The 288,358-nt window shown below is 37.6% G+C and overlaps 4 protein-coding genes and 1 non-coding gene across 14 annotated transcripts in view; 2 read left to right on the top strand and 3 right to left on the bottom strand.

Moving 5' to 3' along the window:
* The window catches only part of DZIP3 (DAZ interacting zinc finger protein 3), a 96,230-nt gene extending 47,180 nt beyond the window's left edge, over nucleotides 1-49,050 (bottom strand). For 5 of the 9 annotated variants that reach the window (XM_007985896.3, XM_007985902.3, XM_038003288.2 and 2 more), the window contains exons 1-12: nucleotides 48,752-49,050; nucleotides 32,662-32,765; nucleotides 29,922-29,991; nucleotides 26,764-26,919; nucleotides 21,473-21,589; nucleotides 13,640-13,720; nucleotides 12,211-12,335; nucleotides 9,304-9,418; nucleotides 5,616-5,735; nucleotides 4,171-4,272; nucleotides 2,509-2,601; nucleotides 1,622-1,674 (exon numbers count right to left, since the gene is read on the bottom strand). In XM_007985896.3, the coding sequence (XP_007984087.3) occupies nucleotides 1,622-1,674; nucleotides 2,509-2,601; nucleotides 4,171-4,272; nucleotides 5,616-5,735; nucleotides 9,304-9,418; nucleotides 12,211-12,335; nucleotides 13,640-13,720; nucleotides 21,473-21,589; nucleotides 26,764-26,919; nucleotides 29,922-29,991; nucleotides 32,662-32,693 (1,064 nt within the window). In that variant the 5' untranslated portion in view covers nucleotides 32,694-32,765; nucleotides 48,752-49,050. Of the gene's footprint in view, nucleotides 1-1,621; nucleotides 1,675-2,508; nucleotides 2,602-4,170; nucleotides 4,273-5,615; nucleotides 5,736-9,303; nucleotides 9,419-12,210; nucleotides 12,336-13,639; nucleotides 13,721-21,472; nucleotides 21,590-26,763; nucleotides 26,920-29,921; nucleotides 29,992-32,661; nucleotides 32,766-35,172; nucleotides 35,282-44,665; nucleotides 44,687-48,488; nucleotides 48,598-48,751 lie in introns of those variants that run through there. The other 4 variants (XM_038003285.2, XM_038003286.2, XM_038003287.2 and 1 more) reach the window with 4 other exon arrangements.
* CIP2A (cellular inhibitor of PP2A) lies at nucleotides 49,049-89,201 on the top strand. 2 transcript variants are annotated; one of them, XM_007985890.3, is made up of 21 exons: nucleotides 49,049-49,319; nucleotides 53,432-53,579; nucleotides 56,002-56,108; nucleotides 56,884-56,978; nucleotides 57,588-57,684; nucleotides 59,361-59,483; nucleotides 59,622-59,767; nucleotides 62,698-62,773; nucleotides 69,060-69,278; nucleotides 70,344-70,503; nucleotides 72,036-72,177; nucleotides 73,220-73,319; nucleotides 75,444-75,562; nucleotides 77,936-78,131; nucleotides 78,770-78,844; nucleotides 78,931-79,041; nucleotides 81,398-81,594; nucleotides 84,320-84,433; nucleotides 85,068-85,150; nucleotides 86,411-86,550; nucleotides 87,471-89,201. In XM_007985890.3, exons 1-21 carry the CDS (start codon nucleotides 49,218-49,220, stop codon nucleotides 87,639-87,641), a joined length of 2,721 nt encoding a protein of 906 aa, XP_007984081.1. In that variant the 5' UTR covers nucleotides 49,049-49,217; the 3' UTR covers nucleotides 87,642-89,201. The 2 variants fall into 2 exon arrangements, with proteins under 2 accessions (XP_007984081.1, XP_037859219.1); XM_038003291.2 differs by lacking the exons at nucleotides 49,049-49,319; nucleotides 53,432-53,579 and having other exon boundaries at nucleotides 56,044-56,108; nucleotides 56,948-56,978.
* LOC119626053 (small nucleolar RNA SNORA70) lies at nucleotides 63,627-63,761 on the bottom strand. The gene has a single exon (XR_005242247.1). It is a non-coding gene; the product is annotated as a small nucleolar RNA SNORA70 (small nucleolar RNA).
* A 10,901-nt stretch (nucleotides 89,202-100,102) lies between the features above and the next one.
* Nucleotides 100,103-260,301, top strand: MYH15 (myosin heavy chain 15). Its single transcript, XM_073009642.1, is given in 43 exon segments — nucleotides 100,103-100,210; nucleotides 129,871-129,900; nucleotides 129,902-130,019; nucleotides 134,566-134,672; nucleotides 138,536-138,679; nucleotides 140,117-140,273; nucleotides 140,911-140,938; nucleotides 142,245-142,338; nucleotides 144,206-144,298; nucleotides 146,902-146,965; nucleotides 147,482-147,577; nucleotides 153,569-153,672; nucleotides 154,869-155,007; nucleotides 163,553-163,671; nucleotides 169,673-169,822; nucleotides 170,302-170,472; nucleotides 176,103-176,279; nucleotides 177,704-177,836; nucleotides 180,467-180,534; nucleotides 181,381-181,468; nucleotides 183,959-184,076; nucleotides 184,980-185,103; nucleotides 186,692-186,828; nucleotides 196,314-196,569; nucleotides 199,762-200,004; nucleotides 201,111-201,287; nucleotides 203,386-203,531; nucleotides 209,112-209,202; nucleotides 211,165-211,554; nucleotides 218,843-218,969; nucleotides 223,188-223,306; nucleotides 225,670-225,866; nucleotides 229,224-229,573; nucleotides 231,748-231,872; nucleotides 234,688-234,803; nucleotides 240,757-240,949; nucleotides 241,195-241,398; nucleotides 245,923-246,048; nucleotides 248,180-248,350; nucleotides 251,060-251,164; nucleotides 255,873-255,968; nucleotides 256,920-257,054; nucleotides 259,078-260,301. Coding segments are annotated over 43 exon segments (5,949 nt in total). The 3' UTR covers nucleotides 259,093-260,301.
* Nucleotides 260,302-262,622: 2,321 nt separating this feature from the next.
* Nucleotides 262,623-281,964, bottom strand: HHLA2 (HHLA2 member of B7 family). The gene is made up of 7 exons (XM_073009612.1): nucleotides 281,907-281,964; nucleotides 279,991-280,353; nucleotides 278,402-278,668; nucleotides 275,595-275,930; nucleotides 271,283-271,393; nucleotides 263,590-263,657; nucleotides 262,623-262,891 (listed from the first exon to the last, which is right to left on the bottom strand). Exons 1-7 carry the CDS (start codon nucleotides 281,962-281,964, stop codon nucleotides 262,841-262,843), a joined length of 1,254 nt encoding a protein of 417 aa, XP_072865713.1. The 3' UTR covers nucleotides 262,623-262,840.
* Between the last annotated feature and the right edge of the window lie 6,394 nt (nucleotides 281,965-288,358).

Genomic DNA, 288,358 nt, shown 5'->3' with positions numbered 1-288,358 from the left:
AATAGAGGAAATACATGATAGAACATCTACTGTAATCTAAGTAAGGCTTTTCGAAAGTTTTAACTAGGCAAAGCAGAGTATTCCAAGCAAAGCTTGGAGGTCAAACAGTAAACTAGACACACTTCAATGCAATAACTTGGGAAGTTTCTTGAGATGGCACACTGAAGAAACCAAAAGAAGCTCCGTACAGTTGGTACATATATGGTTAAGAGTAAAGTGACAAGAGATGGCATGAATGAGTTCAGCTGTGTACAAGGTTAAGTGAAGAGCTAAGTTAAAGAATCTGAACTTAATTTTAAGAGCAATGAGAAGCTTCTGAAAGATCTTCATGCACAGAAGTGATATATTCCAATTTTTATGTTAGAAAAGTCCTATTGATGGTTATGAAAACCACAGACTGGAAAAAGGAAAGGCTGAAGACAGTTTTAAGAAGCTGTTAGAGAATTTCAAATGAGAAATAATGATAACCTCCTTTAATTTAGTGAAGTGGTAGAGATAGGGCAGAAATAGGAAGAAATTTATATTTTAAAAACTAAATTGGCCGGGCGCAGTGGCTCACGCCTGTAATCCCAGCACTTTGGGAGGTCGAGGCAGGCGTATCATGAGGTCAGAAGATCGAGACCATCCTGGCTAACACAGCGAAACCCCGTCTCTACTAAAAATACAAAAAAAATTAGCCGGGCGTGATGATGGGCACCTGTAGTCCCAGCTACAAGGGAGGCTGAGGCAGCAGAATGGCATGAACCCGGGAGGCGGAGCTTGCAGTGAGCCGAGATTGAGCCACCACACTCCAGCCTGGGCGACAGAGTGAGACTCTGTCTCAAAAAAAAAAAAAAAAAAAAAAAACTAAATTGATAGGACTTTTAAAAAAGTTACAAAGTAGTGTTAGAAAGAAAGATCATGAGTCCAGTTTTGGCCATGCTGAATTATAAACATTTTTGAAAAATAAAAATGGAGATATTTAGTATGCAGGTAACTATACAGGTCAAGCTTTTAGGAGAGAGATCTGTGCTAGATATAAAGATTTGGGCTTCATTAACTAATAAGGGAAAACTGATGCTTTAGATGTCAATGCAATGTCCCTACTAGATTAAAAAATGGCATTTACACATTAAACAGAAGAAAAAGAGAATCAATGGATTAGGAGAACGTTTATATTGAAACTTCTAACTTCAGTAGCAACACTCTGTAATATCTCTATTAATTCTAGGCTTATCAAATATATTACTCTGCAATACAGTTTTCTCATCTAAGAAACAGGAAGATTCTAATTGTAAGACAAGCTTAGTGGTTTGGATAAGTTTTGAAATATAGAAAAGTCTATATTTCATAACAAACTAACTTTAAGAAAAATATCTTAAAGAAAAGGATTATTTTCACACTTAATGGGAAAGTATTCACATAATTTCTCCATCTCCACTTTAGAATGTAAAATGTCTACAATAAATGGTGATAGACAGGGAAACAAATGGCAATTAAATACGATTTTTTTCACAAACCTTAATACTACCTTAACATTTAATGCAGTTCCATTACGTGACAGAAACACAGAAGAATTAAGCAACCAAAAAATATATGCATATTCCAAAAAAGGTAACAGAATATTTTATTTTAAGCTTACCTTGCTCCTAAATTTTCAATGGTTATATATTCATCCTTTCTCACAACTTCAAACTGCAAGTAATGGGGGAAAAAAATAGCCCTAAAGTAGTTCAATTTTCAAAATTTGTAACGTTATTTCTTAGCTTAACATTTGAAACATACAATGAGAGTTAAGTCACAGTGAATATAAAACAAACAAAACATAAATAACAAGGTAAGTAATAAATAATCCTGATCAAAAAAACAAACTAGAGTTGACCTTAAAAAAGCAGTTCTACTTTACATCACTATAGGATTTAAATGCCAAAAGTGAAATACAAAAATAGCATATTTTAAAATAAAGAAATAAGATACATTCTAGTATCTTATTCTAGTCATAATTTGGTCTAATTATTCTAACCATAATTTGGTCTATTTAGTTATAAACTAAAAATTCAACAAAATAGTTCATTAATTAAACCATAAAATGGATATCATCTGAGTGCATTTTATGTAACAGGTACTATATGTGATGTTCTATAGATACTTTCATAGGGGGTTATTTACAGACTAAAAGAGGTTCAGAAAGTCTAAAATTATTTTTAACCTTAGGTTAGAAAGTCAAAAGATTAGATACATTATCCTTAGTTCACAATACTTTCCTTATTGGTATACTTATGGCATATTTTCTCTTTGTTTCTCTTTTTGTGTCTTTCTCTTTATTCTTAAATTTTTACTGTTCTTAAAGACCACTTAAATACTACTTTGCATAAATCACAGCAATAAAAAGGTCCAAGAGCTCAGTCACCATCAAAGGCAACATGGCTGGAATCCAATTATGATGATCCCAGGTCTGTTTCAAGTCAAAAATATTTTTCCAAGGAAGGAAAGCAAGGAAAAAAATAAAGGACAAAACAAGATACTCACCAAAATTTTAACAATTCCAGGTACATCACACTGCAGCATCCTTACCATGTCACCTGTACATCCTTCCTTCAAGCATTTTTTCCCACTAAAACTCTAGTTATTAATAGAAAAAAATAAAAATAGAAAAAAATCACTGATGTGCAAATCTGATTATATTTAAATAAATGTAGTTAGAAGCAAATGTTGCTAGACAGTAAACTGGAAGATGGGAATATTTGACAGGTAGCTGTTAAAAGATGGTTCATTTCATAAATCAATGGATATCCTACTTAAAATGTATGATTTCACTCTACTTCAAAATCTTCAAGTAGCTGTATTACAGACTAAGATGCATTTGCTACTCCAGAGAAAGCAACTTCAAGTAAAATGTACTCATTAAGCATGTGTAAAGATTACTGAATTTCTATCAGATACATGAGGATTCTAGGGAAAAGGAAAGAATAAAAATGTTACATCCGTTCTCTAGTTCTGGCCTGATATTTCTTTTGGCTAAGTTATTCATTTTTCTTTTACTTCTCTTTCTAAAATTCAGTAATATTAATTGCCCCAACAATCAATGAAATTGTAAAGTATATACCACTTAAAAATAAATAAGTAAATCTTCATACAATTGTTTTTACAGTTTACAATGTGAGTTCATCTGTTCTATCTGTTAATTCTTACAAAAACCCTATGAAATAGGTTTATCTTATTATTAATTTACAGCTTAAAAAAATTAGTCTTTGAGCAATTAAGTTACCAGTCTAATACAATAAAACTAGTAAGTGGCTCAGTCTGGACTTGAACCGAGATCTCCCAACTCCATATTTAATGCACTTTCTACTACACCACAATTACTTTAAATGGGTTTTCTGTTGTTTGTAGAATGTAAACACTATAGAACCAAACATTATAGACCCAACTTACGGTCATCAGCTCACTAAGGAGTAATTAATTCAGAGCTGGGCTTTGTATTTCCACTTTAATATTAGTTGCAAACAACTCTATTGTATGTTATATAATAGTTAATAATTATAACAATTATATATTATATATTATATAATAGTTATAATTATAACTTATAAAATTATAGTTATATAATTATATAGTTATATATAATTATAGTCATAATTATAACTATTACATATAACCATGTTATATAATTATATATTATCTATAACTATATATGATATGTAACCATTATAACTAAATATAAATATTAAAGATTCCAAATATATTTTTGAAGACTATGAAATCTGTCCTTGTTCATCACCTCTAAAATGGAAATCCTTAAAATTGTATAATTATCCTTTCTGTGTGTTTACTAAGAAATTCTATTCTATGATCCTATGTGCATATATGCAACAATATTTCTATTCTTAAGAGTATACATGTCTAAAAGGAAGGGAACAAATTGATAGAAACCACTAAGCAAATCAACTGGTAGCGTGTCATCTACAAAGAGCCGTTCAATAAATGATGATAATGAATGAAAAGTGGTAGGGAGATAAGCATCAGAGAGAATTGGGAAAGAACAAAGAAGGAAGTAAAAGAAAACGAAAAAAAGGAGGAAGTAAAAAGAAGGAGGGAAGTTATGAACAGGAAGAAACGATGGTGAAGAGAACAAAAGAGGAAAGGGTAGAGAAAGAAATGCTGCTATAGTTTTAAGAACGAATATAATACCTGATCATTTTCACCTGGATACTTTAAATTCTTGAACTTTTTCCAGCAAATTTTATGGAAATAAACACAGCAACTTTTACTGCACATTAACTGAAAAAATCCCTGGAAAAAAATAAAAGTAAGTTATCAGTAAGGACATGGCGATTCTTATATAGACAAAAAAATTATATTAAGTCACTTTAAAAATTATTCTATAATTAAATTTTACATGGCATTCAAAATTTATCAACAGAAATCAGAGATCACCAAATAACTTTACAAGTCACTAAAGACAGGAAAATTAGGACGGTAAAAAATGGTCAATAACTTGAAAAGTTAATATATTTTCCATATTCTATGTACAACACAATATTAGAAACCCAGTGAGTGATGTCTATAGAGGAACATGTTCATCTCCATTTTTACATGTCTGTTTTCCTCCATCCCAGTTCCATACCATTACTGCCTGAATCCCCTGTTACCAATCATGAGAACTCAGATTTGCTGCCTTGCTGACAGCTCCTGAGCTACTGGTTTTTCTGAGCATATAGATTGCCTGTCCTTCCCACTGTACCCTGCCTGGAAACTACAGCCTTGCTTTTTAAAATTTTTGCTTTGATGACAAAAATTAAATTGTGTGCCCAGGTATTTCTGCTGCTACATGCTGTTGTTCATTTGATTAGAACCCTAAAGCATTCTTGAGAAACCTTAGGACCATATCGCCATGTCACCTAAACCAATACTGAACAAGCTTGACCCTGAGAACTGCATCTCACCAGGCTCACTTTTCAACTTCTATTGAGTAGATCTTGGTCTTCTCCTTTTCCCCAGCTATCGGATTGGCTGTACACATCATGCCTCACAATTAAGATTTCAGTTATTTTTTTTAGAAGTATTGTCTGATTTGCACATCATCTCATCCTATCTTGTGATTTCACAAAGTCTTATTCTGATAGATCCAGAGAGATAGATCTATCAGAAGTATTCTGACAGCTAAATTTCTTCAAGTCAAGGCTGGTTACTTTTTCCCCCTGCCAAGGCCCATAGAAGAGAAAATGATCACTTATTTAGTAGCATCATTCCTGAGGAGTGACAAACTTTCTCCTTAGTAAAATGCTACCATTCTTAACCTCTAACAATTCTAACTATAAGGCAAAGCATTTTTTAGATCATTTTCACTGTATGATTGACTGCAGGAATAATACTTATAACTTCAGACGCACGTGAATGTTACAAAACCTTAGCAAAACCAATGTATTCTTTTATTGACTCACAGAATATAAATAATTCCTGATCACTCTGAATCTAAGTTCTCAGAGACAGTCAAATAACTTTTCAGCTGCTTTACCACTGTAATTAAACTAAATGCTCTTTTAAAATATTTTATACATAATATAATTTTTATAATTTTATATATAATTTTTCAATTGCTTTTTAAAAATACTGTTAATTGACAATTACAGTACCTTGTAACTGGTGTTCTTCAAAATGTCAGCTTCACAAGATCGTTCACAATCTAGGTAACTACAAATCGTCTGCTTCATTATATTACTTTCAGTTGTCTTGATAAAATTATTAAGATGATCCTAGATTTTAAAAACAAAGAATTATGAATTATTAATAATAAAGTAAGACTACCCATGTTTTACCTTGGTAATATGTCCATATCATACCCCTTTTTGAAGTGTTTGTATATAGGTATTTTTTAAATAGTAATAAAACATTTCCCTAATTCAAAGTAAACAACATATAGGAAGGTCCTAAATTAGAAGGACTGGATTTCTTAATGAATGATAAAATCACGGAGAATGGAGAGAAGTGTATGTTTGAAGCCATACTTCTCTTCATCACCTAACTCATAGCATAACACCTGGCATGTTCCTATCAAGAATTATTTGCTCTAATATGTACACACAGAGAGATAATAAATCACTGGTGTCCAAGAGAATCTTGGCTGGAACCAATCCCTAGGTCACTACATTGGCAGTGGAACCACTGTGGTACTGCAATATGCCGTTCCTGCTATAATGGGCAAAAGTAAAGTAGAGAAATATGTTTTCAATGTCTTTGGTTACAAATCAGAATATAATTTCTCATTTTAAAATGCTGATTAAATGACCAGAAGTGGTGGCTCATGCCTGTAATCGTGGTGCTTTGGGAGGTCAATGCAAGAAGACTGCTTGAGACCAGGAGCTCAAAGCTGCAGTGAACTATGGTAGCTACATTTCACTGCAGTCCAGGTGACAGAATGAGACCCTCTCTCTAAGAAAAAAAATAGAATAAAACACATAACAAATAAATGAAATGCTGATTAAATACAGGTGAATCATGTTATCAGGTCTAAGTTAAATGATTAGATAAGGTCCTTCATACTTATCCTTTAGAGGGATAGAGTTACAAAATTTCAAAGAGTATTACTGGTAATATGTTGAAGGTATATACGATAAATAAGCCTCTAGAAATTATTTCACAAATATTAGCTCAATGCAGGAGGATAAAGTTGAGAAAATTTCCCAGAGAGTAGAAAAAAATATTTTGAGAAATAAGAAAATTAGAGACTCAGTCTAGTCTGCAAGGCATCTGAATAATAAGTATTTCACAAAGAAAAAGAGAAAGTTAAGAAAATACTATCAAACATATAAAACAAGAAAATGTCCCAGAAGCAAAAAACACAAGTTCAGAACACTGGGGATACAGAAAATATCCTTAACAATTCCCAGAAAGAAGAAAATAAAACAGGTCAAATACAAAAGTTTAAAAATCAGAATGAAATCAAGTTTCTTAAAAGTAATATTAGAAGTTAAAAGATAACAGAAAAATGCTTTTAAAAAATTAGAGGCCAAGGTGGGAGGATCACCTGAGCCCAGTTTGAGACCAGCCTGGGCAACATACTGAGATTGTCTTTACTAAAAAAAAAAAAAAAAAAAAAAAAAATTAGCCAAGTGCGTGCCTGTAGTCCCAGCTACTTGGGAGGCTGAAGAATTGCTTGAGCATAGAAGGTTGAGGCTGCAGTGAACTATGATCATGCCACTGCACTCCACCCTTGGTGACAGAGCAAGAACCTGTTTCCGAAAAGAAAAATTATTCTACCCTCAAGCAAGATATGAATAGAGCATACAAAGGATAAATTATTTTGACACTTGAAAGGTCTCAAAAAATTTACCTCCCATGCAAGGCCTCCTTTACGGGAAGCTGCTAGAGGCTAGAGGAGTTGCACCACCAAAACAAGGAAGCAACCCTAGGAAGGAAAACTTGAGTTCTGAGAAACAGAGGATTCCACACAGAAGAAAGGTGAGGAAAATTCCCAGGATGAGAGTGAAGGGAAACCCTGAGGCCAGCTTAATAAAAACGTGTAACTACCGGTAGGATAGGAGAAAGAGAGAGAGAGGCAGAGAGAGAAAGAGAGAAAGAGAAAGAGAGAGAGAAAGAGAGAGAGAGAGAGAGAGAGAGTGTGTGTGTGTGTGTGTGTGTGTGTATAGGGGATGTATAAGCAAGCTAAACTCTCATTTTTCACAGTGAAAAGTCAATAGAGAAAACCTGGTGATATGTTTTAAATAGCAGTATTTTTTTGAAAAACAGGTAAACATCAAAGAAAAATGCTTAGAAAGTTGGAAGAAGCAGAATTTCAGATAGAGATGACAAAACAGAAACTCTTATTTTAAGTCTTTAAAGATTATTTGACAAACTGAATATATATATTACTGTGCATTAAATATTCACTTAAAAAGTTAGATAATAAAGAAAGCAAAATATTTTAAAAAGAGGAAACAAAAGAGTAAAACAACCAGGATCAAGTAAGGGATTGCTTTGTAAAGTAGGGGTGAAAATTTAGTATTTTAAAAATGCATAAAATTATTACTTTAGCAAGTCAAAATTAAAAGTCATATGATTACCTAGACAATGCCAAAAGCTGTCTGCATGTTCTATTGATTACTGAGAGAAGTATATTAAAATATTCTATGGTGATTGGGGATTTAAAAATATTTCTCCTTTCAATTCTGTCAATTTTTGGCCCATATATTTTGAAGCTATATTACTAGGTATATACAAATTTGAGTTATTATATCTTCCTGGATAACTGAATTTTATGTTTTAATAAAATGTCTCTCTTTATTTTGAGTAATGTTTTTGGCCTTAAAGTCAGTAAAACATAAAGATCAAGAAAGATCTAAAGTTTTGAAAAAGATATGTCATTCAAACATTAACCAAGAGAAACCTGCTGTAGCTATGTTCATATTAAACAAATTTAAAAGACCCAAATGGCTATCAGATGGGTTAAAAATTACCCAAAAGGTAAAGTACACCCAGAAGGTGTGGGAAAATGAAAAGTCTCACACTATTTAAAGAATACAAAGTGGTACAATGTCCTGAGATAAAATATAGAGACGTGTAACAACTTTACATTGTGTGAACACTTGCTCCACAATTCCACCTTTAGAAATTTATTCTAATGAAATGACATGAGGAATATGCAAAGATCACTTTATATAAGAAGGAAAAACTGGAAATATTTAGAATAAACTTAGTGGGGAACTAGTTGAGTAAATTAAAGCAAAGCTATATAATACATTACACTAAAATTGCACTGTATAATAGTCTAATGACTGAGAAATAAAAAATACTATATATTTCCAGAGTACAAATAAGTGTGCACAACATCACACGTAAAATCACAAAATAAAGGCTATTGTTTATGTGTGTGTGTGTGTCTGGAAAGATATAAATAAAAATGCTAACAATGGTTTATCCATTTGAAGAAGAAATATAGATGAATTTCACCTTTGGGCATTTTTATACTTTCCATGTTTTCTGAACTAAGCATTTAGTACTTTGTAATATAAATCAACAGCAAAATAATGGTAAAGATAATTAGGAAAAAAAGTTAACTGCTACATTTGACTCTAACCATGCAGAGTACTGGCCTAGTATTGCTATTAATCTTGTTATTTGAAAATGTTAACACTGCCACCTCATTTCTCCCTCCTTGTTGAATCATACATTTCGCACTAGGTAATACAATAAAGGTTGTTTCTTATATAAAAAGTTATGTGCCAATAAAAGAACATGCATGCTGTAAGAATATGACATAGTTGGTTCACACATTATGATTCTCATTAGTTACAAATAAAATGTTACTCTTAAATAATTTCTTACTTTAAAAGTTGTAGGTAAATCTTCATCTTCTGTAGGATCTATGTCAAACCAATGATCATTTTTATCTCCAATTTCTTGTAAGCTTTTATGAAATTCTAGCAGTCCTCCATTATATCTGAAAGGAATTTTAAAATAAGGTTAGTTTGAATGGGACTGTGCAGATGCATGATTTACCAAAGATACAACAAGTAACCCATTTTTTTTGTGATAAATAGCGTGGTGATAACCTCTGGCATGCCATAGAAATACAAATACTAGGACTCTCACCTGCGGCAGATTGGGATGAAATACAGGTGGAAGGGGAGGCACTAGATTAGGTAGTAGCTCAAGCTTGAACAGTATGGGGGCCATGGTAATTAAAGGGACTGTAGAGTTGGTTGGCTTTTGTTAACTGTCTTGGAGGCCTTGAAGAAAGAGAATGACAGGCACAGGTCAGCCAACTATTAACTCAGGATACACTGTGAAATCCAGAAGGCCTCTATGGGGGCAATTTAATGAGACTCTCATCCCCTATGGCCACAATCCGTGCTGAAAATAAGGCCCAAATTTAATCATAAAGTGAAACAAACTGATATTGAATGCACAGCCTCAACAAGACTAATACCATCAACTCAGGACACTGAAAACTAGAAGGCCTCTATGGCAACATCTAAAGAACCTCCTCTAGACATAACGCAGACTATGATGAAAATGAAGCTCAAGATTTAGCCATAAGGGTAGAACAGCTGCAAAGGAGACCCAAAACACAGCCTCAACAGAACTACACAAAAATTAGGGATTTGATATGCTATGAGTAGACCCTGAGATCTAAAGTTGGGATATTTAGGTGAACTGAATCCTTAAATTCCCCCCATGAACGCTCTTGACTGGCAAAGACCTATTCCTTGCCACAGGAGAGCAGCCTATCTTTATTTAGAGACCATGCAAAAATATCAGCTGAGATGCATGTCTCAAAAGATGATGTCCTTCCTTCTTAAGATCTTCCCCTACCTCATTGCCTTCAGATAATAAATCTAAGGTCAGGTGGAGAGCCCAAGTGAGAAAACAGAGCCCCTGCCCAGGAAGAAAAAGCTTGTTAATCATAAGAATTGCAGAGCCCGACTAGAACGTACTGGCAGGAACATGAGTGGAAGTAGATCTTTAAAGTGCTGAACCAAGGGTAAACACAAGGCTGGATGGGGAAGTGTACACTGATACGGAAAAATTCTTCCATAATTCAAGATTTACCTTCCTAGAAAGGACACCTGAATCCAGTCCTAATATGGTGCTGAGAAGGCTCTTTGAAACTTGGACACAACAATGGTCTATAGTAAATTAAGTAGAAATGCTGAAAATTTCTTGGAGGCATATTAAAGGAGTCAGGAGGCTCAAGGAAGTGAGAATGTTAGAATGGACTTACTACACAAAAACACAGAACCCATTAAGTGATCCTAGAAAGGCTCAGAGGACATCCCATTCATTAATACAATAAGAAATACAGAGTAAGAAGGGCACCAGCGTCTTTGAGGAGCTCAGTGGTGGTTTTCCTCCACAGGTCAGGGATGAAAGTAATGATGCTGCCATACAACTGGACTTCCAGTGTCAATGATCTGGAGAATGAATTTTCTCCAATGCTCATCAGTAAAGAGAATAAAAAACAGTTTTCACATCTGAGAAGGACAGCAGGACATATTCTTTGTTCTTGTCTCAGGCTATGTTAATTCTCTTTGTCACAGTATAAACTGAAGGGATTTGGATCATCTTGACATTCTGCAAAGCATCATACTAGCCCCACTATATTGATGGCACATGCTGCTCAGACCCAGTGAACAAGAATTGAGATGTGTTGCAGATACCCTAGTAAAAATATAGGCAACCCAGAGAACAGGAGATCAACCTTACAAAGAATCAGGGAACTACCACATAGGTGACACTTTTAGGGATCCAATGGTTTGGCCCAGCAGTAATCCTTCATAAAAGTATGCCCAAGTAAACTTTTCCAAATTCATCCATCAGATCTTAGCCAAACATTGTTTCCACAGGGAGACTTCTGATTCCCAGAACCAGTCTCCAGGAAAGACTTTAGTTATTCACTCTAGTTTCCTTCATAGTTCTTTATTCTATTTCATAAATATTTTATGACTGATTATTTAAGATCTGTATCTTTCACTGTACTTTCAGTTACATGAAGACAGGAACTGTATTTTGTAAACCATTGCAACCTCAACACCTAACAGTTTCTGGAATATAATGGATACTTAGTAAATAAAATGAATGAACGATGCTACAAATGGTTATGGATCTCCATAGAGGAAGTAAACAGATAATCTATATAGTTTCCTCCATACAATTTCACTTTCTTAAAATAAGCAGTAGCCAATACTCCAAAAACTCAGCATTTGGACCCTTTTCAACTCTTTATAAGCTCATTTTATACTTTTAAAAACTATTTCAAGTTAGTGGTGATAACACTAATAACTCCAACCATAATTTATTTAAGTATAGCATTTTTGTGTCCTAGGCACTATGTTAATCACCTGCAACATCCTCATGAAGTGAACCCCACACTATTATTAGTTCTATTTTAGAGATAAGAAAAAAATATAAGGTTTAACAACATTAAGTTTCTTAGTGTAAGTGATAAAAAATGTAGCTGAACCCAGGTCTATCAGACTCTAAAGCCTATGCTCCTAATGTTAATGCTAGACTGCCTTTTATTGCTATGGTCAAACTTAACACGCCAGTTAAGTTTGCTATTTAATATTCTCAACTACATTAAAGAAATTATCTATACAAATAGCCAAAGAAGAAAAGGATAAACCAGTAGAGCACAAATGTCACGATGCCTGGTATACTGAGCACACTTACTTCCATTTCACAATGCTGAGACTTCACAGGCAACATCTACCCGTTAATTAAAATCCTTACCTCTTTTGAGCACATCGTAGTAAACCACGTCCAAAATAAACTAAACACATAAAGTTTTCACAAATTTCATTTTCTTGGATCAACATCTTCATCACCAGAAATTTATTCTCAGCTTCTGTATAATCCTGTAGTAACATAAAACTAGGTTTGGCTGATGTAAAAGTCATTTTTTTTCTTTTACAATAAACAATTATTTCTCAAACTGGAGAAATTAGAGCAGCTTTAAAAATAATCCAATCATCTGGTCATTTATTCACATTCTGAATCCTGGCATCTCTGTATGTGACTACAAAAATCATGTAGTCAGTGTTTAAAATATTTATTTATAAATAAACTTAAGACCTTCTTTAACCAATATTTCAAAGTGAATATTAAGATGGTAACAACAATTTGTGTATCTCAAATTGGCAATTAGGCATTGTGGTGCACACCGATAGTGCCAACTCCTTATGAGGCTGAAGCAGGAGGATTGCTTGAGCCCAGGAGTTAAGACCAGCTTGGGCAACATAGTGAGACGCCATCTTTTAAAAACATACATACACATACATAACTGGTAAGTACTACTGGCCAAAATAAGGGCTTTTCTGATAACTGTTAGAGCACAATTCTTTATTCTTTATCATTCTTCCTAATGGGAGCACAATTATTCATAGTATTTCAAATAGAAAGTAAGTGACTTCTTGCCCATAGATATAGAATCTTTTGGGGAATCACCACCTTAATCATAAACAATATAGGTCTGGAAGTAAATATTGGGATCTATTATAATAGATGCTTCAGTAAAACTGAGGCATAATGGCCTCAGTCTCTCTAGAAAAAAAAAGCTGGAAAAATGCTGCATGGCCTTACTTTTAAAATATTCTCTAGTACATCACGCTAAATAATTAGTACTACATGAAATGATTTAAAATAGAAATGTTTTCAGTTTGACTGCTTATCAATTCTACTTTACCTAATTAACAAGTCGTATTTATATAGTTAATTTCTGAAGTCAAAAATACAGATTTGGGAAGAAAAAATAAGAGAAATATCAAAGCTATGAAGAAAATATGAGAAATCATTAAAAATCAGAAAAAGAAATGTTAAATTCAACAGAACCCTTAGAAATTATCTAGTTAATTCCCAGATTTGTACTTATTTGCACTTAAGTTTGACAAAGAACTTGAGGTAAAATTCATATTTTACAAAAGGGATTAGATTAAAACCAGAGGGATTAAGCTATACTAGAAAATGGATTAAAGTGTATTATGCAAGTGAAAGAAGCTAAATAATTTTTTATTTTACATGAATGGTAAGCATTTAAAAGATAAATAAAAGAGATGAAGTTATAAGCTAATTCCTTTTTCAGTATTTTTAGTTTCATATTATAATCTTTGGCCTGATTATTCTAAGATGTAAAAAGATTTATAAAGGGCAAATAACATGTTACCTCTTTCTTTCCTCTTTCAGTGAGTGCTACTCCATACAAAAACAGTAATGTCAAATAATAACCAATATTAATCTGCTGTGCCTAAAAAGAAAAAAAAAGTATGTTAATTCGTTCGTTATTTAGACTAAGCTGCTTTTCAGTACAACAAGCTTAATTAAATATCCTAAGCTTAATTAACAATTATTAAAACAAGTAAAAATTATCATAACATTATCAGTCATCTAATAATAACTATAATATATTTTAGATATATTTGATAATTTGACCCAGGAAGAAGAAACAGGATAGTCAATAATCTCAAAATAAAACATTAAAATTTAATCAAAGGAAAGGATATGGAACAAAGATGGCCAAATAGAAGCTCCAACAATCGTCCCCAACACAGGAACACCACACTGAACAACTATCCCACAGAAAAGCCCCTTCGTAGAAAAAAAAAAAATCAGGTGAGTGATCACATTACCCGGTTTGAACATCATATTAAGGGAAGAGGCACTGAAGAGGGTAGGAAAGACAGTCTTAAGTTGCCTACACCATCCCTTCCTCCATCCCCTGACTACAGCTATGTGGCACGGAAAGAGAATCTGCGCTTGGGGGAAGGAAAGCACAGTGACTGTGGGACTTTGCATTGGAACTCAGTGCTGCCCTGCCACATCAGAAAGCCACACTGAGCAGAACTCAGTCAGCGATCATGGAGGTAGCATTTAGACAAGTGTTAGCCATAGGCAAATCGCCCATCCCAGCAGTCAGAGCCTGAGTTCCGGCAAGCCTTGCCAGTGTGGGCCAAAGTGCTCTGGGGTCCTAAATAAAAGGCAGTCTAGGCCACAAGGACTGCAGTTCCTGGCCATGTCCTGGTGCTGTGCTGGGCTTGGAGCCAGTGGATTTGTGGTGTACGCAATCTAGTAAGATACTAGATGGGGTAGGCAAGGGAGTGCTTATGTCACCCCTCCAACTCAAGGGAAAACAACCCACATGTCTGGGAGAGACACCTTCCCTCTGCTTGAGCAGAGGAGAGAGAACAGTAAAGATGATTCTGCTTTGCCACTTGAATATCGGTTCAGCCACAGTAGAATCATGAGGCTCTAGCTCCAAGACAGTATTTCTAGACACACCCTGGGGCAGAAAAGAATCCACTGCCTTGAAGGTAAGAACCTAATCCTGGCAGGGTTCATTACCCGCTGACTAAAGAGCCCTTGGGCCCTGAATAATCAGCAGTAGTAGCAGTACACGCCATGGGCCTTGGGTGAGACTCAGAGCTATGCTGGCTTCAAGTGTGACCCAACACATTCCCAGCTGTGGTGGCTATGGTGAGAGACGCCTTTCCGCTGGAGAAAAGCAGAGGGAAAAGTAAAGGGGACTTTGTCTTGCAGCTTGGGTATCAGCTCAGCCACAGTGGGGAAGAGCACCAAGTGGGCTTCTGGGGTTCCCACTTCCAGACTTTGAGTCCTGTCTTGACACTTGTGCACTTGCCTTGGGCCAGAGAGAAACGCACTGCTCAGAAAGGAGAGACTCAATATAGGTGGTAGCAAGGCAGTGGTCACCACAGGGTTTGAGCAAGAACCAGTACTGTGCTGGTTTTGGAGTCTCAATGGTTGTGGCCACAAGAATGCTTGTGTCACCCCTCCCCCAGCTCCAGGCAGCTCAGCAGAGAGTGAGTGCTGTTTGTTTGGGGTAAAGGAAGAGAAGAGAAGGAGAGTCTCTGCCTAGCAATCCAAGGAGTTCTTCCAGATCTTACCCAAGACTACCAAGATGGTACCTCTACGAATCTGCAAGAGCCACAGGGTTACTGGGCTTAGAGTGTCCCCTAATGTAGATATGGCAGCAGTGACCAAAGACTTAGATCACAATACACAAGTCCCTTTGCATACCTGGAAAGACTTCCCAAGAAGGACAGGTACAAAACAAGGCTGTACAGCAAAGACTGTAATGAATACCTAACTCTCCAATGCCCAGACATGGATGGATATCCATTAGCATAAAGACCATCCAGGAAAACATGACTTTACCAAACTAAAAAAGGCAACAGTTGCCAATACCAGAGAGACAAGCATGTGACCTTTCAGACACAGAATTCAAAACAGCTGTTTTGAGGAAGTTCAATGAAATTCAAGATAACAGAGAGAAGGAATTCAGAATCCTATCAGATAAATTTAACAAAGAGATTGACAATAATTTTTAAAAATCAAGTAGAAATTCTGGAGCTTATAAAAGCAATTGACATGCTAAATAATTCACCACAGTCTCTCCAACCCCCACCTACCCTTCCCAGTGTCTGGTAACCATCATTCTACTGTCTATTTTTCTTCTCCTATTTTTATGAGTTCACTTGTTTTCATTTTTAGCTCCCACAAATGAGTGAGAACATGCAAAGTTTGTCTTTCTCTATCTGGTTTATTTCACTTCACACAATGACCTCCAGTTCCATCCATGTTGTTTCAAGTGACAGGATCTCATTCTTTTAATTTTTTTTTTTTTGGTAGAGATGGGGTCTCACACAACACATTGCCCAGGCTGGTCTTAAACTCCCAGGTTCAAGTGCTCCTCCCATCTCAGTCTCTCAAAGTGCTGGGGGGAATCTTGTTCTTTTTTATGGCTGAATAGTACTTCCCTGTGTATACGCATCATATTTTTGTTATTTATTCATCTGGATGGACACTTATGTTGCTTTCAAATCTTGGCTACTGTGAACAGTGCTGCAATAAACATGAGAATGCAAATACTTCTTTGATACACTGATTTTCTTTCCTTTGGGTATATCCCAGCAGTGGGATTGCTGGATCCTATGGTAGGTCTATTTTTAATTTTTTGAAGAACCTCCAAACTGCTTGCCATAATGGTTTTACTAATTTACATTCCCACCAACAGTGTAAGAGGGTTCTCTCTTCTCTACATCCTCACCAGCATTTATTGCCTATATTTTGTACATAAGCCATTTTAACCTAAGTGGGCAATAGTGTGAGATACTATCTCTACAAAAATACCAACCCTACTTTTTCAGCATCAATTGAAATTATTATACAGTCAACAATAATTCGTTGTACATTTTAAAATAAGAAAAAGAGTATAAATGGATTGTTGTAACACAAAGGATAAACGCTTGAGGTGATGGATAGCCCATTTACCCTGATGTGATTATTACATATTGTATGCCTGCATCAAAGTATGTCACGTACCCCATAAAATGTACACCTATGTACCCACAAAAATTAAAAATAAAAATTTTAAAAAGCTGGTAAAAAAAAAAAAAAAGTATAAAAATTTGTTACATTAAACCTTTCAAAAACTCTCATTCACTCTCTCTTTTAATATGTAATATTTTAGGTATCAAGAACACATTAAATAATAATATAATGAACACTGAAGTATTTACCATCCACCTTTAAAAATACAATGATCTGGCCAGGCGCGGTGGATCAAGCCTGTAATCCCAGCACTTTGGGAGGCTGAGGCGGGCAGATTACAAGGTCAGGACATCGAGACCATACTGGCCAACACAGTGAAACCCTGTCTCTACTAAAAATACAAAAAATTAGCCAGGTGTGGTGGTAAGTGCTGTAGTCCCAGCTACTCGGGAGGCTGAGGCAGGAGAATCACTTGAACCCAGGAGGCGAAGGCTGCAGTGAGCTGAGATCGCGCCACTGCATTCCAGCCTGGGTGACAGAGTGAGACTCCATCTCAAAGCAAAAACAAAACAAAACAAAAAAACAATGATCTTTTAAATCAAAATTCTTTACTCTCCCACATGAATTCTGCAAAATAGTATGGACATAAAGTTTATCACTTCTTCATTGAAAAATCAAACCATGTGGATATTTCCTTCACAAAAAATGGTCTATGCAAAATTACTGAGATGAGATAGATTAGGGATCAGTGAATTGTAGAGGGAGAGAGGTGGGTGTGACCATAAAAGTTATGAGAGAGATTTTTGTGGTGGTGGAATAGTTCTTTTATCTTGATTGCAGTAGTAGTTACACAAATGTACACATTTGATAAGATGGCACAGAACTATACAAGTCTGGGCATTAAAAAGCTAACAGAGCTGGCCTGAGGCTGTTATCCTTATTAAGGCCTGCTTGCAAAGTTGATCTTTGCTGATGTCTGGGAACTTTGTTCCCTAACTGATAAAGGTGACTTGCTACGTCTAGACTATTTGTGCAAACAATGTGATTTATGCTAAGCACCTGGGAGTTTCTTCTGGAAGTCTGGAATTTTGATACATGCCAGGCAGCAGGTACGTAGATGACCAATGCACAATAAAAATATTGATCACTGAGTCTCCTATGGGCTTCCCTGGGCAGAAACATTGTGGATGTTGCCATATTTGCATTGCTGGAGGTGGCCGTATATGCTGTGTGGCTTCTCATGGAAGGGAGAAAATATGGAGGAACCTGTAGATGGCTTTCCTCAGACTTCACCTGTGTCTTTTCCCCATATGATCTACTATATATCCTTATCACATCACCGTAATAAATCTTAGATATTAGTATAACCATATGCTGAGTCCAGTCCTTCTAGTAAATCTCTGAATATGAGGGTGGTCTTGGAGACTCTAGACACAAAGCCCCATGAACCAACATCAATTTCCTGTTTTTTTTTAAATATGTTCTGGAATAATGTAATTATGTAACTATTGAGGGAAACTGTGTGAGGGGTACAGCAAGACCTCTCTGTCCGTTGTATTTGTGATGGTTAAGTTCATGTGTCAACTTGACTGGCCACAGGATGCCCAGATTAAATATTGTTTCTGGGTGTGTCTCTGAGGGTGTTTCCAGATGAAAACTGCCTTTGAAATGGTAGACTGGGTGTTAACAGGTTGCCCTCTCCAATGTAGGTGGACATCATCCAATCCATTAAGGCCTGCATAGAACAAAAAGTAGAGGAAGAAAGAATTCATCCCTTTTTGCTCCCTGCCTACTTGCTGGAGCTGGGACATCTCATCTCAACTTCTGCCTTCATCCTTGGATTTATACCTAGTTCTCTGCCTTCAGAACTGGAATGAGTTATACCACAAGTGTTCCTGGGTCTCTAGATTACAGAAGCAGATCATGGGACTTGCTGAGCCTCTATAATCACATGAGCCAATTCCTCATAATAAATCACATATATATTTCTTATAATCATGTATATGTATGTGTATATAAGTATTTGTGTGTGTTTTATATACATATAACAGAACACACACACACACACACACACACACAGCAAAAATCAGTCTGGTTTCTCTGGAGAACCCTGGACTCCTCTGCTCTTAAGCTCTATATTGACTGAAGATTATAACACTCTCTTTTGTCACATTACCCTTTTTCATCAAGATTTCCCCATACCATAAACAAGATTTTTCTAGGTACATAGAATCATAAATATCCACAGGATATAAGCTTTCTGTTTTTTTGTTTGTTTGTTTGTTTGTTTTTTGAGATGGAGTCTCACTCTGTCACCTAGGCTGGAGAGTAGTGGTGCAATCTTGGCTCTCTGTAACTTCTGCCTTCTGGGTTCAAGCGATTCTCCTGCCTCAGCCTCCTGAGCAGATGGGATTACAGGCACATGCTACCATGCCTGGCTAATTTTTGTATTTTTAGTAGAGACGGGGTTTCACCACGTTGGTCAGGCCGGTCTCCTTCCTGACCTCATGATCCGCCCGCCTCGGCCTCCCAAAGTGCTGAGATTACAGGCATGAGCCACCGCGCCTGGCCCATAAGCTTTCTGTTTATACTGATCTAACTGTACACTCTCACCTTGCATGCTTCTAATGATCAACAGTATTCGAGGAGGAGATAACTGACTGGGATTAGAAATATGGCTTCAAACTGATCTCAGTGGAGATAGACATGTGTGTTTGTTCTTGATGGACTAAGTGAATCTATTAATATAAACTCCCCATAACATCTAAGTGGTTCCCACCTTAAAATCCCCATCCTTGAAGAGGCAGTAAAATGTTGTAGTTCAGACCACAGAATCTAGAGCCAAGGACTGCATCCTGACTCCACTACTTACTACCTGGTCAAGTTAGCAAGTTATTTAACCTCTGTACCCTAAGATGGGGTACTCACGAACAGTAAAAAGGCTAATTTTTACAAAGCGCTTAGAACAGTGGCTGTCGTACAGCAAACACTAAATAAATGTGAGCGATTATTTTGTAATTAAAAGAAAACAGCTTCATGAATAACACAACAGAGACTGGCTAATATAATTCTGAATAAAACATTTCTAAGAACAAGATAAGATACAGAATTGTGGTAATGCTATAATTAGAGGAGGAAAATATCTGGAATTTATAGATGCAAATTGTACATTTTTAACCTAAAGCCCCTGTCCTTTTCTCCTACCTTCTCCCCATTAGCAAAGATTATTCCAAGAACTAGAACAAAATTAATATAGAGATGCAATTGGCAACTGCACCCGTATAAAACATAATCCACTCTTGCCTCCTACAAGGTTGTCTTATCCCTTTTTGGTGGCCTTTAAGGACAGATAATTTAGATACAGCAATAGACTGCTTTGATCATGACAATGCCACTTCTGCTCACAAGTACTACCAAGAGCTATGAAGGAGAAACTCTTCCATTTCCTAGTCTAAGACTCATCTTTGAAGTAATGTCTAAGTAAAGAAGGCTACGCAATGGGTACCTGTTAAGGTTGATTTCACATTGATTTGTTTCACTGACTGGCAATCTGGTCAGTGGGAGAAACAGCAGGTCTGCCATATCCCCAAAGTTCTCAGGATTACAAAATGCAAACCCCTCATTTTCTTTGTTTCCTCATTGGACTCCAACTAGAATCTCCTTCTGAATGGCGTAACTCACCCTGTAAGAACCCTAATCTCCAGAGTCCTAAATAAGAATTATTTTTCCGTCTCTTTGTACATCATTATGATATGGGAGTTAATGTCTTAGGCTCCTTTTTTTGGTGTCTGGGTAGTCCTGTTTTGAAGATAACCCTATTTATTTCTAAAGTATCATTTGATCTCAAACACATAAATGCATTTTGTTAATTTTGCCTCTAATAGAAATTTCAACTTTTACAAATATAGAAATCTCAGAAGAAAGAGAAACTGATTAATTATGGTTTAAAAAGACAGAATTTTTTTCTTTTTAAATTGATAAATAAAAATTGTATATATTTATCATACACATGACATTATAAAATATGTACACATTGTGAAATGACTAACTCAAGTTAATTAACATATGTATAACCTCACATATTTACCATTTTTGTGGTGAAAATACTTAAAATCTACTCTAAGCAATTTTCAGGATTATAATACATTATAGTTATTAACTATAGTCACTATGTTGTACAACAGATCTCTTGAACTTATTCTTCACATCTAACTGAAATTTTGTATCTTTTGACCAACATCTCTTCAATCTGTACTTCTTCTGACCCCTTACTCCTAGCCACCATTGTACTATCTGCTTCTGTGAGTTCAACGCCTAGATTCCACATTCAAATGACATCATGCAGTATTTGTCCTTCTATACTTGGCTTATTTTTTTAACTTTATGATTCTCCATTTCTAATTGGGAAAGCCCATTTATATTAGTTCAAGTTTCTCTTAAGATGAACAATTTTGTGGTAGGGAAGGAGACTAGAATAGGCTTATTACAGAGCCAGTCACATAAGAAAGTACAAGACATATAAGTTATCCAAAAGTCATATAAGAAAGTACAAGACACAGGAAGGAATCAATTTATACATACCCTTTTCTAGAGGTAAGAGAGAAAATTAAAAATTGGCCCACACCTTAAAATAAGCATGCATTGGCTGTTTTCTCACTGAGAAACGTTGATCAAGTCCATTATATCAAATTTTCAAAAAGAAAACACTTACAGTATAATTGGCAGCTTGAATGTTCCTAAGTGCTGCTTCTAGTTGCATAATCAAGAAACGTAAAGTCAAAGCAGGAACAATTTCCTCACCATTCTGGCTGTTAGCTGCAACTTCTCTCTGTGGAAAATTATTCAGTTAAAAATGTCTATAAGTCTGAACAAACATCTACATATGTTTACATGATACAAATAATTCATGCTCATTGGAGAAAATTTTAAAAATAGAGATGAAGATGGTTTTTTAAAAAAAAATGAAATCCAAACCAACCAGATACAATGTTCTCATGTTTGTTTTTAAGTAGTCTGATGAATGTCATTTGTAACTATTTCCTTAAAACAATTTTAAATTTTATTTATGTATTTACGTATTTATTTATTTATTTATTTTTGAGACGGCGTCTCGCTCTGTCGCCCAGGCTGGAGTGCACTGGCACAATCTCAGCTCACTGCAAGCTCTGCCTCCCGTGTTCACACCATTCTCCTGCCTCAGCCTCCTGAGTAGCTGGGACTACAGGCGTCCACCACCACCACCGGCTAATTTTTTGTATTTTTAGTAGAGACGAGGTTTCACCATGTTAACCAGGATGGTCTTGGTCTCCTGACCTCGTGATCTGCCTGCCTCGGCCTCCCAAAGTGCTGAGATTACAGGCGTGAGCCACTGTGCCCAGCCTCTTTAAAACATTTTTTAAAAAAGGTATTCCTATACCTGCCAAGGGGTTGGCAACATTCACACCTACTTCAGAGGAAAGGGGTAATCCCACTTCACTCTCATACCTTCTATTGTGTGATATAGCTAAAATCTTCCCGCCCTGAACCTGTGGTAAACAGGAATGCTGGCATTAATACCAATACAAGGGTAAACCATTTTATGCTATAATCTGATTGCAACTGAGCTAATGCAAGCTTTATTATGTACTATAGTTTATTTACATGGTTGAAATGGAAGGCAGGACTATGTCTTCGTGTCTATTCCCCAATGTTTTCTACCCACAAGTGCTTGGTTTAAATTATGTAATCTGTTTAATAATGTATAATCTGCAAGGAAAATTTAATCTACACTTCCATAACTTGGTTTCCATATATAATATTTTCCTGGTTTTTTTCCTAGCTGATTAGATACTTTATTTCAGTCTCCCTAGCAATCAATTTAATGCGCCTCTTCTCTATCAATACATGTTTTCTAGGTAAAGTAACCCTCTATCACAATTTTAAATAGTGTCTACACACTGACAGTTTCCATATTTACATTTCTAGCCAAGAATTTCACCTACATTCCAAGCTCAAACAATATCTCTTGAATTTGAATAGAAATATAAAACATAATACTGAAGTTCCACCTCTGTCAAACAGCCTAGGTGGTTTCAGATCAGTCTCCCCAATGAAAATAACTAAAACACCCGGACAGCATATAAAAACTAATTATCTGAAAGCAATGGAAAACTACTAAGACAATGAAAATAAAAACCTCTGAAAGGCAATCTCTGGAGACCTGACTTTTAAGCTACTTTTCTCATTAAAGTAACTGCCATATTCAGTTGTGGCACAGCCTTTAGCAGATTTGCAAGGCTTGGTGGAATATTGGAGCACATGGTCTATACGGAGGAGCAGCCCCGGTAAACAGCCCATTCTTTTGATTGAGGCCCTGTTTTGGTTCCAACGGAAGCAGACCATAATCCAAGGATTTCAATGGAAATAGTTTATTTGGGAGGTACAGAGACAATGGTAGGAAAGTAGAGAAGCAATAAAGTGAAGAAAAGTAGGTTTTCATTAAAAGATGTGTTATTATGCTAGTTACCCATGGTGGGCCACTGCAGTTATTACAACTAGGAAATTTTAGAAAACTCAAAAATAAAAACCTCAGTATTAACCAACTCAAGGGAAGAGGCAACTGGGATATTTATATGATAACTCCCAAGACCTACTGATTGAGTGCTTTCTGTGGTGATGGGGGAATATTAATTCCTTAGGTCTTCTAAACAGGAGAAGTAGCTTTCTCCTGTTCTAGAAAAAAAGGCCCTGAGGCATACAGATATAGACATGGAAAACTAGAACTGTCCAGAGCATACTAAAAATACAGGTAGGGTCCAATTGGTATGGGAAGGGCACTGACAGAATCTGCTACAAAAGATAGAGAAACTGACCCTTCCTCAAAGAACTAAGTAAAGGTTGGAATCATCTCTATCCCAGGTTGAATTAAATAATTTACTAGAAAAGCAAAAATAAGAATTACTAGAAAAAAATTTGTCCAGTTTTCCCAGTTCTTCACAGAGGAAGGTTGCTATGAGACAAACCAGGCAGCTACTCCAAGTAGTAGAATTATCTCTATTATCTTCAATGACTACAGTATTTGTATTTATATTTTCATGTTCATTCATGATTTTGGATATTTTTGCTTTCTTTTTTGGACATACTTATTATGCATTTGTCAATTTTATTGGTCTTTCCATAAAAGCAAGTTTGGGATTTATTGATCCTTTCTATTTTATGCTTTAAATAGATTTCATTCGTTTTAACTATCCTTATTACTTCAAGTGCTTTTAATTTGCTGTTCTTCCATTAACTTCTTGAATGTCATGCTTAGATAACTGATATTCAATCTTGCTTTTTCTAATATTTACATCTCAAGCTACAAATTCTCCTTAAAGCTCAGCTTTATCTAATAACACAGGATTTGATATATATTTTTATTCAGTTCAAAAATGTATTTAACTTCTATTGTGATTTCTTCTTTGACCAATTGGTTACCTAGATTAGAGGTATATATCTTACCTTATGAACATACAGTTTTCTAGATTATCTCTTTTATTGATTTCTAGAATAACTGAACAGTAGTTAGAGAACATACTCTGTATGTTTTGATACTTTGAAATCTGATGGGGCTTGCTTTGTGACCTAGTATATGGTCAATTTTTGTAAATGTTCTGTGTGCACTTAAAAAGAATGCATACTCTACCACTATCTGGTGCAATGTTTATACATGTATGTCTCAATTAGAGCAAGTCTGCTATAGGTCTACTAATTTTGTGTCCATGTTATATCAGTTATTAAGAGAAGTACGTTAAAATATCCCACTGAGACTGACTTGTCTTTTTCCTTTAGTATTGTCTATTTTTATCATCTTATCATTCATAAAGGTTCTGTACATATTTGATCCTACTTCTGGAACTTATCTTCTATTTTCTAGGTATGTCTGAGGTATAAAGAACAAGTAACACAATCTTTTAGTTATTAGAGCTTCACAATAACTTTTAATGTTTTAAATGGGCAAATTCCCAGCCCTATTCCTTTACACTTTTCTTAAATAATTTTCTTGGCTATTTTTCCTCTTATTTCCCATGTGAACTTTAGACTTAGCATTTAGTGACACTAACCAAAAAAATCCTATTATTTTAGTAGAATCCTGCAATATTTATGGATTTTAATTTATAGAAAATTGACAGCTTTAACATACTGTGTCTTCCTACATGTACTATTCCATTCAGGTCCTCATTTCTTACCCTTAATAGAGTTTTAGAGAGTTTTACTTATTGTTTTAATATGGAGTATTGATTTCCAAATTTAATGTGAGTACAATCAGTGCTTGGGTACTTACTAAAATGCAAATTCGAAGATCACCAGAGATTTTGATTCTTTAGGACTGGTACAGGGGTCAGATATTCTCATGTAAGTGGTTTAGAACAGCTTAAAGAAATACTAGTTTATCTTGTACATTTCTTAAGTATTTTACTTTTGTTATCATTATAAATAAGTACAGTTTGCCCTCCATATCCACAGGTTTTGCTTCCATGCATTCAACCCACCATGGACTGAAAATATTTGATAAATAAATAGCAAGAATACAATGATTTAAAAAAATTGAAAAGACAATACAGTATAACAACTATTTACATAGCATTTACACTGTATTAGGTATGCAATACCTAGATGTAATCTAGAGATGATGTAACGTATATGGGAGAATGTGTACAGGTTGTATGCAAATACTATGTCATTTTATTAAGAGACTTGGGCATCCTTGGATTTTTGTACTGGGGGTGTCCTGGAACTAACCTCCCACAGATACCAAAAGATGACTGTACTATTCTTCTATTTTTTACCTTCTAGTTGCTATTTTTTGCATATCTGAAGGCTACTGATTTCCATCTTACTGTTTCTAAGTGATTTCCAAAAGATAAGAGGGAAATGGTGGCATTATTCTATCAATTTCTAGCCAGAATTCACTTATACTATGGTAAATTATCTCAGTTAAGATAATAATTGTGCATAAAGTCTTATGAATAGCTTCAGTTTGTTTGAATTTTTAATCATAATAGTATTAATGTGTTTCATAGAAATAACCATATATTCCTTCATTGAAAGACAAATGTAGCCTTCTCAAGACAACTACGGTGCTTTATCCTTCTCTTCCCTAGTTAATTGCCACAAAGAAAAGCGTATATAATTTTCTTTAACTTCAGAAAACTCCATTAATTTAAGAAATGGTATCCTTCTTATATTGAAAGTTACCACAAATTATACAGAAAAAAGACTTTCAAGATGGAAACCTACAATATACCTTCCAGAATATTTATTATACAAATAATTCCAAAACTTTCCATATGATTTTTAAAAAATGCATTGTTTACAAATGTGTTAACTTTTTTTTTTTTTTTCTCTTTTTGAGACAGAGTCTTGCTCTGTCTCCCAGGCAGGAGTGCAATGGCATGATCTCGGCTCACTGTACCTCCACTTCCTGAGTTCAAGCGATTCTCCTGCTTCAGCCTCCCAAGTAGCTGGGACCACACGCATGTGCCACCGTGCCTGGCTGATTTTTGCATTTTTAGTAGAGAACAAGTTTCACCATGTTGGCCAGGCTGGTCTCAAACTCCTGACCTCAGTGATCCACCCACCTCGGTCTCCCAAAGTGCTGGGATTAGAGACATGAGCCACTGTGTCTGGCCAAATGTGTTAACATTTTATGAGTTAGGAGACCAAAAGCAGTCCTCGGTCCCAGAGTGGCATGTTACAGGTTAATAGTAGGACTGGAATAAACACCAGACCTTGTAGTCAACACTTTCCAAGCTACCAACCCACATTCCTACCATTATTTTTAAAAGGCTAGCACCAAATGACTCTATTTGTTCAATTTTTTAAAAGTCTATAGTCAAGGTTGACAACAAAGTCCTTTACAAGAAGTAAGATAGAGATTTTTTTCAAGACCTTGGCTACGCTGTGGTTTAAAAATAATTTCAATTAAAAAAGTCATATACAGACAGCTGCACTTCTGTCCCAAATAACAACTTACGATGTTACCTGCATAGTTTGGAAGGAAAAATCTTCTTGTAAGAACTTCTTAATGTGAGGAACCACACCTTTTGGTAGAGTATTAACTGCATTTAATAACTTCTTCACTTCTAATAGTAGGTTAATAGGAACAAGATCAGTAGCTATGTCCTTTTCCTTTTTGTCCTACAAGACATTATTGATTAAAATTTACACAATTATGTATATTCTCATTCACTCTAATTCTAAAATCAGCCAAAGCATTAAAAAAGGAACAAAGCTCATTTTCCCTTGTTCTCCTAGCTTCTGTGACAGAACTACAAAAAAATCTAAGGAAGAATAATATATGTTCTTTGTTTTCTAGGAACTTAAAATATTACATATATTATTCTCTGTAACATGAAAATGTATATAAATGTGCTTTTTACATTATATGACTGATACTTCACACACAGCAATTTGAAAATGAATAGCTGTAACAGTTTAAACTGTAAACAAAGTAGTAAAGTAGAATGACTCAACATCTCAATTTAGTCAGAGCTGTGTAAATAGTAATAATCTTCAGGAATTTATTCTTACAGAATAAGGCATTAGCAATTGTTAATTGATAACTACACAATCAAGTCCTGCTGGAATATCTATTAACATCAGTTGCGAAGAACTAGTGGACAATAGAGATGGATAAATGGCCTAGAACAGATAGATGATGGCCTTCCTTCAAACCTTAACAAGAAACCAGAGTTCTTACACTCTGTGGAAATTCTAGGAATATAAATCATATTGCTGTTGATCTCCGAAAATAAGAACTTCTTATTGCAGACGCCCCATAGAGCTTGAGATGCTGAAAATGCCCTTGTATGGGCTAATTCACTTTCAGTTCTCTAACAGACCTGGAGCCACACAGGAAAGTAACTAGAAACCAATAAAGTCCACTCCAGGACTATCTGCCTAATCTCAATGATGGTGTTTTGCCCTTCTTTTCCCTAGTTAATTGCCACAAGGAAAAGAGTTTGCAGAGATTATCCAGTAACTTATAGGGGAAAATATATAAACATAAAATAACCATGGTATTCGGTATTCACCTGTATGAGGTTATTGTTGTAAAAAATGGGTTTGAGTGCTAAATTAAGATTCCTCCATCCCTATCTATATTAAATATATATACTTTAGATTTCATAGCATTTCTTAAGATTATGTATGTAGAAAAATGTTGACAGTTTACTAACTCTCTATGAAGGATGTCCACTGTACTACTTTTCATTTTATTATTCTTGCAACATTTCTACAGGTTTGAAATTTTTCAAAGTTAAAAAAAAATTCTACCAAGTAACTAGAAAAACCCATTATAAAGAATGACCAATATCAGTCGTGCATATAATTCCAACTAAAGGTCAATTCTAGTCAAAAGTACCTGTAGAATCATCTTATACTAATTAACAAATTTATACACAGGTAAGACTATAGTATGAATAAAAATTTTTCAACAGGAAATACTATAAGTGTCATGCCTACAGGGTCTTGCTTTGTCACCTAGGCTGGAGTACAGTGGTATGAACACAGCTCACTGCAGCCCGACCTCCCAAGCACAAGTGATCCTCCCACCTTAGCCCCTCAAGTAGCTGGAAATACAGGCACGCACCATCATACCTGGCTAACTTTGGTATCTTTAGCAGAGACAATGTTTTGCCATATTGTTAAGGCTGGTCTCAAATTCTTGAGCTTATGCAATAAATCCGCCCACATTAGCCTCCCAAAGTGCTGGGATTACAGGCATGAGCCACCATGCGTGGTCCACATTTTTAATTTAAGTTAGTTGTCAAAATATTTGATGCTTAATCCATCTTGGCAAAATTGATTAAATATCTAAACAAAATTCAGGTCAAAGTGTCCACCTTCCTTGCTTTTTGTATTCCTGATTCTGTATCTAGAAATGTCTTTTCTGGATCTAGTCCCCTGATTCTTGCCTTTGCTCAACTGTACAACCCTACATACACGTGCATATAGCGTACTTCCTCTGCAGCATTTTTTACAGTGATAACCTCATGCAGGTGAATACCATGGTTATTTTATGTTTATATATTTTCCCCTCCTAAGTTACAGGATAACCTCTGCAAACTTTCCTACCCACGTTCCTGCAAACATGTTCCTACCCAAGTCTCATGTTGAATTGTAATTCTTAGTAGTAGAGGAGGGACCTGGTAGGAGATGACTGGATCATGGGGGTGGTTTCTAATAGTTTAGCATCATCTCCCTGGTGCTGTCACATGATAGAGTTCCCACAAGATCTGGTAGTTTAAAAGTGTGTGGCACCTTCCCCTTTGGTCTCTTTCTCTCCTGCCGCCATGTGAAGGCATGCTTGCTTCCCCTTTGCCTTCTCCCATGACTGTAAGTTTCTTGAGGACTACCCAGCCATGCCACCTCCTGTCCAGCCTAAGAAACTGTGATTCAATTAAACCCCTTTTCTTCATAAATTACCCAGTCTCAGGCAGTTCTTTATAGCAGTATGAGAACAGACTAATACACTTATTAACAAGTGGACATCAATCATTATATAAAACTATGTAGAAGGTAAAATTATACAACGAGAACCTAACAAACAAATATCTCTTCACCAGTCTTTCACAAAATATATGAACATATGATGTTCATACAACTAGTTTTAACTACCATAAAAGCATATCACTGGTAATAAAAGCCTTTTATGTATAATTCAGAATTATTCTCTTTCATTTAGACCTAGAAGTTCTAACCATAAACATAATAAAAATAAAGAATAAACTTAACTTCAGAAATGACTCAAACTTCTTACCAAATGAAATTCTGTATGTGTGTATGTGTGTTTTCTTTATATTTGTATAGGTTTTGTTTTGCTTTAATTTTCCCTTCAAAAAACAAACGAGGGATTTCTTAAAATTGATTGTTGGGCTATTTCTGGATGATTCCATTCAATTTTTTAATTAACTTTTAGTTATGGTGAGGAATGGTATTTAGAATGACAACCTTGAGATAAGTATCAATCATCAAAGCAAGATTTAACTGTGACCATTTTACTTATGAAGGTAGGAAAGTAGACTCACTCAAAAAATTTTAACATGTAATTAAAGTGACTAGATGTATCACTGCATTTGTATATATAATTAGTTATTATCAATTAACTAAAAGTTAATGAAAATTAAACTTTCTCTTACCAGTTGACCAGATGATTTTTCTTGCTTATTCTCAGTTTCTTCCTTCCTCTGATCCTCCACAGCAGGATGCCTATTTTAAATGAAAATAAGGTATATTAAGAGTATCTTCTCACAAAGAACACAAATTGTAGTAGTAAAGAATCTTAACAATTGAATTATTGTCTGAAAGTGTAACCAAAGTGCATCAAAGACTGGTAATGGTGGTAGGTGCCATATCTCTTTAGAGACTCAAGTTAAAGAAGACAAATTGGCCATGCCCTTACTGGATGGTGGTAGAGAAAACAACAAGCCTATTATGAAAAACACTGCATCCTTAATAGATATGCAGTAGACCAAAATAATGGGGAAAAAACCTTATAGCACTGTTCCAAGGTAAAGGAAAAAAAGGTCTTAAAAAGGTTGATGTTTTGTGTGTTTATGAAGATATTACAGGTTAGGGAGAGATATCTTAAACAGATCATTTTATTGTTTGTTTAGGGTTCCTAAACTTGCAATTGTCCAGTTTTCCAAAATATTTTTAACTGAGGAAAAGTATCATATTTAGAAACTATTAACTATTTGGGTAATAAGGGATGACTTGACAGGTTTTGCTTTTAACCTTAGCTCAAAATGTGAACATACTGCAGTATTATATACCGAACTGAAAATTTTATTTGTAGTATTGCTTTTGCCTGCATACAGAACCATTGTATAGGAACCATAATAAAGGAACCATAATATAGGGTCATATATGATTTATTCTATGTTAATTCTGAACACCAGCAGAGAGAACACTGAGAAATTTACATTGACTGATTTATTCAGAACTGTACTTTATATTCTCTTATTTGACTTTACATTTATGTATTCATTTGACAGACAACCATTTATCATCTACTATATGCTAATTGATTTTGCTGGGGTAAACTGGGATGGATAAATAAAATGGTATTATCCGTTTTCAAACTTCTAGTGAAAGTTTCTACAAAAGGAGATACACACATGCAAACATTTCACAATATGATTCTCAGTGCTCTTTAAGGTGCCATGGTAAAAAGAAACCTATTAACTGTCTTTTCCTCCACTTCCAAGTCCCACTTGTCCTACAAAAAATAAAGCAAAACACAAGTTATATCTTTGTGTTATCAAGGAATGAAAAATACTGCAGCAGTATTCTGAAGTCTTTCAAGGTTTGAGAAAGAGTATAAAATGTTCTAAAGTGTATACTCTACCAGCAAACTCCATTTCATGATAATTCCCTCCTTAACCCAATACTTCTCAATCCCAGACGCATATTAAAATCAACTGTGAAGCTTTTGAAACATCCAGATGCCCAAAACCTACTTCATGTCTTCTAAATCAAAAGTGTCATGTGGGCTGCTATATTCTCTATGTGCTCCATTACAAATTTTGATGTGTAACTCCAACTTACCCTCACCTCCTCCTCTGTATAAATAAAGCTAAAACTTCTTAGTAACATAGTCAAAATACATCCCAAGAATTTTTCTTAAGTACTTTTTCTTGCTATTTCCTCACCTCAGCCAAATGACCTTTTGTCCTCCCTTGCTTGTAAACCCATCACAATGCTTCTCATTTTTTAAAGATCAGTTCAAATGTTACTTTGTGGAAACTCAATCACCAGTCAATAATTATTTTTTCTTCCTATAGACAGCCACAGAATCTCTAATAGTTATATAATTTGCCTAAAGATTTAATTACTTTTTATATATCTTGCCACTATATTATAAGCTATCTCTAGGTACACAAATATTGTCTCAGTCTTTATTCCCTAAGCACCAAGGAATCAGTAAATGCTTTTGTAAAATAAATTAATAGGTCACACTGCTTATTATATGAGATAGTTCAAGCCTGGAGGGAGATCTCCAATAAGACCTTGTTTAGTATTATATGAAGTAGAGGTGGGCTGAACTTGTCCTGCTTGGAGAAAAGAGAAAGTCATTACGGCCTTGGCCCACTGAATCATTCAGTAGGGTCTTCTGCATCACGCTTAAATTACTCTTTAGAAAATGGGGATAATAAAAGCACTCACTTCATAGAGTCGTTATGAGGTTTATGAGTAAAACATAATGTAAAAGCATTAAAAACAATGCTGACATAGTAAGTCTATGTAAGCACTTGTTAAATGATACAACATTTTTGTGAGAATGACTGAACAGTAAGGTATGGCATATTTTTCAATTCTTAGCTCTTCAGTGAGAATGTAATCCCTAGCGAACTTTTGTAAAATTAGATTTCACCCAGTCTACATCACCCACTAACCAAACTTGCTGAAATATCTTGAAGCATAAGGGTTTCCCATTCATACTAGCTCCCCAAGGTTACGTGGAAAAAACAAACATTATGTCTTTTGGAATACAACATATGCAGCTGGTTTCTGTCAGCTTATTCTTTACCTCTGGGGTCCCCAGCCCCTAGGCCACAGACAAGTACAGGTACATGGTCTGTTAAGAACGGCTGCACAGCAAGGAGGAAGTGAGCAGTGGGTAAGCATTACCACCTGAGCTCCACCTTCTGTCAGATCAGCAGCAGCATTAGATTCTCAAAGGAATGCAAACTCTATTGCGAACTGCCCATGTGAAGGATCTAAGTTGCCCACTCCTTACGAGAATCTAATGCCTGATGATCTGAAGTGGAACAGTTTCATCCCAAAACCATTCCCCACACCCCTATCATCCGTGGAAAAACTGTTTTCCACGAAACCAGTCCCTGGTGCCAAAAACGATGGGGACTGTTGCCTTACCTCACAAAAAATTCGTCTGGTAGAGAATCCATGCTGCACAAGGTTTCTTCACAAAAATCTTATTCCACTGCTTGCAAACTGACTTTAAATACTGCCCTTTAATGCTGTAAGGAAAATAATATTTTTATGAAGGTAGGAAAATGACACTCTTTCTGCACACTATGAAAACAGAACACGATCATTTGAAAAAAATCTGAAACTGCTATAAAAGAAAATGAACCATAGTTTCGCCACCCAAACACAATCACTACCCATCCTTTAATATGCTTATTTTTTACCAAGCATAGGTATATTTTACCAATTTGTAATCATATTAAATAAAAGATGTTCTACCCCACCTTTTTCACCACTGAATGTTATATCAAAAGAATCTTTCATGTTGTTTTATCCTCCTAGTAAACATTCTTAATGGCTATACAATAGCTGGTTGATTGGGATTTCCTTGGCCATTTCCTTATAGTTGGTCATTTAATTTCCCATTTTTTCTATTATAAATAGTTCCATGATAAACTCCATTATCCATAAAGCTTTTCCCATATTTATTATTTCTTTACAATACATTCTCAAAAGTAAAATTAATAGATCAAAAGACACAAACATTTCATTGTTCAATGGCTTCCCAAAAGATTTATACTAATTTATTTCCCATAGAGGTAAATATGAGTTACTGCTTAACACAATCTTGACAGCCCTGTTTTGTTTTCTTTTAGTCTACAAATAACATGTAGCTACTTTTTCCCCAAGTCATGATTCTACATCTCCATAAAACAGGAGACACAGGATGTAAAGAACACTTGCACAATCTCGGGTTCCAACATCAATGAACGTTGTGGATATTTCCTGAAAGAAAAATAACACTGAGGCAACACAAATGAAAACAAAGAGACTAGAGTATCATAAGCATATATATTTATTTACATAGCTATTTATTCTAAGAACAACTCTTCTAAAACTAGTCCCATTTAATCTTCTTACTGAAAGTTTAAGCCTCTAGACTACAGTGCTTTGTGCTAGGCTGGCTTCCTTTTCTGATCCTACCCTAAGCCCAGAAAGTGTTAAATAATATGTAAAACTATTGTTATATGCTCTGGGGCAAAAAGAGAAATAGAAGAAATAGAAAAGAAAGTGGCAGCAATTGCATAAATAAAACGGATGTAGGCTGCCTTGCTCCAAGCACAAGACTGTATGAAGTTTCTCATTTGTTGTTTCTGACCTGCTTATTTATCTCAGTAATTGGATAGCCATTTCTGTAACAGCATATTTAATACAATTCCATAATTTAGATTGGTACAGCCTTTCTAGCTAGGCCCAATACTAAAAGGTAATTCAGCACAGGGTAATTCCCATATCAATAAAATATATTCCACAAGGTCAACTATAAATCACCTATTAAGAATTCAGATTGTGTTTACTCAAATAAACACTATTTTAATGATATCCTGCCCCTCCCCCCACCAAAAAAAAAAAAAGCAATTTACCACAGACATAAAGAAGTAACTGCAGAACCTGAACCCATCTAATAAACCCTGAGGTCTGTGTATCTTTTCAGTAAGCTTAGATAAGGGAAGGGGCAACTCAGCCTGGTATAAGGGCTAAAATAAATCCTGTGGAGATCATCTGTAAAACAAGTATTCCTAATTATGATACCACATACCAATATTCTACATTTGACTCACACCAACTCTAAGTAACACAGAAAGTCTTAAGAGACAAGAATAATTCTGCAACAATTTGCTGCTGATATCTTAAAACACAAAATTACACATATATACACAGAGATTTCTTTCTAAATTTCATTTAAAAGAGCTTTTTTCTAGTATCTCAATTCCTTGCTCATCCCCAACAAATACACTTCATTGCTATATTACAACTCGCCTACACAGAATGAATACAGTTCTCCTAGAAAATTGATATTTTATAGTTTTACTCTTATTTCAAAAATTCAGTAAGCAAAGTCGTATTTTAATTTGTATTCTCTGTTCAAATACTGAAGAAAGATACAAACTACAGCTAATAATGAAGCAGAGAGGTTGGATAAACCTTGTCATTCACACTAGATCAGATCTGCTTCATCTCTTTAATAAAGCTGTATAGAAAAAGACATAACTGTGAGGATTTTAGGACTGGGATCAAACTACTTTTATGGTTTCTATAAATCTCCCTGTTATTTTAATACAAAGTAACAACAGTTAAGGCATTATTTCATAGTTAGAGAATACAAATGTATGCCTTTTCCAGACAAAACAATCCCCTCATTTCCAGAATTTATCAAAGCTCATACTTGGAGACCTCCCCCTCTGCTAAGCTCTTCTGTGGCCAGTAGCTGTTTGCACAGATCACAGCAAGGATGAAAAGAAGGGAGGAAAATCCTCTGGTGACAAGATAGAGGCAAACCTGTTCAGTGTTCAGCTTGAGAAAGAAATGGGTGGAAAATTAATCAACAAATCAAAAGGATATTTGGATCCCAAATTAACAGTTAAGCAGGCTTTTTCAGCTTGCTCAAAATACAACCTGAGATGAATCTCTGTGATGAAAGGTTTTCCAGGAGAAAGAATCATCAATGTCATCATTTCACCAGGAGCTAAACAGGTACGTGTGGCAAACACTACCGGCAACAGCAACAGCAGTGGCACTTTACAGCCTCTGTTGCGAGAAAGGCGAACTGCCTAGCAACCAAAAGGAAGTAGCCAGCCTGAAATGTCACCACTGAGCTGCTAAAATAATCCAAAGGTTTTTACCATTCTAGAAGAGGCTGGAGAAAACCTTTTAAGTCAGGGTTAACATGAGGGAGGAAAAAAAAGGTAAATCTAGAATCTAGTTTCCCCTAGTGTATTCATCTCAATAGACTTTCCCTGTCGGCAGTAAACAAAATTTACTGACTTCCTGGGATTAAGAGACTGCTCTTCTTCAGGAATCTATTTAGGTCCTTGTTGGTTGATCTGAGGGCAAGCTAAAGTTCAATGTCAATTTACAGCACACTTTTATCCGCTAACCAAGATGATCTTATCTGTAGGCTGTGTTTTACTGGTTGAAAAATAAGGTAACACCATCCATATCTTAATAAACAGTAACATGGCTTTCTTACTGTTCCTTCTACCTGAACTCTCGGCTCCTACTTTCCCTCTTACTGAAATTCTAACAATTTTTTTTAGTTGTAAAGGTACTTTGTTTCCATTTTTAAAGCTGTTTATTCACGTCAAAGCAGGCACAGCTCTTATGTATAATTTTTTAAATAATCCACTTAAACATTTAACTTGTGTTACTGTAACTTTCCTAAACTGTATATAGGCACATTTTTATAAAAATCCACTCAAATGTTCATCTTGACTAAAATGTTACCAAAATACCAAGGGTTCAGTCTAGGCCCTACTGCTGGCCCCCCGGAAAGCTAATCACTGAAACAACAAGTTTTGCCTAGGAAGAAGGCTTTAATTGGGTACTACAGCTGGGGAGATGAAGCTCAATCTCAAATCTATCTCCCTGACTGACTAAAACTAGGGTTTTATATAGCAGGGAAGAAATGTAATAATTTGCAGAAAAGCAATAACTAGGGAGGGGCAAGGAGGCATCTGGTGAAGTGATCTGGTAATTTTCAGTTCTTGTATACCTTTTTTGAGAGGCCTGAAGGTCCTTTCCTGAGGAAGAAACTCAAATAAACACAAGTTTCAAGCTTTAACACCAGAAGGGTCAATTTCTATGTTTATCCAAAAACAACTGTCTATGGCTCTACTGGGTTGATTTCAAAAATACCTGACCAAGATAGAGACTCTAATACAACAACAAGTTTACATTTCAAAGTGTGGGTGGATGTCCCATGAATTTCCCTCCCTTGTCAACTCTAGCACTTACAGATTATACAACGTCAGTAGAAAAAAGTGAGTATCAGTGTGGAAAACAATAAAAATAAAGCTCACACTTTTCTCCATGCTACTAGCTTAAAACAAAGTAATATATTTTGTCTTTTTCAGGAAAGGAATTCAGTTATTATGAACTTTTCCTATGCCCGGTAAATCAGGGTCTCAATTTTGGAACTACTGACATTCCAGGCTGGATAATCCTGTTATGGGAAGTTGTCCTATGCATTTTTAAGATGTTTCACAGCATCCCTAGCCTCTGTCCACCAGATGCCAGAGGCAGCTCCTCACCAACACACACCCACACCCACACATCCACACACCTCAGCCCCATTGTGGCAATCAATGATATCTTGAGATATTGCCAAATATCCCTTGGGGCATAAAATTACTCTCCAAACGAATGAGTTAAGATTAAGAAGCTTGGCCAGGCGCGGTAGCTCAATCCTGTAATCCCAGCACTTTGGGAGGCCGAGACGGGTGGATCATGAGGTCAAGAGATCGAGAGCATCCTGGCTAACACGGTGAAACCCCATCTCTACTAAAAAATACAAAAAACTAGCCGGGCGAGGTGGCGGGCGCCTGTAGTACCAGCTACTTGGGAGGCTGAGGCAGGAGAATGGCGTAAACCCAGGAGGCAGAGCTTGCAGTGAGCCGAGATCCGGCCACTGCACTCCAGCCTGGGCAACACAGCGAGACTCCGTTTCAAAAAAAAAAAAAAAAAAAAAAAGATTCAGAAGCTTAATTAGGTGGACATAGAGACTGATCTGAGGAAGAAAAATAAGACCATCCTGATATTACACAACATGTACAGACACAAACAAACTTATGTCTACAAGAAAGCAAAATGACATAAAGTATCTAGATTTCCATTAATGTCAAAATTGAGAGGCTGTATAGCAGTTTAAGAGCACTGTAATCACTCTGGAAGGGTATGCTTTGATACACACTAGCTAGCGGTGTGATTTTATGTGAGATTAATAAACACTCTCTGTGCTTCAGCTTCCTTATCTAAAACATAGGGATGACAGTACCTCTTTTACAGAGTTACGAAGATTAAATGCTTAAAACACATAACAGAATAGCACCTGGCGTGTAGTAAGCACTATATAAGTGTTCCTATCATCACCATTTTCATAATCAAAATAATCATCATTTAACTGTTTAAGTTTGCAGCAAAATTAATTAACTTTTCTTCTAATTCCCTACTGTGAAGGAGAAATGCTATTGTATGGAAAGGAATGTTAATGAGATTTAAGAAATGGGATAAAATATTATTTTTTAAATATATCACACATGACACAAAAGACAACATGTGTGCACACTGTTCAGCACCTTGCATTTTTCACACCAGCACATACGCATCTACTTTAGTCTTTAAACTGTATGATATGCCAATGTATGCATGTATCATTTTACCAGACCATTGATTAAAAACTTCAGATGTCTCTAGGTTTGACTTTTAAAAAAAATTGTTATTACAAACAATGCTGCAATACCACCACCTTGAACATGCAACTTGGTTAAAATTTTGATAGCTATTTTGAAAAGCTGGATTTCCTAACTCAACACTGAATTAAATGTACTCCAGAAGACCATGGGCCTGTTAACAAGCAGACTCTGACACTGCTAGTTCTCATTTCTGCTAAATTTTACCAAAAGAATTCCAAAAAACTCCTCAAAGTTGAGACGTAAGATGCTATGGTCACTTCAACCCTTAAAAACACTGAAGAAAACACTTTCAAAGAACGTGGCATGACATTTTGTGATAGGAGTTCCTTGGAATCAGAATTTTAACTATTGTTGATCTGAGTATGTCTGCTAGATTAGCAGCCATAACCAGCCATTCTTGGTGGCTTTTGAAATGACTGTCTTAGTCATTGAGGCTGCTATAGTAAAGTACTATAGAAACAACAGAAATTGATTTCTCACAGTTCTGGAGGCCAGAAGTCTGAGATTGATGTGTCAGCAAAGTTGGTTCTGATAAGGGTGCTTTTCTGGGCCATAGACTTCTAACTTCTGGTCGTATCCTCACATGGTAGAAAGAGGGTGAGAGAGGTCTCTGGGGTCCCTTTTACAATCCCACTCATGAAGGCTCTACCTTCACGACCTATTTTATCTCCCAAAGGCCGTACCTCCTAATACTATCACATTGAGGGTTAGGATTTCAACACTGAATGAGGGGGAACACAAACATTCAGTCTACTGTGCAGTTGTTATGTGGCTACAGCATTATGATAGTCTTTATTTCTCATATGTTAGTGAGCTGAGCTCTGTGTAGACAAAAATGGCTGAGGCCATTAGGTTAGACTCAAAGAATAACAAGTTAACAAGTTGCACCATTATTTTGTATTAGCAATAATCAGTATGAACAAAATATACTGATTACTTGGTTTTATAATTTACTGTTAATTTCTCCATTTTTGAATTTGTTTAACTTCCTGGAAAAGCTACAAAATAAATACACCTAGACACCAGTAGCTAAAATATTATTTTTCCCCAAAGAATAAATATACAGTCTGCTTAGTCAAACTCCAAAACCGATGGATGCTGGTGGAAAAATATTTGCAAAAGTTATCAGAAACTGTAAGATATTTTCTATCCCAAAAGATCACTGTTTATATTAGCTCTTGCCACTCTGCAAAGATCACTGTTAGTAATATGTCTGCTTAAAGCAGGAAATAAGAGCCTTATAATGTATACTCACCACCACTTGTTATAAATCTGCCAACATAGGAAACACCCTTTCCTAAAGCAAAATTAACATCTTGTCTTAAGCAGGTTTTAAATTCTATTCAGATCTATTCAATTAGTTACTTTTGGACTTACACAGGTAAACCTTTAGTATATACTTATTTGTTTTGAATAGTTGGAATGTGCCTACAATGAATATACACAGGTTAGGATTTACCTGAAAAACTATCCAGATACTAAACAAACCATCAGTTTCAAATCTTTACAGTAGCACTGCTAAAAGCACGCTCTTCAGAAACGTAGCTAGAAACTACAGGAAGAAGCATATGCTACCCCTAAGCATATACTCCAAAGGTGGAATATTTTCAGCAATTTAAAAATATTATGTTGTCATTACAGTTGTTAGATAATAGAGACATAACACACGTAGACATGGTAATGAACCAGGGAATGAGGAATACTTCTTTCATGTACTTGCCTCTACCACCACCAATGAAAGCTTGCCCTATTCACTTCCAGCTTGCTCCACCCATGTAAGAAAATTGGCAGCTCATTGTTATCTCAGAAAGGCATACATTTGTAACAAGGGTATAGGTAAGAAGGCAGAGAAAGCTTTTGGTTATGAAGAGTTTCTTTTCATATGATATTAACTGAGTGTATTTCCTTGGGTTGCATTGAAAATAAGCTTAATTTTCATCAGCTCCTATGTGCCACGCTCTAAGCTATGCACCCTGAATAAATGTCTGATCTTTACACAACTATGGAAGATAAACATTACTGTAATAAGTTTTAAAAATTAAGAAACTGAGGCTTATAGAGTTCTCATAGTTAATAAATCAGTAAGAGCAGAAATTCATGCCCCACATTTTACCAACTGCAATTCCATTTTCTTCCATGTCCCATTACTTCTAGTGCCATATTTAATTTTATATAAGCTTAATGTATAATTATGAGCTGGACTAGATAATATGCACATATGCATACTCAGAAACAAAACTATTTACACATTCTTACTGCTCAGTAATACTGTAAAAGTTATTAATCATGCCAGCCTAATATTTCATATCATTAGTCATATTAGTTTTGCTAAGAGTTTTTCTATTCAACAAAACAATTCAGATACTATACATGGTACTGAAATAAACAATGAAATGGACAATACTTCATGCCTGGTTAAATGATCTCTCAAAGCTAAAGATTTTTTAAAATAAAATCTCCAAACTTTTTTGATCACATATCCCTAAAACAGTAAAAGATCTGAGAATATGCTGAAAATATAAAAATATCAATTCACTTATAAATTAAACGCAGGCATAACTATTATAACACAAAAAAGAATAAGATAAAAGCAAGTAAAAAAAGCTTTAATATTTGTTCCCACACCTCAATAGACAGTTTCACATATCCCCTGAAGTGTGCAAACTGTACTTTGGACACTACTGTCTTAGAAAACAGCTTCATATTTTAATTCAGGAAATAGATAGCCAGCCATTTCATAAGCCTGACAGTATTTATTTTCTGAAAGACCAGAAATTTAAAAGTGAGATAAGCAAAGACCCATGCTCTGCACCTATCTTGAAGATGGGTCTTCAAGCAATAGTAGTTACCAGGATTACCATTCCTTAACTTAAAAGTATATTACTTTCATCTTTACTTATACTCATCTTACACTCAACACTGGATTCAGAAACAATGGATAGTACTTGCGTTTAAAAAAAAAAGGCAAGGCAACATTCTTATTCTGGGATAGATGTGATTAGATTTGAGATGTGGGATAAGATATGAAAATGGGGGAATATATATCCAAAATATTCAAAACCTTGTACTCTTAACCTAAAGTTGAATGCTGTGAAATGTATAAAAAGAAAAAGCAGAAACTGTTTCAAAAGTGAAAGTTAACTTTATGGTTGGGCAAATCATTTAGAGTTTAGTTGAACTGTAATACTTGACACTTGTGAAAGAAAATAGGAAAAATAATTGTAAAAGGAGAATAGTTTTTAGATTTTCTGGCTTTGTGAAAAAGGTAACATTTCTGAAAAATCGGAGTTGACACTAATCATATACTTAGTTTCCTGACTCTGCATAAGGGGTAGAATCAGATTAATATTAATATTTGAATTGTTTTAGCAACATGGGGCACAAGATTATCTAAAAGACCCCATGCCTAGACCTCTGCCAATTTTCTACTGCAGGATTTCTGACTTCATGCTGTGGAAACTGGGCCAATGAATCTTTTGTTCTACCAGCTGTTTATGTCTACTGACTAATCCCTCAGTTTTAGATTTGGCTTCATGTCCCCACTAGAATGTAAGCCCCATCAAGTTAGAAAAACTTTGTTTTCATTCCTTAGTGCCTAGAATAGAACCTGGCACACGTTAAGCATTCAATATTGCTTTAAAAAATGAACTCACCCACCCTTCTGCACACCTCAAGGCCTCTGAAGGCAGATGTAAACAGGGGGCCTGTGTGTAGATTTTAACAGCCTTCTTGGACAACCTACAATTCTCCCTTAGAAGTCAAGAGGCAGCTCATATGCCACAAGTAAAAATGGTACCTGTAGACAACCATGGGGTCAAGACAGAACCTGCATCTTCTTGCAGTTAACCTCTGTCTCCTTTGCCGGTTCCTCCACATTTCCCCAACCTCTAAATACTTAACTATCTTGGAGTTCAGTCCTAAAATGTCTTTTCTATCTAGACTTGGTCCTGTATCTTTTAATCTCAAGGCTTTCAATTTCTATCTCCAACCCTGACCACTCCTTTAACTACCAATAATGTGATAGCCTACTCAACCTCTCCTGGATGTCTAACATCGCAACATAACCTAAAAAGAAATCCAGATATCTGCCCCTCCCCACAAGAAGGTTGAAGCAGAGCCACCCAGTCAAATCAGGCCTGGATCTGACAAATTGCAATCAACCACAAATCTGTGGGCAAGAAATAAATGCTCATGGTCTCAACCACTGTATTTTGAGGTGATTTGTTATTTGGCATACATCAATTAGCACTCCATCCTATCTAAAATTGTAACACCTTGTCCTGACTTTGATACTTCCTATTCCTCCTCCCTTTTTTCACTCCCTAACACTTACTACTATCATTCATGTAATTTTACTTATATACCTTATTGTCTATATCCCCCATTATAAGAAAACAACTTGGGCAGAAATTTTTGTCTATTTGATTCACTGCTGTATCCCCAGAACATAGAAATGGACCTAGCATCAAGGGTTCATTAAATATTCAGGAGATGAATGAATAAACAATTAGCCCCGTGTTCACACCCCGGTATAATTCCCATATTACAAGACTTAGTATGCTGCAGACTCTGCAGTTCTGTCAAAACTATAATTCAAGTCTTCAGTCTAATTCATCTACTATTATTTAAACCCTGGTTACTAGAGATTATACATTCAGGATAGAAGACAGTATGTTCTTTCTAGATTTTTCCAGAAGAAATAAAGGAGTTAGACAGCCCTACATTTGAGTTACAACATGCCGAGCAAGTGTTACTTACTTCCATCAGGTGTGTTTCCGAAACTATAAATCACGCAAAATATCTATGCAAAATCTAAAGTACAGACAGTAATAAAAATGTACAGGTGGGTGTGGTGGCTCATGTCTGTAATCCCAGCACTTTGGAAGGCTGAGGCAGGATTGCTTGAGGCCCAGCAGATTGAGTCCAGCCTGGGCAACATAGCGAGACCCTGTCTCTACAAAAAATTTAAAAATTAGGCAGGTGTGGCGGTGCTTGCCTGTAGTCCCAGATACTCAGAGGCTAAAGTGTGAGGACTGCTTGAGCCCAGGAGCTGGAGGCTGCAGTAAGCTATTTTCTTTTTTTTTTTTTTTGAGACGGAGTCTCGTTCTGTCACCCAGGCTGGAGTGCAGTGGCCGGATCTCAGCTCACTGCAAGCTCTGCCTCCCGGGTTTACGCCATTCTCCTGCCTCAGCCTCCCAAGTAGCTGGGACTACAGGTGCCCGCCACCTCGCCTGGCTAGTTTTTTTGTATTTTTTTAGTAGAGACGGGGTTTCACCGTGTTAGCCAGGATGGTCTCGATCTCCTGACCTCGTGATCCGCCCGTCTTGGCCTCCCAAAGTGCTGGGATTACAGGCTTGAGCCACCGTGCCCGGCCGCTGCAGTAAGCTATTAATCATGCCACTACACTCCAGTCTGGGCAACCAAGTGAGATGCTATCTCCCCTAAAACAAAAAAACAAAAAAACAAAAAACAAACAACAACAAAAAAAATTCACGAAGAGAAATTTTATGCCAATCTTTGAAGAATGGAGGAATTGGATACTAAATATTTTACCCTAAAAAAATACTGTGTGTTCCCACAGTATTCTATTTATCTTAATAGTACTTATTCTGGTTTGTCTATTTCACCAACAAAATCTAATCTCTGAAAAAGAACTGGCATTCAATAGACATTTGATGAATAAATGACTATCAGCATTTAAAAATGTATTTACCTGACTGGTTAAAATTATTATACATTTTTAAGTGAAATGGAGATGTTTACTTTAGCTACTTTTTTAAAAAGTTTTTGGTCTATTAGCCTTCACCGTCTGCTGTGAAGAAAAAAACACAAAACCAAAATATAAAATACATGGCATAAAATAAATGACTTTAATGCAAAAATATAGTAAGGAATGCAGCCATAAAAAAGAACAAGATCATGTCCTTGTCAGGAACATGCATGCATGGAACTGAAGGCCATTATCCTTAGTGAATTAATGCAAGAAAACCAAATACCGCATGTTCTCACTCATAAATGGGAGCTAAATGATAAGAACACATGGACACAAACAGGGGAACAGCACTATCGGAGGGCAGAGGGTGGGAGAAGGAAGAGGATTAGGAAAAATAACTAATGGGTCTTACGCTTAAAACCTGGGTGATGAAGTATCTGTACAACAAACTCCCATGAGACAAGTTTACCTATGTAATGAACCTGCACAAGTGCCCCAAACTTAAAAGTTAAGTGTGTGTGTATATATATAGAGAGAGAGAGAGAAAGAGAGAGAGGAAATGTACTAAGACTTCAAGTTTTAAAAACCTAGAAAAATAAGAAAGTAAATAAAAGATGAATGTATGAATGTATATGGATGAAATGAATAAAGACAACAGTAATTAGTGATTCTAAAATCAAAGAAAAATGAGAATTAATAAAATGAAAGTGGTTCTTGAAAAGCTAAATAAAATGGCTAAACCCTTGGAAAGCCCAACTAAGAAAAAAATATAGATAACATTAGAATGAAAATGGAAATTTAAAACTACTATGAGATTAAGAGAATTACTGGAATAGTGAATACAACTTTTTATCAGTAAATGTTTAATATAGAGAAACAATTATTATGCTAAAAAAAACCTCTATATCTAAAATTACGGAAAGGCAGAATAAACGATCAGATCTATAACTATATTAGAAATTCAAGGTCAGGCATGGTAGCTCACGTCTATAATTCCAGGATTTTAGGAGGCTGAGGTGGGCGGATCACTTGAGACCAGGAGTTTGAGACCAGCCTGGGCAACATGATGAAACTCCATCTCTACAAAAAACAGAAAAATTAGCCAGGCATAGTGGGGCATGCCTGTGGTCCCAGGGAGGATGAGGTAAGAGGATAAACTGAGCCCGGGGAGGTCAAGGCTGCAATGTGCTGTGATCACGCCACTGCACTCCAGCCTGGGGAAGACAGTGAAACCATATCTAAAAAAAACAAAACAAGAAATTCAAATATTTGCTAATTTTCTACCATCTACCACTAAATAGGCTATCAAGCTTAGTTATTTTACAGACCAGCTGTGTACAGCCTATAAGGATCAGATAATTTCTATGATTCTTATTATCCCACAGCATAAAAAAGATGAAGCACTTCTAATATCTTTTTCAAAGGCAACATATAACCCAAATTTGATGTGAGAATAAAGAAAAATATTACTGAAAATGCTCACTTATAAACAGGTATATAATAAAATCCTGAATAAAATACCAGCAAATCAAAACCTGAAGCATAGAAAACAGGATTGTGACTACTGTCTGTGTGACCTTAGGCAAATTACTTCCCCTTCCTCTGTCTTAGTTTTTTCATCTGTAGCATGGTGATCATTACAGTACCTACAGCATGGGGTTGTTATAAAGATTAGATAGGTAAGTAAAAACTCCTTAAAATAGTGCTTGGCACATGGCAAATGCTCAGTAAGTGTAAACTATTATTACCCCAAGAACAAAAAGGCAACATAATCCACTGTGTTATAATTTTAAAGTGAAAAATAAAATTTATAAATGTGAAAACTAGGTAATTTTTGGCAGACATTTTTTAGAATGAAACAGATATAAAAACCAATCTCTTAAACATGAGAAAAGCCACAAATTATACTAAGTGTTAAAACACTGTTCATTCTCATTAAATTAAGTAATATAACAAAAATGTTCAAAGTTAGCATGATTTTCCATATTTTGGAGCTTACACTAATGCAATAATGTAAGACAGCAAATACTGGAAGAGGTGAGGTAATTATTTGCAGATGATATATAGGTAGAAAGTCTAAGTAAACCAATCTCTATTAGGATAAACGTGGTGAGAAATAAGCATAGTAAGAATCAAACAAGACAGTATGACACACTATATAACATTTCATTGCATATAAAATATACCCTGAATACTTTTGTTATTGTTGCCCACACTGCCCAGGCTGGAGTGCAGTGGGGCAAACATGGTTCACCGTAGCCTTGACTTCCCAGGTTCAGGCGTTCCTCAAACAATTGCCTCCTGAGTAGCTGGGACTACAGGCATGCACCACCCATACCCAGTTAATTTTTTGTTATTTTTAGTAGAGATGGGGTTTCACCATATTGCCCAAGCTCGTCTTGAACTCCTGGGCTCAAGATATCCTCCTGCCTCAGCCTCCCAAAGTGCTGGGATAAAAGGCATGAGCCACCACGCGTGGCATACCCTTAATATTATCTATTAACTAACTCAGCGGTATCTGTACCTTCTCATTCATCCAACCTAAAAATTTAGTATCTGCTAGACTCATCTCTCTCTCTTCAATCCTCACATCCAGTATCAGTCACCAAATCCTACCTATTTTACCTCATATATATTTCTCAAATTTGTCACCTCTTTTCTATCTCCACCTCAATTATCCTGGTTATCCTTTAGAAAGCTCCAGAAACTTAGTGTCCCTCTTTCCAGTCTTATCCCCAAAATCATATTTCATTTAGCTGCCAGAGTAATCAACCTAAAAACAAACCTGACTAGACAAGGTGCCAGTTTAAAATCAGAGATTGCCATGGACTACAGGATGGAGTCCAAGTTTAAGGATTGTAAGGCCTTTGGTCATCGGGACCTAGACTTATCTGTTTGTTTTGTTTTGTTTTGTTTTGTTTTGTTTGACAGGATCTCACTCTGCCACCCAGGCTACAGTGCAGTGGCACAATCACAGCTCACTACAGCCTCAAGCGATCCCCCAACCTCAGCCTCCAGAGTAGCCAGGACTACAATTGAGCACAACCATGCCCAGCTAATTTTTCATTTTTTGTAGAGATGGGGTTTCACTATGTTGCCTAGGCTAGTCTCCAACTCCTGGGCTCAAGGTCTTTCTACCTCAACCTCCCAAAAAGCTGGAAATTAAAGGCATGAGGCACTGCTCCTGGCCTCCTCTTCCTTTTCTTCCCTTTTTGAGGCCTAAAAGTATGGATCAGTGTTTTTCAAATTAGGATATGCAAGTATCTCTGATTAAAAATGTCAAGACTTAACACAGCTAGAAACGGTACATATTACTAAACTTACAACATCAATTTTGGTGAAGATTTTTTGAGAAAGACATTTGATATTAAATACAGAAGAGAATGCAAAATTTGTATGACTGCTTAAGTCAAAATCCAACAAAGATGGCACTGACAGCAGGCAACTCTGAGCATTACCCTGGGGTTCTGAATGGGGATGGTGCTGACACTCTTGTCAGTACAGATGAAAAGTCTAACACTATCAAACTCGGATCATTTGCCAATGAGCCACTGACTGTAACACTGAGAACTTAATTATGCCAGATGACAGCTGACACTTTATATTAATTCATTTTTAAACCATCTCCAAGACTGTATAGGACCTCATCTCTACTCCTCTCCTCCTCGTTCTTTCTACACTAGCCACATGGCATCCTTGTTGTTCCTGGCACACAGTGACCCACTCTAGGGTCTTCCTCTGCCATTTCCTGTCTAAAAACGTTTTCCCATAGAATACGGCTCCCTTTCTCAACTCCTTGAAGCACTTCCCCAGATGCTGCTTTCTTAATGAGGTCTATCCTGACCTCCCCATTTCCCTTATCAATTACCAACATTATTCTAGAGTAATAACATCTATTTTCCTCTTTATATCATTTTCCTTATTTATTGTGCTTATTATTTGGTCCCCTACCAGAATGTAAGTTGCATGCCAGTAGTATTTTTGTCTTATTCACTGAATCTATTGTGTCTAGAAAAGTGCTTAGCACATTGTAGATTCTCAATGAATGAACAGTCCTACGAAACAGGTATTTCTCTTGGCCAGATTTTACCTAAAGAAGATTCTGAAGCAGTGAGAGCTTGCTACAGTCACAGCGTCAAAGGTGGAGCTAGAATCTGTAAGCAACCTGGCTCTCTACTCTTCACCACTGCTGCATGTTACTGCATGGTGCCTCTCATTTATGTGGTGAATTTCAAAAATACTTTTTTCTATATTTCCCTTACTAGACAGCTCCCTCGCAGCAGGGGGATACTATCTTCATCTCTGTGCCCTGACTGGCAGTTTCTAACCCACGTTACACGCTCTATAATTGTCTACGGAATGAATGAAAGCATGAATGAACACATAAGCTACCCAAAGATTTTTACATGAAAGTCCCAACTAGTTAAATCATTTTTACCTTTCAGATTTCGTTTTAAACTTTTATAAAAAACAAAACCAAAACACCAAACCTGTCTTCAAAAATCTAGTAATTCAAAAAATGCTTTTTGAAGTGAAAAAACATGATTTCTAAAAAACGATTTAATTAAATGGAAATGTACCCTATTCTTAACCATTTCTACATTCCGGTTTTTAAAGCTTTATTCGACGTCAGGAAATATTAAGCAAAAACCTCCAAAACCAGTAACTGACTCGCTTCATTATATACACATGCAATAATATTAAGTTATCTCCGATCAAAAAAACGCAAATAATAGTGCCATTTTCGTAGACATTGAGAATTATAAAACAATCAATCATGCCACAGAGAAACAGACGCCTTCACTTACAAAAACTGACGCTAACGAAAACACCCTCCGGAGCAATACCTGGCCCAGGGTCAGCAGGAGGTAGCCTTCTCGAATAAATGTGACAAATACTATGGTCAGGGCATGACTAATTTGCCACATAATGCCAACGTCCATAGGTTGACTCTGAGAAACTACCATCCCCGGGCAGAAGGGGCGGGTGTAGGAGAGATTTAAAAACGAGGCCCCTCCCAGGCAGCCTCAAAATCTAGGGCCCAAAGATTCTTCTCCTCGGAGCTCCTCACCGTGTCTAGACTAGGGGCAAGCGACCATTTCTCAGGTAGAGGATGACGCACAAAGGAAAAACTGGCCATCCAGCATGAAGGACGAGGAAGCGCACGAAAACAGAGCGCACAGCTGAACCAGGAATCCCCTTCGCCTAACCGATTCCTCTCCCGAGAAATCGCGAGATTTCTCGCCTTCACGGGATCTCAAGGCGAAACCTCGCGGCCTCTCAGACGAGGGTGGGTTAGCAGGGGCAGCTCCCAACCCCCGTCCCGGACCCACATAACACCTCGACCCGTGGCCCACCCCGGCCGTCACCGAGAACGGTCCCCCAGAGTGCCTAGGTTCTTCCGGAGCCCGACCGGATCCGGAAGCTTCTGGGAACGAGGGGGTGGGACCGAAAAAAATCAAAAAAAGCGCGGCGAAAGCTAAAGGCCGGCGCAGGCTGAGAGGTGGCGGTCCGCAAGCCGCGCCGCGGCCGGTGCGATGGACTCTGCTGCCTGCTTGAAGTCCTTGCTCCTGACTATCAGTCAGTACAAAGCCGTGAAGTCAGAGGCGAACGCCACTCAGCTTTTGCGGCACTTGGAGGTGAGAGGCTCTAGGGTGGAGGACAGATGGGGCTTCCCTAGTAATTCTTAGTTCACAGTGAGGCCGAGGAGTGGCGGCCTCAGCCTGGGAAAGAAAGGACGGTCCTTCGATCCGTCTGTTGTCTTTTCGTACTGATAAAGACGAGTGAGTGTCGGGGTTCCGCTGGCCGCAGCGAGAGGCAAGAGCACCCACTGAAGGCTCTAGGAAAAGTGGGAGCGGAGCAAAAGGTTGGGAAGTTTAGGCTGTGTTTCGAGTAGGTAACGGAAAAAGCTCGGAGCTTTATCTTTTCCTTTGTTTCTAGTTTTGGTTTTTCTACGAAACCAAGCCTTCAATACACAGCTATTCTCAGTGACGGAAAGTCATGATTAAAACTTGGTTTTCCTCTTCGGTAATCTATAATTGAATTTGTTGCTTCCTGCTCTTATTTGAACTCGGGTTGAACTCAAACTTGAAAAACATTACTTCAACCTTAAGAAGCAGTTCCCCTTCCTAGTAAGCGTAATCCTTTTTCTTTACCGAAATACGTTGCTCACAGTTTTTTAATCCTAGAATGCTGAATTGTCTTTTTTTCTGTTAGTTCTAGTGATATGTGTTCTGACGATACCATTTGTTTTAGGATCTTAATCTTCTGCTGTCATTTGTTTTGCATTTACGGAATTCAGACTAACATTGACCTCAGTTTAATTTTTTTAAAGCTGAGTTAAGGCTTATTTTAACTCTCTGTGTCACAGCTTTCTTCTGTTAAGACAAAATTGAACATAATTTTAAAATATATTGTATTTGTTATATTAACCCTATGACAAAAGACTAATGTGCCAAAGATTTGTAAAATATTACAGAAAAAAAAATGATTTCAAGTAGTAGAGCAACAGCAGGTGTTAGTGAATCTGCTGTGGTATTAAATGTGTCTGTCTTTTCTTGAGCTTCACTGGTGCTCCTCTTCTCCCTACTTCACATGCCCATCTCCTAAGTACATTTGTTTTCTATTTTTCATTCATTACTTAAGAAGTATCTGCAAACCTAATAATTAAGATGTTAGCTATTAAATGCTTAAGGCTTTGCTTCTGAATTAGCATAGACTCCAGAAGCCGCAGAATAAACAGGGCCGTCAGTTTATTTTAAAAATTGGGAGTTAAGCATTTTGTATGCCGTTCTGAAACATTACCTTTCTTTGAATAAACAGGTAGGTTGTGCATTGAAAGAGATTTAAGGCCAGGCACAGTGGCTCACACCTGTAATCCCAACACTTTGGGAGGCCGAGGCGGGCGGATCACCTGAGGTCGGGAGTTCGAGACCAGCCTGGCCAACATGGCGAAACCCCATCTCTACTAAAAATACAAAAATTATATGGGCGTGGCGTCTCTCTGTTGTCCCTGCTACTCGGGAGGCTAAGGCAGGAGAATCGCTTGAACTCAGGAGGCTGAGGTTGCAGTGAGTCGACATCGCACCACTGCACTCCCAACACTCCAACATGGGTGACAGAGCGTGACTCCGTCTCAAAAAAACAAAAAAAAGAGAGAGACTTAAACAAAATATGGGATGGGGCCTTTACTGTATTCCTAAACATTCAAGGGGTTTACAGAAAACTCTTCTACCGTTGTTGCAAAGGTATGAAGAGCACTGGCTTCGCTTCAGGTTACTACTACAGAGGACTGTTTGTAATTAAGAGATAACACATACAGAGCATAAAGTGCATTAATCTTAAGTGAAGAGTTTGATAGTTTTTAATATATAGGTACCGTAGCTACTATATTGGTAGCTAACATATAGGTAGAGTAGTAGTTACCACCTGTACCATGATATAGAATATTTCTAGCCCCATAGGGTTTCTTCATTGCCCCTTCACATAAGGTTCAGGTAAGTAGACTCATACAGTATGTACTCTTGTGTCTGGCCTTTTCCACTCAATATAATCTGTGAAATTCATGTTGCACAGGTACCACTACTTCATTTCTTTTTTATTATTATTGCTATGTAGAGTTCTATTGTATAAGTGTACCACAGTTTACATATACTTGCCTGTTGATAGGCCCTTGGGTTGTTTACATTTCTGGGTGGAATTATGAATAAAGCTGTTGTAGACATTTCATACATTTCTGTGGATATACGCACACATTTATATACTTACGAGTAGAATTGTTAGAGCATTGAGAAGGCCTGTGTTCTGTTTTAGTTGAAACTGTCAAACAATTTTCTGAAATAGGCCATTTTACCTTCCCACTAGCAATATGTGAAATTTGCCATCACTCATCCACACCAATCCTTGATGTTTTCATGTTTCTTAACTTTAACCATTTTGGTTGACAGTATTTGTAGTTTTAATGGTGAATGTCTTTGTGCAGACTTCATGAGTGCGAGATCTGAGTATGCAGAGAGAGATAGGTATCATGTGAAAGGAGATTATTCATTCTTCTGTACTTCTCCCACCCTTTTTTATAGCCCCATGCAGAGTGTAGGCTTGAATGTTTGATGACTGGCAAAGCTGAGCTAATCTGATTTTTAATGATGGTATTTCATAGCACTAATTTTGTGTAGTGATTAAAAGCATGAATTCAGGGACCAAGCTGCCTGGGTATGAATTCCAGTTGTGCTTCTTTACTATCAGTGTGTGCCTCAGTTTACTCATCTGCAAAACAAAATAGTGGTACCTACCTTACAGGGTTATTATGAAGATGAAAAGAGTTCACATATGTAAAGTGCCTAGATCGATGCCTAGGCCAGAATAAGCGCTATATAAGTATTAGTTATTATTAAAATAAATTATCTTTGTATTAAGACATTCAGTGTATATGAGTAAAGGGAAAAACTTGTAAAGCAATTTTTATTTTACCTAGTACATACAATTATTATGTGTTAGACAATTTATGTCATTGAGATACAGGACCAATCCTGTAGAGAATCATTTTTAAAACACAAAATGTCTTCCTCTGGAGAGCTAGATTTATAAATAAGCAACAGGGTCGTGCCCAGAGTATTTCCTACCCCTGAATATCTGTTACTGATGTCTGTACTTTCATATTTGAACTTATTTTTTCTCTTATAGACTTTTACTTTAGTAATGTTAAAACACTCCCTGGGAACAGATAATATGAAACTTTTATCAGCAAAGCTTTAGAAGAAAAACTGATGTGGGTGAGAGAACAAAGGGAGGATACAGAAAGGAAAGTTTAGAGGGATGCTAAAGCAGCCTACTTAGGCTTGATCTTATTAAAATAAGTATTCAGGACAGATTTAGTCTTATTCTAAGGTAACTAATGGTTTTTCTATCTTTGTAGAAAAGATATGCTTTATAATAAATACATCTCTAAAGTGTGTTGAAAATTCATTCTTTGTGACAACTGCTTTTGGCCTTCAGTTCCAACTTTACCTCCTCTCTTCTCTCTCACTCTGTGTGTGTGTGTGTGTGTGTGTGTGTGTGTGTGTGTGTTTGTGTGTCTGTGCATGCATGTATGTGACTTACAGATTACAAGAAAGTAAAACAAAATGGAATAATCAGAAATAAAATTTTTCAATGCTTTGCCTACTACTTCAAAAAAGATTCACTTTTCACCTCCTTCTTTGTACTCCCTTAACTTCTGAGCTCACCTATTGTCTTTGGGAAGGAGCAGAAGGAATAATTCCATAGCTACCCTCTGGGCTTCATTTTTCATTTTTCTCCCTCAAAGTGAGTAGAATGTACTAGAATTTATTTGCAAAGTAAATATATTGGTAGTAGAGTGCAGATTTGTAGGCTATGCCTTCATTGCATGTTCAATGTAGTGTGAAGGAGAAATATTGCCAGGAACTCAAAAGTTTGCTAACTTAGGAAATAGAAATATAATGTACTGTAGGGTAGTATAATAGGCAGACCTAACCGAGATAGTGTAAGAAGCTAAGAAAAGCTTCCTGGTGGAAATTATTTTAAACTGAGATCCAAATGATTACTTTAGCTAGTGAGGGAGGGATTAGGGAATTGATAGGTAATCTAGGCAGGGGTGAATTTTTCACAACGTGTGAAATTTTTAAATTGGGAAGGTAGCAGTGGCACTTTGAAGGAACTGAGTTTATTTGAAATGGAGAAGAGATAAAAATTGCCATCTCTTAACCAACACATTTTGATTACTATTTTATAGGTAATTTCTGGACAGAAACTCACACGACTATTTACATCAAATCAGATATTAACAAGTGAATGCTTGAGTTGCCTTGTAGAGCTACTTGAAGACCCCAACATAAGTGCTTCACTGATCTTAAGTATTATTGGTTTGCTGTCTCAACTAGGTAATGCATTTAATTTCTCTTTTTTAGTTTTTGGAAGATGTATGAACAATATTTTTAAGTGCAGGCTTAGTTATAGAATCTCTTAAAGAATGATTCACCTTCAAAGACTTCTCAATCTAATGCTCATTGTGAATCTTTTGAAAGAGGGAAATATTTTATGCAGCATTTCTAAAAATATTGGACCAAGGAATCTGAAGCGTGTGAAAGGTTCAGTGTTCTACAGAGACGAATGCACTTTGGGAAATACTGGACTACTTTCGAATTAAAAAACAAAACTCCACACGTAATGTCAGTATTAAATACACCACTAGAAAGTCATAGCTACTGATCAAAGAATCATCTTCTGTAATAGATTACACTGAATTTAGAACTAAAGGTAAAAGTACTGATGTTGGTTTTTCTATCTTTTCACCATATCTTTAGTTGTTTTCTTTTTTTTAAGACAGAGTCTCGCTCTGTTGCCCAGGCTGGAGTGCAGTGGCGCAATCTCTGTTCACTGCAAGCTCTGCCTCCCAGGTTCACGTCATTCTCCTGCCTTAGCTTCCCGAGTAGCTGGGACTACAGGTGCCCGCCACCACACCTGGCTAATTTTTTGTGTTTTTAGTAGAGACGGGGTTTCACTGTGTTTGCCAGGATGGTCTCAATCTCCTGACCTTGTGTTCCACCTTGGCCTCCCAAAGTGCTGAGATTACAGTGTGAGCCACTGCGCCTGGCCTGGTTTTTGAATGTTCATTTAGTCGTCACTTTACCCCAATTTGGGGCAGGGCAGTAGGGATATTTCTTTGTGTGATTATAATAATAATATATGCATAGTTTAAAAAATTCTAGTGATCCAGAAGTATTAACACAGAGCAGCATTGAACAATAGAATTTTCTTCAGTGACAGAATGGTTTTAAAACTGTGTTATCCAATATAGCAGCCACTAGCCACATGGAGCTATTAAGCATTTGAAGTGTGGATAATGGACTAAGGAACTGAATCTTTAATTTTAATTAATCTCAATTTAAATAGCCACATGAAGGCTAGTGGCTGCCAAATTAGACAGCCCAGACATAGAGTAAAATGGGATTAGCCTGTACCCATTACCACCAGCCCTCATCTTTTCAGCTTTGGGGATATAATCTCATTTCATGGCTTGATATGTTTCTTTGCAGATATTTTCCTATGCTGTAACAAAACAATAATTTTGGATCTTTAATTGGTTGTTTTTAGCACAAATGGTGTTGCGGAACACCAGATGTTTCTTTCCATATCGGTATCTGTAATAGCTGCCTAGTGCCATAATTACAGGGTACTGTAATTTATTCAACTATTCCCCAATAGTGGACACTCAAAGTTCTTTAAGTTTTGGTATTGGAATCAATAGTGCAGTGAACATTCTATGTAATTTTGCTCAAATATTAGTGTGTTTCTATTAAATTCCTTTAGAATTTCTAGATCATTCTAAAATTTGATAACCATTACTAAATTGCTTTCCAAAAAGATTCTTCCACTTCTAACATCCACCAGCAGTTTGAATGAATATGCCAGTCACTTCCAACATTTATACTTTAGAAGCATTTGGAGTTTACAGAAAAATTGAAATGATAATCTTTTAAAATTTTTTCACAGATACATAATATGTATACAAACTTATGGGGTACATACGATATTTTGTTACCTGCATAGAGTATGTGATGATCCATTCAGGGTATTTAGGATATCCATCACAAACAAGGATTTATCATTTCTATGTATTTAGAACATTTCAAGTCTTCACTTGTAACTATTTTGAAATATACAATACATTGTTAGCTATAGTCACCTTACTCTCCTATCAAATATTAGAACTTATTCCATCTGATTGTGGTTTATATCCATTAACCAATCTGTCTTCATCTCCCCAACTAACGGCTCCCCCTCCTCACCCTTCCCATCACCACATACTCACCCATATTCTTCCCAGCCTCTGGTAACTTTCCATGAGATCAACTTTTTTAGCTCCTACACATGAATGAATACATGCAATATTTTTCTTTCTGTGTCTGGCTTATTTCACTTAACATAATGGCCTTCAGTTCCACCCATGTTGCTGCAAATGACATGCATTCTTTTATATAGCCAAATAGTATTGCGTTGTGTAAATATACCATAAAGTGACAATCTTTTAATATTCAAAGTAAGAGATTTTAATTTGATACTAAAATAAATTAGTATCAAAGAAAAAGCTTGCTACAAATGTGTAAAGTTTTTTCTTTGATACTAGTTTATTTTACATACAGAAATCATTTGAATTTCTGAATTAGAGGGTTATGGAAAAGAAAATAGCCATATCATACCTTTTTAAATGATAAAGTCATATGAAATAAATTCTGTATGAATTATCTGTGGAAACCTTATAAGAAAATGATATATTTTGTGCTATTTTATTTTAACTTACAGCTGTAGACAATGAAACCAGAGATTGTCTTCAGAATACATATAATCTGAATAGTGTGCTGGCGGGAGTGGTTTGTCGGAGCAGCCACACCGATTCGGTGTTTTTGCAGGTATACACACCCACACAGTATATTCCCCTTTCCTTATTGTCAGATCAAAATTGATAGTTTCTGTCATAAACTGCTGACTTACAGTGTATATGTGCTATGTAATAAATACTACGTAATTAGGCACAGTTCATCTGATTAAAAGTTGGTTGCACACATACTGCAATTTAAATATTTCTGGAGAAGAGGAGCTTATCCATTTCCAGCACCATTATTGAAGAAAAACAAATCTACATTGTAACTGCTTTGACTTATAAACACAGATGTCTGTGTTTTGAGACGTAAGCTATTTATATTAAAATTGTAATGTGAGTTGGCATCTAGTCTCAGTCTGTGGAGGAAACGTTCTACAAAAATTAAAGCTATAGATATAGTTTATTTAATATAGATTCAAAGCTCTTCATATTTCATTGACTCTAAAATGTCATCGGTTGTAAGAAAGAAAAACATCACAAATTAAATTGACATGCAGTTTTGGAGATGATAAAATGTGAAGAAGGGTATCTTCTAATTGATGGACTACATGTGTTTCAACCTGCATTCAAGTTTAAGATGACTAAGTGAACAAGGTTGATAACCATGTTCTGAGACAGAATATGTAGAAATGTGTGAATTGAGAGAAGAGCCCTAAAGTTCTTGCATTACTTTATATGTGTTTTTTAAAAAAATTGTTTTAGGAAATGGAAAAGGACATGCTCAGAATGTGTCTGATAGTCCATTATTTTAAGCAGGCGATGTTTTTATATGTTTATATTTATAACTATTTTCTTATTCTCAGTGCATTCAACTTCTACAGAAGTTAACATATAATGTCAAAATTTTCTATTCTGGTGCCAATATAGATGAATTAATTACGTTCCTGATAGATCACATGTGAGTATGCAATCAAACATAAAACCAAATAGTCTATTTGTTTATTTTTAAACTATAACCATGTGGTAGATCAATTTCCTTAGATAACATTTTCTAACTATGTAAACTGAGTGAGACTCCGATTCTTATTTGTTCTGCCCAGATGATTTTAAGGATCAAAAGTTGTAAAAGTATGTGACCTCATTCATTGGTGAAAAAATGTAAAAAGGAAAAAATTGTAAAGCAGCTTTAATTTTCATAAGAAAAATGTATGGACTGAATTGATTTGGCCAGAAAAAAATTGCTGAAACTGAAAACTGTGTAGTTATTCTTGTAGGAAAATATACTGATGAAACAGCACGTGGTCCACGCTGACAGTTATTTCCGGGTTTTCATGATGGAATTGAATAGGGTAATTTGGTTTTAAAACAAGAGATAAATGATCAATACTGTTTAGAGTTTCCCTGGCTTCTCATGTTAATTAGATTTTTTTTTTTTTTTTTTTTTTTGGCCTGTAGAAAGGAATTGAAAAGTATAAACTTAACTATATCATTTTGACTTAGAATGACGTTAATGCTTTTTTTCTTTTACTATTTTTTCTTTAAACAAAACACCAATGTAAAACAACAGTCAATCTTCTGAAGATGAGTTAAAAATGCCTTGTCTAGGATTATTGGCAAATCTTTGTCGGCACAATCTTTCTGTTCAAACACACATAAAGACATTGGTAAGAAGTTTATTTCTTTTTAATTTTCTTGTTTTATGGTAGATTCTCTGCTTAAAGAAAATTGTATTTATCTTTTTCTTTAAAACAAAGTTGAACAAGGATTCTGTGTCTTACTGGCTGACCCATCAAAATTAAGAGTCAGATTGACATATAAATAACTTGAAGCACTTCAGCCTTCCTGTATGTTGTATTGAAGACTGTGTGTTAAGGGTTAATGCAAATACTTAAGTTTTCCTTAGCATGGCATCCCAAAATACACTGAGTAGTACAAGAATTACTAAATTATTTTGTGCTCTTAGAAGGGAGGCACATCACTGGCAGTCCCATGTACCTCAGTCTTGTGTTTCTACAAAATCAATGGCAACTCCAACAGAAAGATTCATGAGTTTAGTGCTCAGTGTGAACCAACAGTACTTGTGATAAGTGAAGACACACAAATGAATTTAACTGAGTCACTTTTAGAAGTATATTAAATCGGCCGGGCACAGTGGCTCACACCTATAATCCCAGCACTTTGGGAGGCCGAGGTGGGCGGATCACAAGGTCAGGAGATCGAGACCATCTTGGCCAACATCGTGAACCCCGTCTCTACCAAAATAAAAAAAATTAGCCAGGCGTGGTGGCACACACCTGTAGTCCCAGCTACTCGGGAAGCTGAGGCAGCAGAATCGCTTGAACCCGGGAGGTGGAGGTTGCAGTGAGCCGAGATCGCGCCACTGCACTCCAGCCTGACGACAGAGTAAGACTACATCCTAAAAAAAAAAAAGTATATTAAATCAAGCAAGTTAGTGATTCTTTAAGGTGCTTTGTGAACAGTTTCCCTGCTGTGCTATTCAGCATTACCTGTTTGATTTTAAATTTAATATCTCACTTGTTCAAGTGCTACATTTTTCTACCCTGGTCCTACTTTGTAGGTGGAGTTACTGTGTGTGTGTGCGCACACACGTATGTATAGTGTGTGTTTTTCAATTTCTGAATTGAAAAAAAGTTCATATTTAGGAAACACTTAAATATAAAGAAGAATAAACATTTAAATGCTCATAGTTCCACGTGTAGAAACTGTTCTTCACCAAGATTGTGTCTATCTATACGACTGTCAGCAATATAGAAAGTACCCATCTCGCTCACACCTGAAATCTCTTAAATCTAAATGATAATCAGCAGCAAATATGGCAAAGTTAATTGCTGCTCCACGATGTGTAATGTAAAACAAATTCTTAAATTTGAATATTTTTTTGCTTCCACCACAATTATGAGTTCCTCATTATAGTTCTTTTGTTAACACAAGTGCTGAACAACTTTTCCTGCAGTATTTAAGGTAGCTCTTTTGTTTCCGCTCTGCATGTATCCCTTTATTAGAATTGACACCCTGATTTACCATCATTGAATTATTTATTCTAAGGTGACAAAACTATGGAAATATTTATCTCCCACTCATTTGCACACATTTACCAAATTTTTTTTTTCTGGGTACCCTGTTTATAACAATTTTTTAATTTAAATTTATCTCTGATCTAAATGTCTCCTGTAAAACATTTATCTTTTAAATGCAAGAATCATTTAATAGAGTTGATAATGATGTTTAAAAAGTTTGCCCACTCTGTGCAGGATATACTTTTTAAACCAAAATATAAGATTTATAATTCTAATTTATTTTGTAACTTTTTTTTTCTCAGAGTAATGTGAAATCTTTTTATCGAACTCTTATCACCTTGTTGGCCCATAGCAGTTTAACTGTGGTTGTGTTTGCGCTTTCAGTATTATCCAGTTTGACATTAAATGAAGAGGTGGGGGAAAAGGTAAATACGATTTTTCAAATTTATTCTGAAGTTTCTAGTCTTATATTTTAAAAGTCATTGAGACTTTTTTATTTTTACCTTTTAGGATGGTGTCAACTTAATTTTTTATGTAATATGCTTTTCTAATTTGTCCTTAAGCTATTCCATGCTCGAAATATTCATCAGACTTTTCAACTAATATTTAATATTCTCATAAACGGTGATGGCACTCTAACTAGAAAGTATTCAGTTGACCTACTGATGGATCTCCTTAAGAATCCTAAAATTGCTGATTATCTCACCAGGTATGACTCACTTCAGTCAATTTTAGAACTTTTTTTTTTTTTTAATCAAGATGTGTTGGTTATAAACGAAATTGTCTTCTTATAGTAAACTTGGAGTCTACTGACTTGGAGTCTACTGACTTCGAGTCTACTGACTTGGAGTCTACTGGACAAAAATGTTTTGATGTGCTTTACTCGCACTCTTTTTTCTTTCCTATACTGAAATGGAAAGTATAACAAAGTCATTGTCTATGTGTGTATTTCAGTCTTTGCTTTAGATCAATAGGGTTGTGCCATTCTTCAAAATATAGACATCTTGGCTAATTTATTTTAAAACCAGTTTTAAAACTTAAGCAGCATTATGATTATTTGAAAGAATATTTTTATTATAGGGACAAGAAAAATATTTCTACATAAATTATAAGTAAATGAAACATAGTGTTGAAACATTGATGTCATTATGTTTGTGTCTTTATTTTTTGTATAAAAATGGATAATGTTTCCTTTGGTGTGTGCCTCTTTTCATAGGTAAAATAGGAACACATGTTCATATGTCCTTTCTACCTCAGTATATTTCATATGATCATTTATGTTTTAAGATCAGGTAGTAATTGTGTTCCAACGAGCCTGTGACCTTTTTGCATGCTAAGTTAAATTTTGCTGGGGCCTATGCTGCTTTGTCATCCTAAATTAGGAAATAATTGAAATTGTTTCAAAGAGTTTCACATACAAGAAAACATTTACTGAGCCCTACCTATGATCAGGCACTTAGCAGCAACAGGCTGTGAAGACACAGTCCCTGATGTTTAAGAAACATAGAATCTGACAGTTTTATTTTAATAAAAGCTAAGCACTAGGGCAAACTCGACCACTGTTCATATGGCTCAGCTGATTTTTACAAAACCAAGAAGCATTCACTTTAGCATTTCACTTTTTCTTTTCTTAGGAACCTCTAGATAGGTGAGCTTTTTCTTGCAGAGTGCCTTCCCATGACCTGCCTTCTCTTCATCTGTTGTGAGACTTTCCCAATATCCATGTATATTTATTCTAGCCACCAGAGAGTGCTTATTCAGCATCTTCATAGTAAACAGAAAAATTCTTTTGAATAAACCTCTTCTGGAAGACTAGAAGATAATCCAGTTTAGCATAAATAAGAGGTTGCGTAATCATTTCTTCTGTAAATCTTTCAGTTCTATTATCTATTTTATACTCTATCCATCATAGAACCCCAGAATTACCTCTGGCAACTCCTCTTGTTTATCTGGTATGCCATTGAACAATAACTCAGTCCTGAATCTCTTCCAAAGTCAAACTTACTGCATGGTTACTAATTAGAGCTTGAGAAAATCACACAACTTTACCTGGGCCAGACCTCTCATATTTACTTGTCAGCTTTCTCATTTCTTTCAATGGATCCTCAAATTTATTTATTTAGAGACAGAGGCTCACTCTATTGCCCAGGCTGGAATGCAGTAGTGCGATCCTGGCTCACTGCAACCTGCGCCTCCTGGGTTCAAGTGATTCTCTTGCCTCGGCCTCCCATGTAGCTGGGATTACAGGCACACATCACCATGCCCAGCTAATTTTTGTATTTTTAGTAGAGAAGGGGTTTCACCATGTTGGCCAGGCTGGTCTTGAACTCCTGACCTCAAGCGATCCACCCGCTTCAGCCTCCCAAAGTGCTGGGATTACAGGCGTGAGCTGCTGGCCCGACTGGTCTTTGAAATTTTTTATTTTTCTCTTGCTGCCTTTTATGCAGAAGATGACCTTATCTTTGTTTCACAGAAAGAAAAAAAACCCTAAATCGTGCCCCATTTGATTGGAGCTCCCCCAAATCCTTGCCACTTAACAAACTTACCTATGTTTATACCAAATTCTTAGTTTCATCCTGGTTTTACTCATAAATATGTACTGTTACTCTATGGATTGTCTGAAATTGTCTTTTCTGAAGCTGTTGCTCCTCTCTCTTCAGGGCCTCCTATTCAGTTGATCCTTCCCCTTTATAAATATGCTCAAAACTTTTTCTTCAACCAGATGTCCCTTTTAAAATCTTTGGCCTACCATTGCATTCAAGGTGAATATCCAAATTTTCAGTATAGTCCTTCAAAATCTGTTCCGTAACAACCTCTCAACCTTATTTCTTCATACATTTTGTTTTTTTGTCTAATCATATCAGACAATAAATAGAACTTCTAGCTTACTAGAAATGCCCTTTCATGTATCCATGTGCTATTTCCTCTAGAGTATTCCCTCCGGAAGACTAGAATGCTTTCTCCTTTATATTTTGTTTTTAAGACTCGAGTCTGGGTTTAATACTGAGACAATATTCTTTGTTCCATAGTGTCCCATACATTCCTCCATGATATCATTGTGTTTTATATTACCTTGTATTATCTCTTTCTGTCCTTCTCCTTCATCTTCAGACTGTGATCTCCCTGTCAGGGCACCATCTCCCAAATCTAGGATACATCAGTCACATAGAGTATAATGCTAGGGGTACCTCAGTACTTCTTGGAGTTGTGTAACATGAGTTGCTGCTCCTTACTTCTTTATTTGCAGAGACTAATTTAATGCCTGGCAATTTTAGGTGCTTTATAAAAAGTAGCTGTATAATTTGTTAGGATATTCTTCTGTCCTTTGAATTTTTACGTAAAGTGAACACAGTCTTAAAAAAATACAGCAATTGAGGCACTGAAATTTTTACTGATTTATTTATTGCCACATGAATCACTGTTTTAATAAATGACAGAGCCAATTCATTTATATCATAATTGTAAGATATATGACAAGTTTTAAGTATAAACTTTACAAGAGTGTGTTCTTTATTAGAAGCCCAAATAAATAGATGAAAGAAAATACACATATATTTTATGTTTATCTTGTAGATAAATCCCTTTTGATATATCAATTTTATAATTATCATTTGATGTATATTTTTATTTTAAACCTAGATATGAGCACTTTTCTTCATGTCTTAATCAAGTGTTAGGTCTTCTTAATGGAAAGGATCCTGATTCCTCTTCAAAGGTATGTAAAAACAAGACTTTTCATTTAAACTTTTAAAAAACTAAAATGCAGAAAAATCCAAATGCACAGGCTCTCTATATTTTTACAATATGGACATAATTATGTCGCCAGTGTCTAGATCAGGATGTAGAATGTTACCAGTATTTGTGATCCCTTTTAGTCAGTACCTACCCCTTCCTATTCCTTACTTTACCAAGGGTAACTGCTCTAACCACTACACTGACTTCTAACAGCATACATATATGTGTATATGTATGTACATATACATATATGTGTGTATATGTATGTATATATACATATATTTTGGAACTTTATGTAAATAGAAGCATATAATACATATATTTTCTGTCTAGACTTTCTTTGGTTCAATATAATATGATGAGATTCACTCGTTTCATATAGTTGTAGATTGTTAGATTGGTTCTTTTTTTGGACAGGGAGTATGATTTATTGGTGAGCATGAGTAAGGGGACATTACAGTGAACGCCCTCTTGGATGTAGTGCTCACCACTTGTCCAGGGGCCACATTTTGGGATGTATTTGACCTTACAGCCATCTGGGATGAGTCACTTCTCAGCCTCCATGTCTTCAAATTTATCCACATTAAATTTGCTAAAGCCCCACTTTGAAATGTGGATCTTTGGGCAGCCAGGGACCTTGAACTTGGCCCTGCGTGGGGCCTTAGTTGCATGCTCCTTATTTTGCAGATTTGTGTGGATGGACATGATGACTTGGCCACTGTGAACCCTGGCCACTGTGCCCTGGGGGCTTTCCAAAGACACCTTGCGTAATACCTCTCCGAGGCCTAGATGGGGGACAGCAGGGATCAGAGACATGAATGTACATTGGAAAGGGCTGTCTCTAAGGTTTCTTAGGCCAACCCATACAAGCAACAGGCTGTGTACACTACCAATGAGGCAACTGTTTGCAGCCATTGCACACTGGGCCCCCAGGAGGAAAGGAGCACAATTGGTGTTCTTTTGTTTATGAACGTCAGCTGTTACGAAGAAACCTGCATTTACCGTTTTCTGCATGTCTTTTGGTGAGCTTATGGACATGCTTGTCTTAGCTTTATATCTAGGAGTGGAATCACTATGTCATAGGATATACATATGTTCAGTAGGCACTATGAAACAGTTTTCAAAAAAAGTCAGTTGGACCAGTGTATGAATATTTGGTCAGTCTGCATTCTTGCCAGCAGTTGATATTTTTCACTTTTTCATTTTAGCAATTCTAATGGCTATACAGTAGTATTGCATTATAATTTTAATTAATATTTTATTAGTAAAAATATCATTTTTCATATTCATTTGTCATTTGTATATTCTTTGACGTGCCTGTTTATGTCTCTTGCTCATTTGTTTAATGTGTTGTCTTTTACTTATAAGTAGGAAGAGTTATTTTGGAGTCTTTTGAAGGGTATATAACATGCAAATATTTTCTTCCATTCTGTGAGTTGCCTTTTTACTCACCTAATGGTGCTTTGATTTTAACATAGATCAATTTAGTGTTTATTGTGTTCCATTTAGGAACTCTTGGCCTATTCCAAAGTCACAAAGATGGACTCCATTGTTTTCCTCTAAAAGCTTCCTAGTTTTTTTTTTAACTTTCACATGTAGATCTGTAATCCTCCTACAAGTGACTTGTGTCTGTTGTGAAGCAGGACTTTTCCAGGTCAGCCTTTACCTTACAGGTTTTTACAGAAGAAAAAAATTAGAATGACTTTGAACTGATCATTTGCAACAATGATCCAAAAGATGGTAGAAAGGTTGAAACAGTACAAAATTTGTTACTTAACAATATTTTCTTTTTATTTTGAACCCTAGAATTTCTAAATTCCTTTCTCATATGCAATATGAGAACTATTTCTAATTAGTATCTAACTGGATCTTAATGAAGTGACTCTCATGCAATATGAGAACTATTTCTAGTTAGTGTCTAAATGGATCTTAATAAAGTGACTAGGAATTTGTAATATAAATGCTAAATAAGGATTATTGGAATAGAAACACACAGCAAGGGAAAAATCTAATAAATCTAAAGGTATTAAACAATCTCAGGGAATTTAGGAGGTCAGGTAGCACAGGGGAGTAGAAGCATTCTATGGGTATCAAAACCTGAAAGAGAATGGAAAAGTAAAAAATAAAAATAAATAAAAACTTAAAACTTAATTTTTTAAAGTAAAAAATAATTCACGTTATAGAAGTGGGGAGCAGTGAAAGCAAAATACATCTTGGTGGGGAAGATACAGTTGAGTGTCTTTTTAAATGTATAATAGTGTATAGTGTCTTTGATTATAAGGCCAGTATAACCTTGATAGCAAAACCTGACAAGGATACTACAACAAATGAAAATTATAGCTCAATATCTTTCATGAACATATTGCAAAAATTCTAAACAAAACATTAGCAAATCAAAATCAGTGACACATAAAAAGGATCATGTCTTATTACCAAATGAGGTTTATTCCAGGAATGCACAGATGGTTTAACATTTAGAAATTAATATAATTTCCCACATTAACAAAAAAACAGAAAAATTATATTATCTCATTAAAGGTGGAATAGCATTTGATAAAATTTAGTACCTATTCATGATAAAGATTAGCACACTAGGAATAAACCGTAACTTCCTTTCCCTGATAGAGTAATTACCTAAAATCTACTGCATCATCTTTATAAGTGGCAAATTATTGAAGGCTTTCCTCAAGATAAGGAATAAGAAAAGAATGTTCATTATCACCAGTGATGTTCAGCTTAGTATTGGTGGTCCCAACCAGCCCAATAAGGCAAGATAAAGTAAAAAGGTACAGAGATTGGAAAGGAAGAAATAAAACTCACTATTCAGATGACATGAGAGTATAGAAAATCTAAAATCTGTGGAAATCATTATAAAAATTAAGTGAATCTATTTAACAAATTGGCTGGATACGAGATCAGTAAATATATGTTTTATTTATATTCTCGTGACAAATAGGACATGAAGTTTTTAAATGATGCTATTTACTGATTTTTTTAAATGTCAGGTGCTTAGGGGATTAGTCTAAAGACAGTGCAATATTTTGTCGTAATGATAGCCCAGTGGGACAGAATGGAGCAGAACCAAACTCACAGCATATGTTCTCCTGATTGACAACAGTAGAGTCTTGAAAGTATGATCATTTCAATAAATGACACTGGGTCAATTGAATATGCATATGGGGAAAAACTGAATCTTGACCCCCTACCTCATACCAAATGCAAAAATCAGTATAAGACAGGTTGTAGATTTAAATGTGAAAAGTAAAAATAATGAAGGTTTTAGAAGAAACACCTAACAGAGTATCTTCATGGCCTTGGGGTAGACAATGATTTTCTTAAACGGGAAACAAAAGCACTAACTATGCAGTAGAAAAGTCTATAAGTTGGGCTACATTAAAATTAAGTTTCTATTCATGAAGAGACCACTAATAAAAGAATGAAAAGTCAAAGAACGGGAATAGATAACTACAATACAAATATCTAACAAAGGACTCTTATCCAAAATGTATTATTTTTCTACGTTGTATGTATGTGTCAGAAAAAACACAGAGCCCAACAGATACTTGAGCAAAAAAGTTGAATTGGTCAATAAACATGAAGTGATTGTACCACTTTATCAATCTTCAAGGAAATGCAGATTTAAACGGTAGTATGATACCATCTGACACCCACCAGTTGATTAAAATGAAAAATAAGGAAAATAGCAAACGTACCATAACTCTCATTTAGTACTCATGGTACAACCAGTTATGAAAACTGGTATCTATTAACACTGGGCATATGTATAAACTATGACCCAGAAATCTGACTTACAGGTATTTATCACAAAGAATTGTATACATGTGTACAAAATGTAGTACTGTTCCTAATAGCTAACAATGATAACCCAAATGCCATCAACAGGGGAATATGTTCATTTTGGGAAAGTCATCTAACTCTGCACTAGTAATTAGTTTTTTTACTTTTATATTTGTACATTAAAAGAAAACTAGTGTATATGGAAAGCTATCTGCTTGTATGTTTATAACAGACATCTGGTAAGATACACAAACAATTACTTGCCTACAGGGTTTGTCTTTTGAACCAGGTGAATGTATTGCCTATTCAAAAATAAATATACATTCTGTAATGACGTTTTAGTCAATGACAAAGACTTCTTATTGTCTATGACATTATGGCCATTCTAACATGGTAGTGCAATGCATTACATGTGTTTGTGGTGATGCTGGTGTAAACAAACCTACTGAACTGCCAGCTGTATAAAAGTATAGCACATATTAAGATTGTGTACAGTACATAGTATTTTCATAAGGGTGTTACCACTTATTCTTTGTTATTTTAGAGTGTGCTTCTACTTATAAAAAGTTAACTGTAAAACAGCCAGTCAGGTCTTTCAGGAGGTATTCCCGAAGAAGGTATTGTTGTTATTAGAGATGACAACTCCCTGTGTGTTATTGCCCCTGAAGACCTTCCAGTGGGACAGTATGTGGAGGTGGAAGTGGTATTGATTACCCTGGCCCTGTGTAGACCTGGGCTGATGTATGTGTTTGTGTCTTTGTTTTTAACAAAAAAAGTTTTAAAAGAAAAAACCAACATTTAAAAAATAGAAAAACAACTGGTAGAATACAGATATAAATAAAGTATTTTTATATAGCCGTACAGTGTGTTTCTCTTACTACAAAGGAGTCAAAAACTTTATAAATGGACATGTTTATAAAATTAAAAAGTTATGGTAAGCTAAGGTTAATTTATTAGAGAAATTTTTTAAAATAGTGTGACTTAAGCATACAGTCTTTATGAAGTCTACAGCAATATACAGTAATGTGCTAGGCCTTTACGTTCACTCACTACTCGGTCATTAACTCACCCAGAGCAACTTCCAGTCCTGCAAGTGTCCTATATGGGTGTACCATTTTTAATCTTTATACTGTATTTTTCTGTGTTTAGATACACAAGTACTTACAATTGTGTTATAGTTGCCTGCAGTATTTAGTACAGTAATATTCTGTACAGGTTTGCAGCCCCTGGGCAATAAAGGGATGTAGTAGACTCTACCATCTAGGTTTGTGTAAGTACACTCATGATGTGCACACAACAAAATTAATGATGCATTAAGCCGCATAAGCATCACTAAGTGACACATGACTGCACTACAGTTTATATTTATTAAAGATTATCATTTTTACAGTAAATGCTAATGGACTGGATTCTCCTAAATTCAGATACTATCAAGTTGATTAAAACACAAATCCCAATTATATATCATTTGTAAGAAACAGACTTTTAAAAAGTTGGAAATAAGTAGAGAGGCAAGGAGATCTTAAGAAAAAAATTTTTATTTTAGTGATAGGTTGGTAGTATGTGAAATGAAGTGGAATTTATCTTAACATCTAATAAACAGGTTGATGGTGGATGTTATGGTATAAGGCCCAGTTTATAAAGTAGAGGAAAAATGTGGTATAGTAGGAGAGCTAAGGAGCATAATGCCAACAGTATGCAAACAGTGTGGAAATAACCATCCTGAAGGTTTTATATTCTATGCTACAGTATCCTTTATAGCAGTTATTGAATTTTAGGATTATAACAAGTATTGTTAATTCCAATTTTATTTTTTAGGGTTTTTTGGGTCATTTATAAACAAAACAGGTTTGTGTTTAAAAATAATTTAAGTACTATGGAAGGAGTGGGAGGAGTTTAACATTAGTTGAAGTTGACCTTTCCTCTGACGTTCTCACAGTCCTGCTTATCGGGAGTAAGCACCATTAATAAGTTTATTTTGTAACCTTCTGGAATCTATTCACACATTTGAAAAATAATATTGAAAGAAAAAACTTTTAAGTTTTGTTTTAGAATATTTTCTTGGCAGGGCGCGGTGGCTCACGCCTGTAATCCCAGCACTTTGGGAGGCCGAGGCGGGCGGATCACGAGGTCAGGAGATCGAGACCATCCTGGCTAACACAGTGAAACCCCGTCTCTACTAAAGAATACAAAAAATTAGCCCGGCGTAGTGGCGAGCGCCTATAGTCCCAGCTACTCGGGAGGCTGAGGCAGGAGAATGGCATGAACCCGGGAGGTGGAGGTTGCAGTGAGCTGAGATTGTGCCACTGCACCCCAGCCTGGGCGACAGACCAAGACTCCGTCTCAAAAAAAAAAAAAAAAAGAATATTTTCTTTAAAATATGTAGCATTTTCAGCTTCATCATACACTTGCTTTGTATATTAAAGTCCAATGAGATTGATGTTTAATGAAGACTTTATATTGCACAGGTTTTAGAATTACTTCTTGCCTTCTGTTCAGTGACTCAGCTGCGCCATGTGCTCACTCAAATGATGTTTGAACAGTCTCCACCTGGCAGCGCCACTCTGGGAAGCCATACTAAATGTTTAGAACCTACTGTGGCTTTACTGCGCTGGTTAAGCCAGCCTTTGGACGGATCAGAAAACTGTTCTGTTTTAGCATTGGAGTTGTTCAAGGAAATATTTGAGGTAATAGTATGACTGACAGATTGACTTTTCTACTTTTGTGACTCTCAATTAACAATTTGTCTTCAAAAACATTCTCAGTAAACGTCCAGTTCATACACTTGAGGAAAATATCTCAATTACTAACAGTCATACTAGACATGCTAAGTTTTTTTCTACCAGTCATATATATTCGTGTTTTCTTTTTTTTCACTGAATAGTTTATATATATAGTGCTCATTTCAGTGTAATAAGTAAAGATATTAAAAAGATTTATATAATTTGTTGCATGACTACTTTGAATAGTTGCATTGTCTCTCCATTGCAATAGATGCCGTTGCATGGATTATTATCATTATTATTATTTATTAGGCCATTGAATGGATAATAGAGGCATATTGGATTCAGTCAGTGAAATGGAGTAGAGCATGCCAGATAATGTGCTAGGCACTTAAGATACAGACAAAACTCCACATTCTGGTAGATCTTACTATCTGGGCAATTTAGTATTCTCTACTATTCTCCGTGTTTATAAGTCCATTCTGTCTAACCCAGTATCTCCTGAAAGTATTTCCCTTCGCATAACTGGATCTTATATACAAATATGTGTATGAAGTGATTAAATATGTTCATTAAGAGTTATGCACAAAATTTTCTATTTTATCTTGGTCTTGATTATTTAACAATCAGTTTTAACATTTAAAAAGCCCTTTGAGGATCTTGATGGAAATTATTTGTGGTTATAAACTATTAAGACCAGTGTCTATTATGTAATTATTATAATTTTAGCAGATTCAGGATATTTGTTTTCAGTAAATACTTTTAGTTTAGAATAATTTTTAAATCACAAAGTCTGTTTAAGAAAGTCTTATTTGTAAAACCTTACTAATTTGAGAAAAAAGCCATAGCCCTCAAAACTGAATAAAAGTATAAATTTTAAATAAAAATTTATTCACAAGAGACTTAAGTCAATGGCATATTGAAGGAAATATTAAAAATTTAAAGAGAGTGTTAGAGTTCAATGATGACTATTTCTGTATTGTATATTCCATTTTTGTTTTTAATCATTTGTGATGGATAATTCTCCAGGATGTCATAGATGCTGCTAACTGTTCCTCGGCTGATCGTTTTGTCACCCTTCTGCTGCCTACAATCCTTGATCAACTTCAGTTCACAGAACAAAATCTGGATGAGGCTTTAATAAGAAAAAAATGTGAAAGAATTGCCAAGGCCATTGAAGTTTTGTTAAATATCCTTTACTGTCATCAACATGAAAACTATATAACTAACCATTCTTTTTTTTCTAGTATTGCATTCACTGCATTTTGTCTTTATTTGTAATTTGTCACTTTATGCTATTTATCTAGAATTATTGAACTGAAATTTGAAGTGTAGAAAAAATTCTCAATGATTCTGAAAAAGATCCATGATTTTTTTTCCTTATTTTTCTGTGTGAAACTTTTAAGCTAAGGTACGTTTTTAAAAATGCTATTGAAGCTTTATTTTAACATTTATATCACAATTTGACATTTGGTGGTAAATTTTAAAATAACTATTCTGTTACTCCTTGTTACTGTTTTCTGCCTAATGCTAATTATTTCCCCTGGACGATTAGTAGTGCCATTTTTTTGGTGATGTGTATTCGTGGATAAGGAAATACTGATAGAGTTGTCATGATTTTAGCTCAGTTGTTTTACCTTATGTTTTCAAAATAAAGCCTTCATAATTGCTTTAATAATGGTTATACAAAAAGACAAGTATATCAACACAAATTCATTCATTTAAAAAGAAACCTTGAACTATTAGTTTCACTACTTAACTTCTAGATACTGATTTTCTAGGTCTTCCTTGTGTTTACTTTTTCATAGACCAACTAATTCTGAGTTGCTAAGAAGTCCAAGTCCCAATTTTAAAATATTTCATTAATACTTTTTTACTATGAGTATAAAGCCACTGTATCTCAACCAGATCTCTTAAATGTATCTAGTCAGGTTTCCTTGTATCTCAATGCAACAAGAATATGTTCTACTCTGTCCTAGAGCAAACTCAACCTTGTTTAATATCCTCTTCTAAGGTACTGCTCCTTAATTTTCCTCATTTAAAGCCGTGATTCTCAACCCTGATTTCCTACGTAAAATCACCTGGAGAGCATGTTAAAAAAAAAAAAAGAAAATCGATGCAGAACCTTACTTAAAGAGATTCTGATTTAAGTGGAGTGATGTGAAACCCTGAAATCATTAGGTGGTGTGTGTTTGCGTGTTGGCTTTTTTGTTTGTGATTGTTTAAACTACCCAGGTGATTCTAACATGCAGCCAAAGTTGAAAACCACTGCAGTAGGGATACATGATTGCTTGACCTTAGAGATATTTATAATTATTAAAGTGGGTCCTTCTCATTGAATTAGACCACAGCTTGGCCCTTTTTAAATAGCTGCTATTTACATTAATTTATAATATACAAATATGACAAAACAACTTCCCCTTTTTCAATAAATATTTATTGAACCACTGAGATTCTTGCTAACAAAAAACACACATCCAATGGAGAGAGATCCTCGCTGTTTTAACCATTGAGTCAGAAACTTTTGGTGCCAGTCCATCTCTTAACATTTACTACTCATTTAAATTGTGTGAGTTTCAATTTCCTTGTCTGTCATTGAGCTAATTTAACAATAATTATACTGGACAACAGTGATGATATAATTTGTGTGAAATCATCCTGAATGTTACCTTTTACACATAAAGTGAGAATTTTTTTGTTGTATGTCTTAACAAAACTTACCTCTCTGTGGAGATGATACACTAAAAATGCACATTGCAAAAATCCTGACAACTGTCAAGTGTACCACTCTGATAGAACAACAGTTTACATATGGCAAGATTGACCTGGGGTTTGGAACAAAGGTTGCAGATTCGGAATTATGGTGAGTATATAAACTCTAATGACAAAATGGCAAGGCAGTAAAAAATCAAAAGATGTGGTGATTCTCATCCTTTTGGAGGACCATCTTTTGGTTATAACTTAAGGTATAACAGATTAACAAACATATTTTCATAATGAATTTTTTGTAAATTCATTCAATTTGTAGATTATGTGCTTTTTGAAGAAATGTTAAATTTGTTGTTTTTTATTGTTTAGGTTTGTTTTGTCTTGTTTTAACTTACTGTAATTATCTAAGGGTTCTGAACATTTCTGGAGCTCCTTTTTGACATTGCCTCAGTAATTAACTATAATTTTACTTTTTTAAATGAAAAGCATGAAAAAACAGAAGGGTCTTTTTATTACAAGGAAATCAGTCACTGCTGAAGGTTTTTTAGTAACAGTCAATTCTCCTTAGCAGGTCAGGAATTATGGTTAAAGGTGGATTTTCACTGATGGTAATAAGATATTATTTTATACCCCCCCATGAATTAAGTCCATCTAATAAATCTTTATTGAGGACCTACTAAGTGCTAGACACTATGATTTGTTTCTGTTTCCACAAATGTCACAATTGTCACTAATTGTGCACCTTTAGAGTTAGAATTATCTGTTTTTATATGTGTATACTCCTTTCAGGTACAAAACTCAGAACATGACCTAGTATAATTCATTTATTACATATTAGATATTCTATATTGCCTAAGGTTACCATCTATTGTTGATATTCTAGTGACAAAGTTAAGAATTAAATGGACTATCTTTCAAAACTACTACTTACTTGAAACAGAAAGTTGAAGCATGTTGGTAGTAAAAGAAACACTGTCTAAACTAAGGCTGTTAATGCCAGTTTGCTCTCTTTGGGTCTTGAGTTATAAGAATGTTGATTGCTTTGAGATTTTTACTTCTCAATAGATACAGGACTTTATCATCTTGAATTTTAAAAACAAAAGTGTTGGATTTTTCATTTTCTTTAGAATTTTGGACAGAAACAAGCTTTAAGAAATTTTTCAATTATCTAATTTAAATGTGACTTATCTTTAAAGCAAACTTGCTGCTGATGTAATTTTGAAAACTCTTGATTTGATTAACAAACTTAAACCTTTGGTTCCTGGTATGGAAGTAAGCTTCTACAAAATCCTTCAGGTGAGTTTAAACTCTTCAAACATTGAAGTTTATTCATACAAAAATGGTCCTAATACAAGTTTCTTTTTTAATGTTCTTAATCTTTAGAAGATAACTCTCTGAATTGGCATTGAGAAGAAAGTTTAAAGTTGTCTTAAGCAGTTATAATAGTCTCATTGCACAGTTATTTTATATACTTTCACAGGAATTGAACATACGTGCTCATGACACTAATGTAGAGAATGTTCACAATAGTGCTGCTTCCTCAGCCTTTTCCTTTCTTGTGTTGTACATTTCTTCATTTGTTTCTGTTGGCGTTGGAGGAAGAGTGGTATTTGTTTTAGGGTTTTTGTTTTTGGTTAGGGTTGATGTAGGGTATTAAGGGGATAGGGAGACAGCTGGAAGAAAAGGACTTGATTGTGGTAATTAGAAGGGCTGTGCAGAAAATAGCTAAGTCACGAATTTCAATGATGATAGTAGCTGAATAAGATCTCTAGATGTTATCAAAAGACAAAGTACAACAAATTTAGTTCAAAGTTCTAACTGACTTTTATTTGTGATTCTAGAATTTGGCAGCCTCATTCCATAAAATAGAATGAATCATTCCCCTGGGCTAAGCAGAGAAAGTTGACTTTATAGACCCGAAAAAGGCTGAAGAAAGCACAAATAGGGAACTGAAAGCAGATTGGTCATTTCAAAGTTACTTTTCTTATAGAGTTATAATAAAGGGGTGTTCCTTATTACACTGACTCAGGTTGACTGAAATCTCCTGGTTTTTGGGAAAACTGGCCCATTTCAAAGTGCAGTTTGATTACATGGCACTCATCCAAGTGACTCCTTTCTGGTTTGGTCTGGTCTGCTAAAGCATCGTGTAGGAGACTAGTCCAAAACATTGGCCTCTTAAAAACTTTGTGTAATAATATCTACCTTGATATCTACAGCACCTACCTTTACAACAGATGTTTAATAAAAATGTGTGAATTAAGTTATTACAGTAGCTTGACAGAGATGGCTCTAGTGACTGTGTAGACAGTGTAGAAGCCAAAACTGAAACCTTAGGCAGGGACCACTCGTATGTTTTGAGAACATGTTTAAGGGACTGAGTTCAAATGTTGACTCTACTAGTTCTTAGTACAGACTTGAGTAAGTTATTTCACCTCTCTCAACTTCAATTTCCTTGACTACAAACTGGAAATAATGAGGCTTACCATTGAGGGTTTTGGAGATAAAGCTCTGTTCTTATCACAGTTCTATGATATTGGATTATGCTCAAGTACCTACAAGGTACTCAACATTTTAATTATAAGGGATTTATATTTTAATATTTTCTTCACTAATATCTCAATGTATTTTTTAAAGGAGTCAAACTGATGTTTTGTCCATTATTTAAGATGTGTTTTTCATAATACAGATTGAGCATCCCTAATTTGAAAATCTGAAATGCTCCAAAAAACAAAATGTTTTAAGTACCAAAATGAGGCTCAAAGGTAATACTCAAAAGAAATGCTTACTGAAGCATTTTGGAGTTTTGAATTAGGGATGCCCAACCAGTAAGTATATATAAATATTCTAAAATCTGAAAAAAATCAAAAATTTGAAACACTTCTGGTCGCAGACATTTTAGATATATGTTGATGATTTGGGACTTACAATACTAATGTAAAATATTTACTGACATGAATGATTGAAGTAAGTATTTTTTTGTTCTTTAAATGTTCTAATTTAATTTGAATTTTACCTTTTATTTTATGGCCTTAATTTGGAAGTGATTGGCCATTTTTTTCTTTTAAATGATAGCTTGGAAAAAACATTAATTCTACACATCAGTCAGTTGTGGGTTTTTTAATCCGTGAAAATATATAAGTTATAATTTTTATAGGCACATTTGAAAGCATTCAAAACCTTTGCCAAGTTTTTTTTTTTAAACTAGTGTTCATATCGATTACATGGCAGTGTAAACAGCTTTAACAAGGTATAATATATTCAAACTATATTATAATATAGACTGTAATATATTCAAACATTAGAAACATTTTAGAATTTGCCTAGAATTAAGATTTAGATATATTTGCTCACCTCATATCTAAAAGAGCTGACATTGTCTATTCTTTCTGCCGCTTCTTTTTTGGTGTCTGATTTATTTAGGACCCACGTTTGATTACTCCTTTGGCTTTTGCTTTAACGTCAGATAATAGAGAACAAGTACAGTCTGGACTGAGAATATTATTGGAAGCTGCTCCACTACCAGATTTTCCTGCTTTAGTGTGAGTTGTAATCATTTGCATTGTTATCTCTTGTGGTGTTGGAATACCCTGCTATGTTTCTTTAGTCCTCAGTATAGATAGACAAGCAAATTAGTGAATTGAAGACTTCATTGTAATAGTAATTTTTCAAATGATTTCTAAAAATGTTTGATTCTTATAAATGAGAAGTTCAGATGTATACTCACTCAGGGAAAAGCTAGATCCAGGCAGTTAAATGTTTTTCAGGTACCATCCCTCTATGTCTCTAGCCACTTCTTCTTAATGATAACTTCTGGACACTCTAAGCTTACATCCTCCCAGTTTAGTTCCTCCATAGAAAGAGCTGTTCCTTCCCGACTGTTTAAGGAAAAGGTCTAAGCATTAGTCATTGACCAGTCCTGGGTAATCAATGAGAACGATGTGGACTAAAAGTTACTTGGGATAGGAGAATAGGAGAGTTCCTCAAGAAAAAAATCTGAGTGTTTATCAGAAAGTGGAAAAATGACTACCAGGCAAAATTTTCTACTATACTTGTTAATTTCAAGCAATAAGAGTATTTGCAATTACGCTGGAAAAAAATTCAGGTTTCAGGTCTCTCTGAACTAAATGTCTATTAGGAGTCTGGTTTAAAAACTTTTTTAAAGTCATTTATACATACAAATTTGTAAAAATGGTTTGAATAATTTGAAGCAGTTGATCAACAGATAAGATATTCCCTATATACCAGGGTCAGCAAACTGGCCAGTGGGCAGGCACCTGTTTTTGTAAATAGTTTTATTAGAATATGGCCATACCCACACATTTTTATACTCTGTCTATATTGCTTTCACTCTATAAAAGCAGAATTGAGTAATTGTAACAGAGACCAAGTAGGCTCTTGAGTCTAAAATACTTACTATTGACCTATAAGAAAAAGTGTGCTGGTCCATGCTATATGCTATTCACTGATTTAGCGATTCCACTTTTCAGAATTAGCAATTTAGGTCATCATACCTTAAGAGTTAAAGTATGGGATGTAAGACCTAGAGAACATGTAACCAAAATTCCCTTAATTTTATAATAAATTTTTTTAACAGCAACAACAAAAATACATAGGAAGCTTTTCAAGTTACAAGTTAAAAGTGGTCTGTAAAGCTGCTCTATTTTGTGATGGCCTACTTGCATAAACTGGTAATCTGACATGAAACAAAACCTCAAAAGCTTCAAAGGGGAAATTTGCAGCCTCACTGAACATGGGAGTCTTATCCTCTGCCTCTGTATGTGAGGCCTTCCCACCATTTTGTGTCTTGGCATTCCCTATCCTATTTGTGTTGTATATAACTTTTTCTTTGAGCATTATCTCAGGTGTCCATTTTATGCTTACTATTTAGTGCCCTTATTTGACATTATCTTGGGCAGTTTAATAAGCTGAATGTATATTATGGATGCATTGGTAGGTAGGATTTTTTTGTGTGTGTATTTACTTGTTTGTTTTCGAGACAGGGTCTCATTCTATCACCCAGCCTGGGGTGCAGTGGTGTGATCATGACTTACTGCAGCTTCGACCTCTGGGACTCAAGTGATACTCCCTACTTAACCCCCTGAGTAACTGGGACCACAGGCGTGTGCCACCACACCTGCCTAATGTATTTATTTTTTGTAGAGGTAGGGTCTCACCATGTTGCCCAGGCTTGTCTCGAACTCTTGGACTCAAATGATCCTCCCAAAGTGCAGGGGTTATAGGTGTGAGCCACCATGCCCAGCCTATGGTAAATTAGACTGAGTGCCTGCCATCATGCAGTTTGTACTTTAGTTAAGAGACACTTCACTATGGAGAGGATGGATGGTTAATAATAGTATTATATAGGGCATTCCCTCTGAAGAGGTGAATTTGAACTAAGATCTGATGATAAGAAGGAGCCAGCCCTGTGGAGATGTGGTAGAAAGCATGTTCCAGGTAAAGGAACAGCTCATATGAAGGCCTGGGGTAGGAGAAAGAGAGGATTTTAAAGGGCTGGAATGGAAGTCAGGTTGGTGAAAAGTATGTACTGAGTGAGAAAGGTAAAAGACTAAGGATGTAAAGGCCAGGTGATATCCCCCATGATAAGAACATTATTCTGACCAGTACCAATAACTTTGAACTTATTACAGATAATCCACACTCATAAACTAGTCTTACAATGCCTCCAAACCAGAAGTGAAACTGTCATTATAAAGGGTTAGAAACAGAAAAGTAGATGCTCTGGAAAATTTGGAATATTTCCAAAGACTTCATTTCATCATGGTCTCCAAGATTATTTGAAGATATCTATTCAAAAAAAGGACCCATTCCTAAAGATTCCCTAAGTCTACACTAAGTCTGCCTTTTTTTCTATTTTCATATATATTTTTTTCCTTTCTTTGACTCCCATTCAGACTTGGAGAAAGTATAGCAGCAAATAATGCCTATAGACAACAGGAAACAGAACATATACCCAGAAAAATGCCCTGGCAATCATCAAATCACAGTTTTCCTACATCAGTAAAGTGTTTAACTCCTCCTCATTTGAAAGATGGTGTTCCTGGATTGAATATTGAAGAATTAATAGAGAAACTTCAGTCTGGAATGGTGGTGAGTGAAAAATAGCAATTATAACCTAGTACATATTAGCTACATGTCAGCCCCTATTATAACGTGTATCTAAACACTGTTAGGTATAGATTTCACTATTGAAAACTTATTTTTTAATATAAAAAATAACAATATTTTGGAAAATTTGGAAATGAAGAAAAATCAGTCAAAATTTCAACATTTTGCTGGGTGTGGTGGCTTACACCTGTAATCCCAGCATTTTGGGAGGCCGAGGCGGGCAGATCGCCTGAGCTGAGGAGTTCAAGACCAGCCTGGGCAGTATGGCAAAACCCCGTCTCTATTAAAAATACAAAAAATTAGCTGGGCGTGGTGGCACATGCCTGTTGTCTCAGCTACTCGGCAGGCTAAGGCAGGAGAATCACTTGAACCTGGGAGGCAGAGGTTGCAGTAAGCCACGATCACACCACTTCACTCCAACCTGGGTGACAGAGTGAGACCCATCTCAAAAAAGAAAAGAGAAATATTTGTGACCTATCTGATGTAGCATTTGTTTTTATTTTGTTACTCATCATTAAGTTTTAATGATTTAGTTTTGAAATAGGCACTTATTTTGTCATTGTGTCAAAATATTTTATTAAAATTTTCTGATTTTTTTTTTTTTTACTCTTAAAATGTAGGTGAAGGATCAGATTTGTGATGTGAGAATATCTGACATAATGGATGTATATGAAATGAAACTATCCACATTAGCTGTGAGTATAAGCTTATTTTAATGATGTATAATATGCTTTAATAGATGTATTCCTTAAATGAAAATTAATGATATGTTTTCTTGTAGTCCAAAGAAAGCAGGCTACAAGATCTTTTGGAAACAAAAGCTCTAGCCCTTGCACAGGCTGATAGACTGATTGCTCAGCATCGCTGTCAAAGAACTCAAGCTGAAACAGAGGTGTGTAGAATATGAAGACACATCTGATTTCTAGAAAAATTTAAAAAATGAAGTAAAACATGCAAAATATTAGTTATGTATTTGTTACTCTAATTGAATTACATTCTCCTTAGCATTTGACATGCCTACTTCCTTCTTCCTGAAATTCTGTCCTCTAATTTTGGTTACATCATTATCTGATTTTTTTTCCTATCTAGTATTATTTTCCTGTATTATTTATGTTGTACCTTTAAGTGTTGGGGACTCTGAAGATTTTGTTCTAAACCTTTATCCTTCAGTTTTGTGTTCTGTGGTTTCAGTGGTTACCAAAATAGTAATGTTCCTAATTTTATATGTCAAGCACAGATCATTTTCCTGAGCACCGGGTGCCTATGTTGCTCCATTTAAATATACAGCAAATACCACAAACTCAACATAACCAATAATGAACTAATCGCCCTTTCCTTTTTAGAATTATTCTTATGTATTCCCTCTGCTGTTTTTAGTGTTCTACAAATAAGAACCCTGGAAATCACACAGTTTTTACCTCCTATAATTATTCACCAAGTCCAGTTGATTTTACCTTCTAAATATTACTCTTTTCTGCCGTATCTCTGTTTCTACCACTATTTGTTACAGGCTGAATCCTTTTCATTTTTTGTATGAATCATAGCAGAGCAATTAGTCTTCCTCCCTCTAGTCTTCTACCCTCTTCTCAGCTACTCTACAGCCAGTCATCTTTCCTTGGTTATACCCCTTTACCTAGCCCCTCCTCCAGGGATCTCTAAGGCAGTAAAATGATCCTGTCCCTTTTGTGCTGAGTATCTTTCACAGTAGTTGCTATTGCTTTCAGAATATCATTAAAATTCTTTAGTTTGGCATATAAGGAATCTAACTACATAGTCCTCAATCCACATCTTTCATTTCTGCGCGTTCTTTGCAGTCAACCGTGTTAGGCTACTTTGTTTTTTCTGGAACTTGACATATTCTGGTATTTCCTCGACTTTCCTTGACTTAGCATGTCTGGAACACCTTTTCCTCTCTTCTGCCTAACTCAGAATCCTTCAGATTTCAGTTAAAATACCCCCATTACCCAGAAGCCTACTCTGGTCTCCTTCCCACACATATGTTTGACAATCCTTCCTCTGTGTATCAAACCTATGCTTATCTCTCAATAACATTTTTCAAACCATGTGGAAATTCTTTTATCCCACCACTCATGGTATCAAAGACTGCTTCTATAGCTCCAGGCCCTAGCATAGCACTTGGCACGTTATAGATGCTCAGTAAATTTGGCATTCTACTATGTACATATATAATGTATACCTTAAGAGTGAACTTACTGCAGCAATATGAAATTACCAGCAGATACAAATGGAATCTATACAACTTGATATTATTTATAATGAATGAATTATAATAAAGTGTTCCTGGCTTTTGATAGATGCATCAAAATGAGTGACTAGTAAAATGACTCTTAAGTATTTTTAGAATAATGGTATTCTTTTTTTTTTCCCCGTATTTATTTCTTTTTTTCTTATTTTAACATGGTTTCATTTGTCTTAACTGGTATGTTGAATTTGTCACAAATTACAAGAAAGAACATTAGTGATATTAAAATAATTTTTCCTTCTCTTCTCATAGCACATTCTTATATTTTCTGTCTGTTGGACATGTCTTGTATTTTATTAGAGAGTTTAGTATTTTATCCATGTTACTGGAAAAGTTTCTTATAAAAATAGTACTAAATCACTGGATATAGCTTCTTTACAAAGTCAAAAACGGAGAAGGGCTTAGGGTTTTGTTTAGCATTCTAAAATAAAGTCCAAAGGGCTGGAGGGAACCGAGTTTTTTTATTCTAGTGATTTTTCTGCTTTTTTAGTGTTTCATATCACATAATAAATACAGGCAGGTTATGATATAGGTTATATTCCTTGATTATACTAGCTTAATTTTAAGTGTTTGATTAAGCATCTGTGATGTCGTTAAGATTTTGTTCTTAATTCTCACCTGAAATGAGAATGCTGATGGTGTGCACACTTAGCAGTTTAGTGTTAATGGCTACCTCTGAGGACCATATCTTTTTAATTGAATACTGTATGTAGCGCTACCTTCATGTTGCTGCAGTTGTATCCATTTCCATTAATTTGATCATAGTGAGATTGTTTTTATCAGATAATGTATTAAATAAAAAATCCTAACAGTATCCAACTTATTAGAAGTAAAGTCTTAAGTATATATGACTAATACAGCTTTGCATGACCCAATAGATACCAGCTTATTAGTTAATTAGTAAACTTTTAAATTCTAGGTATGTGTTGAGCATATGATATAGATGATGGAAAAGTCTATTTTTTGTTTTGTTTTGTTTTTGAAGGCACGGACACTTGCTAGTATGTTGAGAGAAGTTGAGAAAAAAAATGAAGAGCTTAGTGTGTTGCTGAAGGCACAACAAGTGGAATCAGAAAGAGCCCAGAGTGATATTGAGCATCTCTTTCAACATAATAGGAAGTTAGAGTCTGTGGCTGAAGAGCATGAAATACTGACAAAATCCTACATGGAACTTCTTCAGAGGTAAATAAAGTAAAATCTTCTGTGTAAGGTTAGAATCTAGAATGAACAAACAGCATTTTTTTTTTCTGAGACCCGAAAATCCTTTTGTAAGCATTTCATGTATTCTGATAACACCTAAGGTAAGTAATTAGCAAGAAACTTAAGTCATTATGAAATGAAGTGTTGCTTCCTCAAACTCAGTATCAATGTTGGAAACAAAATACAGGTCTTTCCATTTGACTTTTATGTATTCATACAGTCAGCAGTCATTTGGGAGATAAGCTCCACAAGGACAAGTTTGTCTGTTTTGATCACTGACAAATCCCTAGGGCCTGCAGGAGTGCTTGCTGCATAGTTAGGCACTTCATTAATAATTTTTAAATAAACTTAGTTGTCAAATTAGTATTAGGTTGAATGGTCATTTCTGCAGATCAAAAGTAGCTGAATATTGGCAATTTCATATCATTCAGCCTAATAGAATGGAAATCTAGGTGTGTTTAACTCATCTCTTAATGTCATTAATTATAGTTTACTTAATATGTGTGATTATATCTGTAGAATAAGTTTGCATAGGTGAATTGCTAAGTTAAAGGGTATGTATATTTAATGTTTTGATAGATATTTTTAAATTTTCCTCCAAAATGTGATACAGATTGAGTATCCTTTTTGAACACAGTGGTAGCACTCAAAAAGTTTAATATTTTGGAGTACTGTTGATTTTAGACTGATTTTGGATTTTCAAATTAGTGTTGCTCAGCCTGTACCAATTTGTGTGCCTGCTAACAAAGTGTGATTGGTTTTCCCTCCCTTATAAACTCTTATCTTTTTACGCCAATTGTAAAACTTCTGAATTACAGGGAAGACCAGGAAAAATTATGTATTTTCTACCAACCAATAAAAGTAAAAGCACTCTGGGGGAACTTGTTTATTACTTTATATTTTAAGATTGTTCTATGCTGTTAATACAGAGATACAGAAATTTTTAGCTTGGCATGGTACATATGCTTATTTGCCCATCAATAATAATGAAGGGTGAGAAATGAATAGTATCTAGAAAATGATGACAAAGTAATTTTTTAGCAGGATATTTTCCCTAGCAACTTTTTACAAAGTATGATTGTTTGAGGCACCACTGATAAAGTGTGGTATTAGCAATAAGCCAGGTTGAGAACTTCAGCAGTGAAGAAATTACGTTATAGAACTGAAATGGGGTCCGTTTGCTCAATACAGTAAAACCAGGTGTCTGCACCAAGGTTTGCAGTGATGGAACAAAAGGCTTTTATTGCAGGGTGCCAAGCAAGGAGGATCAGGCAGCCAAATGCTCAAATCTTGACTGCCCCCCAGTAGCTTGCAGGCAAGGATTTTTAAAGACAGGAGTAAATTTCAGGAAAGTGGAAGTTACAGGCAAAAATCATAAATCAATAAAGGTTACACATTGGTTTAAGTTTAAAGGAGAGGACATTGTGGAGCAGGGGCTTACACGTAATGGGTAGACCCAAAGATTTTTCGATTTGCAGTTGGTTAAGGAAGAGCAGCTTTGTTTAAAAATTTAGGGTCAGTAGAAAAATGTGAACTAGCTAGGGAGAGTGACTTTGTTCAAGACCCTGAGAAAGAAACTTAGAACAAAGAACAGTGGTTAAAATTCAGCCTTAATTTCCCCCTTATCTGAGGTCTACTTGTCAATGGATCTGGTCACTGGGGTTCCTCAGTGAGGGCCCGGGTCTCTGAAATACAACTCAGGGACATGTGTTAAGTTGTTTTCTTCAAGTTCTATAAAGAATCAAGTCTCTCTGGTACTCTTTAAGTTTGTTAACTATTGATTTAGGCTACTATTACCTTCCTGTTTAACAAGTTACTTATTTACTTCTAGGACTAGCTAGGTCCCTGGAATTTCCCTTGAATGAACTCAGGATTTTCCTTTATTTTCCAGCTTGAGGTCCTCAGACCTCCTAAAAAGGGGGTCCCTGCTATGTCTCACATAGAGAACGTAAGACATAGGCAGGGTCCAAGAAAAATATGTGGTTTCTAAGACCTGCTTTTGTTCCAGCTAGTGATTTAGGGGCCAGAAGGTGAAATTCCTTGAATGGACAAATGGATAACATGTAAATGAAGCTGGCTGGGGAAAAGGTCATTTGTAATGGTCAGGACTGTCTAAAGGTACTCAAACTCAGATTGTTGAAATTTCTGTATGGATTAGATACAAAAACTGCTAGCCAAATTTGGCTACTGGTTTTTTTTGTTTGTTTTGGTTTGGTTTTTGGGTTGCTTTTTTAAAATCTTTGTACTTAGTGAAATAAAAAGGACATTTTATGCTTATGGTAGTTGAGTATCAAAGTATCACTTTAGAAAGGATTTTTTTCTGTGTTTACTTTGCAGATAAAATAAATAGGACTATTAGATGCAGAGTTTTAAAGAGACAAATGTAGAACCCTAAACTTATTTATAGCAAATTATGTAATGCAATATCATCTGTAAAATAAGGCTTTATATCCATAAATATGAGATTAATGCCCCACACATATCTGTCTCATAGTAATTTTTACTACATCTGTCAACCAAAACATGTATTTACTGCCTTTTAGAGTTGATCAAATTCTGTTTATGTCCTGCTTGTTCATAACATTCCTTCTCTTCTAGCATATGAAATTTGGTTAGAAGAGATAGTAAAGAAAACACTATTGAGTTTCTTTTCTCCTTCATATGTTTTCCTCCATAATGATGCCAACTCATTTTCTTGTCTTTTCAGAAATGAAAGTACTGAAAAGAAGAATAAAGATTTACAGATCACATGTGATTCTTTGAATAAACACATTGAGACAGTGAAAAAGTTGAATGAGTCACTCAAGGAACAAAATGAAAAGTAAAATCTCTAGTTCTGGATTCTGAATATGTGGGATTTTTCAAAACCAAAATGATTCTCTTTATATAGAATATTGTTTTTTATTGATAAAATTAATAGAATTGTCACTTATTTTAGATATAAGATATATATTTGGTGGAATTCACAGGCAATTGCTGTTCTTAGAAATTGTTTTAAATGCCGAGCGTGATGGCTCACGCCTGTAATCCCAACACTTTGGGAGGCTGAGGTAGGTGAAGCACATGAGGTCAGGAGTTTGAGACCAGCCTGGCCAACATGGTGAAACTCTGTCTCTACTGAAAATACAAAAATTAGCTGGGTGTTGTGGTGGGTGTCTGTAATCTCAGCTACCCAGGAGGCTGAGGCAGGAGAATCACTTGAACCCGGGAGGCAGAGGTTGCAGTGAGCACAAGATCATGCCACTGCACTCCAGCCTGGGTGACAGAGTGAGACCTTCCTTTTTTTTTTTTGTATTTTTAGTAGAGATGGGTTTTCACCATGTCAGCCAGGATGGTCTCGATCTCCTGACCTTGTGATCTGCCCACCTTGGCCTCCCAAAGTGCTTGTTAGGGGAAAAAAGTTACAAATGGCATATGGTTCATTAATGTTTTCTTCCATTTTTTTATAACTTCAGAAGTATTGCCCAATTAATAGAGAAAGAAGAACAGAGAAAAGAAGTACAGAATCAGCTAGTAGACAGAGAACATAAGCTAGCAAGTAAGTGGCTTCTTATTTAATACATTGTCTATTCTTAATGTATTTGTTTTGGAAGCATGAGTGGTTTTGTTTGCTTTTTTATTTTCTACTTCCCTTATTGTTTTAAACCTTAAATCACATTTGAAATGGCTTCCCTTTTCTTGACATAATGTTTCACAAAAGCAGTTCAGTTTGATCAAGCTGAAAAAGCAGTACATTTTTTAAATTTAGGAACTGTAAGAAATTGGCCAGGCACAGTGTCTCACTTCTGTAATCCCAGCACTTTGGAAGACAGAGATGGGTAGATTTCTTGAGCTCAGGATTTGAGACCAGCCTGAGCAACATGGTGAAACCCCATCTCTACAAAAAATACAAAAATCTAGCCAGGTGTGGTAGTGTGTACCTGTAGTTCCAGCTACTCATGAGGCTAAAGTGAGTTGGAGAATCACTTGAACCTGGGATATCAAGGCTGCAGTGAGCTATGTTCATGCCACTGCACTCCAACCTGGGTGACAAAGCAGGACTGTCTCAAAGAAAAAAAGGAAAGAGATGATTGCCCATTTCATTTAATTTAGTTTTTTTATAATTTCAACTTTTAGAATCAAGGGGCACGTGTGCAGGTCTGTTACATTGGGTATATTGCATGACACGGAGGTTTGGGGTATGGATCTCATCACCCAGGTAGTGAGTATAGTACCAAATAGGTAACAATAGGTAATTTTCGACCCCCTGCCAACTCTAGTCTGCAGTATATATTAGTTCCATCTTTATGTCTATGTGTACTCAATGTTTAGTTCCCACTTAGAAGTGAAAACTTGGAGTATTTGGTTTTCTGTTCCTTCGTTAAATGATTTAGGATTATGGATTGCCCTTTTCAAAATAAAAAAAAGTTTAAGGCACATAACAGCAGGTGGCAGTATTAGGTAACTTTTAGTTACTAGCTTCTTAATGGTATATTTGAAATAATCCAGAAAAACATTTTTGTTCTCACTTGCCTTAGAGCGCAGGCATCTACCTATATAATTTTTCATAGTTGTAGCTCTCCCTTTTCTAACCCTTACACTCTGAGGATTGTCCTTCACCTATATAGCATGTTATATTTAGAATAGAGGATGGAAGAAAGACATGGAGATTTGGTATTTTCTATAGAATACTGTCATAAAAAAGAAGTTTCTCTTCATTGTTCTAGTTATTTTTCTTTTGCTCTTATAGTAGCTACTAAACCATTTCAGAGTAGTCAGTGTAAGACCTCTGTGTATATACTTGACTTTTTTTTTTAAGATTTGCATCAGAAAACAAAAGTACAAGAAGAAAAGATTAAAACCTTACAAAAGGAAAGGGAAGATAAGGAAGAAACCATTGATATCCTTAGAAAAGAATTAAGCAGAACAGAACAGATAAGAAAAGAGCTGAGCATTAAGGTAAGAATCTATTCCATTTCTCATTTGCAGTAAAATGAAAAAGTCTGTTGTGAAAAGGGTAAATATGGATAAATGAATGTACTGTTTCTTCAGCAAATTTTTTAGAAGATATTAGGATATCAAAGCAGCTTGAGTATCATTTGTTACGAGGTTTTCATAATGTATTTTCTAAAATAGTTAAGCAGTTATTAAACAGATACTTTGTGTCAGCACTTACTATTTTCAAGTGTGCAAAGAATACAGAAAGGGGTTACCAGTACTTGATGTCATACATAGGTAGCTGTATAATTTTCACTCTAACAAATATTATATAATATGTTAATAAATATTTTCAACTTACAACTGAAGAAACTGAGTCTGAGGTTACTTACTAAAGTCACACAGCTAATATGTGAATCAACAGATAAATATTCTGAATCTGAGTCCAGGGTTCTTTCTATATTACCATGGTTGCATAGCTTGAGTGGTAGCTATGAATGTACTTTCTGACCTGTTTACTACCAGAAAGATGAGAACAGACTAGGATTGAAAGACTGATCTACTACTACTACTGAGTAATGGAAGAGGCATAAAATTTAGTATCACATTTACAGTTTTTCTGGTTCTGCTTTAATGTAATTATCTTATTAGTAATTTTAATATGTAGTGTGTAGTATTTTCTGCAAAATTTCAGCTGCTGGCATTAACTTAAGACAAGTTGAAAGTGTTCTCAATTTGTATTATAAATTTTAATGTTTAATGATTTTTCGTTTTAAACCACCATATAATTGAATAAACTGAAGTATAATATTTATAGTATTTCTTGAAATGGCTGTTGTACAAATAAAAAAATAGAAGCATCTTAAAGTATATGTATAGAGAAAACATTAAAGTTATTTTTCTTCTCAATTATTCCTCCTCCCCCAACCCCAATTCCTTAGGCTTCCTCCCTAGAGGTTCAAAAGGCACAATTAGAAGGTCGTTTGGAAGAGAAAGAGTCTTTGGTGAAACTTCAGCAAGAGGAATTGAACAAACACTCCCACATGATAGCAATGATCCACAGTTTAAGTGGTGGAAAAATAAATCCAGAAACTGTGAATCTCAGTATATAGACATTATGGCATTTTGGAATTTGTAATCTAATGATATTTTTGATGTATTTATCTATTGGAGGGGGTGGGTAGGGGAGTTAATTTGTGACTTCACAACAATAAGTTATCTAATTTAGTAAAGTCCCTGATCTGATGCATGTTTTTTATTTGATAGTTTGAATAGAAATTTAAATTTTTAAGTTTTGCTTTTTGTTTCTGGCTTTTATTGCTTAAGGCTTTCTTTGGTTCTTACATTAGAAAATCATTTTTAACCTTCATTATCATTTTTCTAAGGTTCTTTCCTTTTTCTTAGTTGCTTTCTATTCTGTGTTGCCTGTCTTATTTGTTGTCATTTGTGATTATTTAGATCTTAAGACCAAACTTTCTTGATCTAACAATCCTAAAGATTACAAAATAAAAATATAAAGGGAGTAAAAGTAAAAAGTACAGTTGAAAGAGAGAAGGTATGATAATGCTAGAGAAGTTTTTCTTTGAAGAAGCAGAGAAGAGAATATTAGTGAATTTAAAATAATTTTTATTATTGCATTTAAAATGCAGTAACGTGGCATAATTTCTAAATTTGAAAAAAATGCAATGGTAATAAAATGTATAAAAATTAGAAAACTGTTATTGTGTTAAACTATTACATTTAAATGATTACATTTAACACAATAGCTGTCTCATAAAAAAATCTAATAACTTGTAGAAGTTTTTTGTAAGGTATATTTAGTGGTTTTTTTCCTCTTTTTTCAAATGTTGCATAGTGGTCCAGATCATCTATTATTAATTATAAGTTTCTTATGATTTACGTAAAGATAATTTGGATTCTACTCTTGCTGCATATTCAGAAAAATATTATTTACTATTAATTCTGGTATGAATTGTATTTAATGTGTTGTCTTAAATAGTTTTTAATTGGTTCATTTAATTTAAAAGCATAGGTTAAATACCTTTATGGTTTTTGTTAAATACAAGGGTCCTTCTGTACTTTTTCTTTGAATTATATGCTCTAACTGCTGTGTCAGAAAAGTTTTTACATCAATATTTTGATTGATTTTATTGCTATACCATTACAGTCATTAATTTTAGTTGGTGTTTTCTTCACCATATCTCTCTTTGATTTAAGTGAATTTAGATTTGTGCAGTTCTGGAAATTTTTTAAAAGGTATTATGCAGAGTAAAACTTTTTAAATTACTATTTGTTCTATAGAGGAGGTACATTCTGTTTCTCTTTTGAAATCGCATGCATTTTCAATCAAATACGAAAAAGTTTAAGTGGATAGATAAGACTGAAGAATAAAAGGTTCTATAAAATAAAAGGGACAAAACGTTAAAGAAATAAATGAATGAATGAACCAAAAACTCTGGGGAAAATCAATCTATCTTTACAATTCAGACATCTTGAGACAGCCTAGCCTAGTGCTGCCCTATACAATTTTCTGTGATGGCAATGTTCTGTGATGTCCGATACCATAGCCAGTGGCTACAAGTGGCCATTGAGCGCTTGAAATGTGGCCTATGCAACTGAAAAAGCTAAATTTTTAATTTTATTAAATTTAATTTTGATAACCATCCTATTAGATAATACAGATCTATCCCATTCTCACAAGTATGTGTTTAAAGAACTCAGTTTGCCTTTTCTTAACGATCTATATAATTACCCCATATATATATTATAGCCATTTTTTAATGTAATTTTAACCTGTTTATTTCTAATCTTCTCTCCCTAAAGAGGAAAGTCCATACTGCAGCTTTGAAAGTGAGTACTAATCATCACCCTTCATCTCTTTCTGTCTCTTGTAACACCTTTCATATTGTTTCTATTATTTTTCTGAGTGCCTTTACTATATCACTTACTTTTGTTTTCTTGTTGGACTGTGTACCTCATTTAAAAAGCAAAAGTGTGTGTAAATATTTTTTTCTAAAAAAAAAATTTAATCAAATTTGAACCACCACCATAGTCAGGGTTTTGTGTGTGTGTATGCATGTCCATTTCCTGATGGAAAAAACAAAACTTACAAAGTGCATCATTATATTAGGATTACTCACATCCTCTTAAAATTTTGCTGGGGAGAGTTTGTCTCCAAAGTATACATTAACACAGTTTCTTTTACTATTTACACTTGCCACTTGAACAAATAGACACGTCTCATAAACTTTGGTTGGTTGAAGTTTATATTAAATTGTTCATTAATTTAATGTCAGGACAAAAGGAAAATAATGAAACTGTGTGCTCTGTCTTAGGAAATTATCAGGTCAGTGTCCCTTTGGGTCTATTTACTTAAAAGGACTAGTTATTTAAGAATAAAGAGAGATTCTGTCATGAGTTAGGACTGTTATTTAAATGAAAATATGTTTAAATTTCTACTTCTTACGTGTCGTCATTCATTCATACATTATAGGTACTTATCAAGTTATATTCCCTAAAACTCAGTCTTAGTATAATTTGATTCTTTTCCTCCTTTCAAATAGTTATGAACTAGATTTAGAACTTTGCTTTTGGCATATATACCATTGTACTTAGCCATGTGTCCTGTTTGTGACTTAATCCTTTGCAAGAGTTAGCAAACATTTTCTGTAAAGGGGCAGACAGTAAATATTTTAGGCTTTATGGGACATAGTTCTTTCACAACAACTCAACTCTGCTATTGCAGCACAAAAGCAGCCACAGACAATACATAAATTAATAGTCATGGCTGTGTTCCAGTCAAACTTTAGTAACGAAACTAGTCAAAACTTTGCTATTAGATGTTATATTTACTTATTAAGAAATGTCTTTTTATGTTTGGTAATCTTTACCTTGAGGTCTATTTTATTTGATAATAACATAGCCACTTAGTTCTTATTGTGTTTTCTGTTGGCCTGATATATCTTTTTCTATCAGTTTACTTTTAACCTGTATGTTTATGTGTAAAATTCATGACTTGTAAACAAATAGAGTTAGGTTTTGCTTTTTTATCAATTTTGACAAAATAAGTCCTTTAACAATCCACTTAGAGTTAATATTGTACTGCTTAACATAAAATGTAGAAACCTTGCAACTATATAGGTCCTTCTGTCCTCTTCTCATCCTTCATGCTGTAGTTGACATGTGCATTACCTCTACTTATGTAGCTAACCCTCAAAACCATGTGATAATTTTTGCTTTAAGCAATTATATGGAAAGACTCTGGCTGTCAACATCAATATGTTCACTTCTTTGCATGCACCAATGTAAAGTAGTTTCTTCAGGGTCTTTGCCTTTGGAAATAGTAAGTAGTTTGTGGGCAGATACTGCATATATGCTGTTTCTCTTCCAACTTGCATCTGCTAGTTTTAGTATTCTTGGTAATTCTTACTTGAATCAGTAATTTATATGATGGTTGGTTGCCAAGTGAATATTTTCCTACTTTGTAAAGGTAGAAAATTGAACATTTTGGTAATGTTATAATGTATTGAAAATAGCAATCTACATGACATCACTCATATCATTCACAAAATTAAAATATAGTACTTAGAGTTTTTCATTTAATACAGCATGTACTTTTTGTGCATATTCTTACAAGCAAAGCATGTCAGATTTGCTTTCTATAGTTTAAGAAAATGAATAGGCATGTTAAGCATATTGATTTTTTTTAACTATAAGACCTTTTGATATTTTTCTACCCAAACCCCCTAATTTGAGAATTACTTATTTAAATCATGACATTAGATTCAGTTGGGTCATCCCTTTACCCCTTTACCTTGGCTCTCAGTGATTACCAATAAATATTAAATGAGTATTACCCATAATAAAGTATTTTGGATTAAGAAAATAATTGTACATTTCCAGCTTTCACTGAGTTTACGTTCTAGATAATTAACTTTTAAAAATTAAAACTTGGTCACTGCTCATGCCTGTAGTCATAATTTTGAAAGCGTAGGCAGACAGATATTTGAGGCAGGGGTTCCAGACCAGCCTGGGCAACAAAGTGACACCCATGTCTCCACAAAAGATAAAAAAAAATTAGCTAGGTGTGGTAACATGTCCCAGTGTAGTGAGCTGTGATTGCACCACTGTACCCCAGACTTTTTATATATATATGTGTGGGTGTGTGTGTGTGTGTGTGTGTGTATAGCCTATTTAATGCAGATGTTTCATTGATTTTTTTATAATGTGAATAATGAGCCTGATAAGTCCTTGAAATTATATGCCTCTGTACTCCATAAATTGAGAGGGAACATTGTGAACTCAAAAAATCATGGTTTATTTTCAACATGCAAATCACTTTGAAACCTTATACAGTCTCACTCAGTTAAGCATTTTGCAGTGAATTGACTTTCTTCCCTGTCATCAGAGACCTCTGTGAGTTTTGTTTCGTTTATGCTTGTGTTCATTTAAACATTTCAGAACTACCGCAGAAAAAACTTAATTATCACATAACTAGGAATAAGAGTTATAACTCTTAAAACCCAGTTTTTTTGGCACATTGAGCTACAAGTATCCCTTCATAAATGCAAGAAGGAGTAAGTCTTTTCCTTCCAACTAAATATAACATTTTAGTTGTCTACTTCCTAAGGACCCAGTATCTATATTCTCTCGATATCTCAAAATATGATGGATAATCCCAGGATACATGCAAAGGACTTTTTACATGCTGTCCACTACTACATTAGAGAGTGACATTTTCAAAGTCAACAGAGTGGATTGGCTTTCACTTTCATTATGTTATTAAAAACTAATTTTCCAGTAAGTAGCTGAGCATTTGGCAGGGATTTAGTAATGAACATGATTTTGCCTCTCCATTACATTATCTTCACTGTTATTCTAAGTATTATATTTCATCTCACTTATCTCAAAGAGCCAAAAGATATAATGTATTAGAGTAGCCGTATGCTTTTCTCAAACCTCAAATAAAAAGGCTTATGATTAACCCTAGCAAAAGACAACGCAACTGTTCATCTTCGATTAGGCGGGGTTTTCATTGTAACTGAAAGTAAAGGCTATCAACTACTACATACTAATTTATGTAATACCCACAGTTAATAATCAGCATTTTAGAGCTGAGAGAATTCTGAAAGAACAGTGAGCCCAAGCCCTTGTGTGTAAAAAAGATGTGAAAAAGATGCATTCTCAGAAAAGAGGTCCCATGATTCAAACACAAACTGATACGGCTTTTAAATTAGTATGTGTTGTTATGGAACACACAGAAGCTTCACTTCTAGCAATTTAGCTGAAAAAAAAATAAGGTTATGCACTAAGATTTATGAACAGTAATATGGCACAAAATTGGAAACAATTTATACCATAATAGATTGGTTAATCAGTATAAGGTACAGTCATGTAGTAAAATAATAAGCATCCTTTTTGAAAAGTTACTGAAATATATAGTAAGTATTGGGAAGAGATTTTCGGTGTGTTAATTGAAAAAAAGTAAGCCAAACTATTTGTAAACAGTGATTCAGATACCTGAGTATTTTTAAGATTTATGTGTGTGTGTGTATATATATGTATATGTATATTAGAAACAGTGAACAGTGGTAACCTCTGCATAATGAAATTATAATTGACTTTTTTGGTTTCTAAAAGTACAATGTTACTTTAACTTTTTAAAACCATATTTTAAAACATTGGTTTGGTAACCACATCTAGATTTGACTTCTGGCTCTACCTAAGGAAAGTTTTTATTTAATGTTTTATTCTTCTGTAAAATGAGAATAATACATACTTACTAGAAAAAATATGTTAAAAAAATACAAATAAAGCTCATGGCTTTTAGTAGATTTTCAATAATGGTTTATCTCCCTTTTGGAGAAGGAATGAAGTAAAAACTGTTATGTTCTTTATCCTTGGTTTCCTCTTTCTCTTCATCAGACATTTGGCCAATTGAGAAAGTAAAATGAACGGTAAAGATTCTCTGCTCTTTTCAAGAGTGGTAGAGGATGGAGAGATTAGGAGTTAAATCTTTAAATTATTGTCTACACCAAGAGTAACAGTTTTATTGAGTAGACTAGTCTGGGTTGCTCAGACTAATTTATTTATATTATAAGTATCAATTATAAGCACTGTTAAATTAACATCTCTTTTTGAAAGAAGCATTTTTCATACTTCAAATTAGCCTTCTCTGGGATATCGTAGTATTTTCTAATTAATGACTGTACCTACAAAATTCATTGTGAGGTTGTATATTGTTACTTCTTTAATTTCCTGGAGGGAGATTATGAGGAAAAGATGTAGTTGAGAAAAGTTTGCCAAATTTTAGTAGTAAAACAATATGTCTAGGACTTGGATCCCATTATGTTCCCAGCTCTTTTGACAGATTTAAAAGTTTTCCTAATCTATGTTAGTATTTCTATTTAGAAATATCATTTTTGTAGTAGCCTCTTTTTTAAAGTCCAAAGACATTTAGTGTTATCTACCTCAAAGTGAAGATGTATAGGTTGTGTTTACAGAGATAATGAAAATACAAACCTTTAATTGTAATATCAAGAAAGGGTTAAAAGGATGTTGGGAATTTATACAGAATCCAGAGGAGAGAGAACTCGATAATAAATGTTTGAAGCTGACTGTGTAAAAACACTTTGAGAGAAAAATAAGCAAGGTCACCCTGAACCATTTAGTCTGAATGACATTTCATGCAAATACCCTTCAGATTAGACTGACTGAAGCCATGACTTGAATTGCTGCTGTCCTTGAGCTACTGAATAAGAGACTTGGATTATTGATGTTGTAGGTTGATCCAAGGAGCATGTTTTGTTTGCCGTGTTTCCTGGGTGGATATGATCCACCCAACTTATGATCATACTGCTAATATTTTCAGAGGCTATGTTTCTTTGTCAGGTTAATTCTGTGGTCATTACATACTCATCAAATTTATTTCTTTATGCCTCTTTTAAATCTTTCCCATTCTACAAACAATAGTATCACCTTAATTTTACCAACTATAAGTGTGATTCTCTATTTAGGAAAGTGGGGGGCCAGAGGAGAGTAAGAGATAGAATATGAGCACATGGTACAAAATTCAAAAATTAAAAGATCCATGGACCTTGTTTAACATGCAGAGAACTTGTCTCCCACTCTCTCAAGAAAAAAACTACACAAACTGAAAAATCAGTGGCTTCTTTTAGATCCACCAGAGAATTGAGGTCACAGGACAAATCATCATTCTGGAAACAGTAGAGAATACAGTTGAGTATGGATCAACTTATCTGAAGGCCTGGTAGGAACACTTAAACTGTAATTTTGTTGAATTACTAGAGGCCATGTGAACTAGCTTGGGAATTTAAAACTCTAGAGAGCCTTTCCAGCCAACCGTTCTCCTTTGGAAGAGGACTATATGCAGCTATGGCACCCTGCCAGAATGGCATGATCCTGATGCCTCACTTCCACAAGGAGTAGCAGTAGCTGTTCAGTTCAACCAGCTGATCCAAAAGATCCACAGATGCAAGGCCCAAGAAGCAAAAGCACACCACCATTGCCTATCACCCTGCATCTGGACCCATCTAACCCATAGTAAGATGTCCCACAGGGAGGTATCACACCAAAGTATGAGCTAGCAGAAGCTTCAGCTTAGAAGAGTTAGGGTGGCCAGCATCCACATGGTGACCCAGACCTTTGGTATCTGTGGATCCAAGGAGACATTAGAACAAGTCCAGTGAGTCCCCAAAAGCCAGCAGCTCCAGTTGAAGGAGTGCTACTACAAGCTCATCCTCTTCCCAAGGAAGCCCTTGGACCCCATGAAGGAAGACAGCTCTGCTGAACTCAAATTGGCCACCCAGCTAACAGGACCAGTAATGTGCATGCCATTGTCTTCAAGGAGAAAAAGTTATCACCAAGGAGATGAACCTCAAGGCGTTTGTTAGTCTTGCACGGCCTGTGCCAGTGCCCAGCTTCTGGGCATCCAAGCAAAAAGGGCCAAGGAAGCTTCAGAACAGGGTGTTGAAAAAAAATAATAAAACACTTTTGGGGACTTGTAATAAATCAGCAGTACAAATAAGATTCGTGGCCCCTCCTACCACACACACATTTTCATGCTTTCTCAGGCTTTACTGCTGGGAGCCCCACTAGATTCTCACAGTTGAAGATCAGAGAACTCTCCCCTCATGTTTGACCAAGGGGAGGAAGAAATTTTGAAAATAACCCACAGCATTCTCCTACCCAAAAAGAGGAAAAACTTTACTGTTACCAGTGTTGTGGGGGATGGAAATGTTCTGAACCAATCCGTTCTAGTCTTTAAGGCTCGTCTAAGGGACAAAAAAAAAAATGCTGAGAAGCACTTGTAAAGGTTAGAACTCAGGGGTGGAGCATAGGCCTGCTAAATGAGATTGACCATCACTACTTATCCTGGGGATATTAAAAGGACAAAAAAGGAATATTCTCAACAACTCTGTGCCCACATATTTGATAATGTAAGCGTAATGGACCAATTTCTTGAAAGACCACAAAAGTTCATACAAGGAGAAATAGATAAGCTGAATAGACCCGTATCTGTTAGTGAAATTGATTCAGCAATAACCTTATTCTTATTTTTATTTTTATTTATTTATTTATTTATTTATTTATTTTTTGAGATGGAGCCTCACTCTTGCCCAGGCTGGAGTGCAGTGGCGCCATCTTGGCTCCCTGCAAGCTCCGCCTCCCAGGTTCACGCCATTCTCCTGCCCCAGCCTCCCGAGTAGCTGGGACTACAGGCGCCCGCCACCACGCCTGGCTAATTTTTTGTAGTTTTAGTAGAGACGGGGTTTCGCCATGTTAGCCAGGATGGTCTCGATCTCCTGACCTCGTGATTCACCTGCCTCAACCTCCCAAAGTGCTGGGATTACAGGTGTGAGCCACGGCTCCCAGCCTGATTCAGTAATCACCTTTCAAAACAGCACCAGGCTCAGATAATTTCACCAGTGGGTTCTGTGACACACTTTTTAAAGAGAGAAATGATGCAAATTCTACAATCTTGTCTAGATAGTAAAAACTGGTTTTGTATAGATGCAGAACACCTAAACAAAATATTAGCAGATTAATTGCAAAAGGGTATAAGAAATTATACACCACAACCAATTGTGATTTAATGGATAAACTTATATCCACACAATAGAATATTATTCAGTGCTGGGATTGCTGAGGTATTTCTGCCTCTAGGTCTTTGAGGAATCACCACACTGTCTTCCACAATGGTGAACTAATTCACACTCCCAGCAACAGTGTAAAAGCATTCCCTTTTTTTTGTGCAACCTTGCCAGCATCTGTTGTTTCTGGACTTTTAAATTATCACCATTTTGACTGGTGTGAGACAGTATCTCGTCGTGGTTTTGATTTGCTTTTCTCTGATTAATGATGTTAAGCTTGTTTTCATATGTCTGTTGACCTCATGAATGTTTTCTTTTGAGAGCTGTTTGTTCATGTCCTTTGCCTACTTTTTATTGGGGTTGTTTTTTCTTGTAAATTTAAGTGCCTTGTAGACTCTGGATATTAGACCTTTGTCAGATGGACAGATTGCAAAAATGTCCTCCCACTCTGTAGGTTGTCTGTTCACTCTGATGATAGTTTATTTTGCTGTGCAGAAGCTCTGTAGTATATACCAAAGGAATATAAATCATTCTATTATAAAAAATACATGCACCTGTATGTTCATTGCAGTACTATTCACGGTAGCAAAGACATGGAATCAACTCAAATGTTCATCAATAACAGACTGGATAAACAAAATGTGGTACATAGACACCATGGAATACTATTCAGCCATAAAAAGGAATGAGATCGACCCAGTGCGGTGGCTCACTCCTGTAATCCCAGCACTTTGGGAGGCCAAGGCGGGCAGATCACAAGATCAGGATATCAAGACCATCCTGGCCAACATGGTGAAACCTCGTCTCTACTAAAAATACAAAAATTAGCTGGGCATGATGGCATTTGCCTGTAGTCCCAGCTACTCAGGAGGCTGAGGCAGAAGAATCGCTTGAATCCGGAAGGCAGAGGTTACAGTGAGCTGAGATCATGCCACTGCACTCCAGCCTGGGTGACAGAGCAAGACTTCATCTCAAAAAAAAAAAAAAAAAAAGGACCAAGATCATGTCATTTGCAGGGACATGGATAGAGTTAGAAGCCATTATTAGCAAACTAACAGGACTAGAAAACCAAACACCACATGTTCTCAGTTATAAGTGGGAGCTGAATGATAACACATGGACATGTGAGGAGCAACACACACTGGAGCCTGTTGTGGGGAGGAGTGGGGGACAAGAAAGCCTCAGGAAGAATAGCTAATAGATGCTGAGCCTAATACCAATGTGATGGGTTGATCTGTGCAGCACACCACCATGGGACGCATTTACCTTTGTAAGAAACCTGCACATTCTACACATGTATCCCGAACTTAAAAGTTGGAGGAAAAAATATTCAGTGCTAAAAACAAATGAGCTATGAAGACGTGGAGGAAACTTAAATGCATATTGCTAAATGAAAAGCCAGTCTGAAAAGGCTGCACACATTATTACAACTATATGACATTCTGGAAAAGTCAAAACTATAGCAACACTTGAAAGAATAAACAAATAGCTTGGAGCAATAAGTAAACAGCATAGGGGATTTTTAGGGCAGTGAAACTATTCTGTATAATACTATAATGGTGGGTACTTGACATTCCTTTTGTCAAAATTCATATAGAACTGTGTAATACAAAATGAACTTTACACTGTAGACTATGGTTAATATATTAATACTGGTTCATTGATTATAATAAATGTATCAGTAATCCAAGATGTAAATAATCGGAGTGCCAGGGGACTCAATGGACATACGGAACTATCTGCCCAATTCTCAAAATCTAAAACTACTAAAATGTGTAAATCTTAATTTTTAATACAGAAAAAGGATGATACATGACAGTTATTTCCCTTTAATCCCTCTCTCAGCAATCTAGTTACCCTTCACAGAATCACTGATTTTTTTGACCAGATTTTTTATATATTTAAGAGATAACACAATACATAAACATGTGTATACCTATATATATATAGGTGGGTTACAGAAATGCAAGTATATTATACATATTGTTTTGTACCTTTTTCACTACGTGATATTTAGGAAATCGTTTCATGATATCAGTACATGTAGGGCTTCTTGATCATTTTTGACAGTTTCATAGTATTTCATTAAAATCAATATAGTTTAAGTCATATTAATGGACACAAATTGTTTTTCATCTTTGGCTATAATGAAGACATTGCAATTATCCTTATACAGATGTCATTCAAAATATTACTTGGTTGAAGTATATGTACATTTACAAATAACCCACTAGCAATGTTTGTTTCCTCACATCCTCATTCCATTGTAATCCAAGTTTTTCAACCATTATGGTGTTAACAGACTTTTTCGTGGCTACCATATATGTAAAAACTATTTGTTTCCTTTTCTGTAAAGTGTTTAATCCCTTTCCAATTTCTTCTATGGGTTATTCAACTTTTATTATTCATCTTTTTTTTTTAACTGGGTTCCTGATGATCTTCAGTAAGTACATTTTTCATTTGTCCATGATAAAAATTGCAACTTTTTTTTTCAGTTAGCTGACTTTCATTTGACTTTGTTTATGGTTTAGCTTTTGTGTGAAGAATTTTTTATTTGTAATTTTTTTCTTCATTTTTATTATTGCAACTTGATAATCTTTTAATATTTTATAGGATCGATCACTCATTTTTGTTTGAGAATTTTCCTGTACACTTGTGCATTTATTTTTCCATATTATTTATTTTAGACTCATCTTGTTAAAAGTGTTGACACTTTTATTTGAATAATGTTAGGTTTATAGGTTTTTAGATTAGGAGGAATTGACATCTCTTTGATGTTAAATTATCTCTTCTAAAGCATAGTATATCTTTTCATGTGTTCATGATCTTCAATAATACTTCCTTTATGACCTTCAATAATACATTATTTGAATATAGTTTTTGTACCTTGTTAAGTTTTAGCTCTTTGTCATTGTTCATTATATGTTCATTGTATTCATAAAATATATGAATATACATATATTGTACCCAAACCAATAGTGAATTTACCTGAAGAATCCAAGAGAAATACTACAGTACTATAAATAATAAACCCGTTCTGTCATCTGTAAAAAAATTTACATTTTCATATCCAAGTTTTAAATAACCTATTTCTCTTATCCAGATCATTTTTTAAAATATGAAAAAGGAATTTGCTCTTGGTGTTAATGGAAACAATTTTGGTGTTTTCCCATTAAGAAGCATGATGCTCACTTTTGGGTTAAGATATACATGTTTTTAACATGTTAAGTATTCATCTATTTCTATTTTACTAAAAATTTTTATTAAGACTGGGAAGGGATTGTACCAAAATGGAAATGGAATTTTATCAGATCTTTTTGATATCTATAAAAATAATGTGACTTTTTTCTATTTTTATTAGTATCATATCAGTTGTTATAGGCTAGTTTGTGCTTCAGTAACTAATAACCTCAAAATCTCAGTGGCTTTAAACAACATGGTTTATTTCTGGCTCATACTCCATGTCAGTGGGATTCCATACTTTCCTTCCTCCCAGAGCCAGGCTCATAGAGCAGCCATCATCTGGCATTTTGAGAGTTGCTGTCTGTGGTGAAGAGAAAGAGAACCCGGTAGGTCAGCCACTGACTTTTAAACTTTCCACTTGGAAATAATACATATGACTTTAGCTAACATTTTATTCACCTGTGCATAGCACATGGCCACATGGAACTGAAGAAGAGGTCAAATAATTCTACCATGTAACCTGAAAAAAAAGTGGAAATGTTTGGTGAATATGTGATTAAATATATTAATATATTTCTTCATTTGAATGAATCTTACATTTCTGAAATGAATGTATCATGGATTTTTTTAGTGTGCTTATAGGTTCTGTTTGGTAATATTTAGGAATTTCACATGGATATAAGTGAGATACATTTTATTTTGTGTGTGCTCATGTGGGCAGTCTTTGTCAGGGCTTGGTATTATTCGAGCTATAAAAAGAATTAAGAGTATTTAACTTACTTTTTATGCTCCTGTATAAAATATAGGCAGAGTTGGAGGCTTATGTTCTTTAAAGGTTTAGTAGAACTGACCTGTGAAACAACCTAGGTATGGGCTTTCTAGGGGTAGAAGAGGGTACAGCCAGGAAACTGTCTATATTTCTTCTGTGCTAATTGGTTTGTTCAGATAATATCTCTACTCTAAATTGTGTTCATTTATATTTTTAGAATTGTATTTAATTCCAGGTATTTGTTTTGCATATATTTGAACAAATAAGTATACTAATAAGCTTTTACTGTCCTTGGTTCTGTAGTTACCCATAAATTATATTTTCCTATTTTATATAATTGACTTTTTCAATTTTCATTCTGCTTTAAATCAGCCAGAAGTTTATCTATTTATTTATTTTAAATAACCAGGTATTAGATCTATTACTTTATCATTTTTCTGTCTGCTAATACATAATTGCTTGCTTTATTTGTTTTAAATATTGTGAAGAATATAGACATGTAGAAAAGTGCACAACACATGTTTTCCCGTATATATAACATTGAACAGCTACCCAAGTCAAAAGTCCACCTCATGTCCCTACTCAATCTCTATCATTCCCTCCTCCTCAAACTTAAGTATGGTAGTGTTAACACTACAGTATTGTTTCACCTGCTTTTGAGCTTTATATATATGGACTCATTAGTATGTATTTGTGTCTTCTTTCACTCAATTGTATGAGAGCTGTTTTAAATTTTTATTTTCTAAATTTATTAAATTGAAACACAGTTGACTTTTGTATATTAACTTTGTGTTATAGTTTGAATGTTTCCCCAAAGTTCATGTGTAGAAAACTTACTACACAATGCAACAGTGTTGGGAGATGGGGCCTGATAAGAGGTGACTAGGACATAAGGGCTCTGCCTTCATGAATGGATTAGTGTTACCAAGAAAATGGGCTTGCAAGTATTGCAAGAGTGGGCTTGTTACAAAAGTGAGAACAGTTCCCTCTTGCCTTCTTTCTCTCACCTTCCATTGCCCTTCCACTCTCTTCCATGGGGTGATATGCACCAAGAAGACCCAGATGTGGTTTCCTTGACCTTGGATTTCCTAGTCTCTAGAATTGTAAGAAATGTCTTTTTATAAATTACCCACCCAGTCCCTGGTATTCTGTTATAGCAACACAAAATGGACTAAGACACCTCAACCAGCCGACTTGATAAACTCAATCTCATAAATTATGAAATTAAAGGGAACTTTTATACACACATCTCATTGTCCACAAAACAGTGATAGTTTTATTTCTTTATTTCAAATTTCTATGATTTTCATTTCTCTTTGTCACTTCATTACAGCAACTAGGACCTGCAATAAAATTTTGCTTTGAATAGACATTTTTTATCTTCTTCCCAATCTTGAAGTGTATGATGTTAACATTTCACGATTAGGTATAATTGATGTAGGTTTTTCTTATAAATGCTTTATGAAATTGAAGAAGTTTACTTCTTAGTTTGAAAGAATTTAAAATATTTGTCAACTGCTTTATCTGGAAGGAGGATGAGCTCCTCTAGTCTCATTGATCAAGCAGAATTTCAGCTTCCTGTTCTTGACATTAGGCTCTGCTGGATTAGTTTCCGCTTACCGAAGTAAGAAATTCTTTCGCCAAGAGATACAATAAAGATATCCTTAAACTGGAAACTGAGTCTGGCATCTAACAACTTGGAGCTTCTGATATTGAACCATCAGGAAAGGAGGAGTTTATCAACTAGCTAGGATGAATTATCCCACACGATACACAATGGAAGCAGTAAGAAGAATGCCTGAAACACAGGAGAACCTCTGGAGCACCTCTTAGTATTCCTAGGTCTGGGATAAAAATCAATGAAAAACTACATTAACTGCTAATGGACCCAGGCCTTTCAGAAATGACAGTTTGGATCATCCCACCCAGGAACAAAGTGATCAACTGAAGTGTTTGCCAAGGGGAAAGGGACAGAGTGAATAGGCAAGAAGACAGAAATATCAGCAGTGATCACATGCGCACTTTCATAAACAAGACTGTAGTAATTATGTGTATTTTATCCCAACTTTGAGGTGGGCTGTGTATTATTTTCTTCCCCTTTTAATTATTTTTCTTTGTTTTTTTCCCATCTCCCATTTATCTGCTATCTAAGGTAAGATATATTAACAGTGGTTAACTTTGTAGCCCAGTATTTAGGTTACAGGATCTCTTAGTCCATGTGTGCTGCTATAGCAAAACAGACTAGGTAATTTGTAAACTATATTCTGGAGTCTAGGAAGTCCATGATCAAAGTGCCAACAGGTTCAGTGTCTGATGAGCGCCGTTCTCTTCTAAGATGCTGCCTTGTTGCTGTGTCCTCACATGGCAGAAAGTGGAAGGGCAAAAGACCTAGCCAGTTCCCTATAGCCTCTTTTATACAGATAAAATATTTCATGTATCCCATTTGTGAGGACTTTGCTCTCGTGTCCTAATCATCACCCTAAAGGCCCTGCCTTTAATGCTATTATTAATACATTGGCAATTAAATTTCAGCATATGAATTTTGGGGGACATATTTAGACCATAGCACAAGATTTTCGAGGGGTAGAATGATTTGACCTAAAGAGAAATAGACATCACCTGTGAATGAGATGACATATGGGACTATGTGTCCTCTCAGGAGAGTGTGTGGCTATTTTGGTTGTACAGGTCCCCCTACGACTTTACTGTTTCTTTAGAGATTTAGAGGAGTTATCACACATGCTCCCATCTCTGTAAGTTGTAATCAATTAAAAACAAAAACACAAAAGAGTAGTCAAAATATAGATTTAGCTTTATAATAGGGTGGATTTCTCAAATTGGCAAGCCTGCCTCTCTCCTAACTCAGTTTGAATTTCCCCATCCAATTGCAGGGAGAGAGCACTAAATACATTCCTGCTCTGAAGAGAACTATCCAGTGTATTTACCACATGGGAGAAGTAGCTGAGGAAGGAGAATGTTTCACTTAGAAATACCTTCAAAAGAAAGAAAGAGAGATCTGCACTATCTGTTTTCAAACAGTAACCCTGTCACCAGGATGCTGTGTTCCTTGATAGGAGGGTCTCCCAAGTTTTGCCAGGCCAATAAGTTATTACTTCCAGGAGGGGCAAGTGATAAATGCTGAGGAATCCCATAAGTGTACATTCTAATACGTTCTTTGAAGGTGTATGGGAAGGCCCCTTATTGGAAACTTGGCTTAGATTCTACTTGACACACCCCACTTTTGTCACTGAAGCTCAAAGATGCTGCTTGTATACTTACTTTCATTATGGCCACCTGGGCCATTCCCTCTTAGTAGAACCCTGAGTGGCATCCCCTGTTTGTAATTCTATAGATTGACCCATTGTCAATGTTAGCACATTTCTCCCCTCCATACCTGTATGAGTTCTTTCTTATAGAACTATAAACTTTACGGTGTGAGAAATAATATTCTGCATTTGCTTTTCCAACATCCCTTGATGCTAGGTATTGTCCCAAGACATGGTTTGGGCCAATGAGCTGTAGAAATCTGCTGAGTGATATTCTTGAACAACTGTTTTTCAAATAAAATAAAATAGATACAAATGTCATCAACCCCCCTTTCCTCATCTCTATCTTAAACATGCAATTGTTTTGATTTATTTTTATTTATTTATTTATTTTTGAGACAGAATCTCACTCTGTCGCCTAGGCTGGAGTTCAGTAGCACAATCTTGGCTCTCTGCAACCTCCGCCTCCCAGGTTCAAGTGATTCTCCTGCCTGTCTCACAAATAGCTGGGATTACAGGTATGTGCTACCACACCCTGCTAGTTTTTGCATTTTTAGTAGAAATGGGGTTTTGCCACATTGGCCAGGCTCGTCTCGAGCTCCTGACCTCAGAAAATCTGCCCACTTCAGCCTCCCAAAGTGCTGAGATTACAGACATGAGCCACCTCGCCTTGCCTAAACATGCAATTGTTTTTCTAATGCAATTTGTTCAGCAAGGAAAACAACAAAGGGAATGTCAATATGCATATAAATAAAACCCTTACCAACTGTTCTGAATTGCAAGTTAGGGGATATCTTGGTTAGTGAATACTCACGTCAGAGTTGGATGTGTGTGTGGTTTTTGTTTGTTTTGTTTTTTGGGGGTGGACTGTTTTATTAACTATAAGATCAAATAATAAGTTGAAACAGTTAATACTATTTCTCAATACACTTCGTGTACAAACCCCTAAAAAACACTCTATAGCTTTTACTAGGCTCTCACATTGTTAGAATCTCCTTAGCAGTTCTCAAATTTGGATGTATATTAAAATCTTGGAGGTCTTGTTAAACTACAGATTACTGGGGCCCACCAGACACACTGCTATAGACGGAATGTTTGCATTCCCACAAGATTCATATGCTGAATCCTGACTCCCAATATGATGATATTTGGATGTGGGGCCTTTGGGAAGTAACTAGGTCATGAGATTGGAGCCCTCATAAATGGGATTAGTGCCCTTTTAAAAGAGGCTCAAGAGAGACCTATGCCCCCACTACCACATGAGGACACAGTGAGAAGATGCCATCTATGGAGCAGAAAGCAGGCCCTCATCAGACAACAAATCTGCTGGTGTCTTGATCTTGGACTTCTCAGCATCCAAAACTGTGAGAAATAAGTTTCTACTGTTTATGAGCCACCCAGTCCATAGTATTTTGCTATAGCAGCCCAGATGGAACTAAGACACCCATCCTCAGAGTTTCTAATTTAGTAGGTCTGGGACAGTTCAAGAATTTGCATTTCTAACAAGTTCCCAGGCAATGTTAATGGCACTGATCTTGGAACCATGTTTTGAAATTTGCTGTCCTACAATACCAATGCTGTACTGTCTTCTTCTACACCTACTTTGAGATAATAGACTCCAGGTGGTGTCGGATGTTATAAGGAGCTGTGTGTTATGTTAAATTTCCTCCAAGTGGGAATACAGAAGAACTGAAACACCAAGCACATCATCAAAAGTTGCCTTCTCAAAAAGAAACAGTGAAGTTTTATTTTCGTCTTGGTTTAATGATTTTTTTAAGAGACAATATTTCACTCTCACCCTAGTTAGGGTGCAATGGTGTGATCATGGCTCACTGCAGCCTCAATCTCCTGGGTTCAACTGATCCTCCTGCCTCAACCTTGCAAGTAGCTAGGACTACAGGTGCATCCCACCATGCCCAGCTAATTAAATTAATTTTTTTTGTGTGTGTGTGTGTAGAGATGTGATCCCACTATGTTGCCCAGACTGGTCTTTAACTCCTGGCTTCAAGTGCTCCTCCTGCTTTGATCTCCCAAAGTGCTGAGATTACAGGCATGAACCACTGAATCTGACCTAATGATTTCTTGCAGCATTTTTCTTAAGCTTCAGAAACAACTTGTAAAGAAGACAAGTATGAGACTATTTTTACCATATGACTTTATGATAAAAATTAAGACAAATTTAAACCAGTTTCTGGTTTAATAATAATTCAATACTTCACTTTTTTCAACTTATGAAAGACCAAATAGTTTTAATTTAGCTTTAAATGTCATTGATTTGATAGAGTATTCGTGAGACAACCTTCTAGGGATAAAAACATTAGAAGAAAATATACTATCAAATAGACTTGTCTAATTTTCTGTTTTCAAGATAAATGAATTATGGCTGACACTGTGTTTTATTATACAATTGGAGTTTTCTGATGTGAGCCTTAGTGATTACTATCATTCAGCTTTCTTTAAAAACCTAGGCATCTCATTAGAATTCTGTTCATTAGAATTCTGCAGCTGGAGAAGAATCATGTATTTCACAGGACTCCTTAGATTAATGACAAAAAATGTCTGGTAGTGACTTGTGAATGGAAAGCAGGAATCTTTCAAAAAAGTTCTTCAAATGTATAAGCCAATCTTTTTTAGAGTATTTTTTAGAGTATTTTTAGAGTATTTTTAAAAATCCTTATGGTAAAGATCTACTTGGTTATACATTGTTTCCCTTCATCTATAGATTCAGCCTCATTCAATATTCTGAGTTCAGTCCTGGCTTTTATCTGGAGTATTTAAACCCCCTGAAGGAGAAGGCAGGGTGGCAGTTTCACCTTGCTGAATTTGCTGACTAACCAGTTGTAGTTGTATGTCCAAATTCCATTACCTAGGCTTTCGTCTTTTAATCAAATCCTAAATTAAAACCAAGTCCTAATAAATGGATTCCTGACCTACCACATGCATTCTGGTTGCCTTTACAGAACCCCAGTTCCTCCATGTTTAGGGCTTTATGTGGTCCCCAAGTCTTTCAAGAAATATAGTCCCAACTCCTTCCTCACAGTGTGGCATCTTACCCGTACTTTGAAACCTTTTGCTTGCCCATTGGAGATTCCAGTGTATCTCTCCCTGGTTGATCATCATAATCAATATTTGTATAGGACTTTACCTTTAACAAACCACCTTAATCTTTTTATACATTCTCTTATTTGATCATCAAAAATTATCAGGTGAGCATGGTGGTCACATTTTAATTTAATTCAATAATTGCAGAAAATCTAAGACTCAGAAGGATTAAGTAAACTTCCCAGGATCCTAGAACTAGTAAATAATTGATAATTAGGGGAGATCAGGTCTTCTGAGCATTAATTTGGTGTTTTTCTTGCCCCGCCTTTGTGCCAGACTTCCCTGTAATTCCGGCATGCTCTTCTACCTGAACTTCTTTCTACTGCATTCCATTGGGACTTTCTTGAGGACAGTCTGCTCTTCTTCAAAGCAAACTTGGTCTCACCCATTTTGCCTATCCTCCTGCTCAATACTCTTGGGGAAAAAAAAAACTTTTATTGTGTTTAAAAATATATCTGAATCAAATGAAAGTACAGTCACAAAAGATACATAATTTGAGACTAGGAACAATAAGTTTATCTCATAAATAAGGACCCTGGCCCATGGAAAACCTTATTTAATTTAATTCTATCATCATAATCACTGTCATCATGTTTCAACCCTGAATACATTAGTTACCAGTTGTTGAAACATTGGTAAAGTGGAACTACAGGCTCAGTAGCCAATACGTTGGTTTGGCAGTATACTTATTCTTGATGAGTTCATCATCCAGATAGGCATGGCCTTGGTGTTATTCCCTGGTACACCTCTGACGTTTAATTTTAGTGCCTTCTCTTCAACAACAAGGGGTATGCAACCCCTTGTTGTAAGATCTTTTCTTAAAGAACTACAGTACTTCCTAAATCAATAGTAGGAAAGTCCTTCTAAGATGACATATTAGTCAAGGTTCTGCAGAGAAACAGAACCAATCGGGTGTGTTGTATGTGTGTACAGAGAGAGCAAGAGGGAGAGATTTCTCATAAGAAATTGGTTCACATGATTATGAAGGCTGAGAAGTCCCAATATCTTCAGTTGGTAAGATGGAAATACAAGAGGGCCAATGTGTAGTTTCAGTGTGAGAACCAGTAGATCTGACAGTGTAAGTTCCAGTTTGAAAGCTGGAAGAACAGAGACTCAAGAAGAGCCAATGTTTTAGTCAGAGTCCAAAGACCAGAAAAGACTGATGTCCCAGCTCTAAGGAGTCAGGCAGGAGGAGTTCCTTCTTATTCTCAGGAGGTCAGCCTTTTTGTCCTATTCAGATTTTTTTGTTGGATAAGGTCTACCCATATTAGCAAAACCAATCTGCTTTACTCAGTTTACCAATTTGAATGTTAATCTCGTACAGAAACACCCTCACACACACACCGAGAATAATGTTTGACCTAATATTTGAGCATCCTGTGGCCCACTCATGTCAAGACAAAAATTTAACTATCACAGATGATAACATTTAGGATCTTTATATAGGGAAAATGTTCTATTTTACTTTCGATCTCCTTTCTCTTTTACCTTTCTTGAGAAAAGCTCAACTGCGTTCTCCCCATGCTCTCCTCCCTTCCAGTGCTTCCCTAAAAATTTGTTATTCTAAGATGAGAGTGGACCTCTCCTACAAATCTGACAGTTGTTTTTCAGTTTTTACCTCTTTCGGTTTCTACTGTAATATTGTACCCTTGGGATAATTATTTAACCCCTCTAAGTGTCAAGTTTTAATTTTTCAAATGGCAAGACCTGTTGCTAATAGGTGTTCTTAGTAACAAAGTATTTTATTTTATTTATTTATTTATTTATTTATTTATTTGTTTATTTGGAGACAGAGTCTTGCTCTGTCACCCAGGCTGCAGTGCAGTGGTGCGATCTCGGTTCACTGCAAGCTCTGCCTCCCAGGTTCACGCCATTCCCCTGCCTCAATCTCCTAAGTATCTGGGACTACAGGTGCCTGCCACCTCGCTTGGCTAATTTTTTTGTATTTTTTTAGTAGAGACGGGGTTTCACCGTGTTAGCTAGGATGGTCTCAATCTCCTGACCTTGTGATTCACCTTTATTTTAATAATATTTTAGAAATAGTCTCCCTTACCTACATTATTCCAACATATCAGAGGTTATTTACCTTGGAGACCTGCTGCAAATATGGTTATGGCCCAGCATGAAATTTACACCCTTTCCCCCAGAGTTTCAAGTGCCAGTGAGAACTCACCAGATGCCACAGGAACCATGACACTTTCCAATGCACAGGCCACTCTCTTGGGATGAAGCCATTCAAGCATACCCTATCCTTCACAAAGGAAAGAGAACTCTTTCTGGGGTCCCACCGGCTTCTCTAGGATCCGTCATGTTAGGTCAAAACTTCTCATTTCTCTGTTGTATTGTGGTTACCACCTGCCTGAAATTTTTGGTCTCATTCTCCCTCATTCATGAGTTCTGTCCTGCATCCTACTACCCATTCAATCTTTGTAAAATACCACTAGTTTTAAGCCAAATTTTGCTGAAAAACCTTCAGTAGTTCCCAATAACTTACAGCAATAATTCTCAAATTGTGCTTCACTGAACCCCATGATAGTGCTCATCTTGAGGTCAACACTTCTTGAACCAGAACAGCTGTTCCATGCTCTACTTACCGTATTCAATTTTTCCTATGGTTTCTTGAATACATTAAATACAGTTATAATAACTATTGTAATGTTTTTATCTACTCATTCCATCATCTGTATCATTTCTAGGTCCATTTTGGTTGGATTTTTCTTCTCATTTAAGCTGTATTTTTCTGCTTCTTTGAATGGGTGGTAATTTTTATTTTTTAGAGCAATTTTAGGTTCATAACAAAATTGAGAGGAAAGTACAGAGATTTTCCATATACCTCCTGCCCCCACACATGCATAGCCTCACCCATTATCAACATCCCCACCAGATTATGCTTGTTATAATTGATGAACCTACGTTGACATATTATTATTACTCAAAGTCCATAATTCACATTAGGGTTCACTCTTGGTATTGAATATCCTATGGGTCTAGGCAGATCTATTCACCACTATAGTGTCACTCAGAAAATTTCACTGCCCTAAAAAATCCCCTGTGCTCCACCTATTTATCTCTCCCTCTTCACAACTGCCTGAAAATCACTGATATTTTCACTGTCTCCATGTTTTGCCTTTTCAAGAATGTCATACAGTTGTCAAACAGTATATAGCCTTTTCTGCCTGATAACTTTTAATTAGATGCCAGACATTGTGAATTCTAGCTTGTTAGGTCGTAGATATATTTGTATTCCTATAAATATCTTTGAGCTTTGTTCTGAGTTGCAGTTAAGTTACTTGGAAACTGATTCTTTCCATTTGGATTTTTAAGCTTTGCTAGAAAGGACAAGAGCAGTGTTGATTCTAGGGCTAATCTCCACTATTGACATGAAACCCTTGTGAATACACTTCCTGATTCCCCATGAAGTATGAAGTTTTCCACTCTGGCTTGTAGGAACAAAAACTATTTCTAAAGGGCTCTGAGGACTTTTCTTCTAATTTATTTGGGTGGTCCTTTCCTCATACACATGCACAGACCACTACTGATGACTTGATAAAGATCCTCTGCAGTTCCCCAGAGCTCTCTCTGAGCAGCTCTCTCCTTTCCAGTACTCTGCTCTATAAACTCTAGCCATCTTGGCCACTACAGACTGCTAGCTTCATCTCCTTAACTCAAAGAGGTTGCTGGTCATGGTCTGAAAACTCCCTGTGTTATGTCCTGGAAACTCTCCAAGCTGAGGCCGTCATCGTCGTCTGGCTCACCTTGTTTGCTCCCCTCTTTCAGGCATCATTGTCCTTTTTGTTTGTTAATCAATTACTGAAACCCATTGTATCATATGTTCTGTGCTTTTTTTTTTTTTAAGTTGTTTTAGGTAGGAGGATAAATCTACTCCGTTTCCCCACCTTGTTGGAAACAAATGTCTCAGTCAAGAGACCTATATTGGAGTTTGTTTGAAAAATGTGTTTTGCCTTAAAAGAATGTTTTGAAATATAGAATAAAATCTAAACTCCTTAGCGAGACAGCCAAAGCCTTCCACTGCTTTCAGTCTGAATTTTGAAATTATTTCCCTGTTCCAAGCACAGTGACTAAATGTATCTTGCATGTTTCCACCTCTCTGTTCACAGATTTCCCATGCTGTCAACATAATGTTGCCTTCCTGGCTATTGTTCTCTCATCTGATCCTCAGTTTAGGTCATTCCTACTTCATATGATCATTTTAATTGTATTTACCTCATCTTACCAAAAAGATCATATGCTCTTTTAGGATAAGAACTATGTCTAATACCTTTATTTTTTTCCTGAAAGGCTTAGCACAAATACTGGGCAGTGAGTGGACTCCCAACATATGTTTGTAATTTGTCTAACAGAATGCTGAATAGCCTGACAGTAGGAGCCTAGAATTTTATTCTTGCTGGTCTTAATCAGCAGCACACCAATTACTATATGATAGTATAAAAATAGGCTATGATGTAATTTCTGAGTGATCATTATAATGACATAAATGTAGCCAGCCTGCTTTTTAAAAATCCAGATGGTAAAACACTTCATGTGATTTCATTCTGTTTGCTCTTGTGTCCAGTTCACAACATACAACTTCTCACTTCCCTTTTTTCAGACACCAAGGGTCATGGTGCTGAAATTTTCCACCAAATTTCCTCTCTGTACTTAGTGGGATGGAGTATGATGTGTCACCTTCTCAATTTTTGCTGATACCAAAGTTGTCTGAATTCTAATTATTTACTGAGAGTAGTTTTCTCTGGGACCAACTCCGAGGCAAAAACTCAGAATAGTTAAGAGCACAGTCTATAGTGTCAGACTGTATAAGTCTGAGTACTGGTTCTGCTGAGTATTAATTAGCACTGTGACCTTGTGCAGTCATCTCTTTTCCAAGCCTTGATTCCTCATCTACAAACAGAAGACAATAATAGTACCCAGCACATAGAGTCCTGTGTAAACACAAGAACTTAGATCATCTTTCTGCACACTCAGTGGGAGTTTACTGCTTTTGGATTGAATTGAGATACATGCTCATACACCTAGATGAGGTCATTGCTTTTAAAGACAAAATTCCTTATCAAACTATTTAAAACGCATGGCAGAATGCAAAAAAACCCAACCATCATCCAGATTTTAGTGTGTCTGTAATCTCAACTGTTTTACCAAGAAGAATATTCCAAGAAGTTTAAGATCCAAAGAAACCCATCATACCTTATGCCTGCCTATTAGTTTCCCATGATATGGCCATTCTTTATTATTAAGAAACTGAATCAAATTCTACTTATGTATACCTCCAAAATAATTGCAATTATTTTGCAATAATTTTTTTTATCTGTTCTGGGTACTCTAGCCATCTTGGCCACTACACACTGCTAGCTTCATCCCCTTAACTGAAAGAGGTTGCTTATCTGTTCTGGGTACTCTTCTTACAGATATTATTGTATTTAAAATGAAAACCTTATGAGGTAGACTGCTATGGTTTGAATATGTGTCCCCTTCAAAACTCATGTTGAAATTTAATTGCCATTGTTACAGTATTAAGAGGTAATTAGGTCATGAGGGCTTCACCCTCGTTAATGGATTAATACTGTTATAAGGAAGTGGGTTCTTATAAAAAGTTGAGTTCCCCCTCCACCTTTTTCTCAGTCACCCAGCAATGGATAATTATGCAAGAAGGCCCTCACCAGATACAGACTCCTCAACCTTGAACTTCCCAGTTTCCAAAACTGTAAGGAATACATTTCTGTTTTTTGTAAATTATTCAGTCTGTGGTGTTTTGATATAGCAGCACAAAACAGACTAAGATGAAGGCATATTATGGATGAGAAAACTATAGCCCAGAGAGAGTAAAGAATTGCTCAGCATCACTTAGTTAGACAAGAACAGAGTTATGATTCACACTCAGGCAGCCTTACTTCAGAGCCCACTCTTAACCTCTAAGCTCCTTGATAAACCATAAGATTTTTTCTATGGTGACATATTTTTCAAACCTAAAATTGATCTGACTAGTGCAGATACTGAGAAATTCAGAGACATGGTCAACACAAAATAGGAGTCATGAAAATGCATTGCAAATAACCTAGGGGTGAGATAGGAGATGATTTTTTAAAAAAATAATTAAACTCTGTTAGAATAACATAAATTATCTCATAAAACATATAACTGTCTACAGCTGAGAGTCCTTTCCAATGAGAGGTGGTGAAGGATGTTTTAAGGCAGACCTGAAAAGTGCATGGGAGGAGCAAGATTTGCCTCTCCTGGACTATGGAGAAGGGCTGGGGAATGCCAGTGTCTGGGTCACCAGAGAAAGGTTAATTGAGGCTGCTCTGTAGGGCTGGCTGGGTAGGCAGATCTCATGAGAATTCAGTAATCCCTGGTGGCTAAACAGAATCCTCCTGCTTGCTTACTGTGGTGGAAAATTCCTCCAGTCTAGCACAGTAGTTCTCAAAGTGAGATCCCCCAGACAAGTAGCATCAACAGGGAGCTTGTTCAAACACAACTTCTCAGGCTCCATCCCAGATCTACTGAATCAGAAACTCTGAGAGTGGCCCATGGCAATCTGCTTTTTAACAAACCCTCTAAATAATTCTGATGCATACTACATTTTAAGAACAACTGCAAGCAGAAAACTTTTTGAGCTCTACAAGTAGAAATAAGAATATTAAAATGTAAGAACATAGTTGAGAGCTCTTCAAAGTGGATTAGATACAGATAAATGTAAATTAATTTTAACTCACTGTGTTCGATCTGTTTTCCAATCTTTTTGATGGAAATAAGTCAACCCAAACCTCAGTCCTCGCCCTTTTCCTCAGCCACGTACAGGACTCATGTTCATTAAAGTCAAGGCTTAACAAGGCTTGCAACATCGATCAGATGGCCTGCAGTTTATGACCAAGTGTCAGCCAGACCCTTCCACTGGAGAAAACATGTGAATGATGGCACGTAGTAAGTGTTAATGGATGGATATTTTAAAATATATTCTAATTTATACTTTTTAAAATGAAAATCACTGGAAAACATCAGAATGCAATTATTATTGGCCTGTTTCAAGTAACTGTCAGGTGTCTTAACACAGGTCTGACTTCTGCTCTAGAGCACAAGCTCCCTGAGGGCAGGGACCTTCCTTATTCACGAGTGCTCACTCTGTGACAGGCTTAATAAACAGATCATGAGCTGAACAGACTGGAAACCTATGAATAGATCAGAGAGCATTACCCTCACAAGTGAGAGAACAGAAATAGAAAAAGGAAGCAAACAGGAAAACTGGGAACAGGGAAAATAAATTTCAGAGTTGACAACTTTATCTTCTTCAGTTTAGTGAAGACTAATAGAAACTCTATGTGGAAGTATATGCCTCACAGCTGGAAAATTAGGTAGCTCTAATTTGCATAAGTTGTCATTTTAATGTACTTGTTGGTGGCATGAATTGATTAATAAAGTGCTGCATGGTGAGTTTGTTTATTGAAACATCGCTGTATAAGAGTCTAGCTTTATTGGCCCATTTGGCACATTTGAGTTCAGTTTCAATCATGAGGGAAGAAGTCATCCTTCTGAATGACAGACCCAGGAGTTTTCACAGATATTGGGATTGTAAATAAGAAGCTCAGAACAGGATATTTCTTCCTTTTTCTTTTTTTTCCATATCACTACTAGATATGACCAAAGTACAAAATCAAAGATGTTTGTTTGCCTACTGTATGCCCTTAATTCTAATTCCAGACCATTTATTTAATAATACAGATAATGTATTTCAAAATTAGAGATCTGATTTGCTCAAAAAGTCTGCATTATTTTTAAAATATAGCACACATCAGTGAAATATGTTTTGAAATTTATTGCTCGGGTCCAAACAGGAGATAGATAACAACCCATGTTATAAGTCATGGTATCTGCTATGTCTCCATCATTACCTGTTAAAGAGAAAATGTATTACATTTTTTTCAATGTGTAATCTTATTAAAAATAGGCTAGGCATGAGAGCATCTAAACAGAAGTTACTCCTTTGAATACAGCCACTCATTAAAAAACACCCAGTAGCATTAATCCTTCTAGCTGGAAAGTGTTTTTGGCCCAGTTGATTCTTTCATTTATCATTTTACCAGGTTCACGAGGGAAGTTCCTAGATTGCTAAGACCATCACACATGTCAGATAAGCAATTAATGAAACTGAGCAATGCAGTGTGCTGGGTCATTCTGGCTGACAGAAATTTTCCAAATAAGTAGGCATTATCTGCTAAAACATCTGTACCCATGTAGCTACAGAAGATTATTACTGGAGAGTGATTGTGTTGGAAAAGAGAAGTTAAGGTAAATAAATGAGCTCTAGAAAAATATTGAAAGTGAGTTCATTCATTTATTCATCACTATTTGTCTTATCTGTTTTATTTAGAGTAGTATAATATCTTCACAAAATCATTTTACCCTAAATCGTTAGTTTTAAAATGTGTCAGCTAATTACTATTTTGAAGTAATTGCAGTGACCAATATCCATTTTCCCCATCTTCTAAAGATTGGAACCCCCAATCTTTAGCTGAAATTAGCACAGTTTAATAGACTTTCTATAGTAGTGGCCAGGGAAACATAAGCATCCTTTGCAACTATGTGTAACTATGTAATTCAGTTCTTGATAGTGTGATGTGAATGGAAGGGCAGACAATTTCTGGGAAGAATCCTTAAAGGACATGGCTCTTCTTTTCTTCTTCTTTCTTCCCAAGTATAAATGAACAATATGGCTGAGTCTCTAGCAGAATATTGAATCATGCCTTAACCTGGGGAATGAAAGCCATGAACAGTAGATCTTCAAGACAGAAGAAACCTGATCCCTTACACTGGGATATACGTAGGAGCCCTGGATTAACTCCTTCCAGACTTCATGAGAGAAATAAACTTCTGCTGTATTTAAGTCATTGTTATTTTGAGGTTTTTCTGTTTCTAACTACTCTACTTGCAAAGGGCAATTTTGTTATTGTTTTTGTTACCCTTGGCAACTAATACCAGGACTACCAAGAAATACTGACTAAATATAACTGTTTATAATCCTCCAAAGCTGGACCAAAAAAATGTTGTTATAAAAAGAAAGGATAGGCATATTTAACTGTATAAAAATATAAGACAAAAGTTACCATAAGTGAATTCAAAAGAAAAATGATAAATTTGGTAAATTAAATTAATAATAAAAGACATAGGATTAGCACACAAAATGTACAAAGAACAATTGCAAATTGAAAAGAAAAAGCAAATACTCCCATAGAAAAGCAGACAAAATAAACAAAATAAAAAGTAGACAGAACAAACAACTCAGACAAGAACTAATCCAAATGAGTATTTGAAAAGATGTTCAAATTCTTGAACAGAGAAATGAAATTTAACAATGAAATATTAGATTATACCTATTGGATTGTCAAAAAGTTATAAAGAATGAAAAGGCCTATTACTGTCAGTAATGCAGGAAAAAGTGCTTTCATATATGACTGGTGAAACTGTTGTTACTGCCTTTTTGGAAAACAATCTGGCAATATCTATTAGAATTTTAAATGTGTATTTCTTTGACTTAACATTCCCACTCCTAGGACATTTTCTCAAATAAATAAAATCATGAGTAATGACACACGTACAAGGATGCTGATTACATTTTTTATAATGGCAAAAAAACCCTCTGGAAATGTCAATAGGGGAATTGCTGAATAAATCATGATACATTTGGCATGATATGAAATATCATAGAATCATTAAAACAATGCATTTGAGTTGTAGCAGTTGATTTGGCAGATTTTCAATGAGGTATTATTGAGTGAGAAGAATTAGGACATGGAGGCCTGTATATAATTGATCTTATTTTGTTAAATGGCCCACAGCACTATGCCATGTGTCTGTATGTTTGTTTACCTAAGCACATAAGCGTGGAGAAAAATATTAAAGAGCACATCCTAAATTGTTAATCTGGATTATGTGTGGGGTGAGTAAAAGCAAGAAGGATAATGTGAGTGGAAGGGTAAGAGAATCCAAGATCTAATATGGGCTGTAGCAAGAGGACAAAAGGCAAGCAAAAAAACCCCAAGCTTTATGACATGTTTAACTTCTTGATATCTAAAATTAATTATATGTTATTTATATATGTGCAGGAGTGTATTATATATGTTTGTATACAGAAACATATACATAATTATTTAATGTTTTTGGAAGTTTGATTTTTTTATTTGACAAATAATAATTGTATACATTTACAGGGCATACTGTAATGTTTCAGTATGATATATACCTGATTCTGACCTTAATTTATACACAGAAATACTGACCATCACTTTATTTTATTTTAAGATAATATTTATTGCACAAAATGATATTTCCATTATAGAAAGAGAGGAGTAGAAAATACAGAGTTGCAAAATAATTTTTAAAAGAATCCATAATCCCACCATCCATAGAGAGCCAATTTGGAACTTTTATTATGCATAAATCTTAAATATACTGTAAATACTGTTTTATAATTCATTCTCATTTAAATATCACAAACATCTTTAATAATGAATTCTCCTTCTCAGAAGCATATGATCTTACATTCTAACAAATATGAAACTATCACTTTATATCCACACATCAAGTCCTTTCGCAAATGTTCTCATTCTCAAATCACACCAACAAAATGGAGAAAGGAAGAAGATGGGTGCGTTGGAAGTGAGGGGATTTTTTCCTTCCTTTGTAAATCTGTAGCAAATATGCGTGGAAGATGCCCTGTTTTCCTCCGTCCATCACCTAATACATTCTAACATCTTTTATGATATCAACCCTTCTATTTAGATTAGGAACAGGAAGGAATAACGGATGTTTTAAATTGTGTCTCAAAACACCATCATATGAATTATTTGGCTCTCAAATAGTTCTGTAACATCTGTGTAGTAAATGCTACAAAACATTTCCTCTTTAGCAATTATTAATCAATTAGTAAGATTTCAGATTTGACTTTTAGTTCTTTGAATTATAGTACTAGATCAACTACATGTGAAGCAGAACAACTTGTGGTCGTCAATATGCAAGAAATCTTCAAAGGGGCTTCTGTGCTGGGAATAGTTACTTTAATTTTGTAGTCAAGTCAATTATCCATAGATTCTATGGGATTCAATCATTTGAGTATAGCAACTATTGACAGAGCTTATTCTCAACTTGATTGTTTCAAAATACACCACTTACTTTACATTAAGACCCTTGTTTTGATCCCTATTCTCTGTTCAACCCAGAGGAGAAGTAACACTGTTTCACATTCCTGGGGTTATATTTATGATGCCCTAGGCAAAATTTGAATCTCCAGGGTCACCACACCTATCTACCCTTTAGATTTGTCAACTATTAAATAGCCACTAAGCCACATCAGAATCTCCCTGATCATGCCTCATGCCCTTTCTTGGCTTTTTTTTTTTTTTTTTTTGTAGACAATTCCCCTCCGTCTTTCTACCATCTTCACTACATACATCTCCTCTTGCTCCCCACCACCTGCCCTCAGAGTCTACAGGTGCATGTCTCTCCCAGCCTTTCAAAAATGGAAACAGGCTTATTACTTTTAACAGTTGTCTCTCATTTATTTCAAACTAAACCCCTCTTAAAACCAGTCTTGTTAGTTTCTTCCACAACTGAACATCTTGAATCCTCAGAGCTCCTTGAAATGCAAGTTAAACTGTTTTGTCTGCTTTATCTGAACTGAATCTTTTACAAATGTCTGAACGCACCACCACACCCTTTTACTCAGGCCCCAAGCACACCTGAAAATGGCTTGCAGTCTCCCAAAGTCCAAGTAGGGTGCTTTAATGTTCGTTTCCTGCAAACAAAAAGCCAGCCAGGGTGCTATATCTATTGCTTCATCTCATATTGCCTGGGATTTCTGTGAGGTTACTGGTGACTTCAGTTTACCCGTTTACAATCACTGGAGATTCTAATTAAATCGCATTCCTGTAAGAAGCAACAAAGATCATCTCAATTAGGCTGCCATATTGATTCATTTTGATAAAATTGATTGGGTATAATTATACAGTACTTGCTTCATCATTTATTATTAGTTTACCTCTGCCCTCAGTGCTGTTGTAATAGGCTTCAGCAGAGGTGTCTCTCTATTATCTTTTATTCTCAGTGGGAAATGGTTAATAAATTGGTTCTGGGAAAGAGTTATGCAGAACTGACCCATGAGTGGTGAGAACTGATTGCATGAACTGTTTCCTATAACTCAAAGAGTTTTCTTTTTTTTTTTTTTTAACATAATTTCCCAAAAGTCATTTTAAAAATAGTTCAGAAACTCTTTGCTCCAGAGAGACATTTTCAGGTTTTGTAAAAAGCTTATAAGTCCTAAGAAAGTAATGCAAAGTCAAGGGCCGACTGGCTAATCTCCCGTTTTGTAGCAATCAGTTAGCTGTTTGCTTCACCTAGACACTCAGTAAAAGAAAATTTTCTCAATGTTGAAAGAGGCAAATAGAAACCCATTTCCTTGGATAGACAAGACACTTTTAAAAATTACACTTTTGTGGCGGTGGGGAGGGGAAGAAATTAAAGAACCATATGAGATGCATGAGATAAAAATTGTATATTATAATTATTACAAGAATAGATTTTGAAGCTCAACATCTAGGCTCAAATCTTGTCTCCCAAAATGACTAGCTATGACCTCTCCCTTTGTTTCCACATCTGTAAAATGGGAATAATAAAACCTATCTTATAAGGTTGTTAGGAGGCTTATATGAATTCATATATGCAAATCGATTGGAACAATCCCTTGGAACATAATACACTCTTAATAAATACTCTTTCCTAGTGTTCTTAGAATAGCCTAAATAAATAGTAGATATCTATGGTTAACATTTTCTTGGCAATATGGAGCATGTTGAGACCCTTCACTTAATTGCTCCAAATCCCTGGAGAGAGAGCACTGAGCCCAAGGCTCCAAAACTGATGCCACCAGAGAGGGTGTTGCTGCTTCTCTTATTAATATTGTCTAATCCTATTATGTAGCAAGCATTTGGGGAATGAGTTAAATTAGTCTGCAGATTTTGGTTATAGAAATGGAATCGTTTTCTGGCATCTCCTACCCTTGCCTCAGAGACATTTGGGGTGCCAAATCCAGATCCAAGGGTTCAGCTTCTTAAAAACCAGTAGATAAATTTAGAAACAATGCAAAATTGACTGAAGTTGTCACCCTTGACCTTGACAAGAGCGTATAAAGTCTTGACTCAGCACTGGTCTGCCCATTTCTTTTGATCTTTCCAAGGTAGGTTTCTATCTCTCACTTTTCCACCAATATATTGAATGGTGGGTATTAAAAACAATTTGCTATTTTTACTGATAGTTTTCGCATGGGGGTTGTTATATGAAACAAAATATTTTAAGAAAAAGATGATGTATTCATAGAATAGAATAGTTGCTCTGAGGTGAGAATTTTAACAGCAATTTGTTTTACTTTTGGTAAAATCTTTTGAAGAATGTATGTCTATTATTTTACTTATCATACTGAAAAGTGTATTGACAAATCTTGGTCCCTGCTAGACTTGAATCTTGAAACAGAAGCTGCATCTTAATTATTCTAGTATCCCAAGCATTTTGACAATTCCTGGCATTTACTGAATGTTCAAAAAATTGTTATTTTTAATTGAATTGGAATACATAATATTCTAGTTTTATTTTAGACAAGTGTATCTGACTATTATGCAAAGATGTTGACTACAATTGTACTAGGTTAAAACTCATAATTATTCTGAGTTAAGAACTTTCAGAAAATATGAAACCAATAAATCAATGAAAATAATGCAATTAATACCTTGAATGTATATGTCATCTTTTAGAATCACTAAATATATTGAATGCATGTCTTTTGTGCTGAATAACAGCACCTGCAATTCTAAAGTAAATGTTACTCTATTATGCAGTTCATGGGTCACTGACCCTAAGGAATATTATCAGGACAATGTTCCATTTGAGCTAATCTTTATTCCGTGACTGTGGTATTAACTAGTATTTTATGGGAGGGTATATTTGCCTTCAATTCTGAAGCACAAAATATAGCCCTCGATATTAGTTTCCTTCAGTTCGTCTTCATAGATCTATTGTCAGTATTTTTCTCTCAACTATGCTCAAAACTATCCATACTTTCAGTCTGCTCCGTTGTTATTGGTTGGTGAATGTGAGCCAATCATGTATTTTGCTGGTCCCTGCATACTCACCTGTAAAATATGAAGCAGTGAGCCAGCTGATATTAAAGAACTTTTAGTTCTAAGACCCCATGGTTTCAAAAATCTTGGGGCAATACAATTCAGATGTATTGACTTAAATACTTTATTTAAAAAATAAACTACTTATTTAAATCTTTCCTTACCAGTCCGGTTTTCTTGATATGGTATACCAGTTGATTTTTATCCTTAGCATACTTCTTTTGAACCATAAATCTAAATTTTTCTTATCCAACTTAGAAATGAAGTGGTGATGCTTTTTAAACCAAGGACATGTTGCCTGTATAGACGTGTTGTATTTTGGTTAGATGCTTTTCTAACCAAGAACATCAGCCTCCTGGCTGGCTGGAGCTCAGCCAGGAGGAAGTATAGCATCATGCTTAAGAGCAAGGACTCAGGAGTCAGACTGATGGGTCTGCTCTATTTGTTGGTTCACTCCCTAAGTGTTTATTAAGGCTCTATCCAAAGAACTAGAGTCTTCTCTGAGTGCTGCAGACCTAGTCCTGCCCTCAGATTACTTATGTTTCATTAAGAAGATGGGCAATTAAACAAATAATAATAAAATAGTATGAACATTATCATAATGCAAGTAGCAAAGAAATCTAAGAACACATCTAGCTGACAGAACGAACCTAAAGAATACCTTCTTGTAGAAATGTTGCTTACTGAAGACTCAAAGGATGATTAAGAATTAGCCAGAGGAGGAGGAACAGGGCTGAATATTCCCAGCCGGGGTCACATAACGTGTGAACATCCAGAGGTCAGAGAGTGCTGTTGGCATCTACTAGTAGTGCCCCAGCCAGGTCAGGCCTGAGGATGAGACAGCAAGAGAGATGAGGTGGGGGTGTCAGCCAAGCAAGAGGATGGAGAGCTCTATAGGATCTGATAACATGTTGGATTTTTATCATAGGATGCGGTATGATTTTAAATAAGATAGTATAGTAACTGCGTTTCTTTACTTGGGGGCCTCGTTCTGGATTGGCTGCTGTCAAGAGACTAAGTAAGAGAATACAGCAATAAACCCCCAGAAAAATGATGATGGCCTTGATCCAGATGTTGGCAGGGGTGGTGGAAAGATGTAGATGGGTTTGAGTGATGTTTAGAAAAAGTTAGCAGAGTTTGGCAATTGATTGGATGTAAAGGTGAACAAACTGGGAAACAAGAATGACTTTCATGTATCTGGATTTAAAACTAGAAATAACACTTGCTGGTTCTCTAAGACTCAGTGTTTTCATATAATAAAGGTTATTACATATATCCTTCATAGAGCTACTGTAAAGTTAAAAGAGTTATGTATAAAACACTTAACTTAGTTCCTGGTGTGTGATACACACTCAGAACTCAGATTTGCTTTTATTAAATAGTATATTGGTACTGTCTCCAAAGGTATCACTTCAGGGATGTTTGAGATTCCTTCCTTTAGGTTGTAAAATGTTATTCTTAAAAATACACATATAGCATTATGCCTCCTTGACCTGTATGACCCTGTACATTGCTCTAGCCTAGCACCTAGCATTTATCATATTGAATTATAGTCACTGATTTATATCTCTGTTGTCCATGTCCATTAGAGTGGAAACTTCTTGAGGTCTTATTACTCTTTTAATCCATAGATCCTAAGAGGACATACTTTAAAATGAATGCATGACAGAATTTAATCAGAAGGTGGCTGGGCGTAGTGGCTCACACCTGTAATCCCAGCACTTTGGGAGGTCGAGGTGGGTGGATCACTTGAGGTCAGTTTGAGACCAGCCTGACCAACATTGTGAAACCTCATCTCTACTAAAAATACAAAAATTAGCCATGCATGGTGGTGGGCACCTGTAATCCCAGCTACTCGAGAGGCTGAGGCAGGAGAATCACTTGAACCCGGGAGGCAGAGGTTGCAGTGAGCTGAGATTGCACCATTGTACTCCAGCTGGGGCAACAAGAGCAAAATACCATCTCAAAAAAAAAAAAAAAAAAAAAAGAATTTAATCAGAGGTTCTTCTCTGGATCAATAGCGAATAGATCAGTGCAAAGACCCAGCATTTTGATCAGAGATTGGGAGGTAGGAAAATGTAGGAGAAGGCAGTTCTGGAAAGGATTAAAGAGCCAGCAAAAGCTGGGAGAGAGGAACTAGTGAAAGGAGGGAGCAAAAGAGAAATGTCATTGATATTCACAATTTTTATTGTGGATGGACCTTTGATTAGTAAATGAACAACTGGGAAACAGAATAAAAAGAAGAAGGGACCCCAGAAACCAGGGAATGTCAAATGCTGCAGAGAGGGTGAGTAGGATTAGAGACTGAAAAGCACCCAATTAAGATTTGTCTTTAGGAGATCATTAGAAGGAACAGTTTCTGTGGAGGTATGGGAAGAAAAGCCACTTCCCAGTGGGAGGGGAGCGGGGAACACAATCTAGGAGTGTAAACTGCATTGCCTGGAGACCTGTAGCTGTAATAATAATTACCCTTTGAAGTAAATGCTTTAAATAATCGATAATTTGTGCAATACTCTTGATTTGTAATTCAACCTTTTAACATTCCTCTTTGAAGAAGATAAACCTGCCTAAAGCCCCTGCTTTTGTAGAGAAATAAGCTGCATATAAACAAATAAATTGCAGGTAGTATAGCTGGTTAAGCGGTGGTAGATTTGTGCCTAACGACTAACCACGTAAGATTTTCTATGGAGGAAACCTTGCTGAGTTAAGGCACATAACATGATTATCCCAGCAGCATGAATACTAGGAAGCATCGGCATCATTTTTCTACCCAGTAGTGTCCCTAATTAGGAGCATCTTGCAGCATTTCCCCAGATTTGTGGCATTCACTGGGCCTTGTAACTCAAATGTGTTTCATTTACTGCCTTAAGACATATGTTTCAGCTTGTTTGGGATCATTTAAGTGCTTGATAATTCTTCCCTTCAGCTGTTGACATCTGGATAAATCCATTCTCATTTTCAGGCATTGTCTCCAATTTTAATAATGGAAGAGGCTATGTCAAAAGATGCTTAGTATTTGTTTACCCAAAGGAATATTAATATTTGTTCTTATTACTTGCATCGTGGCTTCCCAGCAGTAGAAGACTTTGAAAGTAAACATGCATAATAACGTACCTTGATGAAGAACTCAAGCGAATCTAATCAATTATGATGAAACCAACTTAAAAATGTGTCAGGACTGCTAACATGAAAAGAGTTTAACTTTTTTAACAATTTACTTCATAGACATCATTTGAGTTTCTGCTTATAGTTAAGGCACTGAAATGCCAAGGTGATATGGATTTCTGCACCCCCTCATCCCCACATTTATTGTCTAGCTCTGTTTGAAAGAGATGAGTGCTGAGTGATAGATTTACTGTGGTCAGCAGTAAGAGGACTAGAAAGTGTGACCTTTCAGGAACGATCACCATCGAAATAAACAATTCCCTTGTCTTACCTCCATCTACTCAGCTAGTAGCTGCCACTATGTGAATTACCTCTTTACTTCCCTATGGTACCATCCTTCATTACGGTTTTGCACATCTCAGATTCACTAAGCAATTTGGAAAGCAAAGCTACTCTCTTACATATTTAGCACAGTGTTCAAAGACTGCATAAATGCTTGTTGAATAGTAAAAAGAACAGTTAACGTTGATTAAGGTTTTACTATGCACCGATAATGTGCTGAGTTTTATACACAATCTTCACATCATCTTAGGAGAGAAACGAAGAAACTGTGTTAGGGCAAAGACTGAGACATAATGCGTTTTAGTTAAGGATATTTTGATGGCATATAACAAACTCACTTGAGATTATTTAAAGTTGGGAAAGAAATTAGAATGTACTGGAAGGTCATTTAGAGAGCTTATGGAAATCAAAGCCAGAAATTAAATGTAGGTCTCAGGAGGTACTGTTACCAGGAAAGGTCTTTGGGATATAAGAAAGTGATCTCTCTCTTCCTTTGGTCCCTTATTGCTGCTTCTCCTCATCCTTGTGACTCCCTCTCTACTGATGCTTTTGCTGACTAGCGTGCATGTGGCACCACATGACCACACCACAACGCCAACCTCAACCCTCAAGTTTGTATCACGCCATTCAAGCAAAGAGCCCAGATGGAGAGTAGCATCTAAATCCCAAATCTGTATTCCAGCGGGATACCCTGATTGTCTCTGATTGTCCCAGGATCAGATACTGAAGCCTGGTTTATAAGCTGGGCCAGGATACCAGTGTCACCTTGCAGACATGGCTACTTTTGGCTTATTCCTGTGGATGAGAGCAGGCACTTCTAATAGGAGTGTGGGCTCAACAGGCACTCCAAACTGTGTCAACTAGAAGTGGGTAAGAACTGGTAATTATAAAATCAATAAAAGTTGATGGTGAATTGAATGTGGCAATGAGATAGAAGGAGCAATTAGAGATGACTCCAAGGGTTCTATTGTAGGGGATTGGGAGGATCCAGGATGAGACACTTCCATTGGAATGGTGGGCAGAGAATGAGACAGTGGAAGAGCCTGTGAAACAATAATGTGAGGAATTTATTTTCTCATCTTAAGAAAACATAACTCTGCTTACAGTTTCCACTCAGACTAGTGAGTTGGGAGTTGTAGCTGTACAAGCTCACCTCTTCCCTTCGTTTCTACAGTCCCCCTCTGGGCTTCTTTTCTGACCTTTGCCATACAACCAGCTCCACCCCCACCCCAAAGTGTGAAAATTTCTCTCTACAGATTTGTCTAATGCATAATAATTCAAGACAGAAGAAACTTCTACCCCTACTCAAATCTATTACTCTAAGAGGGCACAGTATTTATTCTGTGCATTATTGTACCCCTGGGCCTAACATGGGCAATTATAGATGGGCAGTACATTTATATTGCATGAATATATTCAAATTTATATTTGAAAAGGACATTTTCAAAAAGAGGTTTGCAAAATACCTGAGGAGGGAGAGGGGGACAGCTGCAGAAATACAACCAGTATAAAAATAGCTGACTTCCAAAATAGTGATTGAATTTCTAAAAGAACTACAGGCACTACACTTAAAAGTAGGTTGACCAACTTGTTCTAGTTTTCCTGGGACTTTTCTGGTTTTCACACTGAAAGTCTCAAGCCCTGGGAAATACCTCAGTTCCGGGAAGACAGGAATGGTTGGTCATCCAGGCTCATGTCTTGTCTCAGCTACAGCTCTTCAAACATATTTTCTGTGAAAGGCAGCTAGGTGAGACCAACATGATTCTTTCTTGGCCAAGAGGAAAAGCTTACATCTCAGCTCTCCCTTCCCTGTAAGGGCTTCCCATTCTTTGTGTTTACTTTGTTAACTGGTAACTAATATACACCTGGAAATTGTGCTCTATCATTGTAAACAGGATACTGATGGCTTATATGGTGCTCAGTTCCTGTAAAGGTGAACTCTAGAACAGAACAAGATGCATTATTTTGCTGTGTTACAAACTGAATTATGTCATGGACATGATGATCTAATGTCTTTCTCTGAATCCAACCTTCTGATAGTGATGATATTGTCTATGTGCCCTGTGGATCATGCAGACAAGTAACCTGGACTTTGCAGTTATGCAAAAGGTGTACACTCATTGTCAGTTTAGAAATTACCATTTCAAGTCATCAATTCTCTTATTAGTGGAGTGTCAACATGTCCCCATTTGCTTGGGTCAGTCTTAGATTAAGTTTGTTGTCCTGATTTAAATATTAATGGCATCCCCTCTTAAAAATCCCAGTAAAAAAAATAGGTCCAGGTTTGGGTGATGAATTATATGCACACTTCTGAGCATAGTTATGTGATTCCCAGAATCGCTCCAGTATGTATTGATAAATCAAACTCCTGAATGTTCAAAGGCAGAGCTAGGTCCTAGGAGTGAGGTACTCCCAGCAATGTGCATGCAGCCCGTCTGCTCTATCCTTTCCTATTCTCCTCCCAGGATTCCAGTGCTACCCCTTGCTCTCTTCTATCTTGTAAATATATGCAGTATCAGATAAAAGTGTTTATGACGGGCGTCAGAATCCTCCGATAAACATGCATGAGCATACCAGTCTCAAATATAATTTCCTTTCAACATGTAGATGAATTTTTCCTTCTAAGAGAATTACCTTGAGTTCTATACTCATCTATGTTTCTCTGTCATTCACAAAATAGAGCTTCCTGATTCTTTTGCTGGCAAGGTTAATTTGTTTACTTCTTTTGGGCATTTGAGCTCTTTCATTTTCTATTTTAAGATGTTGCTAGGACTGGGCTGTGACAAGTGTGTTATTGTATAAAATTGTAAAGCCATATGTGCAACTGGAACCTAAAGGGACCCAGAGGTCAGTAGGACATTAAGGGGTTAATGGATGCTGGAGGGGGCCAAGGAGAAAGAAGGATTTCGATCCTTTTTTTGCTCAGGTGAATCATTCTCTTGGCTTCAGTTACCTATCTCCAAATGATGGCCAGGCCTGCCCCACTCCTGGCACCTACTATTTCCTACTTTCTAGTGCCTGCTCCTGCATATTCTGTTCCTTGTATACTTTTAAATATGTTAAATGCTCCAGACTTGTAGGGAGAGTTACACAGCTGTGTGCTCTATGTCTTGCTGTAATCTTTTCATCTCTGATATTATAATAAGAACTACTTGTAAAAAATCTGTTAATTATGAAATATAAGCACATGGCACACATTGACTGACCAGAATGGAATGAAATGAAAGGTAGTTCTCTCCTTCTCCCACCCATCTCCTGCTCTCACTACTCAGATATCCATTTCTTAGGTATCTTTTCAGGAAGTTTGTACACACGTGTATTAATGGATATCTTTTATATTCCCAATATACTTCGTGAACTCTACTGTCTACTGAGTGCAAGCCACTAGGAAGTCACACATACAGAGAGGAGGAGGATATAGTGCATTCTTTCACAAATCCAGACTCACAACTTGTCTCCCTGACTACGGCTTTTCCTCATCCCCATCTACCCAGAATATGCTGCCAGAGCCATTTTCCCAAAATACGGCTTTCCTCATGCTCCTGCCCACAGAGTTGATGATGTTTCCTATCATCTATTTCTAAATTTCTCTGCTTTACTTTCAGAGCTTTCCTTTATCTTGAGTTCTTCTATATTCAAATGTCTAACAATGTTATTACTGTTATAATGATTACAAAACCTGAATCTGAATGCTCATCTGCAGAAAAATCAGTTTTGTCTTTTTCCCTGAGAAACGCCACCTTCAGTCCCAACTCTGGAGGGCCAGGATGTATGTTGTTTCTCTTGAGCATCTTTTCTTCTCTCCACTTCAGGAAATGTTCCTGTACATTAAGACTAGTCCTTGCATTACACAGGCGAGGAAACTGCACCTACTGTGGCTAAGTGATTTCCCACAAGTCACATGCCTCTTTTCTGGCAGAAATAAAACTAAGTCTTAGCCTAGACCACTAGTCTTTGCTTTAAACCATACTCCTTTAAACTAGATCCTAAAAGTGGCCTCACTACACCTATCCAAGCCACCACAAAGAAGAAAAGCAGATTAAGGGCAGTAAAATACGTTAGTTTATTGGATTTGTTCATTGCAAGAGAGTAAGTGATTGCAGTTCATTCTGAAGTGGGTGATCTGTCCTCAAAGGCAGCACCTGAGCTAAGCAAACTTGGCAAGTCCTTCTCTACCTTCTCACCTATAAATGGGACGAGTAACACTTGCCTTGCACGCTTGAGTGAAGAGGAAGACTTTTTTTGTCCAAATAGAGAGAATAATAGCTTATCATTTAAGATCATGAAGGCCCAGTTTCCATTTCTTCTCCTCCCTGTTATCAAATGTAAAGTGAGAAAATTAAAGATAAACTATGTCCAGTGTTTGGTATACAGTGGGTGCTCAATGACTTCAGCTTTGATAATTTGCCCAGCAACTCAGTCCCTCTAAGACTGATACTTGCCTGACTTGAGCCAATGAACTTCTTTATTTACTCCAACCTCACTCACATCACCCTGTAACCTGCTTGTCACCTTCAGCCTGGGCTTCTTCATTACTGCTCTTGGCCAGGTCTCCCAAATGCCCATCTGTGCTTGTATTTTTGTAAATCATCTGCTCCCAGACACGTATCTCTGCCAAGATACTTATCTTTTTATCCCTTTACTGTCTACTACTGAACATTTATCTGAACCACTTCTCTTTGTAACCATACTCTGTCTATGACGGTCTGTCTACTTGGGGGTAATTAGATACCTCGAAACACCTCTCCACTCCTATGAAAGGGCCTAGTGTCTGCAAATTGATGTTTCTCTATCTGGACCATCCTACCACCTGTCAGAACTCCATGGCCCAGGGTGGCATTACGACTTTCACTGACTACAGGCACTTCTGTCTTAAGGACCATTTCTCCACAAAAAATATTAAAAATCAGATTTCATAACTGTGTTGGCCTAAAGATGAATATAATCCAGGCTCTGTTCATTAATATGTATCATTCATATCACACTTATATTTTTCTTCTGATTTAAAAATAAATTAAACATTTTCATGGGCCCCTAAAAGCATCATGGGCCTCAGGCACTGTACCTTCTATGTCTAGTGGGTAAGTCAGCCCTGCTAGAGTCAGGTATTCTTGGGTCTAATTTTGTATAAATTTGAGACACAGCAAAGAGAAAGAAGGGGCACAGGTAGTAATAGGAAAACTTAACACTCTTTGGTCTATCTATGTGAATGATTGCTCATTTAGAGCTTGATTTCCACTTTTTTCTTCTCTATACCAATTTTTTTTTTTTTTTTTTTTTTTTTCCAGAGTGAATCTTTTCTACTCACGTTTAGGCCTAGCCTTTTTTTGGTGGATTGCCTTAATAAGGATGGATCTGTCAGAGCTTGGAGAAGCCGCAGCCTTCCTCAGAAGAAGCGAAGCTGAGCTGCTTCTACTACAGGCCACAGCCTTGGACGGTGAGACATGTGGTGGCTGCTGGCTTCACTTTATTTTGCTCCTTCAAGGTGGTGACTAAGATTTGATTGATAGAGAAGAGCCATCAGTTCTAGAGCCTAAATTATTTGCTTGGGGTGTGATCAGCCTCTAGGAAACTGAGCAATTGAGGGCCTCTGAGTAGTCAGGGTAGGAATGGTGGCTGGGAGGCAGCCTAGGCCCGGGCCCTACACACTTGGTCCTAAGACAAGTTTTCTCTTCAAGGAGCCCCTGTTGTAACACACACACCTGCAGGAATGGCCACAGACAAAGCCTTTCCTAGAAACCTCTTAGTTATCAGTGAATGCCACAGTACAGCGAGGGGCCTGTGACTTAGACTGGTAGGTGACGTTTGTACATTGTGGGGAAGAAGAAAGGGAAAGACTCTGGTAAGGCTGCAGACTTTGAAGTTGTCTCTGGCTCTCCAGAATTTTCTGATGTTGGAGCTTTGGCTCTGGTGGTCTTCTAGGTCAGCAGGGTCACTCAGCCAACACTAAGCAAAAGATAATTAGGAGACTTGCTCACCCTGATTCATAATTCCTTGGTAGTTACAGGCAAGGACAAAGGTTAATGAGGATTTAGCCTTAAAAAAAAAAAAAAAAAGGCTAAGTTCTACATTGAAATCTCTAAATAAATGTTATTCTTTTTTCCTGCTACCTTTACATGTCTGTGTTGAATTTCAGCTAATTGGAGATGTAGAAATCAGATTCACAGTGTGATATAGCATCAAGCTACCTACATGTCTTAATCCAAAATTATTCAGTAGGTGCAACAGAAGGACTGGCTGAATGTTGTTCTAGTATTCAGAATTAGTCAACATTAGACTTCAATATGACCAATTATAATTCAAGCCAGTTATGGAGGATATTATATTTCCATCACAGACCAGTCCTGGATCAGTTCCCAGTTTCCAGTCATTGGATTCATGACTGTGATTAGATTTTAGGCTAATTATAATCCATCAAATCAAAAACAATAACCGAACTATCCCTGAGGTCAGAGCTGGTCATGCAGAGGCTTATCGCAGGTAGTTAGATAATGGAGGACAAGATAATAGTGGTGCCAGGAAGAAAAAAAAAATTGGGCCTAAGCATTAGAGATAATTGGATGATGCATTTATTAAAGTCAGCACCGTAAATAATTACTTAAAACATAGCAATCTACATAATTTTCTATTAATTTTTTGGACCAAACAATCCTTCCTCATAGAAATGCACTGGCAGCAAAGAGACAAGTGTTAGCAAAAGTTGTTCATCTTCCCAGGCTAGTAGACAATGGAGTTTGCTTTTTTGAACTCGGGTCAAATGGAAGCAGTGTGATGACAAGTATTTAGCAGGTAGTCTTGGGTTCAAATTCCCTGTCCTTGACCATCTCTGGCTGGGTAATTAGAGCAAATCACCTCATTTTATTGAGCTCGTTTCCTCATTTGTCAAAGGTGATAATACTTGTCCTGTCTACCTTCCTCCATTGCTGTGAGGACCAAATGAGACTATAAATGTGACAAAAATAAGTATAATGTATTATTATGATACCTGAGAAGGAAAACTAGAATTCCTGGGTGTCAGTGAAGAAGCCCAAGTGGTTTTAGAGCTAAGACAAAACACCATTCCAAAGCCAAACGTAAATAATTCTTATATTATAACATGTAAGCAATCTATTTAAAATAACTCTAAAACTGAATATAGTATTACCCCCGTTTTAATCGATATCCTAGAAAAACGATTCAAAAGAAATACTTCAAATACATAACAGTGGCTATCTCTGAGTTGTTTGATTATGGGTGATTAAAAACATCCTTTTCTTCATACATTACTCTTCAAGTTTTCTTCAATAAGCACATATTAGCTTTATATTGGAAAAGATATTTAATTGTCTAAAGCTATGAAATCATATAGGAAAAGGCCTACTTTACAGATGAGAATATGAACGGCCAAAAGGGATGAAGACATGTGGCTTTATATCTTGTTACAAGCAAAGCCAGTGTTAAAATTCTGGCTGTCTCACTCAAATCCATTGCTATCTGCATTTCCAGCTCTGCATTATTCATGAACACCAGGAATTAAAATTGACGGAGTTCATTTACTTCATTTTTTAAAATGCCCCTGTCAGGGTTTGGGCCTCAGATGAGAAAGGATTTCTGATAATTTTTATCCCTCACTAAGTTTTTCCAGGGGTGGTAAAAGAGACTTCATCATGAAGCAGGCAATGAGCCTACTCCTGAAGAGAAAAATTGAGGAGAAAAAGCTAAGCATGTGTTAGAGGAGTCAGGCTGTAATGGAGAAGCACTGATTCAGGAGGTGGATGATCTCATTTCTAGAGACATTATTACAGTGACTGCCACTAATTAGCTATGTGACTATGGGCAACTCTCTTCATCTCTCTCCCAAGGTTCTTTTTCTAAAAAGAGAGAGAGATACAGAGGGAGAGAGTCTGTGCCAGGTGACCTTCACATTTCTTTCAAGTGATAACATTTAGTTTAAAATGCAGAGCATTTTACCTTAAACATACACAAAAAATGTATGCTAACTGGGTGCTTTTCAAAAACAAGCATATTTTCATAGACATACATAACACAAAGCAAAATCAGTTTTTGCAAAAAGGGACCAAAATAATGAATACAATGCAAAGCCAGTATTTAAAACACAAACGATAAGTAGAAAGCAAATGCACAATCAGCTAGATGGGAACATAAACTCCTCTTGCCAAGCAGTTTTAGTGGTGAATTGTTTGTAATCAGGGAAACGAAGAAGGCAGCGCTGATAGCAAGAAAGTCGTGAGCAACCAAATTCTTTGCAGAAACAAGCATGGTGGAAGAAGGGGCGAATGGTGCCCAACTTCAGCTCTTTTGTACACACTCCTTCCCCAGTCTTACTGCCTTCCTCTGGGAAATAAGGACCATCTGTCCTGCAGCAGTGAGCCCTCTCTAGCTTTTGTGACTCGTATATTAGAGGTGATGGTGGTGACTGAGTTCACATTACCTGTTAGTGCTGTGGTTATAGTGGGGTTTTTACCTGTGTCTTTCCTAGCCATTCATTGGCTAGCATTTTCCCCCTTTCAGCCAAAGGCTTTCCCCATCTACCTGAGTAGCTGTGACCTGGGGACTTCTGTGAGCTTCTACTAAGGCTCATTTTCATATATATATATATATATATATATATAAAATATTCACTTCCCTTTAAAAGGAAAGTGTGATGTATTACATATACATATATATACACATATATATACACTTTTAAAGGAAAATGAGCCAACTCCTGGGTTCAAGTGATCTTCCTCGTTCAGTCTCCTGAGTAGCTAAGACTACAGTCATGCACCGTCACACCTGCCTAATTTTTATTTTTTTAATTTTTATTTTTGAGACAGAGTCTCACTCTGTCACCCAGGCTGGAGTACAGTAGTGGGATCTCTGCTCACTGCAACCTCCGACTCCCTGGTTCAAGTGATTCTCTTGCCTCAGCCTCCTGAGTAGCTGGGATTACAGGCACATGTCACCATGCCCAGCTAATTTTTGTATTTTTAGTAGAAATGGGATTTCACCATGTTGGCCAGGATGGTCTTGATCTCCTGACCTCGTGATCCACCCGCCACAGCCTCCCAAAGTGCTGGGATTACAGGCGTGAGCCACCGCACCTGGCCTTATTTGTTTTTTGTGGAGACAGGACTGGGGGAGTAAAGGGTCTTGCTATATTGCCCAGGCTACTCTTGAACTCCTGGGGTCAAGAGATCCTCTCACCTTGGCCTCCCAAAGTGCTAGAATTATGAATGTGAGCCACTACGCCCAGGCCCTTAAAATCATAGTTTTTATTCATCATCACTATCTGCTTCAAGTGGGAGAGAAAGAGAAACTGCCTCAGATGTTCATAAGAGTTCTGGCTCATTTCACCCCAGACCTCTTGTTGGTTAATCAGTTTATGGAGGGCTACTTTGCTTAGGGATGGGGTATGGGAGTGAGGAAGGTGAAGAGAGAAAAAGAACATATTGGGGGCAAATAATATGAGCTGGTTATGTTGTGTGACATAAACAACCCATATTCTCTCTTCTCAACCTGCCCCCCTGCCAATTCCACCATGTAATTTCACTTAGCTGACTTTCACTCCAAGATTAGACGTGCGTAACCATTAATCTAAATTTTCACTTAGTTTTTCCCAGACCTTTCTGAATGAGTTTTTTTGGGGAGGGAATCTGGAAGGGGTGCAAGCACCAGGGCGATTAGGTGGTTACCTAAATCCTGGGGTGTGAGTGGAGGAAAGTGTTGGGGTTGGGAGGGGTGTTGGAAGGTAACTTTCTTGTAGCAAAATGATCTATGGCGCCCCCAAGCTGCTGCTTGCTGAGATGTTTCTTGTTCATGTAGAGCCATTATGTGAGTGAGTGTGTCTTCAGGGTGAGCTTTCATGATTTTATCTAACTTTGCAAGTTCCTATAGTCAACAAGCCGATTTAGCAGAAATGAGATTAGATCTATCAGTATGAAAGTGTCCAGTGTATATTTCTGTAAGTACTATAGCTATAATCCATTTTTTTTTCTCTACAGGGAAGAAGAAATGCTGGATTCCTGATGGTGAGAATGCTTATATGGAGGCTGAGGTAAAAGGGAGTGAAGATGATGGAACAGTAATTGTTGAGACAACAGATGGGAAGGTAAAGAAATTTTTATTTCTTTGTGTTGGTGACTATGTTCTCTATCAAATAACTAAATATATTATTTCTATAATATTTTAATTAAAGACCTGGGGTAGGAGATACCCCTGACTTACTGTGGAGTCATTCATTTTAAGAAGCTCCTCCTTAAGTCAGTGGGCACAATGGCTCATGCCTGTAATCTCAGCACTTTGGGAGGCCGAGGCGGGCAGATTGCTTGAGCCCAGGAGTTTGAGACCAGCCTGGGCGACATGGAAAAATCCTGTCTCTACAAAAAATACCAAAATAAGCCAGGTGTGGTGGTATGTGCTTGTAGTCCCAGCTACTCGGGAGACTGAGGTGGGAGGATCACCTGAATCTGGGGAGGTCGAGGTTGCAGTGAGCAGGGATCCCACTCTGGTTGCACCCCAGCCTGGGCAACCAGAGTGAGATCCTGTCACCAAAAACAAATAAACAAACAAAAAAAACTCCTCTTACTATCAAAGATTTAATGAAGAACAGTGAATAAATCAGAGTAACACAATTGCCAGTGGCAAAGATTATTGACCAGAACTCACAGCCATTTCCACTTTTTCATCAATGTTTCAAGTTAGTATTTTTTAAAAAAGGTATCCTGTGGGATGAATAATGACTTAAGGAACCATGAAGCAAGTTGTGTTTGTAGGATCAAGAGTGAAAAGTATAATTTGGGTAAAAATGGCATAGTGTCACAGAGACCAAGTGATGAGAGAATGGCCAGTAATGACAAATGCTACAGAAGGAGATTAAGAGTTGGAGAAAGTCTTGGATTTCAGAATTAGGAGGTCACCTATGACCTTTGAAAGAAAAGGTTATGCCAAGTGTTGGGGTACAAGCTAGACTGTTTCACAGAGGAAATGTGTAGAGAAGCCATAATACCCCCAGCCCCTTCTCCCTGCCACCAAGGCATTCAGAGCAGCAGGGTAACATTGAGAAGACAGCTCACTCTCAGAACCTTTGCCTGTATTGCTGACTTCACATTACCTGCCACCCCGTGGTATAAGCTGGGCCCCATTTCTATCCTACTTCAATGAACGCTTCCTTATAGATTTTACAGATGATTCCCTCCCAATATTCACTTCTCTAAACTCCTTTAAATTCTGTCTCTTCCCAAATCCATGACAAGCCACACCCCATAACAAGCAGATATTGTTGATATCAAGAAAGTTTGTCTTTTTAATGCTCTATTTGTTTTTAGGCAATTTACCATCTAACGTGTTGCCATGTGATTTTTAAAATTCTGGAAGCCACTCATAAACTACCACACAGAATGCTTTCATATGTCTTCCTGACAGTCAATATTTGTTATGTAGAAAAATCTCAAATTAGGTAGATGTTATTTAACTCTTCATGAAATTAAGAAAAGAACTTGGTCCTCTTCATCTGGAACATAAATAGGTGGACAAGGGAAAATTCAGCAAGAAATTTTCCTTAGTCCTAAATCAGTAAACGAAGAAATAGAGAGACTCAGTCAGGGTCATTTAGCCTTGGGACAATAATTTATTAGAAAAGATCCCCCAAAGAAATCTTGTGCCCATTAGCAGTCATTCCCCCTTCTTTCCTCCTGCACCAGCCCCAGGCAATCACTGATCTACTTTCTATCTCTATAGATTTGCCTATTCTAGCAATTTCAGATAAACAGGAGCATAGAGTCAGTGACCTTTTGTTTCTGACTTCTTTCACTTAGCATAATGTTTTTGAGGTTCTTTCACATTGTCACATGAATAAATATTTCATTCCCTTTTATGGATAAATAGTATTCCATTTTATGGATATACCATGTTGTTCATCCATTCATCAGTTGATTATCACTGGGTTGTTTGTATGTTCTGTCTATTATGAATAATGTTTCTATGAACACGCATGTGCAAGTTTTTGTGGGGACACATGTTTTCATTTCTCTTGGGAGTGCATTTGCTGGATCATATGGTAACTCTATATTAAGCATTTTGAGAAATTTCCAAACTGCTTTCCAAAGTGGTTACCATTTTACATTTCCATCAGCAACATATAAGAATGAAACTTTCTCCATATCCTTACGAACACGTTTTATTTTCTTTTTGATTACAGCCATTCTATTGGGCATAAAGTGGTATTTGAATGTGATTTTTATTTACCTTTCCCCAGTGACTAATGACGTTGAGCATCTTTTCATGTACATGTTGGCCATTTGTTTATCTCCTTCAGGGAAATGCCTATTCAAGCTCTTTGCCCATTTTTTTAATTGGGCTATTGCCTCTCCATTATTCAGTTGTAAGAGTTCTATTTACTTTCTGGATGCAAATCCCTTATCGCATGTATTATTTGTACATATTTTCTCTCAATCTATGTATTGTCTTCTCATTTTCTTAATGATGACCAACTAAATTTTATTAGGCCTCCAGATGTGAGGCTTGCTCTTCTGAGCACATTCTCCAAAACAAACTACTTTGCCTTCAACAGCACTTAAGGTGATTTGTGACTGTAATGTGGTTACAACCATAGGAAGAAGGGCATGAAAGCCATTCATGCAGGTAGAAAGAAGATTCTGAAGGTGGTTTATTTTGTCCTGCTTGTCCTTCCTTCATGTTATGAAGGTCCCATTTCCCCAGCTTTACTCTTTGTCTCCCTGGCTCCAGGATTCCTCTTCCTCATGTTAGAAGTAACTACACTTCCAATCACCTTTGGTCTTTGTAACATTAACAAAGGCAATAAATCCAGTGGGTGTAAAGTACTACTTATTGATGAAAGTTGGTAATGAAAAAAATAGAAAAATAGAATTGGGGAAAAGGGGAGGTTTTTGAAGATGTATGAGATAGGATTACGTTCTGCATGGGTTTGAGGGGAGATGAGGAGTCCTTGAAATACAGAAAGTGAAGGGACTCAAAAGAAGAGGGATTACTGTTAGAACAATGTCAAAGAAGACAGATGGATAGAAATTGAATCAAGAATGTGAAGAGTGTGAGAGCCTTGGGAAGAAGCCATCACCAACTAGGATTAAATGGGGCAATCAATTAACACAAATATGTATTAATCATGGAAAAGGGGTATAGAAAGGGTGTTAGGAAACCTGTGAGAAGAATCCCAAGAAAGTATTTGATAGTAGAAATGCATCCATATTAATCAAGATATTAATATTTATTATTTACCATATCCCAAGCATTGTGATTATAGTTACTAAGCATTTAATAATTATAGTTATTAAGACAACATCAAAAATGAACATGCATGTGCAAGTTTTTGAATGTCATTAAAGAAGACAACATCAAAAATCCTTCTTAAGGTATTTATAATCTAGCCAGAAAATAGTCTAACATAGTCAATTATTAAAATATACATAAGAGTATTTATGTAAAGATAGTACAAGTGGCAAGACTTAACAAAAGAGGACAAACTAATAAGCTGGAGTAGTTGGGAAGGTTTGAGGGAGGAGACAGGTTTTGAACTAGGTCTGGAAGGATAAGGTCTGCCTCCTTAATCTTCCACTCCAAGTTTCTTCTTCTAAATTTCCAAGGTATGTTGGGACATCAAGGGCTGGAAGTTGGGGGTTAGGTCATGCATAATATGATCTATGTACTCTTAGAGGCAATCAGGGCTAGCCAGAAGCCACAAGATTAGGGTAGTACATGACAGAACATCTTGATATAACAAAAATACTATGTTTACTTCATCTTTAGGGAAGGAGAGGACTTTTTCAGGGAGCACCTGTTTTTTTCCATGAAGTTTGGCTTAATTTCTTCTGGTCCCATCCCCTAATGAGGCATCATTTTTTTCTTTTTGAGTCTGAATATTCTTTCTGATGCATGGGAAAATGAATAAGCATAGGAGACAGGGGAATATATCATGTATTTTTCTTCTCTCTGCAGAGTCTGAGCATAAAAGAGGACAAAATCCAGCAGATGAATCCTCCAGAGTTTGAAATGATTGAAGACATGGCAATGCTGACTCACCTCAATGAGGCATCCGTGCTGCATGCCCTGAAGCGGCGCTATGGCCAGTGGATGATCTATGTGTGTAATATGCTTTCCTGCTGAACTGTCATGCTGGCACTCAGATTGCATGTCCCAGTCTCTCCTGGGTGATCTCTCACATTGAGTCTAAGCATGCTCACACGGGGATAGTCCTTGAGGAATGTCTACTGGGAAGGGACCTTATCTTAGCATTTCCCCAATTTTATTTTGTCAACATTCATGTGCCTTCCCACAGATCACCCTTAGTTAAAAGCATGGGGCTTGGAGCCTGACAGACTAGCCATCAGCACTATCACTTGCTTGTTAAGTTTCCTAACTTCTTGAAGTTGCCTTATCTATAAAGTGGGATAACAATGTCTGCCTCCATGGGAGCTTGGGGGATTAAATAAGAGAATGTAGGTAAAGCACCTAGTTCAATGCATGTCACCTAGTTAGTGATTAATGAGTGAGATGATTTCTTCATCATCATTAAATTGATGATGGTTGGTTGCTCAGGTTCTTTGACTTGCTCAAAACCTATGCAGCAGAAGCAGTGCTGAGTAGATTAAGCTAAGATGTAGCATCTGGGACCCATGGCCATAGGAACCATGGCATGCAACCAGCTTGCTCCTCAGCTCTCTGATTTACCACGTAACTGTATTAGTTTCCCTGGGGTGCTGTAACAAAATTACCACAAGCTGGGTGGCTTAAAACAACAGAAATTATTCTCTTACAGTGCTGGAGGCCAGAAGTCCAAAACGAAATCCAATCAGCAGGGCTGCACTCCCTCTGGAGGCCTTTGGGGGAGAATCCTTCCTTGTCTTTTCCAGCTTCTAGTGGTTCTAGCATTCCTTTTGGTTGTATCACTCCAGTCTCTGCCTCCGTTGTCACATCACCTTCTCCTGTGTGTGTCTTTTATAAAAACACAAGTTATTGTATTTAAGACCCACCTGAATGTTATCATCTTGAGACCCTTAACCCTTAATTACATTTGTAAAGACTCTATTTTTTCCAAATAAGATCACATTCACAGGCTCTGGAGAATAGGACATAAACATATCTATTTGGGGGCCATAATTCAACCCCTTCAGTGACTGAGTTACCCACATGAGCTATTCCTTCTCAGTGCCCTAAAAATCAAGCCCCTAATCTTGCTGAGGCAGAGAATCCCCTCTGGCCTCAAATGCCTGATGGCTGGTTACTGAAATCTCTGCAGTCCTGCCATTAGGGTCCTCTCTGTCTTCAGAAGCTCCATGTGTCAGACTTGTTAGTAATTAGCAGGTCTCCCAGGAGAGAGGCAATCCCAGGTCCTGATGTTACTCTAACCTGGTTCTGTCTCTTCTTGTTAGAAGTCCCTTCTCTACATGATTCCAAAAACTCTCCTCTGAGTTCCTTTATAAGTAACATTTGAGCAAATGTTACTTGACAGTGGAAGAGCTGACAAACCTGGAAGTATTTCTAATCTAGTTTCTGAAATCTTTTCTGATCTTCCCTCAGACATATTCAGGTCTCTTCTGTGTGACCATAAACCCTTACAAATGGCTTCCCGTGTATAAGAAAGAAGTCGTGGCCGCCTACAAAGGGAAGAGGCGATCAGAGGCTCCCCCTCACATCTTTGCTGTTGCCAATAACGCCTTTCAGGACATGCTTCACAGTGAGTAGCTGCCCTACAAAATGAAAAGTAAAAATATCTGATCTACTTTTTTTCTATGTCCCTAAGAGGCACTTAGGCATTGTGAGCGGAGCATGGCCTTTACAGTTAGCTAATCACTTGAAGCCTCTGTTTCCTTCTAGATAAAATGTGGGTGAAATAGTACCTACCTCCTAGGGTTATTGGGCCGATTAGTTTGTACATCAAAGTGAGATAATGCATTTAAAGTGCTCGGCCCAGTGGCTGGCCCAGAGTAAGCCCCCTGTAGATGTTAGCCTTTATTATATAAAGCATCTGCTCTAGTGTCTGGCACAAAGAAGTTATTCTATAGATATTATTACACAATGATTCTTAAAAGGCTTAAAGTATCAAGAATCTCAATCATTAGTTGGTTACCATTTGTATGTAGAGCAAAGAAATAGGCCTTTCATTTATATGTTCTTATGACTGGCATACATAGGGGCAAGAGAAAATCGATTTTACTCTGTACCATTTGAGTGGTATGTTTTTCTAACTATAAATGCTAATCCTTTCCCTTGTGTCTGATTTCAAATTGTAGCTAGGGAAATTTTGAATAAGTTCATACTAATACATAATCCTCGAACATAAGAATATTCTGGCATTTTTCTTTCTTTTGTAGATCGAGAAAATCAGTCTATACTCTTTACGTAAGTGTTTGCCTTGTTTTTCTTTTTTGGCCTGAAGTAAGTTTCAGTGGAAATAGATACCTCCATTTTACTGGGAATAAAACTTTGATTCACCATCTTTGAATTAATTGCCCTTTAGGTGCAATACCTTTGAGGTAAGAAAAAGATACTCAGGAAATTGTCATTGTGCTTTAGTCAGTGATGACTCCAAATATGGTGTCAGCTAGTCTGCCTCCCTCATTTTCAGAGATCCTTTAGAAATAGTGCATGAGCTGATGTTAATTACCTTCTTGATGATTAAGAGAGCTACACTGTCCCAAATGGTCACCTTCAAAAGCCTCTGGACTGGCTAAGCAGAGGGGCTGAATGTCCAGTAGGTATGCCCATGGAACATTTAAGAAGCAGTTGTGGGCAGCCAGATTGGGGCAGGCCAAAGTACATGAAGCAGTGAAAACTAAAAGATGGTGACATTTAGAGAAATAAGAAAGGGAGTGAAAAGGATAGAAGGAAGGGTCACAGTGGTATCTTATTGTATGTGAATTTTGATGAAAAGAGCACTGGCCACCCAGGTAAAGTATCAGCATGGTGACTGAGACTCAAGGGGCTGTGAAGTGCTAAAGTCCTTTACCTTTCCATGTAGTGATGATGATACCACCTTGTACATTGGGCTCTCCATTGGCTTCAGTTATCCCAGGAGAGATCATAAGGTCTCAGAATTTTAGAGCTAGATGAACAGTTGGAGTTCAGACTTTCATAGAGATGATAAACTACTTTCTGGAGTTTTGTATAGATAAAGGCAGGCAGGCCTTGATTCAATGATGCTTATGTTGAAGAGGCTATAGATTTACCACTGTGCTCTTCCCACATTACAAAGTTAGCTGGTTGTCAAAGGTAAGGTAAAGCCTAAAGCCCAACTGCCTGGTGAAGTAATTGGTAGCCTTTTTCTGAGAAGAGGGTTGGACTTGGCTGTATGGTAGCCTTCATATGTGAAAATCTCGAACAACTGGTAATGAGGAACCTTGTCTAGTTAGAAGAGACGCTTTCCTACTGTTTGTTATTAGGACCATAAGGAACAGGCTTCCTAATATTTACAAAATTTGTGATCTTTCTAACTCCAGATTTTTGCCCATGCTGTTTTTCCAGCCTGAAATGTCCTTGCCTTTCTCCCAACCAATTAAATGTCAATATGTCCTCAAGTTCAATCAGAAGCTCTACTTTTATGTAAAAACTTCCCTGCTTGCCATAGCCTATATAATCAAAATTACCTTTCTTTCATCGCATTGATAATCAGAACTAGTTAACTGTGTCACTGAATTTCAAATCACAGAGGAGAATCTGGTGCTGGAAAGACTGTGAACAGCAAACATATTATCCAGTATTTTGCCACCATAGCAGCCATGAGTGAACCCAGGAAAAAGCCGGTAAGTGTTTATATAGCTTGGCAGAAAAGATGAGGTGGCCCTGTCCACTGGATCATGGAGGCTCTGTCCTGACCACTTTTGGGAAGTAAGGAGGCAACAAGTGCCACAGGACAATTTGCAAATTATAGAAAATATTTTTTTAAAAAAATCTTTCCTTTGCTCCTTGAGAGGATCATCAAGTGCTCCAAACAATAACATGGAAACATTAATTACATAATCAATTTCACATCTGCTTAAAGGGGCATTTTCTGTCCTGGTCTTTGTTTGTTGGATCTGTAAGTTAAGTCCTCAAGATTCAAACCATCTTACCTAAAGTCTAGGGTCATCGGTGGCTTGGATATTTCTGAATCCCTCTAGCTACTGTGAGATATCAAATTCCCACAAATATGCACCAATAAAAGTTTTCTTCATTCATACCTAACTCCTGGATCAAGTTCTAAATGCCTAATGGACGTACCCCTCAATGTTAATCACATACCATGTTCAGAAAAATCTTTGCCTTCCCTATTAAAAAAATAAAATAAAATAAAATAAAAACTTGTTCATTTTAGTTTAGCTCCATTAACATGTTAATGAACATCATAATAACTTGAGGATAGCTAAGACCATACACATTGGTATGGAAAATAAAATTAGGTAATGCTGAATGGAACTCAGAATCAATGAGTTATTGAGCTGTTAGACCTCTCATTTTTCTATGTCTGGCATGATTATTTTGTTTTTTCAATTCGATACTGGATGTTTGCTGTTTTTGCAAAGTAAGAAATATATTAAAATAGTCATCTGGCTCAATTTTTAAACTATAGAAGTTTCTTTTCTAATGACCACATTTCTGAATTTGATTACTGATTTCTTTGGGTATCATTGAACTCTTTTATTCAGTAGATATAACTTTGTTTTTCCAAGCATTTTAGATTTTTGTGGGTTTTTTTTTTTTTTTGGTGTGCATTAAATGGTTTGGTTTAGCCATTGAGTTTTATGATATAATACAATACATAATATATAACACTTCTATGGAAATCTTTGCTCGTATATATATAATGTTCTCTAACTTATTTGAAGGACAGTAAACCCATATTACTGAGAAGGGATATAATACTTATAAATCCATAAATTATTGAGTACCATGTACTATATACATTCCCCCATAAAATGGGGAGTATTATATAGTAGAAGGGATATAAGAAGGGATATAATATTTATAAATCCATAAATTATTAAACACCATATACTATATAGTTACCCCCATAAAATGGGTCTTTGAGGCTGACTGGAAAACAACAAAGCCATGTAGATATGGTAGATAGGTCGATGATGTGTTTTGGCCCATCAGCCTGAGCACACGTGATTCAAATTCAAGATCAATACTATTAAAAGTCACTACTCAGTGGGAACCTCTAGATTACTTAGGAAAAGAAGCAAGCAAAAGTGTAGTTTAATAACACCAAGAGTCTGTTGTATTATGCTAGGATAAATTTCCAGGTGCAAAGATCAGATGGGAAGAGAGGAAGATTAATGATGGGGGAAATACGTGATATGATATTTGTCTGTAAATAAACTGGTATGTTTTTGTTTTTTATTTGGTGACGATTTTTTTTTCCCACTCAGGCCAATGCCAACCAAAAAAGCAGCATTGTAAATAAATGAGCTCCCACGTATTCATAGGGGTATTGTATATTGTTAGCCTCTGTCATCCAACTATTTTTCTGATTTCTCATTCCAAGATAATATAACCAAATTTGGAAGCAGATTTTGGCCATTGGTTATCAAAGCAAGAATGGGGTTTGACCTGGAGATGGAGGGCTTGCCACATTACAGAATTCTACTAATAGCTTAATCAACTGTACTTCTCTTTCATGTGTCTCAGGGGGCGTTAGAAGAGCAAATCATGCAAGCAAATACTATCTTGGAAGCATTTGGAAATGCTAAAACCCTGAGAAATGACAACTCCTCTCGTTTTGTAAGTAACATGATTTAGCATAATATCAAAGTATTTAATTTATATGCAATGGTAAAACTCATATGTAAGCATATAGGTATGAAAAAAATTCTAGAACACCAAAGAAGGTCTTTGATTAAAGTTTGTAATGTTCGATTTCTCACAAACATTTACCATCTATATCATTAAGACAATTACATGTTTATAAATAAATATGCATCTGAAGAGTTTCTATTTGGTCAATTTCAAGAAAAAAGCATTTATCTTAATAGTTTCAAATTCCACTCCCAGTAGAGAAGCTCACCCAAAAAATTATAATCATGCTTTATATTTTATTGCGTTTTACACGTTTGAAATATTTTCTCCTTCGTAATTTCCTAAACTCCTTATAACAAGTCAATTTAGTAGGCACTTCCTAATTCACTTACTACAATTACTGTTTGTACTCTTGCCTATGGCCTCCTTACCCCTGCATATTTTTCACTGAAGACTTTTTTGGGGGCTGATGAGAAAGTGTTTTTAAGTAGCTTTTGATAACTAGAACTCCCACGGAAGAGGAAGAATTTGGATTTCTAAACCTAGTTTAACAAATTCATATTATGCCAAGAATGAGTGGCAGGGAGCCACTGTATAATTCACAAGAAAATTTGCAGAAGGCTTCCTGTTTGAGTCTCCTGGCATAATTAAATAATAACCACATGCTGATTTGGCTAGTTTCCATCCAAAGCCTTAGAGCTGCTCTGTTCACATTTAGATGTGCTTACAGTGTCTGGCTGGTCATAGTAGGCACTAATACTGGTTCATAAAACAACTGGTAGATTTGGGATTTGTTAGAATGCTAAAGGACTTTCTGCTGAAATATGAAAGATAGAAAGCTGGGGAAAAAAAGCAAGGGAGGAAAAAGGAAGGAATAGAGGGATGGAAAAAGAACATTTTTAAAAAGGAAAGAGGAAAGATAAGGAAAAAAATAAAAGGAAGAAAGGGAAAAACATCAGGTAAAAAGAAAGATAGCCAAGTGTGATGGCTCATGCCTGTAGCCCTAACATTTTGGGAGGCTGAAGTGGGCAGATCACTTGAGCCCAGGAGTTCAAGATCAGCCTGGGTAACACAGTGAGACTTTGTCTCTACTAAAAACACAAATATTAGCCTGGAGTGGTCGTGTGCACCTGTAGTCCCAGTTACTCAAGTGGCTAAGGCAGGAGGATGACGTGAACCCAGGTGTTTGAGGCTGCAATGAGCTATGATGATACCACTACACTCCGGCTGGGTGACAGAGCAGGAACTTGCCTTAAAAAACGATGAAGAAGAGAACAGAAAGGAGAGAAAAGTTGGAAAGACCGAAGGAAAGAAGTAGAGGAGAAAAATAAGCATAAAGATGGATCAATGGAAGGAAAGAAAGAAGAGAGAAGGAAAAAAAAAAAAAGGAGTTCAAAATAATCAAGAAATCTGGGTTAAAATTTTCAATTAATACTAAATAGATATGTATACATATACCTCTGTAGATGTGTATGTGCACACATACATATGTACCTGCACGTTTGTATGTATGGGTATATATACATGTGTGTTTGTGTGTGTGACTCCCACTGTCCTACATATTTTAATGGACCTGTTCGATCCCCCTGTACAGAGCTACTCACCTCTTCTTGCCAGGCTGCTGTCCTGCCCTGGTGCCTTCCTGGCATGGGCCAACCTCCACCAGGCTGACTTCCTCCCTGTTCCAGCATCCTCATCCCACAGGCTCTAGCTGCAACCAGATGGTGCCACCTCCTTAGCTGCATCTGGCATTCTGACATGGGCACTGGCACCTCTGGACAGCATTTCTGCCCCTCTAGATCCTGCCTTATGGCTTTTCACTGATAAGGAAGAAAGGGTATCCGTCTATTATTTAGGCCAAGGTGTGCTTTGAAACAAATTAGATCACATCACTCCTCTGCTTAAAACCTTACAATGTCTCCCAAGCACACAAAAAATAAAACCCTACCCTTTCCCGTGTTCTACATGGCTTACATGATATGGAGTTTGTCTACCTCTTCAACTCCATTTTATGCCCCCTCTTTCTCTGACTTTCTAAGTTCTAGGATACTGGCTTTTCTTGTGATTTTATGTCAGAGCTGTTGCAGTAACTGTTTACCCACTAGCCTATAAGGTTTGTGAGGGTAGAGACCATGTCTATTTTTCTTGTGTGGTATCTCCAGTGCCTAGAAGGTTACCTGGATCTTAGTAGATGCTCAATGAATGTTTGTTGAATGAACAAACAAATATGATGAGGAAATATTTTTATTATCTTTAGATAAGAACAGTGAGGCCCAGAGAGATTTCACAGTGCCGGCAAGAATACACAGGTAGCACAATCAGCAGATTTGGGGCTACAAGCCAGAACCACTGCTAGTCCTGACAATCATTCTGGCTTCCTCCAGATATCAGCTGGTGCTATCTCATCTCAAACCCACGTTGCATTTTTCTGTTCTTTTTTTTTTTTTTTTTTTTTTGGTTTGTTTGTTTCTTACTTTTGAGGAAGTAGTCGTTTTGAGAGTTACATATAATGAAGCCATTGCAAGTGCTTGGAAAATTTGAATAGGAAACTGTGTTCTGTGTCTGAGTGTGTTCTGTGTCCACACTAGGGCAAATTCATCAGGATGCACTTTGGTGCCAGAGGCATGCTGTCATCTGTGGACATTGATATCTGTAAGTAGTCATTGCACTATCTGATTACTTTTTTTCTTCTTCCTTCCTTCTTTTCTTTTCTTTTCTTTTCTTTTCTTTTCTTTCTTTTCTTTCCTTTCCTTTCCTTTTTTCTCTCTCTCTTTCTCTTTCTCCCTTCCTTCTTTCCTTCTTTTCTTTTCTTTCTTGACAGGGTCTCACTCTGTTGTTCAGGCTGGAGTGCCATGGCATGATCATGGCTCACTGCAGCCTCAAACTCCTGGGATCAAGCAATCCTCTACCTCAGCCTCTCAAGTAGCTGCAGCTACAGGCATGTGCCACCATGCCCAGCTAATTTTTAAAATTTTTCTTTGTGGAAACGAGGTCTCACTATGTTGCACAGGCTGGTTTCAAACTCCTGGCCTCAAGTGCTCCTCCCACCTCGGCCTCCCAAAATGCTGGGATTACAGTTGTGAGCCACTGCACTCAGCCTGATTACTTTTATTCTACATTTTGCAAGAATGCCTAAGTATGAATCTTTATTCATTTCTCATCATCCAGATTTTCTTGAAAAGTCCAGGGTGATTTTCCAGCAGCCTGGAGAGAGGAACTACCACATATTCTATCAGATTCTATCTGGACAAAAAGAGCTTCATGGTAAGTGTAGAATTCTGGAGCTTAGGATTATTCCAAAACAAGAAAAATAAGCCATAGTTAGGGGATGAAAAAGTGTTATTCAGTAAGTTTCTTAGCCTATTTAGACTTCAGTATATTCATCCTTAAAACTTAGGGAGTTGAACCAATTATAGAGCTAGTGTTGTATAATTTTATATGGACAGACAGTAAATGGCAACACTTCTTTTTCAATTTGGTAGCAAAAGGAAGAAGAGTGTTTGAAAGTGGGTAGGATACCCAGCAGAGGTGAGTGGGTGAGTGTGTGTGTGTGTGTGTGTGTGTGTGTGTGTGTGTGTGTGTGTATAAAAGCATTAATTTAAGGCCTTAATTAGAACTACATGAGTGGTAAAGATAAGAGACCCGGGGAGGGAGATAGCATCATAGTGTGTGGTGGTCAATGGGAGTTTCCTCTCTTTTTTCCTTTTTAGTAGAGATGGGGTTTCACCATGTTGGCCAGGCTGGTCTCAAACTCCTGGCCTCAAGAAATCCTCCCACCTTGGCCTCCCAAAGTGCTGGGCCACCATGTCTGGCCCAGGAGTTTTATAAAGAAGGGGAATTTAGGTTGGGAAATGAAGAATGGGAAGGGGATTCAGTCAGACAAAGTGAAGAGTGGAGGCTGCTTCTGGTAGGAGGAAGAGTGTACACAATGTTGGGAAAGGGCAAAGCAGGAGCAGGGAACAGAGAGACCAGTTTGACTAAAGGAAAAGATTTGCATAGAGGAATAGTGGAGATTTTATTCTGATGGTTTCTGAACTCAGGGAGCTGGCAGAGCAAGTGTGTGAGTGTGTTGTGGGGAGTGAGGCAATAGGAGGTCATGATTTATTGAGGGCAATATTTGGGATGATTAAGCTGGTAATGGGCAGGATGGTGTGGAGGCAGATATTTGGATGGAAGGGATTGCAAATGTCCCAGTATGAGATGACAAGACAGTGATCTAAAAGAGTGTGTGGGAATGGAAGGGTGGGGGAAAAGGGATAGATGCGTGGAAGAATAGACAGGTCTTGGTAGTGACTGAATGTAGGAGTGAGGAAGAGTGATGAGTCAAAAATATCCCCAAGTTTTGTGATTTGATTAGGAGAATGATAGTGCCATAAACATAAAATAAGATCCCTGTGGAATAAGGGAATGAATTTCATGTATTTATTCAACAAATATTTATTCTGGAGCTTCCATGTGTATATCAGGCACTGCTTTTTAATCATGGGGGGTACAGTGGTGATACAAGATAGACAGGCCTCAGCCCTTCTGAGCTTATAGTCTAGTGTGGAAGACAGGCAACAAACAAGTACAGAATATATGATCTAGGCTGGGCATGGTGACTCATGCCTGTAATCCCAACACTTTGGGAGACTGAGGCAGGTCAATTGCTTGAGATCAGGAGTTTGAGACCAGCCTGGCCAACATGGTAAAACCCAGTCTCTAGTAAAAATATGAAACTTAGCCAGACATGTTGGTGGGTGCTAGTAATTGTGGCTACTTGGGAGGCTAAGGCAGGAGAATCACTTGAACCTGGGAGGCAGAGGTTGCAGTGAGCCGAGAATGTGCCACTGCACTCTAGCCTGGGAGACAGAGTGAGACTCTGTCTCAAAAAAGAAAAAAAAATGCTCTAATTTCTTTGTAGGTTATTATGGCAGGTGAATAAAGAAAAATAAAGTGCGGTGAGGGGACAGAAAGAAATGGGGTTTCGTAGGGTTGTGGATAGTTCTATTTTAGATGAAATTGTCAGGGAATTTCTCTGAAAAGACAATATTTTTGCAGATACTTCAATAAGTAAGGGAGCAAGTAGGCAAAGATTTCCAGGAATAAAATTCCAGGAGGAGGGAACAGTGACTGCAAAGGTCCTGAGGCAGGAATGCATTTGATTTATTATTGGAATAGCAAAATGGCCACTGTGGGTGGTAGAGAGGGTAACATAGGGTAAAGTAGGCAGGGGTTAGACCATGCAGCACATTGTAGACCATGGCAGAGAGTTTAAAGGGGCATAAGGATTCATTGGAAGGAGAGAATGACATGCTGATTTGATTTCCAAGGTATTATATTTGAGGTAAGTTTTTGAGGACAACAATGCTCCCACAGAAGCGGACGTAGGATAAGATTACAGATCCAGGCTGGTGAACTGATGGGAACAATTTTCCCAGTCCATTATCCTTAGATTAAGTATTAAATCTAGCAGTGTTTTGACTACTTGGTCTTTAAAGTACTCTTACCAAATGGGGAAAGCTCTGCCAACGAGACAATTATTTTTGCCATAGATGTAATTGGTGTTATGTAAGCAGTACATTCTCCTCCCCACCTTCTCTTCACCTCAACCTGGAACAGGATTTTTTTTTGGTCTTCCATTGATTAACCCTATCAAATCTAACACTCTTGACATGTGTTTCTGGATGGTATAGGGCGACTGACACATAAGATCTGATGAAGGTACCAGCAGAGACTGCAAGATTATTTTCAGAGCATCTCTGTTTACTGATAGAAGCATCTGATGCCTTTGGGCTGCTATGGAAAATTCATGCTTATCTTGAATTCATTTATCTACTTCAGTCTTTGGGGGTTGCTGAGATTGATTACTGTGCAAAGCCTGACATCTGGTGGTCCAAACTGGGTATTGTCAGTCTACCTGTTTTAGCACCCATTGTCCTTTTGGGGGACATTTTAAAAGATGATCTGGAACTCTTACCATCCATGTTTGCCAAAGAAGAGCTTCAGAGTATCCTGAGGCTTAATACAAGAGGGAATATCTTAACAATATGAGGATGATGTCCACATATCCTGAAATATGAGGATTTGTCCACACTACAAAAGAATTGGGTATGGAAATCACAGCAGAGAGGCTGGCCACCCACTGAAGGAGTCAAGGAAATGAGGTGACATGTTACCTCAGAGCCAGTCCCTATTTGACCTCTACATGGCCATGAGTACCCCTTTACCCCTTTGCTCTCAATTATATCTGACCCTTGTTCCAGGCATAGCTAAGACTCATTTCTTCAGTTCTTTTGGACAGGGCCCATTCAAAATCCTTAGTTCTCACTGCCATCTGTATAGCTTGGTCCTACATATATTTTCCCTTTTCTTTTCTTTTTCTTTTGACTTTTTTTGTTTCTATTTATTTATTGTACCTATTCTTGCTATTCAACTAGTGTATAGATTCCAGGAGTGATGATAAGTGACCAAGAGGTCCTTCCATATTGGAATCCTTGACATTTGGCCTCATACCCTGAGTATTCGCTTCATAAACTATACAACAATCATGCATCATCATGAGAGAATCTACTGAATGAATGGGAAAAAATACTTGCAAACTGTATATCGATAAGGGATTAATATCTAAAGTATAGAAAGAACTCAACTCAATAGCAAGAAAACAACCAGATTAAAAAATGGATAAAGGACCTGACAGACATTTCTCCAAAGAAGACATGCAAATGACCAACAGGTCTGTGAGAAAAGACTCAACATCAGTAATCATCACGGAAATGCGAAGCAAAAACCATAATGAGATATTGTCTTGCTATCAGAAGACAAGAGATAATAAATGTCGGCAAGGATGTGAAGAAAAGGGAACCCTTGTTCACTGTTGAGTCAACTATAAATTACTACAGTTATTATGAAAAATGGTATGAAAGTTAATCAAAAAATTACAAATAGAACTACCTTACGATCCAGTTATCTCACTACTGGGAATACATCCAAGGGAAATGAACTCAGTATCCTGAAGAAATATCTGTACCTCCATGTTCACTGCAGCATTGTTCACAATTGCCGAGATAGAGAAACAACCTAAGTGTCCATGAAGGATGAATGGATAAAGAAAATGTGGTCTATATACACAATAGGATACTATTATGCCTTAAAAAAAAAGAAGGAAATCTTGGCTGGGTATGGTAGCTCATGACTGTAATCCCAACACTTTGGGAGGCCCAGGAGGGAGGATTGCTTGAGCCCAGGAGTTCAAGGTCAGCCTGGGCAACATAGCAAGACCCTGTTTCTATAAAAAATTAAAAAATTAGTTGATCATGGTGGCATGCACCTGTGGTCTCAGCTACTAGGGAGGCTGAAGTGGGAGGATCACTTGAGCCTGGGAGATTGAGGCTTCAGTGAGCTGTGATCATGCCACTGCACCTTAGCCTGGGTGACAGAGCGAGACCTTGTCTCAAAAAAAAAAAAAAAAAAAGAAAAGAAAAGAACAGAACATCTTGTTATTTTTGTCAAGTATGGCAACGTGGATGAACCTGAAGGATATTATGCTAAGTGAAATAAGGCAGGGACAGAAAGACAAATACCACATTATCTCACCCAAGTAGAATCTAAAAAAGTTGAATAAGTTCAGACGATCTATTGTACAACACAGTGATTATAGTTAATAACCATGTATTATATGCTTGAAATGGTTAACAGAGTAGATTTTAAATATTCTCACCACACAAAAAAATAAGTATGTGAAATGATGATACATTACTTAGCTGGAATAAGCCATTCCACAATGTATACATGTATCAAAACATCATGTTGTACACCATAAATATATACAATTTTAAATTGTCAATTAAAAAAAATAAAAATCATTTAAAAAACAGGTACTGTAAAAAATTTTACAGGTCATTTTTATTAAAATACATATATTAACCTTCTGCTTGATTTAAGCTAGGCCAATTTTGTTTTATTTTTAAAGTTTTATAAAACGAATTTATTGAAGTACTTTTCAACTAAAGTACATGGCATGTGTTTTAAGTATATAACAGGTAAGTGTTAACATATATATGCGTGTGTATGAAACCGTCACCACAATCAACATAATGCATGTACACCTTCAAAAGTGTCCTTGGATCTTCAAAAGGTCCTTGGACCTCCCTCCTGTCCCTTCTCACTCATTGGAGCCCTCCTCTCCCAGCCCCAGTCCCTAAGCAACCACTAATATGCTTTCTGTCACCATAGATTAGTTCGCATTTTCTAGAATGTTTAAAGACAAAACAAAAAAAATAGAGTGTATATTCTTCTTGTCAGGCTTATTTCACCCAGCATAATTATTTTGAAATTCTTCCATGTTCTAGCACGTATTTATAGTTCATTCCTTTGTTTGCTGAATAATAATCCACTGTATGGATGTACAACAGTTTGTTAGCCCATTTAACTGCAGATGGTCATTTGACTTGTTTTCTAACAAAGCTGCTGTGAACGTTTATGTAGCCCAATTTCTTTGTTTCTGAGATTTGGGGTTCAAGATAACCGACTTTCACTTCATTGAGCAATAAATAGAAAAATAAGATCAGCTCAAGAAAACTTCATTGGGATCAAGTGTTGGGCAGTGAGAGGTTAACGTGATTCTGCCAAGTCACTTGATGCGTGACTGACAGTCTGCCTCTGCTTCGGCCTGGGTTATGTTTCCTGACTAAGTGAATCATGTCAGGACTCTTAGACATATCAGGGTGCAGCATTGAACACAGCAGCTGACTTATGGATCCCTTGAAAGACAGACTCAGCTCCCTAATAGGGAGGATGTGATGTGACAGGGTTGCCCTGCTAATGTTCCCTGGGCGCTGACCCCAGGGTCTGGCTGCTTCCTAGCTTTTGAAGCTCAGATCTGTTCTACTTATAATTTTACAAAATACTTTTGTCCTCCAGCCCTCAGTCATAAATCTAGGCCAAATTCCTGTTTTCAAAATTTTACCAGCACACGTTGTCTGTTGTTGTTGTTGTTATTCCTTTGTTTTTGTTTTTTTGCACCAATTGAAACTGCTACAATTGAATCTGCTTTTGGAATTTGCCAGCCTGTCTTCTCTTGGGAGGCATTAACACATTACTGACAAGTTAATAGAGGGCAAACATTGATTGTAGAAGTTTGGGTATAAAATATGGATTTTATTTTGGCTTGTTTACAAGTATGATTTAAACTGTAAACTGTGAATATTGACCCATTATTTTCTAAGGCCTTGCAGATTTCTTTAAGCTGTTTAACGAATGGTTTTCCCACTCTAGACATGCTCCTGGTGTCTGCAAATCCCTCAGACTTCCACTTTTGCTCCTGTGGAGCAGTTACTGTGGAGAGCTTGGATGACGCTGAAGAATTGCTGGCCACAGAAGTAAGGCTTGTTAGTTGTCAAAGTGAAATCTGGTAATGGCAATGAGAAATGAAAGACAGCATCTTAGAGTTCTGTTCTTCAGGGACCCGGAGAAGTGGTCTTGCTTCCATAGGGGTGTAGGGCTGCTTCTGTCCAAAGTTTACTGACTTATGAGAAAACTGCACATTGTCAATATAGTAAATTTGGAAGCTGTGAAAAAGTAGAAAGATATTTCAACTCAGTGACAAACATCTCTTTTATTTGGTGTGTATCTTTACAGTCTTTATTCTGTTTTTATCTATTTGCAGCTGCTTTTGTATGGTCATGTTAGTGTTTTTTGTTTTTTACCAAAAGACTGTAATTATGCTGCATATACATTTGGCATATAGAATTTGCTTTCTCAGTTTAATCGTTTAGCATTTCAAGTATCTTTAGGAACTCTTCATAAACATTTAAGTGGGTACTTAAGATTTTATCAGGCATTTGTCCTGTTGTTTATTGAGCTATTCTCCTAGTGTTAGACTCAAGATTTTTTTCACTCCCACTGAGGTGAATATCTCTGTAGCTTAACACTTTTTCTGTATATCAGATTCACCTTATGCTAGGTTCCTAGAAGTGAAAATACGAAGGATTATGAATTTTTTATAGTCTCTTGGTACATATTCTAAATTAACCACTAGAAAGATTGTACCAATTTTTTCCCTCTTGGGGTGTATGAGAATGCACATCTTGTGCAGTGGATACATAGGATGCAATTTTATGGTGAGGTGGCTTTTCTTAAACATTTCTTTTCACCAGTCTTTGAAATGTGTCTGCTCTAGAATAAAGTCAGGAGAACACATGGGATCACAGAAACAAGCAACTCAGCAGATATGGTGCTTTCTGCCATAACCACGAAAGGCAAAATAATTGACCTGATATAGCCAGTTAGTGATCTGTTGCTGGAAGGAACCAGAGAGAGGCAGGGCATTGAAGGAAAGTTCTAAAACTACTGGGGAATAAACAAGCCTGGTCTTGTGCCTTCCTAATTCTCTTTTAAAGGGATGAGCAGACTGCGGGTGACCAAGTGCCAGCAGGGCTGATTTGCATTGCTTTGAACAGAGCTGTCTATCTCATTCCCTTCAGCCCACAGCCCGAGGTGTAACACAGCGGGGGTGAGGTGCTCACTGCAGCCATTAGGCAAATGAAGACAGGGCCATCTGTTTCTGTTTTTACAGCAAGCCATGGACATCTTGGGCTTTCTTCCTGATGAGAAGTATGGATGCTATAAACTCACTGGAGCCATCATGCACTTTGGAAACATGAAATTTAAACAGAAACCTCGAGAAGAGCAACTGGAAGCAGATGGCACAGAAAGTAAGAATTATTTTGAAGATATGGTATATACTTCAAATCCCTGGGCCCAAGCCTGCCCCCTTTTCCTTGCAGTTAACCTCACCTCTTACTTAAAATTAATCAGTAGTGTCTCCCTTGGTTGCTGTTCTTCAAAAACGATTCTGTCAACTACCATTCTAATGTAGAATCCTCCTATCACAGAATAAGAAGCACTCCTCAATAATTATTGATGATCCAGTCAATTTGCTAAACTTGGGTGAAAGAGATTGCCTTTAGCACATAGATTATTGAGAACAATGAGAGAAAGGAACGAATCATGGCCGGACACGATGGCTCACACTTGTGATCCCAGCACTTTGGGAGGCCAATCACTTGAGGTGGATCACTTGAGGCCAGGAGTTCAAGACCAGCCTGGCCAATATAGCGAAACCATGTCTCTACTGAAAATACAAAAAATTGGCCGAGAGTGGTGGCGCACACCTATAATCCCAGCTACTTGGGAGGCTGAGGCATGAGAATTGCTGGAACCCAGGAGGCAGAGGTTGTAGTGAGCTGAGATCACACCACTGCACTCCAGCCCGGGCGATAGAGCAAGACTCAGTCTCAAAAAAATAAATAAAATAAAATAAAAATAATAAGGAGCAAATTATGATAAAATGTATTAAATGACATAATGGAGATGTGAACTAAGGCCTTTGGAATTCCCACGGGATGTAACTAACTCACAGCGGTGAGACCAGGAGGCTTCATTTCCCCTTGTTTTTTCTTCACATTTAAAAAAATCTGTACTCTTTTCTGCTTACCAGAAAGATTTATGGCCCCTTACAACGAATGATCTGTCTAGAATGATCATTAAAATAAATCCCCACAGTTATGAAAAGAAGAAAGCATAGTTATTCCATTTAATATTAAAATTCCTTACAACTGAAATGAAAAGAGAAAATCTATTCATTCAACTCTTTCAACAACTAATTTTTTAAATTTTGTATTTTTAATGTATGAAATATACATAACGTACAATTTACAATTTTAGCCACGTTTAAGTGTACAGTTCAGTGGCATGAAGAACATTCACATTGTTATATAATTAGCAATGTAATCCACTGCCAGAAGTTTTTCATCATTTCAACCTCAATAAACTATGTACTTATTAAACCCAAACTCCCTATTATCCCCTTCCGGTACTCCTGGTAACCACTGTTTTACTCTCTGACTCTAGGCACCTTTGTAAGCGTAATCATATGATATTTGACCTTTTGTAACTGGCTTATTTCACTTAGCATAATGTCTTCAAGGTTCATCCATGTCGTAGCATGTATCAAAATTCCATTCCTTTTTAAGGCTAAACAATATTCCAGTGTGTGCATGTAACACATTTATCTTTTCATCAGTCTATGGACACTTGGTTGCTTCTACTTTTTGGCTATTATGAGTAATGCTGCTATGAATGTTGGTATATAAATATCTGTTTGAGTCTCTGCTTTCAATTCATTTGTGTATATACCTACAAGTGGAATTGCTAGAATAAATGGTAAATCTGTTATTTTTTTAGGAACCATCATATTGTTTTCCACAGTGGCCATACCTCTTTATGTTTTCACCAGCAATGCACAAAGGTTCCAGTTTCTTCACATCCATGCCAACATTTGTTGTTTTCTGTTTTTTGGTTTTGCTTTTTATAGTAGCCATCCTTATGGGTATAAAGTAGTGTCTATTGTGGTTTTGATTTGCATTTCCTTCCTGGTTGGTGATGTTGAACATCTTTTTATGTGCTTACTGGTCATTCCTATATCTTTTGAGAAATGTCTGTTTAAGTCCTTTGCCTATTTTTAAAATTAGGTTATTTGTTTTTTTGTTGTTTGACAAATAAGTTTTCTGGGTTTTTTTTTGAGACAGAGTCTTGCTCTGTGTGTGGCTCAGGCTGGAGTACAGGGGGGCAATCTCGGCTCCCTGCACCTTCTGCTTCCCAGGTTCAAGCAATTCTTGTGCCTCGGCCTTCCAAGTAGCTGGGATTACAAGTGCACCACTGTGCTGGGCTAATTTTTATATTTTTAGTATAGATGGGGTTTCCCTGTGTTGGCCAGGCTGGTCTCAAACTCCTGTCCTTAAGTAATCCACCCACCTCGGCCTCCCAAAGTGCTGGGATTACAGGCCTGAAACACCACACCTGGCCTGTTGTGCAGCAAATAATTTTAGAGGCCAGGCTGTGCCAGGGACTATTCTTGATGCTAGGGATATATCTGTGAACAAAATATTGTCCCTGTCCTGTCTAGTGTGGGAGTTAGACAATAAATACATAAATATGTAACAAGTTCCATACAAAAAGGAAGTAAAGCAGAGTTTAAAAAATGAAGAATGATAGGATACAAGGGTTGTTGTAGATAGGGTGGTCAGGAAGTCCCTCAGAGAAGAGGACTCAGCACAGATGTGAATGAAGTGAGGCATGTAATATGAAGATTTTGTAAACATCTTACACATTAACATATTCACATATGCTTTTATGGCATCTTATTTTATTTTTGCCATCCCGTTTGCTTTTTGCATGCTTTAAAACAAAGGTTTTTCTTGAAGAATGGTTTTTATTACAAAAAACAAGGCATACTTATTAATAAATCAGAAAACACAGATGAGCAAATGAAATGTGTAATCTCATCTGCTCTCCCTTTTGGCTTCTTCTCAGGTTCTTTGCTGGAGCTTCCTTGTCTTCCCTACTGCTAATTGCTCTAGGCCTGCTCAGGGTTCAACCCTTGAATCTTTCCTCTTCACTCTCTATACTCATTTCTTTGGTGCCCATCTCAAACTGAACATGAATAGAACTGAACTCTTCATCCCAACCTGCCTTTACTACCAACTCTTCATTTCTAGTCTTCAAAAATGCCAGCTAGGTTCTCCCAGTCACCCTGACTCAAATCTCAGAATCATCCAGACTCCTCTCTTTTTCTTTGTCTCTACCTTTGAAATCCAAAAGCTCACAGCTTATAACCATGGCCATGTCCACTGCCACCACCTAGCCCGAGCCACCATTTCTTGCCAGATTATTGCCTCCTTCCTTGTCTCCCTGCCTGAACCCTTGCCTATGATGGATGGGTGGACAGCTCTGCACCCAGGAGCTACTGTCAGTCCTTTCATAGTGTCAGTCAGCCCTTGTTCCACCATGTCCTGCTTCTGCTCTAAACTCAACAATGGCTCCCACCTTACTCCAAATGAAACCCCACATCCCTGTCACAGCTTCCTTAACCTCTATATTAGGTTGGTGCAAATGTAGTTGTGGTTTTTGTCATTACTTTTAATAGCAAAAACCGCAATTATGTTTGCACCAACCAATACTTTTCTGTCTCTCTCTAATCCCTACCGTTAGTAGCAAAATCTACCATTTTCTCTTCTCTCGTTTCCCTCCACTCAGATGTTCTGGCCTCTTGGTTGTTTTTGGAGCCTGTAAGCACTCCTATTGAAGGACTATTTTCACTAACTCCTCTTTCTGCCTGGAACTTTTCTCCTGTCCTCATGTCTTACTCCCTCACTTATTAAAGTAACTTCTTGGATCTTACCTTATTAGAAAAGCCTTCTCTAGCTACCTCCACCACTATCCCCCTAATCTATATATTTTTCTTCATGTCATTCATACAGCTAGTTTTTATTGACTGTCCTAGCCTTCACCCCTCAGTCTTTACCAGATGTAAGCTTTGTAAGAGCAGGGACTTCATTTGGTGTGTTCACTGCTATATTTCCAGGTTTTAAAATGTGCCTGGCACATAGTAATGGATAATTATTTGTTATGTGAATCCTACCTACTCAGGGACAATCACTGTGAATGCCAAAGGACATATTTTTAAATGTAGCTTTCTAGTTGAATATGCACATATAACTTTTTAAAATAAAAATTTGTGATCATATGCATGCTAGTATTTTTTTTACTAAATTATATTTGAATATCTTTTGTCTTTTCTGCAATATCTTTTTAGATGGCTACAAAATATTCCATTGTGTGAATGTGCCATAATTAACTTAAGCATCTTACTGGATACTGAGTTTTCTTCAGTATGCTTCTACCTTTAGCTCATTTTAAAAACAGAGGTGTTGAATTTTTCTTTAATTCTAAAGGTTCTTAATGTATTAAGCTTTGGTAAATTTTTCCCAGTTAATTATTTGGGAAGGAATTGAAGGAGCTTGACAGATGGAGAAGAGGGAAGAAGGAAGGGCACCCAAATCCAAAGGGGCATCCTAGCCTTTGCCTCTTTCTTGAGTTCCAAATCCATATTTCCAACTCTCAGCTGCATATTTTCTAGTATCCTAAACTCTGCATGGCTAAAAGTCCATCATCTTCTCCCCTAAGTGATGTCTTCCTACTGGCATTTCTATTCATATTTATGGTACTGTTCTTCTCTCTACTTCTCAGACTGGAAACCTCCTAGGCATGTTTCTCAGTCTCTCTTTCTCCCTTTCTCATTACTAATTTGGAGCTTCAGCATCTGACACTTGGGCATTCTGCAATGGGTTCACTCTGTAGTTTAAAACTCTTACTACTCTGGTCTGTCTTGCACATTTCCAAAAGTAAGCATTCTAAAGCCTGACTCTAATTATGTCATTTCTCTGCTTACAGCTCCTTTAACATTTCCCCATTCTTTAATTAATACGTTATAGCAGCATTCGATGTCTTCTGCAACCAGAAAGCACCCACTTTTCTCAGTTTCTCTCTCACTCCCTGGCACTGTAGTCCAATCCATCTGGGTTATAACCTCTTCTTTGACCATACCTTGTACTCTTCAATGCCTGTGGCTTCAAGTCGTGCTGTTCATTTTTACAGAAACTCTTGTTCTCCCATATTTGCCTCCAAAAACTCTTGTCATCCTTCAAGGCTCAGACTGAATGTTGTTTCTTTTTTAATCCTTCCCCGGTCATGCAGCCCAGAAGGGCTCTTGCTCTGCTTCACACTTTCGTGATACTTGATATCTGTGTTTCTTATGCAGTTGTTTTACTGACATATTATTTTTTTCTCCGTGTTTTACTTACTCTCATAGATTATAATTTCTTGATGCCAAGGATTTTTGCCTTTTTTATTTATTTTCTTATTACGTTATCTAGCATCAGGGCTTACATATAGCAAATGCTCAGTAAACTTTGTTTAATAAATTAATGAAATATGAACAACTCAAAAATTGTATTATAACCTTCCATAAAAGAGATTAATATCATTATCATAACCCCTGTAGACTGACAAAACTGGATTTTGTTTCATTCTTTTATATCTGGTTATTTGCAGATGGGACTGAACTGGGATAGAATTGTAAATTTGGAAAAGATTGCTTTTTGAATTTCTCTATCTTTTCACCTGTTTTCAGGTGAAGTCATACTTTATTCTTTCCATCTTCCTGATTTCAAAATAAACTTACCAAACCTGGTTACTCTTCTCTAGACAGTAGTTTGCAAACTTGGCTGCTCACCAGAATCACTGGGGAACTTTTAAAATCCTGAAGCTCAGGCATTACCCAAGCCAGACAAACCAGATTTCTGTGGGTGAATTTCAGGCATCAGTATTTGTTTTTACAACTTTCCAGGGACCCCAATGTGCCGTCAAAGTTGAGGACTACCGCAATAACAACTTTGTTCTTAAACTTGTATGTATATCAGAATCACCTGGGTAACATGATAAAACTAGAGCAGCCCAGCCCCTAACCTGCTTCAGGGAGCCTGTTGTTTAATATTTGATTAGCTCTCCAGCTATGCCAATGCACACTGATGCTTGAGAACCACCACTGTAGCTAAATGTGACCTCCCCCAGGTAAGATCATGCAGCCTAATTAAAGTCCATGGGTTCATTCACAAGGTCCTGAAGGAACTGATGCTTATGGGTGGGAATTTCATAAAGCCTATTTGGGAATATGATTAAAATATGTTTACACACATTGCTATCTTTACAATAGTAGTTCCTGAATGTCAGATGGGCATTTATTCATATATTTACGCTATTTTCATCTTGGTTGTAAACTGTAAACATTTAGTGCAAATGAAGTAATTTACTTTTTGGAAGATGATGACTTCTATTGCTTCCTCCGCCCCCCAAAACAGAGAACATATGTGATGCATAATGTAAATCTCTGGAGTAAATCCAGGGCACACTAGTCCTGTCTGTAGATACTCAACTGTCTCTGGAGTAAGTGAGAAATAATCCTGTAATGTTACATGCTATTTCTGTTAAGCTTAAGGTGGGGTACTCCTGAAAGAATTTGAGTTTCTTTTGTTCATGGATAAAAATAGACTCACAGGACTGTGCTTAACACTGGAAAAAGGATATATGAAGACTCTTGGCGTGGGAAACTATTCCTTGAGACTATTATTACCTGTATCATGCCTCTGTATGCTTCTAAAGCTTAGAAAAAACAAGTGTTTCCTCTTTTTTTTAAACCTGCACAGATACCAGAAAATTGTTTTTTCACATTGTTGGTTACTGTTCATCTCCACTCAGATTGACCAGACACATTTTATTTCTTCCCATCTTTTACATATTTTCACACTGGATTAGATACTCTATAAAGTCTCTCCCAGTTCAAAAAGTCTATGATCTGACATACCGGATTCTTAACTTGAAATTGTCAAGCTTTTGCCTCCAAACCTGGCACTGTTAGCAGACTCATCTCAGCACAGGATGGGCATGTCTGCTCTACTTTTGATTTTCATTTATTTTTCCAGATAAGTTTTGTGTTTTGAAAGGTTTCGTAACAACCAAGTACCCAGGCTATTATCACTGCAAATAAACTAACATAAAGTAGGTATATAGCTTGTAGCAATGTATGTATAATATATATTGATTTTAGTTTATAAGCAAATCAAACATTTCAAACATTTTTAGCCTTGTAAACACTTAAAAGGCTGTGAAAAGGAAATTGATATTGCTAATACAGATGAGATAGAGCTCTCTAATTGTGTTTTGTTTTTCCTTTATTTTCTGTTTGTGATTATTGCTCAGGAAAATTTGCAGTTTTTTTTTCTTTAGTGAATTAAAGAAACGCTGCACTACCTCCTATTATGAGACATTATTCAACAGAATGACTATGCCAGACATACTAGCATATCTCCAAATTCATTTAAAATAGAAAGCAGAGAGAGGTTTTGGATGAGCGGAATATTTATTTTGTTTGGTAACTGAAATAATCTACAATTTGAAATATGCTTATAACGTTTTGCCTGTGTCATTATTTTATGCCATTTTTTTCATACCTAAAGTGATGCATGCCTATTTACTTTTCCTTTTGATAATACTTATTCTCCACTACTTTAGGAAATGGAAGTTTTCTTTCATAAAACAATTTTGTGGGGTGTAAGTATTATTGTTGGACAGCAGAGGGCACTACGGAGTAAACAGAGACTTTGCTGGGAAAGGATGGGCGTTTTACAGATAACTGGCAAGTGTCCTGGCTTCTGTTGATTGGTGCTTGTCTATAATTATCAGATTACATGGCCCAAGTCCGTGTTTTGTTGAAAGAGTCCACAAGTACATGCATAGAAAGAGAAAACAAATAATAAAGATGGCATTTTCCATGTCCTTCAGACAAATTATATCTCAATTTTTAAGAGTCTATTTCTTGATACTAGTCCTCTTTCAGAAGATTCATATGCCATAATATTCACCCTTTTAAACTATGGTTATTGGGTTTTAGTATATTCTCAAGGCTGTGCAACCATCACTATCTAATTCCAGAATATTTTATTATCACAAAAATAAACTCTTAGTAGCAACTATTAGTAGTTACTTTGATTTTTGCTTCTCCTCAGCCTGTGGCAACCAAAATCAACTTTCTGTCCTCATGGATTTGCCTGTTCTGAACAGTTCATAGAAATGAAATCCTGCAATATGTGGCCTTTTGTGTCTGACTTCCTTTCACTTAGCATAATGTTTTCAAGTTTCAGCCATGTCGTAGCACACATCAATGCTTCATCTTTGTAAAATGACTAGCAATATCCTATTATATGAGTATACCACATATTTTTATCCATTTATCAGTGATGGATATTTCACTTTTCCCTACCTTTTGACCATTGTGAATAATGCTGCTGGAAACATTTGTGTACAATTTTTTGTGTGAACATATGTTTTCATTTCTCTTGGGTGTGTACCTGAAAGTGAAATTGCTGGGTTCTATAGTAACTCTATGCTTAACTTCAGAGTAACTGTCAAACTGTTTCTTACAGAAAATGCACACCATTTTGCATTCCCACCCACAATGTATGAGGGTTCCATTTTTTCTACATCCTTGCCAACACTTGTTATTGTCTGCCTTTTTGATTACAGTCATTCTAGTGGGTGTGAGTGGCATTATATTTTCTTTTTCATTAATGCCAACAAACTGATGAAGTGAGATTTCAATGTGGCTTTGACTTGCATTTCCAAGAAATAGATTCCTTTAAACTTTTAGGATTCAGGCATTTATTTGAAAACTACAATCTACCTTGCTACATTGATCTAAACACACTATCTTTCTGTCTTTTGGGTGGTTAGTTTGGCTATAATGGAATGAATTTTAACAGTGTTTTCCTCTCTCCTTCCTTCTCTTCTATCTCTGATGACCAGATGCTGACAAAGCTGCTTTCCTCATGGGCATTAACTCCTCTGAGTTGGTAAAGGGCTTGATCCATCCTAGAATCAAAGTTGGTAATGAGTATGTTACCAGAGGTCAAACTATAGAACAGGTAAGGTGATATTTCAAGAGCATTATTATTCTATGATCTTCCAATAATTGTATATATATTGTACTTGTATATTTTTCAACTACTAAGGATGTTTGCAATAATAAAAGCTTCTATAAACGAGCAAAAAAGAGCTCTTGGGATGATTATTCCAAATGTTTTTACTTGTGATGCACACCACAATAAATGCTCTTGTCTGAAACATACATTTTGAAAGTTTTTCCTTAGGTAGCAAGTATCTTTGCAGATGCAGACAAACCCTCCACTTGTTGTGATCAACATCTTTGTCATCCAGTGAGGAAGCTTTCAAAGCTGTTCGTTCCTAACATGGATAAAATTGGCAAATTGGCATGCCTCACATATTTGGCATATTGGCTCCTTTGACATAAAAGACACATGGTGACATGTTAGTTGAGAAACAGTTTTAGGACATATGCTAAAAACCAATATTTGAAAGGAGGTGGGTATTGAGAACAGAAATGAGAGATGGAACGTCATGTAGACTTTGTTCAGCATCCATAAGAATGTTGTAGTGGAGAATAACAAATTCTCTGAGGTTTTGCCTTAATGCAGTAAATATCCCCAGGGCCACTGGGTAATGAGACCATCCAAACATGCTAGTAAGTTTCAAAAATAATAATTTATAGCTGTAATGTGTAAGGGAAAATATGAGATAAGCTGGGCTGCAGTAATGCATACACACTAAAATCTCAGTGACAACAAAATGTTTCTTACATCAAGTCCAATACAGAGTATATAGCCTTCTCTGTTTTGTAGTTCTATGTTGTTCTTTGTAGTTCTATGTCCTCCGGGACACATGGCCTCCAAAGTGACTGCACAAGGAGAAAAGATCATTTGTAGAGAAAGTACAACCACCTTTAACTGCTTGGGCTAGAAGTAATATCACTTTCACTAACAGTTCATTGATAAGAATTAGCAAAATAATACCTTTAGCTACAGAAAGGGACTGAGAAATGTAGCCTTTCTGGAAAGAGGAAGTGGTGTCACACATAGTATGGATAAAGCATTCACAGGTATTATTGCCTTCTATTCTTACAATAATACTCAGAGCTAAGTAGGGCAGAAATGCATAATTTATGATTTTTCTAGTTGAGCAAACTGAGTCAAAGGGAACGTTAAGTAACATTCTTACCCAGTCTTACTCAGTATACACCCTAACTCTGAAAGAAAAATAGACAAATGTACAAATTTGTAATATAAGACAGTCATCTTCTATATGATGACTAGAATGGATGTGTTTCCCTTGGTGTATTAAGGTAACTGATGTGTCTGTGTTATTTAAAACATTTAAATGACTAATCAAAATCAATTTATTAATTTAGCTTACTCTATAAATAGATAATTCTACCTCTACTATAATACTAACTTTACTGTATTGAAATAATCTGCTTACATTTTTGTCTTCTAACCTCTTTGAGGCATGGACTATGTCTAATTCATCTTAGTGCCCCAAGCATCTGAAACAATTCCCTGTAAGCTGTAAGTGCTCCACACATGTTAAAATAGACTACACTGAGCTAAACTTGCATCACGATCAGCAGGACACATAATTGAGCTATTTCTTGGCAGTGGAGTTAGAGTTGTTCAGCAGTTGTGTGCCTTCTTAGACATTCACCACAACATGCGTGACATGCTATGATTATAGAACAGGGGTTTTCTCTGTATAAAACTAATGAGCCCAAATAGCAAGAAGAGCAGATTTTGAATGTTTCTAACATAAAGAAATGATCGATGTTTGAGGTATAGATGTGCTGATAACCCTGATTTGATCATTACCATATTGTATACATGTATGAAAATATCATAGTGTACCTCATAAATATATACAATTATTTTTCAATTAAAATAATAATAAAAGCAAAAAATAAAAATAAAACTAATGAGCCCATAGGAGGGCTGAGATCAAGCCTTCAGTTCTCTCATATTGTGTTCTGAGGAACTAAAAACACAATATTATAGTAAGGACTCCAGCCTTTACTATAACAGGACCAGTGAAACAAGCTAATATATTGTTATTCAACATTAAAATAAAAAAACCTCCTCCTTTCTCTGTCTCTCACTCTCTCTCTCCTGGAGACATAGTAAAAAAGCACACTCTAAGGCTTTTTTTTTTCCTTAGGAATTTTACTGATTTTATAGAGACAATTGTCACTGCTAAAAATAGAGACATGTATGCTCTGTTGATGACAATTGCAAAAGATGGGAAAAAATTTTGCAGCGTTAACATTCTATACAAAATTTAGTTCTAGCTGTAATGCTTACTAACTCTGATACCTTGGTTAATTGTCTTCATCTCTCTGAGCACCGCAGTGAAGTGGCTGAACAACTTTATATTTCTCAATGTAATTGGCATTTAAGATGGGACAGTTGTTTATGGATGAGAGTGTCCTGCACATTGTAGATGTTTGGGATTCCTGGCCCCCAGGTGACTAAATGCCAGTAGCATTCTTAGTCACTGTGACAACCAGAAAATGCCACTTGCATTTCCAAATGCACTCCTCCTTTGAGGAGATACCATCCCAGGGTGAAAACCACTATATATGCCTATCGAGAAGTAAGGATCTTGAGGTCTACTATTTCATGATTCCATGATATTTCTAACTATGTCACCTAGAAATAAGTTCCTTTATGATTAATAATAAAATAATAATAATGTCCACTGAGCACTAACTATAGGTGATGTGCTAAGTGCTTTGCATGGATTATCTCATTTAATCTAATAAAAAGCCTACAAAGTAGATCTTATTATTGCCATTTTACAGCTACAGACAGTGACCCTTAGAAAGATTAACCACTCAAGGCGACACAACTAGTAAGTAAATACTGGGGTGAGGATGAGGAAGTGATAAAAGCAGAAAAGGGGTAGAAAAGGGAGGATTAACACTTATTGGATACTAAGTGTCAAATTTGCTGTCAGTTTGCATCCCCTGTCTCATTGGATATCTCACAACAACCCTGAGCTACGCATATTTCATTATTATTATTTTACAAGTGAGAAAGGCAGGGATCAACGTAGTTAAAAATTTTGGCTGGGCACGGTGGCTCACTCCTGTAATCCCAGCACTTTGGGAGGCCGAGAGGGGAGGATCACCTGAGGTCAGGAATTCGAGATCAGCCTGGCCAACATGGTAAAATCTCGTCTCTACTAAAAATACAAAAAAATTAGCCAGGTGTGGTGGTGTGTGCCTGTAATCCCAGCCACTTGGGAGGCTGAGGCAAGAGAATCGTTTGAACCTTGGAGGTGGAGGTTGCAGTGAGCCAAGATTGTGCCATTGCACTCTAGCCTGGGCAACAGAGCAACACTGTATCTCAAAAAAAAAAAAAAAAAAAAAAAAAAAATTAACTATTTGACTTCATTATTTTTTTTTCTATTATTTTCTATCATGCACTATTGCCCCCAGTAACCAAAGTCTTCTGTGAGGTTGTTTTAAAAAGAGCTAAGAAATGGGTGCACTTAACCCTTGAAAAGTGGAAGTATAGATTTAGCCACCTCATTTCCTCTTCATTGGACAGAAAATGATGAAAATGATTAATTAGTGAGCAACATATTGATCTGTTTCATGAATTCATCAGCAGACGTTTACCATCCATTTCTCCTATTGCTTACATCTCCAGGCTTTCTTCCTATGTTTCTCTACCACTTGCCCCACCTGACCTAATAGTGTCTCTCCCACTCCTACTTCTCAAGTATTTAGGGAATTAAAAGGGGGTGAGCAAGTTAGTCACGTTCTTTTTAAAGTTTCAAAGTGACTGCTGTAGACAGAGTGATTTCTTCGGTGTTACAGAGGATGAAAATCATTCTTGATGCTTTATTTGTACGTGTGTGCTCTTGATGCTGATAATAAAAAACTGTGATGCCATCCGGCTGATGGATTACTGTGGAAATGACTCAAGATAACTGATCAGGGAGTGGGTGACTCATAACTAAATCACCACCAGAAACCAACTGGCTCCTGCTGCGTGCTGTCTGCTGGGCAGAAGGATGGATGTGATAGGCCTATTTTAAATGTTAAGTGGTTGAGAGCACGTTCTGTTGCCAGGCTTGGAGAATGGCCAACTAAAATTCTCTCCTCCTTGGAGTATGTCAGAAACCTGCTACTACAGCAGTGCTATTGAGTTATGGAAGCAGGATCTGCATGTGTAGAGCATCATCCAGGCACAAAGGTTGGCGCTGTCCCCAGTGGGTTACTTTAGAACCTTTGCCACACCCCTCCAGGGAAGGAAAAGGCAGCCTCAGTTTTACAGCAGGAGAATCTGAGTCAGAATGATGCACCAAATGGCTATTCTCTGTCCAGGTTGTTGAGAGCAACACTAGGAACTAATATAATAAAAAGTTGGAAGCTAAGGCTAGGAAGATCCTTTAAGAGTGTTTTTCAGATGAAGATGCTGCTTTCCAGAAAGGTTAGATCACTTGCCAAAGGTTACACAATTCATTGGCATCTACAGCAGTGGCAGAACAAGGATTAGGGATTATAAATTTCTAATGTACTATATCACTATGTTCAAACTATTATGCATGGTATTACAAATATTCTGAATCTTATTAAAATGGTAAGGAAGACTTCATTCAGGACTGCTGCAATAGATATATTGCAGCAGGGTAGAGATACTGGGCTCAACTGCAAGTACAACAAGGTTAAGTGGGGATTTATAGCCCAAGACCAGAGGGAGGGGATCAGTGGGTGGAAAATTACTAACAGTGGGTAGGAGGATTTTTTTAAACTGACCTAACAGGATTCTTGCTAAAGGCAGGCCAATAACATGTACATCAAAGGTGGGGGATAGGGGAACTTAATCAGAGATCAAGGGTGAGTGACTTAGCAGACTTCTTGCTGCAGCTGGGCTAGACAGGCTGAAGACAGGACAGGTAAGGTGGAGGCAAGGGGTCAGAGGATCCTCATTAAAGTTTGGTCAAGGAGAGAGTCTTTGTCAATAGTAATCAGCTGGGGATTGTATTAGCTTACAGATTCTGATTCAGTAGGTCTGGGACTGGGCCTGAGAGTTTGCATTTTTAACACACTCTTAGGTGGTGTTGCTGCTGCTTGTCTTAGGATCACACTTTGAATAGCAAGGCTTTGGGACACATTACCACAGCATAACCCGGGATAGTTAGCCCTTTAATAATAGGAACATGATTCCTCTCATCTGTGTTTCCATAAGGAGGCACCAGGCTAGCTTACTCCTTTCTCCTACCCATCTCCTTTCCTCCTTTTTCCTCCCTTCCTCTCTCCCTCCTTTTCCTTCTCCCTCCCTCCTTTCCTTCCTTCCTTCCCTTCTTTCCTCCCTCCCTCTCTCCATCCCTCCCTTTCTTCCTCCCTCCCTTCCCCTCTTTCTCCCTTTCTCTCTTTCTCTCTCTTTTCCTTCCTTCCTTCCTTCCTTCCTTCCCTTCCCTTCCTTCCTTCCTTCCTTCCTTCCTTCCTTCCTTCCTTCCTTCCTTCCTTCCTGCCTGCCTGCCTGCCTGCCTTCCCTTCCTCCCTCTCTCTCTCCTTCCCTCCCTCCCTCCCTCTCTCTCTTTCTTTCTTTCTCTTTCTTTCTTTCTTTCTTTCTTTCTTTCTTTCTTTCTTTCTTTCTTTCTTTCTTTCTTTCTTTCTTTCTTTCTTTCTTTCTTTCTTTTTCTTTCTCTCTCTCTCTCTGTTTCTTTCTTTCTTTCTTTCTTTCTTTCTTTCTTTCTTTCTTTCTTTCTTTCTTTCTTTTTCTTTCTCTCTCTCTCTCTCTTTCTTTCTTTCTTTCTTTCTTTCTTTCTTTCTTTCTTTCTTTCTCTCTCTCTCTCTCTCTTTCTTTCTTTCTTCCTGTCTGTCTCTCTCTCTCTCTGTCTCTCTCTTTCTTTTCTTCCTTTTCTCACTGTATTCATCAGAATGTTGGAACTACAGAAGGTCAATAAACACATCCTGATTTGACTAGAAGGTGGTTGCTGATAGAGAATGCCCAGGATTAAAACGAACACTTCAGTCAGATGAAGGAGTGTTTTCAATGTGATTTCTAGGTAACCTGTGCTGTTGGCGCCCTGTCCAAGTCAATGTATGAAAGGATGTTTAAGTGGCTAGTGGCATGGATCAACAGGGCCCTGGATGCCAAGCTGTCAAGGCAGTTCTTCACTGGCATTCTTGACATCACTGGTTTTGAAATCCTTGAGGTAAGTGTATCTGGTAAGAAGGAAGTCAATGCATATTTATAAGAAGATTAGAAAATGTTACTTGAAGATGGGAAAATATGGTCAAAGCATGAGGATCATTCTGTGCACACCTTAAGGGCTACCTTGATTGGAGAAGAGCTATAATTAATAGTAATTATTGTTGTACTTAATGGTATTAAGTATTTATTGATTTCTTAATTTTATCTTACATAAAGGTAAATAGAGGTAAAGGAATTAATTATGATTTTAAATTTTAATACCATTAAGTGCTGTGTTATTGTAATACTCTTTAGAAAATTGCACTTAATGATATTACAATTCAAAATTACAATTAATTGAGTTAATTGAGCATTTGTTTCTTGTTGGGTCTATTTCCGATCATATAATAATGGTTATGGTTTTTTCTTTACCTGACATTCTTGAAAGTGGACCTCAATTTTATTTTTATCTCTTCTTCTTACCTATTCATATCCTTGAAGTATAATAGCCTTGAGCAACTTTGCATTAATTTTACCAATGAAAAGTTACAACAGTTCTTCAATCGGCACATGTTTGTTTTGGAGCAAGAGGAATATAAGAAAGAAAGCATTGAATGGGTGTCTATTGGCTTTGGTCTGGATTTGCAAGCTTGCATAGATCTCATTGAGAAGGTAATATATGTTTTTCTCCTTGTCCATTTTCATTTCGGGAGAATTGTCCCTGCCTGTTACGTTGATCCATGTCAGGACTTAGGCTCTATCAGAGGATGGGAAATGGGGGCGGAAAGTCCTGCACATTTTATCTTAATGGTGTTTGTGTGCATCACCCATGGCATCCGAACGAAACTCTCTTGTCAGTTGCCCCCTCCATCATCTCTAACGCAGGTTTTCACTGCATATTTGCTGCTAATGCATGGCCTCCACTGTTAATGTGAGAGGAAACTTGTCGAGATTAAAAAATTGTCGTGCTCTTGACTGGAAAAACACAGAGCTGAAAATATGAGCACTGTAGGGCCTGACTGATTAACATAAGGTGAATGAGTAGACCCAGAGCAGCTTAACGAAATTTGGCAAATTAGCATGCAAACAAACAACTGCCATCAATCCTCAAGGCCACTACCTTGCAGGATGTAGTTTGTTCATTTAATTGGACAAGTACCAGTTAAAGTAATTTATGACAGTACGTCATGGTTTATTAGTAAATTAGCTGCAGCGTACGGTTTCTGAATTTGGTGATATCCCAATACTCTGAAATCTTTCTGCATGTTCTGGGAAAGATGAGCGGGGTTTGCTGGGGAATTATGTATATCCTTTCTGTGGCTTTCTCCAAGGGAGCAAGCATGGCGGCATGTTAGCAGTTACATGCCTCTTGGGCTTCGCCATAATCATGGATTGCGGTGAATCTTGAAGATGGATCTGGGTAGTCTGAAGCCTTTAATTTCCTGAAAACTCTAGCTATGCTGTCACAGTTGATTCTCAACAATCCTGCTAGGAAGGAGCTAGGGCAACTGACCTTTCTCTGTCCTTTGCAAGCCTCAGGATTTATCAATCTGTGTCCTATCAATTTCATTTATTAGACTTTAGATCTTTTCGAAAATAACTATTATTTCCAACGGGAGTAGATATCCCATTGATTTTATTTATTTTATAACAAGTTAACTTCCTGGGGGAAAGACAGGCTGATTAAAAAATAATAATAATGAATCAACCATGAGCTGATTAAAAATAGTAATAAGCATGAACCAACCATGATCTGGTAAATGTATTCTGGCCTTATAAAAGCTGTAGTTGTCTGATTAGAAATGAAACAAAACAACTAGAGGTCCTCAGAGGGACAGATTTAGCTCCTGGCAATTGTCACCTATCATATATACTCACTTTGATTATCACGAGATACTGTTTCCAGGCAGGAACCTGGACATAGACGTTCAGATCCTGACAAGTTCTGTGAATGTTACTGATTTTTAGTTGATCTGAAGTCTGTTGCCTCATTTGTGCCAGTCTTGGTTATTCCAAATAACACACTAGCATCATGGATGTAATTTTCTGTTGTATTTTCTACTGATATAATAAAATGAGAAAAAATTACTGACCAGATGATGAAAGGAAAAGATAAGTCTTTGGTTTTCAACAAACGATTTTAACAGGATCCAGGTCAGGCAAATGAAAATACCAAAGACTTCCTTGAAAAGATTCTAAATTTTGAAAAGACCCATTATGTTGGTTGGGGCTATCTGAAGAAGATTTGTAGCAGATATTAATGATCAAACTCAGTCCTTGAAATAAAATGCATCATGGGATGTTTTTAAAATTTGAAAGAACTAAAACACATCAATGTGTATAAAATGTCGTATAGCATGCATCTCTGTATACGTGTAAGAAAAATGGATTTTCATTACATGAAAGTTTCATATTTGTACAAAAAAGTGCCTGTAGTCCCAGCTACTAGGGAGGCTAAGGCAGGAGAATAGCTAGAACCTGGGAGGTGGAGGTTGTAGTGAACCGAGATCACACTGCTGCACTCCAGCCTGGGCAACAGAGTGAGATTCTGTCTCAAAAAAAAAAAAAAAAAAAAGTTTATATCAAACTAAAATAAAATATGTATTCTAACACAAACTTTAATTGTTAATTTGGTCTTCAAGTTTATAGTGACCTCCTTTCACATTTATGCTGTTAACAAATCTATTATAGGATTTGCTCATATTTTATTACTTGAAATATTCTAGTTTGTTTAGAACTTGTGCATTAATAATTTACATACTAAAGTATTAATATATAATGACATATTTATGGTTATACATAAGGCATTGGTAAAGAGATTTTCCCTATTATTTCTTAATAAATACTCTCCAAATTATACATTTAAAAACTTACTATTTGGTGTAAACACCCTAGAAGGCAACATACTTCTTCCAATAATTTAGCTCTTTGGAAAATTTCTCACGGTATTGGGATTAGGATAGATTTTAGAATTTTACCAGCCTCAAGAGAAAATTTGCTTCAATACTTTTCATTCACTGGTTTTTTAGTCCAAACTCCACTGCCTAGTTTGATTACATTATTTACTTTATTGGCCTGACTTGACCTGAATAATATATAATGATATTCCATCAGACAATAGGAATTTTTGATGTCAGTAGTTAATAGTATCAGGTATCCCAAAGAAAGTTCTAAAATATTTTAACTACTGGCAGCATCTTGGCATTATGTGTTATCACCTCCCAGGGGAAACTTTTCAGATGTGTTCATTCTTGGTGTTTTTAATATAAAATGAAATCATATTAATATCTAGTTGTTTCTTGTATGCACATGAGTATTTTCTTTAAACACATACCTCCATGCTTTTTTTGATTGGCAACTCTTACATTTTGTTTGATAATTGATCACAGCAAAGCAGTCAAGTTCCCAGAACTTAGACCTGTATGTCTCAGGGTTCACCTGTCAATTAATTACTTAGCAGAAATGTGCTGAGGGCCTACACTTTAGTTACCTCGGAACCTACTATGATAAGGGTTATGATGTGCAAACCCCAGAAGGCATCATCCTGGCATTCCAGGAACTTCTAGTATTACTGGAAATAAGCCTTAAAACAAAGGCTTTTACTTTTTTAAAAACCAACAAGTAAGTCTACTTTGCAACTATTTGTTTTGGTTGCTTCCTCTTCACCCCTTTGCTGAAGGAGGGAATCCTGCCCTAGGTTTATGGGAAAGGCTGAACATGTGACATTCAACACTAGACAGATGAGACCAGCATTTTAGTAGCCACATATGCTCACAGCCTGCAGGGGGTACACCTTGAACCATGCAGGGCCACAGGAGGGCTGTGCTGAAAAAAGAGTGAAAAAGCAGGGGCTGTGGGAGGCAGACTTTGTAGTAGTTATAGGTGACGTGACAGTAGAATTCTACAAGAGGGTGCGATAGGCTTGTTTGAATAATTTCATGGGCTGATAGAGAAATGAAACCCATTACTCAGGGATAAGCAGGCACTATGCATGATCCCTGCCATAAGGAGAGTGTTTGGCTAAGGGACATAACACATGGGAGCACAACAGAAAGGGAACTTTTGAGCCCCTCCTGTTTTTTCCCAGATGCCAAGGCACACATAATGTTGGGTCTTAATTTTAGGCCTTTTACCACACTACTGTATATAAGACTCTGTGTAAAATGTTGTAGAGAAATATAAGCATTTTTTATAAATAGCTTTTGCCTTCAGGAAATTTGCAGTCAAGTAAAGGATTTGTAAGTCTAATAAATGTAAAAAATGCATTTAAAAAATTATGTGCTATATGATGCAATAAAATTTTCCTACACACCACATTCTCTCCATCAGCAAGTTGGCACTCAGCTCTAAATTCAATGCATATCTTATTTTTAATGACTTCTCATAAGCTCCAACACTACCACTACTCTAGATCAGGGATCAGCAAACTGACTTTGTGGACCCAGTCTAGCCTGCAGCCTGTTTAGGTAAATCAGGTTTGATGGGAGCATGGCCACACTCATTTTGTTTACAGGTTGTTGCATGCTGCTTTCAGTGCTTCAATGACTAAGTGCATAGCAAAGGTCTGAGAGAGACTATATGGTCCTTTAGAGAAAAAGTGTGCTAATGGAGTTCATGAGATTTGCAGTAACATTTTTTTTTGTTTGTTTGTTTGGTTTTTTGAGGCAAGAGTCTTTCTCTGTTGCCCAGGCTGGAGTGCAGTGGCCCAGTCTGGCTCTGCAACCTCTGCCTCCCAGGTTCAAGTGATTTTCCTGTCTCAGCCTCCTGGGTAGCTGGGATTACAGGCACACACCACCATTCTGGGCTAATTTTTGTATTTTTAGTAGAGACAGGATTTTACCATATTGGCCAGGCTGGTCTCGAACTCCTGACCTCAGGTGATCTGCCCGCCTCAGCCTCCCAAAGTGCTGGGATTACAGGTGTGAGCCACCTCACTCAACCTGTTTGTTTTTTTAAAACGCTTTAAAAATGTAAAAGCCATTCTTAGCTCACTGGCTTTTCAGTACAGAGTGCAGGCAGGACTGAGCCCACGAGCCCTACTTTCTAAATCAATGATCCTCTTTAAGCATAAATCAAATCACAGCACTTCATTTAAAAAGTCTCCAAAGGCTTCCTATTACATTTAAAATGAAAGCCACATGTCTTACTACGGCCTATAAGGCCTTTGACATCCAGCTACTACTTACTTACCTCTTTGACATTCTCTCTTAACATGTACTCCGTCAAGCTAGCTTTTCTCTGCCCACACTGACCTCTGGCAGGACCTCAGACTTGCCAAGTGGGCTCTGGCCTCGGGGCCTTTGCATTCTTCATTTTTCTGCCTGGAATACTTGTGCACAGATCTTCTCATCTTGTTTTCATTCAGGAGAAGTGTCTTACCCAATGACTCTATCTAAAACCTCCTTACCCCCTGTCATTCTCTATTTCATTACTTTGAATGTTTTCTTCAGAGCGTTTATATGAAACTAAGTCATTTGATTTTTGGAGTTATTTCTTTGTTTACTTGCCTATTGTCTGCCACTCTACTAGAACATATGCACCCTGAGGACAGGCACTTTGTGTATGTGGCTCATGGCTGCATCAATCACCAGCAGGTACTGGTAAGGGTATTAAGTAGCAGATATTTAATTAATATTTGTTGAATGGATGATTGCCGAGACCAGCTTGGTCAGGGAGACCCTAACCTAGCGGCGCTAGAGGAATTAAAGACACACACACAGCAATATAGAAGTTTGAAGTGGGAAATCAGGGGTCTCACAGCCTTCAGAGCTGAGAGCCCCAAACAGAGATTTACCCACATATTTATTAACAGCAAGCCAGTCATTAGCATTGTTTTTGTAGATATTAGATTATCTAAAAGTATCCTTTATGGGAAACGAAGGTATGGGCCAAAACAAAGGGATGGGTCTAGCTAGTTATCTGTAGTAGGAGCATGTCCTTAAGGTACAGATTGCTGTGCCATCGTTTGTGGTTTAAGAATGCCTTTAAGCGGTTTTCCACCCTGGGTGGGCCAGGTGTTGCTTGCCCTCATTCTTGTAAACCCACAACCTCCCAGCATGGGTGTTATGGCCATCATGAACATGTCACAATGTTGCAGAGATTTTGTTTATGGCCAGTTTTGGGGCCAGTTTATGGCCAGATTTTGGAGGACCTGTTCCCAACAGATGATTGCTAGTTTTATGCAGTGAATATTCTTCCCTTTGTCAATTGATTGGGTTCCTGGGAAATAATTTATACTGACCCCCTACTGAAAGTGCAGGTGTTTTTAAAAAAAATCTGCTGCTCTTATGTCTCTTCAACAGCCAATGGGCATCTTTTCCATACTTGAAGAAGAGTGTATGTTTCCTAAGGCTACAGACCTGACTTTCAAGACCAAACTCTTTGACAACCATTTTGGAAAGTCGATTCATCTCCAGAAGCCCAAGCCTGATAAGAAGAAATTTGAAGCTCATTTCGAACTTGTCCATTATGCAGGAGTGGTGAGTTACCTCTGGACCCCCAGTCTTGAATTTTCCTGATTTTGTTTCAAATATGCTCAGCTAAAGCCCTTAGATGATATTTAAGTAATGTTTAGATTAAATGAAGAGAAGAACAAAATACATCTCAGTTCCACAAAAAAGGTAGTGTAACCATTTAGCACTCAGGAAATGAAATGGCCATACTACAATAGCATTCCATGTGCACAGAGGTCAAAAATCTCCAAATGGACTCTGTCAACCTCAACTCAAAGCAAGGCAGCTTCAGAAAGGCATGGAGACCATCAAAGTCATAGTTTCTCCCCATTTGTCCTTCCTTTTAACTTAACGTTGTGTGAATGAGTGATTTCAATTGATCTTTTTATTGAAGATTTTTTTATTCTCCCATAAAGAAATAGTCAATGCGAAGTAATGGTCTCCAAACTATGGCCAAAAAAGGTTTCTGATGACTCTTGCTACCTCTCCTCATTTCCTCACCGGCGTATATGCCCCTTTTTCTGCACTTCTACTTCTGGATGGTGATTCTGGGTGGAACAAAAGGAGAACTGATAAAGGATAAAATAATGCTTCGACCTGAAAATGGCCTGCCAGCTGTACACAGATATGTTTATAGTTCTCTTCTTTGATATCCTGGCATATTAATTATAATGATATATACCGTAAAATACCATTGCAATTGCTAGGTTTTTTTGAGTGTTCACTGTGTGTCAGAGACAGTTGGATTATTTTATCATTCTTGCCTTCAAAGGACTGATGGGGTGAAATACCATTCAATCCTTCCTTCCTCTCTGTTGCTCTCTCTCCCCATTCTTATCTCTCCTCTCTTCTACTTCTTCCCCTCTCTCTCTCCCTTCTTCCCATCCTGTCTGTTCCTTTCTTTTGACAATGTTAATGATAAGAATCTTGAGAATCTTTTTGGGATGCCCAATGGACTTTTGGAGTGTTATTCAGTACTATTACCTTAAACTGACTTAAAGGTAAAGGACCCACATAATTTGTGATTTATTAAAAGTAATGCACAGGCTGAGCATGGTGGCTCCCTGTAATCCCAGCACTTTGGGAAGCTGAGATGGGTGGATTGCTTGAGCCGTAGGAATCTGAGACCAAACTGAGCAACATGTGGAAACTCTATCTCCACACACGCACAATAAATAAAAATACAAAAAAAAAAAAAAAAAAAAATAGCCAACCATGGCAGCATGTGCCTATAGTTCCAGCTACTCTGGAGGCTGAGGGGGAAGGATTGATTAAGACCAGGAGGTCGAGGCTACAGCAAACTGTGACTATGCCACTGCATTCCAGCCTGGATAACAGAATGAGACCCTGTCTCAAAAAAGAAGAAGAAAAAAAAGGTAATGCACAGCCTTCTATGTTAACTTATGCAATCTTTTTTCTTTTTATTACCTGAAATGCATGCCTTTCCAAAGGTACCTTATAATATCAGTGGTTGGCTGGAAAAGAACAAAGACCTCCTTAATGAAACAGTGGTAGCTGTATTTCAGAAGTCTTCCAACAGACTCCTGGCGAGCCTTTTTGAAAATTACATGAGTACTGACAGTGGTGAGTCATACAACCTTCCTTGATTTTTCAGCCTCAGAATGGAACCCATGGCTGCCTCAGCTTTTACAAAAATTCTTGCTTCTTTCCTGTGATATGTTTCTGCTCCCTGTGGTCTGAGTCGTCCTCTCTTATTAGCCTTTCTGTCTTCAGGCTGGGGATTCTTCAGGGAGATGTTAATAGTGCTCTAAGATAGATTCAAGAAGTCTGTTCCTGGCCTGCTTTTGTCTTCCTCTTCACCTAGCTACAAACGGAAAACAAAAAACATGTTTTGATGAATGATTTTGGGGCAATAACTTATTGCCCCAAATATCTAAATAACTATATAACTATATATATACATATATACACATATATATAGTTACATATATACACATATATATATAGTTATATAGTTATTGCCCCAAGTATCTTGAAATATTCTCTTTCACAGCACTCTGTGCACTTAGGGTTATTAAAAGCTTTGTGAAGGCAGGTATTATGTCTGACTTGCTCAAATGTAGCCTCTAGCATGCAGCAAATACCTGTTTAGCAGGCATTCTATTCTGACAACTAATCTTGTTTAGTAGTTTGTAATTTACAAAGTACTGTTAGATACATTATCTTACTCATTTCTTACCATGACACTTTAAGATATGTACAGTGTTCCTATCTTTCTACCTAGGCTTTGCCATATAGTAGATTTGTAAAATCAGGGATGCTACTTAAGACAAGTTAATGCATATCACTGCATTTAGGATGCAGTGAAAACTTCTGCACCATCATATGATGGATTTGAAGATACTGAGCCAAAGTTGCTAACACCAGCCTCACTGAAGTAAATGCTAACTACACACAGAGGGAAGCTCTCCACGATTTACAGCAAAAGTCACAGATCGACAGCCTCTGAGCAGAAACTGGCCTTCAAACACGTTTTGTTTGGTCCACACAAATTTTAAAAATCAGATTTCACATACACATTTGAGTTTCCGTTTTCTTTTGAAAAATGGAAATTCTGGGGAAATAGATAATCTAGCCAGCCTGGGTTCTGATCTCCCCATGGCAACAGTACACCAACTGTTCTTTAAATGGGGTGCATACTCTCACTTTCAAACATACCCTGCTGTTATCTTACACCCAGCTGCATGTTAACTCCCAGCCCCTATCAGGCTGATTGGTTCTCCTGACTGACATAGGGAATGGAGAGAAAATTTAGCACTTTCTGGCTTTATCAGCACATGATGACATAATTCTGGAACATGCCTGAAATCCTCTGGGCCTGCCTCAAGAAGAGATGGAAGCTATTGTGTCCGGACCCGGCTAATGTTCAGGCAGTACATTTGCCTGATTCTAATAGCTGCTAAAGTACCTCTGAGAAGTCTGTTTGATAGTAGCCACATACGCTTATGACTCCCAGTTGAGTAATTCTCTGATCATAAGAGATCAGAGAATGGTTTGGGCAGAGAATTAGAGGAGAAATCGTCTTCTAACTCTTCAGGGTGTGTACTGTGTTCTTAGGAACTAAAAGACAAGAATTGTTCAGAATGGCCTTTTTTTTTTTTAAATTCTAAAACACCCTCTGAAAATACTTGCCTCCAAGTTTCTGATGGATCCAAACTTTAAATTGCTAGTAATAACCATACTTTCTCCCGGGGAATCCAAATAATTTAAACCAGGGTTATAATTCTTTTTTAAAAATTAATGAAATATTCCCTTTTCATGGATGGAAAAACTGAAGTACAAAGAAGTCAAGAGTTTCACTGAGAGACCTGGGGTGTTTCAAAAGAACATTAGTGATTAAGCTTCATGACATCTGCCACCGCACAGTTGCTACTCAGGCACAGAGAATATTTTATTAGTTTTCCATATTGACAGCTACCCTATTCTGTCCAACTTGCCTATGGATTTTGTTGTTGCTGAGTTGCACATCTTAGTGACTTAGCATTATTCAAATGTTTATAAAGCTGGTTGGCCTAGCACAGGTTCTTTTGCTTCAAGAAAATGGAAATAGACTTATTATTTTTTATAAACCATGAATATAAATACATGAATGTAGCTAAAAACACAGACAATATAGAAAAACTGAAAAAAAAGAACATAAAAATTACCTGTAACCTCATATAGATTAACTAACTATTTACATTTTGGTATTTACACCTCCCAACATTTTTCATGTTTATAGTCACCCATAACACAGCTGCACTTAAAAACATGTTTACATACTCAAGGTCATCATATATAAAATTTAGGCTTTGCAAACAAACTTTTTCTCTAAAAATATCCTAGAAATCTTTCCATATAAGTTATATGGATCCACGTCATCATTTTAAAAGCTTACAGTGTTTCACTGTATGCATATTCTCTCATAAATTAATCTCCTATGGTGTGCATTTGTGGATTAACTTTGTTTTTGCTTAATTTTTTTGCAGTGACTAAATAATGCTTCAGTGAGTATTGTTGCACAGTTGCCTGATTATATCCTTAAGGAAAAGCACTAAAAATATACATTTTGTGATAAAAGACATACATATTTTGAAACTTTTGGTAGATATTGCCATATTGTTCTAGAACTCTGATGAATTTATGCTTCCATCAGCGAGGTAGGATAATGTGACAAAAATGAGCTTTTTACTTTTTTTTTTTTTTTTTGCTAGCTATACCATTTGGGGAAAAGAAACGAAAGAAAGGAACTTCATTCCAAACAGCTGCATCTCTGCATAAAGTAATTTTTAATTGCATCTATTCATGTATTAATTGCCTCACAATCTGCATGTGTTATTATTTATTTGACATTTCACATCCTCAAATAAGGGTAAAGTATCAGGAATTAGCAAGTTGGAAAAGTTGAAGTTTATGCTATTATAATTAAGGGCTTTATTTTTTGTTGGTTCCCACCTACAACCCCTTTATCATCCCTGCACCCATCTTCCAGCTGATGTGCATATTGGCTCATAACAACTCTGAGTTGTCAGAATTGCACTTAGTGAAAGGGGAACTAAGCTGCCTCTCTGCCCTCCTCTCCAGACTTTAGCCTCTCCCTTGCCTCAAGGAGGACCACCTGTAGTGCAACTGGTGCATTTGTGTTTACAGCTCTTGCTTGCAAGGATCAGACTGAAGCTGAGTCTGAGTCATTGCTTTTCTCTTCCCCTACTGTTCCCAGCCTTCTTCACTCCCTAAAAATCTCTCAAACCAGAATTCCCATCTCAGGTTTGGCTTCTAGAGAATCTAACCTAAGATAAAGGTTTTCCACAGAGAGAGAACTTGAGAAACAATTTCTTTTTTCAAGCCATTTTATTGCCAAGCCATAACTTTGATACTGCTATCAAATTCAAAATAGGTAGAGATGATTCACAATTGAACTATGTCTGTCAAATAAATATTGACTTGCCATAGGAAAGAAATAACGTGCATTGGGTAAGCAGGAAAGAATGTTGAATTCATTATTTTACTGTTAGAATACATCTTGGCTGTGAGAGTGAGTTGATAGATTTGGAGACATTTGTGAGGTGGATTGGTGTTTTTAGTGATTTGCAAAGTGATTTTATGTTTATTATGGTCTCCATTTTAGGAAAACCTGAATAAATTGATGACTAATCTGAAATCAACAGCACCTCATTTTGTGAGATGCATAAATCCCAATGTGAATAAAATGCCGGGTAAGAACTAGATTTCTTTGTAATTCACTCTAGGAAATAGATTTGATATTAGCTATATTGAATATCTTTTAAAGAAATATTTATTGATGCCTTTTATGTAAGGGTAGAATTTTGTATAGAAAAATGAAAATATGTTAAAAATGAGGTCTTTGGAACCTTCTCAATATTGCCAATGACATGGACATACAGAAGGATTTCACAGAGCAGTCTCAATTGGGCAACATTAGAATGTTTGATATTGCTATTTAAATTCCTCCTTGAATTTTATGCTGAACATGGATGAGCTCCCATGCCATTGTCTACAAGGGCAAACTATAATAAAAAGGGAATTGAGTAATCAATTAGGGGATTAAGGTAGATATTTCAGCATAAAGGAAGTTATTTGGTCTGAGTTATCTAAATTGACCATAAAGACAGTTCCTAAATCCATTTCTAATTGTTGAGAACACCCTCTAGTCCTCCTTGCCAATGCCAACATCTTCTTCCCTCTTTCTAATAGCATTTTTTTTTTTTATAGTTATGTAATTCTGGGCAGTGGATATATTTTGATCAGTGAATAGTTGTAGGGGGATGATGTGATAGGTGGATGTTGGTGATTTTTTTTTTTTTTTTTTTTTTTATGTTTTCAATTCCCCAAACAAGGGTTTTACCAAAAATAACTACATGGATTGCTTTCCTTACTTCATGAGCTTGAAGATTCCCAGCCATCTCTTTGGAGTTACAGGCCCCTCTGGAGCTTGGTTTGGAAGCTGTCGGCCTCCAAGGAGTGTATATGACAAGCCCTAAGTCATTAGAGCACTAACCACCCTTATAATATGTAGCCAGATGTTGCTGGTTCTGATTTCTGAGGTTCCTTAGTATCTTGCATTTTTGCTAACCTTCTGTAATTAAGACCCCAATCCTGACACACTGTGGCCTATTTTGGGAAAGTGTGATACAAAACAATGATGTTGCCCTTAGAGTTTCTGTGATACAAACACTTCATGTTCATTCATGGCTGTATGTTTTTGCCTCATTGTTTCCTATCAGCTGGATTTCTGGATGTGTCTAGGGACACTGCTTCCATCTAGCAAGGAATCTAATTAGCTGTGTTCTATTTTGGAGCAATTCTGTTACCTATTAGAGTTGCTTCCCATGGAGTCAACTTGGATTTCAGCAGGTTTGGTTTTTTTCTTAAAGTCATAAGACAAAGTCGTAAGAAAAGCTTCATGATCTAATCAAAACAGTTATTTATATGTACTTAAAGAGAATGAGTGAGTCTGATGTTAAGGTGTCATAGGATTCTACTCCCTGTATCTCCCCTTTTTTAAAAAAAGTAACAATTTGAGACAGAATCTTGCTCTGTCCCTGAGGCTAGAGTGTAGTGACTAGAGTGTAGCTGTACGATCTCAGCTTACCACAACCTCTGCCTCCTGGGTTCAAGCAATTCTTGTGCCTCAGCCTCCTGGGTAGCTGGGACTACAGGCGTGTACTACCATGCCTGGCTAATTTTTGCATTTTTAGTAGAGACGGGGTTTCGCCAAGTTGGTCAGGCTAGTCTTGAACTCCTGGCCCTAAGTGACCTGCCCGCCTCAGCCTCCGAAAGTGCTGTGATTACAGGCATGAGCCGCTGTGCCGGCCTACTTTTGCCTTCTTATAGATTATGTGTTTCTGTCTGTGAAAGAGATTGGAGTGTAGAAATATGGGTATATGATTTAAGTTTATTTCTGTGACCTTGGGCATGGAGTCCTTTTTTGTTTTCGTTTTTCATGTAATACCGTAGTAGAAATTTGTGATGGGAGATGTGATCCTTGGCTTGTTTCAGAAGACTCTCTGAGGGCAGGGACAGTGGCTTCTTGGATGGTTTTTCAAAGGCTTCTATTGGAGATTGCAGCTGACAGCTGCAGTAGAGCTTCTTTTGATGAATGAGAAGGTGACAGAAGGATGCTTATACTACAGAATAGGACGTAGGCACTCTCATGAAAATAAGGGGAGAATGAAGTCTGGCATGTGGACAAGTCCTTCCTAAGCACAACTGTAAACAGAATGTTGTGCTTGTGTCCGTCTTCCCCTTTTCTTTTATTCCTCCTTCTTCTTATCCCTTCCCCATCCTGCGCAGAGAAGCCAGTTCTCTTTTGTGTTCTTATCACCCTTTCTGGCTGGTTTTTGGTTGGCAAATGAACGTGAGACCAGCCATTTACATTCTAGCAAAAAATGTAATCTTTTTGCCTTCCAAGAATATTTGCTTAGAAACATCTCATCTAACTGTGAATTAAGGGGCATGTTCCATTTTAAAGGAATTTCAGGGAAATCATATTTGGAGATGCCTACATAATAGGATGATTACTGTGAGTACTATCAGGCCATAAGTGAGTGAACTCCTATGACCTATCATGTGGAAACTATCCGATTCAGACTTTCTTTAAACCCAAGATGCAGCAATTGGTACAAAATCTGGGCCAATAATTTTTTTTCAGGCACAGATCCACCGTGACTCTTTTTTTTTTCCAGGTATATTGGACCCTTACTTGGTTCTACAGCAGTTGCGCTGTAATGGTGTCTTGGAAGGGATTAGGATATGCCGTGAAGGTTTTCCAAACCGACTGCAGTATGCTGATTTTAAACAAAGGTAAACATACCTTCCAGGATCCAAGAAGCCTGAGGCAGTTCATTCTGTTTTCCTCCCTTTCCAAGTGTTTAGGCATGCATTGTTTGTTTGGTTGATGTCCTCCAGACTACAAATCGATGTGTTTTGGTGGTGGGAAGATATATGATGACAGAGTTCCATTATTATTTCCCCTTAAATCCAACATCCATGTAACTGTAATATCCTTAAATCTCTATTAACAGATAATAGACCCACATATAGAAGAAATAAATACAGAAGAAACATATGGAGGCTGAACTGAGTCTCTGAAATGTTGTGTATACTTAATCGTAGCTGCCATCGAAGCACGCTGTGGCTTTACTAGCAAGCCCCTAAAAGGAAGGAAGCCAGCAGGGTATATGGCAGGAGGCAGGAGTGGCATCTTTTCTATTTCCTGGATTCTAGAAGTTTAAATTATAGGTCATCAAGTCAATTTGAGCAAAGTCTGGTAGAGTAAAAAGGGGCATATTTCTTGCTTTAGAATTAAGAGACATATTTCTTGTTTTCCACCAACTCACCAACAGGGTGAAGGAATCCTGGAAAAGACATTTAATGTCTCTGCTTTTCAGTTTCCTTATCCATACAGTAGAGATACTTATGCTTTCCTCCCTCCCTCTCTTTCCTCTTCCAATCCCACCCCTGCCTAATTGAGCAATCAATCAAATGAGGTTGCTTCTAAAGCAATATGAAAAGTACAAACTATTATACCAATGCAAGGGATTATTGCTTGTACCCTCATTATTATTACTAAGAATTTTGTGAAAATTGAATGTATTAATAACAGAGATAAAAATGTATATCTCCTTTCACTTCATTTGTCTAGATTAGTCTTTATTTGAATAATATGATTTCCCAACCCAGGATTTTTTCTTTATTTTAAATTAGGTACTGCATTCTGAATCCAAGGACCTTTCCAAAGAGCAAGTTTGTGAGCAGCAGAAAAGCAGCTGAAGAATTACTTGGCTCCTTGAAGATAGACCATACCCAGTACCGATTTGGAATCACTAAGGTAACCAGAAAACTGCAAAGAATGCATGTGGAGACGAATGGGGGGAAGAGTGTGCATCTTAAAATACCTGTGAATGCTCAATTATAAGGCATTCTTCAGCTGTCATGACCATAAATAACACAAATAGATCTTAGTTGAAGGTGAAAACTTCAGTGCTGTTTGAGAAAAAATTCAATGTTTTTTAAACCTCAGTTTTGACTACATTTACATTTTTATAATTAGTCATCTAAGCAAATTTGTGCCAAGATATAAAATACTGAATCAACCTGGTGTTGTGAGAAAATGTGTATATATCAGAGCTAGAAAAAGGTGAATTGACTTCCTAGAGCTAATGGCTTATCTATGTGTGATCTGATTCATCTGCAATATTCTTTTAGGGACAGTATTCTTTTAGGGACTAATTTCTCTGAGTAATTTAAAACTTCAAAGGTAACCCACTATTAAAAAAATTAGTCCAAAACCAATTTCCTTAAATGTGATTCCCTAAATTATACTTCATCTTAGATGAGCTTGGGATTCACATATTTTGGGAAACTTCTAACTAATCAATAGATTTGGTCTTATCTGGCAGTCAACATCAGTTTGTTCGTAATGACATCCATATAAGGAACAAATTATTTGAAGGAGAGTTGGAAAATTCAGGATAAAGACCTCATAGAATTAGAATTCTGTAGTATATGGTTATAAAACGTTGGCTCCCACATTTTGAGTACTTGGGAATCAGTTTCTGCTGTTTATTGTTTCTGCTGATTTTCACTGATGATGCCTTCCTTCCTTGTGTGTTTAGTTAGTTTTGCTGTATACTACTGCTCTGTCTGGGCCAAGATTGACATGAGGCAAGTGAAGCTCCTAAGGCACAAATTTCAAAGAGGCTTTCATTCTCAGGGTTGAGCAAGTGAGGTTGAGAGGCACACACTCTCAGGGCACTCTCACACTTAGTGCCTCCATAAAATGTGTGCCTTAGGCACCTCACTCATTTCACCTTGTTTGTTAGTAATTATTCTTGAAAAAATATTTTTGTGGATTATTTGATGCCTAGACAAAAGTGCCTTACTCTAGAACAGACGTCAGCAAACTACAGCCCAAGAGCCTGGTCCTATTTTTAATATATTGTCCACTAGCTAAAAATGGTTTTAGATGGTTCATGAATTGTTTAAAAAACAAGAATATCCTAAAGAGATTGTATGTAGTCCATAAAGCCTAAAAATATTTACTATCTGATTCTTTACAGAAAATGTTTGCAGAACGCTACCTGGTACTTTGGAGCACTGCATGCCTGAACCCATCTTAAAACTTAAACCAGGTTCCCTGAACAATTGAGACATTATTAATAGATAAGGGGAAGAATAGTTTACATTCTTAAGCAAACAATAGAACCACAGATTTAATAACATATTTTTTTTTTTTCACATTTTAGATTTATAAAATCAAACTTTCTAGGGTGTAGATTTTACACATTAAATAAAACTTACAAGAAATGGAATTGATACATTTATCCCTAGGAACACAACAGTTGCTCAAGGATCATTCAATAAACATTTGCTGAATACCCATTATGAGTGGAGCTAACATCTGACTTTTCTTTTAGGTGTTTTTTAAAGCTGGGTTTCTGGGTCAACTGGAAGCAATGAGAGATGAGAGACTATCTAAAGTCTTCACATTGTTCCAAGCCAGAGCACAGGGCAAACTGATGCGAATCAAATTCCAGAAGATTCTGGAAGAAAGGTATTATATGCCCACCCTGCACCCCCACTGCTAGGGTAATAGTGTGCCTTAACCAGTGCAACTAATCTCATTGCCTTATAGTAGGTCAAGAGCTGCCTTCTCTGGTTAGGCTGGGTCTTAAACATTTTAAAATCATAATATAACAAAAAGACAGAGTGCAAAGGGCTTTTATTGCTCTATTCAACCAAGTATAGGCATAATTCAGATATTTCTTGCCATGCTTTCAGGCTTCCCTTTGAGAGAGATTTTTATATTCTGAGAAGTCTGGATCTCTGAGAGTGGTGTGACTCACAATTTATATCAGAAGCAGACCTGGAAAGGTTTGCATATATTCCACAGCCAACTCTGTGGGGAAGTATGCTTCAAAGACCGAGGTGTTCTGACCCCTTTGTTACGTCCCGTGGGTCAGAAACTGTGGCTCTTGTTGACATGTAATCATAACTTTCTTACTTTATTTCAGACAGGTTCACTAGGGACATTTATCACCATGCTTGTACATTCTTAGGCATTGGTTTTGTCTGTTGTTTAATAGAATCATGGAAAGCAAGCTAGCAAAATCTCCAAACAAAGGGACTGTGAGCAAGGGATGCTGAAGTTGTATTTATTTTTCCCTTAGCATATATTGTCTTCTGAAGAGAGGTCTACAGATCTTGGTGTAACTTGTTTAATTGACAATTTGTTAATTCTGTTTTTTCCCAAGAGAAAATGATTATTACATGGTGATGTCAAAGATAGTAGAGAGATGACTCTTAAGGGTCTTCTGTGACTCTCATATAGTGGTCAGTGTGGTATGGGAGTTTGGGGGTCAGGAAACATGGCTTCTAGGACCAGTTGTGTAAACTTGGGTAAGATTCTTAATTTCTCTATAGTTTACTTTCTTAATGTCTGAAGTGAAACCTTTATGATCCATTCTTTCTAAATCGTGACTTAAAAATTACTTTGAAAGATCTCAAGCAAATAAAAAATACTATAATACATACTCATGGAGTCATCATGAAGGCATTTCAATTCTTAACATTATTAATTTTTTATTTTTGTACAAACAGGGTCTCCCTATGTTGCCCAGGCTGGTCTCGAACTCCTGGGTTCAACAATCCTCTTGCCTCAGCCTCCCAAAGTGCTGAGATTACAGGCATGGGCCATGGCACCCAGCCAACTCTTAATATTTTTTTCTGTAATTGCTAACAACATTTAAAAAAATTAACATACATAGTTGAAGCCCCCATATAGTTCTGCTGTAATCCAAGTCTTACCTTTTCCTTTTCAGACCCTGAGTTTGTGTCTCTCATTCCATGTTTTATATATGTCATATAAAAGTATGTTTTCATACCTTTGCTTACTCGATATGCAGATATCCTTAAAATGTGACATGATTTTACATGTGCTTAGTCTTCATGTAAATAATATTTTTTATATATTGTCCTGAAGTTTGTCTTTTATATTCAGTATTATTCTTTGAAATATATCTATATTAATGAATCTAGGACTAGCTTATTGATTTTAACTGCTGTATAGTATTCCATTACATGAATATATCATAATTTATTTATCCATTTTCCAGCTAATGTAAATTTGTTATTTCCTTTTTTTTTTTTTTTTTTTTGCCAGTAACTTCTGCAATGACATTTTTGTAAATGTCTCCCCATTCGTATATATAAGAGTTTCTTGAGGGCATCATTACTCAAAATACTCCATTTTCTGATAACAGTTTGTGGATAGCAGCTGGTCTGAGGCACACACTTTGAGTGTCACTTCTCTAGGGCATGAATTAATAATAGGTTTTAGGTCACACACAACTTCAACTTTGCAAGATGTTGCCAAATTGTTTTCTAATATGCCATATTCTCCACCAACAATGTATGAGAGTCCCGTTTTCCCATGTTCTTACCCACTTGTGGTATATCAGCCTTTAGAAACTTTTGCCAAATGTCTTCATATTTCTAACTTTGGGGAAAGCTATCATTTCCCTATAAAGAATGATGTTCAGTGTCGTTTTGTTTTGTTTTGTTTTGTTTTGTTTTTGTAGAAATGACTTATTGTACAAAGGACATTCCTTCTATTTTATTTTGTTAAGCATTTTTATCAGGAAATTATTTAATCATTTATCTGCATCTATTGAAACAATCACATGGTTTTTCTGAATTAATCTATAAATGTGTGGAAATATATAACAGATTTTTTAAAAAGTTAAACTTACTTTGGTTAAGAAATATTTTCATACATTGATGGGTTTGATTGTAATATCACCATGAGATTTTTCATCAATATTCATGAATAAGATTGGCCTATAATTTTCATCTGCTGTGTTATCTGAATTTGAATCAAGGTTATCCTAACCTCATAAACAGTTGAAGAATGTTTTCTCTCTTCAAAACATGAACCAGTTTATAACTGGTCTTTGACTCTTTGGTAGGCATTGCCAATAAAATAATCTGGATCTGGTGGTTCTTTTGTGATAGGTCTTATAATTTTGATTCAATTTATTTATTGGTTACATGTCTAATGAGATATTTTCTTCTTAATTAGTGCAGGGAAGCTTTCTTTTATTAAAAAAGAAATTTTACATTTCTTTTGAATTTTTCAATTTGATCGATTTATTTTATTTTATTTTATTTTATTTTATTTTATTTTATTTTATTTTATTTTATTTTATTTTATTTTATTTTATTTTTTGAGACAGACTCTCTCTCTATCACCCAGGCTGGAGGGCAGTGGCATGATATCAGGTCACTGCAACCTCCGCCTCCCTGGTTCAAGTGATTCTTGTGCCTTAGCCTCTTGAGTAGCTGGGATTAAAGGCGTGTGTCTTCACACCTGGCTAAATGTTGTATTTTTAGTAGAGATAAGGTTTCACCATTTTGACCAGGCTGGTCTCAAACTCTTGGCTTCAAGTTAACTGCCTGCCTTGGCCTCCCAAAGTGTTGGGATTACAGGCATGAGCCACTGTACCTGGCCTTATTATTTTTAAATCTCTACTGTATCTATATTATATTCCTAGAGCATAATCCTAAATTATTTATATTTCTAGAGTATTATCATTCCTAGTATTGTTTTCTTGTGCCTTCTTTCCTTTTTCTTGACCATTCATGCCACATCTTTATTTAGTCTATTTAATAAACCGCTTAAACTTTTTTTCTAGATCATTAATTTCTGATCTTACCTTTATTCTTTTTTTTCTTCTACTTTGTGTTTATTCTTTTTCCTTTTTCCAACTTTATTCCGTTACCATTGACAAAAATTGAATATATGGTGTATAATCTGATGTTTTGATATATGTAGGTATTATGAAATGATTACCACAATCAAACTGATTAATCCTCACCTTACAAAGTGATCTTTTGTGTGTGGTGAGAGCATTTAAGGTCTACTCTCTTAGCAAATTTCCAGTATACAACACAGAATTAGTAACTATGGTTACCATACTGTATATTAGATCTTCAGAACTTACTCATCCTGCGTAACTGAAACGTTGTGTCCTTTGAGCAACATCTCCTCATTTTCCCTATGGCCTGGCTGCTGGTAACCACCATTCCACCCTCTACTTCCGTGAGTTTGACTTTTTTAATATCCCACATATAAGTGAGATCATACCATATTTGTCTTTGTGTGCCTGGCTTATTATACTTAGCATAATGTCCTCTAGATTAACCCATGTTGTCAAAAATGACAATATTTTCCTTTTTAAGGTTGAATAATATTTCATTATATATTTATGCCACACTTTATTTATTTGTCAGTGAACACTTAGGTTGATTCCATATCTTGGCTATTGCGAATAATAGTACAATGAACATGATAGTGCAGATATGTCTTCAAAATTCAAATTTCATTAGTATTTTAGGATTGATAGATCCTATGGTAGTTCCATTTTTAATTTTTTGAGGAGCCTTCGTACTGTTTTTCTTAATGGCTGTACCAATTTACATTCCCATCAACAGTGTACAAGGGTTCCCTTTCCCCACATACTTGCCAGCCCTTATCTTTTGTCTTTATTAATTGCCATTCTAACAGGTGTGAGGTGATATCTCATTGTGGTTTTGATTTGTATTTCCCTGATAATTAGTGATGTTGAATATTTTTGCATATACTGTTGGCCATTTGTAGTCTTTTGAGAAATGTCTATCAGGTCATTGCTGATTTTTAATGGGGTTGTTTTCATGCTATACAGTTGAATTCCTCATATATTTTGAGTATTACCCCTTTATTGCATGTATAGTTTGCAGATATTTTCCCCCATTCCATAGGTTATCTTCTCCTTTTTGATAGTTTCTTTTGCTGTGCAAAAGCTTTTTAGTTTGATGTAATCCCATTGTCTATTTTTGCTTGTGTTGCCTTTGATTTTGGGGTCACATTAAAAAAAATTGTTGGCAATTTATTGACCAATGTCAATAAACTTTTTCTCCAAGTCTTCTTCTGGTAATTTTACAGTTTCAGATCTTAAATTTAAGTATTTAGTTCCTTTTGAGTTCATATTTGTATATGGTGTGAGATGAGGATCCACTTATTCTTCTGCACGTGGATATCTAATTTACTAACACCATTTATTGAAAAGACTGTCCTTTCCATACTGTGTGTTTTTGGCAACTTTATTGAAGATCGATTAACCATAAATGCATAGATTGATTTGTGGGTTCTCTGATCTGTTCCATTGGACTATATGTTTGTTTTTATGCCAATACTTTGCTGTTTTCTTTGCTATAGTTTGTAGCGTATTTTGAAATTAGGTAATGTGATTCTTCCAGCTTTGTTTCTATTGTTTTGGCTATTTGAGGTCTTTTGTGGTTCCATATAAATTTTAGGAATTTTTTCCTAGTTCTGTAAAAAACACCATTGGAATTTTGAAAGGGTTTACATTGAATCTGTAGATAACTTTGGGGACTATGGACTTTTAACCAAAATTATCCTGTGTTCTTCCAATTCATGAACACAAGATATTTTTGCATTTGTTTGTGTCTTCAATTTCTTTTTTCAATGTTTTATAGTTTTCAACGTGCAGATCTTTTACCTCCTTGGTAAGTTTTATTCCTATCTATTTTATTTTATTTTATTTTTTGATGCTATTATGAATTGACTTCTTTTTTGGATAGTCCATTGTTAGTATATAGAAATGTTACTAATTTTTTATGTTTTTTTTTTATCCTGCAAGTTTACAAATGTATTAATTCTATTTTTTGGTGGTTTTTAGTGTTTTCTATATGAGATAGTTTAACTTCTTTGTTTCTAATTTGAATGGCTTTTGTTTCCTCTTTTTGCTGATTACTCTGGTTAGGACTTTCAGTACTATATCGAAAAAAACTATTGAGAGTGAGCATTCTTGTCCTGTTCCTGACCTTAGAGGAAAAGCTTTCAGTTTTCAGTTTTTCACCATTAAGTATGATGTTAGCTGTGGGGTTGTCATATATGGCCTTTATTATGTTGAGGTACCTTCCTTCTGTAGCTACATTGTTGAGAATTTTTATGATGGATGAATGAATGGATGTTAAATCTTGTCAAATATAAAGATATTTATATCATCTTGATGAATTGACCCATTTATCATTATGTAATAACTTTCTTTATCTCTTGTTACAGTTTTTGACTTACATATATTTTATCTGATGTTACTATAGCTGTTCCTGCTCTTTTTCAATTTCCATTTGTGTGGAATATCTTTTTCCATTTCTCACTTTCAACCTGTGTATGTTCTCAAAGCTAAAGTGTGTCTCTTGTTGGCAGCATATAGTTGGGTTTGGTTTTTCTATTCATTTGGCCACTCTGTCTTTTGATTGGTGAACTTATTTCATTTATATTTAAAGTAGTTGTTAATAGATACAGACTTACTACTGCCATTTTCTTAATTGTTTTATGACTTTTTAAAAAATTGTTTGTTTCTTTCTGTCTTCCTTTGTGATGTGATAATATTTTGTAATGCTCAGTATTTATTCCTTTCTTTTTATCTTCTGTATGTTTACTAGAAGTTTTTTCTTTGTGGTTACCATGGGGCTTACATAAAACATCTTGTAGTTACATGTTTATCTTAAGCTGACAAACCTCTTATTTTAAAGCTGGCAATAGTTTAACTTCAACTACATATAAAAACTCTTCATTTTAACTTACCTTGTCCCCACATTTTATGTTACTTATGTCACAATTTAATATTTTTTAATATTGTATATCTATTAATCCATTATTGTAGCTACAGTTATTTTAAATAATTTTGTACATTAACTAATATTAGAGTAAAAGGTGATTTATGCACCATTATTACAGTATTATTTTGAATGTGACTATGTTCTTGTCTTTTCAGTGAGTTTTACAGTTTTATATATATTTGTGTGGTTAGTTAGCATCCTTTGGTTTCAACTTGAAGAACACCCTTTAGCATTTCTTGTAAGGCAAGTAGTGATGATAAACTCTCACAGTTTTTATTTGTGTGGCAGTCTTTATCTCTCCATTTCTGAAAGGCAGCCTTGCTGGATACAGTATTTCTGGTTGGTGGTTTTTATCTTTTGTTTTCTTTCAGCACTTTGATTCTATCATACCACTCTCTTCTGGTCTGCAAAGTTTTGCTGAGAAATCTGCTCATAGTCTCAGGAGTGTTTCATTATATGTGACAAGTTACTTTTGTTTTGCTGCATTCGAAACTCTTTGACTTTTGAGAATTCCATTATAATGTGCATTGGTGAAGATCTCTTTGTATTTGATCTACTTGAGGTTCTTTGGGCTTAATGAATCTAGTTGTTCGTTTTCCTCTCCAGATTTAAAAGCTTTCTGTCATTGTTTCTTTAAATAAGCTTTCTGTTTCTTTCTCTTTCTGTGCTCCTTCTGTGACTCCCATAATGTATATATTGGTAAGCTAGATGATATCCTGTAAGTGCTGTAGGCATTCTCCATTCTTTTCGTTTGTTTTTCCTTTTTGTTCCTCTAAATGAGTAATTTCAAACGACCTGTCTTTGAGCTTACTGATTCTTCCCCTTGATTGCATTTATACTTTCCATGGAATTTTCAGTCCAGTCATTGTGTTTTTCAATTCCAGAATTTCTACGTGGTTCTTTTTTATGGTTTTTATTTCCTTGTTGAACTTCTCCTTTTGTTCATGTATTATTTTTCTCACTTTGTTTAGTTGTTCTCTTGTAGCTCACTAAAATTTTTTTTTAAGATCATTGTTTTGAATTCTTTGTCAGCAATTCATAGATCTCCATTTAGGGTGGGTTTCTAGGGGGTTTGTTTCATTCTTTTTTATTCTGTTGTGTGTTTCTGATCCTTCATGATTATTATAGCTTTGCATAAGTGTCTGTACATTTGAAGAAACAGTAGTCCCCCTCCTCCATATTTATGTACTGGCTTTGACTGGGCAAGATCTTCACCAGACATCTTGGCTAGAGATTTTAGGCCTTCGTCCCTCACTGCTCCAGCTGTCCAGTTTGTTTGTGTATTTGTTTCAGAAACCTCTAATTTCTTGCTTTCTCCAGTGTCTGATTTTGTTACTTTGTAGATCTCCATTTTTTTAGGGGTGGTTATTGGTGTTTTGTTTTGTTCCTTTGGTGGTGTCATATTTTTTTGATTATTCATGATCCTTGTGGCCTTACATTAGTGTTTGTGCATTTGAAGTAGTACATCTTTTAGTCTTTATAGGCTGGTTTCAACAGGAAAACCTCTTCAGCAGTAAGCTTGGTCAGAGATTCTGGGCAGCCCAGCTGGCAGTGTCCACTGGCAGGATTGCTGCTGAAGTCTTGGGGCATGATGGCTTGGTGGCAGTTTCAGTGCACATTCAGGCCCAATTCCTGGGTCCATGAAGATTAGCTTGGAGGCTGTATACACTAGGTCTTGGATCCACATGGGCAAGCCTTGGTGTCTAAGTCCATGGTAGTGGACTTAGTGAGGGTATGTCTGGATCCTGGGGCCATGAAAGTCAGTCTGTGGTTAGGATCTACTGGAACACCCTTATTGACTGGGTCCATGGGGATAGTTCTGGGGCCTGGGTCTGTGGGGACTAGACTGATTATCGGGATGGTTCTGGAGTCTGGGTCATTGGGGGTAGGCTTGCAGTCTGGGGCTATATGTCTGGACTGGCACTGGGGCAGGCCTGGAACCTGAGGTTATAGGGCCATCCTGGAGTCTGGAGCTGTGGGGGTTTGTTCTTTTCTCAATTCACTAGTTTTTTTCCCCCAGTGTTTCTAATAACCTGCTTAATTTTTTCACTGAGTATTTGATTTCAACTGCTATATTTTTTAGTTTTAGACATTTTATTTGGTCTTATTTCAAATCTGTATGTCCTTGTATCAGAGTGGTTCATTGTTTCTAAAGTTCTTTCCTTTTTACCTTTGACAATAATTTTTTTTTTTTTCTTTTGAGACGGAGTCTTGCTCTGATGCACAGGCTGGAGTATAGTGGTATGATCTCGGCTCGCTGCAAGCTCTGCCTCACAGGTTCACACCATTCTCCTGCCTCAGCCTCTCTGAGTAGCTGGGACTACAGGTGCCTGCCACCACGCCTGGCTAATTTTTTGTAATTTTAGTAGAGATGGGGTTTCACCATGGTCTCATTCTCCTGACCTTGTGATCCACCCGCCTCGGTCTCCCAAAGTGCTGCGATTACAAGTGTGAGCCACCGCGCCTGGTCAATAATTTTTAACATAATTATTTGATAGTCTCCATCAGATAGTACAATTATCTGAAAATCTTGGGGGTTTCATCAAACTTTTTATTATATGTGCTCAACTTCATTTTCCTATATGTGTTTTGTAACTTTGGATTTTAACCCCTTCAGGGTGCCTTATGTAGGAGAACTTCTGGTGCTTGGGTTTAAGGTGTTTTTTTTTCAATGTAATTTTGCATTTTCTTACTCCAAGGGTTGAAAAGGTATTTATTATCAGAGTAAAAAAATCATTGTGCTAAGTTCTTGGATATTTCTGTACCATTCAGGTAGTATAATTTAAACCTTAAATAATTCAGTGGTACTGGATCATTAAAAAAAATCTGAAGTAGAATTTGTCTTCACTCACACCAAATCAGATATACTTTAATTTGATATCTCTCTTTGCTGGTAGATGAATTTTTCAGTCCTCCTTTTTATTAAGGGTAAGATTCTTTGGAGGTTTGTGCCTTGCCTTTTTATCCATGTGAATATGAAAATACAGACTCTTACAATACCAAGACTTGTTTCCTCCTTCCGTAAAGATGGCCAAGCTATGCATGCATTCACTTATTGCTCAAGTTTTTGGTGCCTTCTATATGTCTTACTCTCTTTAGGTTCAGCTCTCATTCAAAGGATGTTTGTGATGGGAACATTTTTAGGATATCTAGTCCATAATACTGCTAACCCCAGATATCCCTTGGAGAGTTTTTGCCAGAATCAAGTGAAAGTCCAGATATAAAAGTGCTTTGAAGACTAATAAGAATTTTTTATGACTCCTAAAAAGATGTGTTTATTGAGGATTTTAATTTGGGAACTAATTTTCCTATAGTCGGGGCTAACTTGCTTTTCTTTTTTCTCTCTTGATTTAGGGATGCACTCATTTTGATACAATGGAACATAAGAGCTTTCATGGCTGTGAAGAACTGGGCCTGGATGAGGCTCTTCTTCAAGATCAAGCCTCTTGTTAAATCTTCAGAAAGAGGAGAAGAAATAGCTGGACTGAAGGAAGAGTGTGCACAATTACAGAAAGCCTTGGAGAAATCAGAGTTTCTGAGGGAGGAACTGAAAGCAAAGCAAGTATCCCTCACTCAGGAAAAAAATGACCTGATTCTTCAGCTTCAGGCTGTGAGTAGCCACACCATTTGTTCTTTAAATCAAGTTTTTAGTTAGACTTCATTGTTAATCAGGCAGTGTTGACACGGAAGAAAAAAAAAAATAGATGCATGTGCTTTTCAGATACCAAAGGATTTTATAAAACCAAAGACAATGAAAACAAGGAGATACCCTGTTTCATAGTGAAGTGATTTCATTGGCAAGATGTCTTTTAAAAAGGGACAAATTGTCAGATGGATTTTTACTGTATAATAGCACATCATGGAGGCCGGGAAGCTCTGGTTCTTAATTTAAAGTTTGTATGTAGCCCATGACCCATTAGCAAATCAGCAGACAGGATTTTAGTAGGTCCCAAGAAAAGCTTGACTGAGATCTTCAGGAATGTTGCAGTGTGCTTCTAGTCAGATATCCTGATTTTGGTCTCCTTACTTCCCCTTCCTGGGTCCAAATCAACATTACTAATGAGTTGAGTTTTTAAAACAGTTCTTAACCTTGACTTTGTATCAAAGTCATTTGTGAAACATTAAAAAAAAAATAAAGATGCCTAGACTCCACTTTCAGATATTTTGATTAAGCAGACTCTGTGTAGGTCCAAAGAATCTCTATGGGTGACACTGATATCCAGGCCAGATTAAGAACCATTGTCTTTAAAAAAGCATCATGTTGCTTCCCGGGTGAGCAACCCTCAGATCACATTATACGTACGTTTTTAGACTCCAAACCCCTGGTTTTGGTATTCAAGCCTCTGTCTACAGTATGATGCTAATGTGTCATTACTCACTGTCTTTCATGTTACTCCTCCCTAGCCACCTGGACTACTGTGATCCCAAAACAGCCCAAAGGGCCAGGATGAAATTTTAACCACCTTTATAATACTTTCCTCTCTACTTAGCACAGTGTTAAGTTGAAAAATTCTGTGTTCAAATATAATTTTTCTTGCTTTTTAAATAAGAAACAACAGTTTTTCTTATTTTTAAACTTTACCAAAAACAGAGAAAATTTAGTACTTCAGACTGACACAAGTTATTCTTTTATTATTATTACTCTTTAATATTTTGAAGCTGTATTATCTACTAGCATGCCAAGAGGCTGTATTTTATGTAAGACTTTATACCCAAACCCGCATTTCTGATACATATTTAACATAGCAGTGATTCTACAACTTCAGTGTATACCAGTCTTACCTGGTATGCTTGTTAAAAATACAAATTCCTGGGCCCCATTTCAAAGCTACTGTAAGAACTGTAAGAATCAGAATTTGTAAAATATTTTGGCTTAGGGAAGAGGTAACTTTGGTTGACACCGGGCCTCCCAGTTTCTATCATTCTTCCTACTGATGGAAAGTAGCCAGTGCTACCTGGGTTGATGCAAGAGATAGAAATGAACCCAGCTTGTGTAGGGCATGGTAGACAAAAGCTACCATGTCAAAGTAGCAAAGTAGCTACCATGACAAAGGTGCATGTCAAAGATCATCGTGGGGAGCATGGGAAACACATGGAAGCAAACTCCAGAGCAAACCCAAGAAGGCTGAGATAAGTTCAGATTGTAACTGTGATAAAGAAGTTGACAGAGCTATCATTATATATTATTATATATAATATCTATTTTATGATTATTTGTTTTAAGGGAGAAAGCTAAACAAAATAATCAAAAAAAAAAAAAAAAGAAATATTTTGAAATCCTTCTTTGCTTGGTCAAAATTCCACTAGAACTGAGTGACCTCGTTCCAATTAACATTGTGAGTACGTCAGAAAGCTGCCACTGGGGAAGGAATCTTCCTACTGCTAAACTGCCACACCATTGCTCAGTCAGCCCCCAAATCCTGCTGTCATGTTTACTGAAGAGATCAATGATGGTCGATTGGACTGTCCCCTTTGTTCAGTGGTGGTGACAGGTCTTGTATACAGGCTGAATGGAATGCAGGAAAAACTGTTCTGCTTGTCAATCTGGGGTGAACTAAGATAAAGTGTCCCCATTATTTCCCATACATTGGAAGCTTCTCTGATTTGCATTCACCATTCCTAAATGTCCTGATACTCCTTTTTTATTTAGCCCCTGTTTTGGGATTTTCAGTGAAGTTGTACATTTATTATTCCATACCTCTCTCCATCTGTGCCTTTTTGAGCCCTGTTTGCTGGGTAGGCAGCCATTCTCCAGCCAGGAGCTACTCAGAGGCCAATAGCCTGGATTTTTACCTCCCCCCAGTCTCCCACTCTTGATCTGATTAGCAGACACAAGTTAAGTGAGGCAAATGGATCATTAATACATTGCCCAAACTGGCATGTTGTGAAGGATGGATGAGGTCTAGAGATGGAAGATGAAAATGTATGTAAAGTTATATTACAGCAAGACCAACAACAATAAAGAGTTTGCTTATGAAGAAGAGGTTTTATTCAGCCTCTAAAGAAGACAAGTTAGAGGGGTTTAAAGTTATGAAAGGTGCTCTGTAGTAAAAACCCCCTTTACTTTTTACTTGACCCATAACACACTTTTTACTTGACCCATAACACAGGAACAAAGGGTCACCCAGTAAGAGCTGGAGGCAGTGCCTGTGCAAGGATAAAGGAAAGAGTACTATATGCTCTTTGTGTAACTTTGTACTCTCAGAATCATTGAGGCAAAAATTTTAGTTCAAAATAACAGTGAAATCTAGTTAGTGACTTGCAAATAAACTTATGAATTCTAATTTAGCCTATGAATTTAAAAAACATATAACTCAGCTCAATTTATTAGAAGAGATGTATATTAAACACGTACATCCGTGCACTTATAATAGTTATAGTGCAATATTCTGAGGGAATTCTGCTTTCTTAAAAGATGATTTTTTGAGCAGTTATCTACCTCAAACTCTGTGCCCGCATGGATGTTTCCAGAAGCTGTGGTTTAAGCAGCACACCACTGATTTTTGGAGGCACGCTAGCTCCTTTAGGCCACCAGGATTCTATTAAGTGCTTTAGAAGAGGTAATCTAATCTACTGAATTGGCCTGAGAGATCGAAAGCACCTCCAAACACAAGCAACTTCTCCACTTCTCAGTGATCGGATCAGGGACCTGGGAATATTATTGCAGCTGTTTAGGAAAGGTAGGTGAAAGTGCTGGGCAGAGGGCAGGCAATTATCTCTTTGCTATGTGTTAAGCAGCATTTTCGCCTAGCTGATAAATTACTTCCAGCTGTTGGCAACAATTTTCTCCTCATCATGGCAGGAGCAAGAGACACTGGCAAATGTTGAAGAGCAGTGCGAGTGGCTGATTAAATCCAAGATCCAGCTGGAGGCCAGAGTAAAAGAGCTGTCGGAGAGGGTGGAGGAAGAAGAGGAGATAAATTCTGAGCTGACTGCCAGGGGGCGGAAACTCGAAGATGAATGTTCGGAGTTGAAGAAAGAAATCGATGACTTGGAAACAATGTTGGTGAAGTCAGAGAAGGAGAAACGTACTACAGAGCACAAGGTACTTTTTCCATAATGTTAGTTTAGAAGGCCTAGCAGCCAGAATTCCACTCTCAAATCAGGTTTTGGTATCTGACTTGCTCTATTTAAGTTAATTAACACAGTGGCCTGCAACTTTACAGCATTGAGAGTCAGAACTGGCACAAAATATAGGGTCTGATAAACTATGCTGTCCCAATTCAGATTTCCAGTTTGAACTTATGGAACCTTATTTAACTTCCCAAATGAAACATTTTCATTTGTTCCAATCCTATTGCATCTGAACTCTATAATAGAGTAAAATGGTTTCATGGGGCCTGTAAGAACCCTTTTTTTTTTTTTTTGGAAGAGGAATGAGCATGATATGGTTTGCTAAAAGATAATTTGGGATGTGCCTGAGTCCCCAGCTGTGTCATTGATTTGGCGTTTGACCTTGAAGATGTCACTTTAATTCTAGTTAAGGACTTTCGTGTTTTGTTTGTTTTGGCTGAGAGTTTGTTTGAGGGTTTTAACTTGCGCATCTGTGTGTAGATTGAGGACAGTGAGGAGTCTGCATCAAGCCTCTGATACAGTCTCCAAAGTGACACCGTAATTTTGGCAGGCTATTAAATAGCACTCTTATTTTTATTGATTCCCTTTCATAAAAAGCACATGGGCCTGATACAGTCAACTTCCATGTTGGCATGTTTTATCAGCTGGAACCCTTTTTTAACTGCCACTTTCTTGGGATACTGAGGCACAACACGATCGGTACATGCCATGACTCCTCAAAAGAAATCGCAATTGCTTTTAGTGTTGTTACTGTTATATAATAATGTGAATTAAATTGGCCATCCAATTTAGTTCATATTAATAATGTTAAATAATTATGAATAATGTTAATTATTTACTCATATTAATGTTTAAACAGAATACTCCATTTCCTGACCATGACAGATAACAGATCATTTTTGTGGGAGAAAAACTAAATTTAGCTTTAGAAAGTGTATCAGGAACTTGGCTAAATACAGCTCTTTATGACACTGGATACCTCATGCGTTGTTCTGGATGACAAAAGGAGATGACCCTCAGTGTTATGCCCAACTTTCCAGCAGTGGCTTTAATGAAGCTGTCATCTTCTTCCCACAGGTCAAGAACCTGACTGAGGAAGTAGAGTTTCTAAATGAGGATATCAGCAAACTTAACAGAGCAGCCAAAGTTGTGCAGGAGGCCCATCAGCAGACCCTAGATGACCTGCACATGGAGGAGGAGAAGCTCAGCAGCCTGAGCAAAGCAAATCTGAAGCTGGAACAGCAAGTTGTTGGGGTCAGTAACGGTGTATCTGGTTAGTTAGCTATCTGTCTACATATATACATAACTCCAGTTTTTAATTCATTAATTTATCTTGACAGTTTCAGGAAAACCTAGTAGCATAGTTTTCCTGATTATTCAGAATAAAAGGGTTATTTTTTTATACACAAAACCACGACAGTATAAGAGAGGTCTCTGCATATAATCTATCAGTTTTTAAATGCAACTTTCATTCAACCCTGGACGATAGTAAAAGAACATTAAGATGCATGGTAAAGGGTTATCACTCTAGGTGACTGGCTTTCCCCATATCTCCCACGGAACCTGGTGTTTTGTGCTACAGATATGCTGGTACTTTATTTGACACTGGTGTTGAAAGATTCGTTTTAAAGGCCGTGTGTGTTTCCAGTGGTGTGCTGAGATTTATTTATGGTTGAAAGATACGTGAGGCACAAGCTGTGTTCTACCTACACTAGTGGAAATTACTTTTAAGATTCTAGAGATGATGCCCTTGTTTTGCTTCTAAATGCCCTGTGAAATAAAACTGTTTCACACCAGTTTCAATGTGTGGGTTCATAATTCTTCCTTTTTCCCACCCCAGCTGACATAGTGTATGCTATGCATTTATGCTCACAGTAGTCTCCACTTTTATAAAGTGTAGCCTTTATAAAATTGTTGACAAGGGTGGTTAGGTTTTTTTTTTCCTTGTCTGCTGCTCTTTCTTCCTGCCTCTATATAAGTTTCTTCTATTACTTATTCGTTGTGTTACATTTCTTCCTATTTCCACTAATTACATATCTCACAAAGCCTCAGCATAAGGATTTTTGGGTGTTTATATATGTGCATGTATATGCACATCACACACACCTGCCCACACCCACACACCCACACATTTATTCTCTCCTGGTGTCTTAGTCCATTCAGGCTGCTATAATAAAATACCATAAACTGGGTGGCAAGTAAATAGCAGTTTATTTCCCACAGTTCTGGAGGCTGGGAAGTCTGCAATCAAAGTACCAGCAGACTTGGTGTCTAGTGAGAACACATTTCCTGGTTTATGGAGGGTGACTTCTCCTTGTGTCCTCACATGGCAGAAGGAACAAGGAAGCTCTCCAGGTTCTCTTTTATAAGGACTAATTCCATTCTTGGAGGCTCCACCTTCATGCCCTCATCACTTCCTAAAGGGCCCACCTCCCAACACCATTGCACTGGGGATTAGGATTTCAACGTATGAATTTGGCGGGGACACAGACTTTCAGTCCACAGAACTCAGTGTTCATCTACTTTCTGATTTTTACATATATCCTTTCCAGAATTTCTCCCTCCCTCCCAATTTGAATTTCATCTCTTTGGCTGGTTACAGAGCATATCTGCCATTGTTTTAAAGTAAACGTATCAATAAATAAAAAGCCATATTGTGACTGTTATCTAGCTTCCTGGAAAATTAACCTCTATATAATTCCTGGCAATACTAATCCATACAAAACTGGAATGTTCTGATGGAGAACATTTAGTGAGGAACCAGAATATGACTTGATGTTATGAACTAGAAGAGGGTACCAAGGTGGTGACGGGGCTTAAAAATCATGCCATGTGAGAATGTGTTTGAATGGGCCAGTGATGCCTAGGGTTATTCCAAATTATTAAGGATGATCATGCGGAAACTGATTTGCTTGGTGTTGCTCCAGGGAGCAGAGCTTGTGCTTGTGGATAGAATTTACAGAGAATATTTTGGCTTCTTATGAAGAAGCACTCCCAAGTAAATGGACTTACCCACCCGTGAAATGAGCTGCCATGTGAAGAAGTGAGCTTCCTATCATTGGAAAGAGATCAATCAAGGGCTCACTGGCCATTTCTTGTTGGTTCCTTCCCTAAGACAGAACTCATATTCTGTAATTTCTAAAGTTTTCTTCCATCCCTGTGATTTCTGGATTCTTTTGTTAACCTATTGACATATGCAATATTTATTTGGAAATATCTATGTTACTGGGCATCATTTATAGAATTTGTGCTTGTGTCTTTCTTTTTCCAGAAGGTAAGTGGTTAATGAACACATCTAGTGAAGTATAAACTCTACCTATTTATTTGACTAAATAATGTCTCCTTTTGTCAGCTTGAGGGTGCCCTTGAGCAGGAGAGAAAAGCGAGAATTAACTGTGAAAGGGAACTGCACAAACTGGAGGGCGATTTAAAGCTGAATCAGGAAAGTATGGAGAACCTGGAAAGCAGCCAGCGACACCTGGCAGAAGAGCTGAGGAAGTAAGCCACCTTTCTGTTGACATGAGATTCTTGGAGACCTTATATTAGAAGGAACAGCTTTCTTGTTTCATTTATCCTTAGGACTCCAGGGCCAGATAGCTCAAGACCCAAGGCAAGGATAACAAACCTAGGAAATGATTTTTTTTTCTTTTCTGGACTTTATTTTATAGTTGTAAAGAGACTAAATGCATAATCTGAAAGGACGTAAAGAAGAAAGTATCTGACTAGCAAATGAGAAAGAATGGTGTAAGATATGAGATGTAAACTATTGTGAACTTGCAGCTGTAAGTCAAAAAAATAAAAATGACTCTCTTTTTTACTCATGAGACCAATGGCATAAAATGTAAAAAAAAAAAAAAAAAATCCTCTTGTGAAGACTTACATACTCTCTGATTACTTAAATAATATATGTTTGTCAGACATAACTTAATATTTATATAGGAATTTTGGTGAAATAATTTACTATATAAATATTAAACCTTAAAATCTAAAACAAGCCATGAAAATGATCAAAATTAGGGAAACTTTCAACTTATTTGGATTCCTTACACCCCAAGGAACTCAGAGCAAGACGGCTTTCTCAGTTTAGTTCTACTAGTCAGTGACATGGGTTTTCTCACCTTCTCCCTTTTGTCATCTTCCTCTGTTTAACAGACTTTTTTTTTCTTTTAACCATTAGGGTTAAATTTATTTAGATTATACCAAATAAGAGAGGAAAACAGTGAGGATGAAGAGTAAGATAGGTCAGGTTGCTGAGGTGGGTAGATCATGAGGTCAAGAGATTGAGACCATCCTGGGCAACATGGTGAAACCCCATCTCTACTAAAAATACAAAAATTAGCTGGGCGCGGTGGCATGTGCCTGTAGTCCCAGCTACTTGGGAGGCTGAGGCAGGAGAATCGCTTGAACCCAGGAGGCAGAGGTTGTAGTGAGCCGAGATCGTGGCACTGCACTCCAACCTGGCGACAGAGCGAGACTCTGTCTCAAAAAAGGCCACATTAAAGATGGTAGTAGGTCAATGGTTGAGGCCCACAGTGAAAGAGGACAGAGAGTCCATTGACCAGCTGTGAACGTCTGGCTTTCTTGTTGGTATATACATAATTATACATGCTCTTGGTGAGACTTGACTCATATTCTGCTAATAAGTTACTGAGCTTAATAGGTGTCTAGAATGATGAAACAAGCGACCTTATGAATGGAATGGAATAATTAAAACAAAATGATGATAGAGTTCCCTTAGTATTCAGTTTCAGTACAAATGATAACCAGCAAAGTGTAAATGATACTCTATGTCATGTAGGCCACAGGTTTTAGCATTTTAGAAATCCATATTTTTAAAAAGTTATAACTTTATTTAAAAACTTTTCCCCTAAATAGACCTATGTATATTTGAAACAATAAGTGATAAAGGTGGCATTTCAAATTAACAAAGACAAGAGATGTAGTAAATGGTATTGGAATTATTGGCTATTAATTTCCTGAGGTGAGAGAAATTGCTGCCTCATACAATTTATGCACACAAACTTCAGTTGCACTAATGAACTCAATATCAAAACAAAGCCATAAAACCATTAGAAGATGCCAGATTATTCACAATAGCCAATATGTAGAAACAACCTAAATATTCACCGATGTATGAATGTATAAAGAAAATGTGGGGGGTGTGTGTGTGTGTGTATGTGTATATATATACACACACATACATACATACATATACACAAAAACCTATTGAAATAAAAAATAAAATTTTAAAAATGAAAAAACCCCCAAACACACACACATGTATGTATTCATACATACATCTGTATACATATATATACACATATAAAATATACATACACAATGGACTATTAATTGAGCCTTGAAAAGAAACCCCTGCCATGTGCAACAACATGGATGAATTTGGAGGACATTATACTAAGGGAAATAAGCCAGTCACAAAAAGGAAAAAGACTGCATGATTCCACCGATAGAGGTATCTAAAATAATCAAATTCATAGAAACAAATTCATAGAAAAGTGCTTGCCAAGGGCTGGGAGGAGGGAGAAATCATGGAGAGCTGCTGTTCAATGAGTATAAAGTTGGTTATATAAGATGATTAAGTTCTAGGGATCTGCTTTACAACATTTTGCCTGTAGTTAACAATACTACATTTTGTACTTAAAAATTTAAGAGTAGAACTCATGTTAAGTGTTCTTACCACAATTTTAAAAAAATTAGAATAAAAGATAGTCAATAAGTCTTAGGAAATTGACAGGCTACGTCTTCTTGAGCAAGTCACAAAAAGCCAAATACAAAAGGGAGACATTGATATATTTGACATCAAAATTTTAAACATGTGGCAAATGCCAATACAAATAAAATGGAGACAGGTTATAAAGTGAGAGAAAAATTTGTGACACATATAAAAAATGTCAAGAATCCAAGGAAAATCTATAAATAAATAATTAGATGAACACTCCTAATAGAAAAATGGGCAAATAACACAAACAGGCAGTCCATTTGGTTTATTGACCATTTAAATATACTAATAGTTGACAAGATGCAGTCATTACTAGTAAATGAGGGCATTGCAGATAAAACTATGAAATAGTAATCTATTTTCTAAGAAAATTTCAGAAGTATGATATTAAGAATAAATGTAGAGAAGCAATGATCTCACACTGTTAGTGGAGAGCAAGGGACAGGGCTATCTTATTTTTCAGCACTTACCTATACATTACCCAGCAATTTCCTGCCCAGTATCCACTCTAGAGAAACACTCTCATGTATACAAGGGGCATGGTTATGAATAGTGTGATTTGTAAAAGCAAAATATTAAGGAAAACCTAAGTGCTTATTGTGAAATTAACAAACTAAGGAATGTCTAAATTGTGAAATACTATGTCATAGTTAATTTTTAAATGGAGTACTCTGTGTAGGCTTGTGTAGAAAAATATATTATTGAATTAATAATAATATAATAATTATCTTAAAATATAATAGCTTAAGATTTTTAAGCTTAATATATTGATAAGAATAAATTCTCAGGCTGGGTGTGGTGGCTCATGCTTGTAATCTCAGCACATTGGGAGGCGGAGGCAGACAGATCACCTGAGGTCAGGAGTTCAAGACCAGCCTGGCCAACATGGAGAAACCCTGTCTCTACTAAAAATACAAAATTAGTCAGACATGGTGGCACGTGCCTGTAATCCCAGCTGCTTGAAGGCTGAGGCAGGAGAATTGCTTGAACCTAAGAGGCAGAGGTTGCACTGAGCCGAGATTGTACCATTGCACTCCAGCCTGGGCAACAAGAGTGAAACTCAAAAAAAAATAATAATAACATTCTCAATTCAATAATATATTTAAAATATTAAATATAACAATATAACTTCTGTGTGCTTGTAGGCTCCACACTAGGTGGAAGATGCCAAGGCTTGGGGCTTGCACCCTCTGAAGCCATGACTCAAGCTCTATGTTGGCCCCTTTCAGCCATGACTGGAGCAGCTGGGACGCAGGGCACCAAGTCCCTAGGCTGCACACAGCACGGGGATCCTGGGTCCAGCCCACGAAACCAACTTTTCCTCCTAGGCCTCTAGGCCTGTGATGGGAGGGTCTGTAGCGAAGACCACTGACATGGCCTGGAGACATTTTCCCAGTTGTCTTGGGGATTAACATTTGGTTCCTTGTTACTTATGCAAATTTCTGCAGCTGGCTTGAATTCTTTCTCAGAAAATGGGATTTTTTTTTTCTATCACATTGTCAGGCTTCACATTTTCCAAACTTTTATGTTCTGCTTTCCTTATAAAACTGAATGCAGGTGGGGTGTGGTGGCTCACGCCTATAATCCTATCACTCTGGGAGGTTGAGGCGGGCAGATTGCCTGAGCTCAGGAGTTAGAGAACAGCCTGGGCAACACAGTGAAACCCTTCATCTACTAAAAGACAAAAAATTAGCTGGGCATGGTGGCATGAGCCTGTAGTCCCAGCTACTCGGGAGGCTGAGGCAGGAGAATTGCTTAAACCTGGGAGGTGGAGGTTGCAGTGAGCCAAGATGGTGCCACTGCAATCCAGCCTGAGTGACAGAGTGAGACTCAGTCTCAAAAACAAACAAACAAACAAAACACCAAAAAACCCCAAAACTGAATGCATTTAACAGCACCCAAGTCACCTCTTGAATGCTTTGCTGCTTAGAAATTCCTTCTGTCGGCCGGGCGCGGTGGCTCAAGCCTGTAATCCCAGCACTTAGGGAGGCCGAGACGGGTGGATCACGAGGTCAGGAGATCGAGACCATCCTGGCTAACACGGTGAAACCCTGTCTCTACTAAAAATACAAAAAACTAGCCGGGCGAGGTGGCGGGCGCCTGTAGTCCCAGCTACTCCGGAGGCTGAGGCAGGAGAATGGCGGGAACCCGGGAGGCGGAGCTTGCAGTGAGCTGAGATCCGGCCACTGCACTCCAGCCCGGGCTACAGAGCAAGACTCCGTCTCAAAAAAAAAAAAAAAAAAAAAAAAAAAAAAGAAATTCCTTCTGTCAGATACCCTAAATCATCTCTCTCAAATTTAAAGTTACATAAACCTCTAGGGCAGAGGCAAAATGCCACCAGTCTCTTTGCTAAAACATAACAAGAACCACTTTTGCTCTGGTTCTCAGCAAGTTCCCCATCTCCATCTGAGACTGCCTCAGCTACAATTTCATCGTCCATTTCATTATCAGCATTTGGTTGAAGCTATTCAACAAATCTCTAGGGAGTTCCAAACTTTCCCCCATTTTTCTTTCTTCTTCTGAGCCCTCCAAACTGTTCCAACCTCTGCCTGTTACCCAGTTCCAAAGTCGCTTCCACATTTTCGGGTATCTTTTCATCAGTGCCCCACCTACTGGTACCAATTTACTATATTCGTCCATTTTCACACTGCTGATACAGAGTTACCTGAGACTGGGTGATTTATACGGGAAAAAGGGTTTAACAGACTTACAGTTTCACATGGCTGGGGAGGTCTCACAATCATGGTAGAAGGCAAGGAGGAGCAAGGCACATCTAAAATGGATGGTGCAGGCAAAAAGAGAGAACTTGTACAGGAGAACTCCTCTTTATAACACCATTAGATCTTGTGAGACTTATTCACTACCGCAAGAACAGCACGGGAAAGACATGCCCCCATGATTCAATTACCTCCCACTGGATCCCCCCTACAACATGTGGAAATTCAAGATGAGATTCAGGTGTGGACATAGACAAACCATATCAGGTATCATAGCCAAGAAAACTTCAGATGTAGGCATAATCATTGAAGTTTTAAAATGAGAATGAATTATTGTATTATATCTATAATTTAAAAAATATTTAAACAGAATGGTATTTTTACTTTTGGTTAAAGCCTGGCTGTGTTTTTTATTGATTTATAATAATTGTACATGTTTTTGGAGTGCATGTGCTATTTTGATACCTGTATACAATGTACAATGAGTAAATCAGGGTAATTGGGATATCTATCACCTCAAACATCTATCTTTTCTTTGTGTTAGGAATATTACAATTCTAACTACTTTAAACAAAATGTTATTATTCTGAACAATTGTATTTGATATCTTCTTCTAAACAGAAAAGAATTAGAAAACAGTCAGATGAATTCAAAAGTGGAGAATGAGAAAGGCCTGGTAGCTCAGCTTCAGAAGATGGTTAAAGAGCTTCAGGTAATCAATTATCAAATATGCTTGTGTACTTACATTTAGATCCATGGGTGATGACTCGTGGGTCAATGACAAATTCTCTGCCAAGGTATTCATATCCTTAGCCAATCACAGGCAGAGGCAGAAAAGAACAGTGGTTAAGAAGGGAAATTGTGGCATTCCACAGATGGATTTAAGCTTAAATTTCCTTGTAAGAATCATAAAAATGAATAGCTAATTTGTTGAATCCTTGCTGTGAACCAGGCATTGTGCTAAAATCCAAAACTTTTTTTTTCACTCATGAATCCTTCTGGCAACCATTGAGCTCATATTATTAAATGCAACAATATATTTAAGTAGTAAGCACAGTGCCTGACCCATGGTATGCATTCAGTGTTAGCAATTTAATTTTTATGATGATTATTCTTTGTGATTAGAAGGCGATTGAAAATCAATAAGTTATATAGGTACTTGTGGCCTCAAAACATTATTTGATAATGGATAGCTATTTATAAGTTTTAGACCATGTGAGTTTTATAGCATATGACCATGTTATAAAGTAATTTTACACACAGATGCACACACACACATTTAGATGGATAATTTCCCTTTGGAGCTAAATAAATATCTTAGTAATATAACCATGACTCAAAATAATTTTGGAACCTCTTTCTGATATTTATCTTCTGAGATATTTTGAGCCAAATAAGAAAACCAATCTCAATGTTTTGTAAACATATTTTAGTTTCAGACATGCTATTAATCTCCAAGTGGTTATCATATTCATCAGGCTTGTCTTCAAATGACTCTTGACTTTATCCAAAATAAAAAAAAATTTTTTTAAACCCACAAACTTTTCAATATATCCAAAAGACAAATTTCCTTACCTTGATGACTCAAAAAGTTCTCTAAATATTATTTCTGACAAAACATTTCGGAAATATTTGGTTCAATGGTGGTATTATTTGGGATAAATATTTTCTTGGATCCCATGATAACCAGTTGGAAGAGGATCATGGTTACTTGAATGTGGAAATCATACTTTTTTTTTAAGCACCTTTTCTGTCATACCTCATCTATAGAACTGATAGACTACTTATTTGATACAATCTAGAAATTAGTTTTTTCTAAGCCACAGTAGTCTTATTTAATGGAAAGGAAAACATATTCTGAAACAGTTTCTATCTTGTTTTCTCCCCATCCTAATCTATACCTAATTACTTAAGGTGATGATAGTAACATCAATGGCTTAATTGTACTGTAATACAGTGATGTTATCATTATTTGTAGACCTATTTGACCTGTACTAAAAGGGCTTGGGGCTCTGAGAGTTGTTATCACTTCTTTTTCCAATAATCCTGCTTCTGATGATACCGTGTCTCTACTCACTTTAGTAGTCCACATTCCTTCACCAACTCTCCTTTGTTATTTCAAATCTCTTCCTTGAAATCTCCTGTAGACTAGAAAACCAAGTAACCAAGTTTTTTAGAATTGTGTGTAAAAATTAAATTGAGGCTGTTTCCTACAAGTAAATTGCTTGAACTTGAAGATGTTCATTTTATTGATCAGATTTTTGCCCAAGTCCTAGATAGGTGAGATCAGATAAACGAATTTCAGATGAAGAAGATTTTTGTATATAAAATTTACCATTCCAATTTTTATGAATGTTCTTAAACACTTTTTTGTCACATGAAAGATATTTTCCTGTTTCTTTGGGAAGTGCTCTTTACTAAGCTTTCCCCTCCATGTATATAATTTAATGAGCTTGCCCATCATCAGGGGCTGAGCAATTTGGCAGAACTGCAAATTCTAATTCTGGTCTTAGTATTGAATTGGGGCAAATCACTTAACTTCTGTGTATTCTGTTTTCTTTAGTTATAAATTGGGAACCAAAAGGTTCATGTTAGCTTTGTGATTTAAAAAAAAAATAGAGTAAAGCTCTTGCTACAAGTGCTTAGTAAAAATCAAAATTATTTCTTGCTACAGACTCAAATAAAGGATTTGAAAGAGAAACTAGAAGCTGAAAGGACCACTCGAGCCAAGATGGAAAAGGAGAGAGCTGACCTCACCCAAGACCTGGCTGACTTGAATGAGAGGCTGGAGGAGGTAGGAGGAGCCAGTTTGGCTCAGCTGGAAATAACTAAGAAACAGGAAACCAAATTCCAGAAGCTGCGCCGAGACATGGAAGAGGCCACGCTGCACTTTGAGGCAACTTCTGCATCTTTGAAGAAGAGACATGCAGACAGCCTGGCTGAGCTCGAGGGCCAGGTAGAAAATCTACAGCAGGTCAAGCAGAAACTGGAAAAAGACAAGAGTGACTTGCAGCTAGAAGTAGATGACCTCCTGACCCGTATTGAGCAGATGACAAGGGCTAAGGTAAATACTCCCATCCATCCTCGTGGGCTTTTGAACATGGAAGTAGGGAGAGGAAGAAATGGAAGGGGAGGGAAAAGAAAAATAAGCCAGCTTAGGGCTCAGTGTATTTTCTAATGAAGAATATAGTTCTTCAGATGGAAGAGATCAGGCCTGACCTTAGTGGTCATTGTTAAGGTCACACAGCCATCACCTGAATGTGACCTGACAGTGGCTTCTGGTTTTACCAGAATTCCAATCTGAGTTCCTTATGGACTTTTTTAGTGATGGCACAAGTAAGTGAGCTGGAAATCTGAGGCCATTATCTATGTCTGTCTTGAAAAATGGCTTTTGTTATGAGTGCTCCTCAGTGATGGCCTGGATACTTCTAGAGCCTATCTGAATGAATGGTGTACACAAACAGCTTTGCTGAGAGAAGGGAACTTTTTCTCCCTCATGTCCTCTGGCATCTTTTTAATCAGCCAGTACTATAAGAAAGGTTCATCACATGTTCTTTCTTTACTGAGCCCATTAGCCTATATGCTGCAAGCTGTCATGTCAAATGTTACTATGAGATCATCGCTATCAGCGACCGTGTCTTCTGGTAGTTGAGAGGAGCTTTACCTTAGATTAAGCAGAGCAAATGACTAGTTGCTGCAACCTTCTCTCCTTGTAAACAGATTTTATAAAGTCTGGGAAAGACATGGCCTGACAATAAAGCTTGATCTCCATGGACTATGGCCAGAAAAATGTAGAATATCTTCAATGATATGGAGTGGTTTCTGAAATATTTAATATTAATTCCTTTTAAATACCATACTGAGTAGAAAGAAACAGTCTCTCTCTCTCTCTCTCTCTCTCTCCGTGTGTGTGTGTGTGTGTGTGTTTGTGTGTGTGTGTGTCTTAGTCCATTCCTGCTGCTATAACAAAATACCACAGACTGGGTAATTTATAAATAATAGAAATTTATTTTTCACAGTTCTGGAGGCTGGAAAGTCCAGGATCAAGGTAGCAGTAGGTTTATTGTCTGGTGAGGTCACTCTGCTTCTAAGATGGTGCCTCTTGCTACATCCTCACATTGCAGAAGAGCAAAAAGGGGAAAGGGACAGATGCTCCCTTGTACCAGTCCCATTGATGAAGGCTCCCATCCTCATAACTTCATCACCTCCTAAAGGCCCCACCTAACACTATCACCTGGCGATTGTTTCAACATATGAATTTTAGGGGACATATTCAGTCCATAGCATTCTACCTCTGGCCCCCCAAATTTATGTCCTTCACATAAGCAAAATACATTTATTCTACCTCAGTAGGTTCCAAAGAGTTAAGTCATTTCAGCGTCAACTCAAAAGTCTAAAGTCTCATCTAAATCATATAGGAGTGAAACTCAAGGCATGATTCATCTTGAGGCAAATTCCTCCTCCAGCTGTGAGCTTGTGAAATCAAACAAGTTATGTGTTTCCACAATAAAATAGTGGAACAGGCATAGCATAGACATTCCCGTTCCTAAAAAAGAGAAATCAGAAAGAAAAAAGAGGTAACAATGGGAAAAGCCCAACATAAAGCAAACAACATTAAATCTTGAAAGTTGGGAATAATCTTTTTTGACTCCATGTCTGACCTTCTGGACATACTGGGGTGGAGTTTGGGTCCCCAGGGCCCCACATAGCACTGCCCCCCTGACAGGAGCTCTCAGGAATTGAAGTTGGGTGCTTGTGACTACTCCTAGGTTAGTGTTGCATGCTGGTGGCTCTATAAGTCTGGGGTATTTGGGGCAGCTCTGCCCTCACAGTTCCACCACTGCCATAGTGGGAGCTCTCTGTGGTGGCCCTGCTTCCATGGCAATTCTCTGCCTGAACCCCAAGCCTCTCCAAAATATCCTTTGAAATCTAAGTGGAGGAGCTATGCTTCCATATCTCTGGCAAAGTTAGCACTGTATGGATGCTCCTATGGTTTACAGCATGTGCCTTCCAGAGTGGTGACCTGAGCTGAACCTGGGCCTGCCTAAGTGGCAGAGGAGCACTGCACTGGCATGTAGGGAGCAAAGACTTGAGGCAGCCCGGAGCAGCAAGCTCTGAGGTCTCACGGGAATCCTCTCTTGAAATCATGTTTCCATCAAGGCTCTGGCCTTCTGGGCCTATGTGGGTGGGACAGCCACAAAGGTCTCAGAAATGCCTTCAGGATCATTCTTCCATCGTCCTGATGAATAGCACCAATCTTCTTTCTACCCACACTAATTTCCTTATCAAATGTTTGGTTGTCTACATCCTTAGTGTTTTGTTTTGTTTTTTTTTTTTTTTTTCTGAAAATACTTTTTTATTCTTCACAATCTGACCAGGCTGAGAATTTTCTAAATCTTTAAATTCTGCTTCTCTTTGATTATACATTTCATCTTTATTTCTCTCTCTTCATATTTTGTTTTAAGCAATCAAGAGAAGCCATGAAGCCCTGAACACTTTCTTTAAGGATTTCTTCCACCAAATATCCTAGTTTATCACTCTTAAATTCTGCCTTCCACAAGGGACTAGGGCATAGTTCAGCCAAGTTCTTTGGAACTTTGTAATAAGGATGGTCTGTCTTCCAGTTTCCAATAGGATATTCCCCATTTCCATTTAAGACCTCAGCAGAATTGCCTTTACTGTCCGTATTATTATCAGCATTGTAATCACAACCATCCAACTAATCTCTAAGAAGATTAATTCTCTCTCTACAGCTCTCCTCTTCTTGTGAGCCCTCATCAGAAGGATTCTTAATGTTCCATGCATGGGAATATAGACTTTTTCTAGCAGTAGGTGTGTATCTCACTACCTCCTTACTCCTTTAATCCCTGCCATCTGTCTTTATTTCTCCTGAAGCTGGCACTTCCTCTGAACACCTCTGTCACTGGCACCTGGTTTCTTTTTATAACTCAGGTTCTAAGCCCCAACCACTTCTTTCCTCCCTATTTGCTTTTCAGTCAATTACTGCAGCAGGTCAGTCTTTACCACCTCAGAGTTTTCCATTCCCATTCCCATATAGGTCTCTCTACCTTTTAAGTATATTACTGCAGTGGTTTCCTAAATTATCGTTTTTGCTTCTAGTCTTTCTTTTTTCAAACCATCCTATATTTATATGCCCAATTTAATATTTATAAAGTATTCAGAATATTTATAAAGCATGGATTTATTGAATTATGTCCCTGCTTAAAAATGAACTCCAAACTTCTGCTTTCAAGGTACACTGTAACCTGTGATCAGAGTCAACTTGTCTTGCCAGTTATAGATCCCATTGCTTTGTTTCATGGACCTTCCATTTCAGCTTGCCTTTCACCAAATAGTTATCTTTACACCGATGTGCCTTTTCCAAACTAATTATTCTCTTTGGAATGCTCAAGTTCAACCTCCTGCATTACAGACTTACCTGTTTTTGAGTTCCTATAGCACTTTTGGGGTCCCTCTTTATACTCATGCATTTTCTAGTCTTTTAACTTTGCTGACACTGAAAGCAGAAAGTAGGTCTCACTTCCATGTTTACTACAGTGCTTTGTAGAGTCTGTGCACTCAATTACTAGCATCGACTTTTACATGTGCCTCTTGGAGCTCATAGATTCAGTGACTTGTCCAAGGTCACACAATTCTATGGAAGAGATGAATTTCAATTCCAAATCCTGTGTGTGTCTGTTGGTGAGCATGTCCTATTGCTGCTTTAAATATTTGTTGGCATGATACATTGCTTCTGTTAACACTCATAGGCATATACATTAGGCTAAACTGTTGCTTGAATTGTTTCCTTTATCATTTTCTGGATTATGATGGCGAGAATGCCAGTGCTCAGTGGTACAGTGGGGACCGAAGCATTTTCAAACGCATATTATGCTGGCAGAGAGGCTCAGGGCGATTTAGAAGTTATAGGAATCTCCCAATTATCTTGATTATTTTGAATTCCCATTGGTCCCTGCATTTCTGGGAGGCAGCATTTTTATGCATCATTTTAAGAATCAGCTATAAGATAAATGTGCCTTGTTCTATTAACCTTCTCAGCCCTGGTATCAAAACATACCGCTTATCCTTATGCTTAAATTAAAAATTCTTTTGAGGGTACAACTCTTTTGCATGCTGTATCCCCGTATGGGCCACTTTTAGATAAACAATCTGATTGTCTTTTTGCAGATCCTGTTTATGAAAATATTTTATACATGGAAACACTTTACCATTGGTTAGCAGTGCCTATGTGGATACCTACCATGTGAAGCTATGCCTAAGGGCAAGTGCCTTTTCTATCTGTCCAAGTGGGCTGCCCACTCTACAGATACAGAGAGCCCAGCTGGCCTTCACCACATGGGGATCTCTCTTGAAAAACTGGGAAGTCTTTGGCTCCTTTTCTTACCATTTCCACACACCACTGACTAAGTTGTCTTGCAGAGATCTGTGCATTTTCACCCTAAGCAAACAGGTGCATAGCACAGCATATACAGGGCTATAAACAGATGCCATTTCTCACACCTGGATATGTTCCTCCTGGCTCAGTTAACAGGTCATTTACTATTGGAGACATCATAAGATAAAAATGGTTTTCATAATCATCCTATTTTTATCCATTTTCCTCTGGAACCCAAGATTCATGACAAATTGGGCCACCTAGGACATCAATTCAATTCATCTTTAATATTTCCTTTATCACCACTTCATACAACAGATGCTTAGAAATCTAATATTTGACATTTTCTGTGTGTGTGTGTGCATCTGCACAGGCAGTTTCAGTTCGAATTCCAATTCTGACATTTAATAGCTGTGTGAATTTGGGCTAGTTATTTAGCCTCTCTGGTGCTCAGTTTTCTCATTTATAAAAAGAGGCAATGTGAACTTTTGAGAGATATCATGAGGAAAAAAATGAGCATGCCAACTTTGACTGTCAAAGTCATTTTCAGAAGTGAGAGCAAACAAATTCAACATATAATTAGAAACTGTGCAGACAACCTAAAAACTGTCATTGATCGCTACTATAGCTTTCTTCTAGTTAGGAGTGCAGAGTGGGGACAATTGAGCATGCCTGGCATTTAACATTAATGCTCTAACCTATGTGAGGCTGATGGCATCGTTCGAGAAACTGGCCATTGAATCTCTGTTAAGTCTGTTTACACCAAGCCTGAGTGTGCTGTAGGACATCTGTGAACTGGAACTACATAACACCGCATTGGAGATATAAGAAGACATAATTCAGTAGTCTTTCAGAGAATGGCCATTAGTAATTGAGACAGCCAGGTGGGAGGGGGTCCCTGGAGAAACTCCAACTAGCCTGCCCACTGGAGTGGAACCTCGGAAAGTTCACGCCATTTGCTGTGGGTTGGAGCCTGGCCCCTCCTCTTCCTGTGTGGAACCTGGGATTCAAGCTATGAGTGGCAAGCGCTCAAGCAGGGACTCTGGCCTTGGGAAAGTCCCTGCTTCCCCCTTTTCTTCCTTTTCACCCCAAAAAACCCTGTCTTACTCACCATTCAAATTGTCTATGAGTCTGAATTTTTGTGGCCTGGGACAAAGAACCACGTCTTTAGCTGAACTAAGGAAAAGTCCTGCAACATAGCATGAAGGAAACAATCTTCAACAGAGCATAGGCTCCAGCTAGAGATGACCAAGGTTTTGGCTGGTACAAAAGTTTTCCTGAGGACTAAACCAGGCATCACCTTTGAAACATTCCTGGTCCTTTGGCCATTGCTCTATCATAACAGTTAGTTTAACATTGAAACTATTAGGCTCACCATCAGCTTCACCATCTCACCAGACCTCACTGTTTTCTCAAAATTTCATTGGTATAATCTCTTCTTTATCTCCCAATTCTTCCATTTCCATAGCATACTTTCTTTGTACAAAGGCCTCATGGGCTGCTGTATTAATTGAGATTTAAAACATAGAGCTCAGAAGAGAGCTGGGTATGTAACAAGCACCCAATAAATGTTAACTGCTCCTGCTATTGTCATTAATAGTGTCATCATCATCGCCAACGATGGGGCAGATAGAAGGCATTTGAAGATCGCCTGTAATCCCAGCACTTTGGGAAGCTAAGGTGGGCGGATCACAAGGTCAGGAGTTCCAGACCAGCCTGGCCAAAATGGTGAAACCCCATCTCTACTAAAAATACAAAAATTAGCCAGGCATGGTGGCATGTGCCTGTAATCCCACCTACTCAGGGGGCTGAGGCAGGAGAATCGCTTGAACCCAGGAGGTGGAGGTTACAGTGAGCCGAGATTGTGCCATTGCACTCCAGCCTGGGTGACAGAGTGAGACTCTGTCTCAAAAAAAAAAAAATTATAAAAAGATAATTTATACATGAGTTTCATTAAAACAGCTATGTAAAATCTGTAGAACCATGGAAGTCCACTACCAATGTAATTTTACTGTTTCTGACCATATAAATAATAAGAATGCAAACTACAGTTAATTTGTATGTAAAGGGGATACCTCATCTTGCATTTGGCAGCTCTTAGTCCTGTCTGAGGATCTTGGGTCTCAAAACCGCTAGCATGAGTTCTCAGAGTGTGGCAAGAGCCTGGCGATTAGGTTGGTTACTTAAATCGGGTGAAAGTGCAAAGGCCAATGTCATATCTTTTTCTCCAGGCACAAAAAGCCAATTCTGAGAAGTTGGGTTTGGGGATTGAAGTGTTAACCCTGTCAGGGTTTGGGGATTGAAGATGACCCTGTTAGGGTCATCTTGAGATTGTAGCCATAGTGATCAGGAGGGTACAGTTGCTTTGGCAGCTCACATTTGGTTATTAGGCTGTTGTGGCCCAGATCCTCCACTTTCTTCTGTCCTGCTTGGGCAGCCTTCTAGATTTTCTTCCTCCTCCTTCCCTCTCTTACCTCTCTTCCTTCCCCTTCCTCTGCCCCTCCGCCCTTGCATATTGCTCTTATATGTGCCAGGCACTATTCTAGACAACAGGGTGTATATCTTTAAACTAGATCTCTACCCTCATGAAAGTTATATTCTAGTGGAAAAGACAGTTAAATATATACTGTCAGAAAAGGATCATGTACCTCATTAGTGTTTGACATGTTTCCTTCTCCAGAAAAGTAAATAATTCTAGAAAGGATCCTAATACCCAGGAAGTTGGGTGTCTCCCGCGACACCTGTACTCTGCAAAGTTTAGGCTTCTTGGGGTCCAGACCCTAGAGTTGGTTGTACTTGCCGAAATCAGAAGACGTGATCTCCCAATGCTGGCTGAGCTCTTTACTACAGAAGAGAGTGTGTGGATCCCTGGAGCCACTCTTCCCCTCCTCCTTTGTGCAGCTGATTCAGAGTATCCTCCGTGAGCCCTGACCAGCCCTTCTTTCTCAACTCACAGGCAAATGCTGAGAAACTCTGTACTCTATATGAAGAGCGCTTGAATGAAGCAAATGCAAAGCTAGATAAGGTGACTCAGTTGGCAAATGACCTGGCAGCACAAAAGACAGAGCTGTGGAGTGAGAGTGGTAAGTAAGTATGTTGCTTGACTCACAGGCAATTCTCAATCCCAGCAGACTCATGGAGGCGCAACTGAGATAATGAACTACCCACTGAGGTTGGGTGGGCATCTGAAGATCCTAGGGGAGGAATGCAGCCACTGAGACAGCTTTGCCACACACATGCCTCTTGTCTAGGAAGTGTTACCTCTGTGCCACTTGGGAACCCCTGCCTAGTTCCCTTCCAAGAAGTAGAAAGTCATAATAATATGCCATCAGCAGAAGCAACTCTCAAGATCAAAGGATGGGAGGGGCAAACCACAGTCTACTAGTCATGACATTTTTACAATTTCTAACTCATTGAATATTTAAATTAAAAAAAAATTTAAATGTTTGGATAATGAAATTTTAAATGTTTGGATAATGAATTTGAAATGTTTGGATAACTGTTTTTACTGAGTGTAAAGACACATCTGGGCCTGCATGATTGGACCTCATTCTCTCTGACCTCTTTTCCTACTTGCCCCTTCTCTCGTTCTGCATTGGCCACATCCACCTCTATACTGTGCTTTGTACACCCCAGGCATACTCCACCTTGGAGTCTTGCCCTAGCTGTTTCCTCTGCCTGGAACACCTTATTAATTCTGGAAAGACTCGGGGAGAAGGGTTAATCAAGTAGAGATCTGGGGCAAGTCAGGATACAGGCTCTGTTGAGAAGGTGATATTTGAATACTGTCGACTCATTTCCTCAAGTGCTTCTCTTTTCATAGTATTAAGTTCAAACAAACTACATATTTGACACAATAAATATGTTTGTCTCCATCTGTCAGAATATAAGCTCCATGAGGTCAAGGGTCTTTGTTCATTGATGTATGTCAATCATCTAGAACACTGCCTGGCGCTTATTGATCCTCCATAAACATTTAATAAATAAAAGTAAAAAAATGTCCCATACTTTATTCATTACTATCAACCACTATGGATTTTTTTTTTTCTGTTTTTCCAATCTATTACATTGTAACAATCTATTGGGGGTTTTTCTTTTTCAATTTATCATAAGCTGTTGTATTTTGCATACTCAGTCATTTGTAATGACTGCTTCTAATTCATCGAGATTGACTATACCTAACATTGCCTGCAACTTGACTTACCTCTCTGCTATGAACAGCATGTGGCTAGATGTTTATAACTAAAATCAGTTTTAGTAATATATTCTGGGAGATAGAATTCCTAGGTCAATAAAAATAAACAATGTATTCTTGATGCTCAAGCAGCATACACTTTTAAAAAGAGAAAGAGAATGAACACATTTGGGCTATATATAACACAGTTCCTCCAGTAGACACCTCTATTTCCAGATGCCAAATCTAGGGTCAGGGCTAAATTAAAATTAGTCGATTAAACTAAAAACCTGGAAATCTAGAAGAAGAAAGTATTTTTGGTTCTATTAAGGACACTGAATAGGACTCTTCTTATACTGACCACAGGGTGTGTGAAACCTGGCCTTGCTACCAAGCCCCCAGTTTGATCTGTGCTATTTAGGATTTAGTTGGTATGTAGACTCCACAGTCCAGACATAAAACTGGAGAATACCTGGTTGTCTGGCCCTAAAGGAAGTGCTGTGTAAAATCTGTTTTGATAGACATTGGCTGTCTCCCCCTAGTTATTGTCATTAATTTTCTACTCACTTTTTTGACGAGGAAATGAGTGGGTAGTGAGTAAAATGAAAGTGGGTCTGAGATGATAATTCTGCTTAGACTGCAGGAGTTTTTTCTTCCTTTTCTTAACTTTACCTTTTGGTTGGCTTTTGTGTAAGTTAAATTCGAAGTACAAATTTATCCAAGCTTATCCTCCCATCCCTGGGTCCATGCTCCAGATTGTTTATTTGTTTTTGTTTTTTGTTGTTTTTTTGTTTTCGTTGGTGGTTACCTCCAAAGTTTCTTTCTCATGCCCTGTCCTGTCAGCTTTCTCTGCTTTCAGAGGAAACCAATAGTAAATGTGATCAATTAAGTCACAGTAACTGTCTACTGGCTCTGTAATATACATGATACATTAGTCTCAACCAGCTAGTGCATTTATATTTCTTCAGAATCTTTTTAAATAAGATGTTTTTGGACCAGCATAGTGGCTCACGCCAGTAATTCCAGAATTTTGGGAGGCCTAGGTAGGCAGATGACTTGAGGCACGGAGTTTGAGACCAGCTTGGCCAACATGGCAAAACTCTGTCTTCTACCAAAAAAACACAAAAATTAGCTAGGCGTGGTGGCGGGCACCTGTAGTCCCAGCTATTTGGGAGGCTGAGGCAGGAGAATCACTTGAACCCGGGAGGCGGAGGCGGTAGGTAACCACTGTACTCCAGCCTGGGCAACAGAGTGAGACTCTGTCTCAAAAAACAAAACACCAACAGCAACAACAACAACAACACGGGAGGCTGAGGCAGGAGAATCGCTTGAACCTGGGAGGTGGAGGTTGAGGTGAGCCGAGATTGCACCAGTACACTCCAGCCTGGGCAACAAGAGTAAAAACTCTGTCAAAAAAAAAAAAAAAAAAAAAAGCCACAAGATATTTTCATCCAAATACTCTTAAAGTTTGTTTCACTCCCAAGTGATTCTCAGGAGCCTGTAGGGGGTCTATGTGGTTGAAGCTATTTTAGTATAATACTAAGATACTATTTGCAACTTAAATTCTTTTGCCGTTTGTATTGATGGTGCAAAAGCAACAATGATTAAAATTGCTGGAGCGTGATCACAAGTTAAGGTAGTAGCACTAAAACATACTAGTAAAAATTGTATTCCCTAATATGTACTCACAGGTTTTTTAAAAGTCAGTTTCCCTTAAGGATGTCCTTAAAGAAGCAGGAGAAATGAATTTTTTACATCTCAACTCTTGAGTATATATCTTTTTACTATTCTATGTGACAAAACAAGAAGTATGCATGAAGAACTCCTGTTTCATACTGGATTAAGACGTGTGATTAAGCTCTGAGCTGAGCTAGCAGTTTTTTCAGGGAGTATCACTTTTACTTGAAAGAATGACTGACAAACAAACTAGGCTTATTTAGACTCACATGTTTAGCACATGATTTCTCAAAAAAGAACAAAGGAAACCTGTCACTGCAGGGAAAGCAACTGACAACGTTTCTTGCCAATAACAAAATAGGAGCTTTTAGGTAAAAATTATATTTTAGAAAACATGTATATGCCATCATTAGGTTGATGGCTGTCAATTCTTGGACTTTTCTGATGAACTCAGCAGTGATGTTAACAAATATGATTTTAAAAATATTGTATGTGATATTGTGATTTATAATAAGATATATACATGTACATATAGGTGTGTATATATGTGTGTGTATGTGCATATTTATGTATGTATGTATATATATACACACACATATATATTTGTACGTGTTTGTGTGTGTATCTGACACTGTCTCTAGGAAGATAGTGTCAGAATTGAATTAAACTGTAGAGGACCTTTGTAGGTTGAATCCACAAAGCAGAAGTTACAGATATGGAAGGCCCGACTATAATTAATAGGATAAGTTAAGCAGGAACGATAGACTAGAGTATGATACAATTTCTCCCTCTCGTGGTCACATTTCCTACCATTTAGTGACTACTGCTAATATTTATTTAGCAGTTCAGTCTATAAAACACATTCACACTAGTTTAGTTTTCATTAAGAATCCTTTATTGTTATCTTCATTTTACAAATGAAGTTATAATTATCTAAAAATTATATAGACAGAAGTGTACAAAGTCACATATAATAAACAAGGGAGTATGGTATAGAAGAATGTGGTCTTCAAGAACTTCATTTGAATCTACCTTCACCAATTACGAACTGTTTATGTTTCTGTTTCAGTCATATTTAAGTTGCTCTGTTTCCTCCTCTGCAAAATGGCTAGTATAATACCTACATTATCAAGGAGTTATGAAAATTAAACTAGATAACATACGTTAAGTATCTAGAGCATAGAAGTTTCTCAATAAGTAGCAACTAATATCATCTGTTATTGATTCATACTTATTAGTAAAAATCAGTTCATTTTTAGGACTCTCTTCTGAGTCCTGAAAAGGATAATTGTCATGGTTTTGCTGAATAATAGGACTCTCAAACCCTTCCTAAATATCAAAAATATGTGGGTAGGAGTCATTCTGGCTACCCTTAAAGTCAGTAAGTCAAGTGGAGGAGGCAATAGATAGGAAGACTGTAATTATGTACTTTTGTGAAATCTTTCTGTAGGCGAGTTCCTACGGAGGCTTGAAGAGAAGGAAGCTCTGATAAACCAACTTTCCAGGGAAAAGAGCAACTTCACTCGGCAGATTGAAGAACTGAGAGGGCAGTTGGAAAAGGAGACCAAAGTAATATATCTATTATTTCTCACTTGTTACTTGACTGTGTTTTTTAAAAAAAATAGTGCTTGATGAATCAGCCTGAAGATGTTTTGTAAAAGAAGGAGGGAAAATGCCCTACAAGTTATGGGGGGAAAACCATGCCAGGAAGAACCTGATGACTGAAGGATCTTCCTTGGTGATTCAATCGCTTCTTTGCAGATTTAGAGCAAGCAAAGTGTGTGTTTCCATCTTGTGCGAGTACTTGAACAGAAGGGCAGCAAGGCGCTTTCTGGATTTTGATTCTGAAACTGCTCATGAAAAAGTGAAATTAAATAAAAGCCTAGAATAAAATAAGTGAGACTGGGTTAGCTCTATATTACTTTTAAATTGTCAATAAATTATAGAAATTAGTCATTTCTTCCTATGAGTATATAATGTTGCTAGAAGGTGACTCCAGTGAAAGTGATTCTGGAAGATGAAAGCATAGTGACCAACATGAGATATGAATTCTTTGAGCCCTGATATTTAAATGAATTCTTAGTTCATATTCAAGGCATCTTATTACTAAGACCCCAAAGTATCTTACTTGTACATGACCATACTATGAAGGCATATACTCTGAAAATGCAGGTAGTTGAGTCTGTTTTAAAATATTGTACCATTTTATTCCCTTGAATCTCCATATTTTCTATATTATACACAAATTTAAAAATTTATCATTGTTTGTGCATCAGACATTGTACCAGATACTTCTGTCATGTTATCTCAATCTTCATATGAGTCAAATGAAGCAGATAGAATTGCATCCTTATATATGAAAAAACCAAGGCTCTGAGAAGAAAAATAACATGTCCAAGGTCATACACCTAGTGATATACTGTGAAGGAACTTAAGCACTAGTGAAATGAGTTATATTTTAGAAGATCTCTCTGGCTGCCTTCCCAGTGACTTCCAGTTGGCCTACAAGCCCCCCTGATCTGGCTCCAGCATCCTTCTGTGACCTACTTCCTACATCTGCTTCCCTCATTTACTCCCCCCCAGCTGCCCTGGCTTCCCTTCTGCCTCTTAAACCAGGCACCATCATTCCTGCTTTAGGACTTTTATAACTGTCCTTCCTGTTGCTTAAAGGCCCTTCCCCAAGGTCTTAGGGGGATGATGAGAAGGAGCCAAACATTCTAGATCATGCTTATCTGCTGTATTTGTTTTACTGCTATTAGAAATTTTATTTATTAGTTTATTTGCATGTGTATTTTGTGTATCCCCTTATTTCTTTTGGGCTCTTTAGGGCAGGGATTTTGTCTGTCTCGTTTACTTCCATAATTGAATATATGCCATGTAAATGCCACATAAAGGTTTTAAAAGTTTTTCCTTTAAAGGAAAATAAAATTAAACAAGAGGAGAGGTCACAGTTTGAACTCAGGTTCATCTGATTCCAAGGCCTGCATCCTTTTCAGTGTCATTGTGTATTGTGGCTCCTCATTTACCACCCAGAGGGGTCTGGCTGAGGCTGCCATTAACTAAACCTTGTGCTCTCAGAGCTGTATCTTCCTGAAAATGTGCTTTTTTTTTCTAATTTGCATAAAGGACCCATGAGGACCCATCAGGACCCTGGTTCTTTCCACACTAGATTGTCTCGGGGGAATGATGCTGCTAGGTTAGCCAGATCACCATTTAAATGACAAAAATGTTTATTAAACCCAGCAGGGCTGTCCAATACATATAGAAGCCTCTACTACACTATAGGTAGCTATTTAAATTTATATTAAAGTTAAATAAAATTATGAATTCAGTTTTGATCACACATTGTATTAGGCATATTTTGAATGTTCAGTAGCCACATGTGGCTAGGTGTTTACCATATTGGACAGTGTACATAGAGAACATTTTCATCATTACAGAAGTTCTATTGGGCTGTAGTACTATTTTGAAGTATTAGGAGCTGAGGTTTTTAGAGATTTCAGTGTGAAATAAAAGATTTTATTTTCTTCATCAGTGGAATGAAAGGCTAAATTTCAGTGGTTCTTTCTGGTTTGAACAAGCTCTGAGTCTAATATATTGCTAAATATAAATCTTATTGCCTAAATGATGGTGAATGTTGTCTTTGCTATCCTTGCATTCTCCACTATTTCTAGAATTCCAGGCCTAAGTCCACAGAGTCAAGCTGGCATTTCTCTAAATAGAATTCCCTTCCCTGTTTTAATGACAGCAATTAGATACTCTATCTATCCTTTCTCTTGTCTCAAATTCTCTCCCTAGTATTATCTTACTAGGTTCAGGTTCAGCTTGAATTTGTGGCAGGTTAATCTTACCTAAAAAAATATTATCTTACCTTCAAGACTTGTGTTGTTTGTGGTGGTCATGCCTTTTTTGTTAATGTGTGTTCCCTACAGTCCCAGAGTGCCCTGGCCCATGCCCTGCAGAAGGCCCAGCGTGACTGTGACCTTCTAAGAGAGCAGTATGAGGAAGAACAAGAGGTCAAGGCTGAGCTGCACCGGACCTTATCCAAAGTCAATGCTGAAATGGTGCAATGGAGAATGAAGTATGAAAACAATGTCATCCAGAAAACAGAAGACTTGGAGGATGCCAAGTGAGTAGGGCAAGGCTATGCTTAACCTGGAGTTAGTCACATGGAGGAGTCACTCATAATGACTCTGTCTCCAAGGCCTCGTGGTATGCATTTAACAAATCCTTGCCACGTGCAGGAACAAGCCCCAAACCAAAGCTGAAACATTCACTGCTGGTAAGAAGCACACTCTGTAGAGGGACTAAAAATATAAAAAGTGTAATACAAAGTGACAGAGACTATAAAGAGGTCCTAGGGAGAGAAAGGAGGCTCTTTCTAGGGACACAAGGGAAGTTTTCATAAAAGATGTGACTTTGAGCCATAGGCTATCGCTTAAAACCCTATATTTCATTCGTAACACCAAAATAATTGAGTCCACATGTGTACGTGTCTCCATCAAAGTCGTTGTGTCCCTGGTCTACAACTTGTAGACTACAAAGTAGTCTGTGAAGATGGACAGGGAAGCTGGAAAAAATGTTAGGATCTGTCGTCATATCTTCTAGGACAAAGGTTGCTTTGAAAAGAAACCATCCCCAGGCCATCCCTAAGGTTAGAATATCAATTTTATAGCTATTTCTATGTAAAGGTTTTAAAAGTTCTTAGTAGTTACAGAAGTTTGGGGCACAGCTGAATTGTGACTCAGTACCAGGGTATAGAACTGAAGCATTTTGCTTAGAGACCAAGAAACTCTATTTTTAAGAGAAATCGTCAAACCCCAGCTTATAATCATTAAAGGTTTGCTCAAAAGAATGTGTCCCTGGCTTGGTAGCTTGGCAAAAATCCACGGAAGATCTATACATTTCTCTTTAGCTTCAACCAGAAATAATGTTTTCCAGTTCTTCACCTAAATCTTTGAGAGGCATTGCTGTGCAATTGCTGAACAGCTGCTGTGTTTTGTCCCAGAAGGGGCAAGTGATCCATCTCTGTACCCACAGTAACTTAAAAAGGGCTTTAGAATGACGGATACTAAAAATACATGCAGTAGGTGTTTTATCAAAACTCTGGACCACAGAAAGTTTTGGCTTTGAACTGAGATGCTCTCTTATATCCAAATATGGTATTTACTTCTGAAGTAGGATTTTCCCCCCTTCTAATGATTGAAGAATTCAGGTGAAATTGCCTATCTATCATTCTGTTTGATGGTTTCTTTGGGGGTTGGATAGGAAAGAGCAAAAGAATATAGACTACTTTATGACCACATGGGTTTGTTGGAACTAGTTCTGTAGTATGTAATAACTAAAGAAAATAATGGGCAAACATGGTACTCTCTGAAGACACTTTTTTACTTTCAAATTGGTGGGACATTGAATAAATAAAACTTTGTCTGTATTATTATCTTTTCCTCTAAATCACCTCGGGGAGGTAGGCAGCTACAAAACAATCTAGGGTCCTGGTTTCTTTTTTATTATTGAAGTTAAAGATTTGCCTGCTTTGATTTCCATGCTGGGGTTCAAATGATGAGTTAGTTTAGCAGACTCAAGCTCACCTAAGACTCAGTGTACTGCTTCTGAATTCTAAGTTCCCAAGGACAAGGATTTAGTTTCTTAATTTCCAATATCCCCTTACATATTTGAGATCCTCCTTACATATTTGAGATAACTTATGGTTGTTATTGTTGTAGGTGCTTATGGTTGGCAAGTTAAAGAGCAAAATAGTAGTTGATATTAAACATAGAACCAAGTTATTGGTAAAACGAGGTTAACCAGTTTGTCCAGTTTACCCTGGAGGTTTCCTGTTTTAGCTTTGAAAATCTCATGTCCTGGTGTATTAGTCCGTTCTCACACTGCTAATAAAGGCATACCCAAGACTGGGTAATTTATAATGGAAAGAGGTTTAATTGACTCACCATTCAGCATGGCTGGGGTGACCTCAGGAAACTTACAATCCTGGTGGAAGGGGAAGCAAACACATACTTCTTCACATGGTGGCAGGAAGAGAAGTGAGTGAGTAAGAAGGGGAAAGCCCCTTATAAAACCATCAGATCTCATGAGAACTTACTGTCATGAGAACAGCATGAGGGTTACCACCTTGATGGTTAAATGACCTCCCACCAGTCCCTCCCACAACATGTGGGGATTAGGGGAACTACAAGATGAGATTTTGATGGGGACACAGCCAAACCATATCACCTGGTGAAACCCCTCAGTCCCAGGCAATCCAGTATGATTGGTCACCCAAAGTGAAACTCCTATTTTCTTTGATCAACAAGCATTTCTAAAGTAGTTAAAATATATGTAATTATTTCACTCGACTGCCTGTAATTATGTCATTGCTACTGCCTTAAGTCAGGTAAAGCATCAGAATCTCCTCTTCACACTTAAGAAATGTGAAGCAAAGAAGTGAAGTGACTTTGGTTAGAAAGCCGGGGGCAGGATGTTGTTAGAGCCTAGATGCTTCCTGGATCCCAAGCACATAGGGGTTTTTGCAGGATTCCACCCAAAGGGGGCTTTATTACCACATTGCTCTGTTGGCCTAGTTATGCAGTCCTGTTAATTCCGGAGAACTTTTTTTCTGTTTAATAGCAGTAGATGAGCTTTGGTATATATAGTACTTTTCATCTAAGAAGTATAATAAGTGAGTAAGAATGGGACTGCCAACAACCCTGCGGGAGATGTAAGCAACAGAACACATTTCATCCGTTAGAATTCCTAGTAGTAGCATATTATGGGGGTGGTGGAGAAAGAAGCATTGTAATAAACCACTCCATCTCAGAGATGCCCAAGGAACAGCAGATGGGGGCTAAAGTACCCCGTAAGAACAGCAGGACCTGTTGAGTGAGCATAATGAGATGGGTTTGGGAATATAAATCCAAAGAGGATTTATATTTGGGAATATAAATCCAAAGAGGAGAGAGGAGCTGAGGTGGAGAACACACTTGGAGAGAAGAAATAATTGTGTCATGTTTAGGAGCCACATGATGTGAGAGAATAAGCAGGAAAAAGCAAGAGAGTGTTCTTTAGAAGCAACACAGCCAAGAAGCTCTTTAGTGACTACACATGGCTACAGATTTGTAAGGTGCTTACTGTTGGTAGGGTGTTCAGTACGATCTTCCTTTTCTCCCTCTTCTTAGGAAATAAGTCAGTATTGCTTATTAGAGATTTAGGATAAGCAAATACTTGTAGGAATTCAAAGAGATCCAGAGTTCCAAGTGCAGCTTGGCAAAGGGGGAAAATAAAGACCCCATGCACACAGGAGGCAGAAGATGGTGGTCACAGACAGTGAGGTCACTTTCAGATAGGAGCTGCTGTTGCTTTGTACCACTAAGTCCACTGCAGAGGTGCCATCTTACTTTGCACCCAAGCTCTATCTTTAATCCAGAGCAGACTTGATGAGCTATCTGAGAGTTGTTGCCTCACTCACTCTCTGGGTATCCTTTCTCAGGAAGGAACTGGCAATTAGGTTGCAGGAGGCAGCGGAAGCCATGGGGGTGGCCAATGCCAGAAATGCCTCCTTGGAGAGAGCCAGACACCGGCTGCAGCTGGAGCTCGGGGACGCCCTGTCTGACCTCGGGAAGGTCCGCTCTGCAGCAGCCAGGCTGGACCAGAAGCAGCTGCAGTCTGGCAAGGCCCTTGCGGACTGGAAGCAGAAGCATGAGGAGTCGCAGACGTTGCTGGATGCCTCTCGGAAGGAAATCCAGGCTCTCAGTACAGAGCTCCTCAAGCTCAAGCACGCCTACAAGGAGAGCATCGTGGGCCAGGAGACACTCAGGAGGGAGAACAAGAACCTCCAAGGTACACCAAGCTGGGCTCGGAGCCAAAGCCGGAGTGGGTAGCTCAGGGAGAGCCCTGGCTACAGGCAAAGCTGTCTTCAGCATTTTCACCTTCCCATCCTGTTTTAACTTTTCAATTTTTATACTTCTGTTTGACCGTTTTTTTTTTTTTTAATTTTAGATGCTATTTGTATGAAATTAATTCTAAAAGTAAGACTAGTTTCCTGCCTTTAACTTCAGTTCTCCTCTGTAAAGGAAGCCACTGATGAGAATTTCTTGATATCCACAACCTTACCAAGATTTTCCATGCGTGCTATACTCAAGGGTGTATTTTTTACCCAAATTACATTTTGTTCTACACGTTTTATTTTTTCATATATTAATATATTTCCCGATTTAATGAATATTTCTATAGCCCATACTACGTACCAGGCACCATTTAACTATTTATTGTTAAATTTTCAGAATAGTCTAGTGTTAAGTTTTCTCATATGTAAAATGAAGGTGATATAGGTCATAAGTTGAGTAACTTGTCCAAATTCACATTTGATAAGTCGCAGATCTGGGATTTGAGCCCAGCCATGGCTCCAGCATATACGCACTTAACTACTGAGCTGTGCAACCTTCCCACGTACCTTGTGGCTCTTTGCATGCCTGTACATGGAGACCTACCACAAGCTTTTTAATAGCTACATAGTGTTTTGTAATAAAGATGGCTATCATTTAACTATACTTTATTCATTTTAGATCCAATTATTCACAAATATGAATAATCCTACATTATACATCCCTATACATGTATTTATGCACATGTAAAAATATTTCAGTAGAATGGATCCCTGGAAAAGAAATTGCTGGGTTAATGAAATGAATTTTTAAATTTTGATTTACTGCCAAACAGCCCATCAAAGAGGCTGCCAACTTATCCCAGCACCAACAGCAATGTGCATGAAAACCCTGAGATGCCCTGGAAGCAAGTTCATTACTGTTGGAGGCGTAAATGAAGCTTACTTTCTGTTGACCTACATAGTCTATGATCAAGGCACTAGCTGGGGACATGAGGGGTGCTAAAACAGTGGTTAGAAAACTTTAGCTACATCCAAACCAGCTGGAGGGCTTGTTAAAGCACAGATGGCTGGGGCCCACCCCCAGAGTTTCTGACTCAGTAGGTCTGAAGGATTTGTATTTCTGACAGTTTTCCAGGTGAGGCGGGTGCTGCTGATCTGGGCACCACCTTTGGATGGGGGGGGGGGGGGGTGGGGTTTGAATATTGAGTGAGCTTTTTCCAAAGCTCTCCAGGTGATTCTAAGGTGCAGTCAGAGTTGAGAACCTCTTCCCTGATTTTCTTCTTGATAACCCATCTTTAAGAGAGAGCTTATCAGAGAAGAATTTATTATGCAATGAAAATTTCCGTCTAACATATTTGTCTTTGTAACTTCTAAAAATTCTCATCATATCACATCACAGCCCAGGATCTCAGAACCAGAGGAGCAGGTGACTTATTGAGCTCCTTCCACCACCTCTGAACTGGGTAATTCTCTGAGCTACTTGGTCCTATACCACACCTCTTAGGTACTAAAGGCAGAACTGACCATAACAATATCAGGTGGAAGAGGTTTTTGACTTCTGGATGTCCTATTCTGTTTGTCAAAGGCTAATTGTTCATGAAAGGCTACGAAAAAACACTCAAGTGCTTGAGCTAAAGCCACTTGGGCCCCTTCTGATTCTCTGGCCTATCTGGGGCCATGCCTTGGATGCTGGCAGATAGTGATCCAGCTTCTACTTTAAGTTCCTGTCCCGGTGTTGAGTGGTGACTGAAACAATGGCAGCCACTAGTGTTGATAGCTAAGCACTTACACTGGAAGGGTAGGGACTCCAGGTCTGTGTTCCTCCAGGTGGAACCTGGAATGGCTCTAATGAGCAGGACTGCCATGCAAAGTTGCAAAGGTTGTCCAGTGTACAATATTCTGAAGCACCATCCTCACCATTTGTTGTAGACAATTTTCAGATGGCAAAAAACTATATGAAAAAATGAATGCCTTTAAAATTTCTAGGTCCCATATGGGCTAGGTCATCAAGTTACCAAGGGTGGTATGAGGCCACTGTTCCAGTGGGCTGGAACAGTCTTGTGCCTGGTATCATTGGTTTGAGACTGAGCCCTTTCACTAACTTTGTTTTTCTTACCTCTCTCTCCAGAAGAGATTTCTAATCTGACAAACCAGGTTAGAGAAGGGACCAAGAACTTAACTGAAATGGAAAAGGTCAAGAAACTAATTGAACAGGAGAAGACAGAAGTCCAGGTGACTCTGGAAGAAACAGAGGTATTATCACCAGGGAGAAAAGAAAGTTTTCACTGTGACAAGGCAGAAGATTTGCATTCTAGCAATAACAACACCACCAACAAAAGGACATGTATTCAAATGTTTATTTACTATATGCTAGGCACTCTGCCAAATGCATAATTTTAATATAATCACCATAGCAAACTACTGTCCCCATTTTATAAAAGAGGAAATTGAGAATCAGAGAGCAGGATACACACAGTGAATGCAAATCTCCTGATTGTAGTAAAAACAGGAACTATGTCTATCTCGTTCGCCAGTTATCCCCAGTGCCCAGACCCTCACTACTCAACATGTGGCCCATGGACATCACTTGGAAGGCTGTTAAAAATTCAGAATCTCAGCCCTCTGCCCATCTTTGTTGAATCAGGATCTGCATTTTAACAAGATCCCTTGGTGGTTCATATGCACATTAATATTTGAGAAGCACTGGCCTAGAACATTGCCTGGTGTGTAGTAGAGGCTCAGTAAATATTTGTCAAATGTTGAATGAATAAATATTCTCACGGCTGTCCTCTCTTTAAAGAGTCAGTCACAAAAACTTTTCAATTTTTTTTCCCCAAAAACTTTTGGTAGTTTTGGAAATAAGATTGAAAGCAATGCTGTCAAACAATGGTTTCTGAAAGCTCATCTTTGTGCAGATTGACAGGAGGGTTTTCAGTGTTACGGATTCACAGTTCAGGAAAAGTCTCTGACTTTATCTCTGAGTGTGCATTAGCAATTGAAACGACCTCTAAGAAGATGTTTTGCCAAAGAAGGTAAACTAACAAGGAGGAAGTCACCCTATCATGATTATTAGGTGGTTAAGAAGCCATGTGTAGCCTTTTCTCAGAGCTGAACTTCATCTTCCTGACTCAACCTTTGAGCAAGTACTCAGACACATTAAAAGACAGCCCTACCCTCCCACCAGTAGAAAATGAAAAAAGATTTTTGAAAGATGTGGCAGTCAGTGTTAGGTAGGGGCCTTTTGGAAGCTATGGTGATGGAAAACAAGACCCCAAAGGACCGCTCTGTGCCAAGCACTGTCTGTTACATTTATCTCACCATTATGATTCCAGAAGAAACTTGCCAAGCAAATGTTTCCATATTACCCTCCGTATAGAGTTGTCAGGCAGCAGCTCTTGCCCTGTTATGCATAAACGTTTCCTGAGGCTATCTAACTTTATACAGACTCCTTTTGGTTGGCAGTGTGGTGCCCTCTAGCACAGCTGGCCCTTATACAGTTGGTGAACTTTGTTTTGTTTACTTGTTCCCTTTGGTTCTCTGGCCATCCTGGCAAGGGACTTTTTGAAGCCACCACCTTAATTAAAAGAAGTAAATTTTATGATAGAAATTTCAAGCACTATGACAAGTCAATGAAAAATACAACTGGCACTGGCAATTTTTGTCCTGTATAACATAGAGGCATCTTTGTATATTCAGTTGATCAGCACATGGGTCAAGGGTGAGAATGACAGGAAGGCCATAGTGCTGAAACCATTTAGTACCACTAGATGGCAATACGTTCTATTTGCATTTTCTCAACTGTCATCAGCCACCTCCATAAATACTTCATCAACTTGGACATGTATTTGTAGCATTGCATTATTTATTTTCCTGGGTGAGCCTTTATGAGAAACTTTATCAGATTGTTTTAAAGCCATAAAACTCAAATTATCCCAGGTCGTCTTCCCTAAAGATTCACTTTCTCAGTGCATTTTAGAGGGTTAGAGGTGACAGTCTCCTCTTGAAGGAACTACACTATTCCCTCTGAGGAAACTATTATCCAAGCATTTGTTTTTGAGTGTGCGTTAGCAATTTTGTTTTCTTTTATATTGAAGGTAGTATCAAGGGAGGTCTTATTAAAATTCCCATCATCTTTTTATTTTTATTTTAAAATTGCAACTCAGTTTTACTTTTTTACTTTTGGTTGTATCTGCTAAGTACTCCTCAAAAGAAGCTATAAAAAAATTACTTCTGCCTTTAGGACTGCCTGTAGCTAACTGACCACAAAATTGCATCACCCCTTATGCCCTTATATCATTGGTATTCTGCAAGTGCTTTATGGGTTTCTTCTTTTATATACATTTTTAGCTTCAGGACAGGCTTTAAAGATTTAGCCAAACCTATGCTTTTAGAATTGAATTGCCTTTATAACATCCCTGCAAATAATTGCCTTAACTATATTTGAATACACAAAGGGGCAGGGAATCTTCCTGCCTGTCAAAGCAATTCATTTGCAGTAGTGGTACCAATTATGGTGTTAATGGCTCACGCTGAGTGTTACATGTCAGATACATCCTAAATTCCTTTATTTGTTCTTCATATGACAATATTTGGACACTACCATGTTGTTTGTTCTCTGAATGCATCCAACTTTTCCTCTATTCCCTCGTGATGTCCAGAATTTAATAGAAGATTCCAGGTAGGAGTTATCACCTTCCTTGTTCTAGCTCTGATACTTTTTAAAATTTATCCCATAGTTGGAATATGTTAGAAAAAGTCAAGAGTAATACATTAAAAAGCTTAAATATAGCCACAGACAAGACTCAAATTTTCTATTTTAAAATAGGCTTTAAAATTCTAGTTCTGGAGCTACAGCTGAAAGACCTAAGAATGTCAAATCTATAAGTGAAATGACAAATGAAAGCAGTTGCTTGTCTCACTGTGTTGCAGTCTCTAGGGACCTGACTTGAACCTATATCTTTCCCAATAACTCTAAGACAGCTACATTAGCGACATATGTTTTGGGAAAAAAATAAAATTTTTGTCTAAAAGTGGACTTCATTTAATGCTTTTTATCTATGTATTCCAGGGAGCCTTGGAACGTAATGAAAGCAAGATTCTTCGTTTCCAGCTTGAACTCTTGAAAGCTAAAGCAGAACTTGAAAGAAAGCTTTCAGAGAAAGATGAAGAATTAGAAAATTTTAGGTATTTAAGATGATTTTGATATGTAACAATTATGTATTTCTGAATTCTTGACTAAACAGAGCTCATTATGTCCAGCTGCTTTTATGGCCCCTGTTGGAGTATTACCAAAGAAACTTAGTGTAACTGTATATCAGTATCTTTTACATACAATATTTATAATCATGTATAGATATTCCTTTATACACAATTAGATATCCCTTTATACACGATTGTATATAGATATTCCTTTATATCAATAGTGGTGAGCTCTCACCACTATTGATATAAAGGAATATCTATATATAATTATTGCTGGATTTTATAATTTTCTTTTATTTGAGGAGCTTCTGCTGTCATATGAGACTCAAGATAACACCAAATAGATGATTATCTGTATAAGGACTCTGCATACTGTCTGCATGTCCCTATAATGCCACTGTCTTGGGCATTGAGAAATTGACTGAAAATGCTGAGCCATGGAGAAAAAAATTAAAAATTCAATGCTGTACTTTCAGACCAGAGTGAAGTTTTCACATACCCCCTGCTTGTACCTGTAGCCATTTGTTTGAAGAGGAGCAGAAGCCAAGAGCTAAACTGCTTATTGAATCCTTGTTAAAGCAGCTGAGTCTTAATAGTCAGGAAACTGAATTAGACAGGACTCATGGGTTGCAGAATTTTTTCTTAGCTTTGTCATAACAAGCTGATGACTTTAGACATTCCACTTCTTAGCTTCTCAGTGAAGTGAGGGGATAAAAGCAGCCCCTACATGTCACAGAAGGTGGTGAGGAAGATCAGTAGTCTGATGTTGGCAAAGCACTTCACACGCTGTAGATCAAAGGCACAATTATAAACACATGGAATTAACGATGATTATATTATCTAATCTGTTCCCTTAAGTCAATGCCATATGTTAGCAAGAAAAATCATTTGAGCCTGAGATTCAACTGGCAACTTACTTTCAATGTATTTGTTAAACCATTTTTTTTTTAAGAAAAAGAAAAAAAAACCCTGTTAACATGTTCAATTGAACTGACCTCTTTCCCGTAGCCCATTTTTAGACAAAACTCTCAAGGGGGTCAATTTTTTAATGAGGATGTCAAGCCAAATTTGGCCCTCTATGTGCTTTGAGTTATCTTTGCTCTCACTCACTGGCACTTTCTTCAATAGGACTGACTGTGGCGAGGAATTCTGATCTACTTAAGAGATTCTGAGTCAGTGTCTAAAAGAATTTTTTTGATGAAGGGCAAAAAGCTTGGGCCTCGATATTTGCCCTACTTCTTTCCACCAGGAATAAAAATGAATGTCTCCTTGTGCAGATTTTTAAAAAGCAACGAATAACACTGATTTAAGCAACAAATAACACTGATTTCAAGTAATATCAGACCTGTGCCTATAAATAAACCCAGCTGAGGAGAAATGAATCCTCAGAGAGCCTGTGTCTCGTCAGGTACATCTGAATGTCGTAGAGCAGTTCACCAATTGTAAGAATCTTAGTGTGAAAAAAAGCCAGAGATCCAAAGAGCTAGGGCTGGAAGAAGAAAGAACTGAAGAATAGGCATAAGCCATGAGGATCTGAGAAAAGAAGGGGTGGGCTGGAAGCAGGGGGACGAGCTATTCATACATTTTAGTTAATGATTCATAATAACTATAATAGGTATATTCAGAAAGAAAAGATGAGCTTATTTTACAAAATATCACAAATACCAGCCCAGACCCTTTCTGCTCGGAGCATAGATCGTACCAAAATGCCTTGGTTTAATCTGATAGTTTGACTTTGGGGCTAGCAGGGCATCTTAAGGAAACTGAATAGAATGCCAGGAAAAACAAAATAAGCCAAGTACAAGATTCCAAGCAATCAAGGATAAGCCAGGGAAGTTATAGAACAAGGAAAATATTGCCTGAGGGCAAGATCAGGTTCAAGGTCATATGCCCATATAACCCATCATTAACTCCACAGAAACAGAAGGTTCCCAGGAAGACAGGACTTGGTGAGTAAGTTAAAGGGACCAAAAAGCAAGAGAAAGTGACCCACAGGCAAAGGAAAACCTTCATAGTGCAGCAAACTGGGTAACTCATTCAACTCATGCTCTGCTGCCAAGCCATGTCTTCCACTCTGGTGAGGCCTGATTCTGAATGAGCCCAGCCTGGATGCCTGTTGATGGTGAAAAGTACAAGCAGCTGGTATGTGTGTGCTATGTTTCACTTGTTCAACAGATATTGGAGTGCTTAATGTTCACCAGACACTGCCTCATATTCTAGTCAGGCCTTCATAGACACTTTTGGATGATAGGGTATTCTATTTATTTCTATAATAAATAAATAATGTTATAGTTGGCACAGGTTGAGGGAGGGAGGTGATGGTGCAGTCACTGATGGAAGGAGAAGAAGAGCTGGTAGCTGGCTTTGATCCTCCCATCTTATTAGACAGAGGAAACGAGGCCAGCTTGAAGGCCTACTGCATGGCCCAAGACTGAGCTGACAACAGGTTGGTCAGGTGCATCCTGCATCTTCAGGTAATTCTCTGATTGGAGGAAATGTTGAAACATGAGAGTCATCACACTGGTCCACAGCCATGGTCTTTCTGAGCTGTATTCTGCTCTCCCAGACATACCCAGAGGGGTGCTTTTGTGCATGAGGCACTGAAATTCCTTATTCTATCGTACTGCATTTGTTTGTTTTGGTTCATCACTGATTGAAAGGCTAAGCAAGCTTTTTCTCTAAAGGGTCAGATGTTAAATATTTTCTGCTTTGCTAGCTACATGTTTCATTTGCCACAGAGATGTGGCAGTTACTTAACACTGTAGTTGTAGGTTGAAAACAGCCATAGACAATAGGAAATAAATGGGCATGGTGGGATTTTGGCCCACAGCCCATAGTTTTCCCAGCCCTGGTCTAGAGCCCCAGGTACATAGTAATGTTCCTTCTGTAAAGTCCACTCCTCTGATCTCAGTCATGTCAAACTTTGCCACGTGGTCTTAATTTATATATACATCTGACTTGGTTTCTTTTATTGTCTGAGTGAATCTCTGCCAGAATATGCTCAAATCTTTTCCCACTTCTAAGTAAAATATTTTCGAATGTCTTTGAAAATTAGAATCTCAAACTCAGACATGGTAGCAAAATAACTTGTTAATTATTTTAAAGCTGGCTCATATGTATTTGGATTAAGAAAAAAATCCCTTATTTCTCTGACATTGATTAGAAATATCATAAGGGAAATAAATGATCTATTGCATTGTCAATGATTTAAATGCTGAACTAATGATTTAAAATCATTAGCTCTTCAAAGTTCTGTCATCTTGATTTTTCCTTGCATTTGGTTTTTTAAATTGTGTTTCACATTTTAGGAAAAAGAAGGTACTTCTTCCTATATTGCCCTTGGTCTTGAATGCATCATTTTTCTTAAAGAATGTACTTGAGGGAGTTTTCATTTTAAAGATTTCTTGACTCTATATGAAATGTGTTGATTGTTTAGCAGCCATTCTCCAGGACTGTATTATACCCATGCCTCTTAAACCATCTCACTTTTTACTTGTCTGCAGGCACTCATGAAGTTTCATAAACAACTGTGGGAAAAGTGCAGTTTAAAACATGCAGTTTGCCTGCTTAAGTAGAATGTATTTCTGTACAGAGGATTTTGACACCAGGCTAGGGATGCTTCAGTGTTCCTGTGTAAGGAGTGTCAACTGCGGCAAAAATGAGAGTTTCCCAGTGTAGGACATATAAGTGTTTGACAGCTTTTGGTGATGTGGAGTGTGAGCATCCCTGTCCTGGTTTACTACAGGTGTCATCACAAAATGCACAGATGGGTGGCTTCAACAGCAGAAATGTATTTCCTTACAGCTCTGGAGACTAAAGGTTCAAGATCAAAGTGTTGGCAGGTTTGGTTTCTCCCAATGCCCCTCCTTGGCTTGCAGATGGTCACATTTTCACTGCATCCTCATCTGTTCTTTCCTCTGTGCACATGCATCCCTGTGTCTCTTCTTCTTCTTATAAGGACACTAACTAGTCCCATTGGATTAGGGCCCCATCCTAACAGCCTCATTTAATCTTAATTACATCTTTAAAGGCCCTATCTCCAAATATAGTCATATTCTGAAGTCTTGGGGGTAAAGCAAGAACATATGAATTTTGGGGGGGACATAATACAGTCCCTAAAAGTCCATATTAACTTTACCTACTGGGATTCCTATAGGATTCTGATCTGGAAGCTGAACAAAAGCCCAGAGCCTAAGGACAGGCAGAGGACAGGTGCTCACATTGGACTCTGGAGTCAGACAGAGTTATTTTCTATACATTTCCATAATTGCTTCTAAGGCCTCCCTCACCAATGGGCAGAATGGGGGTCATGAAAAGTAGCACCTCCACCTGTCAACCAATTTCAAGCTCTGACCCCTCTCTTCCCCCTGTAGGTCGTATGCCGTTTTTTCTTTTTTTGAGACAAGAGTCTTGCTTTGTTGCCCAGGCTGGAGTGCAGCGGTATGAACTTGACTCACTGCAATCTCTGTCTTCTGGGTTCAAGTGATTCTCCTGCCTCAGTCTCCCAAATAGCTGGGACTACAGATGCATTCTGCCACGCCTGGCTAATGTTTGTATTTTTAGTAGAGACGGGATTTCACCATGTTGGCCAGGCTGGTCTCGAATTCCTGACCTCAGGTGATCTGCCCACCTCAGCCTCGCAAAGTGTTGGGATTACAGGTATGAGCCACTGCGCCCAGCCTGTATGCTTTCTTGATCGACCTCACAGAGGTTAGGACACTGACTTGATGACAATTCAACATGGAATGGAATTCTGATCTAATCTGATTTGTGCAGATAGGTTCTATGAGAAAGAAGAATAGAAAGGCTTTTGCTTTCTCTGTTCTCTATTATCTGTCCAGCACCAGGTCCCTGTTTTCTGAATTGAGCTTAACAGGGCATATGTCTATTATAGTAGTTAAACTGTCCTAACAATCACCAAATCTTGGTGACTTAAAACAAATAGAAGTTTATTTTTGCCTATGTTTGAGGCCATTGTGAGGTAGGATGAAGAGTGGGTCAATAACATTCAAAGTCATTGAAAGACCCAGGTTCTTTCCATCTTGTGATTCCATGATCTTCTGTATGTGGCCATCAAGTTTGGCAGAAAGGGGGAAGGGAGAATGCAGGAACTCACAAGTGAACATTTCTATGGGCCAGCCCTGGAATGGTAAACTTCATTACTGCCCACAGTGCATTTACCAGAATCTAGTCACATGGTCCCAAAATTCCCATGGATTCTCTCAATTTTTTATTTTTTTATGGCCTTCCTGAACACATAGCTATTGTTTTCTGTCACTTTGCAAATACGTTTTTAGTTCTAGTTTTTGTTCTTAGGAAGGAATTTAAAGTGTTAAAGTAATTCAGTATCACACAATTGGTTTTGTCAGCCAATCCTTGGGTGTATTCTCAAACTCCTAGAGAAAGATAACCATTTCATTCTAGGAGAGTTGTGTCTCCAGGCTACTGTAGCAGTATTGCTGCATCTCAGGAATTGTTCCAACCTGAGTAGCTTTTTCCTGCCTTGTTCAGATATTTTTCACCATTGAAAGTAGTTGAAATATTATGGCTGTCTGAAAGAGTATCCTTCCTTCATCCTTAGCCACCACAGGAAACCCAGGTGCTTGCCCTAGATCATCCTTTATGGGATATCAGATGAGACTAAAGCTGCCTCACAGGAACCTTGAAAAGCTTCTTGTATTTTCCTGGATTCTTCAGGGAAGTTGGTCTGGAAACCTTACTTAGTCCATTATGGTGGACATATACTCACTAACCTAACTTCTCATTCTCTCTGTTTTTAAAATAAAAGCCCTTAGACTCATTTTGTTCATTACTTAAAATTTTTCTTGGATTTTAGTTTATTTTTTCTATTTCTTATACTGTTTTAAACATAGCAGGTGAATTTGATTAATTTGGATGTATCATTTCCCCCACTCCAACTGTTATTTCAAATTAGGAGGAAACAGCAGTGTACCATTGACTCCATGCAGTCTAGTCTGGATTCTGAAGCTAAGAGCAGAATTGAGGCTACCCGGCTGAAGAAGAAGATGGAAGAGGACCTCAATGAGATGGAACTCCAGCTTAGCTGTGCCAACCGGCAGGTATCAGAGGCAACCAAATCCCTGGGCCAGCTTCAGATTCAAATCAAGGTATTTTAAAATTGTAAGATGGGGTAGGGAGGGGTGGAAAATGTTTCTGCTTATGGAAGTAAACTAAGCAACAGATTGTTGTGTTCAGCAATAAAGATGAGGACAACAAATAAAATCTTTCCAGAGAGAAGGAGCATGCTTATGTCTAAATATGTAGAACTATGGTCAGAGCATGCATACATAGGTGCATAGTCTATGCTGAACTCAGAGGGATCTGTACTCCAGGCCCATCTTTTCTCTCACAGGACCTTCAGATGCAGCTGGATGATAGCACACAACTGAACAGTGATCTGAAGGAGCAGGTGGCTGTGGCTGAGCGGCGCAACTCTCTTCTTCAGTCTGAACTAGAGGATCTAAAGTCCTTGCAAGAACAGACAGAGCGTGGCCGCAGGCTGTCAGAAGAAGAGCTCCTGGAAGCAACAGAAAGAATCAATCTTTTCTATACCCAGGTGGGGCCCATATACTCTCCGTATTAGCTGGGCCAGTTGGTTGAAGGCAGTGGTTCCCACACTTGGACCATGCAGTTGCAGCCTTGGACCATGCACAGTTCGCCCTGTTAAGTCTTGGATGTGCCTGTGAAGCACAGGGACAGGCTGTGCAGCAGAGCCACAGTCATACTCGTCATTTATTCCCAAGTATGTTATTTCCTTCAGGCTGCCATAACAAAGTACCACAAACAGGGTGGCGTAAAGCAAGGGAAGTTTATTTTCTCGCATTCCTGGAGGTTGAAAACCTGCAATCAAAGTGTCAGCTGGGCCATGCTCCCTCTGAAACCTGTAGGGAAATGCTTCCTTGCCCCTTCCTAGCTTCTGGTGGCTTACTGGCAATCTTTGCCATTCCTTGGCTTATGGATGCATCATTCCAACCTTCTGCCTTCACATAGTGTTCTCCCTGTGTCTTCACAGCATCTTCCCCCTGTGAGGGTCTGTTGCTGTCCAAATTGCTACTTTTTATAGGGGTACCGGTCATATTTGATTAAGTTCTACCCTAATGACCTAATTTTAACTCGTTTACCTCACTGCTTCCCTTTTTTCTAGTTTCCTTTTAAACAAAATAAGACCCTATTTCCAAATAAGGTCACGTTCTGATAAATTGGGGGTTAGGACTTCAACGTATCTTTGTGTGTGTGTGTGTGTGTGTGTGTGTGTGTGTGTGTGAGACAAAATTCAACCCATAGCAATAAGCCTTATGCCAGAAGAATGGATTGTCAGGGCATCCACAGCCAGGATGCTGGGGAGGGAGGAATGAGCATCCCCTAATGTTCCAGAACCACTCCTGCTCCTGGTTCTCCTGCTCTCTCTAAGCCATGTGCTTCCCCAGCAACCCAGAATAAAAACAGTGCTCCGCCTTGGAGCCAGGAAAGCCGTGACAGTTCTGAGTGGCTGCTGACAGATATGATACGCTGTCCAGACTCTGGCTTCTAATGGAAGGTTATGTAAGTGACATGAAGCAAGAATTCTTAAATCCTTCTCCTTCTCCTAGAATCAGAAGAAGCCATAGTTTCCAGGACAAGCATCTACAGTAAATGGGTTGTGTGATAAGTGTTTATAGGGCAACCCCCCCCCCCATAACCTGGACTGGTATGGGTGATGTAGACACAGAATGTCTCCACTGTCCTAAAAAAATGAAGATTGAACTAAGCAATTGTAGTACACTGCTAGGAGTATAATGATAGAGCAAGCACACCCCTACAGAAGGCCTTCCTTGACAATCCAAGAGTTAGGTAGATGCACAGTATCCTTCGTCTGAGTCATGAAGGACATTTAAGAAGCCAGCCAGGTAGAGAGAAAAGTCAAGGGCAGAGGCATGGGGTGTGGGGGGAAGGAGTTTATGAGTCTAAGGGAAATTCACATGCTAGAGTATTGGGTGGATAGCCAGAAGGAGCAGAAATCATGCTGAGATAGGCAGGGCCAGGTCACCAGGGACCCTGAGCCTGAGACTGATGGAGTTTGAATTTTGTCTTGCAGCTCATGGAGATCCACTGAAGAATTTTGAGTAGCTAAGGGTGAAGTTATCAGATTTGCATTTTAGGAAGTTTTACTCTGGTGATTATTGTGAAGGACAGTTTAAAGCACCTAAGGGCAGAACTGCTACACTCTGGGGCATTCAGAACTATCTGTGGGATCATTTTGGTTGCCACAGTGACTGGGCAATACCACTGGCATTGAGTGAGTAGGGTCAGAGACACCAAAACTCCTTCAAGGTGATAGCCCAAGGAACTGCGGCTTCCAGAATGCCAGTTGTCCCCTACTGAAAAATACTGGATAAAAGAAAGTATAAACCAGAAATGTGCCAGTTGAAAGATGTTGCAATTAGTTTGTGCCTACAGTTTGACTTTTTTTTCCCTATGTATGACACAATCCCATCTGGGTACCATGTGGTATAGAACAAATAGTCTGTAGGTTATAGATAATTCCCAACAGGCTAACTCAAACTTTTTTTCTTCTTCAAGAAAGTTTAAATACAATGAGTTGGATTCTTATAAAATGGACTATAGACTTTTAAAAAAGTAACTCATCCACTGTCTAGAGCAAGGCTTCCCAGCCCCTGGGCCACAGACCAGTACGGGTCTGGGGCCTGTTAAGAACTGGGCCACATGGCAGGAGGTGAGCTGCAGGGGAGTGAGCTTTGCCTTCTGTCAGGTCAGCAGCAGCGCTAGATTCTCATGCTAGATTCTCGCAAACGCTCGTGTGAACTGCTCATGTGAGAGATGTAGGCTGCATGCTCCTTATGAGAATCTAATGCCTCATAATCTGAGGTGGAACAGTTTCATCCCCAAACCATCCCCCCACCCAACCCCCCTACCTGGTCTGTGGAAAAATTTTTTTCCATGAAACCAAAAGGGTTGGGGACCACTGGTCTATACTACGTAATTGCTATTGGTAACAAATCATTTGCCATGCATATCATACATAATAATGCACCAGTGGGATCCAATATGATGCAAAATCACTAGCCTAGAGAAAGATGAGGATCAGTTAGAGAAAAAGCATGCATAGAGAGGAGAGGATTTGGGGAAGAAGAAAATTAGGCAGGGGAGACCTGGTCTCTAGGGCAGAGTTTCTGAAACTTGATGTGTACATATAAGAATCCCTAACACAAAAAATGTAAATTCTCAGATCTTACCCCAGATCCACTAAATCAGAAGCTCTGCATTGGGACCTAGCAAGTGAACACATTCTCAGGTGCTACTGCTCATAGAAAGACTACCTTTTGACCAGCACTGGTCTAGGTGATATTATATCATTCACAAGGACCTCTCCTCAACCTAAACCATGCTGGGGCACCTTGCAGCTACTAGAACATTACCGAGCAAAACATATTGAACCTTTTAGGGAGCCTTCTTAGCTACCTGCTACATTTCCGGATCTCTAGCCTAGGACTAACATATGAGGTTAAACTTATCTTTGACTGATTACAAGTGCCTTTTTCAAACCTGAGCTGTGACAATCTAGATTACCTTTCTGCAAAACACCCCCAAACTCCCTTTCTCCTAAAAAAAATAAAAATAACAAATTAGAGAGTAATTCAGTTTGCAAAGATTTAAGCCCTTGTCTCCCTAGCAAATTTTAAATGATTCTATGTACAAACAAATTGGTTTTGTACTTGTACCTTCCTCTACAAAGAAATAGTTTCTATGGGGTCTGTGCTGTGAGCATGCAAAAAACACTTCAGGAAAATACAACTTATTTCCACCCCATCTCTCAGGCCATGGCGGTGGAAATCTTGGAGGTATCCAGGGCCTGGCTCTCCACAAGGACAAAAGATGGCAGTCTCGATAAAGATGCTTCATGTCATAGAGAAAGTGGGGTAGATAGAACCAGTGATGCTGGAATATCATTCTATTTTTTTTTTCTTTTTTGAGACGAAGTCTCACTCTGTCACTCAGGTTGGAGTGCAATGGTGTAATCTCAGCTCACTGCAATGTCCGCTTCCCAGGCTCAAGCAATCCTCTCACCTCAGCCTCCCGAGTAACTGGGACCATAGGTGTATGCCACCACACCCAGCTATTATTGGTAAAAGTTTTGGTAGAGATGGGATTTCGCCATGTTGCCCAGGCTGGTCTCAAATTCCTGAGCTCAGGAGATTCACCCCCCTCAGCCTCCCAAAGTGCTGGGATTACAGGTCTGAGCCACCACACCTGGCCTGGCATATCTTTCTATTTCCAAGTCTTCATCATGCTACTGAGAAAGGCACTAGCCAGAAGCAAGTGAATGTGAAACGGATAAAGTGAAAGGGGAAATAAAAAAATAGAAAGCCTATGCCTTTTATATACACTGAGTTTTCACACCTTCAGAAAAGCTGGGCTTCAAACACAGACCAAATAGCAGCAAAAGGATATTTGACCTCTAGTGTCACAACTCAGGAAGGAAAGAATTAGGGCAGCACCAGCCATAGAACACAAAGAATCCTCCATGGTAATGAGGGTACCTAAGGGCTGGAGGAGGAGGCTTATTCTGAACTACTTTCCCCACCTCCTCACTATAAAGTAAGATAGGAAGGGAAGTAGAAAAAGAAGAAGAATGATTTTTTTTGTTTCTGGAGCAGCATACTGGGAGTTACAATTTTTATTCCCCAACCTCTGCCCCTCAGATGTCTGCAGTTGACCCCAACTTCTGCTCTAGAACACTTGTTTCTACCACATCCAAAAGCAAATGACAGAGAAACATTTCCTCAACCCACTGAAAACCAAACACATGTTTGAGGCTTGTAGGCTATCTAGATACCATTCCTCCCTTCTGATTCAGGCTGCAATCTCTTTAGTCCTGAACTTTTAATGGGTGAAATCCCTTCCATTCAAGTTTGATGGCAAAAGCCTTTTGGGGTTGGGAGCATAGCTTAAGGGAATATGGCTCACTATAATAAAATTTGCTTCTGGCCAGAGCTGACTCCCATTGCATGTCCTGAACAGACCAGCTTGCATTTACATTGCTGGCTTTTACTTGCCTAATAGGAATGCTGCTTTTCTTTAGAACACAAGCCTCCTCAGCCAGAAGAAGAAACTGGAGGCTGATGTTGCCCAGATGCAGAAAGAAGCTGAAGAGGTGGTACAGGAGTGTCAAAATGCAGAAGAGAAGGCCAAGAAGGCAGCCACTGAGGTGGGTCCATTGACCACCTACTCAGTCCTGTCTCACAGAGTTCAGTGGTGCAGTGGCCAAGGGGCAGGGGCACATCTGCAGCCAAAAAGTATTCCATTGATTTCCCATACAGCCAAGAGGAGGTTAGTCTGACCTCTCTGCCTCCCTGTTCTCATCTTGAAAAATTAGGCCAATTAGCTCCTCCCACTAACATACCCTGGTGATGAAAAGGAGCAGTTGAATTGCTGTAAGCAAAACCTTATATATAAACAAAAGAAGCAGGAGTCTTATTTTGTTTTGGTTAAGCCACTTTTCATTTGTGAGTCAATATATCTAGTGTCTAGAAACAATTCTTTCTGTGTTTCCTTACAAAAAGCTATTTTTCCTAGGGTCTATAACAGTTTTATGATGGTGATTTGGAAAGAATGCTTAATTCCCTTTTTCTTTTTTTTTTTTTTTTTTTTTACAACCTGTGCTACTGCTTGAAGAGCAAAATCAGGTTGGTAAAAAAGGGTTTCAGGGCTGCTATACTTTCTTTATTTTCCAGTTGTTGATGGCAGTGATTTTCCTAAATGATGTTGAACTCAGAGTTGGCTGCCAACCTTGGTGAACCTTTGTAGGGACTGAAAAAAGGCCACCCTCTGGGTACCTCCTGTGGGCAGATGCAGCACTTCTCTCAGAGGGCATGGTTAGCGGAAGGTACCACTGGGAGAAATATATTAGTGGAGGGGGAGGTTTGTGTGTGGCAGATTCAGCTTTGAAGGTCCCATTGCAGAGTGGGGCTCTAGCTTGGTTTCTGTCTCTGCTCACCCCTTCTCCATCAAGAGCTTTTGTGCAGCCCATCAAATGCACAACCACATGCAACAGCCCTGATCCTCCCACATGAAGGGAAGCAGATCCCCCTGCTAAACTAGGAGACAGGACATGTGATTATATTTTATGTTAGTCATTTTAAAATTCAAAGGAGGTAAAGAGCTTGTGTCTGTATTTGCTCAAGTTATTTAACACTTGGGGAACTAAACAAAACCATTGCACCAAATCCCAACCACCTAATCGTTGTAGAATCCAGCCCCCTCTAAGAATGGGCAACCATGCCTATCACTCATCCATTTTGTGTCAAGATAGGTATTCTGATCTCTGATGAAAACGAGGTGTGTGAAACCTTGAAGATGTTTGATGGCCAAGGGAACAAATATGTGTAACATTTATGAAAATTCACATAGGTAGAAAGGAATAAAAATAGCACTCCTGTTTGATAAATTTATGCAATCGTACATTATGAAGATGCTCTCTGCTTAATCTTGCCTTGATAAGATTTTCTTGACAGTGTGTTGAAAAGTGAACTCATCTCTGACCCCACCCTCCAAACCTCCTACAGTTTAACTCTGAGTCCCAACCCCACATCACGGAACGTAATTCATTCTTTGCCCTCACCATCTGCATGAAAGTCTCACATTTAAATTCTGCAGATGGTTGGTAACCTGATAGACAGAAAAGCTTTGGCTGTGAGGGCCATGTTCTTACATTAAATGCACCTAGAGATTCTCAAAACAGTTCTTAATGATTGCATGGAGACACCAAGCCCTTGTACACATAGCCAAAGCCAAGAGCAGGCTTCACAATTAACCTTTTTCATGCCAGATTATTGGCAGTGAGAGCATCTGTTACTGCCAAATTCCTGGAGCCAAACTTGTTTGTGTAGTGAATCACAGAATTATAGAAGTGAGATGTGAATAGATTTTTGTAGGCACTTCTCCATATCTTTCCTGGTTCATTAATGTGACACAAGTTACTTTATTCAATAATCAATCATCCCAGTGCTTTATTCAATTAAAAGCCGTTGCTTCAGTTGGTCATCTTTCTTTTAATACAGGTGTTGTATAATAGTGTTCATATGGTTCTTCATCTTTGGTCTGTTTCTACCACTCCTTACCCTGTCCTCTCCTGTAGCTACTGCTGTCTCTGTTGCGTTACTATTAACAAACTCAAGGGTGGTAGTGGTTAGGGAGATTATCATGGGAAGAGATCACATATACAGAGGCAAGGGGCGGCAGCCAGTCAGACCAGGAACTGAAGATCATGGGTAAAAATGTTAAGATCAATTTACTGCTGCACTAGCTCAATCCCTTTTTCACCCTCTCCCCCACCCCAGGCAGCAAACTTGTCAGAAGAACTGAAGAAGAAGCAAGATACCATTGCCCACTTGGAAAAGACGAGAGAAAATATGGAGCAGACAATTACAGACTTACAGAAAAGGCTGGCTGAAGCTGAACAGACGGCCCTGATGGGGAGTAGAAAACAAATCCAGAAACTAGAATCCAGGGTAGGAGTCTGGGTAATCACGAGGGCTTGACAGTCCCCAATTCAAGACCTCTTTGTCCTGGAATGTGACACCAGATCTGCCCCTCAACACACACACCCTTTATCACTTTTGCTTTTAGCACTTTCAGATCTTTAAGAGTGTCAGATCTCAATCTATGCATTCATTCTTTGCTTGACTTTGGGTGAGCACATAGGACTTTCCTTGGACTGGATGAAATCTGACTTCCCTCCTGCTAACTAACAACACAGCCCTTCCTGCTCACCTCACCAGCTCCAGGCTCTCACTCCAGGGCTACCTGGTGTTTCCAAACACACCCCTGGCAGTCTTGCTTCTGTGCCTTTGCTCCTGTTATTTCCTCTGCAGAGAATGCCCATTTTCTGACAGCCAGAGAAAGGAGAGGGAAAACAACTAAATCAATGATCAAGAAAGACTCAGAGAAGATACAGTAAGGACTGACAGAAATGAGGTAGTATCTGCCTTCAGGGAGCTTAAAAACAAGTAGTAACTCATCTTGAAAATAAGATTTGTAAAATTATTGAATCCATTTTAATGACTACAGACAAGGCATATGATAAATGCTACAAGAATGGAAAGAATATTCAACTAGGATTCGATTGTTCAAAAGGGCCTCTGAAAAATAAGGTATCACCTTTGCACATCTATGGTATATCCATACCATGGAATACCAATGTACATTTCGGGGACCTTCGTACAGTCATACAGTGAGGGCAATGTGGAAAGCATATATCCTTGTGTTCAAGAAAGTGGGGGAATATGAGGGTGTACACATTTGCTTGTATTTTCAAAATGAAATGGTAACAGGATAAATCAGAAAAATAAAAATGACTATCTGTAAGAGGATAACACAGAGATGACATTCGGACCTTCATAATGTACGTTGTTTAGTTGTTTTGAATGGAAAATCATATAAATCATTTGCATACTTTATAATTAAAAAAACAAGTTTAAGTCAAAGAAAAAAACTCAGCAGTCCCTAAAATTTTAACACCAGTGGAAGCAAATGAAGTTAACGATATATTAAATTGGGGGCATTAAACATACACAAGTAAGAATTATTCTCAGTGACCTTTAAACATAATGTTTTGTCCATACATCCCTCAATATAAGGACAAAATAACAAGAGAATGGCTAAAACCATACAATTATAACTTCAAAATACCAACATTTAATTGCTATTAGCAGTAAGACTATTGTTTATCCAATGACATATATAAGAACCAAGATTTTTGGTATAAGTAATGGCATATAGGTATAACATTTAAAAGTGTGCATTTTTCCCCTAAAAAATACATGAAACTGTTTTTTCCAACTCAATTCTAAGATTTCCAGATTTTATTTTCAATTGCTGTTTGTTCAATATTATCGCCTAGAACCAGTGATAACTCAGTAGTAATGACTAGTGATGAACTCCTTAATATCAGATAATACTAAGGAATTATGGTTAATATTCTTAAAGACACAACCATGGTATACCATTATTACCTGTTAGAATGATATCCAATAGTATTTACAGGTGGAATTACATGATGTCTAGGATTTGCTTTAGTAGAGCAGTTTTTCCCCAAGGTGTTTTATTCACTTTAATTCCCCCCAAAATTCTTAACGAGTGCTTAAAAAACAGTAGAAGGGCCTGTAAGAGCTCACATCCCGACAGACAGAACTGTGTGTCAGGTTCCTATATGACAGGTGTCAGAAGATTGCTTTAAATGGGTTTCATCCACAAGGAAGTTACACACTTGCTCCTCTCCCTTCACACTGCATCTCTCTGAGGAGGTACAGGAGGGAAGAATGGCTCCAGTGGGGAGTAAGAGGTGGGGTCAGATGCGCTAGGCACATTCATGCCTCAGGGCACTGGCCTTCCTGTCCTCAGGAAGGCTTCTTGGAGAAGCTGGCATTGGCCTCAAGGAGAAAGCAGGGAAAGAGGATACCTGGGCACCCCAGCCAAGGGGAGCAGCCAACATCAACTCCCTACTCCCTCTCCTGCCTTATTTCTCTCTGTGGCACTTGTCCCCATCAAACGTAGCCTACATTTTACTTTGTTTTGTCTGTCTGCTTCCCCTCATTAGAATGTATGCTAATCCCGGGAAGAGATTTTTGTCTGTTTTGTTCACTGCTGTATCCTAGCACTGGGGTGTGGTATGTAGTAGGCACCTGTGTTGAATGAATGTTAAGCTCGTTTGTGTAATTCTATAAGGCTGCAGGCAGTTTGTCTGTGTGATAGCTCTCCCACAAAGTGGGACTGTAGGGTTGTGGGTGACATACATGTGACATAAACTCAGCGTCCGATTTCTTTAGAGAGTCAGAGCTGGATGTAGAGAAAGCAGCTGAAGATTAGGTAGTATGTGGACAAAATCCTCAAGTGGGCTACACATTGCTTACTCTCTATACTTACAAGTACATTCATGCATACACTTTGGGTGTGATTTTGTAATTCAAGAAAAAAGCTTCTCATATCTGTGTGAATTAGCCTTTCACATATTTCAGTCTAAACAGTTCTTTTATGAATCCGTAAAAGATCTTACTTTTGGCGAGAGTTTTCCCGAGACACTGTCCTGTCTAAGTACTACCAGAAATGGTGTGTGCATGTTCCCTTGACACTTTGCTGTCTTTCAAATGATTGTGCCAGTTGGCAAATAGAAGGCCAGCCTTGCTGGCAGCGTGTGGTCTGAGGTCACGTTTTGGTTGCAGGTTCGTGAACTGGAAGGTGAACTGGAGGGTGAAATCCGTCGCAGCGCAGAGGCCCAGAGGGGAGCCCGCAGACTTGAGCGATGCATCAAAGAGCTGACCTATCAGGTACTCCGGGAAACCATTCCCTGTTTGGCTGGTTGGGTGCTACCCTGCAGAAAAGTGCTCCTTCAAGCCTGAAATGGCCTTCTGGGACTCCTGCAGTTCTCTCTTCATCTTTGTTCTCCTTCAGCAGTAGACACTGACTCACCCTCCCAGAGCTCCTGTGCTATTAGTGGTTTGGATCAGTCTTTTCAGAGCTCTCAGGAAACAAAATGTGAGCGGCAAGTTGCAATTAGAAGTGAAAAGCTATTTATACCATCTGGATTTTTTCACACATAGTGTTTGCAGTGCTTTCATAAAGATGCCTTCCTGTGAGTGGCTGAGTGAGAACAATGTGTAAATGAAGTTAATGGCAGAGGCTCGGGTGGCTACCCAGCTGGCAGGTTACATGGGATGCTGACTCAATTGGAGCGGGGTGCATTTCCACTCCTATTTTCTGGTTGCACAAACACTCAAGGCCACTGAGGACACTGTTGCTAGTGCCAGGTGGAAACAAAACACTAAAGAGAGACCTCTGAAGCTTTCTGAATCTCACCTGTTGACTAACACTGATCTCAAGCAATAATTGAAAAGAGGTGGGCAGACTTCTTACAAGTAACTAATGCATTTCTAAAGTAAAAATATCATCATTTACATTTTCACTTTCAATCATTGCTTCCTTTTTCTTTCTAATGCAGTCAACACAGATTCTCTGATGGCAGAGGCACTGTATCGTTCTCCCCTCTAGGGTCTGGCATCCCCCTGTCACACAGTAGATGTGTGATTTCCATTGTTGAACACAGATGCTATAAGTCACTTTCCAGCCCTTTCACACTGCACATGATAGCTTATCCCAGCTCTCTCACACTGCACATGATAGCTTATCCCAGCCCTCTCACACTGCACATGATAGCTTATCCCAGCCCTCTCACACTGCACATGATAGCTTATCCCAGCTCTCTCACACTGCACATGATAGCTTATCCCAGCTCTCTCACACTGCACATGATAGCTTATTCCAATACAAAGACAAATTCATTTTAGGCACCCATTTTTACAGCTTCTTTGACAAAGCCAATGCAAGATCTGCTTAGTACTGATTCTGGTTCCTGAGGCTGAGTTGTTAAAGATGTCAAAGTCTTCTTCTCTTGCAGCAGGAAGGATAGATAAGAAAGCACAGCACTTCAGAAGCATCATCTTGAGCTAATTAAGACGAAATGAGCTACTTGCACAGCTCTTTTATTATTAAGTGGTTCCTTTTGTAAGATGAGTTAGTCTGACACTTCTTTAGAGCACGCTAGGTATATCAAAGCCACTGAGAAGTGGGCCCATGGTGTGTATGGCTAAGTAGGTAAACACCTTGGGAACTTAAAAGTTTGCTATTCTACTCTTCTTTTGAGGAGGGTGGAGAAGCCACCCATGTTGATGGTGTGAAATGCTGCTTTAATGTCTGGATTTTTCTTTTTATTTTCCTATTGATTATTCTTATTGTTTTATTCTGTAAACAACTTCATTATAAAACAAGAAACCAAAGTTACATATTTTTTTTGGTTTTCATTGTCCCAAGGAATGCATTCTTGTTCTGTTGTGCCTTACCCTTGTTTCTTCATTGTAATAATCCTAGTGTTTCTCATGTACTAGAATGAGGTGCATTTATTAATTTCTTCCAAACGTCTGCAGAATGCTTAGATAGGCCTATTTTCTGCCATCAAATCAGCTAATATCTATTAGGCTAGACCCTGTAAGTTTAAAGAGACATTAGAGGACACTCCACATTTCCTGGTACTTGGTTTTGAAATGTTCAAGGTTAATGCTGAGTCATTTCGATCATCAAAATAACCACCAGGACAAGGAGGCAGGGTGTTTGGTGATAGCCCATTCCTAGGTGCAATTAAAAGTGTCATTTTGAAAGGGACACAAATATCATTTTCTTAGGAGAAGTCCTCTGGGAAGATTCTGCTACTGGAAAGGAGTCAAGTGTGGTACCGCTCCATGGCAGTTCTATGACTGGTCCCCATGCCGCATTTATCCTCTCCTTTATATCCCCCTAGCATTTGGAAACTTGCCCTATTTTCTCTCTCCAGCACCTAGAAAAATGTGCTATAAAGCAGAACATAAGATTAGGTACTTGTAGTTGCTATAGAAGGTCAAGATAGTTCCTCTGCCCCTCACTCTCCACCCACCTACTCAGTTCTACCATCAACTGCCTCCTACATCCAAGAATCTGTGTAGATATTATTTAATCTTTACACATCTAGTCAAGAATGTAGTATCATTTTTAGGGATAAGGAAATACAATCTGGTTAAGTTGCTGTGTTGAGAGGGTTCTTTAGGAACCAAATGCCAGGATAGAGTTAGATGTACAAGGGATCTATTAGAAGTGACATCTATGAAAGATGAAGATGCAAGCAAGCAGGATGGGGCAGAGACGTGAAAGGAGAGGCTGAGGGAGGAAGAGGGGATGGGAAGAGTGTCAGACTGTAGTGCAGCTCTGGGCAAGCATCCAGCATGAAGCTAGCCCAGAAAGGACTCCCATGTTGGGCAGAAATGGCCAGACTCTGGTGACTTCACTGTGCCCAGCCATTGCCTGGGGGCTGCCTGGGAAGTGTGTGGCCTCAATGCTAATGCTGTGGCAGGTCCCAAAGGCACTACAGTTGGAGATTATCAGGTAACGGCACTTCTCACAACTGAATGGCAAGTTCTTTTCTTGTTGGGAAATCTAGGACGTGCATAGCCATGGCCACCAGTTACTCAGTGCCCCACAGCTTAAGATGGGAACCTAGGCCTAACATCAGTGGCTTTGCCTTCCCATGTGGGAGGGACATCAGGAACATCAGCAACCACTTCTAGCTTTTTTCAGTTTTCTTCTGTGTGGCCTCCTTTACCACCAATTTACTCCCCTCTCAGTAAACTGATTGTTAGCAATTAAACTTGTGTTGATTTTATAATTTACTGTAAGCACATAATACTACAAATTTTTTGAATTTTATAAACCTGAGAAGTCGAGGGATAGGCAGATAAAAACAAAGAAGGGATTTTATTTGAACCAGACTTGTCTCAGTTCCCCAACTAGGTTCTTTCATATATATATTCATCCCTGTCTCCTGATGCTTAAAATTAGTAATTAATATCTACTTTTATATGGTACTTTAAGGTGGTGGTGGTGTGTGTGGGGGGGTGCATTCCAGATGATGAGAACAGCTTGGCTAAACCTAAGGAGGACAAAGTAAGCAGGGGAGCTCTGCGGAAACAGGAGAATGTGACCTGGTTGGAGTGGGTTCGTGGTGGTGGGGGGAATGGAAGGTAAAGTAGGGTGAACATTAAAGCTGCCAAAAAAGTTCATAGGATGAACTTGGGTCTGAATGTCTTTCCAGCTCAACCAAGCTATATCTGCCTGAAGCTATATCTGTATACTTAAAATTAGTAGTGAATTATCTACTGTTATATTTTACTTTAAGGTGGTGGTGGTGGGGGTGAATAGGTCAAATGGAGCCAGAAAAAAATTTTAAGCAGCAGTAGATCTTTCTTGATTAAATCAGCTTCTCCACCCTGAGCAAATTGAGGTATTTTCTGCCTTTGAAAAGTTCAATAGCTCCAGTGTGGAAATACTCCAGTTAAAGAGACATGAGGAAAGAGGGGGCAGGCAGAGCCTTATCTACCTGCCTGCCTCTAGCCTCCTCTCTCCCTGGAATACCAAAGGCTCTGTGGAGCACAGTTGAGAAACATTATCCCACCAGATTTCCTTTCTCCAGCCCGAGGCTGGATTGTAATTGAGGCAATGAGAATAGGCACACCATGGTTCCCACAGCTTGTAGAATCTTCGTTGCTATCTCTGCTGATGTCTGCATCAGAATTCCAGAAAATTTAACTTTTCTATAGTTCTATTACTCAAAACCAAGAGTCAATTAGAAAGTTCAAAGGAATAGTTGTTTGGATTGGAGAGCAATTGGTTTTCATTTTTGCATATGTGGCTTTTATAATAATGCACTTCATTCCTGCTAAAGATATAGCTTTTTATTTAGCTCGTCATCTGGAATGCACCCCCACCACCACCACCTTAAAGTAAAATATAACAGTAGATAATTCACTACTAATTTTAAGTATACAGATATAGCTTCAGGCAGATATAGCTTGGTTGAGCTGGAAAGACATTCAGACCCAAACTGAACCTAATGGGTTTAACTCCCATTTCAGCAAAGGTTGGTGGATCAGGACAAATGACCATTAGTGCTGACAGTTCTGTTTATCAATTTCTTGGAACTTGGGTGAGTTAAACCCATTGTTAAAAATCACAACTCTGAGATGATATTTTTTTTTTTTTTTTTTTTTTTTTTTTTGAGACGGAGTCTCGCTGTGTCACCCAGGCTGGAGTGCAGTGGCGCGGTCTCGGCTCACTGCAAGCTCCGCCTCCCGGGTTTACGCCATTCTCCTGCCTCAGCCTCCAAGTAGCTGGGACTACAGGCGCCCGCCACCACGCCCGGCTAGTTTTTTGTATTTTTTTTTTAGTAGAGACGGGGTTTCACCATGTTAGCCAGGATGGTCTCGATCTCCTGACCTCGTGATCCACCCGCCTCGGCCTCCCAAAGTGCTGGGATTACAGGCTTGAGCCACCGCGCCCGGCCTGAGATGATATTTAATAAAGTTCCCTAACCCTTATTTCCCCATATGAGACTACCCCATTGTAGACTGCTGGATCCTCTGAATCACCTTCCCCATACGTGCCTATGTATTGCAGGCAGAGGAAGACAAGAAGAATCTGAGCAGGATGCAAACTCAGATGGATAAACTTCAGCTAAAAGTGCACAATTACAAGCAGCAAGTCGAGGTGGCGGTGAGTGCCTTGGGAAGTTGCAGCCTCCTGGATTTCCCAGTGTTGTTTTGATTAAGGGAGATCTGTGGCCCTGAGCTCAGCCAGCAGCTTGTCAGAGAGGGCCAGCTCAGCTTAGAGTCTGCTCATTCTCAGTTTTTTTCTCAAGTTAGAATTCTCACCCATGGCAAAAATGTGTGTGGCTTTTCCCTCCAGGAAGCCAGAGCTCTCTTCTTTACCTTTGTGGTTTCACCCAAACAGGTGCACAACAAGAAATGAGCTAGGTAAAAGCAGAGTGTCATGTAGGGAAGGCCGGTTTTGGGCAAGGTAGTCACCCTGGGGCCTCCCTCATCCCCAAACCTAGGGTAAACATAAACATGATTCACAGTATTTGTTCTTGATGATCCTGGATATGGTTGTGGACAAAACCACCATAAATTGAAATGTACTTGCCATCCCTGGGTCAGTATCTATAACTACAGGGAATGTAATTGGTAAGTGCCATATATATTGATTTATCCCTAATATTAACTCTTGAGGGGTTTTGATTATTTCAATGATTTGGCCTAAAATACTACCTGTTCTAGCTCAAGGTCTAATAATTACCTGTTGACCCATATAATTTTAAAGACAAGCCCCCTCTACTCAGGGGTAGAATAGGATGTTAAACTCAGGACAAAACAGACAACTGTGGTTATTCCAGCACATTTTCAGTCTGCAAGAGCTCTACTGCATCCAGTTGATGAAAAGTGCCAACTAGGTTCTGAATTTCCAGGGAACAAAAGTTATAAAAAAAAGGATCTTATACCTGCTAGAAAGTCTGAATCCTAATATATCATACCAAAATATGATATCCCATTCAATACTCAGAAGTTTAGATTCTTTTTACATTATTCAACTTTTTCATGTCAGAGCAGAAAAAAAAAAAAACCTGACTATATATGCATGGAGATTTCTTTTTTATTATTTTTATAGGAAGCACAAGCCAATCAATACCTTTCCAAGTATAAGAAGCAGCAACATGAGTTGAATGAAGTGAAGGAAAGGGCAGAGGTGGCAGAATCTCAAGTCAATAAACTCAAGATTAAAGCAAGAGAGTTTGGGAAAAAGGTACGGCAGGTATTCAACTCTGTTCTAACTCTTCAATCATGTTTGTTTAGGGCTGATGTCATTGCATGGACCAGTATAACAAGAAATTTGTTTTTCTCTTTAAAAGCTTTTAAAAGATAAGAACAAAGGGTTCCAATAAAGTCTTCCCATGTTTACTAAATTATACTTGTCCAGGTAGATGTAATGCTAAGCATTTGAGTGGCATGCACATTGTATTTATACTTTTCAAATGCTTCCATGTTAACTTGCAGGATCTGAGATTGAGGGCCTGGATTCATTTGTGTAAAGTAGTCGGGAGTCCATGGAAAGAAGAGGATTTTAAAAAGCACAGATGGATCGGCTCAAAATTCGGAGTGAACTCTTTCTGTAGTAGACACATACGTGACTTTGTACAATGTCAACATGGAGTCGAAGAGGGAAGATGTTTAAGATTGAGGCAGTGAAGGAAAGCAAATGCAAGAGTCTTGCTTTGTAGTTCTCTGCTTTATATTCCTGATTCTGCCTGAAAACACAGAGAAAGGATCTTTTTATATCTCTTTGGTCCATGAAATGATTCTTCTAATCTAATGGTAGAAGCCATTGCCCTGATTTTACTGGTAGAGTGACAAAGAACAATGTACTAAATGTTTGGTAGGGTCAGGTAGTCCCGGCTTCCTTATTAAAATTTTCCCAGGAACACACAGTTTTTAAATGAGGTCTGGCTTTAGGAGAAGGGAATCAGAGGAGATTGGATCATGCGATATTAGCTAATAGATTGCCTGAAATCACTGAGCGTAGCTTCTGGCATACATAGGCACCATCATTTCATTTTCTTTTTAAATGTGGTGCATCACTAGCCCAATTTCTCTGTGTTTTTGGGCAGAATCAGGAATATAAAGCAGAGAAATACAAAGCAAGACTCTTTCATTTGTTTTCCTTCACTACCTCCATCTTAAATGTCTTCCCTCTTCAACTCCATATTGACATGGTACAAAGTCATGTATGTGTCTACTATGGAAAGAGTGCACTCCAAATTTTGAGCTGATCCATCTGTGCTTTTTAAAATCATCTTGTTCCATGGACTCCTGATTATTTTATACAAATTTTTCCAGGCCCAAACTGAATTACTAGTAACCCTGCAAGGTAAGTTGATAGGGTTGCCAATAATATGCATAAATACAAACTTAAGGGAGGTCAAAAACATCTCTTTTGAAGGAGAGCCTAAGAGTTGGTTATATTGAAGATACTTAGATATAAATATAAGACATATGACTCATTGAGAGACTCCAGAAATTTTTTACTGATGTCTGAATAGCTGCCTCAAGGATAAGTCCTATGTGAGAGGGCCAATTAAGAGGTTTGAACTCTGGCCCCAATTTGAGAAGTGTTGTGGCACTGGATTTAGGGTCTTCTCTGCAGAGCCCGCCAGCAACCCCATGTAATGACTTGTTTAGGGAGGTGCTTCCCATGTGCTGCAATTACATTCAGCTGCAGGAGGTCGAAGGTCCTCCAAAACAGATGCCATGCGTTCGACTTTGTCACAGTTCTTTTCAACAAAGAACACAGTGAGTAAAGCAGAAATTACTTTTGAGAGGCTAGAGAGGAATAGGAAAACCTTCCTTGGCAGTGCAATGACTAATTGTTTCCCCTTCACAGAAGAAAAGCCAAAAAAATCCCTCAACTGTCATACACACAAGGAAAAGGTTTGCTGAAAGAATTCTGTGTCAGGGCTGGGGAGCAAATTGGTGATTTGGCTGCAGAATCTTTCTCCTCATGGGGTTGGCTAAAGAGGGCGCCGCCTTCACTGGCAAGACAAGGCAGGCGGAAAATTGAGAGTGACCGAGCATGCCCTTGGGGTGAATTACCGGGGTCTGCTTTCTATAATGCAGATAGTTGTGTCAATTCCCTGCCTCCCTTTGAAGTTAATGAAGAGTTGGCTAAGGCCTGCTTACCTCTGGAAAGGACTCAGCTTGGTTCTGGGCATGTGTTCCACTGGTGAAAATCACAGGAAATTCACAGAACACACTGACATTCTGTTTTTCAGGTTCAAAAAGAATAGTATCCCCTGCTTTGAAAGGACAACAGCTGGAGAAGTACAAGGAAGGTGCTGTTTCATGGCCAAAAACTTAGCTTGCGTTGGAAACATTTTTTAAAAACATGTTTAAATTGCTTTTCACACCATATAAACAAGGCAATTAGAAAAATAATTAAAGGGAATATCATTGCTTCCACAGTTAATGGGGATTTTTTGATCCTCAAATGCAAGTAAACTACCTTGTAATGTTTCACATGACAGATTAAATAAATGGAAGAACCTTTTCAATTCTGATGTTTAAAAAATGAATAAGTACTTAATCCTTTGTCCATATTTCCTCTTAATGGGTAGGACTCATAGATGTCCTTAGACCAATCATGCTCCATGGGGACTAGGGCATGTTGGTGAATGGTTTTTACTGAAGTTAGGCAACTTTGGCTTGATTCACCCCTACATCTATGAATGTATATTGTGAGCTGGCAGTGGTGGAGTGAAAGTCATAAAATCTCCTCAGCATTGTGATATACATATAGCCATAGTTAGGCAATTTGAACATGTAGGCAAAACTCCTAATCAACACACATGTAGGCTATATGCTGGTACACACTTTAAACATGGAGGTAACCCCACACAAGACATTCAGTGACAGGTGATGCGCTGGATTTCTGCAGTGCCAATTTAGCTCAGCCGGAGGAACATGTCCCGGAATTCCTCTCTCTCGTGGTTCTGGATTGGAGTAGGTCATAAAGAATTTTGCATTAATTTGATAAGCAAAAATCAGCTATTTTACGCTCATAAGGTCAGTGTACAGACCCAAGCATTGTGACAGCTTGAAAATATGACTCCTGGCCAAAAAGGGGCGCTAGAAAGGACCAGAGACAGCTCCCTGGACCCAGAGCTCTTCCAGCTCCTGCCAGCCTCCTCCTCCAGCTTTGCAGAGTCCTGGCCAGGTGTGTGTGCAGCTCCATGGCAACCAGCACCAGCTTTTCCTGAGATCATCCATAGCATTGCAGTGGAGGCTGTGAGGCAGACATGAGTTCTGTTTGTTCTTATGGACTTCCCTTCATCCTCGCTACATGCACAGCTGACCTACCGTGACTTCAGGCCCAGGACCAGATGCAGAGGGAGCAGCCTGGCATAGACTTCTCCACCTGCACCCACAATTGTGTAAGGTTGAAGCTCTATAATAAATCTTTATTCTATCATTCTCTGGTTCTGCCTCCCTGATCCAACCCTGACTCATATGGGTAGCTTGAAGATTAATTCAGAGACTCAGTGGTATCAGAGGATCCAGGTTCATTCTTGTCTGAATCTCTTGTCATTGTAAGACGACTTCAGCAGTCCTGAGCATTTTCTCCCCATACAATAACCTCTTTTTAAAATGGAGAAACACCTTCCCAGAAACAGACCTCTGGAATACTTTGCCTCATATCCTACGGAACAGATTTCTCTACCTTCTTATGCCGAACCAGTCTAGTGGCAAGAGGACTGCAATTGCCAGGGTTGGCTCAGACAGATCAAAGTGAATCCTCTTGAAACATTAGGGTACCGTTTTGAGCAAGGCAAACCAAATTTGAGTTTTGTGGTTGGTGGAGGGGGATGCACTGCCACAGAGTGAACCAGCAGGGATGTGTGTCAGGCTGTATCCAAAGCAGTCGCTCCTTCTTACCATTGGTCTCAACCCAATGAGAAAACACAAAACATTTAACGTGGAACTTTTCTAGGTTTTTTTTTCCTGAAATGGTAATTTTTAAAAACTTCAGTAAAAAATAAGTTTGGAATTATCCTTTAATAAGCCAGTGTTTATATTCAGGAAACATCTCTATATCCCAAACCTTTTCTTAGAAATTTGCTGTGGTCATATTGCCAATCCTGAAGTCAGGATGCTATTGTTTCTGCACACCCCAGGCACATACTCAGTAAAGTCAAACTTCAGCTTGGGGATGCATCCAGTTTTAAGTATCATATTCTTTCACTAGGACATAATTTTTAAAAGGAACCAAGGTTGGGGGAAGCAGAGATGGTAGACACTTAAATATTATCTCAATTGAATTTTTCTTCACAATGGAATTTCTTTAAGATACGTAAGTTACTTTTTTTAAAAAACAATTTAAGTTTTGGGATACATGTGCAGAATGTGCAGGTTTGTTACATAAGTATACATGTGCCATGGTGGTTTGCTGCACCTATTGACCCGTCCTCTAGGTTCCCTCCCCTCACCCCCCAACCCCCAACAGGCCCTGCTGTGTGATGTTCCCTTCTCTGTGTCCATGTGTTCTCATTGTTCAGCTCCCACTTATGAGAACACATGGTTTGGTTTTCTGTTCCTGTGTTAGTTTGCTGATGATGGCTTCCAGCTTCACCCATGTCCTTGCAAAGGACACGATCTCATTCCTTTTTATGGCTACATAATATTCCATGGTGTTTATACCACATTTTCTTTATCCAGTCTATCACTGATGGGCATTTGGGTTGGTTCCAGGTCTTTGCTATTGTGCATAGTGCTGCAATAAACATATGTGTGCATGTGTCTTTATAGTAGAATGATTTATAATCCTTTGGGTATATACCCAATAATGGGATTGCTGGGTCAAATGGTGTTTCTGGTTCTAGATCCTTGAGGAATTGCCACACAGTCTTCCACAATGGTTGAACTAATTTATACTACCACCAACAGTGTAAAGGCATTCCTATTTCCCCACAGCCTTGCCAGCATCTGTTGTTTCTTGACTTTTTAATAATCATCATTCTGACTGGAATTCTTAATACTTTGCTATTTGTGATAACCCATCACAACATTGTAGCAAAAACAGAGTTAACTACATACAAGGTATAGGATTGTGAAACTGAGGTCATATGATAAAATTGGACCAGGTGGAAGTTACACCACAATTCAGAATTTGCTTTCTCTTATAGAGTCAAAACCTTGATCGACTAAGTCACACAAAATCCTGGTTATAGTGACAAGTTCACAAGCATTAAGAGTAGACTGTTTCTTTTATGTAAGTTGATGATTAAAATTAAGGGAAACAGATTAGATTAGCTGAGCTGTCCCTTCTCTTCTTGCTTAAAAATTTATATGAAAATCTAAATTTATTAGAAGACTGATTAGTAATATGCCAATTGAGCCAGAAGAGTTCAAATTATCTTCATGGCTAGTCAATCAACTATGCAAGCCTCGTGTGGTCAGGTGTAACCTAACTTCAGAGATTCTTATGTTGATAGGGCCCTTTTTCCTAGCAATCTTAAAGATACTGACAGTCTTATTCTTTGGCCTCCCTAAGATTCATCCCAAATTGAGTTGGTTACCCTGATATAACCATTCATATAAAACTAGAAAAAAATACCTTGTAAAATCAATCATCTTGGTTTCCAGGCTCTGGTTTTTAACCTTTCCACTAAGGTGACTTCTGCTCTTATTTGCTCTCTCACCCATTATTAGTTGATCAGATTGGGAACCAACCCCTAGTGATGCATTTCTTCCAGATTCTTAGCGGAGAGCTCACTGTAACCTCCTGGGCTGACTGGAACAGGAATATAAATGAATGAGACAGTTCTTTTTGAAGTTAAATTGGAATCCTTAACATCCGGGCATTTATACTCAATGCAGGTAGTGGGTCAGTGAATGATCCTTATGTCTTGAAAAGTAAATGTGATACTAGAAAATGGTTACAAGTCTTTGCAGTGGTAGAACTGTCTGGTCTGACAGGCCATTGCCTAGAATTGCAGTGCAGAAAGGGGATATGAAGTCACTGGATATTAAGGATGCTTATCATGAGTTGTCAAGGTCTTCTCTCATTTCCTGTACTCCTCCTGAAAGACACTAGAACCGAGAAAAATAGACTCTAAATGTCTGTTGTTCAAGTCAGAATAACCATTTATATCTTAAATATTTAATGATAGTAGTGTTTTGGGGTGGGCGGTAAGAAGCTTTAGTCTATTGCTTGCGTCTATAATTAAAAATCCATGAGACCATTACAAAATAAGTCTGAGTCTTATCAGTTAATTTTAATCTCCCTACTAGCTGTTTCAGGGTTTTTAACAGTGGGAAAAACAAGTTTATCACACTCCTAGCCCTTATTTATATTCTGATTAATGGAACACGTAAATAATAAAAGGAATGCAGTAAAAAGGAAGTATACAATCAAACTATAATTTGCAAGTGAATTATAGTTGTGTTTCTTTCCACTTGTATACAATCCCATATTTCATGCTTCTATCATAAGTACATTGGCTCACCCTCATATGCACAATGCCATTGGAGATCTTCTCTACAAATAACAATAGGAGACAAGAAGAACAACCATGTATTTAAGCAAGTAGAGCCTGTTTAATTATAGACATTGGGAAAAGTCTAATTATATTTTTCGTGCTATATTATCCTGCAACCCCTCCTTGCTGTTTTTTTTTTCTATATAAAAGTCTTGCGTGATGATATGTGAATCAGTCAGAACTTCGATTACCCTTTTAAAGAAGCATTTTTATACTGTATATTGTTTGATAAAGGAAATAATGCCTTACCATGTTTTCTTCGGCATTATCAGAGGCATTATCATCGTGAGTGCTCTCAGTAGAGACACAACGTCTTTCTACAGGAAGAAAAGAGAACTTAAAAATAATTTCTTTGCAAACACTAAAATTCTCCCTTAGTCCTATCTCAATATAATTATGTTAATAGAATCATCTGAGTTACTCTCCCTTCATATCTTTAACAAACAACATGAAAAATGCATTCAGTGTAAAAACACATCATCAGAAGCAGCAGTAAATGTGTATGGTTGATCCAGGTGCTCCAAAGCAGGGGAATAAAGGCAGTTCAGTCAGCTCAGCAATTCCTGGCTTCTTGTGATCCTTGGCCTGGTTCCTACCAACTGCTAACAATGGAAATGTCATAGCCAAAGAGGGGATGAGAGTGATAGTTAAAGAAAAAGGGATATGTCATTTCTCAAAGAAGGCCTCCTTATGGACTTTCATAAAATATGGCCCTTTAATACATATCTTAGACAAAGTACATTTTAAAACAGTAATAGAAAAGGGAATTTAAAAATAAAACATATGAACCACAGTCACGAAACTACAACCAGGGAGCTGGAGCTAGGAAAGGTTTTGTGGCTTTTCATATAACAGCTTCAAATATATTTTCAGCCCATCTCACTGCAGAAGTATGGAATATATCTATTTTTTAAAGTGGCCAATACTGTGACAAAGTTTTTGCCCATATCTTTTGACTGCTCCTCCAGAACCAGAATCCATTCTTCTCTCAGCCATGGGAGGCTGACCTCGTTGGGCTCCATCAGCAGGGTGTCTGTTCCTCCTGGCTTCTATTTGGGCTGCAGATCAGAGACAGGGAAGAGTGAAATTAGGTATTCACTCTCCCAGCTTTTTCCCTGTACGGTCACCTTGGTCTGGCTCTGTCCTTCAACTGAAAGTCACTCTCTGATTTTTTGAAGGGTTTTTCGTGTCTCTATCTCCTTCAGTTCTGCTGTTAGTTATTTTTTGTCTTCTGCTAGCTTTTGAATTTGTTCACTCTTGCTTCTCTAGTTCTTTTAATTGTGATGTTAGGGTGTCGATTTTAGGTCTTTCCTGCTTTCTGATGTGGGCATTTGGTGCTATAAATTCCCCTCTTAACACTGCTTTAGCTGTGTCCCAGAGATTCTGGTATGTTGTGTCTTCATTCCCATTGCTTTCAAAGAACTTATTTATTTCTTCCTTAATTTCATTATTTACCCGGTAGTCATTCAGGAGCAGGTTGTTCAGATTCCTTGTAGTTGTGTGGTTCTGAGTGAGTTTCTTAATCCTGAGTTCTAATTTGATTGCACTGTGGCCTGAGAGACTGTTATGATTTCCATTCTTTTGCATTTGCTAAGGAGTGTCTTACTTCCAATTATGTGGTCGATTTTAGAATAAGTGCTATGTGGTGCTGAGAAGAATGTATATTCTGTTGATTTGGGGTGGAGAGTTCTATAGATGTCTATTAGGTCTGCTTGGTCCAGAGCTGAGTTCAAGTTTTGAATATCCTTGTTAATTTTCTGTCTCATTGATCTAATATTGACGGTGGGGTGTTAAAGTCTCCCACTATTATTGTGTGGGAGTCTAATTCTCTTTGTAGGTCTCTAAGAACTTGCTTTATGAATCTGGGTGCTCTTGTATTGGGTGCATATATATTTAGGATAGTTAGTTCTCTTTGCATTGATCCCTTTACCATTATGTAATGCCCTTCTTTGTCTTTTTTGATCTTCGTTGGTTTAGTCTGTTTTATCAGAGACTGGAATTGCAACCCCTGCTTTTTTTATGCTTTCCATTTGCTTGGTAAATATTCCTCCATACCTTTATTTTGAGCCTATGTGTGTCTTTGCACATGAGATGGGTCTCCTGAATACAACACACTGATGGGTCTTGACTCTTTATCCAATTTGCCAGTCTGTATCTTTTAACTGGGGCATTTAGCCCATTTATGTTTAAGGTTAATATTGTTATATGTGAATTTGATCCTGTCATCATGATGCTGGCTGGTTATTTTGCGCATTAGTTGATGCAGTTTCTTCATAGTGTCGTTGGTCTTCATATTATGGTGTTTTTTTTGCAGTGGCTGGTACCGATTTTTCCTTTCTGTATTTAGTGCTTCCTGCAGGATCTCTTGTAAGGCAGGTCTAGTGGTGACAGAATCCCTCAGCATTTGCTTGTCTGTAAAGGATTTCATTTCTTCTTCACTTATGAAGCTTAATTTTGCTGGTTATGAAATTCCGGGTTGAAAATTATTTTCTTTAAGAATGTTAAATATTGGCCCCCACTCTCTTCTGGCTTGTAGGGCTTCTGCAGAGATATCCATTGTTAGTCTGATGGACTTCCCTTTGTAGGTAACCTGACCTTTATCTCTGGCTTCCCTTAACATTTTTTTCCTTTGTTTCAACCTTGGAGAATCTGATGATTATGTGTTTTGGGGTTGCTCTTCGTAAGGAGTATCTTAGTGGTGTTCTCTATATGTCCTGAATTTGAATATTGGCTTGTCTTGCTAGGTTGGAGAAGTTCTCCTGGATAATATCCTGAAGTGTGTTTTCCAACTTGGTTCCATTCTCCCCATTACTTTCAGGGACCCCAACCAATCACGGATTTAGTCTTTTCACATAGTCCCATATTTCTTGGATGCTTTGTTCATTCCTTTTCACTCTTTTTTCTCTAATCTTGTCTTCACGCCTTATTTCAATAAGTTGATCTTCAGTCTCTGATATCCTTTCTTCTGCTTGATTGATTCGGCTATTGATACTTGTGTATGCTTCATGAAGTTCTCGTGCTGTGTTTTTCAGCTCCATCAGATCATTTATATTCTCTCTAAACTGGTTATTCTAGTTAGTAGTTCCTGTAACCTTTTATCAAGGTTCTTACTTTCCTTACATTGGGTTAGAATATGCTCTGTTAGCTCAGAGGAGTTTGTTATTACCCACCTTCTGAAGCCTACTTCTGTTAATTTGTCAAACTCTTTCTCCGTCCAGTTTTGTGCTCTTGCTGGAGAAGAGTTGCAGTCATTTAGAGGAGAAGCAGCATTCTGGTCTTTTAAATTTTCAGCATTTTTCTGCTGGTTTTTCCTCATCTTCATGTATTTATCTGCCTTTGATCTTTGAGTCTGATGATGTTTGAATGTGGTTTTGTATGGGGGTCCTTTGTGTTGATGTTGATGTTACTGCTTTCTGTTTGGTAGTTTTTCTTCTAACAGTCAGGCCCCTCTTCTGCAGGTCTGTTGCAGTTTTCTGGAGGTTCACTCCAGATCCTATTTGCCTGGGTAGCACCAGCGGAGGCTGCAGAACAGCAAAGATTGCTGACTGCTCCTTCCTCTGGAAGCTTTGTCCCAGAGGGGCAACAGCCTGATGCCAGCTGGAGATCTCCTGTATGAGGTGTCTGTCAACCCTGGAGCTGGTATTTTGAAAAGATTAACAACATAGATAGACTGCTAGCCAGACTAATAAAGAAGAAAAGAAAGAAGAATTAAATAGATACAATAAAAAATGATAAAGGGGATATCACCACTGATCCCACAGAAATACAAGCTACCATTAGAGAATACTATAAATACCTCTAAGCAAATAAACTGGAAAATCTAGAAGAAATAGATAAATTCCTGGATACCCTCCTAAGACTAAACCAGGAAGAAGTCGAATCCCTGAATAAACCAATAACAAGTTCTGAAATTGAAGCAGTAATTAATAGCCCACCGGCCAAAAAAAGCCCAGGACCAGACGGATTCACAGCTGAATTCTACCAGAGGTACAAAGAGGAGCTGGTACCATTCCTTCTGATACTATTCCAAACAATAGATAAAGAAGGACTCCTCCCTAACCATTTTATAAGACCAGCATCATCCTGATTCCAAAACCTGGCAGAGACACAACAAAAAAATGAAAATTTCAGGCCAATATCCTTGATGAACATCAATGCAAAAATCCTCAATAAAATACTGGCAAACTGACTCCACAGCCCATCAAAAAGCCTATGCACCATGATCAAGTTGGCTTCATCCTTAGGATGCAAGACTGGTTCAACATATGCAAATCAATAAATGTAATCTATCATGTAAACAGAACCAATGACAAAAACCACGTAATTATCTCAATAGATGCAGAAAAGGCCTTCAATAAACTTCAACACCCCTTCATGCTAAAAACTCTCAACAAACTGGGCATTGATGGAACATATCTCAAAATAATAAGAGAGATTTATGGCAAACCTTTAGCCAATGTTGTACTGAATGGGCAAAAGCTGGAAGCATTCCCCTTGAAAACCAGCACAAGACAAGGATGACCTCTATCACCATAGTTCAACATAGTATTGGACATTTTGACCAGGGCAATCAGGCAAGAGAAATAAATAAAAATATTCAAATAGGAACAGAAGAAGTCAAATTGTCTCTGTTTGCAGATGACATGATTGTATATTTAGAAAACCCCATCATCTCAGCCCAAAATCTCCTTAAGCTGATAAGCAACTTCAGCAAAGTCTCAGGATATAAAATCAATGTGCGAAAATCACAAGGCATTCTTATACACCAATAACAGACCAATAGAGAGCCAAATCATGAATGAACTCCCATTCACAATTGCTACAAAGAAAATAAAATATCTAGGAATACAACTTACAAGGGATGTGAAGGACATCTTCAAGGAGAACTACAAACCACTGCTCAAGGAAATGAGAGAGGACACAACCAAATGGAAAAAAAATTCATACTTATGAATAGGAAGAATCAATAGTGTGAAAATGGCCATACTGCCCAAAGTAATTTATAGATTCAATGCTCTTCTCATCAAGCAACCATTGACTTTCTTCACAGAACTAGAAAAAACTACTTTAAATTTCATATGGAACCAAAAAACAGCCCATATAGCCAAGACAATCCTAAGCAAAAGAACATAGCTGGAGGCATCAAGCTGCCTGACTTCAGATTATACTACAAGGTTACAGTAACCAAACAGCATGGCACTGGTACCAAAACAGATACATGGAATAGAACAGAGGCCTCAGAAATATCACCACACATCTACAACCATTTGATCTTTGACAAACCTGACAAAAACAAGCAATGAGGAAAGGATTCCCTGTTTAATAAATGGTACTGGGCAAACTGGCTGGCCATATGCAGAAAATAGAAGCTAGGCCCCTTCCTTACACCTTACAAACTGGGATCTAATTAAACTAAAGAGCTTCTGCTCAGCCAAAGAAACGATCATCAGAGTGAGCAGGCAACCTACAGAATGGGAGATAATTTTTGCAGTCTATCCATCTGACAAAAGTCTAATATCCAGAATCTACAAGGAACTTAAACAAATTTACAAGAAAAAAACAAACAGCCCCATCAAAAGTGGGTGAAGGGTATGAACAGACACTTCTCAAAAGAAGACATTTATGCAGCCAACAAACATGAAAAAGAGCACCTCATCAGTGGTCATTAGAGAAATGCAAATCAAAACCACAATGAGATACCATCTTACACCAGTTAGAATGGCAGTCATTAAAACATCAGGAAACAACAGATGCTGGAGAGGCTGTGGAGAAATAGAAACACTTTTACACTTTTGGTGGGAGAGTAAATTAGTTCAACCATTGTGGAAGACAGTGTGGTGATTCCTCAAGGATCTGGAACCAGAAATGCCATTTGACCCAGCAATCCCATTACTGGGTATATACCCAAAGGATTATAAATCATTCTACTATAAAGACACATGCACACATATGTTTACTGCAGCACTATGCACAATAGCAAAGACCTGGAATCAACCCAAATGTCCATCCATGATAGACCGGATAAAGAAAATGTGGCACATATACACCATGGAATACTACGCAGTCATAAAAAAGAATGAGTTCATGTGCTTTGCAGGGCCATGGATGAAGCTGGAAACCATCATTCTCAGCAAACCATCACAAGGACAGAAAAGCAAACGCCGCATGTTCTCACTCATAGGTGGGAATTGAACAATGAGAACACTTGGACACAGGGTGGGGAACATCACACACCAGGGACTGTCAGAGGATGAGGGTAAAGGAGAGGGGGGCATTAGGACACATAGCTAATGTATGCGGTGCTTAAAACCTAGATGATAGGTTGATAGGTGCAGCAAACCACCAGGGCACATGTATACCTATGTAACAAACCTGCATGTTCAGCACATATATCCCAGAACTTAAATAAAAAGAAAGAAAGAAAAAAAGAAGTAAGTCACTGTCCTTACAAGGCAACTAATCTTATGTGACTCTCTCAAGTTTTGGGAACTGCTCTCTGACCTTGTCCCTTAAAGTTTAAGTTTGCTAGTGAATCAGGTGCTCCCAGCTATGAATATACTGTCTCGTAAGTTCTTTATCCAGTTTTGAGTGTGCCATGTATTTACAGTTGAGAACTGACTTATGCAGACTTCCACTAAAGAAACTAAACTATCATTCTTGAGTAGGATGTAGCACCACCTCTCCCATAATTTGAATCTAATCCAATCACAGATATCAGTATATTAGGTCAATGGTTGATCTTGGTAGACAAGCTAACCTGCCTGTGGTCTCTTACTACTTCTGGTCAGCCAAGGGACAGGAACTAGCCTGCCTATTAGTACAAATGATCACAGGGATAGAATTGGTGAGATGCTTGCTCTCCATTGCCCCTAAAACTATATCTTCAATAATAGTTTCTGCTATAACCCAAATCTCCTACCTTCAGCAGGGGCAATAGCCAAATATCAACCAGAAAGAGGGATAAAAGAGACACAGGATCTAGCTCAAGTTCCCAGGATACCCAGAGCCTCCTCAGGGGGATAGTGGAGTAAGGGAGGGCTTCTGGGGGCCTGAACCTGCCTCTGCCACTAGCTGGCTTGGTGCTATTAAATGATCCACCTAAATCTGTTTCACATGCCTACTTAGCACTTGAGCTAACTGCTCGGATTCCTGTTTCCTGATCTGTAAAATGTGGAGATCAACGAGATCTAAGTTTTGCCCAGATGCTCTCTAGCTCAAAATTCTGTTACTAAAAGCAAAGTACTCTAAGAAAGTACTCCCTAAAAGTACTTCCCATGATCATGGCGTCTTAAGATAGTTTAAATTACTAGTAAGGTTTTTGCCTAAAATTTAGAAAAAAATTAAGTTGAACAATAATTAAAATGAAATGACCCATAAGAAAAGAACAATGCAGTTTCAATCAGAGCACCAACCTTGACTAAGCTCAGAGCAAGGGAGAACAAGCAGAGTCCAGGGACTTAAGGGGGTATCTGGCTTCCTTCTGAGGTGTGAGGGTAAGGAAGAACTCATGGTCCCGTCACTCCAAAGGCAACTTCTTAAAGCTTTGGCTTTTTTCTTTCCAGTTACCTTTTAATGCAGGATGATTAAGTCATCCTGGTTATCATTTCAATACTAGATTAAAATTTTAAAAATTATTGATCATCAATTAATTTAATTTCTCAATTATTTATTGACAATAGTAGGAAATCTAAAAGCAATAGCAGTGTGCTGCAGTGAATATGTTTGTATATAGTTTGGTGTACCTCTGCTCATTTAATGTGAGATAAATTCCTAGAAGTGGAACGGTTAGGTGGAAATGTAGGAGCATTTTAAAAGATTTTGGGTGAATTTTGTGAATGACATTCCAGAAAATTCAGATCAATTTACATGCCCAGTAGCTGGTTGGGAATATACATGATGTGGAACATGTGGGGCAGAGCCCAAATTCTTCCTGAGATATTACCTGTGCAACATTTAACTTTCCAAATCAGCAAAATCAGACCGGCCACCAAAATCAGACTGGCCACCAAAATCCATAAGCCTTTGTTACTGGAAGCTGTTTCTTGGCTTGGTTCTAAATAAAACAGAGAAACAAAGTCTGTGAACTGGAAGAAAAGGTACCAAATAAAAAATGTGTGGGTGGGTGAGGGTGGAGTATGTTTACTATTTTTAAAACTAGTTATTTCTGTGTTACAGGTAGGAGGCTGAATTAATATGAAAATACTTTGCATAATAAAAAGGTCCTTTAGGATAAAACCAAGAACCCAGACTGGACAAGAGAGTTTGTCTTGAGCATAAATATCTCCTAGTCTCAGTGTATCTATTGTGGGAAACCTACAGATACCATAATATTATTGGAGATTGGTGGGGGTTGGGAGAGCTGGGAGAAAAGTCTGAAAACTGGAGAGGCAATACGTCTATTATGCCTTTTCAGTTTCTATTGCTTTATACTGTAATAAGAAATAACACATTTTTATAAAGGAATAATTATGTCCATAAATTAGCCTCAGCCCAGTGTTCACCTTGGAGAATGAAGAGTGCAGTCCGCCATTGGCCTAGAGAAGACAGGGTCCTAAGGGAACAGTGGTAAGTTCAGAGGTGATAAAAGGAGCTAAGTAGAAGCCATGGTCTTGAGTTAGAGGTGGCAGGTGACCAAAGAGATAATAGGCACAGTAGTCCCCCTTTATCCCTGGGGGATACATTCCAAGACCCCCGAGTGGATGCCTGAAACCTTAGTACCAAACCTTATGCATAGTATGCACTAATTTCTTTTTCCATCTTCACAGTTTTATAGATAGAAGATTCATTCTTACTGTAGATCTTAGCAACCTCAACATATGCTTTTTTCCCCCTTAAGTTGAGAGCTTTCCCTTAAAGGAAGCACTTCATGACTTCTCTTCGGCGTATCCGAATTGCCAGCATCACTATTCTTGTGCTTTGAGGCCTTTCTTAAATAAAATAAGGCTTACTTGATCACAAGCACTGCAGTATCATGACAGTAGATCTGATTATCCGGAGGGCTAAATGACTAACAGGCGGGTAGCATCCACAGTGTGATATGCTGGACAAAGGGAGGATTCACCTTCAAGGCAGGATGGAGTGGGATGACATGCAATTTCATCATGCTGCTCAGAATGGCACACAATTTAAAACATTATTTCTGGAATTTTCCTTTTAAAAATTTCAGACTACGGTTGACTTTGGGTAACAAACTGCAGAAAAGGAGGACCTGCTGATAGTGTTTAGAGCTCCTCAGAAATAACTGGAGGAGCCTAAACTTTCTCCATTCTCCAACATCTTGGTCAGGACTAGAATTGTTGAAAGTATTATTAATGGAAGTGGGGACTCCAGAGACCCTGGGTTACCAAAGTCAGAACCCTGTTAACCTTACGGTCTATGTTCTGCTAAAACATGGGCAGGAAGCGATGGAGCACAAAGGTCAATTCAGGAGGAAAATGTTTGTGGCTATCCTTTAGAATGAATACCTCTGTTTATATAACAAATGTAATTTTCTATGAACATACTATAGTGTTTTACAACTAATAAAATATTAATCTCTTCACCTATTTGTGTCATTCTGAAATTCCATACAGGAGTTCCTTTTATCCATGGTTTAACTTTCTGAGGTTTTAGTTACCCATGGTCAACTGTAGTCCAAACATAACCAAATGGAAAATTCCAAGAATAAACAATTCTTAAGTTTTAAATTGTGTGCCATTCTGAGTAGCATGATGAAATATTGTGTCGTGCCACTCCATCCCACCTGGGATGTGACTGCACCCTTTGTCCAGCATATCCACGTTGTACACACTACCACCATGAATCATTTACTAGCCATCTCAGTTATCAGATTGACTGTCATGGTATAACAATGCTTGTGTTCAAGTAACCCTTATTTTCTTTAAGAATGGTCCCAAAGCACAAGAGTAGTGATGCTGGCAATTTGGATATACCAAAAAGAAGCCATAAAGTGCTTCCTTGAACTAAAACAATTAAAGCTCTTGACATATGAAAAATCAAATATTGAGGTTGCTGAGATCTATGGTGAAAATGAATCTACTATCTGTAAAATTGTGAAGAAAGAAAGAAGAAAATTTGTGTTGTCTCAACCTACAACAGTTATGGCCACACTGTGTTGTATATGCTAAGATGGAAATGGCATTAAATTTGAGGGTGGAAGACATGAACAGAAATGTGTTCTGCTTGATGATATGTTACACTGGAAGGCTTTGGGCTTTTATGAAGACTTCAGCAAGAGATCCCTTGAAATAGGCCATTTACTGCAAGTAGAGGATGGCTACACAGATTTAGAAATGAGCTTGGATTGAAAAATATAAAGATTACTGGAGAGGCTGTGTCTGCTGATGATGAAGCTACAGCCACATTTCCATCCAAAGCAAGTCTTTAATTGCAATGAAAACAAGCTCTGCTGGAAGAAGATGCCCAGTAGAACCTGTAATCATAAGAAGTGTGAATGAGGCACCAAGGCATAAACATGGAAGGACAGATTAATCCTGGTACCATGTGAGAATGCATATATAGGGTTTGGTACTGTCCATAATTTCAGGCATCCACTGGGGGTCTTGGAACATATCCCCCATGGAAAGGGGGGACTAATGTACCTACGTAAAGGAGAGATTAAGTAGGAACGTTAGGTTGACTTTCTACAGTGTTTTCATTTGCATTTGCATTTTTCTTCCTCCTAAAGGAAATCCTACAAGGAAATCTACAAGTCTACTTCTCACTGTACTCGTGACCCTCAGGTTCCCCCATCTCTAAAGATATTTGCCCAACGTCACGTATTGATTCAGCAGGAAAACTTAGCAAGGATTATTTAATTCCATTCAGCTTGATGCAACCTTAATTGACCAGATCTAGATTCGAGGAATCATAAGACCCCTATCTTGTTGTAGCACCTCCTGGGAAAGACAACAAATGGAAAAGTCACAATTCAGAATAGGAAACAAGTTCCTTGAAAGGATGATATTTAAGGTACCAAGACGGTTTGCCCTGTTTCCTGCCCTGCTAGGGTGGCTCCTGCCAAGTCCTCTTCCTGGTGGGGAAGGGTGAGCACACCCTCCCCCAGCCCCACCTGCCAACATTTATTTGAGAATGAGAGGTTCCGAAAATACTCTTTTGTCAGAGATGGAATGGTCCTGATGTTTCACTTTGTGTGAACTGAAAATTAGATCTCTGGGTGGGAAGACGGGCCATATGTGGTCTTTAGGACATTTCTTCTTGACTATTTTTTTTTACACTCCAAAATGAATCCAACATGAGGCAACATTTTTAAAAATAGATTGCAGGCTTAACTGTATTTTACATAAAACTGACACTTTTATTTTTGGAGAAAAATAGGAGCTTCAAATGTAGCCCCAGTTTTTCATTCTCTACTCTCAAAGTGGCAGCTCTACAAAGGGAGTGTTATTACTCAATGTCCAGAAGCTTCCAAGTATTTGAAGATCACATAACCTAAAGGACAACCCTGTGCTCTTGTCTCCAAATCTCACCACACAGAATCACCAAAACTTCAAATGTTATTCCTCCTAGTTTTCACAATTGAAATGATAGAAATACTTCTAAAACATAAGTTCCACTGGTTCAAATATCTTTATTGAAGGACAGAAAGAGCTGCCATGGTCTGCCATGATGTGAAGTTGATAGTTTAAGGGTGGGACCATCTAGATCACCTAGAAGGTCAGTTTCATGAGTATATAATTCCATGACTCGATGGTTAGTTGACTAGAAATATTTTAGATAATGGTTTTTGGCAGTGAACTATCAACATAGGTAAAAATGAACTGAACCAGGAATATATACTTGGTGCTTCAAATATTGTGCGGTGATTATTTCCAAGTTCATAGACACTGCCATGTTTTCCCAGCATTCTTCAGGACCCCGATTGTAACTTCCTAATGTCCCTAGCCTTGACTCCCCAAACATTAGGGCTATGGTATATATTAGGCACAGCAGTGAGCAGAAATGGAAGATGCTTAGCCCATGGAGTCATCAAAATGTATGTTTCCTCCTCATTTCTGAAGCCCCCAAATCCTGAAAGGAAATCTGTGGGAGTAATTTTTTTTTTTTCAAAACAGGACTTTTATGTGGTTGAAGGAGGGAGGATAATCAACATCCTGACCAGAAATACTCCTGTAGATTATATTTTGAGAGGGTATCAATGTATTCTTGAAAAGTCAACGTAATTTTCTGTCTGATATTCACAAATCTCTAATGCTATAGCCAAAACCCATTATCCAAACCTACTTGCAGCTTACCTACGTGCACCATGTGTATGGTGAGTAAAGTATATTCATCCGAAGAAATATTGCACAAATATTCCCCACTGTCTGAAAGACTAAGATCCGTCAAATTCATAGAGAAGTCACTCTGGTTTTTCAGCTTACTCTGGTTTTTCAGCTCTTTGTTCCATGAGAATCGGGATTCATAGAAAGTTGTATTTTGTGAGGAGCTCAGATAGTAAGCCAGGATAGAGGAAATCCCACTTTCCATTCTGGACCAAGTAACTTTGAAGTCTTGGTTTGGTGAAAAATAATCATTTACAAGTTCACATGAGAGTGAAACATGTTCACTTTGCATTTTATGAAGGCCATCTAACAACACAATAGAAAAGAAAACATCAATGAAGATAAACATTTCAAAAGAATTCTCTAAGTTACACTTAGAAAGCAGAGAACAAAGGCACTAATATTGATATATTTAGAAATAACTTTTTGGAAAGTAATTATATTTGTGCTGTGGTTTCTTATAAGACAAGTTTTACTACCACTATTTTAAAGTTTCCCACCAAGGTTAGTTTAAACCTTCAAGGAGGGCAAAGCCAGGGCCAGCTAGAGGGGTGATGTACTTGTTTTAACTCTTAGAACCTGACAGTAAGCACTCAGGAATGTTGCTACCAGTTGCTAGCCTACTAAACTCAATGTTTGGCCTCTCTAATGCTGGTGTTCCCCAGAACACCCCTTTTGTTACCCTACCTACTCCCTAGTGGTCTCTAACTTTTATGGCCTCACTACTTCTTAATCCCTTTATCTAGACAAAAATCTCTTTTTCTGCATGTAAGAATATTTCCAGCTGTGTGCAGGCAACCCCCACTGGACTGAGCCCTTTTAGAAGAGAGACTCTGCTGAATTTTCTTGCCTTGCCCCTCCAGACCCAGCTCCGTCTTGTCCTTCCTGTTCTGTAGTGCCGTAGGCTGACCTTTATGGACTGCTATGGACTGCTCTCCCTGATTCTAGACTCACCTGGCTTCCAGTCTACCTGCAGGAGAGTGATGCCAAAGCAAGCCTTCCAAAAGGCAAATCCAAGGGCTCTCTGATGTTTCAAATCCCTCTTCTGATCCATCCTATCTCCAAGACTCAACAAGCTCCTTAGCAATGTGTAAAAGGTCTTTCATCTGTTTTTTTTTTTTTTTCCTGCCTCCCTCTCCAGGTTCATCTCTTGATCTGTAGATTCGACAAATCCAGGCAATTTTACTTTTCTGTGCTTTTTACCTGGAATATTCTTGTTCTCCTGGAATGTCCTACTACTCTTCTAAAATTCTGCCCTTATGCAACTTTCTTAAGCACATATTCTGTAAAAACCCCATTTGTGCCCCACCACAGAGAGTAGAATTAATCACTCCCTTTGTAAGCTATGTTCCTAGTTGAATTTTTATATCTGTACTAGATGCTGCGGATCCAGAAATCAGTAGAGACCATGTTCTTAAGTTCACAGTCTGTGAGCAACAAAACTTGGCACATAATAGCTTTTCAATGAGACCAAACAGTACTGAGCCTAAAGAACTGTTCATGCTTCAAGACACTCAATTCTAAATGAACATGAGAAATTAGGATTTTCCAAAGACAATGTTTATAATATTAACATTTGCAACCCTTTCCCATGTTTCCATTGCTGCCTGTCTGATGGAGAATGAACATTGGGTACTCATTCCTTTAACACTGGACTCATGTAAATGTGGTGAATCACCCACAATTTCAGTATATTTTTGGTGAGCATTTTGAGAATATGAGATGCTAGGAAAGAGAAGGCTGAAAAAAACAGCTACCCTCCATTTTCCCCATATAAGGGAGATTGACAGAAAATTTTTGCTTTATTAAGAATAAAATGAAAAACAGGCTGGGCACGGTGGCTCATGCCTGTAATCCCAGCACTTTGGGAGGCTGATGTGGGCAAATCATAATGTCAGGAGTTCGAGACCCGCCTGACCAACATGGTGAAACACCATCTCTACTTAAAAAACACAGAAATTAGCCACACGTGGTAGCACATGCCTGTAATCCCAGCTACTCAGGAGGCTGAGGCAGGAGAATCACTTGAACCTGGGAGGCGGAGGTGGCAGTGAGCCGAGATCGCAGTGAGCCGAGATCACGCCACTGCACTCCAGCCTGGGCAACAAAGCGAGACTCCATCTCAAAAGGAAAACAAATTTTCTTGGAATTGAATATGGAGATAGCAAATTAATTTTTATTAAACAGGTTTTGGATATAGAGATTGATCAGAGTTTGGATCTCTTGAAATAAATGAGAAGAAAGAGTACTAAAAACTGACCATGTTGTGACAGAGGTAGTGGATAAAGATTGATGGGCTAATACTATGTAAAGAAACTAAAAAGAAGCAATTATACTAATTAATATTTTGTTTAATTGAAAGACTGGAAGTTGTGATCTGCTGAAAGACACGTATTCTTTCTCTTTTGGTTTTTTAAAGAGCAATGCTGATAGAAAATCCTGTTTGAAGGATGAGCCACTGAGAAATACACTAATATTCAAGAATAGATTTGCTTCTTTCCACTTCATAAATGTTTTCAATCAACTCATAAATACCTAGCAAGGTAAGAATTACTTCTATTTTATCAACGAGGTACGGTCCTAATGCTCAAAAGTAAGAATGATTGCTTAGTGTAATACAGTCAGAAGAACCAGCCCTGGGGCTCCGGTCTTGGTCTTCTAACTGCTGCGGATGGATTTGCTTTCTTTTCTTTCATCTTCCTTTCTTTCCTTGAAAATCAGTCCCCATTACCCCCCAACCTCGAAATAGCGTACACAGAAAGTCCTGTGGAGCCTACCTTTCATTGTCCAGCGCCCTGTCCATGTTTGCTTCAGCAGTGAATTTTCAATTGTACATTCATAAGATGAATTTGATCCTGTAATATTCAGTGTGCTGTTAATCGAAAAAGGACCCAAAGACCCTGTTTCTTCCATATTGTTTTCAGAGATAAGTGTGTTGTCCATTTTCCACGTGATAATTGGACGAGGATAAACACTTAACACGCTGCATATTAAGAAGCTGTTTGTGTTCCTCTTTTCATACTTCATCACGGGTGTGAGAAAAACTACATAGGAGAAAGAAGGGCACATGAAAAACTGCCATCATTGGCTTTTTTATAGGCCATCTGTGCAGAATACTGTTTAATACCCATGAAATGAAAAGCTAAGTTTTATGAGCAAAATTTGGCTGAAACGGGGGGAAAAAACACCTCTGTAGAACCTTAAGATATAGTGTAGTTATCTAGAAGAAATAAAAAAAGAGCAGGCATGGGTATGTGGCAACTAGCAATCTCAATTCTCTAGAAACATAGCTGGAAAAGAAATCTAATGGCCTCATTGAGAAACCAAAATGAGGGTGTCTAGGTCTATAAAATAGAGTTCATGTGGCACTCTACACTTCTCAAATACTGACTCAGAGCACCTATTTGACTCTGTTTACACATAATTTTGTGATTTCTGAATCAAGGTCTGAAGCAGCTAAAAGGGACAGAAGAAAAAGAAACAAGTGCTAGAAAAAACAATCCATAAGAAAATACTGCATATATGTGTGTCTATATCTATATGCAAAATTGTACTATATATTATACTACATACTAACCATATTACATATAAATGATCAACAGCCTGATCATTAACAGAGCACATCATCAGGAACTCTTGGTAATCCAGTAATAAGGAGCCATGAAGCTCTTTGGGTTTCTTCAAAGAGCTTCTAATCTAATCTAATACTTGTTTGGTTCAATATAACTATGAGAATTAGCAACAGTTAATATAGTAATACAGTTAATATATAGTCATATGTAGTTATATATAACCACCATGAAGCTGTGTTTGAGTGATATTAACTGTACATAACTGCATATATTAACTATATTAATGACTTATAGTTATATAGGTATAGTGTTATATATAGCTAATACAGAGAAGGAAAGCATATAATATAAAAATTAACCTCATTTATAATATAGAAAAATGCAATTTAAATCAACAATTCAATATTTTTTCAGTCATGATATTGGCAGTTATTTGGTACTGATAAGACTAAGGAGAAAGTGGATAGTCTTATGCTGTTAGTGTCAGTAACCTTTTTAAATCTTACTTCTGGTACTTTGCTTTCAGATTATTTCCTGGTATTAAGTACAGCTATAAGGGTGTTCATCACAACCATGTAATGTAGAACACTGGAAATGCCTGAATACCCACCAACAGGGGAACAGTTGTATCATTTATAACATTAGTATACTACAAGATGCTGTGCATTAAAAATAAGGAGATTTCCATGTATTGACTTGGAAGGAAGCTCATGGCATATTAGGACAAAGATGCTTACTAATAACACGGAATGATGTCATTGCTATGTTTCACGAAAATTTACATGCACACTTACCTCCCACCTTTAGCACCACTTTGTTTGTAATCGCTTGAATTGCTGTTCCTACATAGCAGGTGTAAATTCCTTCGTCCAGAAGGCTTAATCTTCTGAAAAATAGAGACGCATTCCCATTTTGAATCTCATTATAGAAAAGGGACGTCCTGTTTGCATATCTGGTATCCTGGCTTTCCAAATGGCCACTGCCTTTGTAGTAACTGTGAACATTGTAGCTATTGTAGCTATCTTGATACTTCCAGTGTATTACAACTTCGGATCCCCTCTCAAATGAAGAAGGGAGAATTATATCTTCACCAAGTCTTCCAGTGATGATTTGTTCATTCATAGGAACATAAGTGAAGAAAGCCGAAAGGAATATGCCTACAGTCAAGAGCAGAGAATTTATAAAGAGAATTAATGATGTGTGCTTAGTCAGGATTATACCAGAACTACCCAGAAGAACCTTCCTAGGTTAGCAGCTTGATTATTAATAGACCACATCATCAAAAACACTTGTTGTCTGATTATTAGAAACAAACCATGAAGCTCTGTGTCTGAGTTTTAATTTTAATTGAATATCCATTTTATTCAATGTAACTGGGAGAACTGGTAACAGCCCACGGTGTAGAAACACTGGTTTGCTGCCCACTTGATCAATAATCTCATCTCCCAATCCTGGCCTGGAAATCATGTATGTTGAAAGACTCCTTTTGATTTCATTCCCAGAACATATTGACATTTAACTCCTACTATAGCAATAATAAATTAGTTTATCCAGCTAGCAACAGCCAGCAGGCCCTAAAAGAATGGAATAAACTCAGCTTGATTGGGTAAGAAAATATTTGGAGCATGTAGAAGACAATGCTGGGTTCAGGAATCTGATAGGAATATCTGTAGACTAGATCTAAATAGGGGAGGACATGAGCAGGAGAAGTCCAAAAGGAAAATGGAGTCATTCATTTGCTTTGACTTTAAGACTGCTCTCAGGATATCCTGAGTTGGTCAAAATGTAGGTAAGGAATATCTGGAGATAAATGTGGAAGCCTAATCCCCAATTATCTTGATTTACTTATTTTGTTTTGTTTTCTTTTCACTGTCAACTTCACAAGTTGATTTCAAAAAGCAAATGAAATCAGCAGAATAAGAGATTTTTGCAAAGAAAATATACGCAGACACTTCCTATCATTGAAGGCAGTAATCTAACTGCTTTGATTTACAAAATATTTTAAGTAGATCTTGTGCCCTGTCTATGGATTCTAAGATATTAGCACTGGAAAGGTCCTTACTTTTTGGACAACGGAGTAACTCCTTTGGCTCATGGCCCGGGCCACCCAAGATGGAAGAACTGGGTGCCCAAGTGGCTCTGTCACAGTCTTTATCCTCTGTCTTTCCCTCTGGGGCTCTTTCTACCCTACCATGTCCCGTCTCTCTTCCTCAGAGAGACTTAGTTTCTCTTCAGAGAGCTAGAGAGATGTGGCATTATGCTGAAAGAAAGACACGGAAAGATGGGCAAGGAAAAGAGTGATTGTCGATCTCCCTAATTGCTCTGCTAAACCCCTCTAATGTTTCACTGGATAATTAAGAATGCCTGTCATAGGACCTCGCAAAGCTGATAATGCCTTCTGTCAAGTGGTAAGTACCAAGCTTACACTTAAAAAAAAAAAATCAATCAATCAAACTTGTTTTCCCAGTGAACTTATTTCTGGTAGCAGATAACAGATTAGAAAGAGTCTTAGTCAGAGTGGACAGAAAAATATATATGTAATTTTTAGTCTTCATGCAGACTTCTAGCCTGTTCCTTGCTTCTGATTAACTGATGATTTAGGAAAGTTCACAATGCTATGGCTATGGAGGAAATAGCCACCTTGCATTGTGTGCTCGTGTTTCTATCTGATAATGCAAATAACTAACACTCGTATTACAAAGGAAATTACCTTGAGATCCACTCAGAGATGATATGAGAATGAGGAAGAAAGACGTCTGTGCCTTCATGTCTCGTGCAGGACATATTAGTCATTCTATCAAAGAGAAGTAAAGTGCACATGTTATGGATTTAAAATGCAAAAGGGAATTGGAAAAGAGTAGTATATTCACATGAATAATTCTTTTGTAGCCATTAAACATGATATTGTAAAGGATGGTTCAATGGCATTGGAAGGAATTTCTTAATGGGTTATCGGAGAAAAATTAGATTACAATACAATTTCTAAATAGCATGGTTCCTTTTATAAAAGCATACACATTTCTGCTCATAGGATACTGACAAGATATATGACTAAATATATGAGGATATTAACTATGAAGAGCAGGTTTCATATCTGAAGCAGTGACTGCTATTAACAGGTGCTGAAACATGGCTCTTGAATGAATAAAGATTTGGTATATATGCAGCAGTGGTTCTCTGGATAATAGTTTGCTATTTTTAAGGCTTTCACATGGACATATTGCTTTTATGATAGAAAATACTAAAATCAATTTAAATTCAATATTAAGTGCCAGTGGTATTAACTATGATGTTTTTTATAATCACAAATAAAGAACAACTAAAACCTGAAAATATATTTTTACATATCCGATACTAGTGCAAGTCATTAAATTCATGGTTTACAAAGAATGTTTCAAAAACTCAAAAAAGTGAGAAAATATAGATGGCAAAACGTGTACACACATTACAGTTTCAAGCAAGTACAATATAACTGATTTTCCCAGAGGATCGGATTAAAGATAATTTTTACACTTTACATAGCTTGTTTAAAGAATAGCATACAATTGGTTTTAAAAATCTCTAAAAGAAAATTTTAAAGGTATCATTTGGTGGCTGGCCATGGTGGTTCACACCTGTAATCCCAGCACTTTGGGAGGCCAAGGCAAGAGGATCGCTCAAGGTAAGGAGTTCAAGACCAGCCTGGCCAACATGGCGAAACCTTGTTTCTACTAAAAATACAAAAACTAGCCGGGTGTGGTGGCATGTGCCCGTAGTCCCAGCTACTCAAGAGGCTGACACAGGCAAATTGCTTGAACCAGGGAGGCGCAGGTTGCAGTGAGCCGAGACTGCACCACTGCACTCCAGCCTGGGCAAGACACTGAGACTCTGTCTCAAAAAAATAATAATAAAATAAATAAATAAAAAGATATCATTTAGGAGCTCTACTATTACAAGAATATGTTCTATATTTGTTGTGAGATAATGTGATTTAAGAATGACTTAAAACTATTTTAAGTGAAATTAACCATGTAATATACCCATGTAATAAGCCTGCACATGTATCTCCTGAATTTAAAATAACAATTTTTTCTTAAAAAAAGTAAAATTAGATTCCTTAATCACATCTTATCAAAATAAAACCTGGTAGGTTAATAATTTAGAGTTTCATTTTTACATTTTAAAAACTATAAGAAAGTTATTGAAAACACAACCTTAGGAGGAAGACCTTTTAACATTAACTGTACATTTTCTTCTACAGATATATCTCTATAAAAATGGAAAAAGCAACAAAATATAGAAATACTTTTGCAATATGACAAATTTATCACTCCATTTGTTTTTATTTCTCTTAGAGCAATAACTAAAATAGTTAGTAAAATCAAAACTGCTCTAAAATAGTATTGGTTATCAAGATTAAGACCTTTATATTTCTTCCTATGGAAATATTTGCATGTATAATATATAAAAGGATATCACAATGATTATCTCTGAATAGTAAGATTACAAGTAATCGTTAAACTCATTTTTCTACTATTAAAATATGTAAACATGTAATAATACCTTTTGCCTCTATATGCCATTAAAAAAACCTTAAAATTTAATTACAGTCTTTCCAAGCAAAAATTAACTCAAATTCACCTTGTTTAATGTAACCCTGAAACATTCCATGTCCATTGTCCTACTAGAGGTTCATCTTCCCACTGCCTAGAATGACTCCAATATTTGCTACCTTCTCTTGAAACTGACATTCCCCTTTCTCACCTCCTTTCCAGCTGATGCTCTTACTTCATTAATTGCTGTGACTGATTAGGGCTACTCCCTCATCCTCCTATCAGTAACTCAACCAACCTATTAACATCTAGGTGCACTCTTTTTGTCTCTCCTTCTGCTCTTATCCAAGGCCAAACCTTTCCCTGTACTCTGCATCTCACGCCTTTCTGCATTCAAGAAATTTGTCCCATAAAATGAGTTAGGGAGGATTCCCTCTTTTTCTATTGTTTGGAATAGTTTCAGAAGGAATGGTACCAGCTCCTCTTTCCACCTCTGGTAGAATTTGGCTGTGAATCTGTCTGGTCCTGGACTTTTTTTGGTTGGTAGGCTATTAATTACTGCCTCAATTTCAGAACTTATTATTGGTCTATTCAGGGATTTGACTTCTTCCTGGCTTAGACCTGGAAGGGTATATGTGCCCAGGAATCTATACATTTCTTCTAGATTTTCTAGTTTATTTGTGTAGAGGTGTGTATAGTATTCTCTGATGGTAGTTTGTATTTCTGTGGGATCAGTGGTGATATCCCCTACATCATTTTTTATTGCATCTATTTGATTCTTCTCTCTTTTCTTCTTTATTAGTCTGGCTAGTGGTCTATTTTGTTGATTTAAAAAAAAAAAAAAACAGCTCCTGGATTCACTGATTTTTTTGAAGGGTTTTTCGTTCCTCTATCTCCTTCAGTTCTTCTCTGATCTTGGTTATTTCATGTCTTCTGCTAGGTTTTGAATTTGTTTGCTGTTATTTATCTAGTTCTTTTTAATTTGGACTTGGAACCAACCCAAATGTCCATCATTTATCCACCATAGACTAGATAAAGAAAATGTGGCACATATACACATGGAATACTATGCAGCCATAAAAAAGGATGAGTTCATGTCCTTTGCAGGGACATGGATGAAGCTGGAAACCATCATTCTCAGCAAACTATCACAAGATCAGAAAGCCAAACACTGCATGTTCTCACTCATAAGTGGGAGTGGAACAATGAGAACACATGGACACAGGGAAGGGAACATCATACACTGCGGCCTGTCAGGGGGTTGGGGGCTAGGGGAGAGATAACGTTAGGATAAATACCTAATGTAGGTGACGGGTTGATGGGTGCAGCAAACCACCAGGGCACCTTTATACCTATGTAACAAAACTGTGTGTTCTACACATGTAACCCAGAACTTAAAGTATAATTAAAAAAAAAAAAAAAAAAAGGAAATTTGTCCCTGCAATCATATTTCCTCTCTACCACATCATCAGGATCGATCTCTCTCTCTCCTGAATCAATTCTATAGGCATAAATGCTCCAATCACCCATCTTAGAAACATCAGAAAAAAACCAAAAAATTCTCCCCTTACTCTTGATTATCTATTTCTCAGCTCCATTAATTTCTTGAGGTAATTGTCTAAGTAGCTGTCTTCATTTCCCACTTTACAATCTCCTATCAACTCTCAGCTCTTTTCTTCATGACATGTCATAAACTGCCCTTGTCAATATTACCAAGAACACCAAAAACAGTAATGTTATTTGTCCTCATCTAACTCAACCTCACAGCAGCATTTAATGTAATTGACTGTTACCTTCCTTTGTTAAGAGTCTTCTCTTGGTTTCTGGAACATCATACTCTATTTTTCCTTCCTCACTGCTGTTCCTTCTTAGTCCTTCACTGGTTCTCTTCTGCTTGCCCTATTTATGTGGAAATATGGAATTTTACCAGGTTTTCTCCTTTCTTTCTACTCTCTCCTTAGGTGAGTTGGTCTCATGACTCTGAATATAATCTATACATCAAGGATTCTCAAACTTATCTACTGGGTCAAGGTCATACGTTCAACTATTCTTCTGAACTGTTGATTTAGATTCCCAAAGTTAACATGAACCACTTCAACCTCATTCCCTTTTCCATTGCTCTATGACCCACCCCAAACACAACAAAACAGCAAAAACTATTCTGTTCTTTCTCCAGTCTTCATCTCAACTAGTACCAAATTCTTCCAGTTGCTTGGGCCAGAAACTTAGAAATCAATCTTGACTCTTCCATTCTCTCATGCCCCATATCTAGGATATTAACCAATCTTTTTGTTGTTAATGAATTAGATAAACTCCATTATTTGTCTACTTCTCTCCAACTCTATTTCAATCCTGCTCGAAAGCCACTATCCCTTCATACCTGGATATCTATAAATAGGCATTTGCCTGGTTACCCTTTTCCTACTGTTGTCTCCTTCCAGTCCACTGTCAATACAGCAGTCAGGAGTCATATTTTTAACAAAGAAGTCATTCTGTAATATTCTCCTAATTAAATCCCTCTAGTGGCTTCCCACCACACCTAGAGTAAGATCCAAATTCTTAACCCTAGCATCCCAAGCCTTGAATACTCTGCTCCTGGTCCTGTCTGTCCCCCCATCCTTCCCCACAGCAGCCCACAAAATACATTCCTGGAGGCTTGTGAACACAAGTGCTCCAAGTCAAGGGTCAGCATGAGCATAAGCCAAAAATTGAGTCTCTGAGGACTATTTAACTCATGTTTTGAATAAAGTTAGAAATTACAGTAACCCATTTAACATCTAAGATAAAGTACTATGGATAAAAAAAATACCCAACCTCTTCTACACAAAGGCTTGATTTAGTGCTGTTGAAATAATTTCAGCGTTCAGCTAAGTGAGGCAGTTAATGAGTATTTGGCCCTATTTTTATGCCTAGGTTTTATTTTTAGACATTTATTTTTTCCCCAAAAGCAGCAGAAAGCTTCCACCTTAGATTATACTGAAGTTACCCAAGTTGCAATCAGCACCCTTACAAAAGGGCTCAAATGTGAGAAGCATCTTGTTCTGGTGCTTTTGGCTGGATTCCAGATGTGAGGGAGAAAGGCAGAGAGAGGCAGCCTCTGCAATAGAATATGGCAAAAAAGAAATCCATATGCTAAGACTAATCAGACAGAAGAGAAAATTGAGGCCATTTCTACAAGCATAAAATAGCGAAAACAGAACAACTCCCCCATACCCATCTTAATAGCTCCAGACTAAATTGACCACAGCCATCAGTACTAATTGTGACAATGATGATGCAAACATCACTTGCGGTTGGGACAGATTCTCTAGCCTGCACATTAGTAACGCTCAAAATCATTTCACAATGTATATGTACTTCACAACATCATGTTGTACACGATAAAAATATATAATGTTATCTGCCAATATTTTTTTAAAAGACTAGTCCTGGCCTCATAATTGCTGGTCTCAATCTGACCAGAACCATAGAACAAGTCAATTCTCTTTTCTGAAAAAGAAGAATGTTTTGCATCACTCTCATCATTATGCCAGTTCATGAATGTTCTGCATTCCTTCGAGGAAAAGCAGCTTCTAGGATGCTACATTCTCCTCTGCCTTGTTTTTACTTTCCGTGCTTCACCACAGTGCTCATGACACCGAGCTAGTTTGTAAAAGACATCTTAACAAACGAAAACTCTTTGTAGCATCCTGGGGATGCTCCTTAGCATCCACTTAGATTTTAATAGGACTGACTGTTTAGACAGAAAAAGAACAAAAGAACAATTTCAGGATTACCCTCTCTTTACTCAAAATATCTCTCCTGATGTTTTACAGTGAAATCCCACCATTTAGGGGACTTATACATGTACTGAAACTTTGATCTCTAGGGGTGCTGTCTTTGCCTGTGGTTCTGTTTTGGCGGGGTTTTTTTGTTGTTGTTGATTTTGGAAATCAGGCTAAGATTATGTGCTAACATGTTTTGGGGGAGGTGAGAAGGTGCAATTGCAGGGCAGGAAGAGTGAGAGAAAAGGGGAAGTGAAACAAGGAACAATGAAAAGCACATACTAGGTGGTGCTTGCTTTGCCAGCCACAGATTCAAAATGGAAAACAGAGCCACTTGCTCAGTCATGAGGGACAATCTCTAGACACGCTCTACAGAAGCACAGCAGCTCAAAACAATCCATCAGAGGAAGAGAGCAAAAAGGAATTTATCTATGAGTTGCCCCCATTGGTTAAAGTTTCCCCCATGGGCATTAACTCCTGTCCTCTTCCTGGTTGTGGCTATGGCCCCTGGGGACAACCACTACAAAAGCCAAATGCCATGCCTTACTGTATGGCATTTTAACTGTATGACACTTTGTGTTTGAGTCTGGAAACAGAGGAAAGGTGAAACCGCAGTCTGTGTGTTTCCTTGGGTCATGTCTGGACTCTGCAGCTGCTGCATTTCCCATGGTGGAAGGCATAATAGAAGACATGTTGAAGCTGGCTTTCCCAGAGGAGACGGGTCAGCTGGTGACATTTGGAAACTGGGCCTTGTCTCTTTCTAACCAGTTGAGGGCCCAAGAGACAGGAGAAACCCAGAAAATTTAGGGAGGCTCATAAATTGGGTCCAATAAAAGTAGCTATTTAAAAACTACCACACATTTACT

Source organism: Chlorocebus sabaeus, chromosome 22 (genome assembly GCF_047675955.1).
Source record: "Chlorocebus sabaeus isolate Y175 chromosome 22, mChlSab1.0.hap1, whole genome shotgun sequence".
Taxonomy (NCBI): Eukaryota; Metazoa; Chordata; class Mammalia; order Primates; family Cercopithecidae; genus Chlorocebus; species Chlorocebus sabaeus.
Note: the sequence above shows the minus strand (reverse complement) of the source record. Positions and strands in the feature narration are given on the sequence as shown.

Bases quoted from the DNA above. Each gene is read 5' to 3' on its own strand.
- CIP2A (XM_007985890.3), top strand. From the start codon at position 49,218: ATGGACTCTGCTGCCTGCTTGAAGTCCTTGCTCCTGACTATCAGTCAG. The intron at 53,580-56,001 runs GTAATGCATTTA...TTTAACTTACAG, and splicing joins TGGTTTGCTGTCTCAACTAG to CTGTAGACAATGAAACCAGA. The intron at 84,434-85,067 runs GTAAAATCTCTA...TTATAACTTCAG, and splicing joins CTCAAGGAACAAAATGAAAA to AAGTATTGCCCAATTAATAG.
- HHLA2 (XM_073009612.1), bottom strand. From the start codon at position 281,964: ATGAAGGCACAGACGTCTTTCTTCCTCATTCTCATATCATCTCTGAGT. The intron at 280,354-281,906 runs GTAATTTCCTTT...TCTTGACTGTAG, and splicing joins ATCTCTGAGTGGATCTCAAG to GCATATTCCTTTCGGCTTTC. The intron at 263,658-271,282 runs GTAATATCTCAG...TTCTTCCTGTAG, and splicing joins GAAAGTTAAATGTTGCACAG to AAAGACGTTGTGTCTCTACT.